The 288358-nt window shown below is 45.5% G+C and overlaps 6 protein-coding genes and 6 long non-coding RNA genes across 45 annotated transcripts in view; 8 read left to right on the top strand and 4 right to left on the bottom strand.

The window, feature by feature from the left end:
• The window catches only part of LOC125709182 (retinal rod rhodopsin-sensitive cGMP 3',5'-cyclic phosphodiesterase subunit delta), a 9239-nt gene extending 8525 nt beyond the window's left edge, over positions 1 to 714 (top strand). The window contains exon 5 of the mRNA XM_048977366.1: positions 191 to 714. Within this exon, the coding sequence (XP_048833323.1) occupies positions 191 to 272 (82 nt within the window). The 3' untranslated portion in view covers positions 273 to 714. The remainder of the gene's footprint in view (positions 1 to 190) is intronic.
• Positions 715 to 3662: 2948 nt separating this feature from the next.
• On the top strand, positions 3663 to 13114 carry LOC125709180 (uncharacterized). Of its 2 annotated transcripts, XR_007382643.1 has the most exons (6): positions 3663 to 4146; positions 4340 to 4437; positions 4949 to 5154; positions 5292 to 5384; positions 7807 to 7882; positions 12893 to 13114. It is a non-coding gene; the product is annotated as an uncharacterized LOC125709180 (long non-coding RNA). The 2 variants fall into 2 exon arrangements; XR_007382642.1 differs by having other exon boundaries at positions 3664 to 4437.
• A 20337-nt stretch (positions 13115 to 33451) lies between these two features.
• On the top strand, positions 33452 to 34388 carry LOC125709181 (uncharacterized). Its single transcript, XR_007382644.1, has 3 exons — positions 33452 to 33581; positions 33703 to 33757; positions 34370 to 34388. It is a non-coding gene; the product is annotated as an uncharacterized LOC125709181 (long non-coding RNA).
• A 26904-nt stretch (positions 34389 to 61292) lies between these two features.
• ptmaa (prothymosin alpha a) lies at positions 61293 to 64784 on the top strand. 2 transcript variants are annotated; one of them, XM_048976841.1, is made up of 5 exons: positions 61296 to 61463; positions 63675 to 63743; positions 63841 to 63931; positions 64041 to 64117; positions 64206 to 64784. In XM_048976841.1, exons 1-5 carry the CDS (start codon positions 61419 to 61421, stop codon positions 64245 to 64247), a joined length of 324 nt encoding a protein of 107 aa, XP_048832798.1. In that variant the 5' UTR covers positions 61296 to 61418; the 3' UTR covers positions 64248 to 64784. The 2 variants fall into 2 exon arrangements, with proteins under 2 accessions (XP_048832799.1, XP_048832798.1); XM_048976842.1 differs by lacking the exon at positions 63675 to 63743 and having other exon boundaries at positions 61293 to 61463.
• A 511-nt stretch (positions 64785 to 65295) lies between these two features.
• LOC125708918 (uncharacterized) lies at positions 65296 to 68621 on the bottom strand. 2 transcript variants are annotated; one of them, XR_007382559.1, is made up of 3 exons: positions 67865 to 68621; positions 66272 to 66921; positions 65296 to 65673 (listed from the first exon to the last, which is right to left on the bottom strand). It is a non-coding gene; the product is annotated as an uncharacterized LOC125708918 (long non-coding RNA). The 2 variants fall into 2 exon arrangements; XR_007382558.1 differs by having other exon boundaries at positions 65296 to 66921.
• An 829-nt stretch (positions 68622 to 69450) lies between these two features.
• LOC125709085 (uncharacterized) lies at positions 69451 to 71547 on the top strand. The gene is made up of 3 exons (XR_007382606.1): positions 69451 to 69757; positions 69989 to 70049; positions 70646 to 71547. It is a non-coding gene; the product is annotated as an uncharacterized LOC125709085 (long non-coding RNA).
• Positions 71548 to 74683: 3136 nt separating this feature from the next.
• Positions 74684 to 78667, top strand: LOC125709033 (uncharacterized). Its single transcript, XR_007382583.1, has 3 exons — positions 74684 to 74914; positions 75105 to 75269; positions 77769 to 78667. It is a non-coding gene; the product is annotated as an uncharacterized LOC125709033 (long non-coding RNA).
• A 10651-nt stretch (positions 78668 to 89318) lies between these two features.
• Positions 89319 to 213539, top strand: LOC125708367 (discs large homolog 1-like protein). 21 transcript variants are annotated; one of them, XM_048975822.1, is made up of 26 exons: positions 89319 to 90422; positions 90853 to 90984; positions 103504 to 103670; positions 144665 to 144832; positions 151105 to 151212; positions 171470 to 171568; positions 172232 to 172285; positions 180471 to 180521; positions 182826 to 182950; positions 183528 to 183697; positions 184984 to 185120; positions 186181 to 186325; positions 188859 to 188985; positions 191496 to 191652; positions 192245 to 192347; positions 199423 to 199537; positions 203084 to 203260; positions 203877 to 203943; positions 206308 to 206404; positions 207897 to 207938; positions 208449 to 208499; positions 208677 to 208778; positions 209371 to 209543; positions 210560 to 210669; positions 211006 to 211097; positions 211770 to 213539. In XM_048975822.1, the coding sequence occupies exons 1-26, from the start codon at positions 90404 to 90406 to the stop codon at positions 211874 to 211876; spliced, it is 2895 nt and encodes a 964-aa protein (XP_048831779.1). In that variant the 5' UTR covers positions 89319 to 90403; the 3' UTR covers positions 211877 to 213539. The 21 variants fall into 21 exon arrangements, with proteins under 21 accessions (XP_048831779.1, XP_048831778.1, XP_048831781.1 ...); XM_048975821.1 differs by having other exon boundaries at positions 206305 to 206404; XM_048975823.1 differs by lacking the exon at positions 206308 to 206404 and adding an exon at positions 206659 to 206692 and having other exon boundaries at positions 89320 to 90422.
• Positions 103677 to 106074, bottom strand: LOC125708372 (uncharacterized). 10 transcript variants are annotated; one of them, XR_007382461.1, is made up of 4 exons: positions 105095 to 106074; positions 104727 to 105002; positions 103991 to 104266; positions 103677 to 103806 (listed from the first exon to the last, which is right to left on the bottom strand). It is a non-coding gene; the product is annotated as an uncharacterized LOC125708372 (long non-coding RNA). The 10 variants fall into 10 exon arrangements; XR_007382465.1 differs by having other exon boundaries at positions 104221 to 104266; XR_007382463.1 differs by lacking the exon at positions 103677 to 103806 and adding an exon at positions 103832 to 103852.
• Positions 213540 to 221639: 8100 nt separating the features above from the next.
• meltf (melanotransferrin) lies at positions 221640 to 232546 on the top strand. Its single transcript, XM_048977554.1, has 16 exons — positions 221640 to 221900; positions 222164 to 222318; positions 223549 to 223648; positions 224362 to 224547; positions 224915 to 225071; positions 225622 to 225689; positions 225780 to 225967; positions 226799 to 226958; positions 227594 to 227745; positions 228463 to 228559; positions 229169 to 229363; positions 229485 to 229638; positions 229778 to 229845; positions 230230 to 230417; positions 230818 to 231010; positions 231451 to 232546. Exons 1-16 carry the CDS (start codon positions 221810 to 221812, stop codon positions 231513 to 231515), a joined length of 2217 nt encoding a protein of 738 aa, XP_048833511.1. The 5' UTR covers positions 221640 to 221809; the 3' UTR covers positions 231516 to 232546.
• Positions 232547 to 233576: 1030 nt separating this feature from the next.
• Positions 233577 to 242721, bottom strand: LOC125709046 (sentrin-specific protease 3-like). The gene is made up of 10 exons (XM_048977074.1): positions 242596 to 242721; positions 240714 to 242043; positions 239870 to 239975; positions 239076 to 239223; positions 238324 to 238371; positions 237886 to 237963; positions 235683 to 235820; positions 235498 to 235581; positions 235057 to 235107; positions 233577 to 234955 (listed from the first exon to the last, which is right to left on the bottom strand). The coding sequence occupies exons 2-10, from the start codon at positions 242026 to 242028 to the stop codon at positions 234824 to 234826; spliced, it is 2100 nt and encodes a 699-aa protein (XP_048833031.1). The 5' UTR covers positions 242029 to 242043; positions 242596 to 242721; the 3' UTR covers positions 233577 to 234823.
• A 947-nt stretch (positions 242722 to 243668) lies between these two features.
• LOC125709219 (anosmin-1-like) lies at positions 243669 to 288058 on the bottom strand. Of its 2 annotated transcripts, none has more exons than XM_048977465.1 (14): positions 287725 to 288058; positions 280517 to 280564; positions 265221 to 265283; positions 264215 to 264422; positions 262651 to 262835; positions 261417 to 261546; positions 256085 to 256275; positions 253944 to 254079; positions 251791 to 251958; positions 250762 to 250856; positions 249726 to 249894; positions 249229 to 249458; positions 248369 to 248510; positions 243669 to 244261 (listed from the first exon to the last, which is right to left on the bottom strand). In XM_048977465.1, exons 1-13 carry the CDS (start codon positions 287899 to 287901, stop codon positions 248370 to 248372), a joined length of 1941 nt encoding a protein of 646 aa, XP_048833422.1. In that variant the 5' UTR covers positions 287902 to 288058; the 3' UTR covers positions 243669 to 244261; position 248369. The 2 variants fall into 2 exon arrangements, with proteins under 2 accessions (XP_048833422.1, XP_048833421.1); XM_048977464.1 differs by having other exon boundaries at positions 256073 to 256275; positions 287725 to 288057.
• Between the last annotated feature and the right edge of the window lie 300 nt (positions 288059 to 288358).

The raw sequence follows: 288358 nt of genomic DNA, 5'->3' as shown, positions 1-288358 counted from the left end.
TTTAACTTTATTTCCAATTTCCGGAAACCAGTTGGAAGTTGAAAACTTAATTGCTTAGAAGAAGTATTTCGAGAGGAAGACTCGGTATTATGATGTGTTATAATAATGTAGCAGTAATCTGATACCAAAGCCTACGCACTGCTTGCTAAGAGGTTAGTAATTGTGCCATCGTTTTTCCACTCCCCCTCAGTGGTAACGTTGTGATAGAAACAAAGTTCTACGACGACGAGCTCCTTGTAAGCACTTCCAGGGTACGACTTTTCTACGTCTAAAGCCAGACACCTTCAATTTTATTTATTTTTAATGTTCTTTTTTTGCTAAGTGAAAAAGGAACAAGTCTTAAAAAGCTAAGACTTTCTAATGGTCAGAAAGGGCCATGAGGGACATCTGTCCAATGCTGTGATCCAGTCTCCTTGATGGGAACATCGCAAGAATCCAAAATACAAGCCAGTTAAGACCATTCCAGCTTTCTGCAGATTTTTGTATATATGAGCGACGATGCTCATTGTTATGAATCTTGTAAATTTTATTTGTACATTTTCCCCCCTTTTGTTTCTGAATTTTATTTGCGATGTACACTGCTGCTTTAGCTTTTTTTTTTTTTTAAAGCTTCCAGTTGTAGTTGATGTTCTCAAATTTTCCCAAGCTGCACTACCTGTAAAATAGTTTGTGTTATATACTAAAGGTAATTATGGATTAAAAGGTACAACACTACAGTGAATCTGTCTTTCTGTGAGGTGTGTATGTGCAGGTCTCCCATTGTGGCACTAACCACTCACTTTTGTCCATACAGTAACCGTCGCTTGTATCTTTGTAGCATTCAGGTATTGAAATACCACGAATGCAAGAGATGGTATCGTCACAAAGTGCTTAACCTTTTGATCCACGTGTCAGTCTGTTGGTAGACTCACTTATACAGCAGCAGACAAAGCTTCTATCGATATTAAGCACCTTCTAATGCCTTAAGATTCAGATTCTATCCTTGGAATGCTGCCATCCAAACAGAATGTAGTGAGATGTCGGACCATCCTTTGAAAAGATGCCTCCAGTTATTTTTGGAATGAAGGACGTAGGAATCCTTCACACCGCATTTCATAGTATGTACTGTATGAGGGCATATTATCGTATGAGAATATCCTGAGGAAATGGCAGCAGATCCATAGGCTGCGCATAGTTCTGTAAAGTGGCTGGTAGACGGCCGTGCCGAGCTGATGCTGGACCTAATGACTCCCTGCTTGTTCATATCAGCAGACATTGTTCATTGAAGCTGTCCTTGGGCTTGTGTTTGGAGGAAGACAGTCTGGTTTTACGAAAATGAAACACGACTCATCAGACCGTATTTTCTGCTACTCAGCAGTCCAGCTTTTGTTCTCCTTGCACAAGGTTATACCTTGCTGTGCACTGCCCTTGAATACAAGCAGTCCCCGAATGACAGCCCAGCTGCAAATTCCAGCTTTGTGATGCTCATAATATATATTTTGACTTAACAAAGGGTGACTGAGATGATGATGCAGTTCTCTACTAATATTTGAGGTCGTGATTTATAGTCCTCAGTGACAATTCAGTGTCCACCTATTCCTGTCAGTGAGATTTGGAATCATTGCCCCAATTTTCCAGTGTGTTTTGTCTCTGCCATATGCCGTGATCATTTATGAGTTTCTGCCTTTGCATATTAAATTGTTTTGGTGATGGGTGCACTGTAATTTGAGCACCAGCTCTTTGTCTTCTGTTAGTTGCTTCATGTTTATTCTGAAATGTCACAAATTTGTCCAATAACTGTACATTGTTTGAAGTCATTGTAATGTTCTGGAAATTATGCTTATTAATGCTGCTGCACGATAATAATGGAAAAAGACCCGTGATTTTATCGAACAGGGGACTGGTATATATAACTGAACATCCATCCGTTTTCCAAACCGCTTATCCTATTGGGTCGCGGGGGGTCCGGAGCCTATCCCAGAAGCAATGGGCACGAGGCAGGGAACAACCCAGGATGGGGGGCCAGCCCATCGCAGGGCACACTCACACACCATTCACTCACACACCATGCACACCTACGGGCAATTTAGCAAGTCCAATTAGCCTCAGCATGTCTTTGGACTGTGGGGGGAAACTGGAGTACCCGGAGGAAACCCCACGACGACATGGGGAGAACATGCAAACTCCACACACATGTGACCCAGGCGGAGACTCAAACCCGGGTCTCAGAGTTATTTCCCTTGTGAAGAAGCAGCAGTGATGTCTTGGTTTTGTCATTCCTGCTCACCATTTTGTTAAACCTGCATCCAAAGTCCTTAACCCGTCTTCCCGTCCCTGTGCTGGCGATCCCTTCCTCTGCTCACCTTAATATTGGTTTATATGAATATGGCTTTTTCCTTGGTTCACTGGGCCCTGTTTTGGTCAGACGACCTTAGATGTCCTTGCTGGTTCAGCGTGAGCTGTTTGAGAGATCTGAGGACTTCCTCATCATTCTCGGCCGGGGGCACACATCTGCTGTGGAAGCCAAGCAAGTTGGTGGGTCCCTGTCCCCCTGAGCCAACACTCACACGGGCTTCCAGGAAAAGCCTCCTTTTTACTCGCTGTTCCCAACTGCATCCCCCGTACGGGACAGCCTCACTGTTACTCTTGGCCTCCCTGTGCCTTTGATGGACTTTTTAGTCACGTTTTTTTCCAGAAGTGTCTCTGCAGTGTTTTTTCCGCTGGTGTTCCTGTGTCTGCGTGGGTGGCGTTTGCGGCGCGTAAATTGATCTCGCCGGCTTCACAGCTCAGCAGGAGACTCGGTGCGCACAGTTCCGTGTGGAGAGGACCAAACAGGAGCAGAAACAGAAGATCATTCAGGCCAGGGGAGAAGCACAGCCCGCCAAAATGCTAAAGGCGCTCCCAGCACAGAGATCCGGGAAGGAGCCCACAGTCATTGCAGCTTGGCGTAAACCATGACTTTGACAGTGTGGTGTTATTTTAGGGAATGTGACTTCAGAATGAGAAATTCCATAATCAGGTTACAAACACAAAATGTTCTCCTTATATGTGCTGGAAGGGACCAGGGCAGCCTTTACAGTTTCAATCAAAAGAAACTCGAAGCACATGTGTCTTCCCCGGCTAATTTCACTTTGTCTCGGGGTGGATGGAAGTTTATCGGAGTCGGTGGCCAGATTTCCTAAGATGGAGCCCTAGTCGAAACACTCATGTCGCCTAATGGGTTGACTGGAAGTTTCGTCAGTTTTTGATTAAAAGAAAAAAAGCCTCATTGCAATTTTAGCATGGATACATTGCATACAAATTAGCTGACAGACATTCTTTGGTTGGTGCTGTGTGACAGTAAATGACCTTTTCATTGCAAGTTGGGAGAGGCGGTGACAAAGAATCCAGGATACTTGAAACTAAGATGCATGAGAGCAGCCCAGAACATAGCAAAGACGGGATGCTTAGCATCTGTGGATCGGGACCGTTCATGTGGTCGTGTTACATTAGAAGACAATCATGGATGAAGATGACAGGTGTAATGTTTGGAAAAATATAAATAGATCAGGTTAGTTTCAGTCTCCACAAGACACCATGTAGATAGTGTTTTAATATTTTTTCCTAAACATTTAAAAAGCTACTCATTTTGTTATGAATTTCAAATTTGTTTGATGGAACTTTAAACACAATTTACTGATATAATGCTTACAAATGTGCTACTTGTAAGAACTCTGAACCCTGTGTTAGATCTGTGTAATGTGCCATGTGTACTGGACTTAATGTCTCCAGCTCGTATTTTTCAGGGACTGTGTAGATTCACATTTAATTAAACTGATGCTGGTTGATTGCTCTGCCCTCCATCTGCCACCCTGCCACAGGTTCTGGATGCCATTATTCATGCCTGGTGTCCTTTTTCTGAAATGCACAGATCCTGAGAGATAAACAGCTCTGCCATCCGGCTTACACAGATTTGTTGGAGTAGGAAGTTTGTACCTTCTTTGATCTTCTGAATGGCACCAGTTCTGTGTTCATGCTGATTTATTAGTTTTGAAGTAATCTAGTAGTGTTATATATCAGTGTAGAGCTCTGACTAAAGGCTGTGACACATTCAGAAAAGACAGGATAGAAATACTCATCAGACTAGCCTTGCAACTTCCTGTTCCCACACTCAAAAAAATGAATCAGGTAGGTTGTGCACTGTATATTAATTTTATGTTTTCAGTTTAATTAAAATACATGCCTTTGTTAAATTAAAATATTTTTTCTAATAAAGTCTATGTAATTGTGTCTTTCGTTGTGTGTACAAAATAATCATGCATTGGTTAATCACAAATCATTTTTTTAAGTGAATTATGATTGAAATACTTCTTACATCCAGAAGGTGGCAGTAAGAAGATTAAAATGATTCAGACTGCACATGCGCAAACTCACTTTTTTCATCTTTTTGGCGGTTAACTTGTCGACGGTTTGAGAGAGGTAGGTTGACATTTTTCAGTTGTAGTGTTATTGAGCATGATTTAATTGTGTGTTTGTGATACAATACTTGTTCTATATTTCTGAGGTTCTTGTTTTTTAGAGAGCGATGAGTCTGGCTCGTTTGCTATCTTATAGTCGCACGATAACGCTTTAAACTTTATTTTACTAATGGCATCCCATGTAACGTCACTGCTTCATATTAAGTTTTCCATCGGCAAACTAGTGGGGCGTTTTTACTGTGAAAAAAGTACAGGAAATGGTACGCGTTTTAAACAGCAAATTACGTTGGGCTACCCGATTACTAAAGGACCTAGAGTAGCACGTACGGTAAGTTAGCTACTGAAATAAAGCTCCGATAGCTTTTGTCAAGCGCTGTACCTGGCGTCACCAACAAGGGGATCCTGCAGTGTTATGTTTTAACTAGACTGCATTTAGGCAGAGAAAATGCAAATTGTGCTTGGTCAAGTGCAGCAGTCGTCTGACCCTTCTTGTCCCCCTTCTTCTTGATGAGGCCTTAGGTTGACTACTGAGTCTCGTAGCTGTCGCCTGAAGAAATTTTTCAAACGTGCCTGCCGCCAAGAGACACTACTGTCCCCTTGTCTCCATGTTCCATGCACAGCTTTTGACCAACACACTAACCAAGTCATCAAAGTGTTGAAGAAGAAAGGAAGTTCTGCAGGGAATAAAATCAGCCGGATTTTGGTCCCAATCACACAGGTATGTTTTGCTATCGGTAGAGAACGTTATTTTAATTATTATAAGTTGATGCTGACTAGTCAGTTGTGACAGGTATGGTGAAAAGTTAACAGTCAGAAACCCTAACTCTAATATTTCTGTCTTTTTTCTCTCTTTAGAATGAAACCATTGAAAAGAGGAGGGAGTGCATCTTCAGGGCACTTTGTATCTATCTGAAGGAAGACCTGAACATCCTCTTCAAAGAATACCTGGTTGGTAATTTTAATAGTTTAGTTTCTACCTGTAATATTTCAAATCTTGAATAACTAATCTTGTTACTTTGTTAAAATTTGCATGGAATGAGTTTCTTTAAATACTCCAGTTTTACCCCCACAGTCCAAAAACATGCTGAGGCTAATTGGAGTTACTAAATTGTCTATAGGAGTGCATGTGTGAGTGACTGGTGTGTGAGTGTGCACTGCGATGGGCTGGCCCCCCATCCTGGGTTGTTCCCTGCCTCGTGTCCATTGCTTCCGGGATAGGCTCCGGACCCCCCGTGACCCAGTAGGATAAGCGGTTTGGAAAATGGATTTTCTTTAAACTTTTTTGGAAATCTAAATACACTCACTGAGTATTTTATTTGGCACCCCTGTGCAATCCAATACAGCAGCTCTACCATACATTCTGCTTTTACTAAGCTTATACATGTTAATTCTTTGCCAAGAGTTGAATCCGTTCAACTGCACTTGGTTATATGTCTTGAAGACATTTCGCCTCTTTTCCATGGGGGCTTCATCAGTTCATGCTCTTCTGACTAGATTAAGCTAGTCTGACTACCTGGTGGGGAACCCTGTTTTTACGCTCTGTGGGGGTGTTCCCAAGGCCACTCACGTTGATGGCTCATTGGTGCCCTGGGTGGGGCTTCCTTAGTGCTCCATTCTGTCGTAATGACAGTCAACTCCAAGAGACATGCTAGATAAAATATCTCTGAAGTTTGATGGAATCACTCGGCACTGCCTTATCTTATTTTTACACAAATAGCACTTTTTGAAGTATCATGTATGAAGGTATTATTGGTGAAAAAGGTTTGAGTGCATGTAACAGTAGAATTTGTAGTCGTGTACAGTGACTTGTATCTGTAAGTATGAGTTGTGAACTTGTACAGTGATTTGTATGTGTGTCAGTATGAGTTGTGTACTTGTACAGTGATTTGTATGTGATTTGTAGCAGACTCTCAACCAAGGTACAGATGCTCAAAAACAAACTGTATGAATGAATGAACCAAACAGAATGCTGCGACACGAACTGACTTGTTTGTAAAAATGTTAATTTCTAAGGTTTTTTTTCCTTCCATAGTACTAAATTAAAAGCTGACAGCAGCACGTGTATTGTTATCGTTTGACTATTGCAAAAAAATTGAGAACTAAAAGCTTGTTGTATTGTTACAATAACATTGACGAATCAAAGTTGTTTATGCTGCATCTGTCAGGCTTCGCTGGTTAACGGGTAAGCGCACGGGCTGACAAGCGGGCAGGAAGCAGGCAAGGAGGCAAAAGTCGGGGAAAACGGGGATTTAATCGGGAAACCAGGGTAACGGAGACCAGGAAACATCAGACATTGACTAACATCAATGACGGACAAGAAACCAGGGCAAGACACGGACTGAAATAGACAAGACTGGGCAAAAATAATCAGACACAACTGGGCAAGATCGGGGAAGCACACATGGATAATCAGGGGGCGTGGCACACACGAGGATCGTACGAGCCGGGCATGACAGCATCAAGGTGGTTTATTATTGTTAATATTGGGTAGCAGTGCAACACAAGTTGCCGTTTGTTAATATAATTACATTTCAAGGTATTCCCTCTACAATATTAGAATAAGTTACAGCAGCACGTGTATTGTGTGTAAAAAAATAAATAAATAAATAAATAAAATAAAAAAATTGAGAACTGCAAGTCTGTTGTATTATTGGGCTGCATAAAGGCAGTTTACAACTATTAGTGCTGAACCATGCTGCACCATAATGTCTATAAGGGTTAGTTATGGGGTTTTATTTTGGACCCAGTGACACCAAGATGTTAAATGAATATTGGTGAATAAAGGAAATAAAAATATGTCTGGTGTACCAAATTCATTTGTGTGGAACCTGTTGACAAACTATAATTAGGTCACACCAATTACTATAAAATAAATTGGATGAAAACGTATTTTAATAAATTGAACTTAAATTTTTTATTTTACTTCTAAGATATATGTTTACAAAAGGACAAATGTAAAGTATGTAGCCTGTAATTATATTATTTATGTCCATATAACTGAATTAGATTGGGTAAGCTTTATCTCTTGTTGATCAGAAGTTATTTTATCTAGTTGCGTCAATTCACAATATGTTCATAATATGTTCATACAAATTCATAAAGTTAGATGAACTTAACATTTTTGCTTTTAAGTAACATAGTTAGTCAAAGTTTTATTTTTTGAGTGCATTCAGTCATTGTCCCCTATCACTCCCATCTTGAGAGTGCAGTCTTCTCATGAACCCCAAGATGTGTTTCATCCATAATGAAACAAAGAGTAGCAAAGCCCTGCTTGGTGTTCCTGTGCTTATGTAGCACATTCCCCAGAGCACCTGGAGATGCAGCTTCCACCCACATCCTTCGCATGATAAAATGAGCTTCTGCTTTGCAGGTGGCTGCATCCCAGGTCAAGGAGAACCTGAGGGTCAGAGCTTGTGGCTGAACCTCCAAGATGACCCTTCCAACAAGTAGGTCCTGCTTGTGTCTCTTTCTTTTTAGCCTCACCTCTTTCACACATAGGACCAGAGGTGTGCACTGCAATCCGCAGATAGTGTAAGTAGCTGTCGATTGAATGTCTGAATTGAATAACTGGGATCTTGACAGCAGTGAAAAAAGTGGGCGTGAGTAATTTGGCACAAAAAGAGCTATCTATATATATATAACGCATACAGCAGATTCTCTGTACCTTTCGGCCATACTTCACAGCTAAAGTGAAGTTAAGCATAGATCTTACCTCTCCTTGTAGAATTAATTGAATTAAATGGAATTAATTCCCCTACGCAAATGGCTATTAGTACACTCCCCTCTTTTTTGATAAAAAAAGGCAAGGGATGAAATTTTTCATTAGATAGATCAGAGAGACCTACAGTAGCTGAAATAAAAAACAGAGGCTCCGCGATCAGACTCTATCTGATTACATTTGAAAAACTGGTCTATGCTGCGAATCTCACTTGAGGTTGGCCTGTTCAGCCACAGTATATGGGAGTCCCACATATCTGGGTGACTTTGGGATTAAACGTTCCATATGGCAGGCATGGTGTGGCCCCGGAACGACTGGGAGGTACCTGACCAGTCTGCCAGCTCCTATTGCCAATAATCCCATTATGGTGTGGATTTACAGCGGGATTGGTAAAGCGCAGTTCCTGGTGGCCTTTTCCAAAGCCCTGACCCAGCTTGGCGTTCCAAGGGGTCGGCTTTAGGAAATGATCAGAGGCCAGTAAATCAACATGGTCCCTAAATCCAGGCATCCTCTGAACGGTGCCATTGACAGTATCTTTCGACTGTCTTATTAATCTGCAGGCTTGTAGGTATTTAATTACCTATGCGTTGTTCACTTATATTTTCTTATTAATTAACGGTTTTGCTAACTGAATGGACAAACAAATATAGTAATTCTGTGACTGTACTTCCAGCCTTCCCATACGGTGCTTGGTGGACAGAGCAGAGTGAGAACCTGTTGGTAGTTTCACTTCTTTGCCACTTGGTGTCGCCAGCTGACAGATTCAGTATAAGTTTTTTTTTTTCCATTTCCAGTTTATCACTGGGGGCAGTAAGCGGTAAAGGGAGCGCATTCCTGGCATCAGAGGTGAACAGCTGCTTGGCGGCATTTACCTGTGTCACACTGCCAAGTCTTGGTTTGGGAGCCGAGGTGAATCACAAACTCAGTAAAGTACCAGATGACTTTGCAGGAATGTGGTTTTCTGAGCATTTTTTCCTTGGAAAACTAGTCAAGACCATTATTTTAATTTGTTATTACTGGCATATTATTGTAGATTTACCAGACATAAGTTCTAGCAATCCTGTGTTTGCTTATGCTTTGGTTCAGGCCGGGATGTTGAAGGCTCATTTGTCTTTGCTCTGTATGCAAGTTTCAGATTTGTTTAAATCTGGTTTTGTGGTTTTATCTCTTCTTATCTATTCTGACACATTTCAAGGAGCTGGAATTGAACCTTTGATTAAGTTGCAAACATTTCAGTACTCTGCTGGGAGGCATGACGTCCTTTTACTTGCTATGAAGTCAAAAAATGAAGTATTTACTGTACAGTAACAGGTCATGATTAAACTGAAATGTCTTTAAGGCATTTTTTAACGGTTGGGAACCACAATGTTGAGTAGCAAGGCTTGTGTGTTTCTGAAGAAGGTTGGATAGCTAAGAGAGACTTACTCTGGAGCAGGAATCAGTTGAAAGAATCTGGAGCCCTTTGCTTGTTCAGGGGCCCTTTGCTTGTTCAGAGACCCCTGCTTGTCTGTCCCAGTACTGTGCAGTGTCCCCTGCTTGTCTGTCCCAGTGCTATGTAGTGTCCCCTGTTTGTCTGTCCCAGTGCTATGTAGTGTCCCCTGTTTGTCTGTCCCAATGCTTTGCAGTGCTCCCTGCTTGTCTGTCCCAGTGCTATGTAGTGTCCCCTGTTTGTCTGTCCCAGTGCTATGTAGTGTCCCCTGCTTGTCTGTCCCAGTGCTATGTAGTGTCCCCTGTTTGTCTGTCCCAATGCTTTGCAGTGCTCCCTGCTTGTCTGTCCCAGTGCTATGTAGTGTCCCCTGTTTGTCTGTCCCAGTGCTATGTAGTGTCCCCTGTTTGTCTGTCCCAGTGCTATGTAGTGTCCCCTGTTTGTCTGTCCCAGTGCTATGTAGTGTCCCCTGTTTGTCTGTCCCAGTGCTATGTAGTGTCCCCTGTTTGTCTGTCCCAATGCTTTGCAGTGTCACCTGCTTGTCTGTCCCAGTGCCATGCAGTGTCCCCTGCTTGTCTGTCCCAGTGCCATGCAGTGTCCTCTCCCATCAGTCTCTCCCACAGTTCAGTGTGCAGAGTCTCCTCATCTGTTATTGTTCTTGGATTATTCCTCATAGCAAGGTCCCACTATGTCGTCCCTCTCGCAAAGGCATTCATTTCTTTTTAGAGTTAATGAGTGTAGATTCTAAGTGTTACTGTCAGTTGCTGTGCTTTATTGTTTACGACAATAGCTCAGTTATTAGCTCGTATCGTATAGTCAAGTACAGTCTGTCAGGTTTAGTCTGTACTGTCCATATTATGGTCTGCTTCTTCTCAGTCAAGCCTTAATATTATTTTTTGCCTTATTTCAGTACCTCCCCACCATGTTTACATCATAGCTTATTTATCTGCTGATAGTCTGGCACATATATGGGCAACACTATCTTTGAATATATTCCATTATGAAGTCTTTGAATCCTGCCAGGGTTACACAGGTGTTAGCATAAGGTACTAGGACTAAATGATTAAGGCTCTTTTATTGATTGCTGTCTCTAACTGGGGAGGTGTGCAGCACAGCAGGTTGTGGATTTGCGTTCTTGTCCAGAAGGTTCAGGTTTTGAATTTGGTTGTGGCTGGCAGTGTAACTCTATCATCATTCGGACCTTAATCCTAACATGGGTGCTGGATGCAGACTGACTAAAAAATTGCTTGCACCTGTATGTTCATCTGCCTACATGCCTTGGGCAATTCTTGAGTTAAATAATCAGCATGGGACAGCATCCCTTACTGAAAGAAATATTTTACTGGGAAATTTATGTATTATGTTCTGTTCTTTCCAGATATGTGCTTTAGCATAAGTAGTACATTAGTCAGACTGTCCACGCATGAATGACCATGCATGTGAAAGTCATGAGGGAACATACCCCCCTTGCGCGTGCGCGCACACACACACACACACACACACATATCAGGGCAGCTGGCTGGAACACACTGCTCGACGTCTGCCACCAACAGATGCCAATGTGTACCTGTTTAATGAAATTCCCCAAGCACATTAAGATGTTAATGTATGTAGGCTGCACTCAATGAGATTCTGGATTTAGGCGACAGTACATATCATTTGGGGGTAGCTGAAGAAATGCATATTAGTTTTATGTGCATAAAAGGATATTTTGGTTATCAAAACAAAGGACAAAGATAAATGGATTATGTGATGCAAAAATGTGTCATCACAAACGTTTGTAACTTATGGAGCCCATAAAGGAGTAGGGTTGGGTTTTTAAAGACTTTGTGGCCCCTTGTAGTTGTTTTGTGTTCGCTCACAATCCTGCCTATATATGCACTCACTCGCTGCTCTGCGAAACATTCCGACAGATACAAAGATAATGCATCTCCTTATTGATTTTTAATTTGAACTTGGTCTAGAATACACATAATGCTTAATTTTGTCTCCTTAGGGGCGCCATAGTAACTCATCTGGGGCTAAATGAAGTGCTTTAAATAAACCGTTTGAAATACAAGTGCTCATGGAGCATAATCCAGGCAGTGCACTTTTTGCTGTTCTTAACGTGACAACGTTTAATATAATTATGGTAAATGTCACAAGATTCTTGAAGTATAAAAACATTCTTCTGCATATTTACCATGCTTTTCTATTTAATGGCCATTGCCACACCAAGACAAATATTTACAGGTGGTGCAGATCTTACTGATAGCTGTAAGTAGTAGATAATAGTTACATATCGTTGTCGTATGTTAATAGTTAACTTATGTTAGGAATTGCACATAGTTCATTCATTAATACGGTCTTAGTGAACTTCAAAGCACTCGACCAAAAGTGTTACCTTGAAATCTTCCTTTTGTGTGTCTGCCGTTTGCCTCTTGTCAAAGTCCTTTTCCAGTGTGATTTGATTCCAGAAAGATCCTGCTTTTCGCTTGCAAGGCCCGGGTGTCATGTGCCTGTCAGCTGTTCATTAACTTAATGAGCAGGTTACAGGTAGCACAATGTGACCAGAAGTTCCAAGCAAGACTATCCTGCTAACCTGTTACTATTAGTTAACCTGATTTGACCAAGTACAATGCCCCCCTGTACAAGTGCATAATACATTTCACAATTTCATTTTACAAAGGAGTCTTAAAGGAAGCTTTATACTAAACTATGGTGTTTTGGCTTCTTGGAATGAACTGACTGATGCTGTTTCCAGAAGTTTGATTATTATGGTGTGCTAATGACACCATTATAATGTCCTAACAGCATGGAATAAAACGAGGTGGGTGTGACAAGGAACCGAGCTGCTACTCTGCATGTTTGAAAAAAAATCTAAAAGCAAAATTCCCGGAATATTACCACATTCAAATTCAGCAGTATTGAAAATGTAACCTCAACTTGCGCATGTAGTAAAATACCCTATAGGATGTCTTTGTTGTAAATTTAATTTTGTGTTTTGTAATATCTAATTCTTTTGATATTGAGATGTTCATAATATAAACAAAAATGTTAAAATATTTAGATGTTACATTTTTGCTGTTTATTTTTTATATATAAATTATGTAAAATGCAAAGATTATAGTTAGAATTAATGTTTTGTTTTTTTTACAAGGCCCGGTCCGAATGTTATGCATTCGCACATTGTCATCACTAGATGGAGCCAAAGGCCGAGCTATTAATTGCACATTTACGCTCGGCATTTCTGTGTCTGAAAATCTCAGCCCCTGCCACAAAGCTGGGTGCTGACAAGGTCTTTGTCGTTGAGTGATTGTTTTTTAAACGCAGGCTTTCAGGGAGCACAGCAGATCACAGACCGCCTTCAAAGCCACGCTGAGGGCTGGCTGAAGGCTTCATGGATATTCATGAAGCGCGGGAGCAGGCCTGCTATCTATGTGCACTTTGGGTAAACAGACACTCACAATGCCCACTTACCCCCTGCCCTGAATGCCAACTTGCGGCTGAATAGGGCACGTTTTGGCCTTTCTGTAACAGACTTTAAATGGCAATGTTAATACTCTTCTCCTGGAGTCAGTGTCAGATCTCCGTGGAAGGCTGCACTTTATTGTGTCTGAACTGACATGTACATATTTTGAAGGCAAAAACCTGGAACAGTTTAACATATGATCAATGTAAAGAAATGAAGCTTAAAAATTAAACTTGCGGAACGTGTCATTTTGAAGATCCTGTCTCTGGTTAGGGAGGGAGTTTCTGAGCCAGTACTGAAAATAAAACTATTTAAAAAAAGATGACACAAACTAACTGAATTATTCATGTTTTTCACACTCTGCTTTCATTCTTGCAATGCACTGGTAGCAGCCCAGCAGATTAGTATGCTCTGAATGTAAGCTTAGTTTAAGGACAAACCCTGGACACTGGATTGCATTTCTAAATATGTAGTCCTGGATCATTTGTTTCTCTTTCCTTTTATACACGCATGCAAAACAAGTGTAGCTTATTGCTCAGCTGGGTTGTCTCCATAGAAACACTGACCTCATGCTGTGACAGGCAACCTGAGCCAGTTGCCATAGTGATCAGCTGTGACATCAGTCCTGAGCTCCAGTTGCCATGGCACCACACCCACTGGCTCAGCAGCTATTTTTGTTCACTGCTTTGAGCCCAGCAGAGAGAAGAAGCGGTCACATACGTTTCTTTCTTACCAGGACATTCTGTTTTCTGCGCTGCTTTGCTTCTTTCACTGCCCGCCTTCATCTACACTCTTCCCATGTCCAAATCCCTTAAGCTTATCTTATCTCATGTTCAGACTCCTTGCTGCCCTGTTACAGACGCAGTGAGAAATGGTGAGTTTCACAGCCATATGGTGAGGTCATAAGGTTGTATCTGCTAATTATTAGGATAAAGGTCCCAGGGGGTGGGCAGGGGGAGGGGGGAGGAGGCAGATGTATGCATGTCCAGCAGTGAGCAAATGCCTAAAATGCTCCCTCACTATCAGCATGTGCTTAATCCTTTTACAGCTCCCTCTTCTAAAAAACGAATTTATTTCATCCCATTCTCGTTCGTTTTATCGTCGCGACAAACATTCCTTGGGGTCCTTTGTGTACTGCATTCATGTGCAGTGCCACAGCGGAGGTGTCCAGACAGCGTTCAAGGACAATTGAAGGATGAGGCTCCGTGCCTGAATGTAGCACAGTGTGGCTGTTCATTCAGCAGATGGCGCTGTTTTGACGGACATGCATCTGTGTCATTCATTGCGGGGGGGGAGGAGGAGGAGGGTAAAACTGCTCTCCATATTGTGCTGCTTTACGATCTGTTCGGTCTCTGCAGATGAGCTGTGCAGTTCTGATTTGAAGTCACAGCTGAGTGGTTTAATAAAGACTGAATTATCTGGCCTTGCAGTCAGTCCTTAACGAACCTTGCCGTGCCTCAACCCCCTCAGTTTGGCGTCACACAGGTGAGCATTGCTACTCATCTGCTGTGTGTTGGGGGGGGGGCTGTGCAGGCTGGGCCAATGTGGCAACTCTACTGGGAGGGGCCAAAGGAGGGCTGTTCTTTTCCTACCGCCCTGCTCCCATTGGCTGCTGTGGAAAGCACCTCCTCCTTCCTTCAGACCCTGATAACAGCAGTTAAATATGTGCAGGGCTGATACTTACAAAGGGGATCTCCCCTGTGCATCTCTGCCATCCATAGGGTGCTTCCCCTGCCCACAAAGAAGATTCACAGCCGTCAGTTTTTCAGCACTGGTCTTACATATCAGCGGTAAAGTGAGGAGCTGACACATTAAATGAGTATCCTGCTGTTTATAAAAATACAGTTTTTTTATCCTTAATACCATCTGTCCCGTGTATTTCAGTAACACTACGGTGATCCCATTGGTTTATTTATTACACTGGAGAGAGCAGAAGTCAGGAAAAGCCCTGCTACTCAACAGACAGTTTGGCTGGGTGCATCCAGGCAGGCATGGCGCAGGAAACTGCTGCAGGAACCACAAGGAATCTCTCCATGTCATGGCTGGTGTGCTGGTTATCAATGTGTCACTGCACACAGGTTGGCCGCCTGGGGTGGCCACTCAGGTAACCCTTTCCCCCTAAAACTCCCACTGGGGACACTCTTCCTGTCAATTAAGGCATTGTCATGCTGGGTGACAGCAGTGCCAGTAGGAAAGTGGTGCATGATGGGAAGTAGGTAATTGCTCAGATCAGTATCATATCATGCTGCATTAATCTTTTGCTCTAATGGAATAAGGGAAACCAGATGACAGCAGGAAATGGTAGCATGTGCTGTGGGACTAAAAGGGCAAAATAATGTGTGTGGGGGGGGGGGAGTGAAGAGGTCCTGGGGAGTGTGAAATCAGATAATAAGCCGACATGTTCACTACACCTACCTGCTTTTCCTATTTACTGTGTACAATTAGTTTTTATTTTCTGATACTGCAGTAAACTCTACACTTGTCCAACCACCCCCCCACCAGTTGCCTTTGTTTGCATTTCCCCATGATAGTCCCAGAACCACCATCTTTTATTTCATTCTGTTTTCATCCTGTCTCCTCTCATGTCCCTAAATAAAGTCCCCTCTTCCTTCTTCCCATCCCCATCTCACATGGTCCTGTTCACCACCCCACTTACGGCGTGACTTAATGTCATGCGGAAGCATCCCAGTACGGCACACATGTAGAAGGACAGTGTGGACCTCAGGTGCATCCCCAGGCCGCCTCCCTCATCCCCTGCCCAGACACCCTCCACAAGCTTCATTGCACCCTCATCAAAGTCTGTAAGAATCCACCTTCCCTAATGATACTGTAACAAACACATAACATCTCACATGCACACAGCTTTGAGGCAGGGACCATACAGCGAGAAATCTGCATGCCTCCCTATCTAGATAGCTATGGGAGGAGCTCGCATCACATACTGCAGCTGTGTTTGGTGCCTTCTGGATCTATATCTGTATATCTATCTCTCGCCTTCATGTATTTCTCACCCATCAGTGTTAGAAAATATAGCAATTTGCATCTGATGGAATAATACTAAAACTATTATTATTATTATTATTTAGTTCTTTTCTTACATTCTCTCTACTCAGCACAGTTATTTAGTATTTATAAAGACTGAATATTGACACACTGGTGCACGTCTATTTTAAAAATGGCATGTTTACATCAGTAAATGTGAATCGAGTGAGTAGCCATTTTTGGACATGCTTATAATAACCACGGTAAACCAAGGCCGTAAAAATGTACAAGGCTGTTTGAGTTAAAAACCACTGAGCTGTAAGCTTCCTTTTGTCTCTGAGTGTGTGTGGATGACATTCACATTATTGTATGTATTTAGTGGATTTCGTGATCCGGACAGTTACAGGGCCCTGGTGACCCCATGTGTGAGTTAGAGTAAGTGATTTTATCCCCCCCCCCCCCCCCCCCCCCCAAGGGACGAGTGAGACCGTGTCACCATCACGGTGACCAGTAACGTCATCACATGTGCAGCACAGACCCTCTTGCAGCTCTTTCCCGGACACATTGACACTGATGCGAAATCGCTCTACGGTCATTTGTCACCAAGACACTGTGCCTTATTGTCCCCCCCCCCCCCCCCCCATAGGACACAGTAAGGCATGCACAGCAGTTTTATGCACCCCCTCACAATAGAGGTCCTGTTTGGACTTAGAGGGAGGGGGGTGCTATGAATCTGCGATAAACCGTCTCTGTGATTTGGACAAACTATTCTCATCAGAAAATGTCACATCTTTTCCCCCATTTTCTGTCTGCCTTTCTTTTTGAGAACCTGCTCAAAATGGAGGCAATAACTCGAGGACATTAGACGTCTACCAGATAATCCATTGAGAGGGCTGCCTTGAAAAAAGTGATCCGTATCTGTTCATTACATTTTATTCACTTATCTGCTAATTCAATATGTCAGAGAGCCGAAGCAACGAGCACATAATCATGTCCTGGCTAGTTAGGCGAGTCTGTAGCATCTCTGCTCCTGAGTAACTGGAGTCTTTCGAATCAAATGGGAATCAGGCAGGGCTTGAGGCTTGTACACCTCTCTCAGACTTGAGGTAGAGCTTCACATCAGCCTTCCAGGAGCCAGAAGATCCAAGGTTTTTACTTCATTTTCTGAATATTCAGATTCATGACTCTTGTAAGTGCTGACATCATCATGTTCAGTGTTTAATGCGCAGTGGGCAGCACCCCTAAAAGCCTCTTCTCCGCCATTTTTGTTTCTGTTTCTGACCTGAGTCCATGTTCACTGTATCTGAGGGCTGCATCCAGGGTGCATCAAGCTTATTTGCAGTGTTAATTTTCTGCTTTCATCTTCAGTAAGTTGATTGAGTGCTTAGACTGCAGATGCTGAACTAACAGTAAACAGGATTGACTTGTATTTTTGCATCGATTTTATGAAATGTAATAAGAGGAATTATTTGGTAACTGCCTCACACCTCCAGGATTAAATACTGCCCCCACTGTGTGTGTGTGGGACTTGTTTGTCCTTCTGCGGTGGTTTTCCCCTCTGGTTTCCTTCCGAAGATTAAAGACATGCATTCAGGATAATTACCATCTGTAAATGGCCCTTAGTGTGTGATTGTCTGAGAGAGGGTGTGTCTGCACTGAGATGGCTGGCTTCCTGTCTGGGGTGTTCTCCTGCCTGGTGCCCTGTGCTGCCTGGAACAGGCTGCAGGCCCCTGCTGTACTGGAGAAGCTGAATAGATTGAATTATTTCATACTGAAAAAGCTGTGCTGAAAAAGAGTGGCACGGTGGCCTGCTGGGTAGCAGTATTGGCTCCCTCCCCTAGGGTTGGGAGTTCAGATGTCTGGGGGGGCACTGTTTTCTCTCAAAGACCCTGTCTTTCTTCCCCAGCTTGGTGCCTTATGTTCCCTACCATTGGCTCTACTGTGACCCTACAGTGGAAACCGCTTATAGTGATCACAGTTATAGTGATTAGCCACTTATATGGATCAAAAATCTGGGGACAGAATCATTCCTGTACAAATACTGTTTAAATAATTTGCTTATAGTAATCAAGTAGTTTGCATACAGTGTTCGTTTTGGGTCTTTTTAAACATGACAGCATACCGAAAAATTTAAACTGCGTAAATTTTTTAAAAATTATTTATTTACTTTGAAAGCCCTACTTTGTCTTGCAGTAACCCGTTTGTTTCTGGCTAGCTACCTGAGGCTAGTGTTGTGTGCACAGAAAACATGATAGGAAAATGAAAGTCATTTACTCTCAATGACAAATATAGACTCATCAAAGGTTATGATAAACCACCAAAAAAGAGCTACCTAGGTGCAGCAGTAAAACTACAATAATTGAGACAATGTAACTTGAAAATGTGCTGTATAAATAAAATTAATTTATATTATATTTATAATTAATATTTATGTACTGTACTGTATTATAGCATATTTGAATTAGACAGTTCAGTAATTTATATAAATGTCAGATGGTAATCTGCCTGAGACATGAAGAAAAAAACAATTGTAAAGATGATTTGCTTATAGTGATCAATTTCACACAGCCATACGTGATCAGCACAAGCGGTTTCCACTGTATTATGATTGCATAAACATAGTTCAAGAGTTAGAGTATTTCCTTTTCTTCCACTGGTGAAAACATCAAAGACAATTGGTTTTGAGATTAATGGCTACAATTCATTGCATGTTTGAGTGAATCCTTGAGCTTGTGAATAAGTGTGTCCGATCTGCTAATATTCTTATAGTAATGTAAGAGCATACATGCCTTGTTAATACTTCGTAAATACGTCAATGTGCATTGCATTGTATTGCACCAGACAATGTTTCCTTTTCAATGAACCAGTCTTGTTCATGTCAGCTTGTATACACAGTATAAATATTATAATTTCTTTGTAGATTTATTTTCCAGAAGCTCTAAGCAAGAGCACATCTCTGTACCTTAGGAGAGCCTATTCTCCTTCCCGCAAGCACCGGGCAGGTGACCAGCTACTGTCTGAAGGACCATATCTGAGAAATTCTGTTGTTGTAATATTTTGTAATACATTTCCAGAATGGCTTTGATAAAAATATAACTGCATTAATGTATTCAAGTATAAAACTAAATAAAGTGATACTCACTGTGGATGTTTGGCCTAAATAATTAGCTTACTCATTACCCTCAGCAGTAAATCTGTGACCCACGACATTCATTTTTTAAGCTGTGCGGCTTTAAGCAGATTTAGTGACTATTGAGAAAATTCCCAGTGCTGCTGACAGCAGGACAGATGTAAGGGAAGACTTGAAACCTCCCCAGTTTCGGTTTCTCTGCAATGCGTGTCCTGTGTCAAGCACAGGAGCAACACGCTGGAATTGGCGAACAGCAGGACAGCACCGTAAGCGGGAGAATGACAAACAGCCCACGTATTTCTGTTTCAAAATGACACAATGCAGCAAAACGGTTTCAGGGAGCCTGTCCTGTGTGTTACTATTCAGGGTCAGAAGCACATCAGTGCTGATTTTTGACATCTTTGTGACCCCTGAGCGCTCAGCCTAGTAGGTTCCATTAGTTATATTGCTGTTCTGAGTTGTGGTGCCGCACTATGAGACACAGTCAAATTTATCACGAAAAAGCAGTCATTCGTATTCATCTCTGTGCCGCAGCGTGATCCCTGCCGCATGGCCTCAGCATCTGTCGCATGTCTTACTAGTGTTGCAAAACATTTGGATTGGTGTCGGAGTACAGAAGCAGCTCTGTGAACAGACATGAATATTTATGGTTTGGGCACCCATCCCCCTCAGCCCCTCCTCCCACGCCTCACTCCATTCTCTGCGTTCTTTCCCTGCATTCACCTCTGACCTCTGTGTCTCCGGCAGGCTCCACCCTCCTCCCTGTTGCCGGGCTACTTCCTCGTTGTTCATCTTCTCTCCGTGCCGCTTCTCACAAGAGCCCCCATATGCAGCTTAGTGAGACACGGCTGTCGGCTGTTAACATGACTGACTGTCATTTGCAGTAATTTTACTACTTTACATGCAGTACTAGTCAAAAGTTTGGCAACGTCAAGCTGCCTACGAAGGAAAGTGATCATTTCACATCACATGACCTGGCCACCTGACCCAAACAAAGCAGAAATAGTTTTGGAGGAGTTTGACCACAGAGTGAAGTGCTCAGCACATGTGGGACCTCCTTGAGGACAGCTGGGAAAGCATCCCAGGAGGCCACTTCATGGAACTGGCGTAGAGGAGACAGTAGGGCCAGCCAGTTTCTGGAGCAATTGGGGTTAAGGGCCTTGCTTAAGGGCCTAATGGTGGGGTCACTGCCAACCATGGGATTCGAACTAGCAACCTTCTGAGTCCCAAAAACAGCTGCTCCACCCCAACAAATTAATTTTTAATATTTTTTTGGTCAGTGCATACATTTACATTGACACCATTTATAAGACTCCCTTAGCCAGAGTGACTTACATAAGTGCTTAGAGATCTCAGTGAATGCATTCTGATACTGGTTCAGCAGAACCCGGCTTAAAACACTATCACTCTAAAAGTAATACAGTTTTATATAGTTCCATATATGTTATTTTATAGTTTTAATTTCTTTATAATTGTTCTAAAATATAGAGAATGATAGAAAAAATCTTTCTATGGTTATATGTGTCCATACTTTTAACTAGTAGTGTATATGTTCTGTAACATACAACATACAGAGCTAATGGCATCCATATAACACCAGGGGTGTCAGACGGGCAGGGACATCCAGATAGATTCAGGGGGCCCAGCACTTGACAAGGGCCCTTGAAAAGGGGCCCCATGAAGGCACATCAAAAGCCCCCCAGTCCAGACCAATCCAGTTATTTTCCTAATTTTCTAGGCCCCCTGTCACTCAGGGGCCCTTGGAATCATCCTGACATTCCCCTGCTTTACGGTGCCCCTGCCCTCGGGCAGCAGTATTGGTCCCAGCTGGCGAGACACCCTCAATACCAACGCCCCCCGCGCAAAGCAAAATAAAATTGACTGGCAAATTGCCCCCCCCCCCCCCCCCAAATCTACCCCAGGCGGCTTCCTGTATCGCCTACAGGATTGTCCGTCCCTTTTGGGCAGAGACTCCTGCGTTTATAGCCGTTCAGAATGTGAATACATCCATGGTCAGTCTTGTATGTTAGCATTTTATTCTTAAGTACTCAAATATACAACATCAGGGTGAAGAAAACCGCGTGAAAAATGACTCCTGTTTCTGAGTAACCAAATCACTCAGCTTCATAGCGCAGTCAGTTTTAGGCTGAATGGCCACTAGCAGAATGTATCAACTATAAAAGAGTGCTGAGATCAGCAGTTGGGTTTGTGAGCTTGTGAACAAAACGTGGGATCAAGCAGAGCTCCACAGAGGGCAAATGGCCAGCGCATCACTCACAAGAACTGTATACTTTACACAGGAAATGTATTCTTTATGGATATGCTTTTTTGTGACAGTTTATGAAAAGAACTAAAAACTTCCAGACTTAATGACGATCTATTAGTTTTAAACGCGTTTTACAACATAAGAAATTAACAAACGAGAGGAGGCCATTCAGCCCATCAAGCTCGTTTAGGGAGAACTTAACTAATAGCTCAACATTGTTAAAATCTTATATAGCTCTGATTTAAAGCTCTGATAACTGGGCAAACTTGCGCTTACCACTGTGGGTTAGGGTTAGGCAGTGTCCCCATGACGTCAATATACAGAGCAATTAAAGCGTGACAATAAAACTTTATTTTTCTAGCAATCATTGTTACATAATCATCCTCATGGCAATTATGCTTTGATTGTAAAGGAGCAGACAGGAATTAAACTGCATATAATACACGTATTCACTTCCAAAGTTTAGTATATAGTCAAAACATGCCTTTGAAGTGTTAAATTAACATGAGTTAGTGGCTTTATAAGTTGGGCAGGTGTGTTACCTTAACTTGGCCAGCGTTAGTTTACTGCCTTGCATTTTAAAAGTCAGTTTCAAGAAATAAATGGGAGACATAATGAGCACTAACTCTTAATCCTAATTCTTGTCCAAAGAAGCACATTCCTACCGTACTCCAAATTAAGAGCGTACTGTGATGTTACAGTGGCTTGCAAAAGTATTCGGCCCCCTTGAACTTTTCCACATTTTGTCACATTACAGCCACAAACATGAATCATTTTATTGGAATTCCGCGTGAAAAACCAATACAAAGTGGTGTACACGTGAGAAGTGGAACGAAAATCATACATGATTCCAAACATTTTTTACAAATAAATAACTGAAAAGTGGGGTGTGCGTAATTATTCAGCCCCCTGAGTCAATACTTTGTAGAACCACCTTTTGCTGCAATTACAGCTGCCAGTCTTTTAGGGTATGTCTCTACCAGCTTTGCACATCTAGAGACTGAAATCCTTGCCCATTCTTCTTTGCAAAACAGCTCCAGCTCAGTCAGATTAAATGGACAGCGTTTGTGAACAGCAGTTTTCAGATCTTGCCACAGATTCTCGATTGGATTTAGATCTGGACTTTGACTGGGCCATTCTAACACATGGATATGTTTTGTTTTAAACCATTCCATTGTTGCCCTGGCTTTATGTTTAGGGTCATTGTCCTGCTGGAAGGTGAACCTCCGCCCCAGTCTCAAGTCTTTTGCAGACTCCAAGAGGTTTTCTTCCAAGATTGCCCTGTATTTGGCTCCATCCATCTTCCCATAAACTCTGACCAGCTTCCCTGTCCCTGCTGAAGAGAAGCACCCCCAGAGCAAGATGCTGCCACCACCATATTTGACAGTGGGGATGGTGTTTTCAGAGTGATGTGCAGTGTTAGTTTTCCACCACACATAGCGTTTTGCATTTTGGCCAAAAATTTCCATTTTGGTCTCATCTGACCAGAGCACCTTCTTCCACATGTTTGCTGTGTCCCCCACATGGCTTGTGGCAAACTGCAAACGGGACTTCTTATGGTTTTCTGTTAACAATGGCTTTCTTCTTGCCACTCTTCCATAAAGGCCAACTTTGTGCAGTGCACGACTAATAGTTGTCTTATGGACAGATTCCCCCACCTGAGCTGTAGATCTCTGCAGCTCGTCCAGAGTCACCATAGGCCTCTTGGCTGCATTTCTGATCAGCGCTCTCCTTGTTCGGCTTGTGAGTTTAGGTGGACGGCCTTGTCTTGGTAGGTTTACAGTTGTGCCATACTCCTTCCATTTCTGAATGATTGCTTGAACAGTGCTCCATGGGATGTTCAAGGCTTTGGAAATCTTTTTGTAGCCTAAGCCTGCTTTAAATTTCTCAATAACTTTACCCCTGACCTGTCTGGTGTGTTCTTTGGACTTCATTGTGTTTTTGCTCCCAATATTCTCTTAGACAACCTCTGAGGCCGTCACAGAGCAGCTGTATTTGTACTGACATTAGATTACACACAGTTGCACTCTATTTAGTCATTAGCACTCATCAGGCAATGTCTATGGGCAACTGACTGCACTCAGACCAAAGGGGGCTGAATAATTACACACACCCCACTTTGCAGTTATTTATTTGTAAAAAATGTTTGGAATCATGTATGATTTTAGTTCCACTTCTCACATGTACACCACTTTGTAGTGGTCTTTCACGTGGAATTCCAATGAAATTAATTCATGTTTGTGGCTGTAATGTGACAAAATGTGGAAAAGTTCAGGGGGGCCGAATACTTTTGCAAGCCACTGTAGTTTCTAGCTGTTCTGGAAGTTAGCAGACCTAATTCTGTATTGCATATGTAAGCTGTGCTCTTGCTGCTTTCGTTGAAAGTTTTTGCATCTCCTGAGGTACCCCTGATGAAAATTATCAGCACAAAAAAAATTCCAGGAATGGATGCTAAATTAAAAGCTGTCGAATGCCAACAGAGGAAATAAAGTGACCCAGTCAAGGTTCTAGTCACAGTGTGAGAGAGGAACCTACAGTTTGGGGAGGATCCTTTCCCTGCAGCAGCAGTAAGCTACTAATTATTAACGATAAAATGCATTTTTTTCTCTAGGTTACGTTCCATCCCTTACGTTGCCAAAGCAGTGGCCTACCAGATACACGCCAGATCTGAGTCTGAGCTCCAAGGGCATTGCTGTAATAAATGAGAGTGAAGACTGATGTTCTACACTTAACGAATCACACTATCAAGGGGAAGTAAAAAGCACAGCTTAGATAAAAGTCTGCTGATCACCTCCTGCGTGAAATATTTCATGTTTCTCATGCAGCTGCGTTAACCTTTTCAAAGGAGTACAAATGACACTTACACTGCCCTCCTTTAAGACGTAGCTTTGTTCCCATATAGCAGATATGTCAATATGCAAATATTAGCAATAAGTTTCTCTGTCCTTTGTAGTGTTGTTTAAATGAGAATATGATGGATAAACCATGAGTGACTGGAAATTCATCAGTTTCATAATTATTAGTCTGTGGCTGATTGAGGAATGGCTGTCATGTCATTTAATGTGATTGGGAGGCTGGTTATGTTCTTTGCCTTAAAAAACATTCACAATATGGGATTCCTCTACTTGAGGTACAGTGAGCATACTTTTGTTGACGTACTGCGTGTTCAGAGATAAGTAATGTGTATCCATATCCAGTGAACAGGGTGCGTTGTTGGGATTTTCTTGATGTTGACGTAAAATACAGTACATCCCCAACAAACCTCATGGGTCCTTGTTTAAGTAACGAAACTACTGTTTTGATGCAATCGTTTTGGAGGAACTGGTCCAATGAATCACAGACCATTACTTGAATACATGCCAAATAAGCAGATCGTATCTCGGGTTCTCTGCCTTCCTGGGAATGGAAACTCTTTTTCTTGAAGAAGCAGCGCAGATCTGCTGAGGTCTTAGCATGCAGCAGCCTGTCGACTTGTCTCGAGGCGAACCTGTCAGTCCATCCTTTGTCAGCCGATTTATTACAGCCACCTGTGTCAATCAGCTATTTGCTGAAGGTAATTGACCTTTTTCAGACATCTTAATTTACAGGAGTTTCACTGTTTTTCTTTGTCTGATATTCAGTAGAGTCAGCACAGAGATGAGGAAGCCAAAGGCGCCAGCTGAGAATGTATGTAGATGCTTGTTTATGGATAGATTAGGAGGCCTGAAGACCATTTGCTGGAGGAGACGGGTTAGACGTGTCTCTCTGGGCCTTGGTGGCATGCAGGGTGAAGCATTCCTGAGAGGAGCAGAGCAGAGTCATGATAACAGATGCTGCACATACTGTATGGATGATGGAAGCTGTAGTTTTTGAGAAACAAAAGCAGAAATTGAGTTTTCCCTAATTGCAGCTGTTCCAGCTAACACTATGCCTCACCGAGTAGCGGTGTTACCTCATACCTCCTGGACTGGAGATTCGAATTCTGAAGAGTGTCAGGCCTTGTGGGGGGCCAATTCTCCCAACAATGTTATAACCCAGTTTTATAAAAAGTGTTTTGTTTGGTTACCTATGGTTAAGGTTAGGGTTGGGTAGGGGTTAAGGTTGTCATGTTGAGATTATGGTTAAACCCATGCTGACCCTACGTTCTCAGTTAAACGTTCATCTGCGAAATAAATACTGTAATGTGTGTATGCCCTGTGATTGACCGGCATCCCATCCAGGGTGAACAGCCTGGGGTACCCCCCCCCCCCCACCTTAAAAGGGATGCAAGAAAAAATTGCTAAAAAGTTCATGTTAATGGCCATGGTAGATGACTGACCTGGCTACTGTACTCACCTGCACCCTAACGAAAGTTGTTTAAACTTCGGGAATTGTCTTTAGTTAATACTCTGGAAAAAAGCTGGAGAAATTCATCATGTAAAGGAAACGATTCAGTACTGGTCGGCAGATATGCTGAATACAATCCAGAGCAAAACAAAACAATGAGAAGTCAGTTTCTGACTGAACTGCCTGATTTCTGTAGATATATAAGAATCAGAACCGGAATTCGCTTTATTGGCCAGGCACAAGTGCATGTACTAGGAATTTGTTCTGGCAGTTCTGGTCACATTCACAGATAACATAGAAGAGCAAAGAACATAAATTGAGAAAAATAGATAAGTATAAATGAAATAATAAAAGAATAAAATAGTGCAGAGCAGGGCAAGCTGCGCGATATAATAACAATAATTATAAGGACATTAAAGGGAACAGAGGTATATTCAATACTTAAATATAAAACTATAAAAAATATATGATGTCCAGTAGATGACAAAGATGTGGAATGATGCGTGTGGAGTGGGGGGGGGGGGGGTGACAGAGGCAGGGGCGACATCGGAGGTGGTCGGGGGATGAGTTCATGTCTCTGTGTGAAAATACTGAGTAATGGCGAATCCCTGGGATTCTGCAAACCGCACAGTCACACTACAGACTCCATTTGATATTAATATTATTATATATAGTGAGTAAACATGGGTGGTGCTCTGTAACAATGCGTGAGTGATAAATTCCACTTGAATTGCATTGTTGACTGTGCCTCAGAACCTGCTGTACTGGAAATCGCACTGCGCCTATACCAGATGTAAGAGCCTGGACATTAAACTCGCTCAGGTCCAGAAAGGACAAGTTCGTGTGAAGAATATTTCATTGTGCCTAAAGAAAGATGGAGAGATGATCCGTCCATAAGATATCTAGTCAAACTCATCCCATTCGAGTACCGTGCCAGCAGCTCACACACAGATTATGGGTGAAGGAGACTCTTCCATCCACATCTGACTCATGTGCTCCTGCATCTCGCAGGAGGTGACAGAATCCAAATGGACTGTTACTTTGCCGCCAGAAACAGGCTGCTGAAGAAAAAAAGTGATGCAGCCTTTTACCTTTGGTGGGGCGTCAGATTGAAAGTCCCTGTTTTCCTTTTCACTGAAAACGTGAATGTGAAGCTTTCACACAATATGTTTTTATATCTATATAGATGAACAGCAGGATGATTCATTGAGGCTCTATTGAAGTGGCAGTTTGTTACTGTGTAAAACTCGAGTCAACAGCCTGAGTAACATGACCATGCTACTGCTGACTATGAGATTTCATTCATTTCAGCCATATTAATCCGGTTCCTTGCCTCGATATGCCAGGGTATATTGGTGGTAGTCGGCTTGCCCACAAAACGAGCCCTGCTTTTCACACAGGCAAAGCTTTGCATGTTCCCCAAATTCATGGCACTGTGAACAGCTTTGTAGTTTGACATGAAAGACTTTAAGAATGCTGGGAACGACTTGAGAGCATCTCACAAATTTGACATGTTAGTGGCCCACGGAGTCTCACAGCAGGGTTACTGAGCCTGCAAACACGTTTGTTATCTTTAGCATAGCAATGCGCCGGCGAGAGAGCTCATGGATCACCACTCAGCTTTGTATCTCTGCATCGTGTCTGAACCACCTGCCCAAACGGCATCAAATGGTGTTTTAACTGTATCTGACATAAAAGTAAAGACTTCATTTCTTTGCATGGCAGTCCTCACATTTCACATGGGTTCTTCTAAAATTCACAAATCAGTTAAGTACCTTTTTCAAGGGCCGAACCGCAAAATGCTAAATCTGAACAAGCAAACTTCACTTTACTGTTCTGTGTCCGTAAACCATTATCTAGTCTCCTGCTTGGGATGTGGTGGCTGTAACACCCAAGCTGGGAATAAAAATGATTGATTGTTAGTGTTGTTCAACAAATTCCCAACCACAGTATACAGCACGAATCAGAGCGCTGGATGCGATGACACTGGATCAGGACTCCATAAATCACAGGGTTATAAATGAAGCCGGCTACCATCCCTGAGCTGTATCACATGACAGTGACCACTCCTTGTTTGTTTTCCATCATTCTGCTGTGCCATACTAATGAAACTGAAATCAATGTGTTTCCTTTCTATTGTAATTATACCGACACACACACACAAACCAAGGGGGCTGTTTTTTTCTGTCAGGTCACACAAGAAGTCTGGGCCACACCATAATTAAGTAATATTTTAAGCATGACTAATAAAGCTTCAGTAGGATAAGGATAATATCACACTGATGTGTTACAAAATATCTAATTAAAAACATTTTGCCTGCTTCTTCTATCACAAACCTCATCACAAAATTATATTAACATGAATTTTAGTTTTTAAACTGATTTCCTGGGAGGGTATGGTTATTACTCTACAGAAGAAGTAACCGCTGGGATTTTTCTGTCAAAAAACATTTGCACCAACAGACTTACTCACTCAGAAACCCCTCCAGCTAGAACAACTAGGATTAACTAACATGGCTTGTTACTCTACCACAGAACAACACTTCTCTCTTATGAAATGCTCACAGCAGTGTAAAAGATATCTGATAATGATCACCTGTAATTTAGTTATCTCAGTTTAATTATAGGTGGTTCCTCTCTGGTTGTATTTGCAACTGAAATGAGAATCATCTCTGTAAATGGAAATGATGGATGACAATGACATTTATGCCCAAAGCATTGTCCTACTCTACGAGAAAGGTACATGACAAGGTATAATGCAAAGATATGTGCACTGCAGCAAAGAATTACATACTCTCCACATTCATGAATTTATTTTGTTAAAGAATATATATATATATTTATTAAGATTGGTGTCTTGGTTTTTAGACCGATGTCTTGTTCTTTAATGCAATCATGATTGCAATAATTGAAACGTTTACTAATATTATATATCAAACAGTCCTGTGTGAATCATTAATAAAGGGATCATTAATTGTTAATGTTTGACAACATTAATTGTTGTCAAACTTCCTTTATTTTTCTAGCCAGTGGTACAGTGATCAGAATCCCAGTGAGCTGTATAGCCCACAATAACAGTGAACTGGTCAATTAACCAAACTGAAAGCTCTGATGGCACCATACACTTTTCTCCAAATAAGCACATTTAGATTTATTTTACAGCATCCATGTTTAGTACACAGAAATTTGGAAAAGGCAGCTTCATGTCTAAGGGCAATCTTGGGCATCCCCAGGGAGAGGTCAGCAGTACAGAAGCCCTTTCCTGTTGTAATCAGGACTGTGGCCTGCTCCTCCATTCGCTCTCAATCGCACTTATTGTCTTAGTCACTTCAATGCACACATTCATGGCTCGCTGTCACCCTCGGTCTGCTTTCATGACAGCTGGTGGTGAACCCGGCCATCTTTGCAGTTTAGAAGCAGCTCAACAAAAGATTCCATTTGTGGTCAAAAAATTTAAACTGACATCTCCTTTATTAATGATCCCAGTGATGTTATGGACTTTTTATATTTTTACATCAAACAAAGGACTCTTTCTTAAGCTTTAATAATATTTGTAATCATATTTATAACCTTTCAATGGCAGACAAACTGCTGGGCAAACTATAGATTTACATTTTCACACCTCAGTCGGTGACATGTCCTCTGATTATCCAGGGCTCCAGGTAGCTAATTAATATGAACTCAGTGAGTTCTTATACCTTTAGTGCTGTTAAAAATAACAGAAATTGTTATACCTTTGCATGTTTAATTTGTCAGTTACGTTCTGTAAGGAAAATTAAATGCATTTAATAATGCGTCTTCTCCTACAATAGCTAGTTAGACATTTTTAGAAGTTTAAATCCAGCTCCTTTGAGGCAAGCTTTAAGGAAACAACGCAACTTCATCTAAAAAAAAAAAAAGTATTAACGCCTATTCTGTCACCAAGCTCTGGGCTCTCAGGAGAATACAGTTTCAATGCTCAGTTATATTATCATGATGGACTTGTTCTCCCATGTAAAATAGAAGCCAGCGCTTAAAATAACATTAGCTGCTTGTATGTCACATCGTGGTCCCGGGGTGAGGTGTTATTTCTGGCCACTGTTAACCTGTACATGAATGGTATGACAATAGAGGCCACTCCGCTCCATCTGACTCGACTTGAACATCAATCAAAGCAACACAACATCTAGCTTGACTACATTTGGAAACAGTCACCAGTGAGGTTTGATGAAACGACCCGCTGAGGCTTCGCCGTGGTCTTCCAGATCTGATTTATGCTGATACTCCGGTGTACTCGTCCATCGTCGTGTGGCTCGCACTCCCAGGCTGGCGGTGTGGAGCCGCCCTCACCGCCAAACCTTTGAAGGATGGCAAAGGGACGAGCCTCCCCTTGCGGAGATGCCTTCCCCTTCACATTGTGCTCTGCGCCTCCCTCCCCCTCGCTGCCTTAACGGCAGGCTCCCGCCTCCCTCTCTGTCCTCGATCAGGCCCATGTATGGCGCTGCTGGTTATGATCTAAAAGGGAGGTAGCATTGCTAGGAATGTGCAACGCCCCACTGGAGAAATTATCTCAAGAGCTGTTTACTCTCAGGAAAAGACGAATGAGTCTGAAAAGAGATTTTTTTCAAATCTGTCTGCCCCTCCCTCCTATCTCGCATGTTGTCAGTAGGTCTGTGAGCTGCCCCAGTTTTATTATTTTTAGAAGCTGGGTGTCGTGTGAAGAAACAGCTGATATTAGGAGGCTATCAGCTTCCTTAAGATTTCACTTGTCTTTGGCTTCTAACATGTCCTAAGGAACCTTGAAGCTGCTGTATTTATCGAATGGCACTGCGATGATGAAGCATTGAATACCTTTCTCAATAACACAGAAACAGCATTCATGCATTCGCCCTTCATTGATGCTGCAGACACTCATTATTTTGAAGTAAGGCCCCTGAGGTAGCACACCATTTAAAACAGCTGGACGTGTGTTTTGCTGCATTTAAGTAGGCCCGGAATAGAAAATTACATTAACATGCTCAGTTTGAGACAACTACTAGGTGTGAAATATAAAACTGGCGTGAGAGACGACTCGTGAAATTCGTAGTTAGTATGATTTCAGTTTTAAAGTGTAATTTAGCACTGAAATATTTAAAATGGCTTTCTATAGTAATACAGACTTTTGCCAAGTTCTGCAAAGTGTTTATCGTTTGGAACTTGATAGGTTGTTCGGTACTGAAGAAATATCTCCAGTATTAGAAACACTTAAAAGGTACTGTTACAGCCGTGTTTAATATATTTAACTTGTGAACTGTATGTTGAATCATATTGTGTAGGTCAAGCTATATTTAGTACATTACCTTGCTAACTGCAGTATTGTTCATATTTGACCTATATGCACTGTACAGCTGAGTGAAAGGAGAGCATTTTCCTCCAGTCAGAGAGGGCTCACTTTCTTGCTGGTAAGAGATTCTATAGTCCTTTTCTGACCAGAGAACAGGACTTGTATGGACATGTGTGAGATGAGCGCTCAAATTCCTCTTCCTCCCACCCCTGCATCTGCCCGCCCGAAGGCAGGGCTCAGCTTATGCTTGGACGCTTTCAGCTGCTGCTCCTTCCTTGCTGTCGCCCTCCACTGGAATCAGAGAAATATTGTTTCTCTCTTAAATATTGTTTAACCTAGTGACAAAAATCCAGGAAAAAGCATGTCACTCTTGGCCTAAATATCAATCTAAATCGCTTTAGATCGGACACCTTTTTCAGTACTTACAGTGAATTTAGCATATGGACATCTTTGTATTTTTTGATTATGGTGTTCTGAAATATTTTTTATGTGTAAAACGTTTTTGCCATTTTTGGTTATACTAAATTCGTATATGTATATTTCTGATTTTTCAGTTTATTTCCAATGTAATTCTTCGTCTTGCTTTTCTGATCATTGTTTTTCTTGTCTTATTGTTTTACAGAGAATCTTAATATTGTTGGATGAGGCATACATATCCGTGTCTACATGCTGTGCTTCCTTGTAACAATTTTAATTATGTGACTGCTTTGTTACAGTTTTTCGTTTGGGGTTTTAAACATTGCATTACCTAAGGAAAAAATGGACTACCGAGAAAACTATACGGGAACTGCATTACAGACAGTTTAAGACCCAGTGCAAAGGCGAGCGGCGATCCAGATTCGGCTTGTGGATCCAGTCCTGCTTTTACATTTGGCCCAGCGGCAGCCGCAGTGCGCTTGCTCGGCGCTCGCCGTCCTCGTCCCCTCCTCGCTCCGCCATTTCGCGGGGCGCGCACGTCGCGTCTCCCTGCCCTTCATGGAGGAGTGGCGGCCTGTCTGTCTGTCTGTCTGTCTGACTGACTGACTGCCTGTCTGTCTGTCTGCCTGCCTGCGCTACCGTGCGTGGCTATATGGTGGTGAACGACGCCACCGCTTGCTGATGAAATGGCTGCAACTCCATTTTGTTTCGCCGGATGTCTTTTTAAGCTGCAGAACAGAAGCTTACATATTATCGTTCTGGTTTTATGCTTTCTTTCCCCCCGTGTTAGTATTCTTGAAACTAGTTTGTACAATAAGGAAATATTGTGCAGAAATTATAAGTAGGAAAGGGTTGAAGTACTAAAAACTGGTCTATACGGCGCTAAAGACTTTATTTGCGTAAGGAATGGGTGAGGAATTTGAAAGCACACTATATTTTCCACAAAATGCCCATCGTTTCATCGCCTTTTCTCCGCTGCGCTGGTTATTAAACAGTTAATAAATCGGTTTATAGCTAATTCGTTTTTAACATGTAGTTGGTTTAAAGTAAGTAATTAGCTTTCAGATTAAGGATGACAGTCGCCATCTGGATATGATGAGCCACAAAAGCGCCCTGATTTAATGAACATTGCATCGATGAATGATGTTCTTACGCAAACAGAAGTATTTCGGTCACCCTTCGGCGACCCGTGTGTCCTTGGATCTTGCAGAAAGAAAACTGTTTTGACAGGAGCTATAAGACCCTTAATATATAACAAATATATACCAATGTCGATCGACATATTCTGGATTAATAAGAATGTCATCTTGATAAATAATTTTACAATTAAAAAATGCCAAGCTGTATAATAATAGATACAGTGGGTGACAAATTAATAGTCGCACATCGGAGTTTATTGTGTTTATTTAACATTTTGTTGCAGTACAAATAAAAATGCGCTGAATACTAGTTTATAAATGAGTTAACATGCAGCCTGGATGGTGCACATTTGCACTGGGACCCTGTCGCCTTCTTGCGGCGTTTTGTTCCCCCAGGAAGTTGCCCCCAACGGGTGTGACGCCTACCGCCAGTCCTGAGCTCCGCATTTACGGCAGCAGGTAGATCTGCTCCAGTCTGCGGCAGTTAGCAGGAACATCGCGTTACAACAGCAGCTTATTGGGAAATCGGCGACCTTTGGAATCGATGAGTGTTTCGGTTAATATATTAGCTGTTAAGGTCGGTGTGCAGGAAAACGGTGGAAAATTACCCAGTGTAGAAAACCGAGTAGACTGTCTGTGTTTTAATGCGTGCAGATTTTTAATTGTTATGTTAATTCATTAAGAAAGTCAAGTTAAATGCGATTACAAAACCGAGTGGTATTGTCCTCAGCGCTAACAGGAAAAAGGGCGAAATTTACAGCATACCACACATGGGCCTAATCGAGGACATTTAAAGCATTCGGCTTCATAAAAGCGCAGTGAAGTTGTAGGCGCCCTAGGTTAAAGACTAAAAATCAAACAGTACCGCGCTGCCGGCTTTCGCTGCAATAAACGGGACTCGTTAATGCCGCCAGTTGCCGTCATGCCGGGAAACGGCGCCACTGCGGTACCTGGTGTCTGTAATTCCTTTATTTGGACACTAGAGGGTTTTCCCAGTGGAGACACGCATGTAAGTCAATACAAACAGCTTTGGGTGCCGTAGCCTTTAAATGCGCACCTTGTAGTGTTTATTCTCAAACGCCAGATGGCAGCAAGTAACTGTCATAAATGGCTATTCATTTTTTTTACAGGACAATATCCCCATCTTTACCCTAATACAATGTCCTTCAGCATTACACCGGCTAAGTATGCAGAAAATGTCCGTTTTTCTGTCTAGTGTTGCTGTTTAGAGAATGTTATTGGTTATGCATGAAAAAGCTACACACATAACTTTTGAATATAGGCAAAAAAAATGTGAAGAGATCCATCATGTATACCCTCATTTTCCTGGCACAGCTCAGGTGCCACTTGCATAATCCTCTTTATGAGCACCAATAACTCTTTTTGGCCACACACATATATTTCCATAAAGAAATAAACAAATCCTCACAAAAGAACAGGCCAATATTTTTCGGGTTACACTGGCTATTACCTCTTTGTATTACCTTAAACATGGTGACATCCTAAAGCTTGCAATTACACACACAGTCAACAGTAGCCCTCTAGGGAGGGAATTGTCTGGGTGATGGACAATGGTGGTGCAGTGGGGGGTGGGGGGTTAGTAAGCTACCTAAAACCACCAGTCTGGCCCCAGCTAATGTCCTGCAGGCAAGTACGACACCAACACAATAAATGTGATGCTGCCATTTTCTGAAGAACGATGTTGGTTACTAAGCTATTTCTCAGTATGGCATTACATGAAAGACATTTTTGCTAGTGGTGACTATAATGTGCACCTTGTTTTCCCTTATGGGAGAGAGAGCAGACAGGTTGACGGAGTGCTTTGCAGCATCTCGATGACAACCGGCTCTGCCAGGGGACTTCAGCCTCCCATTAGCCGCCAGTGACAGACCCCTGTGAGTAATCTGATCATTACATCAGACTGACTAACTGAGAACCATGGCAGCCTCCTTGTCATCTGCGTTTGCTCCTCTGAATATCATGAGGCTTGGTCATTTTCACTACATCCGTACACTTTACACCCTTCGAATGAAAGCAGTTGGACATTTATCGTACGCGCGTAAAAGTCGAGAAAAATTACCCTTAAGTAGAGAACATGCACAAGCTTGCAAATATTCCAGATAGTCATTTTTTCGCGTTATGAATAGTCATACTACTGGAAGGTACAATTATAATTTATGTATGTCTATTGAAGGCACCAGTGTAAACACTTGTAAGCACTTAAGGAAAATGTAAAATTAAATACAAAACCAAGTCTTTCATCAGATAAAAGTGTTCACACAATCAGCAGTCAGAAAGTCACTGCGTGGTAATAAATATCAGTCTATGTTTAGTTGTTGTTAATACTTTTACAGTTAATAGTGGGGAGAGTAACATGCTAGTCAGAATTAAATGACTATATAACTCACAGTTGTATTTGGCTAATAGACACAGTCAAAGACATGCAAAGCTGTACTAACATTGTAATGATATATGCTGAAATAGGTTAAATATCTAATTTGCAGAAACGTTGCCATGGTATCAGTCTATGTCTGAAGGAAACACATGGTCAGAAGAGGAGGTGTTAAATTTTATGCTTGTCAGAATGTTCTACTTCTAATGTCTTTTCAAACTGTTGATTCTCTCTTGAATCCTCATCTATGTCAGTTGCAGACGTGTACCCATGGAGTGTCAGTCTGGACCAGCACCTGCACACATGTGTAGGCCTGCACACCCCGAAGGGACATTTCTGCGTAAAATGGCAGCGGCTCTTTCTTTGCACTGACTAGTTCTTGAATTGCTTGTGGTTTCATGCATGAAGATCACACACCTTGGTGGTGGTTCAAAACATCCACCAAAGCTTGCGTGTGATGCGGAGAGCTTCAGGTCAGCGGCTATGATTGTGCTCGCTAGAGCCATTGACACCAACGAACATGACTAAGATTTCATTTAACGTGTCGACTTCGCAAACAACGTTAATCAACACCAGTGCTGTAGACATTCTTAGCGTTGTGTCACAATGGTCAAAGGGCAGCAATGTATGCTGGCAATTCACAGGTTATGCTAATGCAAACTCCACTGCCGTAATGTTGAATAGGCTCTATGCATTAGTGATGATACAGTAACAGCACACCACAGATGGATTTCAGTACAGACGCTTCTCTACTTACAAACGAGATACATTCCGAACGGCCATTCGTGACGTGAAATGTTCGTAAATCGTAATTCAACATTATTTAAGGGTGTACGCAAGTATTAAGAACTAGGATGCTACGCTGCTGTGCGGCGGGAGTAGCGGCCAGAAGTCGTACTAGGCGGAATTGGCACACAGAAAAATAAATTGATGTTACAGACAGGAAACGGGAGCCCAAGGAACACAATTTGGACTTACAGTCCTCTTCGTTCGTATGTCTGAAAGTTCGTAAGTTGAAAGTTCATAAGTAAATGAGCGTCTGTATACACACAATGTAAAAATGTATATAAATGTCTCTGTACCGTACATACTGTACTGTGCCCAAGTAACTTCATGATGTCCCGTATCTGTGTGTAAATGTCTACATGTTGTACCATAACCATATCTTCCATATGTAAGCTTCTCAATCTTTTGATATTTCAGAGTTAATGTAATAATGCTCTGGGTTCTTTGTTTTCCTTCTGCACTCCAGAATTGGGTACTTAGTTGAACTGGTGACTGTAAGTTGCCGTAGTGTATGAGTGTATGTGAGTGTGTGTTCTGTGATGGGCTGGGTCCCGCTCAGAATGACCCTGCCTAGCATGTGAGTGTATGTGAGTGTGTGTCCTGTGATGGGCTGGGTCCCGCTCAGAGTGACCCTGCCTAGCGTGTGAGTGTATGTGAGTGTGTGTCCTGTGATGGGCTGGGTCCCGCTCAGAGTGACCCTGCCTAGCGTGTGAGTGTATGTGAGTGTGTGTCCTGTGAGGGGCTGGGTCCCGCTCAGAGTGACCCTGCCTAGCGTGTGAGTGTATGTGAGTGTGTGTCCTGTGATGGACTGGGTCCCGCTCAGAGTGACCCTGCCTAGCGTGTGAATGTATGTGAGTGTGTGTCCTGTGATGGACTGGGTCCCGCTCAGAGTGACCCTGCCTAGCATGTGAGTGTATGTGAGTGTGTGTCCTGTGATGGACTGGGTCCCGCTCAGAGTGACCCTGCCTAGCGTGTGAATGTATGTGGGTGTGTGTTCTGTGATGGACTGGGTCCCGCTCAGAGTGACCCTGCCTAGCGTGTGAATGTATGTGGGTGTGTGTTCTGTGATGGGCTGGGTCCCGCTCAGAGTGACCCTGCCTAGCCTGTGAGTGTGTGTGGGTGTGTGTTCTGTGATGGACTGGGTCCCGCTCAGAGTGACCCTGCCTAGCGTGTGAGTGTATGTGAGTGTGTGTTCTGTAATGGGCTGGGTCCCGCTCAGAATGACCCTGCCTAGCATGTGAGTGTATGTGAGTGTGTGTCCTGTGATGGGCTGGGTCCCGCTCAGAGTGACCCTGCCTAGCATGTGAGTGTATGTGAGTGTGTGTCCTGTGATGGACTGGGTCCCGCTCAGAGTGACCCTGCCTAGCCTGTGAGTGTGTGTGGGTGTGTGTTCTGTGATGGACTGGGTCCCGCTCAGAGTGACCCTGCCTAGCGTGTGAGTGTATGTGAGTGTGTGTCCTGTGATGGACTGGGTCCCGCTCAGAGTGACCCTGCCTAGCCTGTGAGTGTGTGTGGGTGTGTGTTCTGTGATGGACTGGGTCCCGCTCAGAGTGACCCTGCCTAGCGTGTGAGTGTATGTGAGTGTGTGTTCTGTGATGGGCTCGGTCCCGCTCAGAATGACCCTGCCTAGCATGTGAGTGTATGTGAGTGTGTGTCCTGTGATGGGCTGGGTCCCGCTCAGAGTGACCCTGCCTAGCGTGTGAGTGTATGTGAGTGTGTGTCCTGTGATGGGCTGGGTCCCGCTCAGAGTGACCCTGCCTAGCGTGTGAGTGTATGTGAGTGTGTGTTCTGTGATGGACTGGGTCCCGCTCAGAGTGACCCTGCCTAGCGTGTGAGTGTATGTGAGTGTGTGTCCTGTGATGGGCTGCGTCCCGCTCAGAGTGACCCTGCCTAGCGTGTGAGTGTATGTGAGTGTGTGTCCTGTGATGGACTGGGTCCCGCTCAGAGTGACCCTGCCTAGCATGTGAGTGTATGTGAGTGTGTGTCCTGTGATGGACTGGGTCCCGCTCAGAGTGACCCTGCCTAGCGCGTGAATGTATGTGGGTGTGTGTCCTGTGATGGGCTGGGTCCCGCTCAGAGTGACCCTGCCTAGCGTGTGAGTGTATGTGAGTGTGTGTTCTGTGATGGGCTGGGTCCCGCTCAGAGTGACCCTGCCTAGCGTGTGAGTATGTGAGTGTGTGTCCTGTGATGGGCTGGGTCCCGCTCAGAGTGACCCTGCCTAGCGTGTGAGTGTATGTGAGTGTGTGTTCTGTGATGGGCTGGGTCCCACTCAGAGTCACCCTGCCTAGCGTGTGAGTGTATGTGAGTGTGTGTTCTGTGATGGACTGGGTCCCGCTCAGAGTGACCCTGCCTAGCGTGTGAGTGTATGTGAGTGTGTTCTGTGATGGGCTGGGTCCCGCTCAGAGTGACCCTGCCTAGCGTGTGAGTATGTGAGTGTGTGTCCTGTGATGGGCTGGGTCCCGCTCAGAGTGACCCTGCCTAGCGTGTGAGTGTATGTGAGTGTGTGTCCTGTGATGGGCTGGGTCCCGCTCAGAGTGACCCTGCCTAGCGTGTGAGTATGTGAGTGTGTGTTCTGTGATGGACTGGGTCCCGCTCAGAGTGACCCTGCCTAGCGTGTGAGTGTATGTGAGTGTGTGTTCTGTGATGGGCTGGGTCCCACTCAGAGTGACCCTGCCTAGCGTGTGAGTGCATGTGAGTGTGTGTTCTGTGATGGACTGGGTCCCGCTCAGAGTGACCCTGCCTAGCGTGTGAGTGTATGTGAGTGTGTGTTCTGTGATGGGCTGGATCCCGCTCAGAGTGACCCTGCCTAGCGTGTGAGTATGTGAGTGTGTGTTCTGTGATGGACTGGGTCCCGCTCAGAGTGACCCTGCCTAGCGTGTGAGTGTATGTGAGTGTGTGTTCTGTGATGGGCTGGGTCCCACTCAGAGTGACCCTGCCTAGCGTGTGAGTGCATGTGAGTGTGTGTTCTGTGATGGACTGGGTCCCGCTCAGAGTGACCCTGCCTAGCGTGTGAGTGTATGTGAGTGTGTGTTCTGTGATGGGCTGGATCCCGCTCAGAGTGACCCTGCCTAGCGTGTGAGTGTATGTGAGTGTGTGTACTGTGATGGACTGGGTCCCGCTCAGAGTGACCCTGCCTAGCGTGTGAGTGTATGTGAGTGTGTGTCCTGTGATGGACTGGGTCCCGCTCAGAGTGACCCTGCCTAGCGTGTGAGTGTATGTGAGTGTGTGTCCTGTGATGGGCTGGGTCCCGCTCAGAGTGACCCTGCCTAGCGTGTGAGTATGTGAGTGTGTGTCCTGTGATGGGCTGGGTCCCGCTCAGAGTGACCCTGCCTAGCGTGTGAGTGTATGTGAGTGTGTGTTCTGTGATGGACTGGATCCCGCTCAGAGTGACCCTGCCTCCTGCCTAGCGCTTACAGCTATGTCCTATAATAGTGAGTGCACCACACCAAACTTACAGCCAGCATGGGGATTTTTTAAATCCCTGTGTTGTTGATACCTTAATAGCCATACAAAAATCCTTCTTTAACAGACTGCAAACCCTTACTCTGACAATATTTGCTGACAGACTAAATGGCTATCCTCTTATCCAAACGGAAGGGCTCCCTCAGTTACAGTCCCGACTAAATGGCTAACAGTTTGCTACACCCTGCATGTTTTCTTTGATGGCCATTTTGTGAAATGATTAAGACTTTTGGTACGGAAAATGTTTTACTGTATGGCCTAAAGTTGCCTGTTTTCACTAATGCTAAATATATATTTCAGGTCATTATTCATGGTCATTGACTTCGACGTTGTACTCGTCTCCCAAAACTGGTGTTACTGTACCTCTCAGTTTACACACTTTACCACAGAAATGCCGCAATTAAAACTCAGCACATCTTTCATAGTTTCTGTCTTAAAGAATCCCTCATTGTTTTTATTCGGGCTTGTATAAAACGGCCTTTGTATAAAACAATTTTACCAGGCAATATCTGAGTCCTCTGAGCATTGCTCTTCTATCAAATCACTTCAGCTATACTTGCTTAAGGCCTCGATTAAGCATTTTGGAGCAACACAGCCTTGCACTTCATCTTAGGAAGGGAGTTATTTGGAAATGTAATCAATGGAACAGAAAATGAAAACCCCACAGCTTCTCCGCCTACGCTGTACCACACCGTCACTCACACGTCGTCTGTCCTTCCATCCTGCTGCTTTGAAGGCTGCTGGCTGTAATCAGCCATGTCAGCTTGCTGGGATACCGTTACTGATCCTGCCACTAGAGGATGTGAGAGGTCCAGGAATGCACAGGCACTATTCTCTATAACACAACCCTGTAGGATCTCAGCCTCTGTCAGTAAACTCCCTTTGTCTGTTTGGCCAAAAAGTCTTACTGACAGCATGGACCAGAGAATTTGCAGCTTACTGTACTGCTGGCCAATAACTATGCAGCTTACTGTACCACTGGCCAATGAATATTCTGTCTGCTGTTCTAATGGCCAATGAACAGTGCTGTTTACTGAATGGAGCCTGCATGACCATCCGTGTGTGATATATATGTAATAAGATTGTTGTCTTGATTTTTTTTTCCTCATTCATATTTTGCAGGGATTCGTTTTTGAAAGCTATAACAGTATTCAGGCTTAGAATGGCTTGATGTTGCTATCCTTTTGTTTGGAAATATGCCGGTACTAAGCTTTCCATATGCCGGCGCTGTAATCACAGAGGATCGCTGTGAGGTCACACGCCAAGGTGATCCTGCGGGATCCAGCTGGGCTTACACTGTCATCGAACCCATGTCCGGTGGCCTTCTGATCAGTGCCCCCTGCTGACATACCCACCCCCGTTCCCTCGGCCTTTGCTCGCCCCCATCTCTGTTCTTCCTCTGTTCTCTGCCTCAGCATGGAATCTCACTCAAAGCTCTGTGAAGTCATGAGCAAGGCAGGGAACTATCCATGATGAGGTGCCAACCCATCACAGGGCGCACTCACACACCATTCACTCACACACCATTCACTCACGCACCATTCACTCACACGCCGTTCACTCACATGCCGTTCACTCACACGCCATTCACTCACACAACATTCACTCACACACCGTTCACTCACACACCATTCACTCACACAACATTCACTCACACACCATTCACTCACACAACATTCACTCACACACCATTCACTCACACGCCGTTCACTTACCTACCATTCACTCACAAGCCATTCACTCACACACCATTCACTCACAAGCCATTCACTCACACACCGTTCACTCACACACCATTCACTCATACACCGTTCACTCACACACCATTCACTCACATATGCACACCTAAGGGCAATTTGGTAAATCCAATTAACCTCAGCAAAGTACCTGGAGGAAACCCCACAACAACATGAGAGAACATGCAAACTCCACACACACGGAAGCAGGGCAGAGACTCTCACTCTGGTCCCAGAGGTGTGAGGCCACAGTGCTAAGCAGTGCATCACCGTGCCAGATGCTGCAGTTCCCGTCCCTCAAATACTTCGTCCACTCCAGCAGATTTAGCCAGATGACACACATCCACAGCAGGGATCGTCATGCTCCAGCACATCGGCTTGCAATCACACTGTTTATACTTTGTAATTCTTGCATTTACAACTAGTTTAAGCTTGAATTCAAAGAAGGGCTCAGTTTTGTTTTCACTAGGAGGTACTTGAAGTACTTCAGCACACATCCAACTGTATAAATGTTTAAAGTGTAAAACCACGTAATGTCATTGTGACTGTAATTCGCGATTTCCATACGAGACGGAAACACAGCATATGCTGCGGCTGGCAGGCAGTAGAAGGGTCGCATTCAATTGTCTCGTCCAAAAAAAAAACCAAGTTCATTAAAGGCCAAATGCATTTTTGCAATATAACATATTTCATAATGTTACAAAATGAGATTTTTGTCTGGGTTTACATACATTTTTGGTTTTAATTGCTCTTCTGTGGCTGGCTCATTGTACAAATGTATTCATTCACAGCACCAAGTACAGTACTTTGCCATTTTATTTTCTATATGGGGATGGTGGAGTCATTATTACAAATGCAGAGATTCTGTAATATGAAATGACAGGACCTGCCCTCAGCTACAGCTGGTGCATCCTGACTGGCAGTTTTTTTCCAGTTGATGTATACCTGCGATCGGGAAGGAGCCGAATAATTAATTTAACATGCATCACTACTGGCGCAGCATTGTCACAGTGCGAATTTGTGTGGGCTCGCAAATGTAATTGCACGTGATTGAAAGCCGGGGCGAACCCAGAAGGGATTGCGAGCAGAACTGCCGCCATGTGGGTGTGACACGTCAGAGAACCTAAGAAGCTTTATCAGTACAAAGTGCACATGGCTGAACATTCACAAACGTCTGAAATACCGCCTGAAGAATCTGCCGCCATGTCAGCACTTAAACCATTATATTACGCAGCAAGATCGGATCATTAAACCGTTTTCTCGCCAGTGCAATATACTTTGGCAAAAGAAAATATTGCTGTAAATATTTTTATTACTCTCGCAGGGAGGATGATCTTTTCGACATTTTAATGTAAGTTTAAATGGAAGGATGGCATCGTGAGTGCAGCGCTCTTCTATTATGTGAAGGCATTACTGTCTAAATGAGCCTGACGGTCCATTATGCCTGTATGTGAAATCTGCAGTCCGGTAGGATTAATACTGAAAAGCCACGTTGTGTGTGTGTCTGTCTATATACTTACATGTATGTTTGCTCCATGTCTCCCCATGTTTCCCCATGTCTCTCTGTGTCTCTCTATGTCTCCCCACATCTCTCCACATCTCTGTCTCCCCATGTCTCTCCACATCTCTCTGTGTCTCTCTATGTCTCCCCACGTCTCTCTGTGTCTCTGTCTCCACACGTTTCTCCACATCTCTCTGTCTCTCTATGTCTCCCCATGTCTCTCTGTGTCTCCCCACGTCTCTCTATGTCTCCCCACGTCTGTCTGTGTCTCCCCACGTCTCTCTGTGTCTCCCCACGTCTCTCTGTGTCTCCCCACATCTCTCTATGTCTCTCTATGTCTCCCCACGTCTCTCTGTGTCTCCCCACGTCTCTCTGTGTCTCCCCACGTCTCTCTGTGTCTCCCCACATCTCTCTATGTCTCTCTATGTCTCCCCACGTCTCTCTGTGTCTCCCCATGTCTCTCTGTGTCTCCCCACGTCTCTCTATGTCTCCCCACGTCTGTCTATGTCTCCCCATGTCTCTCTGTGTCTCCCCACGTCTCTCTATGTCTCCCCACGTCTGTCTGTGTCTCCCCACATCTCTCTATGTCTCCCCACGTCTCTCTGTGTCTCTCTATGTCTCCCCACGTCTCTCTGTGTCTCCCCACGTCTCTCTGTGTCTCCCCACGTCTCTCTATGTCTCCCCACGTCTCTCTATGTCTCTCCACGTCTTTCTGTGTCTCCCTGTATCTCCCTGTGTCTCCCTGTGTCTCCTCAGGTCTCCCAGTGTCTCCTCCTGTATCCTTTGTGTCTCTCCATGTCCGGCTTGCCCATGTAACCAAGCACTTCTGGAAATCGGCTGCATCATGGAAGATTGAGATCCAGTGCAGGCTCACTGCCTACCTGCCCCATCCGTACTCCTGCAGGACAACCACACTCCTCCTGACAATATCGACTGCCCGCTAATGGGCCGCCCTGCAGCCTGGAGAGTATATATCAGGTTCTGACACAGCAAACACTACGAGGTGCTTCATTAAAGTGAAAGCACTGATCCTCAGATCTGCTGCTGGCAGAGATTACAGATATAGTGCATATGGATTATTCGCTGACTTCCATCAAGCTTTTACTGGCAATAAATAAGTTGTTAATCCGGTTACACTCCTTGGAATCCTCGGTGATGGGGCGTTACACCAAGGCCGTAAGACAGAGTCTGTATGAATGTAAATAATTCATTATCGTTATGAAGTCGCGTGCTAATTATTGTGGCTCCCACCCTCGAATGATCTTTGAAGGCATTAAGCTAATGTTGCAGAACTGAGACACATGAGGTATTGATCTGTGAGGTATTATTGTAGCTGCCAAGCACATCTGCACATTTGTGTGGTGAATAAGACTAAACCGCATGAGCTTGTGCATCTTTAATGGCCGGGTCTGCTCCTCCCTGAAGCACTGGCCACCATGAGGCCTCCTGTCCATGTGTCAGGGTGAATGTCAGCCCTCTCAGTTTGGCCTGGGCTTGATCTAACTGCAGGAACGCTGAAGTTTTGTTTTGAACAGATTGTAATTTATTTCAGTTTCACATTCATAGCATGTATGTCTGCGGTAACACACAAAAGTACCCAGCCTTTTCTAATGTGTGTTTCAGAAGTAAATGGGTCAGATTTTCTTGCAGGTGGTAATAGCATGAAGGGATTTGAGAGAGAAAAAATGTACACATACACTAAAATTTGATGCTTCTTCGAATGTAATTCCTTAAGCTTGTTGCGCAAAATGATCAGATGTGAAAGTCATTTTCTGCAAAGTTAACTTAAATATCCTTAAATAATTGGATAATCACAGTCAGCTATAAGGATGTTATGATAATTATCTGCTAATCTGGGGCAAATACACCAAAGCAAATTGTACATGCAATTGATATAGAGTCAGTTTTTTAATTTATGTTTGATTTATGTTCCTTTGCTGCAGTATGCAACCAGACTTACCCCTGGGATCAATAAGCATGTCCGTCTGATCTATCTACCTGTCTGCCTACATGCACTGGGTCAAAATCCACCTGATTCAGCAACATATAGAAGGCCACAGATGTGCAGTTTATGTTTGTAAATCGAAAGATTTCAATGTGCTGAAGTAGTTCTGCTCACAGGTCCTGTATGGCCCTCATCCCTAACTAGGGTGTGTTGGCTGTGGTCATGGCTGAGAAAACATGGACGATAAGTTATTGAGTGCTGGGGGAGCGACACTTTGCAACATGGAAAATACTCCGATTGTGAAGTGTTCCTGCTAGGGTGGTACTGAGTCATTGTTCTGTTTGTAATGGCATGTTCCCCATGCTTAATAGATATATATATAAAGTACTGTCCAATCCCAAACAAGCAGAGCAATGTTGAATAGCATCCCTTTCATTGTCGTACAGTAATGAGGAACTCGTTAATTTAGATTCCACGTGAGATTGAAAAGCCCCAGAGTGCCTTTTTAGAGCCCCAGTGTGACAGACACACAAGGGGAGGTTTGTGCACCAGACTGCAAGTCTAGAAACCAATTTCTGTACCGAAATTAAGACCACGCTTCATGAAAACTTCACATCTAACATTCATTGTACTTAAAATTATTTTATTTGAAATATTATGATGATAATTTTACCATCCGTAATTGTTCATTATTATCATTAATTCTTCCATCAATTTTCCGTAATTTCCAACCAATTAAGGCTGCAGTGATCAAAGTCTATTATGGCAAGCCTAGGATGTAAACGAAGTTACACCCTAAAGAGAAAATGACATTAGGTATACCCTTAAGAAAAAAAACATTATTGCTATATATTTCATATTACTTTATACATGTAATGCGATTAGCTGCCGATGTCTCAAGCAGCTGTTGCGATACTTACATCTCCCAGCTCTCTATCTGTTTTTCTTTTATAGTCTGTTTTCCTTTTATATGTCTTATTGTGTAGGCTGTCAAGTTCTCAGCACACTGCAGCAATGATACTTATAAAATGTGACTCAGTCCATTCTGTCTTCCTTTGTTTCAGCTAATGTTTTGCTTTTGTTGGCGCCAGGAGGTCAGCGGGTTATGATCGCCGCGCGTAGCGCTGTGAATCACACGTCCGTCAATGGCACCGGCCTGAGGACATTGCCTCTGTTTTGAAGGAAGTGTTGGCTTAATGTCATAGCAAGTCGATCAACCCCTACTTACAGCCAGTGATGGTGGAGAAGACTGACCCAGTGCTCTGAATGCAGCGCTCTGAATGCAATGCCTTTCTGTGCATTCTCATGGTTACAAAGGACAGATTCAAGAATGCTAGCAGTGTCATAACTGAGGCAGCCCCCAGGTCGACCTACCTAATCCAGCCAGACACTCATCGTCACGTCTGCTGAATTTGTTAACCTTTTATTCCATCAAAAAAAGACAGCAGTGCGAGGTTCTGTTTGTATTTTCTGTGTGGTACACAGAATGAGAAAGTCTTGGTGGAAAGTAGTGTGTTTGTTGGAAACAGCTTTATTCTAACTGTACCATCAATCCAACATAAGACATGATAGTTCCAGCGCAATTCTAAGACAGCTGGAATGTAATTCAATATATCCAATTTAACAAAAACAATGAAGAGAATTAATATTTAATACCAGTCAGCAGATTCCCCCTGATCATTTCTTATAGGCCAATTAACCCTAATGATTCAGTTCTGAAGGGCTGCATTAGCCTTCCAGGTCTCCAGCCTTTGAATACCTCACACCCACACTACTGAGAAAGAAGGCAAACTGTTCATTAGGGAAATTCATTCATTCCATTTTGTAATTGAGTACAACGAACACAAGGCTCCAAACCACAACTGGAAAGCTTTAGTCTATCCTAAAGAATGAGTATGTATCTTTCCATTTTTGAGTTATTATACCTGTTCATGATCTAATAGAATTTATCATTCTTTAATGCCATACATTATTGTATTAGATTGATTAAAACTAATGAGATTCGATGCATTTTATTGACCAGAGTGTTAAGCTCATTTCTGAACAGCAATTTGTAACTAGATTCTATTGTATTCCACTTTCTTGGCTTATTTTGTACATTTAGCAATTCATTTAAAAATGTAACTTTAAATGATCACCTCATTATTTCTTTTATTGCCATTAATACCAGTAATAAGGTTGCCATCAATCTGTTTTTATTAACTCTTTACATTGTCCTCCTAGCACTGTTACATTGTCCTCATAGCACTGTTACATTGTCCTCTTAGCACTGTTACATTGTCCTCTTAGCACTGTTACATTGTCCTCATAGCACTGTTACATTGTCCTCTTAGCACTGTTACATTGTCCTCTTAGCACTGTTACATTGTCCTCATAGTCCTGTTACATTGTCCTCATAGTACTGCTTCCATCTTCCATTAGATAAATTGTTTCTTCTGTACTCATTTATTGATCTGAATCCACTGTGTTTGATTGTGTCTGTTTGCGTGTGTTCGTGTTGCATTTACTATCAGTCCGTCATTGGTTTTGCCATCTGGTTTACCGTTATGGCTTTTGATTTACTCTGTAAACAACATTTCCGTGAAAAACAAGCAGACTCTTAGCAAGTGAAAATGAGTCAGGGTTAGGATTAGTGGCTGGTAACCAAGTAAACAAGCTGAGTAGAAGCCCAAAGTAGTAATGAGCGTAAAATCTTCAAGGATCGAATACAATCAATCTACCCAATCACTTAGCAGCGACAGCATCAGTCTTCTTGGAAGCCGTCCAATCACAGTGCTACGGCATTACCACAGTAGCGTAGGGGTTAATAAGCTAGGCTTGCTTTGAGTGTAAGAACAAAGTGCTGTAGGTTTCTGAGCCATCATGATATAAATGACAGCATCTCCTGCACAGCTCCGATCCAGGGGAGATGGCGACACTGACGTCCCTGGATCCTCCGCAGACTTGGGCAGAACATCCGCAGTCCATCCTCATTCTGTTCACAGCTCCGCCTCATTATGCACATGTCCATGTGCGTGTCCTGCCAAGGGCGGTGGGCTCTGCGGGGAATAGGCCAGGCCCAGGAAATCTCTCATCCCGCTCTCACTGTGTCTTTGCTCTCCGCGAGGCAGCACTCAGCCCCGGACCCAACTGAAGCGCCAGGTATTCAGTGGCTGATGTGTGGCCCCTCTGAAGGAAATCATCAGCAAACTCCCCTTTGTATGACATTTATCCAAAGGCTTTGGAGAGGAGCTGCAGCTACTAATGGGGATAAGTGTTAATCCTCCCTGAAATCCATAGCCCCCCTACAGGGTCAAGCCGAGCCCGCGGATTGGGGTTCCTGCAATGCGGGGAGTGCCCAGAGCCCCCCTCCTGCTTCCTCACTGTCAGGGACAGCCAATCAGATGCTCCCTTAGCTGACACATGCTGCCAAGTATGAGTATGCCAAGCATGTTTGCATGTATTTGTGGGCAGAGGATAAGAAGGTGGGGGGGGCGGGGCGGGGTTAAGGAATGAGCATCCAGAGAACATGGAAATTAAAATATGGAGGAGGAAGGTATATTAACACAGGGTGAAGATGCTGGCCAAAGCCTTGGAGGAAAGCTGTTGACAGGAGGTTCAGGAGCCCCACATCCCCTCCAGGGCTGCGAAACGGACTGGATAATGAAGCACCAAATACAGGCTTGGTCTGAACTGCAGTCCTTGGGTGTATGATACCCAGTGGGTATTATAAGTAGTGCATTTATCGTCAGTGGAAATAGTCAACATTAGTAGAAGAGCTGGAATGTCTTGTGGGCATTGCAGTGTTATAATTCGGATTGCTATAATGAATAAATCAGCCCTAAATTCAATGAAGGCACCGTGACTTTGACTTCCTGCTATTACCGTTTGTTTAGTCACAACGGTAGTTTGGAGGAGACAATGCAATGGTACGGTTGCAGCTTAAAACCAGCTCGCCATTGCCTGTCACCTGAGGTGATACCAGTAAGCTTGGCGAGTAGGAAATCCACCACCTTCCCATTAGTTGCCGTAACTTCCGTGAAGCAGAGGGGAGAGAGATGCATAGAAACTGCTCCAGCATCATGGCGTCTGCTTTGTGTCACTGATCACATGCTACTCTGTAGATGCGTCCCAGCCAGAGGCATTAACTTCTTAAAATGGGCCCCAGTGCAAGATTTTTTGGGAGCGCCCAAACGAAGCCTCTGAGCCTCAATGGTTCAATGTCACAGATTTACAGTGCAATGTCTTTGTGGAATATCCTGAAGGTATACAACAGAAACTTTTATGGCTTTGTCATGAAGAAAAAGCAAAAACCGGACACAAAGTAAGACAGATCTGTCAGGCCGGTAGAAAGGTATTTACAGTGCATGATTTATTTTCCGGCAGTTCATGATGCAGTGTTGCGTGCTTTGGTATTTTAAACTAATGTTTCCTCCTCGTGAAAATGCACATTGACCCTCCGTGAGCCCCAGTGTGGCTGCACTGCTTATAGATCCGCCAGTGATTCCAGCACGTACCCTAATACCGCTGCCTTACAGGATGACACTCTGGCAGTTATCCTGTTCTCACTGCACTCACCACCAGCTTAAGCTGGGGATCTATAACTCAGCCAGGCAGTGAACAAGCGCGCCGTCTAAGACGCTGCCTGTAACCTTGTGCCCCGACCTTGTCACCACGTGCTGCTCGCTCTCCTTCCAGCTGTGTCGCCAGATGCCACCTGGCGAGGCCCGAGCTTTCAAAGCAGAGCCCTGCATGGGTGGACCTCACCCCAGCCTGTAGTGCTAGTAAGGCGACCTACTTCTCATCCAAATAAGAACATTCCAGTACGGATTACAAGCGGAATCTTGTAATAGTCTATTTCAGCTAAGTCAGTTTGCTGCGAGGAGGATTTGTTTTAGGATTTAAATAAGAAAAACTTGACATCACGGGGTTATAGTATTTTTTTATTCTCTTGGTTTATGGTTCCACTTTGCCTCTTCATGTTCTCAGACCCTCCAACCCTTCTCATTTTATTCCTCCCCCACACAAACTGCATGTGAAGTAGCCCAGGTTTCAGCAGCCTGAAAGCCTCTAATGAGGTCAGCCGATAGCGACTTCCCTGCCCACTGAGCGCTAACCCAAATGACCGCTCTGCAGTGCAGGGGTTCAAGGTCCGCTGCTCCCAGAGCCCTCGTTTAACGAACGATCGTCTCTGGCTGAGCTGGTCCTGCCTCTTTATACATTCGCCTGAGCAGACTGCACAGAGCCGTGCTTTGCATGGCAGAATTGCTCTGTACACCATGCAGACTTGGCATGCCCTGAAGACTACGGCAGTGTTTCCCAACCCAGTTGCCAGGGAACCCCGGACAGTCCATGTTTTTGCTACCTCGCAGCTCCTAGCGCACCTGTACCAGGTATTCGGTGTTCCTGATTGGCTGAGAGGGAGCAAAAACGTGGACTGCCCGGGTTTCCCCGAGGACTGAGTAGGGAAACATTGCCTTAACTCTCCAAAGATTCATGCAAAATCATAACGAGCACCAAGAAATGGCTTTAAAACTCTCTGGCCGGTGGTGATCAGAGCATTTCTAAAATACCACATTACGGTCGAGCGTTAAAAGCAATGAGGTGCGGATTTTAGCTGGAGTGGCAATGATCATGCTGTAAATTATGCAGAGGCTAAAAGGGGCCGTTTCTGCTGTAAAAGACACACACTGTGGTGCTTTTATGAGAGGGAATGAAAATCTGCCTCCCCCCAGATGGTCACAAAGGGAAGGTTTGGGCCTGTGTGTTTGGGGGGGGGGGACACTCAATGGCCCCCATTCTCTCCTGTACAACAAAAGGCCTCTCGTTAAACAGAACCGACCTCTTCTGTGTTCTGTATCCAACATTCAACCATTCTGTCTTTCAGTACACTAACATTGTGTCGCAAACCACTTTTACAACTTCAACAGATTGACTATAATAAGACAAATGAAGAGTCATTGCAGAGGTAGGGTGGAAAATTATAGTAATTTATACTAGGTTAAAGGCCTAGTGTCCGTTCACTGCCGTCTGCTCATCTTCCCCGCTAAATCCTGTGGTTAAATTCTTTTCCCCCCCATCGCTGAAGAGTGAGGGGGGGTGTCTATCATTGGTTGATCAAGCATTCATATGGAGCTAGTATATCTAGAATAATATCCACAGATTAAAATTGACCTTTTAACCAATATCCATGATTTGTGTATTTCGTAACTTTTCAAGGGTATAATTTTGTTACTACTAACCCTAACCCTAACCCTACCCTAGCAGCACGACCCACATTGTCACGCCCGGCTCGTCCGCTCCTCCTGTGTGCCACGCCCCCTGCTTACCCACGTGTGTTTCCCGAATTGTACCCAGCTGTTTCCGTTTGCTGTCATTCAGTCTTGTGTATTTAAGTCCTGGTCTCCCCAGTTTGCTTTGTCTGTCATTGATGTTTCCTGATGTCTGATGTCCCTTGCCCGATTCCCACGAATAAACCCCCGTTTTCCCGTATCCCGCTTGCCTGCCTTCTCCTTACCCGCACGATCGCCCGTCAGCTACACCCCGGATCGTGACACACATGATCAAAAGCCATAAATTATTTTTAATCATTAGCAATTGTCCACTTAGTAACAATTATAGTTTAACTGTCCAAGTAAACACCACACAGAATATGACTACAAATACCTTAAAATTTGTCCAAAGGCTCTTCGGACATATTAATAACCATAGGTGTTATGCTCACTAAAGTGAACATTTCATTTCATGATGTCAAAACGAATATAATCACAACTTGAGATAAAAGATGCGTCACGATTCATTAATGATGAACAAATAGGTCAGTATTTCCCTTGTATTATTATCTTCAGTAGTTCCTTCTGTAGTTTACAAAGGTTTACAGAATTAACAGATATAGTAACAAAAATAGTAACTGCCTGAGATAAATGATTCTTTATGATTCATTAATGGACAAACATGAGATCAGTATTTCACTTGTGTTATTCACGACTTGTTCCTTCTGTAGTTCACAAAGGTTTACAGAATTAACAGATACAGTAACAAAAATAGTAACTGCTTGAAATAAATGATGCTTTATGATTCATTAATGAACAAACATGAGGTCAGTATTTCACTTGTGTTATTCACGACTTGTTCCTTCTGTAGTTCCTTCAGTAGCTCACAAAGGTTTACAGAATTAACAGATATAGTAACAAATATAGTAATTGTTTGAGATAAAAGATGCGTCACGATTCATTAATGATGAATGAATGTGAGATCAGTATGTACCTAGCACTTAGTTTGTGGTTAATTAATACTTGAGTAATAGCTTAATACTACATTATTTGTGTCCCCTCAAGTAGTGTTAACAACTAACAAGGTTTCCTTGATATAACAGATGACATCTCAACATTACCCAGGTTTATTGCCCAAAATGCTTGAGTCAGTAGTAGAGGCCAAGATCAGGGACTTAAGTTAAACCTGCTACCTGCTAACATCTTCCTGCTCACTTTACTGCCATGATTAATACGTCAGAGTTCCGATGTGTACTGTAGAGGGCGCTATGACTCTCTGTGCAGGCCTGCAACTCTTGCGGTATCAGTAATACAGCCGGTTTAATAGCCTTAAAGCGCTGAGTGAACCTTCACAGTCGGCTGGGCAGAAATGTGCGTGTGGGAAAAATTTACGGTGCGTTTCTGTCTGATGCCTTATGCCGACTGCAGGAAAGACATACTGCTGTCTGCAGGGTATCCTGGGCTTGGGTGGGTTGCAGTTTTTTTCTGAGGGAAGCGGTGGCCAGAAGCTGTATGTCTCCTTCCCAGAAGCGCTGCCTGCAGCAGCCGTCAGGGTTGGGGCACTGGCCTCGTTTCATCTGTTCGGCCAGATCCATTGTTATTTAACTATCGCATGCCGGGACATTGCTGGGGGTGCTTTGGAGATTGATGCTGATAGATTATATCGTAATTCTAGTCCAGATAACCTGCTATAGCTATTGATTTCGCTCATCCCCGTCCAGGGTGTCCCCTACCACATGTCCTCTGCTTCTCGGCACAGGCTCCAGGGTCGCCACAACCCTGAATTGGATAACCAGTTGTGGGAATGGATGGATGTGAGGGGAATGGATGGATGGATTTTATGTGCCTCCTCCTGTCAGGGAGCTCCTCTTTCCAGATGGCACGCCACACATAATTTTGTCTTCATCACCATAAAATGTTATTCAATTACAAAGGATTGGAAAATGGTTCAGGGATACAGAAATACATCTCAATTCGACAGATCAGAGACCATTATACTGAATGACTGTAATCTATTATACAGTAGCGCTCACAGAGCATAACGTTGTGTCCAACTGCAGTGTGCCCCTATTTCAGATTGTAATCTTCTCATTTTTGGTGGGTGTTACGAATTTCCAGCCTTTTCTATGAACTACGCTGAATCATCGCAACACTGGTTTACAGTGAATTCCAGTTAGCTACTTCTGTATATGTGTATTTGCTTATTTCTGCTTTTAAACTGTAGATGTGCTATAGGGTATTTCTTGTAGTGTCTTTAGAGACATGCCTTCAGCCCAGGCTGTGTCCGTCATGCCCCCCCCCCCCCCCATGCCGGTCAGCCCATCAGCCTCCCCAGCTGATCCTAAGTACAATTTGCAGATGTGCTTGCTTAAATAACCATGCAGACCTGTAGCCGCCCGCATCCCTCCTACACTCCGCTGTTTCTCAGACTGAGAGCCTGGCTGCAGGAGCCTGAGACACGAGTGACGGTGAGACCCACGGAAGCACACGGCCTCACGTAGCGGTTATCGTTAGGCTAACTGAGCTTGCCGCCTCTCTGCTTCTCGTTTGTTATTAATGAATGAATGTGATTATTGGGCTTATTGCTTTGTGCCAAAACAAAATGATGCAATTAGAATTCAAAAACACTACATGTGCTACTAAATTTAATTAAATGTGAATTACGAATTTGATTTTCTTTCAAAATTATATCTTTCAATTGTTAATATTGTGCAATATAATGTAATACCCAATTATTTAAACCTTAATAAAATATTACAATAGGGACACTTACAATATTTCCCTTGCCTTTTAAAAACAAAGTGATATTCATCTTATTTCATATTTATTTCATATTGATATTTTATGAATGAAACAAAGTAATAAAAAGTCAGAAATATATTCTTTAGAATGCATTATATCATATAAATGAATACATCTTATCCAGGCATTATTGCACCTTAACATTTTCCTATTCATTAATCCAGGTTGTTCACGTGCTAAATGTTATTTATTTAAATTTTAATTGTATATAGATGCAACATACAATTTTATGCAAAATCTGTGTAATGTTAGAGAGCAACAAGACTTAGCTACATTCCCAGCTTGTAACCAAACCTGATTGTAACCAAACCCTGGACTTACCTCAAGTGATAACAAAATGCAAATCATCCTGTTCTAAGATGGTCCATTTAGTCCAAAAATGTCCCTTCTTCTTTTGCACGAGGACTTGCTTACCTGTGCTGTAGGCTAAGTGATCCGCCGCTTTCACTCTGCAGCAATTTTATTCTTCATGTAGGCGCTGATCTCTCGGACTTTTTGAATATTACTGCCATCTAGGCTTTAAAGCGGGTAAAACACTGTCTCTGTTTCTGAGAACGCCGGCATTTTATGAGAAGCAACATATGTGACCCTGACTATATAAGAATAAAACAAACTTTATCAGAAAAAAACATGAATATTATACTAAAACTACTGTACATTCCATTAATCTCAATGCCAGTAGTACCAAATGCTGATGGTAATAGTAAAAAAAAAAATACGAAATGCTTATATGATAAACGTTGCAGTGCTTCTCCTCCGCTTAGCTCTTCAGAGTGACCGCCGTTCTTGCAGCCGTGTCTCCCATGAGCTGAAGCCCGTTTTCCTGCTAGCGGAGCACGTCAAGCCGCGGAGACAGGCCTGATCAGTCTGTGGACAGACGAGCCGTGCCGGCCGGGCTGCTCTGGATAAGTAAATGTCTGCAGAGCAACTCGCTGCAAACAGACATAAATATTTCAGTTTCTTCATCGAACACCGCACAGAATTAAATGTGTAAGGAATATTTACCAGAGCATTTCTAAGAGCCTCATCCACTGAGATAATGTTGTGAGACGCTTCCCAGCGGATGCTCTGGTGTAGCGCTGCTCTGAGCTCCAGCAGAGGTCAGACGGTGGCTGGTCTGCGTCCCCCGCTCACCAGCCCCATTGATTTCTCTCATCGATCTCCTCTCAAGCACAGCATGCCTTATTTATGACATAATGCAAGGGGGCAGCGGATAGAGGAGACGGAGAGGAGAATGTTGTTTCCCTTCAAGCAGATGCCGCTCTCAGCTCAACCCTCTGAGGTCACCTTCCTCAAGCACCGTCAGCCTTCGAGTAGCGGGTCCTTGGGGACTCAATCAAATATCTGCCATTGTGGGATCCTTGTGGCGATTTATGTGTATAACAGAACAGAGACGATCATCAAACCGTATCCCTCTTAATTAATTAAAATAAAGGGCATTCTGAAATATATGCCGAAGACGGACAGTACAGATTTAATTACAGAAAAAGTCTGGAAATACTGTGAAGTGAAGCAAATCTTTCCTCAGCATACTCCTTGGTGCCCGATGGAAAAATAACCAAACCTAGGACTGACTTTTTAAGCTCTGTCGATGCTGTGGGAAAAAATTCAATCAGTAGCTATGTGTGTATGTGTGTGTGTGTGTGGAGAGAGAGAGAGAGAGAGAGAGATGGTTATATTTAGATAAAAATGGGAAACAAGCAAGGGGGTGAGACAGTAGGGCTGGGACTTGGCAGCCACTGTTTTTTAAAGGAAGAAATAGACGAATACAAAAAATCCTGCTTGCAAACAATGATGAGAAAGTTATGCTTTGCTGCACACAAAATGCTGACCCAATGCTGCGCAGATTCATGACACTGGGCAGCAGAGAACAAAAACACCCAGCACAGTGTCTCACTGTCCGGCTCCCAGGCTGCCGCAGGACGCAAAAGGTCAGGGTCATGCTACTTCAAAATCTTTCATTTTAAGCTACACATAAAGGTTACATGATACATGACTTAAAACCACATTTATTTCAATCGTAAAACTTTCTCTTTTGCAATTGTGTAGAAGTAAAAATTCACATGAGGAAATAGTGCTGAATATTAGTCAGACGTTTCCCTTTTAAATGTCAGCGTCTCCGCAAATGTGCCCAGTCAACACCTCGTTCGCCCGCTTTCACTTTCACACTCTGCATCCGGAAATCTCTTAGCGCTGTGTTACTGAGCCCCGCAGGAGGTGGTATTCGCGGGCTTGTGGGAGCATGGAAGGGGCACAGAAAAGCAGCGCGCGAGTCAGGCCGAGCCTGGCCAGCGTCTAACCACGGGCAGCTAGCGTGCTCAGCGTTTCGCCGCAGACCCTGGGTCCGTGCGGCCAGACAAAGCAGGGCAGGGGTGGGGGAATTTCCAGCGCTTCCATTGCCGAGGTAGACAGGAAGAGGCCGGGCGGCAAAGCGATTTCAGAGCCATGTTAATTCCTTCCGCCTACAAGCCTACTCCCGTCTGTGGAGGGAGGGTCTTGTGTTTCAACGGCACAGAAATCGGCGATAGATCCCAGGCTCACTGCGTCACAACCCAGCCACATGTTTGCCTGCCATCGCTCTCAGGGGCACTTCGGCGACTATGCTGTCAGGTCGCTGAAGCAAGAAAAGCAAATTTATTTCAGAAGAAATGGTTTACTGTATGCAGAGGAGGTGCATAGTTTTACTGTCGCAGGCAAGTGCCTGGAGACACACCGTGAGTGATGCCCTTAGCTTCTAGCTTATGCATATATCTCTAGAAAATTCTATTAGGGTCTTTGTGTGTTAACCATTCTCTGAGCATGTGGGGAAAGTGGAAGCTCAGATCCGGCTGGGCCAGATCAGTTTCATGTCTGCTTTGTAGCACCTGCTGGATAAGTGCAGCGCACTCACCATCCGTCCATCCATCCGTCCATTTCCCGGTTATCTGAGAAACACCCAGACTCAGCTTGCTGCTCCCCTATACTAAATGTGACTGATGCCTCAGATGCCGCGAGTTCTATAGCACGCTACCTGCCAAGCTAATCATTCTCTGCAGGTGGTGCCCATCAAACAGTCCCCTGCAGGTGAGCCCACCAGGGGGGTGACACGGCCTGCAGTGACCTGCAGGAGGCCCTTAGCTGGCAGCCTGTCGAGGTGCCCTGACCTGCATAATATGGGCAACAGCCTGACTGGAAGGAACCGGATAAGTTAACAAACAATCATGAGAGCTACTCTGACAGGGCATGAGGATGGTGACACATGGCTCAGTGGGTTAAACCTATGTGCCTGTGATCAGTAGGTTGCTGGTTTGAGATCAGGCCTTGGCAGAAAAGTCACATCTCTGCTGGTCCATTGAGTAACACCCTTAACCCCGAGGAATTCCGTGTAAATGACCTGACTAGACTCAGACCCCAAACTTCACTTTCAAGCGTGTGTGTGTGTGTGTCTGTGCACACTTTAAAGGAGAGAAGGTAGGATATATGAAAAATAAGCATTCTGGCATTCTTGTGCAAAAGACAATTAAATAAGACTGAATGTGTTTCATCTCTGTCAGGACATTCAATTCCCACACAATCAAAAACTAAGAATTGGGATATTTTTGTATTACTTATAAAAGATCAGATTAATCTATAACCAGCCTCAACTGACTTACATCCTCACCAGCCATAAATGCTCTTAGGATACTGAATAGTCACAGATCATATGAATAAGATGATTTTTATGCACTATGAAATTGACATTTTAAAGTAGATGATATTTTTTCAAGAGAATATTCTCAGTCATCTCACACCATTATATCCAAATAGGCTACTCTTTGATTTTAATTTTTTTTATGGTATACAAACTTTTCACATCAAACGTAATGCTTTTAATGGTGCATTGTGATCAGGGATTTCGATCGTTGTTTTCAGTAATTTCTTCATATGATTATGACAATTACTTGAAAAACAGGTTGCCTCATCTTGAAATTGCATCAACAGTATTCAAACAAGGTGGAACCAGCAGCAGTCGCCGGCTACTGCCAAACGAACGCTATCTGCCAGCGCGTTCTCCGCAGTAAGCCTCGTGTGGCATGTGTCCTGCTTAGACATCATTAAACAGCTTGCATCTAAGAAGTCTGGCAACACTGTCTGGTGGAAACTCTTCTCACAAATTTAATTAATCTCTGGTGTAATTCTGTAGATGGAAGATGTGCAGGGCTGCGCGATGGCAGATAGCGGACTGAAGGTGGTGAGGAGAGCGAGCACGGGATGCTAGAATGTGATGTCTGCCTCCTCAAGACCATCGCATGTGTTCTTTGCAAAGGGCAACGAAGGAGATTTCACCTACACAGAGCAATACATAAACATGTACCCCAAACCATAATCACAGAAAAAAGGATTCCTTCCGTAAAGAGACGATAAGGAGAAATCTAAAGCAATCCTACACAAAATAAAGATGACTTGTTAACATAACAGCAATATTTAGATAGAAATATCGATTCATGTATGGTAACGTGGGGCAGCGGCTCAAACACCGATGTGCGGACGTGAGAAATGTGACGGATGTCCCGCGTTCGCAGGAACGGCGACAGGTTCCTGGTCTGTTAATATGGGCGAAGTGGTAAACATGACGGGGCTCGCAGTTTCATCACATAAAACAGGCAAATGCTCAAGATATTTTTCGTAATATACGTGCTTATAATATAATGCGGCTTTTATGTGTAAGTAGACGTTTTATTGAGAATACCTCCGTATTTAAACATACCTGTTGCAGTTTGACCGGAATCGCTGCTGTTTGCCATTGTAAACCCTTGTTTATTTCTTACCGACTTTTTAAAAGGTTTTTCAACTCCAACACTCAATCCAGGACTCGAACCTACAACCCAAGAGTTGTGACCCAGCCTTGCTGTGCTACTAAACTAATTCTTTACCTTCTTATATCTCCCAAGTAACCATTTAAACAACAGATTTAACGGTGTGTAAGAATGACAAAACGGATAAAACATTTATGTTCCATATTTATAAGCGTAGGCTACTTTTCAAGTTTTGTAGTTGAAGGTCTGACTATTAACACATGTGTCTTTTGCTTAAGTCGAACCAGTGTAGTGTCGCTAGAAGATATTTGATTTCTCTTGTGGTTTTGGTGGCCACTTTCAATATAAAAATTCGAATATACAGAAAGTCTTGTACATTCTAAATAAAAGTTACAGTACTTCGCGGTGGTTTATATGACCTTGTTTCTCGAATCCGATAAAAGTACTAAACAGAGTTCCTACTGGCCTGAATGTGCGCCATTATTATAAGCAGGGAGAATAAATACCACGGCTAAGATATATGCACCCATCTGATATATCGCCATGGTTCCACTAGATGGAGTACGACATTTTGCAAATGGAATTTTATTTTCACCGGTTTAGTCATTACGCGATGCTTTAACTCCCATGTTAATTATGAACCATCTAAATAATGTATCACATTTCATTAGGTCAATAGTTTATAAATAGACACATGATAGATAGATAGGTTGATTGATTGATTTATATTAAGGCAAAAAGAACAATATTTGAAATATATATATTAATAATTTGTTAGTTTTGTTCTATTACTCAGTTATACATTGCCAATTGACCCTTGGGCAAATAAATTATGCATTAGGAAGAATGACGCAAAGTCAAAAACATTATAAAGTTTGCCCAACCTCTTTAACAGGTTTGATGGTCAAAATACAGGAGACAGCAAGAAATGTACACGAGGGACATTTCGCACGTGTTATAGCACTGTAATATCCTAAAGACCGCAGGATGCTGCTGAAACTCTGCAAGAAACATTGCTGACGCCTTCCGTTTTACCAGCAGGTTACTAACGGGTTCCAACATGCACGGCCCTTCACTGCCTTTTTCAGAGACGATGTTTTAACTATGTCGACTGCCGATTCTGCCAAAGGTGTCTCCAGAGTGAAGATAAACTAAAGAATCTGGACAATTGGGGCAGTATACACACGTTATGGGATTTCTCAAAGAAAATAACGTCGAGGTTTTGAACGCGTTACAATTTGTTAAACAATGTCCCAATGTCAACTTTGGCGACAAAATACCAATATGACAAATGAATAGTGGCGGCATTGTAATTCCATTGTTTATCCTTCCAGTTCAGTTAATAATCTATGGAATATCCGTCTCCAAATTAATTTCATTGTTTACTAAAACTATAGATTAGATTACTTAAATTTGAAGGAGGTCAATCGTACACGTTTAGCGATTGGGACAGATGTACCGGTTTTTGAAAGTTACATGGAGGAACAAAGCGCGTGTATTAAGGGGCATATTACTGCATTAGTATAGTTATATACATTTGTATTACACAAATGCGCAAAAAAAAAAACTTATTGAAAAATTTCAAAACCAATAAAAATCCAAGTGTTTATTAATCGCTACAGTTTACTATTTACCAGGTGATATGACAGGTTCATAATAAATGCGTTAAATTTAAGCCGTCATGCACTAATTGGGGTAAACGTTATTTGCAAATAACCGACACATTTCGTAAATCCGAACACAGGACTTTTTTGCCAGATTTTCCATGAGACTGAAGGCAGTAAATTAGATTGATCGACTTTGAAATCAGCCAACCAGAGTCCGCAAAGCGTCAAGTCTGTGTTTGCTCCAGTTTCTGAGCCAATCATGAACGATCTGTTGAATATGCGTTCGCTGCCAAAAAGAGGTATGATTTTTACTGGCCGTGCTGGTCGGGTAACTAACTTCAACTAACCCCATCCCCCAGTCCATTAAAACGAACGTACGTCGTACTAAATAATATTGCGTTTGTAATCTCGCTCGTTTCCCTTTAAAATTACAATAGTGCATATTGTTTGATGTGAAGCACACGTGGTCTATACCAGATAACGAAAATAAGTTTCCAAGATTATACATCCAGAAAATACTATGATAAAATCGTGTTCACGTAATGAAATGAAACAAAATGAAAATGAGTGTTTCTGGTTAGGGGAGGACTGTCGTGTTCGCCGCTTTCTGTGGACGTTTCTTTTCACTTCTTTACTGAACATGTCTTGAAAAGCCGGTAGGCCTATAGCCACTTGTTTCGCAGCATGTCCACGGTTAAACATTGTACAGAATTTTTTTTGTCAGCCTGTGAGGCGAACAAGGGAGGGGCAATACCTTTTATATGACGCCCGGGAAGCGGAGGATGGTCCGCTGGATTCCGTGATGTTTCAATTGGCTAAATTTAGTTTCGGCCACTAAAAATGATTTCCCGTAAAACCCAATTAAGGAGATGCTTATTTGTAAACCGTCAATTGTCAGTTATTTGATCGCCTTCAGTATTTAAGAATCAATGTCTTTTCAAAGTTTATTTAAGTACGTTGCTTCTCTTCGGTAATCAGTATTAAACTAAGCTAAGACTAATCTTAACTACGGCAAGAAGTAAGATTAAGTTAGATACCGGCTAATGAAATGTACACAGACGGCGCGAGAAATTGTTTGGAATGAATAAAAGCACGAAACGTAAACCTGATGTCTTATGTACCCGTCGCACTTAAGTGTATCAAAATGTATTTAGTTTTGCGTGTTATTACGGCAGATTCTGGGAGTATGGGAATGTACTTCTTGAATTTGTCTCAAAACGCCGGTTTTTGCTTGGTTCTCGGCCATTTAATCTGTCAGTAGAGCTAAGAAGCCGAAAGCGGAGGCTACGGCGCGCAGCCACACGCGTCGGTGGTTGGTTCAAGAAAGGCGTGTCTGCTTGGTTCAGAAATCCTATCCATTGTTCCACACCGACGAATCAGAATCACGCATTCCTGTAATCGGCGGCCAATCGCACCATACTTACCGCCCCCTGACTCCGCCCAGAACTCTATATTAAAGACTCAACCGCGTGAGTTCACCACTGGTACTTAATAGTCTTTTTGTATTATTGTCTCTGCAAGTGGATTGATTTTTTTTTTTGTAATTTTTTTCTTGATTCCGCATTAGGTCTCCGACGTTAAGGCATAAAATGGCAGATACAAAAGTAGATACCAGTTCGGAGACCCCTACCAAGGTAAGAGGGATGGCTCTGTCCTAAACTGTATCATACCCGTGTCTTATATTTTATGGCTTTTCTCACATTTTGTTATTTACAGAAATGTGTTTCTGTGCCGTGAATTTTCAGAATGAATTGTTGGTTGCAAGTTGTCTTAACGTTAAGGACCGTTCTTTGAACCGTCCTCATCATACGGAAAATAGGCAAATGTTACCAGCGGACTCAAGTTGGGCTTTTAAAAGATGTATATTCGCAAGTATTGCGTTATTGTCCAGAATGTACGAATCTGCGCGGGTTCTTTGTTTATACAAGCGTGTCGGTTCCTTTTTGAAGACCATTATCATAAAATGGAGCTTACTACTTTAAATCCTCAGTCGCGGTAATATGGGTTGTATTTGGTTAATCTTTGTTTTTCTTTTTTGACTGCATTTTTAATGCATGAAGCGCAAAAAATGACCTGTTATGCCTGGCCAAGCAGTACTTTCATCTTGATACTTTATAACTGATTACTGTATAAAGACTGATTATTTGAAATTTTCTAATGTGACATACCGAATTTATTTTATCGCGTATTTAACTTTGGATAGTGTAAAATGTTGCCTACTTTTATCTTGAATGTGTTAATGCATTCACGCATGTTCTGAAAGTATATACGGGGTTTATTTATTAGGCTGCATTTGGACGTAAAAGTCGCGCAGACCGGAGTTCAGTCGGAGTGTTTATTTGGACGGAGATTTAAACTGCGGACTGGAGATTTCTACACAAGATGAATCACATTCACCGAAGTAGTGCTGCGAACGGGGATTGTGAGCATTCTGAGTGTAATATTCGACGGGGAGCATGTTTATAAAGCGCCACCGTCTGAATTACTGACGATGCGGGCGCAGTCCCGCGCCGCGGACTCCGCATGTTCCCCTCCAAACGCCGCTTTCCTTCATTGTCCAAATTCAAACCGTCCCGCACTGGGCAGCCAGCGCGTATGACTGACGGGGATCCGCCAGAACCGGATCGCGGGGCCCGCGCGGTGCCCGAACCCAACTGCAGGCTGCTCGCTCGCGACGCCGCAGCTGCTTCCCCCAACCTCCCCGTCTGCCGATACCCTTAGAAAGGCGGAACGAGTGCGGCTCCGAGCCGCCGAGTGGCTCCGAAGCGAAACGGAAGAAATGCGTAGTTCCCTGTATTCACGTGTAGAAGCATCACCGATTAAAGAACGGCGTAGTAAACGTCTCGATCGTTCCTGATTCGGAACCAGGTCATTAGTTACGGGTAGCCGGCACTTTAGGACTGAACTCTTTATTGATGTGTAACCTATATACATTATCGCGTAGCGCTTTATATAACGACCCCGGCTCATAGTGTAAGGAGGCGGTGCTGGAGTGATGCAGCCGGTAACCGGCTTAAGGGCTAAAGATTAAATAAACTACTTTATAAATGCGATTGCCCGCCCCAGGAGAATTTCCTGCGTAGCAGAATTTTGTAGAATACACTTTTACATTGGATAAATCTCAGATAAGAAAATGCAAAGGTTATCTTTTGGGGGGGGGTAGGCTGGATGTGGGGATATTTCGTTAATCTTGTATAAGTGCGCGGATTTCTGGTTCCTCGCACACTTAAAGGTTCGCACTGCTACACTCTCTCTCTCACTCTCTATATTAACCCCCCCCCTCTCTCTCTCGCTCGCTCACTCTCTCTATGATCCAGCCTCCTTCTGGCTGTCCGTGTCGTCCTTACGTGTCATTTGCTATGCTAAGGGATCAAAAAAGGATCACCCAGTGCATCCTGGGAGTTGAAGTTATCCTTGGCGTGTCTTATACCCGGGCAATGCGCGATATTTACGGAACTGCTGCATTTGCCGCCTCTCCGGCCATTATGTATCAGGTTACAGCATTTCAATCAGTCCTATCGCAGTAGGCGGGGAGCAGATACGTTCGACCAATAGGGTGTCGAGGACGAAAGTGTCGCATTTCAAACGCAGAGCCAGAATGTAGCTTTGCTAAATTTAAGATGAGGCTGGAAGACCGTTATTGCATAACATCAACTCATTCCATCCCACACAGGCGGCATTTCGTGTTAATGGCTCGTACTAGTTCCAGTACTTGATACATACGGGTCAAAAAGAAGTGTTCTTCCTCATATACTAATTAATGATTACAGGGGTATAACGGGACTACATTATTGTCTCTACGAGAAAAGTCTTCATTCTTTAATATTCCTAATATTTTCCCCCAGGATCTTAAAGAGAAGAAACTTGTGGATGAGACAGAAAATGGGAAAGATGTACCAGCCAATGGGAATGCTGTATGTCACGATCCCATTTTATTTTCCTGACAGCCATATGCAGAAAAAGCTCCTCTTAAGTTTAATACGTTTTTTATTATTATTATTATTTAATCAGGACAATGAGGAGAATGGGGAGCCAGAAAATGAAGTAGATGAAGATGATGATGATGTCGGAGAAGAGGATGATGAGGAAGATGATGGTGATGGTATGCATTTAAAGCTGGCTCATTTCCATTTGTACTGGAAGTATGAGGTTTACACTGTTACCAGCATAACAAGATCAACTGGTAAGCTCGTTTTGATCCTCTTATGTAGGTGAGGATGACGAGGAAGATGATGATGTTGATGGAGGCACAGGAAAACGAGCGGCTGAAGACGACGATGAAGATGAGGTATGTGCCAAACCATGGTTACCACCATTTTCTTAATGGAGCCTGAACAACCGGGTGACCTGATCTCCGTGTTTTGTGATTCTTTTAGGATGATGTTGGAACCAAGAAGCAAAAAACTGACGACGATTAGGTTTTTACTGCTGAATTCCCACAATCCTCCCCATCTCAGCTTTCCGCTGAGGAGCAGCCAACATGGTCATCAAAGTAGAGGTCAACATCTGTCTACATGCACCCAACTGCAAATTTTTTAGAACCAACTAAGACTTCGAGGCTCTGCCTTCTTAATGAAATTCTTTAAAAGGAGAATTTGTTTGTATTTTTATTTACATTTTATATTTTTGTACATATTGTTAGGAGGTCAGCCATTTTGACAGTAATCTCTGGTGACCAAATGGTGCTTTGAAGTCGATGCTTCTTTCCGAAATAGACTTTACTTGTGGTTTGACCATGTCATTATCTCAACAGCAAACTTGTAAAAAAGACAGTGATTAAATTCAGAGCATTCCAGTAACTTTGTGTATGTACTTTAGTTGTACCATAAGTAGTTGCTTTGTATGAGATGACAAGGCCAAAGAAAAGGATTCTTTGTCTATGAAATTGCTGTTTATGGCCTGTCTGTATGTGTGTTGTATGCCAATAAACCGGAATTTTATTTTGTGAGTTCTTACACTTGTTTCCCTTACCTTTTTGACATATTAAATTATAACGACACACAAAGTGAAGTTTCCAAAACCAATAGCAAAATTTTTCTGATACCTGCATGTTTGAAAGGTGCGTCATTTTAATATGATCTTGTGAATTGTTTCCTTCTAAAGGCACTTATTGCAGAAGCTTATCTTCCAGTGGTGACATTTTACATTTAAAAAGCATTGGTTTATTCAGTAAGTGCATGAAGTCCACCTTGTATAAATATACAGCACTGCAATAGTCTTAGGCATTCAAAGGAAATGTTGAGCCGGTTAAATTAAATTGTATGGAAACTAACAGGAATTTCTTCTGTTCTTTGAAAAGCCAGCAATACCTTGTTGGATGAGCACCACTTCCGTTTCCAAACCTCTCCTCAGGAGCACCTCAACCTTTCCATGCATTTGTTTCGCCATCAACTTAAATTACTTTAAAGAAGTTAGTAAAGGTTTTCAAATGGTTAGGCTGATACTTTGACACAAATAATGGTACAGTTTTAGACCAATATGAAAATTATTTAATCATTTTCTTTGCCCAAGACTTCTGTACATGTATGTCTTGTTTCTCCTAATCAAGGCAAGTTAAGTGTGATTAAGTACTTTGTATTCCGGCATAGAAGGTTTGCTCTACATATAGGCAGAATTGGCTACAAGTATGAGATGTTTGTAGGACACACACATACTGAATAAATAGTACTTCTCATTCGTGATGTCTACATTCCAACATGAAATCCATGGCTTTTAGTTGCCAGACATAAAGACCCAAAGGCTGAATTGTGTAGTAGCATTCTCCTTACATTGAGTTAAATTCAAACTTTCTGTAGCTTCTGTAGAACTCATGAGGACAAAGTTGCCCTCTGGCCATGCTGCATTCTGCAAAGCAAATGGAAACGAAAGGGTTAATGGGCAACACTGGTTTGGGTTTGTCAACAGCATTGCTTATGTACGCAAAACCTGCCTGATTTGTGTCCTCCGTCAGACAATAACGAGCAATACGGGGAATTCTGCTGGCAAGCTTCCCCAGTGAGATTTCGGTTCATCCATTTCCCATAATCACCTCTGCGGCTGAGGTCATAGTACCTCATCAGATCCGAATGGCTTATAAGGGACACTGTGCCGCACAAGCACTTGATAATCGGTGCTTGAAAATTTGCCCATTACACACGCGACATAGGGGCGTTAGAAACGACGTCCTTTACATCTGATGACCTTTATGCAATAATACAGATGATTTAGTCATTAGAAATGAGCAAATGAGAATATTTTGGTGGCTTTAAACTAACAATCAAGATACAGACAGCACTGATTCTAAGACTGAGAGCTACCCTTGAGAAATGTGACAGCTGATGTTTGTCAAAACTAGAGGACCTTTAAAAGAACCCCCATTTTAGGGACAGTAGGTATTTGGTGTTACGGATTAATTAGGCAAACTGATTCTTTCACATTAGGTTCTCTTCATTCATCCACTCACCATTGCTGCGGGAGTTTCCTTAACATGCGACAAAAGCTGCGGAATTATGCATAGATATGGACAGATTGAGAGCTGATTGGGGCTGCAGTGCTAATGGAAGTGAAGGCAGCAGCAACATGCTGCATCGGTAACGCACACGAGTTCAGGTCAGGCGCAGCAAAGGAAGCTCCAACAATGGATCACTGGGTGGCAGCCGCACCAGGCCTCCAGGAGTCTGCCGGTTCTGTGAGAGGATCCGCCTGCCAAAGGGTCTTCGTCATCCCCAGTGCCCAGATGGCGTGCTTCACTTGATTTTTCACTCCTACGCCACGGTGCAGATGCTGCTCTTCATCTCCCACTTTCCGCCTCGTGTTTTGTTCCTTTTCTGCAGTTGCCATTAGTCAGGGACCGTTTTTCATCCCCCAAAAAGGGGAAGCAGACTCACACATTCACCCTTCATTGCGGAGTTGATGTGCTGCATCCTTAGTTACACCTCAGCTTAATAGGGTTAGATTCGGACAAATGGGAAAGGAAAATTAGATTTTAATTATCAGGAAGGAGGTTTGAGGCTCGTTCATAATGAAGGATACCTGGGAAGCTGGAGAGGAGGCTCGGCCGCAGAGTTACAGTGAAAAGCAGATCTTACATCCTTACATTCAGACAGCCGAGTCCTGCAAGGAGACAGGGCAGATCAGCTGACCATAACCATTTACCTATAACTGGCTCAAAGAGTAGCACTTATCAAACCATCGAATGCTACCTGAGCACATGTATGTGTAACACAACAAAACTGGAGTGTAGACACATGACCCTAAAGTAACACTGAAATCACATGATGGCAACAAGACAAAGTAGGTTATCGAACCCTGCATAGCGACGGTTAAGATGGTGTATTTGAGTTGAGTATCAAATGAGACAACTTGCAAAGGTAAGACTGGTTCCATGAGCGTAGCTTGTGTTTTTGTTTTGTTGTTTTTAAGCAGAACGTTACAAATAATTTACATCGTTTTATATGGATCAGTCTAATTCTTTAGAAAAGCATGTCTTGTGTTGTATTTTCTCGAAACAAGTACCTGATTTTGCACTGCTGGATAGCGTGTTTATATCTTGACTGACGAAGAGCAGCGCGGCACTCAGTCTCTAATACGTCCTGCAACCTGTGTACCATCAGCCCGCTTCATACGGCTGGTGATCCTGTTACTTGGCTCTTAACGGCCAGAGATCCTTCCCCAACAAAATCGGGGCCATGACCTAAGATGCTACGCTTGTGTAAATCACCTTAGCTGGATTTCACGTTCAGAAAAGTGTGTCAAAGCCGCGTTCTTGAGAGGTCATGGATCACGTGAGCATTACCCCTCGTGTAACTCGTTTATATACGCTTACCTGTTTTGGAGGTGCTCTAGGACTTTAACTATAGTTAGGAACTGCACTAATGAGATTGAAACAGACTTACATAAATGCCACATGTCTCAAAAGACGTAAAATGCTCCCTTCCATATTGCCGACACAGATGATTCATATTTTTCACGTTGGATTTTTAATGCTGTTCATTTATAAGTTATGCGAAATACAATCTGATCTGACATGTACACATAGAGTCAGTAGGGCACTAACCTCGACTCATCATCGGCAGTCCTGAAGCTTGGTCCAGCCACCGTGAATATCAGGCTACTTGTCGATGGTGGGCTGTTCTCCTGCCGTCTTACACGCAAAGCGGACCGCGGCTGTAATGTACAATAAAACCGATCCATCCTCTGACTCCTTTTCGATCTCCTAGCTCAGATCGTGCAACCACGCCGAGTCTGTGCCACAGTCCCCAATTTTCATTCACGTCCTGCCAGTTCGATTAGCTGCCCAAAAGGGTCGCCAGTTTCCCGGAGCCGGACAAGTCCACCGTGTCAGGTGAGAAGGTTTCGGCCCCTTTAAAATCCTTTTGTTTCACAATATATCGGCAATTCATTTATTGCACACAGAGTCAACTTCTTGTCTTCCTGTGAAGCTATCCAGGCGTTTCCACAGAGTGTCCATATTTTAATTCTTTATCCAATAATCCAGATCTATGTCTGCATAGAACCATTACAGTTTCTCTCTCTTAGGTAACTGAATGGTGCCGCCATGACGCCCATTTATACAATAATGTTTAGTGACATTTGCTTCAGATTTAACTAACGCAAAGAAGCATTCAGAAAACTCCAGGCTACATTTTTGTATTTCCAAAAAACTCATTTAAATTGATTATTCTTCTTATATGTCTTTGTGGGTAATCCAGAAATGTCTTCACTGTTAAAGGGAGTTTTTTTCTTGCATTCTACTTGTGGGCTCATGTCGATGTGCAAATAGAGCGGTAGAATGTGAAACAGCTCAATCTGAAGCCAGGTTTTACTTTGCTGCCAGAGACAACAATCCTCCACAGAGATCAGGAGCATCTGGCCTCATTTTCTGGACTTCTTGTGCCACCTTGTGGCAGTACGCGATTCCTGTTCCCTATGCTTGCGGAAATCTCCACCATATTCGCTTTCACGCGAGTCTTCATGTTCCGTGAATCTGACTGAGGTGCCAAATAGCCGTTCGCTGCTAACAGTGTGTTATACCAGGGAGCCTAAACCCAATACAAGGGAACCTAAACCTTACATCAATTAGCCTAAACCCTATACCAGGGAGCTTAAACCCTATACCAGGCAGCCTAAACCTTATACCAAGGAGCCTAAACCCTATACCAAGGAGCATAGAGCACAGGGTAGGGATACTTCTGTCATTGTCTGCTGTTAGTAGTCATGAACAGAGCCCCCCCCGGAGTTTGGTGACTGCTGAAGGCAGACTGGCAGAGGGAGGCCACACTGCCTACGCACACGGCTGACCTGCAGTGCGGGCTGAGTGACAGGCACCACTCCATGGTTTAGCTGAGCCTCAGAGCTTAACCCTTAACCCTTAACCTTTAACCCGACCTCCACCTCAGAAGGAGACAGAACTGTGGCCACTGTGACTCTGACACCTGATCCAAAGGACTGAACCCACGAAGAAGGAAAAATTGTGGTTTAATTGGGCATTACAGTGCCACCAAGAGGACAGTTACGGTAACAGCATATGAAAAAGATTGAGCAGGTAAAAGAAAGTAAAATAATTGTTACAGTTATACTACAGAGTACTGTCAGATTTGCAGTAGTGCTGATGGGCCGTCTTGCTTAAGGAAGTAGATTTCCTTCATAATTTATTTTGATAAAATAGCACAGCCATCTTGACAATGGCAAACACGTTTCACTCCGACTGATGTTCTTTTGCTCTGTTTGTACCCCCTTCTCTTCCCTGTGCCACCTAACCTAAGATTCAGTACAGTTAGGAGGGCCACCCTGGACCACGCTGGGCTCCGAGTGTCTGGCATATCTAACGCTAACACAGTCCTGAGATACACTGGCTGACTGCGCCTCCCTGAACTGGCAGGTGGCAGGTGGCAGCTCTGAGCTGTGGAACTCAGCCAACTTTCATAGACCAGGCCCCTCACGCTTACAGGTTAATGTCTTATTGTTCATCTTATGTCATCCGTAGACAAACTCACTTTTAGATGCTGCTTGAAATCGCACATACTGTAATGTGCCATCGCATAAAAGCGATTGCATACTTTAACAGAATTTTTGGTCGCCGTTTGTCTTTTTGCTGTCAGCGCCTCCGTTCTGATCTTTTGTGCTGTGGAAAATATGTAGTTTTTGAAAGGCTCTGATATCTGATTTCTCCTCCCAAAAGACCAAAAATGACAGAGCAGGGAGTCTCCTGGCATCCTGGACCGAAATGAGAGCTAAGGAAGGTAAGCCGATCAGTCTGTTCGGCTGCTCTCGGGGTGTGACAAGTGTGAGGTGTAAAGAGCTTTGTTCATTCTGATAAGAGGAACGCCCTTGTTAAATTACTATTCAAATTTCAAAGCCATACTTGAAAAACGAAAACTTACTGCCAGATATAAACCTTGTCCGGTGCTTAAAGAAGCAATCATTGCTCTAGTAAAGGCTGGAGAATTTCACCTTGTTTGGTAAGTGGGAGGGAGACTGACCTCTGCCTGTAGTCTGCACTATGAGTGACAGTCCCGTAGCACATAATTAGAAGGTGTCATATAGATATTAACCAGTGGAAGGGAAGACACTGTGGGACGATACATTGGATGGTGCTTAGGATAGTTTGATATCAAGTTTTATGTACACAGTCCCTGGCCTGACTGCGGCCATTAAAATATTAATAAAAGTATTTTCCATCTCATAAAATCTGCTTCTCAGGGGAGAATATCTTCCTAAACATAATTGGTGGGAATTGTGAAAATATTCTTTGGCAAGTGTTGAAAAATGCAGAATAAGGTTAAACTCAAAGACATATTTCAGAAAAGAACATCATGGGGGTATGAATTTCTCCTAGGAAGCGTTGGGCTTGGGGCAGGAGACACGCTGGACGCGATCAGAGCATCACAGGAAGATGTTCTCAGACTTAAATACACACAATGGTGAGTTTAAAGACTCTAGTTCACCACCTGCGCGTTCGTTGACTATGGGAAGAAACCCACATGAACATACGAAGAACATGCAAATTCTATACATGCAGAGTCAAGGTGGGAATCAAACTCACAAGCTCTAGAGGTGTGAGGCTATCATGCCACCCACTGAGCCCCAAGTTAAACGATCGATTACGAATTACAGCTGGTTATAATGAACCACAAAGGGGTGTAATTCATCAGGGCACCAGTGGCATTGATAGTATTCAGATTAAATCTCAAGGAAAACCATGGAAGATCTTTGAATTGTCTGTCAAAAGTGCTATTTATATCTGCCTTTGCCAATGCTGAAGTGGAGATTGCTCAAAGAGGAGGGATGTTTCAATGCCACTCAGCACTCCAGAGAAGACAATGGCCACATTGTGTGGACACCTGCGTTTTGAAAACAGAGATATCATTATCTCAGTCAGCAGCTCAGTCAGCTTCACAGAGGGCCTTGCTCTCATCGGTAGCAACCCAACACGTAAATGACACTTCATGCAGCTGCGAAGCGAGAACACAGCTTCTGTTTCAGAGCCCTTGTGAGAATGAGAAAAATCAGTCATTGAAAATATAATTTGCAGAGTTGTCCAACACTTTCCAGTAACAAAGCATTAGTTGTCAACATATTTAAATGATGTAAATTGTACATTCAACTGTACTGAATGTGTTTAAGCATTTCTCATCCACTGCTACATAGTTGCATAAAAATATTTTCAAAGACCCAAGAGAATACGTCATTGTTTTGTTTGATGACTTACACCGCAGACGTACATGTTGACATTCTGCGTCACAGACACAGGTGTCGATCCTCGGCACCGCAGACGTACGTGTTGATATTCAGTGTCACAGACACGGGTGTCGATCCTCGGCACCGCAGACGTACGTGTTGGCATTCAGTGTCACAGACACGGGTGTCGATCCTCGGCACCGCAGACGTACGTGTTGGCATTCAGTGTCACAGACACGGGTGTCGATCCTCGGCACCGCAGACGTACGTGTTGGCATTCAGTGTCACAGACACGGGTGTCGATCCTCGGCACCGCAGACGAACGTGTTGCCATTCAGTGTCACAGACACGGGTGTCGATCCTCGGCACCGCAGACGTACGTGTTGCCATTCAGTGTCACAGACACGGGTGTCGATCCTCGGCACCGCAGACGTACGTGTTGGCATTCAGTGTCACAGACACGGGTGTCGATCCTCGGCACCGCAGACGTACGTGTTGGCATTCAGTGTCACAGACACGGGTGTCGATCCTCGGCACCGCAGACGTACGTGTTGCCATTCAGTGTCACAGACACGGGTGTCGATCCTCGGCACCGCAGACGTACGTGTTGGCATTCAGTGTCACAGACACGGGTGTCGATCCTCGGCACCGCAGACGTACGTGTTGGCATTCAGTGTCACAGACACGGGTGTCGATCCTCGGCACCGCAGACGTACGTGTTGGCATTCAGTGTCACAGACACGGGTGTCGATCCTCGGCACCGCAGACGTACGTGTTGGCATTCAGTGTCACAGACACGGGTGTCGATCCTCGGCACCGCAGACGTACGTGTTGATATTCAGTGTCACAGACACAGGTGTCGATCCTCAGCACCATGAATGTATATATTGTTTTTGTAGTTTATACTGTAGTCCAGGGCAGCTATTCTCAGTGCATAACATTTATATCACAGATGCTTTGGTTCAATGTGATACACAAGTGAGGAAATTTGGGGTCAGAAAGTGGGCAGCCAGCACCCCAATGATTTTCCGATGTAGCTCGAGGGTTTACTTTTCTGACCACAGGCTTTGATCCCATGATCTTCCACACATGGGCACCAATCCCTGACCTATTGCACCACACGCCCCACTTATAATGACAGCTACAGACACTATTCTTGTCCAGATTTCCAGACAGAGAAGGGCTGTGTACTGTTTTCAGTTATTTTCTAATGTTCATGAAGTGAATGAGCGAGTTGTAGACCAACAAGAAGAATGGACATGGTCACTTTAGGAAAACCTTTTAATTCCAGTGTTTTGGAAAAAAACTGTGAATGTTTCTTCTGGTCAAAATATTTTTACAGTCTTTCATCACCTCCCTTATTTATAGTTTACCATTGAAAAGAAAGTGCATGAGACAGTGTGTTAGCTGTGGAGACATCACTGCGCCGCTTAGGAAAGCATTTTAAGGATGGATGATGGATTTTTGTATTTGGTAAGTCCTATACAAAATAATGAACTCTGTGTTTGGTCTAATGGTCTGTTTGTGGTGCTGTTGTAGGAGTTCCACTATTTCTTAATTTCTTCCACCTCTCCCAAGTTTTCATCCAGTGCAGCGGCAACCCGAAGCTTGTCCCAAGGCACAAAGACTCACAGTCGCGAAGGGGCACTGATTCACCTGAACCACCGCACGTTGGTCTGCAGCAGCAACTCTCAGGATACGATGTCAGTTAACCAGAGCCACAAAAATATCACATAAACATAGATCTATATGTGAATAGACGGAGTGCCGTGATGGATGACCCGAGTTAAACCCTTACCCTGATCTAGGATCTGTTGAGAAGAGCTCACATGAGATGAGTAAGAGCAAGGCAGCCAGTTGTGCCCAGAAAGTCCAGCTGGAGAAGCATTCCAGGTGGCTACATCTGGGAACTGGTTGAAACAATACTAAGGGTTTGCAATGCTGTCATGGAAGCAAAAGGAGGCTGTTTTTAAAGAGGCTAAAATCTGAGAAAATTTTGAGATATTGAACATTGCTTTTGGTTGTTGAAATATTTGATATGTATTATTTCATTGTCTCAAGGCCTTTTACTCTACGGTGAATATCAGCTAAAATGGAGGCAAGTGTATTAAAAGCTGGTGTTTTCTGACTTTTGCCTGGGACTATATACACAGCACTCACATAAAGTCTTGGGACGATTGCATAGTTCTGGAAAAATTTAGCAAATTTATTGGTTTCATAACAGAAGTTCGTTCACAAGCAGTGTTTAACATATCTGCACACATCTTTCACACAAACATTTTCTTTTTATTAAGTGTCATATTTTTTTGACTGACTCATTCAGTGCTTTTCTTGCCAGTTTGCTTTTTGACTACAGTCGTAGTCACTGGCTCTCAAAGGGAAACTAAACACAGATGTTTAGTGTTTTATGTTACTGCAAAGGTGTTGCTAATTAAAAGGCACCCAATGATGCTTGGACTTTTTAACTCAGAACAGCTTTTATAGAATTATAATTTGGGTTTCAGTTTATTACTACTTGAGTTTCACTTAAAACTACTGGTTGTATATGTGATATATATTTTTTTGTAAACAAATGAATAAAGCAATGACTTTTGTAATAAAATCAATATATTTGCTATAATTTACAGAATTAATCAAGCATCCCAAAATATATGATTAATATATTATAACATTATATTTGTTATGAGTCATCTTCAGTTGCAGTATTTTATTTAAATCCATATTTCTTAGTTATATATTTTTAATATTGTTTTTGTATGTATTATATTCGCACCTGTCCCTGGTTCCTTTGGGATTAATGAAGTTTTCTGATCCTGGTTTAAATAGAGTATGTAAGTCTATTTCGTCGTAAATGTAGATTAGATGTCGTCACTGCCGAGGGAGCCATTCACTGCCTCAGGCACTGCATAACTTTAGTACAGTTTAATATGCTTCATCACTGGAAGGTGCCTTTCTGAGATCTACAGTCTTAAGATGAAAAAGAGTGTTACTACTGTAGAACACAGCACTTGTATTTGCAATTTATATTTGTGGCCACGTGAGTGCGCTGTTTCCAAGTGTTTTTTATGAACAAAAATGTTTTATGGAAACGGAGAACATGCTGCAAGGATGCAAAACAATTCTCTGTCTGATTCGTGAAACTGATTTTCCTATTCTGGGTTGCAGGGGGTCCAGAGCCTAGAGAAACAAGGCAGTGAACAACCCAGGATGGGGGGCCAGCCCATCACAGTACACACTCACACGCTAGTCACACCTACGGGCAATTCAGCAAGTCCAAATCACTTCAGTGTATTTTTGGATTGTACCCAGAGGAAACCCCATGAAGACACGGGGAGAACATGCAAACTCCACATACATGGAACCATGGCAGAGATTTGAACTTTGGTCCCAGAGGTACCACTACAGCAGCGCACCACCCCTATGCATGGTTATTATTATTTTCTTAATTAAAGTTACACCTTAAGTCCCTCCAGAAATATGTTGGGAATAAAATATATAAATAGCCTGTGGTTTAAGGTCTGTGGGTCTGTTTACATTCACAGCCTGCTGTCTGAAAGGTGTTTTGTTTTTGTGATTTAATGTGTTATATAAAGTGCATGGTTTGTTTTTATTGACAGTTCTTTGGTTTGCACTTCTCAAACCACCGCTGTTTGGAGATCCCTCCGCAACACAAGAAGTCTCTAGTCCCGCCTCCTCTGGTTGCTTGGACCCGCCTCCTCTACAATCTGATTGGTTATCTCTCTGAACCAATCAGTTTTCCTTCTGCCCTCAGAACATTTTTGGTAAGTAAAACTCCCACTTGTTCTTGCCTACACTTGTACCTGGACATTCACTAGAAGCCACGTATGTTTGTGCTATTTGTCTCAGTTTTATGTCGCTTTGCACAAAATCATCCGCTAAATGAAACTAAGATATGAAAGTGATGGTTTCGTGAATTCATCCTCAGAAATGTCTGACGCTTTTGCCGTGGCAGCTTCTCTTTAATGTGTGAGGAGTGTGACCTTGCACAACAGTAATACAATACGGCAATATTATCTTTCAGAGTGGGATTATGCAAAAATGTTTAGGAAAGTTGTCTACTTGGTTAAAAAACCTTAAACATTCATTCAGAGAAAGACCCGCCCTCAGTTCTGCTGAAGGATGCTGAGATGACTACAGGTTTCCAGTTAATTATCCTTTTAACTGGGTCTACAATTTAGGACAGTGTCCTTGCCAGCAGTAACCCCTGAAGGACGATGGTCTGGAAGGAAACGTCGGAACTGCTACCTCAAAGTGAAGTTATCTTCTAATTTTACAGAACAGTTAATGCAAATCTGCCGTTTTTCGTTCTAAATCTGCAACCTCTTGATTCAAAGACCCCTTATGATCAGTTTTTAATTAATTTGGCACCCAAAAACCAATTTTAACCCTTGTGGCCGTAAGTTAAATTCTGTTACTTTTTTTTTTTCATTAAACCCGTCGAGAGCCAAATGCATGTCCTCTATGAGCTGCCCAGGTGCCTTTAATTGGTTACAGCAGGAGAGATTTTTGAAGCAGTTAGAAGCTTGATTGTGCAGAATGATGTTTGTTTTTTTAGATTGCTTACTTTTCCAGACATCAGGATAAACTGTAAAGGATTTTAAAATTGCGGTGTGTTGAAACTGAGCACATTACAACACAGCCAAGGTTGTTCTTAAAGAGCCTTAGGTATTGTTAATGACCAGCAGAAGAAACATGTAAGATTTATGTGTGTTTGACATGGCAGAGGATTCATGTGATGACTGGAAGCCATCATTTTGAAAGAATTTAGGAGGCACATCACTGTGTCATGCTGAATTGCTGTATAGCGGCATTGCTAAAGCATTCATAGGTAATTAAATGGCATGCTGAATTTCTGTATAGTGGTATAGCAAAAAGCATTTGCAGGTAATTAAATGGCATGCTGAATTGCTGTATAGTAGTATTGCTAAAGCATTGGCAGGTAATTAAATGGCATGCTGAATTGCTGTATAGTAGTATTGCTAAAGCATTGGCAGGTAATTAAATGGCATGCTGAATTGCTGTATAGTAGTATTGCTAAAGCATTGGCAGGTAATTAAATGGCATGCTGAATTGCTGTATAGTGGTATTGCTAAAGCATTGGCAGGTAATTAAATGGCATGCTGAATTGCTGTATAGTGGTATAGCAAAAAGCATTTGCAGGTAATTAAATGGCATGCTGAATTGCTGTATAGTAGTATTGCTAAAGCATTGGCAGGTAATTAAATGGCATGCTGAATTGCTGTATAGTAGTATTGCTAAAGCATTGGCAGGTAATTAAATGGCATGCTGAATTGCTGTATAGTAGTATTGCTAAAGCATTGGCAGGTAATTAAATGGCATGCTGAATTGCTGTATAGTGGTATTGCTAAAGCATTGGCAGGTAATTAAATGGCATGCTGAATTGCTGTATAGTAGTATTGCTAAAGCATTGGCAGGTAATTAAATGGCATGCTGAATTGCTGTATAGCGGCATTGCTAAAGCATTCATAGGTAATTAAATGCCATGCCCAGAAGACGGTACATTTACTGATTTATCTTCATTAACGCATCAGATTCATGCTTAATTATTTGAATCAGGTGGTAGAAAATGTGGTGTCCCTTAAATCCCTGGTTGATTGATTTACTCATATCTCTAAATGTCATTTTATCTTTTCATACACTAGCAATTGCACCAAGAAAATCAGGTTAAAATTAATTATTTTGTGTTAATTGGTTGGCGTGATGTGCTTTTGATCACAAGCTCGGAAATGAAAGTCAAACCATTAGTAAACAGTTATTTTATGATAAGTACAGCTTGTCTCAGATGATATAGATTTGCGTCTCCCAAGATTATTTAGCATAAAGGTTTAGGTTCTGTTGTACGGTGTGAAAACGACACATGAATATAGCCAGAAGCTACAAAAGTCCCCGGTTGAGTTGGCACAGGAAGTTCTGCGTCTGTAGAGAAGAAAAATCCGGACAGTACATCCTGGGATATAGCGTATAGAGTGAAGCTCTCGTCCGAGGCACTCAGTGTTGTTCGAGTTGGCTTGTTGTCAGAAACTGAAGGAAAACGAGGATGACGACAAAGGAGGGTATGGTAACAGATTCATCATGGTCAGGGGCACTAGTGGGGAAAGACCCAATGGTCAGTAAATAATTAAGAAAACTGAAAAATAAGCTGATGGCCTCTTGACAGGAGATGGTCTGGAGTGAACGTTTGGAAAGGGCAGGCTGTTGGACAGTGTGACAAAAGAAATTTTAAAATGTCTGCGTCACAGGCATGAGGACTGAAGAATAGATGGCCATCATGACAACTGACTGCTGGTGGGAAGGGTCCGCTCTTTGACGTTTGGACTGACAGCATAACAGACCATATCAACACCTTTCAGCATCCTGCCAGCCACATGTCACCAGCAGAGGGAAACTCAATAAAGCCTTCAGAGACAAGTAAAGAATGTTCATTTCCTCATAAATACCAAAATGGTGCAAGTCTGAAAATGGTGAAAGCATTCAATCTAAGAATTTACTGTCGATTTTTGTTAGCGATATGTTTTGGCGAAGTAGGATGCAAGGATACAAAAGCAGGTGCAGTGGTTGGCATTGTTACCTCACATCTCACCAGGCACCAGGGTTCAAGTCTCCGCCCTGGGTGTGGAGTTTAGTCCCCCCCCCCTTTGCAGCTATAACAGCTGCCACTCTTCTGGGGAGCTTTTCCACAACATTTTGCAGTGTGTCTGCGGGAATTTTTGGAATTCATCAAGAAGAGCATTTTTGAGGTCAAGCACTGATGTCGATGTGAAGGCCTGGCTTGCGATCTCTGTTCTAGTTCATCTCAAAGGTGTTTGATGGGGTTGAGGTCAGGGCTCTGTGTGGACCAGTCAAGTTCTTCCACATCAAACTCACCGAACCATGTCTTTATGGACCTTGCTTCGTGCACTGAGGCACAGTCATGCTGGAACAAAAGAGGGCTTTCCTCAAAGTGTTCACACACAGCTGCAAGCAGAGAATTGTCCAAAATGTTTTTCCATGCTGAACCATTAAAGAACTAAGGGGCCCAACCCCTGAAAAACACCCCCATACCCTTATCCCTCTTCCACCAAATTTTACAGTTAGCACAATGCAGTCAGGCAGGTAATGTTCTCCTGACATCTGCCAAACCAAGACTTGTCCATCAGACTGTCAGACAGAGAAGTGTGATTCATCACTCCACAGAACACGTTTCCATATAGTGTGCATACAATTTCTCCATATAGTGTACATACAGTATACAATAACATGCAAGTAGGACATCAAGACACCGAGGTTTAAAATGGTTAAATAAACAAATGACACTGCAGGTTTATCAGTACATGTTCGGCGTTCGTATTGCGGGTTTATCAGTACATGTTCGGTGTTCGTATTGCGGGTTTGTCAGTACATGTTCGGCGTTCGTATTGCGGGTTTATCAGTATATGTTCGGTGTTCGTATTGCGGGTTTATCAGTATATGTTTGGTGTTCGTATTGCGGGTTTATCAGTACATGTTCGGTGTTCGTATTGCGGGTTTATCAGTACATGTTCGGTGTTCGTATTGCAGGTTTATCAGTATATGTTCGGTGTTCGTATTGCAGGTTTATCAGTACATGATCGGCGTTCTTAATGCTCTTGGGAAGATGCTGCTCCTGTCCCCTGAAGGACAGGTCCTGATTACCTGCGTCTTTTGGGAGTGCAGGAAAAAATGTGACCGCGCTCAGTAGCTAGGCTCTCTTTGTTTTTTTCTTTTCTTTTTAAATGGCTGACGTAGAACAATAATTATGAAAGAACAATGAGCTAGCATAACAGGTTCAGGCTGGCGCTCGAGTAACGAAACCCAATTGTTGTTCTTTGACATCTCTGGAGCTCCCTGGAGATCAGCTTCAGCAGTAAAGCTGCTGAAGTCGGAGCTCTTACGCACGTTATCCCAGAGTATTCACCATGCAGTTTAAAAGTCGACATATGCCATATTTAATATTCAGTTGAAGATATTCCAAATCGTGTCCATATCTGGGAACAATCCCAGCAAGCTTGTTCATCCTTTCAATGTTCACTGTGACTCTGGACATTCAGTGACCTATTAATCAGTTCAGAAGCTTCTGGAAGGTAAACCTCTCCTTCGCTCTTCCCAGAAGGCTTACTCCACAGGATGCACACATCTTAGCGCTGTGGGAGTATGTCTCATTCGTCCGCTCCATGGTCTATTTTAAGACTGGAATTAACTGCCCGATTGGAATTAACTGGACTGTATCCTTCAGCAATATTTTTTTCCTTCTGTTATATCAGATTTTAGTTCCTTGGTCATAGATATAGATGTATGTCAAACTGACATCTACATTCCACAGAAAAGGGATGAGACTCTCATAAAATAATACGATGTAAAACTGCAAAAGTGTACCAAATAAAAGCGCATTTGGTAAACACCGGCACTCATAGTAAGAGACAAAATGATTAATATTCCTTTAATTAGCTGGTTATGCTATCAAAGATTAAATCTAAAATCCACTTAACAACCAAAAATTACTATTATTTTTTAATTACATTCATCTCAGCTGGTGGTGTGGTGCCGAACATTTCTTACAATGGAGTCCCACTACATGGTGGCGCTTTCTTGCTGTGGGTGGACTTGCCATCCACAGAGGCAACAGGACTGAGACAGACAAGTGGCAGTACCGTGAGCACTCAACCTGCCCTTCCTAAAGAACGCAGTGGAGGAGATGGAGCTGGTATGACTCGACCAAAAGATGTGAAAGAAAGGAATGTTGCATAAATAGACTGCGCCACTAGGGGGCAGCAGAGCTAGGCCGGGATGATGCGATACAGACGGAAACGTGGAGATTCTCCTCATCCCTGCTCCCATTGAATCTCAGTGTGTGATTCCTCCGGCCAATTTCTTATACCGATTCAGGCATTTTTGACAGCGATTTGACCTGTTCATGAAAGGATAATAGCATAGATATAGTCTATTCCAGAGTTCCAGTTCCACTCAATACCAGTTTTCTACCAGTTTGGTAGAGATTGTTTTCTAAATTGTTTTCTAGTATTTTGTTAGTTAAAAAAGCCAATTAAATTTAAAGGTTCATCATTAAAATCTTACATATCTGATCTTTTTTCAGTCTAACTTTTGTTCCTTATTATGTTGTTACTGTTTATCTTGTAATAAAATTGATTTAAAGAACCTGTATTTTTTAACTGATTATAGCTGTTACATCTGTTATAGGAATTCCACAACAACCCACTCAAACTTCACTAATTAAAAATTAAAGGTGAACCATTACTTTTGAATCCTCTAGGGGGCATAGCAAACTTGGTAATATACACTGCAGCACTGCAGAATACTAGCTACGGACCAAGGATTTGGAATTACTACAGTAGAATACAAGCCACAGCTTCTAATCAGGAATCTGACCCCCAATGTCTGCGGGTGATACATTCCAAGACCTACACTATAAAAAGAAAATGTTTTTACAGTAAAAAAAACTGGCAGCTGTCTGTGCCAGACCTACACCGTAATAAATATAGTCGAATTTTTCCTATTATTACGATATACAGTAACAGATTGTGTAACATAATTACTTAGCAGGACTGAGAAAAGGCAAGAGCTCCTCTAGTGGATATAGGAGTGCATTTCCCTAAAGCGGATATAATGGGTGGAGGCCTCGTTTGTTTAGACCCCAATTTGGGACAGAAGAGCAAATCAAATCATTTTGTTCATTTAATATTCAAATTTATTAGGCTTCATTTTAAGAAATGGAGGCCTAATATTTAGAAACTCACCACGATTGAGGATGGTATGCCACAGGTCTGAGAGGGTGGCATTCCCCCACCTAGCGGATAGTCCTAGGCTATCTGCAATTCCTGTTGTTGATCTTTCCTGGTGAGCAGCTTACTTTTCGTCCCTTGAGAGGGAGTATTATTTTCTGGCTGTCTCTGTGATTCTCCCAGTTTGTTCTCTGAAAGATTGCTGTATTCTGATTCGCTGGCGCTTAGAGCAAAATGTGACACATCCGCTGATGGTGGTACCCAGTCCTTGGCTGCAGTAAAGCGGAGCTGTGATCTGGGAGTCAATGCTTCCAGAAAGGTTTGCTAATCCCTCATTTTAAAATAATGGAAAAGCAAAAGGTACAGAATTTTCTGTAAGGTAGCTCATAACCCTTTGTGACAGTTCTTAAAGGGAATCAATGTTGTAGTTTTTTACTTAGAAATGAAATTAGGGAGAAACAGAGGAAGAATCTACAGAACTAACACCATGTGGGAGACTAACACAGAACATGCACAAGCATGGGAAAATGGGATGGCCAGTGACATCTGCTGGCCGAATAGGGAAACAACATACAGACCAGGGCAAGGCAAGGACAGATCCTGACACGTGTTTGGATACCTAATCTAGAACCGTGTTTCAAGGAATATGATGAGGCATGTTTAATTAATTAAACCTTTACTGAGCATCAGATTTACAACAGATACACTGATTTGCACAACAATAGTTTTGCCTTAAATGCAGAGTCATTCCTACTGCAAAGACTTTCATTATGTCTCCCTTGCTCGGCCTGCATGTCTTAAGGGTTGTGTAAGCTAAAAAATAATGTCACTATGCGTGAAAATCACTAAGTGTTAATTATTCTATACTTGTCTAGAAGGAGATTATACTCCAGCCTCCACTGCTCGTTTCGGCAGCACACATCATCAAAATATTTCCCAGCATAGCGTCGTATTTGCTGTGCAGCGCTGAGCAGTTGGATGTCGCACTTCTGCTCCAGCTCCATCTCGTGGGAGGAGTGTTTCACTGGAACCACGCAGGTCATAGATATGACCCAAGGAGCACCTCCTGATGACAGGCGCAGTGGCTTAGCCGCCACCATTAATTTGGTTCTCTACTGAATGACACATTTAAACAGCAGACTGTTTACCTGGCATCATTGGTGAACCTGCCTAAGGTGGCACGTGCCCCTTTGACCAGCTCTACTCCAAGTATATTCATATTCAGGTGTCTTTCCAGTGATCCGTCCTGCTTATCTATCCTTTGAAGGCGGCTACGCAGCTCCGTTCCAAAAATCGACATGTCCTGAAAATAGCATAAGGCTGTTCATTGTTCCAGAAGACTCTCATTGACGGCCTCACAATAGTGGCCAGAATAATCTCAGGATGTAATGCCAACAATGGCCTCATTCAGGTACTGAGCTACATCAAAGGCTCCGATTATGATGACAGTGGGAAAAACAGGAACACGATATTTGAACATTTAATTAAAAAGCAGCATGCTCTGGTTCCACACGCTAATTGAGATGTACAATTACCCTAAGGGTGCCTGTCTTGGGTTGACAAAGGCCATTGTCCGTTAGCCTTATGCTTTTACCTCCCTGTCTTTGCTTGGTTAGCACTTTCCAGCGTTTCCAAAAATGTTAGTCTTGCTGATATTAGTTGGACAAATACTACACTTGCCTCACAATCAACAGAAGTACTACAGTACCAGTTAAATTACAAGATTGGAAAAATATTTATAGCTGTTATATACTTCTCAGTCAAAACATTAAAATTTAATTGCCTCTACTAAAATTTTTAAAAGCCTACTACTACAATTTGATAGGCTGAAATATTTTCCTATTTTTCTGTTAAAAACTATTTACATTAGCTATCTTTATCTCTGTTAGGCTTTGCAAATTTATATTGTGCGTAACCTAATAAGGGAGGTAGCATGTAATGAGCTTTGTTTTCTAATATACAAAATAACGCTCACTGCGATCTGAGTGCATAACTCTTATATACCTTAAGGTTATAGCAAGAGCTTTCCAGTGACTCTCCCAGTGTGATTGATGGGGGGGCCTTTCTCTTTGCTCTAATCCGGTCTCTCTTCAGCCTCGAATATACCGTCATCACTGTAAAATGCTCAGCTTTATTTAAGAGGCACTCAGCTACCATTGTGAAATGTTACTTGGCTTGAGTCGTGGCAGACTGTGAAGAGGTCAAAAGCAGACGTCTGAAGAGGAGAGCCAAGACAGATGCGGCCTGCCCCATGCTTGGGCAGTGAGGCCTGTCCGAAGGATACGAGCAATGCTCAGGACGAGAGCTTCCGCTAGCACTGTGAAACGTAACAGCGTGAAACGGAAATGCCCCGTAATGTGTGCACAGCTGTGCAGGCTTGATGGGGCCCAGGGAGAACCTGGGGCATGTAGCCAGTGCAAAGGTCAAGCGTGTGTGTACATGTATGCTTTGGAAAGGGACGAGATGAGCCCCCCCACTCAGGAGCCCCCCGATGAACCCGTCATTCACACCGAAGCTACCCTACACTTATACATTTATGTAGTTATGTGAGTCCTGCAAAACTTGATCAGGATATCCGGTTGGATGATGGGTGGATATTTACATAATTATCAATTCATCTACTGTGACTGCTTATCTAATACAGTGTGAGAACAGAACACAGGAAACACAAGGGCCAACACATGCATGAAAGAAGCTGAAATAGGGGGAGAAACAAGGACATTCTGCTGAGTTTGACCTGTCCCTGACCTGTCCTTTAACCAATCACAGTGTTCATTGTATGACATCACCACATTTGTCCATCTCTCTTTGCATAAACTTAATGTAATTCTCGGTAAAAGCCTTTGACACTTATAATTATGCTTCAGTATATCATAGAAACATCTGACAAAAAGATCTACAAACAATGAAGCAGAAAACCAATACTTGTTTCATTCTCAAAACTTTTGGCCACGACTATACAACAAAACAATAAATAACCATTTTCTCCCACAGTCCCGTTCATCAAGGCAGTGTTTCCCAATGCGGTTCTCGGGGATCCCCAGACAGTATCACTGCACGTCACACTGCAGGTGTTACATTCTGTGTCCCCTTTTAAAAATCAGTGTTCAGGTTCAGTGTTACGCTCGTCTTGTTTCCTAACCCTGTAACCAAGCCGGAGGGAGTGGCTGTGGCTTTGTGGCATTTCCCAAGCGCCGTGAGAGCAGCTTTCGCGGTTAACGGCCTCAGGCCCTGGCAGCAATGTGGAGGCGGTGCTAGAGCGGTTAGCACTCTGTGTTGAATCAGTTTGAATCAGGGTCAAAGCAGACACTTATTTTCATGACCATCCTACTGGGATCAATAAACTTTTTATATGATCATTCTGCCAGCCTCAGGATCAGAACCAGCAACCTTCTGGACACAGAGACTCCAAGCCCACAGATCCACACACCACTCCTAGAATTGTATCAAATGTCCTTTAAACACTAACATATTTTAATTTACCATCTTTCAGATATTTTTTCTTACCATAGATTAATGCAAGTGATGCATTTTAGTGAGTCACAACATGGCATACGGACAGACGTAAGGAGAATTGCTTTGTAAGTTAAATGAACACTTGAGACGATCCAATAGATCAGCAGATGTGTTTATCTAAGGCTCATTTTGGAAACGAGCAAGTCAATCAAAATGAAGTTATTGTTTCCTGTGAAGACCCTGCACTCTTTTCAGGATTTCCTGTAGCTTGTCAAAGTATGAGATAGCATTTCCTTTTCACGGCAGGGCACTGCAGTAAAAGTGTATGGGGTTCGATATGAAGGTAAGCGCTTCTCACAGAAGGACTGCGTTGGAGAGGGCGAGATCTGGCCAGGTGAAAGCACAAGACGAAGTCCTAATGCTGACCATGTGCTCTCAGCTTACAAGGGTGAGAAACGCCAATGGATGTTCCTGTAAGCACAAAAAACGGAGTCAAAAATACTGTAGTTGTTTGGTTTCGGCAAACCCCAAGCCAAGGCTTCCTTAGCTGAATATTAATAATAATAGCTCCAATATAAAATTACAATAGCTACATCACATATTTGAATTATGAATGGAAATTATAGATGTATATACTGATGTCCATCTATCCACTTTCTACATCTGCTTCTGTTTAGGTTTGTGTAGGACAGGTTCAGCCAATAAGTCATTAACGTCTTTTTTAAACAAGAGAAACATGTTGCTGTGGTGAAAAAAATGTGGGAAAAAGTCAATGAACAAATATACTTTTATTAAAACTTGTTGCAACGTGGTGCATGTGCTGTAACATTTAATTCTGATACTGAATCTGTGTAGATTTCCCTGTGAGTTTGTGCTGGTCCACCACACAGCGTGTCTGCTTTGCGATGCATCATCATCACGTAAAACCTCTGATGACCAGTTAGGTGGTACGATGGGTGAGCTGGAAATATTATCACGTCACACCTTTCAGTGCTGTAGACTTTAACCCTGCCCCAGCTACAGCCTTACAACAGACCGGCCTAATGTCAAAGACATTGGACCGTCTTCCTTATGGAGCCAAAATTTTAGCCAGTGAAAAATGCACAGTTTGCAGATGATGGCTCTGGATGAAGCTGAGTTGTATAGAGTCTTCACTTCTGACTGCGTTGATGGACCTACGTGCTCTTGATCTGTTAGGGATATTTTACATTCTACTGCGCCAGCTGACTGACGGCAGCAGATAGCAGAGACCCTGCAGATTCGTGTCTGAGGAGACAAAGTTTGCAGCTCATTTCTGGCCTTAGCATCAAGGACAATCTGAACCAGGACAGGGTTTGTAAATGACCATTTCAATTAAACAGAGCCTGATTGCACTTAAGCACCGAGTTCTTGCTGCGTGCTGATTGGTCAGTCTCCTATAATCATGCATGTGTCGCTAATGTTAATGTGAAACAGCTGGGTGAGTCTTTCAATCAAGGAAACTAGCCAATAAAAGCAGAAGAAGAACTATTTAGCCAAGCACAGGAACCTTTCAGTTGTGAAGTTTGTAAAACCTGGAGTAACTCAAAGTGTCCTGCCTGACATGGATTATCTGGTCACCCCAAGCTCACAGTCCCCGGAGCGCCGAATCCAGGCCTGGCTCTTATCCTGCACATCACATATCCATGCAGTGTGTTTACATGCAGTGTGGGGTGAGCTTTCAGGCAGTCCATCTACCCATCCATTTATCCTGGTTAGGGTCTTGGGAGCTGTGAACAATGTGCATTAGAATTTTCTTCTGAGAAACAAAACAGGAGCAGGATTTATAAATGTTTTTTTATAATTGTGCAGCAGTTTAAGTAATTGGACTTTGTCAAAAGAGTTGCATTATTACCAGAACAACTGTTACACTGTAACAATGAAATAATTCACCTAAAATGCTGAATTGAATGAATATACAGAGAGACAATGCTGTGTGGTTGCCTGTTTGTCAGTGGATAGTGATGGAGAACTCCGCAATGCCTCCATCTGACGTTTCCCACACTAGTATGTGTTCATTGGAAAATCCACATATTTATAGAACTTCACAAGCCTCTATTGCTCAAATATTGACATTTTGTTCATATTTGACACTGCGTTACTTTTTTAGGAGATGCCTATCAGATGTACAACTGCACGGTGGCAGTAAACAACTGGCCTCTCAGCTGGGCAGGAATTCACAGCCAGTTTGTGAAATAAAAGGCCTTTGTTAAAATTTCTGACATGCAGCATTTAAACTAAATGATCACGAGGGCTCCAAAGTGCATATGTAAACATCTTGTGTAAGCATTTTTTATCATCTTTATAAAAGTGATTCCAGTGTTAAACGACAGGCTCATGTTCACAAAGGCAGTTATGCGTCATATTTCACATGGCTTTTCTAAGGCGGTACCTCTCATTGCAGCTATTTCGGAATTCTTCTGGAACCACCTTTCTCATTTTTAACCACATTAAAATTTTACATGCCAAGGTGGTGCTGAAGTCAGCAAAACATTGAAGTTTTTTGTTTTAAAAAGGAAGCGGGATTAGAAACTAAAAGAGACCGTTTTCCTCAAAGACAATAACAATGAAATATAAGAATTAAGCTATATTGATTTGGGTGAAAATGTTCTTATGCAACTCTGACAAAGCTAGATATAAAATGTATGTAGTTTGGAACATTGAGCTTTCCGGTTACGACTGGTTTGACCGCCTCCTTCTGCAGCCACGGATGTCATGGGTGTGTGGGTGCCTGTGAGTTTCACTGGAAACCGAATCCTACACTGCCCTGAGCACTGCCGTGGCACAAGCGAAACCAAAGAGCGCACAGAAAGCGCCGGACAGGACCAGGCTTGCTGAAACCACGGGGCCGATTTTCAGAGGCTGTGGGAAAACGTTGTGAAACGTGCCTCGGAGCTGACTGGAGATTCTGGCGGTGAACTATCGTCTGGTACCATGATGGAAAGTAACGGCAACTCGCAGCAGGAGCGTCTGACTTCGTTCTGCAGGCCGATGACCACAGCCTGAAAATACATTAAACGATCGAAATCCCATTCACTTCCTGCTTGCCTGTCAATCAAGTGTTGCGTGAAAGGCAGCCCTGTGTTCTGTGCTAGGCACGGATTGCCACGCCCAGCATCCGGCCGCGCTTGACAGTCAGAACCAGTGACTGGTGTCCTTCCTCTCCCTGGATGCATTCCACAGACAAAGCTTCTTTCTCAGTCGAGAACAACCAGCGTCCAAGCAGACATCATGTGTGGTCAGCCCAGGCTTTTGCACTTTTGTTGTTGCAAGACACTGCTTTTCTGGTGCCTCATGAAGACGCACTGTGACGTTATGGTGGAAGTTCTTGGTCAAGGATAATTCATGTTCTATAAAGGCCCTTGTCTTGACAGATTAGTGCTGACAAATCCATTGTCAGTCTGCTTAGATTTAATTGCCATGATGGTAACGCCCAGCTTTACACGCCTCTTTGTCATACACTCACTGTTATAAACAGAGTTTGGATTTTTCTGTTTTTTACCAAGAGTATAAGCTGCCATCACCGAGTCCTCAATGGAGCCTCTATTTTGCTAGAGTTTAACAATTATCCTATTGTGATGGGCTTCTCAATTACTGAGTTAATTGTCACTAATTCTTAGTTAATCAGCGAGATGGGCCTGAAGATGTCTGTCTACGTACAGCAGGGACAATAAACCCGACTAACGTGGCCTTTAAACTAAGGATTTTTGTGCAAAAGTTTGCAGTGCAAACTTCGGAAAATGAAGGTCAGGTTTCCCATTAGGAGAAAGGAATGCATTGTTCACTAAATGGTTAAAATCATTTTGGATTATTTACATTTATAGATTATATATCTTGTTCTATCCTGCTTCCATTGTCTCAGAAAGGAGGAAGGAATACACATTCACACAAACAAGGAAGCTTAGGAGGAGGCAATAAACTGGTTTGGGGGGTGGGGGGTGGAATGGAGTGTCAGTGGGTAGCACTGTGGTCTCAGATCCAATGGGCTGTCCAGAGATAGCATGTTCTCCATGCATTTTGGGTATTGCTGAACCTGCCCACAGTAAAGACATTAGGTTTAGCCAAATTAGTGAGTTCTGCTAATTGTGTGAATGGATTTAATGCTGAGATTATTTAGGAATAATATATGCAGCCTGCATTTAACATGAAACCTGATACGATTAAGTTGTAAACAGAAAAACAATGACAGTCAAAAAAATATAATCCTAACAATAGACTGCAAAGGACCCTGTAAATAAGCAGGAGTCCGCTGCAAACACAAACAAATAACAGTCCTTCCATATAATACGAACATCGATAAAAGTTGTCCAAACACAGATTAGGCTTTGCAAAAATATTTATTTACTGCTACTTACACAGGAGAATAACATGGTTGAGCTGTGGCTGCCTGTAGGCTCGGTAAGTAACACACCCATCTCCAAGGTTTCGGGTCGGAACCACCCCCGAGCTCAGTGTGTGTGTGTGTGTGTGTGTGTGTGTGTGTGTGTGTGTGTGTGTGTGTGTGTGTGTGTGTGTGTGTGTGCGCAGTCTGTAGTGGACTGGTACCTCTGCCTCATGCACTGTGTTTCCTGCATCAGGCTTCAGACTCACTATAGCGCTCTAGTAATCGTTAGACGGATATCTGAAATAAAAGTCGCACCTTTCCCATAAGGACACGAAGACAATGCATTTGACAGAACAATATTTCAGAAGAACTGGATATATTAGTCTTAACAAAATCTGATTTGTCATAAAAAATACCTTAAAATAAGAATCGTACATCTGATGTCACGAGCGAGTTAAATTCTTCAAGTACCCCTAATTCGCGTTTTACGGATTTATGGTTTTATAAGAGATTTCCTAAATGAGCTGATTGGAATTGATCGGACGCTTTTTATTCACATTTTCGTACCACGCAGCTGTGCATCTGCAAAATGACAGCGTAAACCGAGCATACATTGCTGAAACACAGCGATCGCCTAACCTTACTCACTTCGCAAACTTTTAATATTGACTTATAGAGCCACCGGGCTCGATCACGCCGCAGTGTTTCCGGGTCTGAAGCGCCATTTTGCAGGAAAGTTGGGAATTTAAGCTGCATTAGTTAAAAAAGAGGCGGGGAAAGTGAGAGAAGTTTTCTCTTTCAAGGGAAAAAAATATTTAGCGCGGGCGAAAAGGAAAGGGGCTGGAAAATTCCCATGCAACACGTTTTGGAGGCACAGATTTAATATTGCATTTCCCAGGCAATGAGGAAATTGTTTGTATGCATGTTTTTTTCCTTCTTGAACTGAATTTGCGGTAATTGGGGTGGTTGCATAAATAAAGGCAAACTAGTAGGGTAGGCGTGTTTCGTTCCCAGGAAGTGCACGCAGGTAGATTAGCTGAGTTTGACAGCCAGTGTGTGTGTGTGACAGCGGGGATCTGATGCCAGCTTCACCCTCCTATCGGATACAAAGTCGGAGCCTCTCTGGCCGGATCTGAAGACGATCGAGACGCCAGTCTTGGGTCTGATCACCGCATCGGAGAGTCCCGGGGATCCTTTTCTCAGTAACGGTGTACTTACTGCAAAGAGAGGGAGAGATTTACGGGGTTAATGGTGGTCTAGAGCTCCTGCTGAAGGCTGTGACCTGAAACCTTGCTGAACTGAAGCGCTGCTTAATTTTTTTTTTGACATTTGGAACCCAAAGATGCCGGTGAGGAAGAAGGGTGAGTTTAACTTTTCTCTTGTTTAGTATGTAATATTTTTGTTTTGCCACGTCCACTGGAAATGCCACTTCGTGTAGCCTTAAAGTCACTAAGGAGCGAGGTACGCCTGACCACGAATGGGCATGACGTGAATGAACAAATGAATAACATTTATTTATTATAAAGTGCATGGATATCTTTGAAGTTTCAGTAAATTGCAGTTTGTCAGCGGATGACGTTGATACATGCAACTGTTGCACGAAATACCTGCACTTAAGAGTCTCTGTCAAAATGAAATTGGTTGTGAGTGACAGCATTTCGCCTTGACCTGTGCATAATAACATGATGTAGACTAACTTTTGGAGTGTGGGCAGGTCGCGTTGACCTGTGTATCATTAGGCTGTGCAAACTGTCTTCTGGAGAGTGGCCCGTTTGCTCTGCTCCCCTGCAGACGCCCAGCGCGCGCTGCTGCTCCTGGAGGAGTACCGGGCGAAGCTGAGCCGCACCACGGACCAGCAGCTCCGGCAGTCCATCGAGAGGGTCATCGCCGTCTTTCAGAGCAACCTCTTCCAGGCTCTCCTCGGTAAATTAATGCCAGTTTCCATTTCCTTACTTTTCCTTACTTTAGTTTAGTCTGTGCTTTTCTGATCACTTCTGTTTCAAAGTGGGTTAATTTTACGAAGTAGACTTTTGGATCTTCTTTAAAATTCTAATTTCGTGCAGTAACAACAGCTGCCTGGAAATGCTGAGCTTCTGATTCCTGAACTGCAGGAATCGGGGGGGGGGGGGGGGGGGGGGGGTGTCACATACGTATACGGACCGACTGGGGGTCCCTAATGACGGCTTTCAGAACCATTGAAGCTGGTAACTATTTTTTTTGTGTGTGTAGGAATTTACTGTACACTTTATAATATCAAATTCCTTTCTTATAAAGTTTCATGAGTCACATAAATACATGATCAATCTTTCTACCTTTTGGCTACTGGTAAACCACTTTTTATTTTTATTGTGTTCAGTTGATCCAACGCAGATTTCTTTGTGCGTTTAATTTTGGTTTGTCTAGGTGCTTAATTAGCTACAAAGTGAGTATTGCATGGAGATTTGGAGAAATAATTGGAAGTAATCATTTAATTAGCTTTTTCTATTTTGCCCAAGACAAGCTGGTTGTTGCTGGTGTGATGTCAGGGGATGTCCAGTAATGGGCATTGTATGCTTACAGGCTGCTTTGATATTTTAGTTGCACTTGTACAGTATCTGCAACTTTATAGCTCATAAATAATCAGGCATGAGCATAAGACACCTTTGCCTGTATATGACGCTCTCATTTCTGTTTTTCTTGGGTCCTTATTTTGGGGTCCATCCATTTTTAATGACTGCTTATAAATAAATGTGTTTGCTGTTGATATCACTTGGCTTGAATTGTAATATTTTTATATGAACGTAAAATCCAGTAAAACTTTTTCTTCATTTAGACTCTGCTCTTTTCACTGGCTGGTGATCGAAAGCTTTCTGCTACTTTTTATGGTAGCTTTTGTTATGTATTAGGAATATGTTCCTCTGCTCTGTACTATTGTAAACCAGTCACACTCCTTTATTAGACACAAATGATTCTCAAGTCAGTTCTATCACCTGAACACTCAGTCATGCTAGTCAGCTTAATATCAATCCCTTTAAAAAAAAGATAATGGTGAAGAATTGCAGTTCATAGTATGCTGTCATTTGGCTCGATCTTATTGCTCATCGATCACGTCTTTTCCACGTCTGTTCGGTGTTGATGTGAGCTGTGCCTCTTTATGAGCAAGGATGGCTAAAGCGACAGGGTTGTGCAGAAGTAATTAGAATTAGCTGCTAGCATAACTGGAAAATGAAATCCGTTTCTCAGTATTTAATTGTTCTCTCGGTGGAATGCTGGGAAATCCTCTTAGGAGGGGTGTGAATTAATGAGGTTCTAAAAGAAACTTCTAATTTTATGCGGTATGCAATTAATTTTATTATACTTCACTATACCCACCGCATCATTATGTAGATGAATAAGTGCGCAAGTACAACAAAAGTGCTAAAAATATTAATAAGGAGGATGAGAGCTAAACCAATACAAATATTTCAGACTATGTTAGACGTTTTTAATGGTAACAGATTTTACATGAGTGTTCTGTTGTATCCGGTCTATGCTTTTATTTTACTGTGCAGTATTAACTAAATTGTCTGAGTATGTTTGAAATGTAATGGATAGTCAATCACGCTAATTAGTTAACATTTAATTATGTTGTAATACTAAGACGGTGGCTTGCTGGCGTTGTGGGGAACCTCATACCTCTGGCACTGGGAGATTCAGTCCTGTACCTGCCCTGTATGGACTTTGCTTGTTCTTTCTGTGTGTATGGGCTTCCTCCAGGTCTGCTGATTCCTCAGCCAGTCCAGCGACGGGCTGTTAGGTGAAATGGTGTCCCTGAATTACCCATAGAGTATAATTGTGTTTGTGTGTGTGTCCTGTCTTATTTTGTCTTGGATTGGCTCCATCACCCCTCGTGACCCTGTACAGGATAACCAGTTAATGGATGATAATACTAGGGTGGTAAAGGGGTGGAAAGTTTCCGGAAACTTTCCATTCCATGGGAAGTTTAGCTGGGGAATTTTGGAAATATTCCAAGTTGGAAACTTTCTATGGCAATTAGTGGGAATATATGGGAATTAACTGGAAAATTCCCAAAATTTTGCAACCCTAGATAGTACCAGCAACTAAGACTTTTTTGGTCATCCATGCATTTCCCATATCTGCTTATCTAATGCAGGGTTGCAGTTATGCAGGTTAATTTTTGCGATACATGATCATTTTAATACTCAGTCTGCGTGCATGGCCAAGTTAGAAGAAGGAGAACCAGAATAAGCTGGAAGTCTTTTTCTCCCCAAGTACAGGCTGAGGACCCCACAGCACATTCTGTACTAAACGTGTGGTTCTTACATGCACAATAATGTAAGTTTTGGCAAAATGCTGCTTTTCACTTTTTATTACTCTGCTTCCAGTTCCAGCATCATTCTCTCAAGCTGCAAGAGTATCAGTGGAGTCTAATGAAATTATTCTAACCCAAATGTTAAGGAAGGTCCTGTATCTGCCTGGATGAGTGCGTTAACTTCCTACTTGTTTTGTGTGCTCTTTCATCCTGTAATCCATGTTGAGGAAGGAGGATTGGAACAGCGTTTTATTTTTAAGATATGCGTCCGAAAGATCATTAACTGGAGTTCCTTCTCCTGACATGAACCCTCTGTTGACTCGCATTGCCTTTTTAAGGAGAGTTTTTGAGTCTTCTTGGTCTTCTTGTTTTCCTTCAGCCAGCATGAGACGATTCTGGTGACGTGCACAGCGTATCTGTGCCCGCTGTTCACGGTCCCTGACTGCTGCTCGAGCATCGCAGTCCTTAGCGACGTTGTACTGTAGGAGCTTTGCTCTGGACGGTACTGAGCTCTGCATGCAAACCCAGGCAGAGATGTTCACACGGACCTCGGCTTGCGCGCAGCTCTTTGCATGCACCTGAAATCACTCACACGAGTTCATCAGGAGTTTTTATTTAATTGCAAGTTAGCAGATGTACTTAGAGGTGACCTGTGACTGCATTTGCACTCTAAGCCGTAGCGAAGAGGTAGACAAAGACGGATGTAGTCAAAGACGGATGTAGTCCTTCTCCTGTTTCACCTCTCTGGCTTTGAGTTTCCAGTGTTACCTGCTCATTTGTTATCCTGGAGTTTGCACATTCCCCCAGTGCTTTTACGGCTCAACACTGGCCATCCTGGTTCCCTCCTGCAAAAACACAGACCTCATATTGCTAGAGGGTAAAGAAATGGACGGTTTGACGCCAGAGTGGGTTTCCCATCCCTGAGTTTCCTGCCCGGGTGGGGTCTGCTAAAGTGGAGCTGAGGAGGCAGAGCAGGCAGCACAGGCTCCGGCCTTCCGACTCCACTTCCCCAGCCCAGGTTCCTCCGTTATTGCACTAAAGATAATGTTACGTTACGGTAATGATATCTGCGCACTTCGTCCTGTCGGGGAATGTGTCTCGGGGGGGATAGCTTTTCACGCGGAGATGGCTTATCTGTCCGCTTTGTTCTCTTCCAGCCTGGGCTCCCGTGTTGCTCATTCGATTATACCTCAGAAGGATCGAGGCTCGGCTCGACAGCTGAAGGTGTAATCGGATGAACCGCATATCGGATTAGAACGTGCCTGAGAAATGAGTTTAAATCTGAGGAGCTGTGGGCCTCACCCACTGTTTTGGGGGTGGAGGCGGGGCTGGGGGGGGGGGATTAACAGCCCCGTTCCATTTCCTTCTTCACTTAGCCTTAAGTGCTGGGAACTCTTCTCTGTATCCACTCTTCTAAATGAAATAGTCATTATTGAAATGACATTAGAATCATTTCTGCTATTTCTCGGACTCTGCTGCCAGTGATGTCACCTTTGCTGGCGATGGGGTCTGTGTTTTCCGTGAATGGGGGCTTAAGCACTTAGTCCTCTGGATTTACATGACTGTCCTTCGAATGGCTTATAATCATTCAAGTGCAATTCCGTCTCGTTCCTGCTTTAAAGTGCTTGTTTGTGTGTCTGCCTTGCACCTCTGCGTATAAATGAAGGTGCATTGTCAAGAATTACCTTTTGAGTTTATAGGTTGACATTGCCGCCGATTGTGTCTGTGTTGTATCTCAGAATGGTAAACCAGTGATTTAAAGCAACTGTAGGTGTAAAATTACAGTACAGCTGTAGTTTGTCAAAAAGGGCTCCCTTGATTAGTGAATTTACTTGTTTTGTTCGTGACGTGTCTACCGAAAACGCTTGCTTTGCATATTGCGCATTTTTCACCTTGAGGCCGTCTGTAACGCGTCTGCTGTCAGGCTGTGCTCACAGTGCGGTGTTTATATGAACCAGGGCTCTGTGGTTCTAAGTTTGGACTGGAAGAGGCTCTGGTGCTGGATCGGTCAATCACACAACCTCACCCACTGGTTGCCAGGTGATCAAAGTTAGTGTTAAGCAGTGACGTTCCAAGCCGATATCGAAGACCAGGACTGATCCAGGATTGCTTAACTGATCAGTATCGGATACCACAGCGAGATCCACAGCCCGATCTAATTAATTCCCACGTCTGCCTAATCAGCTGTGCAGATTTGTAAGGTTCCATCACACACTACAATAAGCCTGAGGAACAATAGCAGCCGTGTGGAAGTTCTTTAGACTGGAAACTCAAAGCAGCCCAACTGCTGCCTGCGATGTTTGCAATGCCGTCCTTTCGAGATGCGGCAGCAACAGAGCGTCATATGACGCAACGAATGCAATCAGGCACGTACAGAAACATCATAAGGAAGAATACTGCGAAATGACGAGGCATATCCAGACGGAGAATGCACCGATGCCCACTGTATGTGTATGTATATTTAAATATTTATTAAATATCAGATCGAAACTCAGAATCGGCGGATATGAATGCTGAATGGGTTGGAGCGCGGTAATTAGACTGGGACATCCCTCGTGCTAATTGTGTTGCCCCAGTTGCTCGTACAAACAAACATTTCCTCCGTTTTACGCTCTATCCTCCTCATTTCCATCTATCTTCGGACACCAGCTGGTCCCCGCTGCGCGGGCCAGCATTTCAGGGTCAGAGATCAGGCTGGTTTTCAGTCAGCTGAGCATTTAATTCCAACTGGCTGAGCTGCTGTCTGAATGGTCAGATTCAATTTGAATTAAAATAATTAAAACAAAAATGAATTGACAAATAAAGCTCTTTACAGCATATTTTCCTTAATAAAAACGTTTGGTTATTAAAAATAATGGTGAATTATCCCGTATTCCCCACTTAGAATGTTAGTTTGTTTACTGTTTACAATGTTTACTGAAGCCAACGAGTAGTATTTTCGTTTTCATGTTTACGTGTATTTCCCGGTTACCATAAACTGGCATGACGGGAAGCGAGAACAATATCAGGGCCACACCTTAGAAGTTTTGTGGGACGTAAATTGTGTTCATTTAGGCAGCCAACCACTAATGCAGACCTACGTCCCCCTGAACATGTGACCACATCCCTGACCCTTATTGGTCAGTATTAATAGTTTGTATGGGGAGGGCTAATATAGGAGACTCTTATTGGAGATATTGGAGGGGGGAGAATCCTCTGAGGCTTCAAAGTCACCTGGCTATGAAACGGTCCACCTTGGACAGACTGTGTGTTTCTATAACATGGTATGACTGTCCATGATCTGTGGTGTGCAGCCCGTACTCTGCTGACGTTCCCCCAGCCTTAGGGTTTGGAAAGCAAGATCCCGCGTGTCTGCAGTGCTACTGAGATTAGCCACAGTACGGTACACAGTCCAGCGTATACAGTAGCCCCATTTAGAGTATGCCAGGATGCCAGGCTAAATCAGGTAAGGCGGTACCGATAAAAAAATTAATCCCTGAGCTTGAGATGGCATGCCTTACATTCCCCTGCTCATTGACCCCTGAACTACAGGTCGCATGGCTGAGGGCTTTACTCACAATCGCTCTTTCGTTTGTTTACTTTTCTTCATTTTAGCGCTTGCAGAAAGGCCAGTTTCCAGTGACTCGTTGGCATGGTCCCGGTTGGAAACATGGTATGTGGGAAGGAGGATTTATAAGTTTGTGGAGGACTGGTGTAAACCGTCAGCCGTAAGATGCTTTTGGGCGCATTTACCTGATGTTTGTGAGGGGACAGTAAATTAGGAAGCTTGCCGTATGGATATGAAATGCTGAGGCATCAGCTTTCACACAGACTGTGTTCTGCAGTTACTGGAATTCGGGAACAGAGCTACAGTAAAAGGACCTTTTCTTTTGTACAGTGTCAGTACTGGCAGTCTGTGAATCTGGGCCTCATTTTAACAGAGAGCTGTTTGGAGGTAACTGGAGAATGTTGCCAACATAATAGAGCTTTTAACTTGTTGAAAACTATAAAGACGTCACCTGCTACAGTATGTGTTGTGTGTCTTTATATTTTAATTGGAGTGTTTGTTCTTTGAGATAATTGGGCTTTGTGTGTGTGCGTGTGCGTGTGCGTGGGTCCAATGAGGCTGACGCTTTATTGAGTGATGGAAATTTGTGGTTTCTGCTTGCCGATACTCATCCACTGTCTTGATAAGCTGCGATACGAGAATATCGAGGAGTCCTTCCTCTGTTTTGCTCTGTCGTTCCTAAACTGAAGTTGGATGCAAAGTTGAACTCGCTGACGTAAGAAGGATTTAGGGTTAAATGTGAATTCTCTGACAATATTAGCTGTTCAGTTTGCCATGAATTGTTTTCTAGGCAAATGTCAATTTTTGTATGAATTGGCAAACTTGCTGTATTTTATGCTTTAATTTTGGCTATTGTGTCTGCAAGAATGTTTTGACTTTTAGCTGGTGCTGGTGAATGTTTTGAGTACCTTCTGGTACCTTCTCTCTGCAGTTTAAGGCTGAGGTCTGCTTAGGGTGACGTTTGTTTTAGAGCAGTGTGTTTGACACTGTTTCATAACCATGGATACTGACTGTCTTTCTACTGCTGTGGAAAAAATGGCTGAAGAAGCAAAATCTGCTCTAGTTATGGTTGCACAGGAGCTGAATGGTAGCACAGTTGCCTCACACCTCCAATGGATGGTGGTTCGTCTCCTGTCCCTGTATCTGGGCGTGTGCATTCAGGGCTCCTCCCAGTTCTATGGTTTCCTCCTGCAGTTAGATACATGTCAGTAGGAGTGGTGATGCAGGTTTGGTGATGCAGGCCACACCTTGATGGTTGCAGAAAATGCAGATTGTCCAGCCCACCTGGTGGCATCACTGACAGCTTCATCCTTGACTTTCAGCATTTATTACTGTCAGTCCAGCTATTCCGTTTGAAACATACGCTCTGCCAGTTAACCAGCTTTCCGAAATGCCACAAGATGTGTCATGAGCTAAGCCATTAATATGAAATTATATATTTTTTGCTCGTTATTTATATGAAAATTAAATGTCTGAAAGATTTAGCACACATAGCAGAAAAGTGGGTTGCTTATGTTCAGTAACATGCCATGATACTGACATTATACAGCCTTGCTGTAAGTAAATTAGCAATTTGGGCTGAATACGTTTTTTGTCCCGAAGAAGCAAATCTGTGATTAGTAACTCTTTATATTTCTAAGTAGGCTTCTTTGTATTTAAATCCCAGTAAATCACATATACTGTATGCTACAGGTATGATCCCAAATGCACTAATGTGTGTGATGTGTCATTGTACTCATAGTCATGGACAAACCTGTGAAGCAGGGTGTGACATAGCAAGGTGTCACTCTTACAAGCATGGCTCTGGAATACGAGATACCAATGTTACCCCATGCTTACAGTGTACATTACGGTGTAGATTGCGGTGAAGTTATGGTGTAGATTATGGTGTAGTTATGGTGTAGATCATGGTGTAGTTGCGTATAGATTGCGGTGTAGTTACGGTGTAGATTACGGTATAGATTATGGTGTAGTTACGGTATAGATTGCGGTGTAGTTACGGTATAGATTATGGTGTAGTTACGGTATAGATTGCAGTGTAGTTACGGTGTAGATCACGGTATAGATTATGGTGTAGTTACGGTATAGATTGCGATGTAGTTACGCGTGTGGCAGTTAAGCAGTCTAGGCAGGTACCCAATGAATCAACAGTGGGTTTGCTTGTCAGAGATTATTAGCCAAGGAAACAATGGAAAAAATAACGAATCACAAACAAAATGACACCGGTAAACAAGTTGAGAGGATTTTTTTTGCTTGTTCATTGTAATTAGCCACTATTGCTTTATGTTTATTAGCAGCAGGGCTGAAGGAGCGAGATGTCTGAATGTGTAAGAGGGACATTTGACATTCCCCCCCCCCCCCCCCCACTGGACTTCTGGGCTGGTTAGTGCTGGTTCACAGGCTTGCTCATGGATTAACGCCTGTATATTTTTCATGAATATTTACTTTGTGCGGCACAGACGGATGTCCTCAGGAAGTACTTTATACTCATTAAATGCTTTTTGTAAATAGTGTTAAACACTATTGATGCATTCTGGGCAGGGGGGCTTGGTGCCACTGTGGCTCAGCAAACAGCAGCGTCGTCTCATGCCTCCTGGGCTGGGTTTGAATCCCACCTCCACTCAGTACATGTGCAGTTTGCATATCCTCTCTTTGTGCAGTTTATAAATTGCCTATGGGATGTGTATGTGTCACGGGCGGTGGGTACGCGGGTAATGCGCACGGACAGGCGAGCGAGCAGGAAGCAGGCAGGCAGGCAGAATAAGGGGTTTAATCGAAGGACTTCGGACGGAAAACATCAGACGCCAACTAACATCAATGACAGACGAAGGACTCAGGCAAGACATGGACTCAAATAGACATTATTGATCAAAACAACAAGACACAGCTGGGTACGATCGGGGAAGCACATGTGCATAATCAGGGGGGCGTGGCACACACGAGGAGCGGACGAGCCGCGCATGACAGTATGCATGCGTGTGTGCATGCACACGATGGATGGGCATCGTACCCCTACGTTATGCCCCCCTGTGGGATAAGTGGTTAAATTAGATGATGGGATATTGTGTAGCTGTGGGTAGGGACTCAGAAGGTTGCAGGTTCAAATCCCGTGTTTGGCCGAATGATGCCACTATTGGGGCCCTTAACCCCAATTCTTTCAGGGACTGACTGTCTCTGCTTTCTGAATTGTATCACTTTGGATTATTGTGGGTGCCAAAGAAATGAATTAAGATGGATGGAATGGAAGATGCATTCGTAGTGTGTGCGTTAAAAAACAGTAATTCATTATTACTTCATTAATTAATGTCAGTCCGCAGTCAGTTGCGGACTGTGATGCGGTTTTGTGAAACATGTACGGCGAAAAACATTTGAGAATTTCTGGCAACAGAAAGATAATTAACTGGCAAGAAAGGGATATAAGACAAAACCGAGAAAAGTTGAAGTGACTGCATGTGAAAGATACCGGGCAGCTGTATTACCATGTTCATCAGTGACGATGAATATCAAAGTGTCTCTTTGAAAAAGCGCACTGCCTGCGCGGTGGGGAGCGGAGAACGCAGTGCCACGGCTGCGGCGCCCCTGAAAAGGCGCGCGGCTCCTTTTAACCGTGCGTAAGAGGTGTGTCGGTGCCCACAGGAGGTCTTTCATCCTTCCTGGGCGGGGATACTTTTATCCCGAATGAAGCACCTGTGAGCTACATAGAGGGGCGAGAGAAGACGACGTCTGTCCGCTTGGAAGAGCGGTGGCCTCTGCTGCTGTTCAAAGGCTGGGGTTACGCAACAAGCAGGGCATCTTAGTGTGTCTGTATTGTAACCGGGACCACGGTCATTTCTGCTTGCATCTGTGCAGTTTTACTCTTTGTTTGAGGTTGTTTATGTTTTATCTCACACATCAGTGCCACGGCAAGCTCAGCCCTACCCTTGAATCCGGACCCTCTTCTACCTGCCTGTTCATGGACAAATATCCATCCGTACGCTTGTCCATTTTATTACAAAACTGGCAGCTGTGGGGCATTTTTTTTGTGTAACTATGGTTACAATTACAGGTTTGATTATGAACCTTTGGCTGCATTTTGAGATTGGAATCAACATTTTAATGTAATTGTTTATTTGCTGTTAAAGTAGTATGTTGAATAACTGTTGCATAATAACCTTGAAAAATTCTTAACTCTTAAATTCTTAGTTGCAACTTGTCTCTTTGTTGTAACATGGATGCCTTTGAAAGCTGAATCCTCTAGCACTAATGGCAGAACCTAAGAGTCTCAGTGGAAAAGATCATAACTGATTAAGGGTGTCGGAGGGCTTTAGATGGACACGACACTGATCAGCAGGACGCCAGGAAAACAGGGCTGGAATCCTGCAGGGGCTGGGTGAACCTGTGCAGGCACATATGATGATGCAGGAAGGTTTTCATTGGCTGGAAGAAGGTTATCAGAAATACACACAAGACACACGAACGGGAAGGTCTGAAGTTCTCTGATGCAGATAGCAGCAAGTACTTTAGATCATTTGCTGTCCTCTTATGATTCTGAGAATTTGCATCATTTTAACATCTTAACATTTCCCCTTTACCATGTTTCCCAAGCCTCACAGAATCAAAACACTAAAATTCCCTTTGCTGCCCAAGTGCTACAGTCTCTTTCTTTGTAACCGGGTCACATGACTAATCAGATCTAGCAGGTCAGGTGACATGGTCTGCGGACAGCTGCCTCGGCAGTGTTCTTGGTTGGCCTTTCGTCATTACTCTCTCTCTCCTTTAATGACAATTCATCAGCGGTCTTCCTTGCATATTTAGTCCTTGCAGTGCACTGAGTAATGCCATAATTAGCTCACTGTCTGATAATAGTAATCACTTCTGGAGTTAGTTGGTTATAATTAGCTGTTAAAATTGCATTAATACATGGTACACAAACTGGGTAACGTTATTTTACAATTTAATCTACATTTATCGGGAGAATTTCCTGATATATCTTGCCTTTCAAAGATGCTACTACTTTCAAGCTCGTTTCAAGCTCATTATTTCCACCTACTGGCGCGAGTGCACAGTGCAGCCTGTTTTCTAATTAAAGCCTGGTGCTTTGGTTTGATTGAAGACCTGATATCTTTATGTATACACATGTACATGTTTTGTGTGCTTATATAAAATGGGAAATAGCTTAAGGGGCCTCAAAGTTTCTTGTTTTTATTCCCTGGCCCAGTTCATCTTGCGTGTGCATCAGGTGGAGCTTCAGAGTGCTGCTGTACTTCATGGCAAATAGCTGATTATGCCGTCTGTGTTATACAGGTATTAGCCAGTGACATGCTAATGCTAATGAGGTTTCGTCACTGATGACTTTGAAGGAATCTGATTGCTTTTTGTTTCCGTGCATTGCTTTGACCTGAGGCGGGCCAAGCATAAATTAAACTTTTATTATCCACGCCAGCTGAGACTGCTGCTTTCAGCCAGCTTGCTCTCCAGCGGTCGCCACTGTGGGTATTTTAGTTGTCCCTATTTTTTGATCCGGCATCTTAATTAATAGGAAAATTGCCACGAATTTCTTGCTGAGCTAACCGTTCGCACTAAGTCTTCAATAGTTTGATCTGAATATTTGCAGGGTTTCCATTCCTGATTTTCTTTAACTTTGGGCAAATGAGGTCTTGGTTCCAGATGACGGAAACATGGTGATCTCAGTACTGGTCCATGAATAATTTAGTCTCACCCTTCTGTGGCTCAGTAGTGTCATTCTGGAGCAGCGTAGCCTGACGTCTGTGTGGATTTTGGGTTACACTGATTTGAACGTATCTCCAGTGTCTGTCTGGGGCCTTGATTTAATAGCTGCCGCAGTGTTTTATTTGTTCCGGTTTGCTCTTTGCAGTGATGTTGCTGGGCAGTAGGCTGTCTGCCCTCTGGGAATGTCCCTCAGCACCCAGCTGGGTGCACGCTGCCCATTCGCCGACAGCTCCTCGGCTTTTAGCCTTTCTGCTCCTAAACAGCCCTCTGCCGAGCTCCGCCTCCTTCAGGGATTTCGCCTTACATATTCCGGCCTTCCTCGAAAGCTTTCAGGTTGTGGCCCATTTCGGATGCCTTTTAAAATCTGGCCCAAATAAGGTCAGCGTGATGAATGAGCTGAGAGGGCCGGCCAAACTGAAACCGGACTGGTGTTTTCTCCGATTGGCTGCTTTGTCTTTCAAGCCCAACCCCCATCCGCTTTTTTTGCTTTAAGATGCACACAACCTCACCTCACCTCCGCTGTGTGCTCTGATTCGCTCCTGCTGTCAAAGGGTGCCTGAGGTGGACAAGCATCTCGTCCAAGGCATCCTGTGTTTCCTCACACGTCTCTGCATCAGTGGAGAAATTATACGTGAAAGTAGTTTAATATGCTCATCTTTAGTCACTAATAATATAAAACTAAATCCTCTGGCCAGCTGGTTTGAAAATGTTTGCGTATCTTTGCTTTTAATGAACATCTGCATGGAATTCAGACATCACCTTCCTGCTTTGCATGGAAATTGTATTTCTTCGTTGGTAATGACAATTGAAACAACTACAAATAGTCATTGTTTTTCAAGCAGATTATATCTCATTAATCTGACCGTTGAGCTTTTCCTTCCCTTTTGTGTTGCAGACATCCACGAATTCTACGAGGTGACATTACTGGACAACCAGAAGGTCGCAGGGTCCAGTAAAACCAGTGCCCTCTCAGCCCCTGGCAACCTATGGGACTTCTCCAGCCTTTCTAGCACCACTGGGACCTCGGAGACACTGCCCAGCAGTCTGAGCCCCAGCTTGGAGGTAGGTGATATTACAGGTCCGAGCTAGCTGGCTCTGTACTTGAGTGTGGCAGTTACGGGCCACCCTTTCATCGAGAGTGCTGTCTGCAGCCTAGCGGAGCACTTTCTGGGAATTACTTGCTAATTGGTTCTGGAGCCTAGTGGAACACTGTCCGGACGTGACTTGCTAATTGATTCTGGAGCCTAGTGGAACGCTTTCCAAAAGTGACTTGCTAATTGGTTCTGGAGCCTAGTGGAACGCTTTCCGGACGTGACTTGCTAATTGATTGTGTAACCTAGTGGAACGCTTTCCGGACGTGACTTGCTAATTGATTCTGTAACCTAGTGGAACGCTTTCCAAACGTGACTTGCTAATTGGTTCTGGAGCCTAGTGGAACGCTTTCCAAACGTGACTTGCTAATTGATTCTGGAGCCTAGTGGAATGCTTTCCGGACGTGACTTGCTAATTGATTCTGGAGCCTAGTGGAACGCTTTCCGGACGTGACTTGCTAATTGATTCTGTAACCTAGTGGAACGCTTTCCGGACGTGACTTGCTAATTGATTCTGTAACCTAGTGGAACGCTTTCCAAACGTGACTTGCTAATTGGTTCTGTAACCTAGTGGAACGCTTTCCGCACGTGACTTGCTAATTGGTTCTGTAACCTAGTGGAACGCTTTCCGCACGTGACTTGCTAATTGATTCTGTAACCTAGTGGAACGCTGTCCGGACGTGACTTGCTAATTGATTCTGGAGCCTAGTGGAACGCTTTCCAAACGTGACTTGCTAATTGATTCTGGAGCCTAATGGAACGCTTTCCAAACGTGACTTGCTAATTGGTTCTGGAGCCTAGTGGAACGCTTTCCAAACGTGACTTGCTAATTCATTCTGGAGCCTAGTGGAACACTGTCCGGACGTGACTTGCTAATTGATTCTGGAGCCTAGTGGAACGCTTTCCAAAAGTGACTTGCTAATTGGTTCTGGAGCCTAGTGGAACGCTTTCCGGACGTGACTTGCTAATTGATTGTGTAACCTAGTGGAACGCTTTCCGGACGTGACTTGCTAATTGATTCTGTAACCTAGTGGAACGCTTTCCAAACGTGACTTGCTAATTGGTTCTGTAACCTAGTGGAACGCTTTCCAAACGTGACTTGCTAATTGGTTCTGGAGCTTAGTGGAACGCTTTCCAAACGTGACTTGCTAATTGATTCTGGAGCCTAGTGGAACGCTTTCCAAACGTGACTTGCTAATTGGTTCTGGAGCCTAGTGGAACGCTTTCCAAACGTGACTTGCTAATTGGTTCTGGAGCCTAGTGGAACGCTTTCCAAACGTGACTTGCTAATTGGTTCTGGAGCCTAGTGGAACGCTTTCCAGACGCGACTTGCTAATTGATTCTGGAGCCTAGTGGAACACTTTCCAGACGCGACTTGCTAATTGATTCTGTAACCTAGTGGAACGCTTTCCGGACGTGACTTGCTAATTGATTCTGGAGCCTGGTAGAACACTTTCCAGACGCGATTTGCTAATTGTTCTGGAGCCTAGTGGAACGCTTTCCGGACGTGACTTGCTAATTGATTCTGGAGCCTAGTGGAACGTTTTCCGAACGTGACTTGCTAATTGATTCTGGAGCCTAGTGGAACGTTTTCCGAACGTGACTTGCTAATTGATTCTGGAGCCTAGTGGAACGTTTTCCGAACGTGACTTGCTAATTGATTCTGGAGCCTAGTGGAACGTTTTCCGGACGTGACTTGCTAATTGTTCTGGAGCCTAGTGGAACGTTTTCCGAACGTGACTTGCTAATTGATTCTGGAGCCTAGTGGAACGCTGTCCGGACGTGACTTGCTAATTGATTCTGGAGCCTAGTGGAACGCTTTCCGGACGTGACTTGCTAATTGATTCTGGAGCCTAGTGGAACGCTTTCCGGACGTGACTTGCTAATTGATTCTGGAGCCTAGTGGAACGCTTTCCGGACGTGACTTGCTAATTGATTCTGGAGCCTAGTAGAACGTTTTCTGGACGTGACTTGCTAATTGATAGTTCAATCCAAGTCGTGGCGCTCTTGCACCGCTAATGATTATGGCGCTGGTGCACCGCTCGCTGTGTGCGCTGGGTGCTCAGTACAGACAAACTGCCGTCCTCACTTTCCACTTTGTCTGGAAGATGCCGGTCTGCGGGTCGCAGCTGGACCGCTTCTCTCATCCTCTGCCGTTCAAGACTGAAAGAAATGATGCAGTGCTATAGGTGGCTGCTGCGTGAAACCCTTTGCTTTGGCAGATGGAGAAGCTGAGCTGTAGCTCATGCAGTGTAATGTTCAGCACGCGCCTGCCTTATTTAATCTGATCTAAGGTGTTTCATGGTGTTAATGGCAAATCCCTTGCTGACATTTCAGTAATCTGCTTCCTTGCGTCTTTCAGACTATTTGGCAACACGTACTGTGTGTTCAGTACATCAGTTTGTACTGAATCGAGATTTAAAAACAAGGAGTTTTTCATGGTTTTTCTCATGCCATCATAAATTTGTGAATGAAAATGAACAAAAAAACAACTCAAGGGGATCCCACCAGATGGAGTGGGGATAGAGGTCTTTGCTGGCCTGTGTGATGTTGCTTATTTTGTGCAGAGCCTTGATTTGAGTGATTGATTGAGCCCTGGAATGCTTTTAACCATTTGGACAGAGAAAGCCCCTGATGGGATGCACTTACATTATCACTTACTTACTCGTAGCAGATGCTTTTCTCCAAAGCGACATCTAAGTGAGCCATATAGTTCACTGCAACATCCATGCTGTCAAGGAAACAACTAGGTTGAGCTTCCAGTGAATGCTCAGGTAAAAGTGTGAGCAGTTTTGGAGCAGGAGCTACACAACAGCTACACAACTTCATCCATAACTCTTATCAAAGTAAGAACCTAATAAGACTAGTCAAGGCTCTGTAAGCATTCAAAGAACATTCTGGCCAGTAGAGGAATTTCTAGATCAGATGGGTCTTGAGCTGGAGAGGGAGTCTGATGGCCGGAAGTGATTTGCCAGCTCATTACACCCCAGGGGGAACCACACATGGGAACTGTCTGGAGTGACACTTGCCATATGGTGGAAGGATCTCCAAGTGCCTCTGGTTTGCTGACCGAAGGGCGGTAAGTTGGGACATAGGTCTTGAGGAGCATTTTGTTGGAGATGGGAGCCTGCAAGCCAACGCCTTGATCTTGATGTGAGCGCCAACAGACACACGTCTCATGCTGGCAGTACGCGCCACACACGGTTAAATCTACAAGATCAGGAGAGGCGCTGTCACGTGTTCAGTAATGGACAGTTGGTTACCCCTAGGTTCCTAGCAGAGCTTGATGGAGACAGTGTGAATGATCCAAGCTGAGCAGTGAACAAAGGCCTTACTGTAGAGGGAAGAGCTGTAATTTAAGGGTGCCCCCTGGGGTTTGCACCCTCAGCGTTGTGTTGTTAGTGCAATGCTCTGTAACTTTAATGTGAACCAGGAGAATCCGCCCTTCTTCACTGGATGTCTCATGTTGATGAAGCTTTGATGAATAGTGGCTCTGTTTTATCTGGGAGTATGAACCTCCCATGAACTTTGTTTTACCAGTACTTCATTTCATAAGAATAGAGTGTTTCTGATTACCTCTCTGTTATTACTTCAGGGTTATTCTGTTTTAATTGTAAAGCTTTTTCTTGCAAAACATCCTGAACAGAGATTAAATCTGTGCATGGCAAACCTCTGTGTCGTCGCCCAACTTATAAGATACCATAAATTATTTAATGTGGAAATTGCAGGTGTTTAAAATATGTCTTTATCCTTCACTAAGTATAACAATATGTACCTTTGCTTGTCACTGGGGTTTGTACCCTTGTAGTTGTACCTTTTAAGGTACAGAAATGGACTCTGGTGAACATCCCAAAGGTACAAACAGCATTAATGTAACTCAGGGTCCATTTCTGTAACTCAAAAGGTACAGTTACCTGCAGTTAAGGGTCTGATTGGCAGACACTTGAGGGTACAGCCCCAGTGACAAGGTATAAATTTTTACCCATTTTTCTGAGTGTTCATGGTTTAAGAGCACATGTTGAATTTGCTAATTACTGCGTTTTTAAGGTAGCGTTCTGGAAAGCAAGGAAAAATCATTTAAAAATGAGCTGTTGAAGGTTGCCATAGAGTTTGCACAATGAATGCTGTAGGTGAATAACAGGTTTGGCCAGAAAAGCCTGATACTCTGATACTCTGCGTCTTGCGCCAGTGTGATTGAAAGGCTTGGACTTGACTGAGTCACATGAAATCAGATCTCTGCCGCAGATTAGTGTGTAACATCATGTCCTCATTAGCTGCCGAAGAGCAGTAATTCTGCAGTCAGGCATTATAGAGACTAAATGGCTTAATGGTGTGCACTGGTATGACTGCTGCAATATATACAGCTCGAAATTCATGCACGCATTCCAAATGTTTACTGTTGGTATAATCATTCGGTGATGTTTCTCTTAGATTAATCACCATACATTAGAAGATTACAACTGCAGTATTTTGTCTGTTTTGAAAATTACGGTAATCTGTCATTTTATTCATGTCTGTGAATCATGCCTTTAAACTAATTCTTTCAATGTGTTTCAATTTGATGTCATTTTTTACCGTAACTATGAGTACTACTTTATGTGCTGGTGCAAATAGGTTTTTAATTTATTTGAACTGGTCACTGCATGAGTTTTAAAAGGTATGAGAAAATTAGTTTTTTTTAGCCTCACCATTCTGTATGCTTGGACCATGCCATTCACCTGCCATGTGTTCCTCTCTTCAGACTCATTCATTGGCTGAATCTTCAGCAGTATCTGATTACCGACATGGCAGACTGCTGCATATACCTGCTTCAAGCCATCATGCATTAGATATTATTCTCTTAATTTGCCTAATATTATTTAAGACCGAAGTCTCTTCCAAATGGGGGTAAATGGATAGATGTGGGCCCCGACTGACAGATTTTCGATGTCCGGTAGAGCTTCTCACACAGCTGCAGCTCTTCAGATTCAGATTGTTCCCCGGTGTGTGATTGTGTCATTTGTTGCATTATTCAAAGCGCCATCAGCGTTTGCGGACAGGAAAGCCAAAAGCCCCCTTTGTCAGTGACCACTTACATTCCTGGTAACCAGGTCCTCGAAAGCAAAGGGGCTACTCACCGCCTTCCAAACACAGCTATACGCCAAACAGCGCTCTTTAAGTAACCATCCTGTCCAGCATTGTCTTTTTTGAAGAGACATTCTCGGTTGGACTATTTTTATCATAATGTGCAGTGAACGGTTGTTCCATTGAAGAGTGGTCTTCACTATTGAACATTTCAAATGTGGAATCTTGATGTATAAAAGTAGCGGAAAAAATTTTTACATTTCCATGAACTTGTGATTTCATCATCAAGGCTCACAAATGAGCATTTTTTAATGCGATAAGTGGCAGGGCCCGATGCGCTGCGTCACGTCGCAATAAGCAGCAGGGCCCGATGCGCTGCCTCGCGATAAGCGGCAGGGCCCGATGCGCTGCCTCGCGATAAGCTGCAGGGCCCGTTGCGTCGCGTCGCGATAAGCTGCAGGGCCCGATGCGTCGCGTCGCGATAAGCTGCAGGGCCCGATGCGCTGCGTCGCGTCACGATAAGCGGCAGGGCCCGATGCGCTGCGTCGCGTCGCGATAAGCGGCAGGGCCCGATGCGCTGCGACGCGATAAGCGGCAGGGCCCGATGCGTCGCGACGCGATAAGCGGCAGGGCCCGATGCGTCGCGTCGCGATAAGCGGCAGGGCCCGATGCGTCGCGTCGCGATAAGCGGCAGGGCCCGATGCGCTGCGTCGCGACGCGATAAGCCGCAGGGCCCGATGCGCTGCGTCGCGATAAGCCGCAGGGCCCGATGCGCTGCGTCGTGACATAACTCCCATAGCCAGCATTACAATTATCTGTAACTTGTGCGTAGCCCTTCTTTTGGTTTATACCAGACAGGATATCATTCACCTCCTGCATCAGCGAGTCTCTGAGCATCTCACAAACCTTTTCTTCGTGGAGATGCTCTGACCCAGTTGTTTGGCCATAATAATCTTATCAAAGTCACTCAGATCTAGACCCCTGCCAATTTCTTTTGTATTCAATGCCAACTACAAATACTGACTGATGTCTTACCATCTCTCACAAACCTTGATGTAATTTAAATTTTTTTTTACAAGATTACAATGTTATTCACGTCACATGAACGTGCTCATAACGTTTTGGCTTTTCAGTGTATACGTATACCTGGGTGTGGGACTTTAAAATACAGGAACACGTTTCAAGTGCATAATCAGTGTTCCATGTGCTTCGTGACATGATGAGATGAGAAATATTTCATGGTTTGGATCTTCACTTAACATATGTTTTTGTGAATAAAAACTTTAAAGCATGTTTTCCGTGCCATATTTCTTTCCGCATATACTAGACTGCTTCAATAAGGTTTTCTACTGAACAACTCAAGAGATTATAATCCACCAATGTCAAACATCGCTTTAATATTTTTCCGAATATGACAGAAATTACAGATGCTGTGTAACTCCTGTTTGCCTTAAACTGCATAAAAGATGAAAAACTTCCGGATTTGTGTTGCGTCATGAAAAATACATGCAAAAATATATAAATTGCAAATGAATCTGTTTCATATTTTCCCTCTTCCCTTCATTCGGTTCCCTCTCCCGATACCACAGACCACTTCTACTGGGAATTTAAGCTGTACTTGATCTGTAACAGCATGTTCGTGTACCATTTATATACTGGTTGAATGAAGTCTGCAGAAGTGCCCCAGTTTGACTGCTGTTTCACATCTGATAGTACTGTGAGCTTGTTTAGGCTCCATGGTTCCTGTACGGAGTCTCCACATCTTACAGATGGAAAGCGTCTACAGTGTCTTTTTAATTTGAAAGGAGTTCGACGTTTAACATCTGAAGCCTCTTCAGCAAGCGGAAGCAGGCAGTGGTTTGCGTTTCTCTGCACATCACTTTCGCAGCAAATCAGCTAAATGCATGTATACTGTGGTCCTTTGACCAGACAGGGACATAGAGGGGAAAGACAAGGGGTTGGTTGAGAAGTTAGCTGGACCTAAATGAGTCAGAATGGAGATCTACTGCAAATTATAAACGCTGGTGTGCAATTTCTATTTCTGTGGTATTTCTGTGGTATTTCTGCAGTTGTAAGCATTTTATATTATGAAATTACAATAACGGTGTATTTCATTCATGAGCTAGTTGGCAAACCTCCGATTAGTTTATCTGATGGAGGTTTTTATTACAAATTCTCATCGCAAATGGACTTTTTGCTTAAATGCTGTGATGGTTTTATAAGTCCTGTGTAACTCGGACGTTCTGTCACAGAAGTCTGCAGTTTGCTTCTTTGTTGGAGTGAGCATCCTTGTGCGAAACGTAGAATCCACATAAAGTTTTAACACGTGGGTTTTGAACAAAGTCAGTAGTTCTGGAATCTTTTTAGCTGACTGATTAATGTGCAGTTTAAATTTTAATGATAAAATCTGGTTGAAGGTAGCATTGTTGCCTCAAACCTCCAGGTTAGGATACTGGAATTCTGTCTGCTCATTGTGTGTGGAATTTGCATGTTTCCCCATGTCATCATTGTCATGCCGGTCAGCCCAAACATATGCAATTAAGCTAAATTGCCTCTCTGAGTTGCCTGTTGAGTATGAGTTCGCTGGTTTGTAAAACCTTAATTTAACACTTGCTACTATTTTATGTCTCTTGTTGGTATGAGTGAAATTAGTGGAAAGATCTGAGTTGAATTCGAAACCTGCTATAATATGGACGCGAGGCGTCAGCGTAAGAATCTGTTTACAGCGGTAATGAATTAGACATTTGTAGTAATCGCGTGAGCACGTGACTTGTACAGATGTGAGTCATTGACTTTAGCAGCCGTGCAATTTCTGCAAATGAACCGTTTTTATGAGCTTTATTGTGTATGGCCAGAATGTTGCATCTGACGAAAGGTAATTAAACTACTGTACGTTCAAATGAAACTATTGACGAGACAGAAAATAAACACGTATTATATTTACCCCATCGAAATAGTGTGAAGTTGCGGGGCCACCTCTTCGTCTTCTTCGAGACCCCCAGCCGACGCGCCCACTTCTCCCCTCTGCCGAAGAATGGAATATTCCGCTTGTCAATAAAGTCAACGTGCTTATTTTTGTTGAAGGCAGACAGTGAGGGTTTCATTAGTAAGTTAGAAAGAAAAACCTCGTATGCCTTCATAAAAATTTAAGCAGCTATTTTTGGGACTAATTCATCCTGAAGCCCTCGACTTGGGTAACGGTACTTCAGAAGATGCGTCTGGTCGTTTCACACTGGTGCGCCGGCAAAGCGGTAACTACGGGGCGGGTGAAAGCGCTGGGTTTGAGCTGAGCATAGCGAGCCACACGTGTCTGAATTAAAGTGGAAATGGCCGGCGCATCACATTCATGCGTGACTTTGAACAGTGTCTGACTACTGGAGTTAGTTGATGAGAGGAGCGGTACCCACCTTTATGCACCGGACCACGGCATCCTTGACCAAAGGGTACCTGGCCGCTTGAGCTTCAGAGCACCAGCCTGACTGGATGCCTGTTGTTTGGATGTGAGATGAGCGTTTGCGGAGGAAAGCAGCGGAACCGGAGCGAAGGGATCGCAATGAAACCCTGAGAGGTATCGGGCTGCTGCAGCACTCGCAAGGATGGATTGTTTGTGTATTGTAACCACCAAGGTAAGACGGGGCATTTCCCCGAGCACCTATGCAGGGATTGTGCATCAACCTCTGGCAATTATTACTTTTCCTTTTACTGCTGCTTAGTGTCAATTACACAGACGGCAGTAACTTAATACGTCTATATAGATTGTTTTTCTGAAATTTTTCGAAACTGCCAAATACATATTAGTTTTATTAGTAAATGTTACTTATTGTTAGCGTCAATTTTTAAACGAGTCAGAAACCTCAATATCCACCCTTTGATGTCTTGAGTCGAGGTATACAAGAAGTAATTGTGTGTTGGAGAAAATTTAATAGTAAGGAATTTAAGCAACTCCTTAACCTTAAATTCAACACTACACCTCACCGAATGTCAAAAGAACCATGTAAAACCCCGGTTTTCCCTTCTTTCATTTTGATTAAAGAAATCTATTCTTGGGACTGCCAGTTGTGAATTGGTAGTTCTATCTAACAAAAAGAAAAGGGAAACAGTTTTCCACGAAACTTCATCTCTTTTTCTCTTGATTCTTTCCTTTCTGTGTGTGAGGCGTTTGATTTCGATATACTGTGCGGTCTTGCTGAGTGTTTCACGCGCAAGTGGGCGAAGTCCCCGCGACAGCCACGCAGAGACGTGGGAGCATGAATCAGAGTACGGAACTCCTGCTAATTAGTCGTGTTCACTATGTGGTCTTCCATTTAATTCAGCAGTATACCTGCGCAAGCCTCTTTTCTTTGCCCTGGCGCGAATTGCACATAGAGCGTATCGTGCAATAAAACCGATTATTACTTGCTGCGCTATTTCACCATGCACCGTGGAGGGTCTATCTTCCTGCATCCTCAGTGAACAACTGTTGATGGCAGGGCACTTAAGTCAAGCGTGTGCAGCAGAGGTGGGCGGTATGACTAAGATGGACATCGCGGCGTATGGGATACCGAGCACCGTGCGAAAATGACAATATTTTGCACTTTTAAAAAAGGGCGTAATAATCCAGTTAAATGCATTATATAACAGCGTAATCTTTCATTGTGCAAACGATGCTTCTAAAACAAGGGGAGACGTAGCTCTGACTGTTTTGTTAGATGCCTTCTTGGCTTGACATTTTGCACAGTTTTTTTCTCAGGTTAGTTATTCATTATTTCCCACATAAAGTAACATTTCTTTAGACAAATACGGAAAATTTTCCATTTCAGATTATTGAAGTTCTTGGACATTTAAATCAGGTATCACTTACTGAGACACTGACATTCTTTTGTATTGTTAGTTGCTGCCCTTGTTCTGCCATGCTGTCGGAGCTCCTCACTAGCTAAGGAAATAGCGTCACTTTGGACAGATCTGCAACTGTAATGCACATTCTGTTTCATTTATGAATCAATCTTATTGATATCTAATTGTTTCCCAGGAATTCTGTGACATGTTGTCTGTTTTCCCGTTTCTCCTGTTCTTGGTGGTACAACTCTGGTTTAATATTGAGTGTTTGAAAAGAGCACCCTGTTGTAGGTGCTACTTTTTAATTAATTTTCATTACTAATTTTTCTAAATGGATAATCTGGTACCTCTGCCTTGTGAGTTGCCAGTAAGTGAATGAATATCTTAAATTCTTTTGATGTGATACGGAGGGCCATCTCTGTCCTGCACGTGGCTGGAAGCAGGTTACCCATGCAGAGTTTAAAAGCACTGTGCACTGTGTTCAACTGCACTGCCCCCCCACCAAAGGCCACCAAGGCCTGTCATCTGGGCCAGAACCTCTGCAACTTGCTTGGGGGAATTTCAGGCTCCTGCAGCAAGACTTGAATAGTTCCTTAAATGCACATTGAGCTGTTGCTGGAAAGTTTTTGTGCCGTTGCCCCTGACTACCCGACAACGTGGAACTGAGGAATCAGTGGCTGTCAAGCAAGCAAGGAATGGATGCGGAAAGGTGAACAGTGCCTGGTCCCATGGATGTTAATTGATTTGCTGCTCCACATCTGGAGAGTAATTTAGGAGTGCTGGAATCATCTGTTAATGCTGTAGATTAGCTTACATTGACGTGTCTGGCGTTGATATGCCATTGACGCTCATTCAGATGTTAGCTGGGATATTAACATGTTGGCTTTATTTTACTGTTAGGATCAACACTTTTGTCGAAAATATGAGAAAGTACAATATGTTATTTAAAAATATTTTTTTTGATGAAATGCTTCCTGCCCTTTAACAGACGTTGTTCATTTGGCAAACGCTTGTGCGTTTGTGCTTGAATATATCCCTAAATTGTCCCCATTTTTGGAAATCTATTAAACTTGACTTAATAAATGATACACAGAGCGCCTGCTGTATTTCTTTCAGGTCTTTTCCCTCTGCCAACAATGAAATGAGTGACTTCTCTGCAGTTGGACCTTAGCGGTTGTTATGTAGATTTTGCTGCAAGCTGCAAATGGCGCCTTGTCATGAAACACGTGCCTGGGACATGGCATGGCATGAAACCCTATTCTGTAGTTCATTTTCTTTCGGCAGCACACCGAAGGGTTAAATGCAAATCGTTGCCTCCTACCCGTCTTATTATCTGAATGAAATTATGTCCTGCTCTCTCGGCATAGAAATGCTCCCATTACTGCAGTCCAGAGACTGTGCTGTGAATGAAGAAATTTTTTTTCTGACTGCATTGAAAAGCTGTTCTTCTTTTTTTTTTTTTTTTTTGAGTGTTGCGGCCATTAGGGTACCATGTGACCAGTGATGTGTTTCTGATTGGCTAGCATGTCACATGATGTCCTGTCTGACTTCGTAGCTGCAGCTGAAGCTCATGACTGCTTCAAAAGGGAACCCCAAGCAGGCATCAAAGGGGGTGTCTGTCTCTTCCTTGAAACGGTGACCATAAGCATCCTGGCCCCCGGTGTAGCTGTCTGGACCTCTTGGCTGTTTATTGACCTCTGCTTTGCATGTGGTGCTGTCCTTGTATTGCCTGTGTAGCCAGGTCACCTTGAAACTCCATAAGCATGAAGTGACCTGGTCTTCAGAGCAGTTAGGGGGTGGGGCCTAGGCACTCCCAACCTGCCAGGCAATTATCAGTCATGTAACAATTGCCCTTAATTATTTTTTTCGTGGCCTGATGAAATATCTATGGTGTCCCATCAGCCTCCGTCGACACTCTGAAGATGCTGGTGAGTGAACGGCACTCAGTACACTGCTTTACAGAGAGAATCCAGTTTGGGCCATCCAGCATGCAGTACGCCTGCAACAAGCCAGTATGGGCTCCCCAGCACGCAGTACGCCTGCAACAGGCCAGTGCGGACTGCCCAGCACACAGTACGCCTGCGACAAGCCAGTGTGGACTCCCCAGTGCGCAGTACGCTTGCAGCAGGCCAGTGCGGGTCCTTCATGGCACAATATGTGTACGACAGGCCAGTGTGGGTCCCCCCAGCACACAGTACGCCTGTGACAAGCCAGTGTGGACTCCCCAGTGCGCAGTACGCCTGCAACAGGTCAGTGCGGGCCCTTCACGGAACAGTATGCCTACGACAGGCCAGTGCAGGTCTGCCCAGCATGCAGTATGCCTGCAACAGGCCAGTGAGGACCCCTAACCGTGCAGTACGCCTGCAACAGGCCAGTGCGGGTCCACCCAGCACGCAGTACGCCTGCGACAGGCCAGTGAGGACCCCTAACCGTGCAGTACGCCTGCAACAGGCCAGTGCGGGTCCACCCAGCACGCAGTACGCCTGCGACAGGCCAGTGAGGACCCCTAACCGTGCAGTACGCCTGCAACAGGCCAGTGCGGGCCCTTCACGGCACAGTATGCCTACGCCAGGCCAGTGCGGGTCCCCCCAGCACGCAGTACGCCTGCGACAGGCCAGTGAGGACCGCCCAGCCTGCAGTACGCCTGCAACCGGCTGTGCTTGTGGTCTCTGACATTTAGAGCTTGATTTTTTTCCCCCAATCGTTTTATTTTATTTTATGCCTCAGGAGACACTATTGTTCCCTGCTTAAGAATACAGGCAGGTTCTCTCTGGGATATGAAAACACAATCTACTGGTTCCAAGTCAAATACTTGAACTTCTCTCTCCCCACCTCATGTCTTCAGTGTCGTATGTTGTATAGGGGTGATGTGTGGGTCTGCAGCTTACGACAGAGTGATGTCACCGTTGGGCCCTTGAGTGAGGCCCTTAACTCCACTTTCTCCAGGCACGTTGTCTTGTCCTGCTTTTTGATCCTCACTTGCATGTTGCTTCTGACAAAAGCATCTTCTAAATAAATGAATGTATCGCGGTGGTTTTTCATTGGCTGTGTGTCACGCCTGCAGAGAGGACTGACGCCACAGCAGCGAGACTCCGGCTGGCCTGTGTTGGCCTCGCTCTGGCAGTAAGGCGCTTTGCTATTTGGCCATGCCTCAAGTGAATAGTAGGTCAGCAGACTGGTTGTGATATCTGTACCCAGTAGTCGTTTGGAAAATGAACCGCAAATTGCAAGCAAAGTCAGTCCATAAAAACAGGACCGTTTGTCACAGAAACGCTGACGATAGTAACAATAATAATACTGATGGATAAAAACGCATTGTCTTTATGATCTATCCTTTGCATGCTGGCTTATTTCGGATGGTCTTTCCAACACCAGTGGAAAACATTCAAATTGCATGCATTTAAAAAATAAAACTAAACGTTATGGATATTCATAATTGCAGAGCGATGAGTTAATCATTAATTAGATTTGACATAGAAATTGTTTAACGGAATCCCTCTAGGAAGGCTGATTTATTAATTAGACTAAAAATGTTGATTATGGGAGGGAGCAGATTCTTCCCAGCAGCCTTAAGTAGGCCGCTCTGTCCATGACGTGACAGCCTGTGCTGACAGCCGGGGAAATACTGTCAGTGATGACAGCCATCGCACCGATATTCACTGCATATAAACCATTCCATCCTCACCGAGAAACACTGCGTATATATTCCTGTTCCAGATTCTGAGATTTTAATGATAAGTATGAATGGGAAATGTTTGCTGTGCAGCATTAATCATAATTTGTATCGCAGCCTCAAACGCCCACCTGATCGTAAAACGAGTAAACGGCAAACATCCTGAAGTGTTGTCTGTTCACGCTGTGAAGCGCTTTACCCTTTGAAGTTAAGTGTCTGGCTCTTTAGAATCTGTACAACTTGCCACTATCTGCTGATAGAATGTATGTAGTGGTTAAATCCTGTACGTCCACTCGGAAAGTTACTTCGTAGGATCTTGAGTGACGTTACCCTGGTACCTTAGTCATGTTAAACTTATAAAATACCCAGGGATTGAAATCGTGTTTGTTCAAGACCTTAAAAACAACTTAACGCAGGACCAGGAACCACACAAAACAGTACAACCATCCATCCATCCATTTTCCAAACTGCTTATCCTACTGGGTCGCGGGGGGTCCGGAGCCTATCCCGGAAGCAATGGGCACAAGGCAGGGAACAACCCAAGATGGGGGGCCAGCCCATCGCAGGGTACAGTACAACCACTCCTTGTTTAATAACAAAATCAGTGTAGCCTAGGCATGATTGTGGACTTTAGCCCACATACAGCTTATTATTAACAACATTTTATACATTCATCTTCAAAGATCTCTCTCACTCGAGCATGCGTTGTTGACAGGCTTAAGAAATTTGGTCATAAATATGTGCATTGCTCTGGAAATATACTTTAGTTTATCATTTTTTATTCTTTTTCATGTTCGTTTTGGAGACTTGGAATCTTGCCAGAAAAGAGGGATCATGGACTGTGATTGTGGGTTTGCAGATGCAGTGCTTATCAGAGATTTTGGATGGATCGATGGATGGATGGTAAAGAGTTCCCGAGGATGTTCTTAACCATCTTAATGGGTGTCTGCAGGGGAAGGCAGTGATCCAGCCAGTCAGGACAGTTTCCACTTTTCAGTCAACAGAGGAAGTGGAAGTGCTGTACTGCTTTGAGCCAGTGAGGTGGTGTTCAGGGTCCAGGTGAGGTCCTCCTCAATATGCTGTCCCAGGAATTTTTTATTGTATTCTGGATGGGGGATACATATGGCTGCCTCGTGCCCATTGCTTCCGGGATAGGCTCCGGACCCCCCGCGACCCAGTAGGATAAGTGGTTTGGAAAATAGATGGATGGATGGATACATATGGTCTTGGGACTGGTCTACCACCACAGACACTTATCTCATTAGCACGATAACTCAAAAAGTATTTGATGGATCTTTTTAAAACTTGGAAGGAACTTCGGATAAGAGAAGGTTTGGAACTGATATTATTTTGAGACATATCACACCGTAATTGAAGCAGCAGCACTTAGTAGCAATGGTGGCTGTGGTGGCTTAATGGTTAGGGAAGTGCGCTTGTAATCGAAAGATTGTAGATTCGAATCCCCGGCCTGAGCGAAGTACCACCTCTAAGCACTGCTCCCCGGGTGCTGAATTAGCTACCCCCTGGTATGTCATAATGTCACATTTGGGTTAAATGCAGAGAACACATTTCATTGTTGTGCACTGTGTGCTCTGTCGACAATTGATCTCTAAATTCTAATTCTAGCAGGGAAGGAAAGGAAAGGATGACTGCAGATGACACTTGACTTTTTGAACTCAAAAAGTATTTAATTGATCTTATTAACACTTCACAGAATCATTATATGGGTGGAGATCTTATTTTGAGACAAATTGTATGAAAATCAAAGCAGTGTCACTTACTGGTGGGACGTCCAAGGACAGTAACAGATGCTGGTCTGGTGAAGCTGTTTACAGCCATTCGTTTCTTTAATCTGGCATAATGTCCGAGGGTTGTGACTTGTCTCTGTATCTTTGTGTGAGGTGCTAGCTTGTTCACCCCATGTTCTTTTGGGTTTTCTCTGGGCAGTCCGGCTCGTTCCTACAGTCCAAAATGTGTTATTCAGTTGAATTGGTGTCTGTCGTACGTTTTTTTATGAATGTGATGAAGTTGTACGGAGTGTCCATATCAGTTCCTTACTAGTGGATCGCTGTCACTTGCTGTTACGCTTAAATATTTTCACCAGCATATGAGCCTCATTGCTTTTTGCCCGCTAAATCACCACTGTTTAACAGCACCAACTTTTTTATGTTCTTTGTCCACCCACTGGGTTGTTCCCTTGATAATCCCAGAGCATAGGCATGGTGTCTTTAAGGAGAGGGACATCCACAGGGATTTCAAATGCACTGCTGCCTTTGCCTTTTTACTTTAAGTAGCCGCAGAAGGACCAGTGGACACTCTGGGAAGTCTGCGCTTCGATAGTCCGCTTGCAGGTACCGGCATAAGCAGAGGCACCATAGCAGGATGCGGTACCCAGCTTCTGTTTGTCGAGTTTGCTCCTGGCGGAAAACCTGAAGCTCTAACTGTGTCACTGCTGCCGCGGCCGAGTGGGAACAGATGGTTAAGACAGAGCTGTGCTGTCCTCTGTTACACTAATGCTCCAGACAGGCAGCACATGCAGGATGACTCTGGACGGCGATACGCGCCGTGTCGAGATCCATGAGCAGAGAAGCTTGTAAATTAATCTCAAATAAACTGTGGAAAAACGTAATGCAGCTAATGTTTTTGGGTCATATCTCACACTGGTAAAGTGGGGGAACATTCGTATGAATTAATTCTTATTAAATGGTAAAATCAGTCATGAAAGAAAGCAGACATCAGCACTAGGCAATAATAATTAGCAATAACAGCAGGGTATTAATGCATTAATGTTCATGGAGACTGAGAGCAATATGTTTATGACTAATCATGTTTAATGTTCTTGTATAGCAGGTGATTATTATTTTCTATTTTGTTTCTCATCCTCTAGAACATACAATTGCATTTGAAGAGTTAATATAGTTATTGTTAAGACTCAGGTTGTATGAGAGTCTTCATAAGCGAAAGGCTCCAAAGTGACACTGTGCTCGGCCTTAGTTTGCACCCCTTTGCACAGCTGATCATTTCGGTGTAAGGGAGGAGCACTGCAGAGGGTTTAAGGTACTTTAAAAGTCTGTGCTTACCCATAGCAGCACAGGAACGTGAGTGAGTGCTGAATCTTACCACGTTTTTGGTTTGAAAATACGAGATGCTATGAGCGGTTGAGCGGTAAGTAGTTCTCAGTCTGCCTGGGTCTGTCTAGGTCTGCCTGGGTCTGCCTGGGTCTGTCTGGGTCTGTCTAGGTCTGCCTGGGTCTGTCTCGGTCTGTCTGGGTCTGTCTCGGTCTGTCTGGGTCGCACGGTGAGTGTAAAAGTGCCAGAGAGTGTAACTTGAAGCCTAATGGCTTGATGGCTGTAGGGAGAAGCTGTAGGACTGATGTTTGGTCCTGTAAAATGCAGCCTAATAGCACAGGCATGTAGCACGGGGGGCTGTGGGGTACATGCGGGGGCCTGATACCTACATTGAGTCAATGCCGCAGAATCAGTCTGTTTTTAATCTGTTTTAATTGTCGTTTGATTAAAGAACCGTTTTATTTCATCACAGTCACAGTTTGTCTTGATCATTTGACATTGATAGTTCCTGCTTCATTTGAGAAGTTTACCCATTTCAAGTATTGTCCCCTCGCTTAGTGGTTCTGGGAAAAACAACAGTGTGTTTAGTATTTGGCTCGAGAAGTAAATGAATGCTTTCTGGCAATGAAGAAGTTCAGACGACACATGGTAATAATGATTCATTAATTTATTATCTGAGTGACTCACTGCTCGCTGGAATTCAACATATCCACTTAGCAAATGATTCTGTCCAATGTGAATTGTTGACAAAAGTGTGAGTAGCACCCGTGACTGGTGTGCTGATTGTGCCGTAGCTCGTGAACGGCCTCTGCACGGCAACGCCGCGAGTGAAAGGCCGGCGTCAGTCTGCTCCAGATCTCTGCATTCCCAGCGTCATTCTGCTGAATGTAGGGCTGGTGGCAGATCTGCCTGCCTCTCCTGACACTCCAGAGCCCCCGTTCACTTTATCTTTGTTTAAACGGCAGTGAGCTGAAGGCTCTGAGTTTTTCAACTTCACTCATGGCCGTGGTCTGTATCTTCTGCCCCAGATTCTCAGGCTGGGCTAAAGCACAGTTGCCTGTTTTGTGACTGGGGCATTTAGAGAGTCCATCAGTCCCGACCCAGATGATTAGTGTTCATACATGTCTGGGTCTCTTTAAAACTGCCCCTAAGGTTGGGGTTGGAGGGTGGGGTCATCATTTTGTCTTGGTGTGGTTTGGCTGCATGATAACCCAAGATTTCCGTCATAGGCGGCATGGACTAAATAACTTGTCTGTTTTAACGTGTGAGTGTTCATCAGCCATTTTCAGGACAAAATGCCGTTGTGTTTTTTTGGGGAATGTGTTGGTGAGGTTACTCTTGTGTTAGCAGGCCGACGTATAGGAACCCCTCCCTCTTTTCTGTCCATTACTGAGCACAGTGGTGTTCAGTGCAGGGTGCCGAGGGCCGCCTCTGCTGCCGCCACGTGCAGTGTGAGCACAGGGCCTCCGGTGTTAGCAGGCCGACGTATAGGAACCCCTCCCTCTTTTCTGTCCATTACTGAGCACAGTGGTGTTCAGTATAGGGTGCCGAGGGCCGCCTCTGCTGCCGCCACGTGCAGTGTGAGCACAGGGCCTCCGGTGTTAGCAGGCCGACGTATAGGAACCCCTCCCTCTTTTCTGTCCATTACTGAGCACAGTGGTGTTCAGTGCAGGGTGCCGAGGGCCGCCTCTGCTGCCGCCACGTGCAGTGTGAGCACAGGGCCTCCGGTGTTAGCAGGCCGACGTATAGGAACCCCTCCCTCTTTTCTGTCCATTACTGAGCACAGTGGTGTTCAGTGCAGGGTGCCGAGGGCCGCCTCTGCTGCCGCCACGTGCAGTGTGAGCACAGGGCCTCACTCCATGCGGCTTGCGGCCCAGGGCAGGCGGGTGGGTGGCTGGTTGGCTGGGCGGCCTCCACGCCCCCCTGGCGCCGGTGAGTCATTCTGGCCTCCCACTCGTGTGCTGCTGCAGTGGCAGCTCCCCACCGCGTCCCTCGACCCCTGGCCCTCCTGCTGGCTTTACGCTCTGACGTGTCAGTGCGGTGTAGGTCACGTCTGCTTCCTGCTGAGCTTCTCCTGTGTGTGTGCAGTGTGATGAGCGGTGGTCCTCCCTTCGTATAAATCAGCCCTCAGGGACCCCGAGACAGTCCACACTTTTGCTCCTTCCCAGCTTCCATCACACCTGTACCAAGTTCTCTCTGTTTTTGATTGGCTGGGAGCTGGGAGGGAGCAAAAATGTGGACTGTCCGGGGGACCCATATAGGCACCTTATTTTGTCTTGTGCTGGTACTGAAAGGAGGAACATGCTTTTTTGACGCGTAAATAAAACCAAAAGTCGGGGGGGGGGACTCCATTTTGGTTAGAGGAAGGGTCAGGAAGGCGGACCTGTGGGGGTCATCCATGCAGCTGTCTTTCCTACACCAGAACGTCTGTGCCGTGATAAACCCTGCCGTGGGCTGTGCGCCCCCTGCTGACCCCCCTGTGAGTTACAGCGCAGGGTGTCTCCACAGCACTTTACTGTATCTCAGCGACAGCGAGTAAAACAAACTTATTAGCTGGGCCACGTTCTCTGGGGGGAATACAGGGCCTTGGATTGTTAAGAATGCATGCGTGTTGACCTGATAGCTATGAATTGCACAATAAAACTGTACTGTTTTCTCAGTGTCGACTCGGGGATACATGATTGTGGTCTGGATTTTCTGCTGTTTGACTGGAACGTGAATCCAAGATTTATCTTTCCCAGCCCCTTAGCACTGTCACTGATATGACAGACACCTCGCGCAGAGTTACATTTATTAATAATGATGCACCTTTGGCAGATTAAGCAGGTTTAGGCACAGAAACGCCAGTGAACTCCACCGCTCGGTTTAATCGGGGTTCCTAGTTTCAGCTGCCCTTGTTTCCTCCCTGCCGTCGCGGGGCTGTGTGCCGCCTGCTCGCGGCGACATAACTCGGCAGGGCAGATCACCCACTGCTGTCCACAGTGTTGTGGCAGCTTTGCCACGCATACTGGTGCGGCTGCATGTGGTCTGAGGGCATGTCCTGTGCGTGTTGGCTTCTTGGCGACGGAGGCCCCCACGGGCCGGATAAATGCTCCCTCCCCCAGCTGGACATGTACTTTTCCCCCTGGAAGCTCATAATGTGGGGGCCGCTGTGCTGTGCGGTATGTGTCTGCCGGATGATGCTGACTCCTCCCCCGCCTCCCTGGGTGCTTGTTTTGGTGACGTCAGAGCCACGCTGTCTTCCGAGGGGTCAGTCAGACTTCCCACTGCCCTAGCTCACTTACTGTACTTGGGGATCAGGGAGCCCTGTGCCAAGCCTGATGCCAGAGGGTCAGGTGACCTTGACTGTGACAGAAATCGGGCGGCTCTGTCTGTACCGCCCCGCAGTCGCTGTGACAGAAATAGGGCGGCTCTGTCTGTACCGCCCCGCAGTCGCTGTGACAGGAATCGGGCGGCTCTGTCTGTACCGCCTCGCAGTCGCTGTGACAGAAATCGGGCGGCTCTGTCTGTACCGCCCCGCAGTCGCTGTGACAGAAATCGGGCGGCTCTGTCTGTACCGCCCCGCAGTCGCTGTGACAGGAATCGGGCGGCTCTGTCTGTACCGCCCCGCAGTCGCTGTGACAGATATCGGGCGGCTCTGTCTGTACCGCCCCGCAGTCGCTGTGATAGAAATCGGGCGGCTCTGTCTGTACTGCCCCGCAGTCGCTGTGACAGATATCGGGCGGCTCTGTCTGTACCGCCCCGCAGTCGCTGTGACAGAAATGAGGCGGCTCTGTCTGTACCGCCCCGCAGTCGCTGTGACAGGAATCAGGCGGCTCTGTCTGTACCGCCCCGCAGTCGCTGTGACAGAAATGAGGCGGCTCTGTCTGTACCGCCCCGCAGTCGCTGTGACAGGAATCGGGCGGCTCTGTCTGTACCGCCCCGCAGTCGCTGTGACAGAAATCGGGCGGCTCTGTCTGTACCACCCCGCAGTCGCTGTGACAGAAATGAGGCGGCTCTGTCTGTACCGCCCCGCAGTCGCTGTGACAGAAATCGGGCGGCTCTGTCTGTACCACCCCGCAGTCGCTGTGACAGAAATGAGGCGGCTCTGTCTGTACCGCCCCGCAGTCGCTGTGACAGAAATGAGGCGGCTCTGTCTGTACCGCCCCGCAGTCGCTGTGACAGAAATCGGGCGGCTCTGTCTGTACCGCCCCGCAGTCGCTGTGACAGGAATCAGGCGGCTCTGTCTGTACCGCCCCGCAGTCGCTGTGACAGAAATCGGGCGGCTTTGTCTGTACCGCCCCGCAGTCGCTGTGACAGAAATCTGGCGGCTCTGTTTGTACCGCCCCGCAGTCGCTGTGACAGAAATCGGGCGGCTCTGTCTGTACCACCCCGCAGTCGCTGTGACAGAAATGAGGCGGCTCTGTCTGTACCGCCCCGCAGTCGCTGTGACAGATATCGGGCGGCTCTGTCTGTACCGCCCCGCAGTCGCTGTGACAGAAATCGGGCGGCTCTGTCTGTACCGCCCCGCAGTCGCTGTGACAGAAATCGGGCGGCTTTGTCTGTACCGCCCCGCAGTCGCTGTGACAGAAATCTGGCGGCTCTGTTTGTACCATCCCAGAGCTGCTGCTGAAGCTCCATTCCAAGTGCTCATTGCATAGCTGCTCTGTTTAAAAGACAATATCAGCATTTTATTGCTGTTGAAAATTTCAGCTGCATAATGTAATGGTTCTGCATTATGCATTCTGACACTGAAGCTATCTGCACTCTTGGCTCCTGTCAGTTAAAGCTGTGCTTCCGGGCGAGTCTGTCTTGTTTCGGCCCGCCTGCTTCGCTGAACCCCCGCTCTCGCTGCCCTGCACTGAGGTAACCGAGTATGATGTCCTTGGTGCAGATGGACGGTGCCCTGCCAATAAGCTACTCGCAGGGACAATGGCGAGGCCAAGCTGAGCCACGCATAATGGTGGCAATTACAATTATTGCAGTCTAAACATGGAGATATTTTCGGACTTCGCTGTTTCCTGTTTCACGTTCATTGGATTAGGAGGCAGTGATTATGTGGCCATTAGGTGACCGCACGCTGGCGGCATCCCCGCCTGGCTGCTCCAGACCGGTTTGATTTAAAAATAAACCATTTCCCCCGTTAGACTATGGGAGGTTTGGCTAGAAGGAGCAGGGAGGCTCTGTCTTTTTTAAACGTGAGCACTTTTCCATCACATCTTCATCGGCTTGGTCCCCCCAGGTTTCCTGGGACTGTGCTCCAGCATGGGCTCAGACGGGTGTCCCACGTTATCACGCCTCCCCCTGATTGTTTACAGAATTCTCCCTTGAGTAAGCGGTCTGGGAACGCAGGAATGCCCTTATCTTGTAGATGTGAGCATTTTGGGAAATCAGGGGAATTCCTGACTGCTGCTCGCTGCCAGGATCACTCTCTTTGGGTTTCAACCCCCCCCCTTCAACACCAGAAGCCCCGACCCCCCATGTGAGCGTTGGTGTGAGGGGAGGGGTGGTGTAGGCGATATCAGCTGTGAGTCAGTTGCTGAGTCGTGAGGCGTCTGTATGGAGCCATGACATGTCGCTGCCCTCACGCTGGCCCCGACCTGCAGAGGGCGCCGTCTCCTGCCCTGAGTCAGCTCACAGCTAAAGGATCCTGCTGTTTGCACGTATGCAAGCATGTTCTCCATGCTGGGAACTGAGGCCTCAGATGTTTAGTGAAGTCCCCTTTCCATTGTTAGGGCTGAACGTGATTTGCAGGTACTTTTCATCTTTTGGTTATTTATAGCTTGGGGCTCCTCGGCATGTGCACGCTGCCCCCTGCTGCACGCTGAAGGTCACGCCGTCGTGCGAGGTGACAAAGCCTCCGTGCGGGCTGTTTGCCGCCCCCGCACTCTGCCGCAGGGCTCTGTGATGTTTGCTTCTCCTTTCCCAGTCATGCAGGTGGGCAGTTACTGAGGTGATTCGGAAGGCCGTATGGCCCTGTGAAAGTGTGCTGATAATGTTCCTCATCTGATCTCTTCCCTGGCGCTTTACCATAAATGACACCGTGTTTGTGCTCGAGGCATCCTCAGTTATTTAGTCTGGCGTCTGTTTTGTGCTTAACAAAGACATTTACAAGGGTATGAAACAATTTACAAAAGTTTCTAGATTTCACAGCTGATTTAAATGTGCAACAGAACATAAAATGCTGATTTTTTTTTTTTTTTTCTGTGTCGATTATTTTCATATTTGTGATTTAGTGGCATATTTAATCTGAAGCAAACAGAATTTTCCCCGAGTCTGCCTTCAGTAATTGAACACTGCCCTCTGCTGTCCACAATGAGAATGAGAGGTTGTATTTTCCATCTCTGTCCAGAGGGGGGAGCATTTCCCTGCAATGTGCACAGGGGGGCCTCTCTCCCATCTGTACCGTGGTCATGCAGACGCACCCACTCTCCCCTAACCCACCCGTGACCTCCGGAAGTCGGCCCAGCAGGAGCATCTACGCCAGGGTGTCAGGCAGTACGCTCCGCCGTGGTCCCCGGTAGCCCTATGAGGTTTTGTTTTTTTTAAGTGTTAAACCAAATGTGTTAAACCTTTGCTCTGTACTAAATTTCATTTTTCTTCTTATTAATTTTCTTTAGCCAGCAAGTACGAATTAAGGATGTGCCTGGCTTTAAGTAGTTTCCCTATGTTTGTTGTACCGATTGAATTATTAAACTTGTGGTGAAACGTGAAATCAGGCCATGCCCCCCCCCCCCCCCCCCCCCCCGTGCAGCTCTGGGCCGGATGCAGACTCCGCCCACTGCCACGCGTCTTGCTGATAATCTCACTCTGCTCCCAGAGTGGGGCTCAGATCCAGCCTGCCCCCCTTCCTTTTACGGGTGGAGGTGTTCCCCACCGTAAGGAGAAGGACAGCGGCTGTCTGCCTATTCCCACCGGTGTGAGTCTGACACAGGACGAGCTCCCCCAGGGCCCATTTCGCTCCCCCCAGGGCTGCACGCTGCTTGGAAATGGGGGCAGCTCTCATCATGAAAATGTTCTGTACAATTAAAGCTTTCTGGGGGTGATGATACCGGAATTTCTGCACATGAGTGTCCTCAAAACGTGCAGCTCGCCCGTCCTGCTGGTGGCTGCATGTACGTATCTGGGCTACTGACAGCCGGAACAGCCCAGATTCTGGTCACTGATTTGAGGAACTCCCTGTGGAGATGATGCTCTTCATGAAGCTGGAAGTTCAGGGCTCGGCCTACAGAGGGCGCCGTACCAAGGCTTCCCCAGTGCTCTTATTGCGAAAGGGGCTCAGATTTTCTGTTATGTGCACTTACGGAGCTGCTAAAGGAGCTGTGTGACGTTTAAAGTGACATGTTTGCCAGCCCAGAACCTAGAAATGGATTCGCTAGATTCTAGAAGCTGCCGACATGCTGTCTCTGCTAATGAGGTTTCCGGGGCGAGGCCCCGCCGTTCCCCTGTTAGGTAACCCCGGGAACCGAAGCCAAGCCAGAGTCTGGGTAGCCGCTGCTCCAGTCTCCTGGCCGGTGGATGTGGTGGAAGGAGAATCAGCCATTTCCTTTCGGAAAGTCCAGGGAGTTGCCTTGTGGTTCCGGTCTGCAGCGTGACCAAGTAAATGCAGTAGCTTAGTGTGGTTACGGTCCAGGAGTCATGTGACTCTGCCCCCACGTATTCGCCTTCAATGCATTTATAGTTCAGATCTGCGTTTGTCGTCGGTGTTTTCGTGAAGCACATCGCTGTTGTGGGAGGCCTGATTGCTTCCATATGGCACACAAGCTGAAGCTCATCAGTTACTTCTTCCTGAGAGCAGGATAGTTTATCATCCAGGCGGGCTGGAGCCCCGGGGGGGGGTGGCTCTCCACTGAGGAGGCTCCCTTGCTGGACTCCCCACAAACGGGATGAGTCACCAGCCCCCCCTTCATTGCTCTAGCACCATGCCCCCCCCTGTCTCTTCAACCACCCGCTGGTATATGCCAACATGCAATTGAAGCATCTCCTTTAGTCATTAAGACTTTGTCTTCCTAGGCCCTTAGGTGTCCAATCCCGGTGCTTTTCTGTACACTATAATATACTCGAGTTGCCCTCGTACTGCAAAGGCGTTGGGGCCACACATGCTTTGAGCAAAGAAGCTTGTACGCCTCTATAGGGTGTAATTGACACTTGACTCATTTGTGTTGCATTCAGCAGGACAGGAGGTAATTATGACAGCTTAAGCGGGAAGTTGCAGTGTTCCGCACCCGCAGTTGGTGCCCTGGCCACGCTGGATCGCAGGCGGGTTCGTGTACCCATCACCTGGGGCTAGCAAAGTTGGGCAGCCCCAATTAATCGGAGCTGAAAGGACCGCAGAGAGGCCGCTGTTTCCCTTTGAAACAAGCCTTTGTGTGGGAATGCATGTCATCAATTCAGGGGGAGGGAAAACTAGCCTGAAATAACATAGCCGTCAGCCCTGAATGTGAACTGTCCTCCATTCGGGAGAATAACCTATGGGATGAATGAACTACTGATGATCCTGTACCACAAACCAGTGAATAATCCAGTGTCCAGGAAATGCTGAGAATTGGCACGTGTAGGAATTGACTCGCACTAGATGAATAGGTGGATAATGCTGTAATTAGAGGGATGAAGAGGGTAGAGGAGGTCCACCTTCTGAGCATCTGTGGACTCAGAGATCCATGGAATGGATCCATTCCTCTCCCATAGCTCCAGTCTGGGGGGAGGTCTTCCCAGTAACAGCTGGTTGGTACTTCTGTATGGAGTCCGCACCTCCTCAGAAATGAAACTACATGTCATGTCGACACAGACCCCATCAGCTGTGATTGGTCCACTCCGAAGCATCACACTACCTCTCACGCAAATGTTTTGCTGTTGTCTGTTTCCAGCTGGGGGTTGTGAGGACTCTCCTGCTGTTGCATCCATCCAGGTCAGGGCTGCCCAAGCAATAAAGGAGCTCAGAATACATACATTCCTCCCAAACCCCATCTATGAGAGATTTAACCAGCAAACATGAGAATGAGTATGATGGGCTAGGAGAGCGCATGCGCAGCTCATGCAAAACTGATTTTTAAATGTATACTAGATAATCTTGAAAAGGAACATTCATTAAAATAGTAAAGCTTCAGACGTTTCCCATGGCAGAATGTAAAATGTTTTAAAACTTAAAAAAAAAAAAAACAAATTCTAACACAGTCAGCCAGCTAGCGCTTTGGGGGACACAGACACACCCGTGGACAAGTATGCATCCATGCAGCAGTGTGGGTCACGGCATCGTGTCTGAGTATCACTACATGTACATGTAAGCTCTACGCTGACTTGATGCAGAATGATAAATCAGCCTTAAGTGTCAGCACCCTCTGTGCATGGTGCAGGCTGCTGTGGGATATGGCGGCTCTGTCTGTATGGAAGGTCACTCAGTCACATGATGGCTCCTAATGAGCATATCTGTCGTGGATGTTGCTTCTCCTCCTATAGGCTGCAGCCTCCAGCAGCATCAGCAAGGCTGATTGGTCAGCTTGTAATCATGTGACCAGAAGTTGTTTCCCTATAGACTCGGATGCTTCTAGACATTCTCCTGTTATTTGGGCACCTGTCTACCAGCGGGGCTTCAATACCAACGGGGAGCTGCCTTATCAGACAAGGATGGTAACAGGTTAGGGCGTTAAACTGAATTTTAATCAGTCCTGCCAGGAAAAGCCCCCCCAAGACACTAAGAACATGCAGGCCGGGGTCTGACTCAACTTAGTGAGATGTTGTCCTTTAACATTACATAACATATGCTAAAGATTCACTTTCTTATTTATTAAAATATAGTCCTGCGTCATCATTAGACCAAAAGTGTAGGGTGTGGGGACTGTAAAAGCCGGGGAAAAGTAGGCCAGCAGGAAGCGAGTGCATCCCTATACGTCCGCGTTACGGCGGGCTGGAGCGTACCGGCACCAGGGCTGCTCCGGAATTGGGGCACGCCGCTTAATTAACGGCTCAGCGCTACTCCGTACCGTGCGCGGGTGGCCATAAGTCAGCTTGCTAGATGATGTAGCTCCATGCTTGCGGACTGGCGCCCTCCCCAGCCAGGCTCGAGCTCAGGAGAGAGAATAACATCCTGTCCCTTTAAGGCTGAAGAGGCGCTTGCGATGTGGGTCTGAGGATTGTGGTACAGAATCACATGGAAAGTCGCAGCCTAGTTTCCTTGACTTGTTGAGCCCCGTGTCTCTGTCTACTGGAGGGATGCTTATCTATGGTGCTGCACTCACATACGGTGGCTTCTTAAGGAACCGTTTCACCCAAATTTGAGGAAATATCAGACCTTATTGCAGCATGATTTGGTGAAGTGTGATGTACCAATTAAACCAACATGGCATTTGCTTTTAACATGCAATGCAGTAAGAACTTTTCTGTGAAATAAGATAATAATTAGGCAGTAAGGACTGGACATGAGCCAACAAATAACCAATAATATAGTATAATACAATAATCTGGATGATGGGGCGAATGTTTGACTTCCTTAATGAGCTGTGTACTGTTTCCAGGGTCTCTGCTCTTTTCTCTGTGTTCTATATATCATGTCTGGCAGAAACATTAGTTATTTGGTTCCGTTCACGTACATTTCACAATGTGTGAATCCGGCCAAAACACCCGTCGCAGGCTCCTGTCGTGCCGGGCTGCTCTCTCGCCGCACTGTCACTTGCGGTCCGGCTCCTGTGCAGCGCTCTGTGTCCAAATTGCGTTTCAGGATTAATGCGGTGACCTCTGACCCCCATGCTTCAAGAACAGATAATAAGAGAGATTCCCAAAAACCAGTGGGTTATGTGCTGTGGTTTCAGGCCTCCTCCACCGGAGGTCGTTGTCCTCCGGAAATATGCGTGGATGATGGACGATGTGGGCTGCCTTTCCGCTGGAGAGCCTTCCCTCTCCCACGCGCCCATGGACCCCGCCTCCGTGGCCGCCTGCCTGCCGTTCTGTCTGCCTTCGCAGCACCTGCCTCTCCTGCTCCCATAAACGTGGTCTGGAAACCATGGAGCTCCATGAACATGTCCCCCATTCCCCCACTTGGTGCGTTATCTTAGCCTGAATTTAGCAGGGTAGCCAAGGCGTCATCTGACTCCTGGATCGAGGCCACAAACCCGTTTCCCTCTCATTTCCCCTTTTCTGGGCGCACAGGATGGCCGGTCCTTTTTTCCTCTGCCAATCTGTTCGGCGGACACTTTTATGACCCTTTCAGTTGCAAGTGAATAGGTTGCAATTACAATCTCTTTGGTTAAAACTAAGCTGTCTTTGATATTAGCTTTCAAGGAACAAAGAATTTTAGGATCTCATTTGAAGGGGCAAAGCAATTAGGAATTATACTCGAAGGCACAAAACACAGTAGGATTACATTTGAAGGCAGAAAGCATTGTGGGATTTAATTTGAAGGCACAAAGCATTGTGGGATTGACTTTTCTTAACTGGTGTGGCCATGAAAAGCGCAAGGTTGCTGAGTACTGTAACCTCAGACTGAAATGCTAGACGTGGCCATTTGGACTGGGCAGACATCACAAGGCAAGTCAGCATTTGTTTGGATTTAAGAGGATTTCTAACAGGATTTAAGCGGATCTATAACAGGAGCAGCTGTGCTCTTTCCCGCTTGTGGCTCCTAATCTCACCTTTGGTAGCAGGGCGTTCGCTCTCTTGCCCAGGGCTCTCGCTGCCTGGCTCCGGGACCGTCATCCCCCGTGGCCTGGCTGGCTTCTCTCTAACTTACCGGGCTGCTTATGAACTCGGAGGGTCTCATCGGACTCCTGTCCAGCTGCTTCTTTGTGTTCGCTGCCAAATGTCGTCCATTTGACCGTGAATGGAGATTTGGCAGGACGGCGGGAAGCGGCTTTAAAACCGCCTCCGTTTAAGACTCGCGCCATATGTGTGGCACGATTGTATGGGGATGCTTTCGCACACGAGTGTTTCAGTGACCGTTCTCTGAATAGAGTAGGGACTTGGACCCGAGTGAGACATCTGGATGCTCTGTCCCAGTGCCGGGGCTGGGGAAAGCAAATGGCAAAGTGGCGAGCAGAAGAGGCGGCTGTGCTGCTCGGTTCCTCTCCTCAACTCTCCTCTCCTCTTCTCGCGTGCCGGTAACCTGGAATGCACATGAGGGACGCTCCCTGTATTTTCCGGGCCCTGGAATATGATCGCAGGTGCCACTTTATTTAATCCTCCCATCCCCACAGCGGTGGTGAGATTGCTCTGCCTGTCCCTGGTGAGCTATGATATGGCCTGAGTTGTAGAGGCATATAACCTCTCCCACCCTGAGTACACACACATACACATACAGACAGACGTATACAGACGTATACAGACGTATACAGACGCAGACAGATGCAGACAGACGCATATGCATGTACACACATGCACACAGACGGACAAAACGACACACACAGACAGACATGCAGACAGAGACAAACACATACGCGGAATGACACACACACACACACACACACACACACACACACACACATGCACACAGACAGACAGACAGACAGACGCATGCCCATGCTTCCCTCCCCCCACCACCCTCGCCCGCATGCCCCCCACCCCTCTGCCCCGGCCGCTATGGCCGTAGCTTCGCTGCAGCAGGTGGGGAAGCGGCAGTAAGGGATCAGCCTGTCCGCGTGGCACAGAGTGGCCCGCTGCCGCCCCCACCTCCCCCCTCCCCCCCCCTGACGGGGGGAGACGCACTCTGCCCCCCCGGCTCTGGGGGGGTGGGGGCTGGGGGAAGGGGGGGGGGCTCTCCGCAGGGCACGCGCAATGGCTCCTCCGGGGCTCCCGCACAAACCGCTTTCCCGCGCGCCGCGTCGAGCCGTGGAGGACGCAGTCCGCACCGGAGAAGCGGACGAAGGGAGCTCTCCTCCCCCTGGGGCTGCGGGAGCCGCGGAATGAGGCTGGGCGCCTGGCGCGGGCAGCGCTCACAGACGCACCGCTCCGGGATCCGTGCCGCCGCGCCCGCCTGTCCATGGAGGTGCCCCGGCACTGAGGAAGATGTCTCCCAGCATCAAAAACTTGGATTGCTTTTCGCCAATGTTGTGCCACTGTAAAGTCGCATGCACCAGCAGCACAGTGTCGCTAATATTCGGATGCAAGGTGAGTGAAGCTCGCTCTCTTCCTCCTGCTCCTCCTCCCATCAGCTCCGGATGGGATGACGGGCTCAGCCGGAGCACGTGTGCGCGGTCCACGCTTGGCGAACAGCCGTGCATCCTGTCCTGGCCCTGCTCTGCTCCCCGTTCTCCGGGCCTGATTACCGTCTGGCCGGGCAGCAGTTCCTGACAAGCTGCGGCGAGAGTAATGCTGCGCTTTGGCGTGTCGTAACTTTGCAGGATGTGCAGTTGGCTTTTTGAGCACGTCTTTAAAAGTGGGCGCAGCGGAGTCCACTCTCCCCTCATCCCTGATTTATTTATGAAGTCGGCGTCTAATTGAATAAACAGTCCTTTATGCTTGCTCTTACTTTCTGCTCTGTTTGCCGCCCCAGTTCACTCTGTCTTCCTCGGTGTGCCGGCTCCAGACAGGCTCAGGGCAGTAGCTAAGTCGGTCCTCGTTACATAACCTCCTGCTCCCTTGCCTCGCCTCACCCTCAGCGCGTTTGGCTGGGAGCAGCGAAAGAGCTCAGCTAGTGTCACACTGTAAAATCCCCCGGGCATTCGCCATGGGCAGCCCTCTGAGCCCCAGTGAGACGTCCCGGCGCTCCTAATGAAGCCCTGAGGAAGTGGACCCTCAGAACAGAGTAATGGCACTAATCAGTGGGGTGGGGGGGGAGGGGGGGGTTCAGGGGTAATTTTAGCTCTGTGATGCTTTTTCGGTTTCCCCCCCCGTCTCTGCTGGCCGCGGTACACTCTGAGTGGACTGCAAGACACACTGTTCAGGATGTGTGTGCGCGTCTGAACGGCCAGGGTCCGCTAAGACCACGCGAGGTGCTTGAACCCTGTGTAATAAACTCCGCTTTTCAGGCTGGCCGGCTTACAGCACCTTCCCCTTCCCTCCTCCTCCCTGTCATATTAAATGTATCTAAAGTTAGATGTTTCGGGAATTTGGCAGCTTGATGCACAGGAGAAAGATCTGGTGTCACTCGATGTTCCTGGCATCTAGCAGGTTCAGTGTTTCTCCGAGTTGCTTGTAGACTCAGAGTATTGCAGTGGAACCACCAGAAACATCCTATCCTGTAACTCCCTCCTGTGCAGTGACACTGTAATAGCTTCTCACTGATACTGCCAGTTGTTTTTTTTTATAGACTAGCAAATAGCGGATGCGGTTATTTTTCTTGATGTCGAACCATGCTTTTTTTCACATCACTGTTCAGCGCATCACCCTAACTGTTGGTACCACGAGGAAATCCATGTTTTACTAACTCAGATAATGGGTGGATGATCAGAGATGGAGGGCATTTCAGAGCAGCAAGCCCCTTAGGTCCTGCTCCACTGTAAATGGCCCGTCACCGTTCCTGACAGAACTCCTGCAGAAACATCCACGCTCCCCCATGCTGCCGGGAGGCGCTCCTTAACTGGCTTCCCGGTCTAGAGCTGTGCGTGTCCTTACTCTGTCGTGGAGGTGGAAGAGCTGTACTGACCAGGGGGGGGGTGGATCCGATTCTGACCAATCCCGCCACTCATGAAAATTTTTGGAGGTCCTTGGTGTCAGCATGATGGTTGTAATCCAAGCATTTCTGCACCTTCTTCACCTTTGTGGTATATTTTCCCCTTGCAGTGTTCATCTGATAGTTTGTTTGGGTTTGCGGACATTGTCCTGCAGTTAATGGTTTGGCTGTGGAGTTTCTGTGATGTCACCATAACTTGCCCCTTCATATGACACGTGCTGTTGATGTCGACCTACTTGTTCATGTCATTTCAGATACTTACATAGCAGGTGGTTTTATTCAAAAGAGCCATGCTTTTCGTTTTACTGAGCATATTGGGTAAATACTACATTGCAGGGGGGCCTTGTGAGATTTGTACTAACACTGATATAACAAACCTGACTGAATTTATCTGTAAGCGACACATTTTTGTGGTTTTCATCCAGGGCAGTGCGCTTGCAGGGGACGTGACCTCAGCTGATTCTTCGCGCTGCGTTTGGATTGTGTGTTTCCGCTCTGTTCAGTCATGAATCGCCGTAAATGTTAAGTCTGTGACATCCAGGTGATGTGTGTGATTTGCAGTGACCCATGATCAGCAGTGTCGCTTTGTCGTTCGAAATGTCACCATGAACCGCGTGCCGGATATGCAGTGCGAGGTCCTTCTGCTGCTCTGGCTCCTCACACACGTACGGACGCCCACGTCCCCCCCCCCCCCCCCCCCCCCGGGCCGTACCGTCGCGTTTTGCTGATGTGTTATTCTCCGACGTGTGAGAGCCCATCCGCCTCTCTGTCGTCCTCATGGCTGTCTCCGGATGTCCTGAGGCCGGGCATTAGAGCAGAAGGGCTTTTAGGTCAGTGAATCAGTTTCGTCCGCATGTGTGAACCGGGAGACATGCAGCACCGTGCGGCTGTTCTGCTGGGTGCACAGTTCTCCGGGGAATTTGTATAAGACGAACAGGCCGGCTCTCCTGAGGTACCGCAATGGAGAGTGGCGCTTTGGGCCCGGAACGGCTGTAGGTAGCGTTTTCCGTGCTGTGATTTCACCCCTCCCCAGTTCCTGTTGCCTAATTCATCTGTAACTGATGGCTTTGTCGTATCAGGGTCTGTGCTCTTGAGCGCATAGCCTATATGTGAAGATATTTCCAGTGGCGTCGTCTTTAAACGTATAACTTAATGGGGGCATCCGGAGGCAAACCCTCTTCCCCGCAGTTGTCGGTATAGCGCTGCGGCGCTCAGAGCGAAGGCGGGGCTTGGCCAATCTCAGCATGATTGCGATATTTTAGTCCCTCATTCTGGCGCATGTTTCCTGCGCCGTGTATCAGTTGAAATAACTAAGCACCTCGGGTGTTTCCGTAAAAAGCGTGTAATTGCTCACGCACTAACAGTCGCTGTCATCTCCCTGGCAGCAGAGTGCCGTGTGTAACGCCACGCGTGTCCCGGAAGGTGGTCACGTGACCACAAGCGTCGGCGGCGCCTGAGGCCCACGGCGAGCCGCTGTCACGTCCTCGCTTCCCGGGCCGCAGGTGCGTCACGCCAGCCACCTGTCAGTCACGCTCCGCCGGGACGGCGACAAACGCAGCCTCGCCCGGCCAGTCGCGTGGCAGCGTGACTCGCGCAGACTCACCATCTGTGCCTCGCGTATCGCGGGGCCTCGCCGTGCCCATCGGTGCCACCGCCTTTCCTGGGCTTTTGCGAAAAGAGGCACATGCAGATATCTGCGTCTCCTGCAAAGCATCATGGGGTCTCCGTCTCAGGTGTGGCGGCTCCCCTGGGGGGGTCGTGACCACAGCGACCCCGTCAATAGGCCTCTCAGTGAGGCTTGTGGGATTGCGGCAGACGGGTCCTATTTAGGCATTGTCGTTTTTCCGAGTGTGAAGCTCTTTCTGACGCAGCTGCTTTTGTCTTCCCACTGAGTGACTTTTGGCTGGTTAGGATGGTGACCCAGTGATCAGAGCTGCTGTTGTTCTGTCTCAGCAGAGACTGAGATGGCGTGACGGGGGCCTAAAGAGGAGGGTCCGGTCATCAAGGAGAAGGGGCAGCGCTCCTGTCTTCTGTAACCTTGGTGACCCGGATGCATTCTGCCAGGGCTAGCATTTCAGCATCCTCCATGCCAGTGTTTATCAAATTAGTCTTCGGGGCACGCGGGAGAGATCCACATTTTTTGTTTTATCTGAGTTCCCAGAACACTTGTAAGTTATTTAGAGCTATTTTGTTTTTTGAGTACTGGGATACTCCAGTTTCCCCCCACAGTCCAAAAACATGCTGAGGCTAATTGGAGTTGCTAAATTGCCCATAGGTGTGCATGTGTGAGTGAATGATGTGTGAGTGTGCCCTGCGATGGGCTGGCCCCCCATCCTGGGTTGTTCCCTGCCTCGTGCCCATTGCTTCCGGGATATGCTCCGGACCCCCCGCGACCCAGTAGGACAAGCGGTTTGGACAATGGATGGATGGATGGATGGGTACTGGGATAAAACAAAAATATGGATCAGTCCAGTGTGCCCTGAGGACTGGTTTTGGAAACACTATGCTAACAGGAAATACTGGAAGTGGGTTGGGATTAAATCATCCTGAAGTAACCTGACTCTCGCTGATCTCCATTGGCACTTTCACACCGAAGTTCCGGAAACTGGTCCCGGTTAACACGTCCCAGGGACTTTTCTAGCTCCTGGCCACTTTCGAGTGTCACTTTTACACCACACAACGGGAACTGGGGCCGTTATGCTAAATAAGCACAGGAGACGCAGAAAGTTTGTAGCTTAAACTTCACAAATAATTTGATATGAAACCACACAATGAATGTTAGACAAAAGTATATTGGTTCGCGATCAAATTTTCCGATGCAGGAATACGGAGAAGCAAAAGTCCCAGGTTCCAGAAAACGTCTCAAGAACTACTGCCAAGGTTTTGGGTGGCAACTTCTTAACTGAAGCAGACCAAACCTTGAAAGGGAAAAGTCTTGTCTCTCTCTCTTCTGCAGGTCTGTCTCTGTGGGTATATCACAGGCTGTCCTGTCACACCTCTGGAATTAACTTATTTGTGTTTGCTGATTGGTTTGAATAAGATACAGTACAGGCACATCAATCATCCCCGTGGGCATATTGGGGAGTTGTCACATATTCCATCTTACTCTTTATGAGAGAGACTGGTACATACTGGTGAGAGTAAGTCTCATGGTCAGATAACAGGCAGCGGTTAACGGCCAGATATAGATACTCGACCGGTCACGAGATTTGAACCGATGATGGCATCTTTTGAGTGGAACATCAATATCATTTTACTTTTCTGTTGTCATGTCTTTGCAAATCACTCCATAGAATGAGTGAGACACTCACTAAATTAGGAGGAAGGTCATGGATGCAGATACAAATTCATACATTTACTCAAAGCCCCTTAGTGGGGTGATTAAGAGTCTGACCTGCTATGTTATGAATTAATAGCTGTTTATTAATTAATCTGAGCAGGCTACCGAGTCAGGGAATCAGTCACATGCTCGCACTGTCTGCAAGCACCAGGCACCGAGTGCATTTCTTTATAATGAAATGCCCAAACTCACTACAGTCCCACACAGTGCACAGCTTGCCAGTGAGTTACTGCAGATTCATGCAGAATTCGAGCAGGACGATGTTTAAATGTCTCATGCTGATGTCCTGATGTCTGAGTCTCTGTCTATCTGTGTGTCTGATTCGGTGCATTCAGTGTACAGATGCATCACACCCCAGCATTTCATCAGTCATCCTTTGTGGGGAGAGAGCATTCAAATAATAATATAATACAGTCTTTCCCCTACCATTATATTAGGGGGGGCGCCCCCGCCCACCCAGCGGCACCTCCTGCCCCCTCTTGAAGGTCAAGTTAATTTTATTTAATTTTATTTTCTATATAGCGCTAGATCACAACAGGAGTCATTTAAGGTTACCTTTCCTATAGAACAGGTCTATACATTGTCCTTTTATTAAACAAACTAAACAGCCTTATGTTATTTATTTTATTTACACAACAGCTTGTCATTTTTGTCTCTACACGGTCGCACGTTTACAGTTCTCCTCTGCTCTCTGTATCGCGCATGGCGGAGCTCCGCCCCCATGCATACGCACAGACACATGCGCACACACAGGTGAGCGCACTCCCCCCAGTGGACAGAGAGCGCGCGTCGGAAATTATGTCGCGTCAACCAAATGAAAAGCAGACAAATTTTAACAGGTTAATAAATACATTTCACAATGGGATTTTCTGCTTTAAACTGTCAGCTATCACTTTTAAAGCCTAACAGTTGATGTATTTGCAGGTCAAGACAAACATCCGCAATAGGCTGCAAGGAGACCATCTTGCAGCCTGCATGCGGATCTCAGTAAATGGGCCAGACGTTTCTGACGTTTCTGAGGCTCTCGAAACGTTCTTCCAGAAGCGCAGAAAGATACACTGCACACTTTGTGGATAATTGTCATAAAAACAAATGTTCTGATGTTTAGCTCAGTTGTTATATTGACTGCTGTCATTAAAAGAAACACATGAAGACCATGAATCCTGTGGGTGTCCGTCTGCTCCCCCCCCAAAGCTGTAAACTTAGGGGAAACACTGTAATGCAATAAGATGATTACTGTACATATTATATTAATAGTTTCACTTTCGCATTATTATTATTATATATCACCACCCTTATGCACTGAGAGAATACAGAGAATCCACAGAGAAGCTCTTTCTCATGATCCTATATGACGCCTGGCACGTTTACATGTCTCACCTTTGCGCAGAACCCGCTGCCCCTCGTGCGCCCTGCCGGGGTCTCCCTTTGTATAGAGCTGGCGCACATGCATGCCAGCGTGGGTCTGCGGTCTGTCAGGGCCCCGTGAATGGGGGTGTCATGTAGGACGCACCACGGGGAGAGGGGCAGTTTAGTCTGTGAGATGGGGGCTCACCTGTGTTGTTCATGGGAGGATCTGGCACTGCTGGGTCTAGCAAGGTGGAGAAGCAGCCACTTTGAAATTTCCCTGTTAATGTTCTTATTTTCCGCCAGACCGGAGGACTGAGCGCCCTTACAGGGTGTAAATGAATCCATCTGGTTTAAAGGTGGAGAGATGTCTGCTTCTTGCGGTTCCTCCTCAGCAGATGCTCCATGGTCTCTCTTCGCCCAAGCAGATGGTGGCAGAGCTTCGGAATGGTTGATACTCTCCAGCTTCCAGTGAGAAGACGAGGGGGCTGCTTACGCGGGATGTGTTGGTGTTTGTGTGAGCATTCAGTCTGGGCAGATTGACTGCGGGGGGGGGAGTTTCTCGCTGGTGAAGCTGCCCTTCGAGCGTAACGATGGAGCCGCTGGAGGTTTCAAGATGCAGACAGTAAGCTGGATATAAACCCTCACACTTGCACCTGTAGATCCCCATGTCCGCAAATGGCAACGCACCACCTTCTCCGCTTCTCCAATAATGAACAGTTTGGTTGTGGTTTAGCTGCCGCTCCTCGGCGTGTTTTTCCACCCCTTATCTCGCCCTCGTCGCTTTATCTGAAGAGAGTCTGCTGACTGGTGTGGTCAGTGTGACAGATCTCTCAGTGGGAGATGGAACACGTCTCCTCCTGGGCGCCGTGTCCTGCACGGAGCCGGAGAGCAGGGTGGCCGCGGAGCCTCTGAAGGTTAAACATTTATAGAGGCGGTCGGGGGAGCGGGCAGGAGCTAGGCGGAGGGGGGGCTGCGCTCCATCAAGCTGAGGACAGCGGCCGGGGCTCCCTAAGCCAGCAGGAGGCGTTGGACTGGCATCGTTTAATGTTTTTAAAAAATAACTTAATAATTAATATTTGAAAATGGACCAAGAGGAAAATCATGGTAAATTGCTTAAATTTGTAAACTGTCTTATGATGACCATGTCGTGCACTGACTGCCTAAGCCCAGAAAGAGATGCAGGTGTTTTTCACTTCTTACAAAACAGAAACGTTGGATTGTAGCGCTGACCACCCTGAGGTTTAAGGTTTGCAGGGCGATGCCGCGGCCCCTCCCTCCCGGCAGCTCTCGGGACCCGTCACTGTCGGCCTTCCTGCTTCTGCCTGTCTGCATGAGTCAGCTTCTCTCTGCCGGCTCCCTGTCCTGAGAGCAAGGCCTTCCTCGGGGGCCGGGGGAGTCGACCCTGAGCCAGTGTGCCACCTGCCTGCCCACCTCAGGCGAAGGCAGTCAGGGTCTCATCAGTCACCCGGTGTTTCTCAGCTCGGTCCTCGGGGATCCCCGGACAGCTCATGTTTTTGCTTCCTCCCAGCTCTTGGAGCAAAAATGTAGACTGTTTGGGGGCCCCCGGGGCTTCTGAGAAAGACTGGTCTAATCATCACCCTGTGTGATGTCCCAGCTGCCGCCGTGGGCAAAGGGCAGCCATCTTACTAAGAGCTGGCCCCTAGGGAGAAGAAGGACCTTTGTCAGACAAGCAGCTCTTAAAGGTTCCTCTTTATTCAGCCTGAGCTGTTTCACATAAAAGCAGAGATCATTATTTTATAATGGATAACAGCACCATAACACTGTACTTAAAGTATGTCACTCTGGACAAAAGCATCAACATGTAGTTTTGCATTATTATAAAGGAATATAATTCATTTTTTAAACTGAACTATCATTGTACATTTCTATGGTTTAGAGTGCAATCAGTGTAACTATTTAAAAAGTACTGATGCATTCTGGGATCTCACAATGTCAGGGTGTGTGTGTCAGTGTGTGGATACGTGTGTGGGTGTGTGTGAGTCAGTGTGTCTGAGATGTGTGTGTATTAGGGGTTACAGTCGGATAGTTGGTGTAACACTAGTAGCTGAAACTACACTGCCACCACAAAACAATGAAAGATTTGTTAATTAGTTGTTTATTGGGGGGATAGATTACGATGAAAATGGCCTTTTACTTGCAGTGCCCTCCATAATGTCTGGGACAAAGACACGTCTTTGATTTAACCTTCTGCCCCACAGTTTAAAATTTCGAATCCTAAAATAGAGGGACCATGTATAAAATGTGTTGTAATTTCTACTCGGTGAAACCGAAATGTATGCAGATACCTTTAGATAAAATCACCTTAATCATGTCTGAATTGTTATGGAGGGCACTGCATTTTATTTATGTTTATAATTCATTATCAAATCTGACCAGTAGAATGATCTTTCGAGTTCCACAGAATAGAAAATGATGTAACGTTTTTCCGCTAATAAGCGAGTTTCACCACCGGCACCGACGATATTCAGCAAAAATATATCGGTTATTGGTCTAATTTTGCGATGTAGAACTATGGAGTCGTAAGTACAAAGGTATTTGTTACTGCATTTAATGTAGTTGAAAAATAATTCCATCTCGATTTTTGCTCCACTACTTCTTTCTCTTTAACTCGTCTTGTCTGAGGCTTCCATGATGTTGTTGACTAATTGATGATCACATGATTATGCCACTATCAAGCTTTGAGCATCATCGAAGAGCAGTAAAGTCGACTTGTGTGACCTGTAGTGTGTGTGTGTGTTAGTGTGCGTGTGACTGTATGTCAATGTGTGTGTGTGTGTGTGTGTGTGTGTGAGTCAGTATGTGTATGTGTGTGGCTATGTCAGTGTGTGTGGGTGTATATGTTGTTTGTGCGTGTGTGTCTGTCAGTGTGTAGGTGTAGATGTCTGTCTGTTTGCATGTGTCTGTGAGTCAGTGGTGTATGTGTGTCACTGTATATCAGTATATGTGTGTGTGTGTGTGTGTGTATCATGGAGACCTTCTGTCGTTCTCCCAGCTGGAGGAATAGTAGAGTAAATGGGGCTCCTGTAATTACTCTCCCATTCCTTAATTATGGCATCCCCAGAGAGTAGTGCAGCTCAGGCGGCGTGGCAGGAGGTTGTTACTAAGACGACACCCAGCTCCTGGACTGGGTTGTCATTCGGGTTCTGACCCCCATGTGGCCCTCGTCACGTGGCCTCGTCATGCCCGTGTGCGACTGGTGAGCTGAAGCCCCCAGGCAGCCACGTTTCAGTCGGAGGCGCCCAGCATCCACTGTGAGGTGCAATACAACAGGGTCTCACACACTCCTGATGTCAGAACAGGTTTGTAACGGGAAAGGGGGCTTATCAGACAGTAGTGATTTGGTTTGAAGGTGCTTCCTACACATCATGCTGAGATGGCCGGATGTGTTAGAGGCTACGATTTCTTTTTCCTCTGACAGGCAGATAAATAAACACACAGATGAATGTAAACTGTACGTGAACAGTTTCCCGCTGTTTTGGTATCATGTCGGGGCGGCTGCTGTACACCTCTGTGTGACCAGATGGGCTGGGGGAAACGTGCAGGTGGCTGGCAAGTGCCCAGCAGCCTTCTGGGAGATGCTTTTAGTTAGCAGTCCTGAGCAGACGTGCCTCATGCGTACATGCTGACAGCCGCTGACAGCTGGCCTTTAATTAACATCGATCTGCAAATCTAAACCTTGTCCGTTCGCAGAGTCCTGGAGGAAGCCTGTCCTCTGTAGCCTATGCAAAGTCCGGTTTGCCTTTCAGGGTGGAACTACTGTTTACAGTCTGTTTATTTCTCGTGGTCCAATCCTAGTCTGTGTGGCGAAACAGAAAAGTTTTGTACGGTGACACAAGGTTGCGTTCCTGTGTTTGTCTAGTTGATGCTGACACCGAATAGCACCCGAGCTTGTTAATTACCTGCCTGTCCAGCTGCCTGTAGGGAAGACCTGTATGCTTTGGTCTTCCCTTGTCTGGTCTCTGTGTTTGACCCATCCTTCCAGCCAGATAATGCTCAGCAGTGTCGCAGTTGTCCAGATGCAGGGCGATGTGGCAGCTTAACACTCATTACTAACGTATCTTTACATTGCTGAGAGTGTAAATTAGAGCTTTATTCAGATTGCAGCCTTAATGATATTTACCTGCAGGATTTCCTCTGAAATCGCTAATAGGTAGCTGCAGTGTAAGACGGTGATGTGTAACAGGCGGGGGGGGGGGGGGGTCTTCTGAGGCCTGTTCTGGCTTAATCCTAGTTTATTTTGTTTTTATCCCATGCCTTGTGGCTGTGGTGCAAAAAAAGAGCATTTTGTTGTATTTTTGGCTATAACAGCCAAGCATAATGCAAGGTGTCGGCCCTCCCTGGCAGCAGCTTGGCTGACGGACCGTTAGGGGCCCCTTTAAAAGGAGTGTTCCATATGGGAGCGCGCGTCCCGGGGGGGGTGTGATAAACCAACAGAAGATGGAAGGGAGATGTGCGATGGTGGTGAGGTGCGGACCGGCGTCTCGATGGCTCCCTCCAGAGACCGTGCAGAGGTGTGACCAAGTGAAACGGCGACTGAGGAACTGTGACTCGCACGGGCCGGCGCCGAGAGCCGACTCATTAGTGGGCTTCACACCTGGCTTTTAGCAAGCAAGCCCACTCCTTCTTTCACATTAATGTTAGCATGCGGGGGGGGGGGGGGGGGTTGGGCAGCCAGCTGACCGCAGCGGTTTCTGTCGGGAGTTTTTATTTCCTCTGCCTTTGTTTTATCATTCGTTCTTTATTTGTCTTCCCTTTTTCCTCCGTATGAATGACTAAACAGGTACCAAACATGCTCATGTAAGGCGCCTTGGAGTGATTCTGTTGTAAAAGGCTCTATGTAAAAATGAATTGAATTGAAAGTAGGATACTTTTGTTGTTGTTGTTATAATGATATTGTTATAGTTGTTAGCACAGTGATTAAGATCAGCCGGTCCTGCCCTTTTCTCCTGAATGGTGTGGTCCTGAGGGCTTTGTCAGCCCTAAATCCTCGCCCCTACCCCCCCTCCCCCACCACCAGACGGCTGCAGGGCATCACCTCTCCCTGTCTCTCCCGCAGAAATACAGGTACCAAGATGAGGACACGACGGCCCCCCAGGACCACGGCTCACCGCGCCTCGCTGGCGACCTCCAGAGGCCGGAGCTGGCACAGGCGTCTGAGAAGACCCCCCAGCAAACAGAGGGCGCTCACATCTTCGTACCCCACTCTCACATCTCGCCCATGAAGGTAGAACAGGGGCCTGTCACCCGCTCTGCCACTCACTGCCTGTTACACATCCCCCTGCATGTCTCACTGGAACCCCCCCCTTTCCCCCGAAGGTGCAGGGAGACACACACACACACACACACACACACACACACACACACACACACACACAGTCACCCCAGGTGTGATTCAGCAGTATTTCAGTGGAAATCGACCACTCAACCATGAAGCCCATTAACCTATCATTACAGGTTTTTTTTTATTAGGAAATTTTAAAATGTGTTTTACGTCGCATGAGTTTTGATTCACGGAGTGCTTTACTTGGAGAAGCCGTTGGTGTTTAGTTTACAGAAGTGCCGCCTTTAGCAGTATGACAGCACCAGCCTGGTGTCTGTTCTACATGCTTCATGGAGATGAGTGCCAGTCTTTTTTTGGTTGGTGCGGATGGCCATCGTTTTTCCATCTGAAACTTCCCGTTAGGGAATCTGCTCAGGCTTACAGCGGGGGATCCTGGAATGTAGGCCAGGGCCCCATGCGTAAAGGCACTGGGATGTGACCGCAGCTTATCTAGTGCCGACTGGATGGACACATGCCCCTGCTCACTTCGTCTGACTGGCAGGCACCTGGGGGATCCTGGGCACTGGATGGGGGCGAGCAGCCGGTTTTGGCCTCTCTTATATTTTCGTTCCAATAACCAGGCAGAACATCTCAGTGGTTTCCATTTCGGCGGTTAAACAGAGTGACACGCTTAGCACTTCTACCGCTTTGCCTCAGTCTTTTAAATGACATTAATTAAATATCGTTGGTATTACAGAGGAATTCCTTGCTTATTTATCTGCACGGAACAGTTATCTACATTCTGTATGTTTGCTCAACTGAAAATCAGTACAGTGAGTTAGCAGGTGTCTTCAGATTAAAGGATGTTCAAGAAGAACATTTAGGAAAAAAAGATCATTTCAGGAATCATCTGTGAATGTATTAGACTTGAGCCTTGTCTTTTATGCATAAGTGGAGCAGCAGCCTGGTACTGGAGCAGTGCCCATACACTGGAGCAGTGCCCATACACTGGAGCAGTGCCCTTACATGGAGCAGTGCCCTGGCAATGGAGCAATACCCCATAACATTCCTATACCCTCAAGTGAGATAACTGAGTGCAACCCTCCAAGTAACCAGGGTTTCTCCATCGCATTTTATATCCACTTAAGTTCCTTGAAATGTGCCTTGGACTGTTACTGTTATTATTATTTCTCAGCATAAAAACAGGGCTTTATATAGCAAAAAGCATAGCTCTTTATAAGCATCGCCTTCTCAAATCATGTCTGGGTGAGTCCAAGTCCTGGAGCCCCGGAGGAGATCCGTTTAGTCAGTGACAGTTGCACACGGCACTGTGAGGGAACTGTGTGACCTTACGCACGAGTGCAGTGTGAAATGCTGGCCAGCAGGAAAGGTCATTGGGAATGGAGTGCTCACTGTACCATAGCCCACATGGTGCTTTACAGGGTGATACTGGGAATGCAGTGCTCCCTACACCAAAGCCTGCATCGGGGCTGTACCAGGTGATATTGGGAATGCAGTGCTCCCTACACCAAAGCCTGCATCGGGACTTTACCAGATGATACTGGGAATGCAGTGTTCCCTGAACCAAAGCCTGCACTGGGGCTTTACCAGGTGATATTGGGAATGCAGTACTCCCTACACCAAGGCCTGCATCAGGGATTTACCAGGTGATATTGGGAATGCAGTGCTTCCTATACCAAAGCCTGCATTGGGACTTTACCAGGTGATACTGGGAATGCAGTGATCCCTACACCAAAGCCTGCACTGGGGCTTTACCAGGTGATACTGGGAATGCAGTGTTCCCTACACCAAAGCCTGCACTGGGGCTTTACCAGGTGATACTGGGAATGCAGTGTTCCCTACACCAAAGCCTGCATCAGGGATTTACCAGGTGATATTGGGAATGCAGTGTTCCCTACACCAAAGCCTGCATCGGGGCTGTACCAGGTGATATTGGGAATGCAGTGTTCCCTACACCAAAGCCTGCATCAGGGCTTTACCAGGTGATACTGGGAATGCAGTGTTCCCTACACCAAAGCCTGCACTGGGGCTTTACCAGGTGATACTGGGAATGCAGTGTTCCCTACACCAAAGCCTGCATCAGGGATTTACCAGGTGATATTGGGAATGCAGTGTTCCCTACACCAAAGCCTGCATCGGGGCTGTACCAGGTGATATTGGGAATGCAGTGTTCCCTGAACCAAAGCCTGCACTGGGGCTTTACCAGGTGATACTGGGAATGCAGTACTCCCTACACCAAAGCCTGCATTGGGGCTGTACCAGGTGATATTGGGAATGCAGTACTCCCTACACCAAAGCCTGCATTGGGACTTTACCAGGTGATACTGGGAATGCAGTGATCCCTACACCAAAGCCTGCACTGGGGCTTTACCAGGTGATACTGGGAATGCAGTACTCCCTACACCAAAGCCTGCATCAGGGCTTTACCAGGTGATACTGGGAATGCAGTGTTCCCTACACCAAAGCCTGCACTGGGGCTTTACCAGGTGATACTGGGAATGCAGTACTCCCTACACCAAAGCCTGCATTGGGGCTGTACCAGGTGATATTGGGAATGCAGTACTCCCTACACCAAAGCCTGCATTGGGACTTTACCAGGTGATACTGGGAATGCAGTGATCCCTACACCAAAGCCTGCACTGGGGCTTTACCAGGTGATACTGGGAATGCAGTACTCCCTACACCAAAGCCTGCATCAGGGCTTTACCAGGTGATACTGGGAATGCAGTGTTCCCTACACCAAAGCCTGCACTGGGGCTTTACCAGGTGATACTGGGAATGCAGTACTCCCTACACCAAAGCCTGCATTGGGGCTGTACCAGGTGATATTGGGAATGCAGTGTTCCCTACACCAAAGCCTGCATCAGGGCTTTACCAGGTGATACTGGGAATGCAGTACTCCCTACACCAAGACCTGCATCAGGGATTTACCAGGTGATACAGGGAATGCAGTGTTCCCTACAGCAAAGCCTGTACCTAGGTTTTAAAGTATGTATTTGTATGTTGCTGGCTCTTGGCTACCGTCCCTCTTGGTCAAAATGGTACATTGTAGCTGATGTCCCTCAAAAGCACTTCAGAGAAATATGGGATTTCCCATATTAAATGCTTCTGCAAATATAATGGAGAGTGGATGTAACCATCTGCTTTAAGTTTCTTGCTGTAAGTTAACTATTATTATTGTGTGTTTATTTTCCTTAATTGTGCAGTGTCACGTGATGCCGGAGTGTGAACCTCGGGGCAGATTTATGTGCCGAAACGGTGGCTATCAGAACCATTACTGGCTTTCTAGTACCTGCATACCTGCACTGGGGCTACTGGCCGACCCCAGAATCGTGCCCTTCCACTCCGATAAGTGACTGCAGAGCCCGGGGTGGGATCGCGGCTGTCATGTTGTGGAACCGTCAACCGGAAGAGGTGGCGTGTGCTCTTTGCTTGGGGAGGGGATCCGCGGCCCCTTCGCCAGTGTCAGCCCACGCCACTCCGGCTTGGCCTCCCGACTCGCTTCCCGCGCTTCGAGGCTCACGTCTCACTCTGGCTCCCAGCCCGAGCGCTGATGGTCGGCTCGCTGCCTCGGCACTGACCTGTGGCTGAGCTACTGGTTTTCTCTTCCCAGAGCTCACGACTCCGAAGCTCATAAAGGCATGAATCCACGTCATAAATGCATATCCATACATACATATATACATAGATATATAGACACACATACACATACGTACATGGACATACATTTATACAGCGAGGCACAATGACCGAAATACATTTGCTGGGATTTACTGAGATCTGTGTCTCCCTTGCGCCATCTTGTGGTCAGTGTGACCCTTTCGTGTGTCTGCTTACACTGGCATTTCACTCTGTGCAGCCCTCAGTGGCTGATCAGCACACTCATCGCATTAATGTCTCCCTTGCACTCCGTTTCCCCTCACTTAAGATTGTTCTTGTGGTTCCCATCACAAAAAAAGAAAAAGAAAAAAATCACTTCTGCACACAGATGCACACTGCTGGTTGATACGCATTTAAAAATGCATCGGCCATCACTTGATTTATCTTGCATGGTGGTCAAAAACCTGGACATTTTCGGGTGTGGTGTGAGCAGAATAAGCTAGGCAGTTTCACCTGTAATATTGGTGACACAGTGATTCACTCTGTTGCCACACACGTCTGGGCCCAGGGTTCGAGTCTCCGCCCGTGTGAGTTTGCATGTTCCCCTCGTGTCATCGTGAGCTTTCCTCTGGGTACTCCGGTTTCCCCCTATAGTCCAAAAACATACTAAAGTGAATTGGAGTTACTAAATTGCCCATAGGTGTGTGAGTGTGCCCTGTGATGGGTTGACGCCCCGTCCTAGGTTGCCCCATCCCTTGCACCAGACCCTCTGAGACCTGGAATAGGATTAAACGGTTGCAGAAATTGGATGGAGAGATGGTGGTTACTGATATGACAAGCTGTGTGTACACAAACCCAACAGTACTGCAGCATGGATGAAATTCACAGCAGGCTGTGCTGATCGACGGGTCGCTGAAGAATGGCTCTGGGTGGAGGGTGTGAAGTGGCACGTGGGTCCCCCCTGTCCATGGTGTGTCAGGCTGGGTGTTGAGCTGCATTAGGGCAGCATCATAATGCCGTCCTGCTTCCACAAGGCTGTGTTCATCCTCCACACCCGTTCGTTCATCCATGCTCTCTCACGACGCGTAACGCTCTTACACAGCGCAGCAGAAATGCGATAGCGGGATTGTGGGAACGCGTCGTGTCGGCTCCCGTTTTGCGTGTGCGACTCACGAGGCGCAGTGTAATTTCGAGCCGCTCGTGTCCTCTCCACAGGCTCCCCGTCTCCTCCTCGGCACAGCTAGCCCCTGGCTCCGCTCCGGCTGCCAGATGGCACTGACATCTTGAAGCCCTCTATGCTCCCAAGTAGAGCTAGCCCACGACTGCACTGCACCTGTAACAGTCTGCAGATACAGCCATCAGCCACCCATTTTAGCAGCGCTGCAAAGCGCAGACTAAGAAAAATGAGTTTTAAAAAAGGAATTCTGAGGGAAGAATGGAGTTACCATGGGTACATTAAAAATGGGGCATCCGTTCTGGGTTTGCTTTGCCTTAGTGTGCATTATCATCAGATTAATCCTGGGAGTCACAGTGGAGTGTTATGCTGGTACAGCTCTAGCATGCAGTGAGCTTTTTGTGTTCTCAGAAGAGTCTCCAGGCACTCGTGCAAGCTGAGTCTCTCTGGACACTCATGCAAGCTGAGTCTCTCTGGACACTCGTGCAAGCTGAGTCTCTCTGGACACTCGTGCAAGCTGAGTCTCTCTGGACACTCGTGCAAGCTGAGTCTCTCTGGACACTCATGCAAGCTGAGTCTCTCTGGACACTCGTGCGGCCTGAGTCTCCCCTGACACTCGTGCGGCCTGAGTCTCCCCTGACACTCGTGTGGCCTGAGTCTCCCCTGACGCTCACGTGGCCCGAGTCTCCCCTGACGCTCGCGAGGCCCGAGTCTCCCCTGACGCTCGCGTGGCCCGAGTCTCCCCTGACACTCGTGTGGCCTGAGTCTCCCCTGACGCTCACGTGGCCCGAGTCTCCCCTGACGCTCGCGTGGCCCGAGTCTCCCCTGACGCTCGCGTGGCCCGAGTCTCCCCTGACGCTCGCGTGGCCCGAGTCTCCCCTGACGCTCGCGTGGCCCGAGTCTCCCCTGACGCTCGCGTGGCCCGAGTCTCCCCTGACGCTCGCGTGGCCCGAGTCTCCCCTGACGCTCGCGTGGCCCGAGTCTCCCCTGACACTCGCGTGGCCCTTGTGTGAGCTGAGTCGCTGGGTACCCTCTCTGCCCCTGAATTCCTGCCCTCCATCCACCTTACTCTGTGTCTTCAGGCATTCCTCTTGGTCAGATGTGTACGGCCTTGGCTCTGTTCTCAATGCGAGTTCATTCCATTCAGTGTGTCCTTCCTCAGCAGTCTTGCTACTGCACACCATCATCCTTCAGTTTAAGTGTTTGGCCTCAAGCTGTCACATGATCACCGGTCATTCCCCATAGCAGCAGTCTTCTTCATCAGCAGCCCAGCTTGCTGGTTTTGGGGTTTATTGATTTTATTCATATTTCGTTTTATTGCGGTGGATGCCCATTGTGAGTGTTTGCCCAGTGTTCTCCATGCTGCCTCTCACTTATCTTCAGTCCTGTATGGTATGTTTGCCCCTGTTGTGACTAGTTTAGTTCCATGCTCCCCTTGTAGGTTGAGTCCCTGGAATGTGTCTATGATGGGACGTCGGCTCTGAGAGCAGAGGAGATCTCCACCCCTACCTTTTCTGCCTTGTACCCTCAGAGTGACACTCTCCTACAGGTAACACCTTTAGTCATTTGGATGTATTGGTATCACTGTTTGTTGTGTGCTAGAGAGCCTGCCGTACGTCTATGAGGTGGTTCTCCTCCTTTACCCGGCCCTTTCCACCCTGCTCAGGTGACGCATTGTTCGTGTGGGAGTATTTGTGTTACTGTGAATCTCTTTTCTGTTGCTGTATGCTCTGTAGACACTAGGTGGCAGGGTTTCCAAGTGCATGAGCAAATCTAGTTCTGTAATGTTCTGTTACGCAGTGGTTCATGTTCATTTTGGTCCTACCAGTTACTGATGGTAGATTAAGTGGCTGTTTGAATGTTTATTCGTGTTGACGTGCTTCTGTGCATGTTTTCTGAGGTGTCTGTAATGTTTTACCATTTATTCTAGTTTTATATGGATTGAATTTTACCGCGTAGCTTTACGGCAGCAAGTCTGATGTTAGAGCCTTGCCTGTTCTCTGAAGAGCTGGACTTCTTGGTTTTAACCTAAAGAGAGTCTTGGTCCAAGTGTCTTGGTCCATGTGCTGCCATCATTCTTGAAAAAATACATCTAAACTGGCTCCATCAAATAAGCTGCACTTACCTGAAACCTTCATTTTGGCTTTGCGGATACATGCGTGAATGTTAAACATTTTTTGCAGGAAACCCTTTGGTATGGTCACACCACCTGGACCTTTAAACGGGCTATTGTGAATCTTATTACTGTTCTAAAGGGTTCCGTTGAATTTGTGATGTGATTCTCCGGAATTTGTAGGTATAAATATAGATGGATTCACTCACTTAAAAAATAAAATGCATTTACAAGGGCAGAACCACATTCCCTGCTTTTTGTCCTGTTGTCAAGGTAACTAGCGGTTGACTGTGCCTTGAGTGTCGTATGTCTGTTAATATAAATCAGATAATAGCCTGGATTTATCACTCCTGAATAGCTACGTTTTTTTCCGAGCTCAATTTGTGATTCATTCTTAGTTTTTTTAAACACCATATTTCGATTGTGAAAACACACCCTGTATCATTTCCCATACTTGCTAAGTACTGAGAAGGAGTGAAATTTGGTTGAAATGCATTTATCGGGACTCCTGGATTAATTTCATCTCTTGGTGGTGAGTTAAGGAGAATGGTGACTGTTAAATTGTTACACCGTGAAAATGGGGCATGTTAGCGGTGACGTTCCCTGTCCGAGCTTTATATCCTGTGTAAGTAGGATGGAATGCTCTTTATAGCCAGGAGTGCACACTCTGCATGCTGCTTAGCTCCCGGATCATCTGTGATTTTGGATTTTGAGGCCTTCAGTTTTGTGGTAATGGAAACCTAAATGTAATCATTTGCGCTGCAGGATTCTGACAGTCTGATACATTTGGTTGCAAAAGCTGCATGATGGTTTCTGTTTGAATTGGAGTAAGTCTGACGTTAACAGGACCCTGCCCCTCCCCAGAGACGATGACCTGGATGATGATAGATTAATCTGGCCAAGTAGAGCTCATTAGTTCCGAGAGGTGGGGACCTGAGGCTGTGGGTCATTGTGCCGATATGAGAGTCGCAGACCTTGCTGGGGTCCTTCATCTCATTTTTTAAATGCTGTCGATGACTATGAAATGTGTTCCCTCTAGTTTAGTGTTGTCACGCCCCCAAATATCATTAATTTAATACCACAGTATTTAGGCCAAGGACACTCTGGAGACCAGGGTGCAGGCCAGTGCCCCTTGAGGGGTGAGATTTATTAAGGGAACGAGGGAACACTACAGAAAGGAGGGTCACCTACGGTCCATTCAGGGCAGTCGTCCTCTGGTAGGAAGTGGCTGCTCCTTCAGGACGGTCATCCTCTGGTAGGAAGTGGCTGCTCCTTCAGGACGGTCGTCCTCTGGTAGGAAGTGGCTGCTCCTTCAGGACGGTCGTCCTCTGGTAGGAAGTGGCTGCTCCTTCAGGACGGTCGTCCTCTGGTAGGAAGTGGCTGTTCCTTCAAGAGGGTCATCCTCTTGTAGTCCTTCCTTTTTAGGTAGGAAGTAGCTGTTCCTTCAGGACGGTCAATCTCTGGTAGGAAGTGGCTGTTCCTTCAGGACGGTCAACCTCTGGTAGGAAGTGGCTGTTCCTTCAGAACGGTCATCCTCTTGTAGTCCTTCCTTTTTAGGTAGGAAGTAGCTGTTCCTTCAGGAGGGTCATCCTCTGGTAGGAAGTGGGTGTTCCTTCAGGGAGATTATTCTCCGATCCACCTGCAGGAAGCATGTGTGCATTTTCCTTTTCCTTCTTCTTGGCTTCTTTCCAGCATTGACGTCAAAGCCACCAAGGGAAGACTGTCCCACCCCCAGGTTGGGCCGCCCCTAGATTGCCAGCTATGTCCCATTTCCCGGTCACTGCTGGCTCGTGAGGTGCCCATCCGCCCGGGTGCTCATCGGCTTCCCAGCTATGACAAGGTGCCAAAAATGGGCAAGAATATGTGAATCAAGGGGACGGCGTCTTATTAGAACAGCGCCAAGTGCATTGTTAGCGGTTAATGTCAACTGCTGATTGTTGCATTGTGGGTATGCGCTGTAGTCGTGTCAGTGGTTTGCTGGGGACCTCCATGTCATGCTGCAGAGATTACCCTGAGAAGCCCAGCTGACACTCTGCTCCACAGCCTCTTTAAACATCCTTGTTAGTGAAATTAAACGATCCTCTGTCATTCTCTCTGATGTTAATCCTGCCTTCATATTTTGGCGTAACATGCAACCATATTTGCATCCTAAAATGATTCCAGTTATGCTGGTATATGTAAACTCAAGAGTTTTATTTCATTTATTGAGCAAAAAATTAAACAACAAAACTATCTGTTATAAACTACATACCTACGTAGGGTTGCTCATGGTTTTATATGGCACTTTTAGAGTTAAAAGATATTTTTGTATTTTTCCCCTAAGTCAGTGATGTGATTTTACCCACAGTGTGATCGCTGTACTACAAAGAGAATTCTTTAATTCGTTGCTTCGTTAATTATTTGAGTATCTTACACAGTTTTGCAGTTAACCTCCTCAGACACTGGATGATAACAGTGTGCTGTGGCTGTACGTATGGTAGCGGCTTGTCGGAGGTGGTCAGTGCCGGTGTTTGTGTGTCTGGAGGGAGCCGAGGCAGACGGGCGCCCTGTTCCCGCAGAGGACGCTAACTGGGTCGTGCGCAGGGCTCAGAGCTTCAGTGTGTCTGTATCTGCGAAGCAGTGCTAAACGCAGCAGTCATGCAGGTAAAAAGGACATGGATCAGTCAGATGGCCGAGCGAGGGGAGTATAGAGGAAGCGATGGTGGAGTGTAGCAGGCTCACCACGGGCTGCAGCGGAGGCTGCAGGAGTGAGCAGCCTCACCGCATCATCCTTAGTCAGCATTCAGGGAGCTTCCTCTGCTGACTCATTTAAGGGGGAGAGGGATGGGCGGGGGGGCTGAGCCTCGATGGCGCACCCCCCACCCCTCCACCCCACCTGTCTCTCTCGGCCCGGCCCGCTGGCCTCCTCTGGTGTGCCAGACCCTGCAGCTCGCCGCCAATCACGTCGGCCGCGGCTGCCGGCCGGTGAAGGGGAGCAGGAGGGGGCGGGGGGAGTCCCTCTCTCTCGCTCTCCCCCCCCCCTGTTTCTCGGAGGGAAGCAAGCAGATGGAAATCCAGAGCACTGCAAAGCTGCCTCCTCCCCGAGCACTGGCAGTTTCCGGGAATCCTGCAGCTGGAAGCTGACGGGGTGGGGGGTGGGGGGGGGGTCACCCTCGTCACAACCTGATCTAAGGTGCACCCCCGGCACCCTCTCCCAACCGGCCCCCCCAGGTGGACGACGCTCTCCTCCGGGGTACGCCTGTACCCACCGTCGCTTTTGTTTTCCACAGAAGCAGGGGAGAAAAAGTTTGGGACCATAGACCCCCCCCCCAGCCTCCCGTCCCATTTTCGGCCACGGGCCTCCTCGGCCCCTAGGGGAGGGGGGCCACCGTCCATCACACGCAATCCCAGCCCTGGGAGCCGTGCTGCGACATGCTAGCCTCCGTGTGGTACGCTAAGAGGATGGGCCGCCGTCTGATCCGGACCCTGCGCGGGACCAAGAGGCTGCACCTGTTGGTAGGTCTGTGGCGGCGCTGAGCGGGAGCCCGGCTCGCTGGGATGTGTGCCACGTCCCCCCCGGTGGGAGCCGTTCCGATCGGCGCGTGTGAATCATTTAAAAGGACAACTGAGAGGAGCCACCTCCACAGTGCGGCTGACGGTCACTGCCGTCCGGGATCGTCGTTCCTCCGTGCCGTGCCGAGATTATGAGTGCTAGGGCGCAGCCGAGCGGGGGCTTCTGCTTGTACATCTTGCTCCTTCGCGCATTCACTGTTTGCTTGCTTACTGACGCTAAGGCAGTAATCTGGCAATTTTCTTTAAGCGTTCGAGGAGAAGCGCCCAGCAGATGGAGGTGGGGGCTGGGGCAGAGAGAGATGTAGCGTGATATTTTCCAGGACTGAAATGATGTTTTATTTTTTTATTATTATTTTTTAAAAAAAGCCGGCGTAGAGCTGGACAGTGCACTGGACTGAGCCTTAACGAGAGTAGCAGACCGACAATGGACCGCTCATTAACTTGCGGTCCAGGTCGTTCCACGCGTGAAGGACAGACGGAGATCTGTTTATTCACGCCTGTAAAACCCACGCAGGTCACTGCTACTTCTTGAGCAGTGTTTCTTTGGCTGGGGGAACCACGAATATCCGGACGGTAGTTAAAATAACCCAGATCTTATTCCATTAACTGGCCCAGGCCACTGTTGTATTTGTTATTGTATTTGGCGTGATTCATGCCTCGTGGGTTTGGCCAGTTGTGATTGCATGCATACCGCATTAGACAGCTAATTTACTACGGATTTCTCTTTTCGTAACTGCTGTTACTGCTTCTTTGGTAAAGCTAAGCGTGTGCTTTTAAAGGACCTGTCACTCAATTTGCTGTTTTAAATTTCTATATTTCTTAATTCTTGGGTTTTATGCACTGTTTACACTAACTTTCAAAACAATGTGATATTGGTTTTGCGTCTGACATTGACGGAAAGCAAGGGCTCACGTGCCGTCTGCCTTTCTGCTCATTAGTTCAAGTTTGTAATGCAAACCACAGCACCTGACGTTAGGCTTCCCTCTGTCTGGTGGGATATTACTAGGCCTGAGGTTTCCCAGTGAAGATGACCATTAAGGTGATGGTCAGCACTTCAGCCCGTGTGATCCAAGCACACGGCACAGGAGATTACAAATTTCCTTTTTTTTCCCTTCAAACTCTGCAGAGCTCAGGATTACTAATAAACGTTTTTTGTTTGTCGCTGCGTTTTGTTTCAGAGAAGCTGGTGTGGTCCCATCAGGGTCCGGCTGGCACCACGAGACCTGAGAAGTGCGGTAATTTCTGGAAGTTTGCCACCAAACAAGGTTAAAACCTTCTCTGTGTCCCGTGATGCAGGTCTGGACTCGGATGCAGATCTCATCGCCCGTTGGTTGGTTATTGTAGAGAGAGGTGGAGGATGGGGCGGGATGTGGAAAGTGGTGGGGGTATGTGAGAGGTGGAGGATGGGGCGGGATGTGGAAAGTGGTGGGGGTATGTGAGAGGTGGAGGATGGGGCGGGATGTGGAAAGTGGTGGGGGTATGTGAGAGGTGGAGGATGGGGCGGGATGTGGAAAGTGGTGGGGGTATGTGAGAGGTGGAGGATGGGGCGGGATGTGGAAAGTGGTGGGGGTATGTGAGAGGTGGAGGATAGGGCGGGATGTGGAAAGTGGTGGGGGTATGTGAGAGGTGGAGGATAGGGCGGGATGTGGAAAGTGGTGGGGGTATGTGAGAGGTGGAGGATGGGGCGGGATGTGGAAAGTGGTGGGGGTATGTGAGAGGTGGAGGATGGGGCGGGATGTGGAAAGTGGTGGGGGTATGTGAGAGGTGGAGGATGGGGCGGGATGTGGAAAGTGGTGGGGGTATGTGAGAGGTGGAGGATGGGGCGGGATGTGGAAAGTGGTGGGGGTATGTGAGAGGTGGAGGATGGGGCGGGATGTGGAAAGTGGTGGGGGTATGTGAGAGGTGGAGGATGGGGCGGGATGTGGAAAGTGGTGGGGGTATGTGAGAGGTGGAGCCATTTTGGTAGAAGAGACCAGAGGATATGACCCCTTTATTGCCAGTGCTAACATCTGGTGACTAGATTCCCGTTTCAAGGCAAACCCACGTGAAGCTCAAACAAACCCTGCTGTTACTTCTCTAACCGCAAAGCGGGAAAGCTGTGCTTAGTTATGGGTGTAGTGACTGTTAAAAGCAAAAACTTGCACTGAAACGTACCGTAGTTATTCGTGGTTTCAGTTGTGCCAGACGTTGAGTTGCTCTACTTTTCTCCCCGGAACACTAAGACACACCGTGTGCCCGTCTAACAGTCTGCTGACTGGGTCTGCAGGCTGTGTTAATGAGAAATAAAATCCACGCTCACGGTAGCTTGTCATGGTCCAACTTGAACTTGACAGACTGACACGCTGATCATGTGACCCAGAATGTGCCTGGCCTGAGTTAGAGGCGATACCCGCCAGTGACTGAGCAGTTTCCGAGTTTGCCCTTGTATCATGGCATCTATTTAGTCCCTGTTGCTTTAGATAAGGGGGCCGGCTACGAGGACGGAGCCCAGGGGACTTAAAAGGGCCGAGTGGCTGCCTTTATTAATGTGGTCACCTTGCAATGAGAACGAGGCACATTCTCTCACCTTTATGATCGGTGATGGCCAGAGAACGTCTGCTGGATACCCATGGTTCTGAGAAGTCCATCAGGAAGCAGAAATGAGCCATAAAGTTTGTTTATAGAATCCATGTAGACCAGAAGGACGCTGTGTGAGGCATATTGGGGTCATAGGAGCAGGAAGTGGTATGAAGGCTTGGAGTGTTCTGCTCTTTGCCTGCTTGGGGGTAATATCAAAGTGGAGGAGGCTGGTAAGCCGAATGAGCTTTTGAGGGAAGTCATAGGACCTCGGAGTCTGGAAGCGGTGGTGGAGGGGGACAGTGGTGGTCAGACTCTACTATTCTGAATAATGAGAACCATCCTCTTGACAGAGGGCTGATACAGTTGGTGAGCATTTTTGGAGCCAGACATCTTGCCGGCTAAGCCCTTCAGATTCTCCTTCAGGTCAACTTGCATTCATCTTCTCTGTGCTTCTGGTCTACATGACCTTCAGCCCACCCATCCAAACTGCCTCTGACCCATCATTAGAATGTTACATCTGGCTGTTTATCTATTCTGATTGTTTGGTTGGCTGTTGGGGTGGGATGGGGGGGGTGGGAGTTTGCATGCTGGGAGCTATTTTTGTGACACTGCTAGACAAGAATAATATTCTCTGGGGGAGCAAATTGCTGCATCATCTCTTAGTTCCTTCATGTTTGTAGACTGATATCACATACATTTCAGAACGTCCTTGAAATATTTCAGTGAGTGTGGAAAGAGGAACATTTTGACATCATTAACTGTTCGTCTCCAGCAGGAAAGTTATATAGGCATATATAGTCATGTTTCGAGACTCTTTTTTGTCGTAGCCGAAATTTGAGGAACATTTTTGGTAATTTTCATGTGCAGCTTTTTTTGTGTTTTTTTCAAAGATCGTATGGGTTAGTGGAAAGAACTTCCTGATTGTGGGAAATAAGCAGGAGATCAAAGTTTACTGATTTATTGGGGTTTGGGATTTTCTCAACATTAAACCACATCCGAACATTTGTTAGGTGTAGTTTATGACATGACAGTAGCAAATGCAGCTTTTGGTTAGCTTCTAATTTTAACATTCATACTGTTGTATTTGAAGTTGTTTTGCATTGTTTAAATGCTGCCAATGGTTTTTCGGGGGGGGGGGGGGGGGGGGATTGTTATTTGGAGTTTGCTGCATGTACTCATGTGCAGTTTAACTGGGCAGCTGTTGAATAAAGCTTTAGTGGTATGACTCAACTTTTTTCATGGTTCAAGGTTTTAAAATTGCAAAAGAAATAATAGTATGGAATCAGGATATTTATAGAATTGCAGAACTTACAGAATCGCGATACTGTACTAAATTGGCACCTTGATTACCTTGAGTAAAATTGGCACCTTGATTACCGTGATAATATTCTCAGGAGGTCCCTCTGTTGCCGCCGCATCTTGAAAGGACGGCATTGCAGACATCGCAGGTAGCAGTTGGGCTGCTTTGAGTTTCCAATCAAAATAATTTCCATCCCGATAGTTTGTAGTTTTGCGGCATGTTCCTCAGGGTCACTGCAGCGTGTGATTTAACTTTATTATCTGTACACGTTGCCTGAATTAGGCAGATGCAGGAAATTAAATAGACTGTGCTTTGGACTGACCTGTGGTAACCAATACCGGTCGCTTCTGTACATCACTAATCCTAGCTGAGGTTTTGGTCACAGTAAAGCAAAGGGCTTGTGGGAATGAGTTTACAAGCTTGTGTCTGCCTCCTTACCAGGCAGTTCTTATTTATTTTGTGACAAAGCCAGCATGGGCCCATACATAACTGAATTTACATAACTGAATCTTGGTCCCCAATCTCCTGCTTTAATAGCTGAGCTTACACAGAGAATACTGCCGTCTGTCTCCAATGCGTGGCTTGTCATCGTTGCTCACCTTGGTTAAGTTTCCCATAGATCTAACACACTGGAGCAGGCATCGGCATCTGTGGTCTCCTGACGTTGCAGAGTTTGTAAAAAAAACTATGTCCACGTCATTCCCTGATTCGTTTCTGAACTGAAAGTCAGTCACATGGACCTAAGCTGTTGGGACAGCATGCCTTTCTGTGGGTATGTTCGCTCAAAGTCTTTGAATGGGCTTTGAATGGGCAGTAGACCTTCAGCGTGCTCCTCAGCGGTTCAGAACACGCGCCTATCCAATCAGAGCCATTTATCAGCTGGTCAAGATGCAGTCCTCTTTACCCTTTCTAGGAGAAGATGACTGACTGAAAAAGCCCTTTTGGGAGCTATTCCAAAACCCCCTCTTGGATTGGCTGCGTCACCGTGACCTCTTCAAGAGAGACACTGAGAGATGGAAGGCTTAATTGTCATGCCACTGGATGATGGCAACCGCGGCTCCCAGCTGGACCACTTTTAAATCTCTGGGCGTTGCAGTCAAGACCCCAGTGCCAGTCTCATCAAAAATAGATGCTGCGTGTTTGTGTTTAATTAGGAATGCATTATTGATTCACTGCGATATTTTTAAGGTCAGATCTGAGTATGCTGTCAAAGAGTAGCCGTTTTCCCCGCCATTCTCTGCGGCCATTTCTGCAGCCAGTAGAAGCTTCCAGATGCATCTGACTGTGTAGATCACTTCCTTCAGGTACCAGCCAAGTTTAAGGCCGTCGCACGTCAGCTCTTATAATGCAGTGATGGGCATTTCAAAGGATGTGGTCCTACCTACACTGTGTGCATTAGGGGTTCCACATGGCTGTCAGCGGAAGTGCTGCTTTTCGGACGCCTGCCCTGCATTTGTGCAACCGAGAGTAAAAGCGGAATACAGCCGCGCAGCTCAGGCGGCAGCTGCTCAAGCGCGAGTGAACGGAGCCTGCTGAGTAAATTTAGACTGCAGAGAGAGGCAGGGCGCTCGCGTGGCAGGGACTCTCACTCGCTTTATTTGATGTGAAACCAGTTGCCATGGATTTGCTCCTAGGGGAGCAGCACAGCGGCTTCCGGCGGCGCCGCTACCTTACGTGACACCTGTGGCACACCTTCAGGCAGCCTCGCCTCGGGAAGGGGGGGCTTCTTCAGCATATGTTTATTTTAGCGATGGCTGCCGAGGAAGCCAGAAGGTGAATTTGCCATTTACACAAGCGGGGAGTTGTTTTATTTTTTCTGTGTGTGTGTCTCGAATGGTACAGCCTGTTTTCCATTTGTGATGGGCTGTGTGTGGGAGATGGCAGAGCTGCCGTGTCTGGTGGAGAGCGAGCACCCAGGCCAGAGAGGAACGTCTTTTTACCTGGAGAAAATGTGATCTTCCTGCATCTTTCCCTCACGGGAATCTGACCGCCAGTTGTTTCCTCATTTTGGTGCTGCCGATTATTTTTTTTTTATTATTATTATTTTTATTTTTTATTTTCTTCTCTCTTGGCTTCCACAGACTTGCTTCTTAACCTGTTTACCAGGCTTGGGTCTCCGAGTTTGGGAATTGGAAGGCTCGCGATCTGTAATCGTTATTTATGATGAGGCTGAGCTGTCTTCCTGGCTGCCCATGTGGATGGAGGAGGACAAATCCGAAGCTTCGTGGAAGCCTTATGGTGGCCACTGTTGCCCAGATGACACACAGTAAAATGAAACGGTTCTTCAGGAATGCGAGGAGAAGAGCGCTGGTGTCGACCGAGAGCTTCGCCGTGTGATTTTAGCATTTGTACTTAATGCAGGCAGCAATATTCTGGCGCCTGTAAGAAGAGAAACTGGTCATCTGCGTGAGATGTCGCCGCGGAGATGTGACTGGTTGCATGTGCTGGGTGTCCGTTCTGATAATTGAATGTACTTCCTGCCTGTCTGTGTGCCTGGGCGTGTGTGTGGGGGCTTTCTTCCCCCCCCCTCCTCCTCTCTTCCCTCTTGAACAAAGAAAGCAGCTTAATCCCCAAGCGGGTCTTCTGTCACGGGAAGGAAATTGTTGCAAGTAACCAAGCAAGGATCTGTGTCTCTGTGCCTTCTAGTCCAGCCCTGAGCGGAGATGCTCAGGGTGGTTTCGCTGGATCAGCCTCCCATTGCTGAAGAGCAGATGACTGGCTGCTGATTTTTGCTGGATGGAGTTTTAGTCCTCAGGCTCTGGAATCTGTCAGAAATACGAGAGAATGCTTTAACTGTACCCCGGAGACCTCACCTCTCAGCCCCGCCCCTCACATCTCAGACGCCTCATAGCCACCGCCTTACGCTCCCAGGCCTAAAGGCAGCAGGGACGGTGCCCCCCCCCCCCCCTCTTCCCCGCCTCACTTCTCTGCTTGGAAATGAATTACATCTTCGGCAACAACACATTCTACCCCAGGGGCAGCCGCGGTCATTCTGCCCACAGCCATGGCGCGGCGGGGGTGCCCAGGCCTGGGCCCAGGCAGTGGACCAAACGTAGCTCCACCGAGGAGCCGCCCTCCTTCTGGCAGCAGCTCCTGTCTTTCTTCAGCCGCCGTGGCGCCTTCGCGGACTGCATCACAGCCGGGGCCAGCCAGGTAAAGCCTCCCTTGTGCAGGCTGGTGATGGGGCCGGCATGTATGTGTGTGAAACCTAGCAGGGGACTGTGTCCGAGAGCCCATTGCTCAGGGATTCGCGCACGTTCGAATCTGTGCTTTTCATCCAAGAAGTGGTTTTATGTTTTCAGGCTGCTTCACTTGGTCAAAACTTTTAATTTAGTCTGTCTTTGAAGAACTAATAACCTTTAAACCGTCTTACCTTTTTAAATCTATGTCCATCTTCTTAATTTTCCCTGTGCCTCAGTGTCCACTGGTTGTCAGTGAAATCTTTAAGTAGATGTTGAGAGGAATCTTAATGGAAAAGGGCTGATTTGTTTTTAATATGTAAAGCGGTTGTCTTCATGAGTGCTTTTTAAACCTGAGAGCTGCTGGTCCTATTACTGTTATGATTGTAAAATTCACTGCAGAGTGCGTCCGTTTCACGCCCTTCCTGGGTATGTGTCCTGAGCGGTCCGTCTGTGACACTCTGGCTGAAATATGAGCATGACGCACACAGCAGCCCGTGACCCTCGCCAGCTCCCCGCTCTTATTTAAGAGGGGGGACCAGCTGGCTCTATAAGGCCCAGGCCTCTGATATCACCGCCTGGCTGCAGTCATGTCCTCTAGCCCCTCGCCTTGAGCTCCCTCCCAGCAGATGTGCGGGGGATGTCGGCGCAGGACCTGCCGCTCTCACACAAACATGTGGTAACGACAGGGGAGATCTTTCCTTGGGCTGCGGGACACATCTATGGATGTCTTGGCTCTCTTCCTGCATGGTGCTCTGGTGCCTGTATGGAAAGTGTGTGTGTGTGTGTGTGTGTGTGTGTGTGTGTGTGTGAGAGAGAGAGAGAGAGAGAGAGAGAGAGAGAGAGAAATCATGGAAATCTTAAAAAATAAAAAAAAGTTGGGAAAAAGATGGATTTGAAGATTATATATCCTTCTATGCTGCATGAGACTGTGTGGTCAGACTGCTGCCTGGCTCACACAGACTGACAGACAGACAGACAGACAGACAGACAGACAGACAGACTGACTGACTGTGACTGACTGACTGACTGACTGACTGACTGACTGACTGACTGACTGACTGCTGATTGGGGTGAAACATCTTGTCTGAAAAAAACCTGTAGTTTTATGAGTATAACATCAGTTTATTCTTCTGTAATACTCCGTGTCTTGGGGTCCCTGACAGAGTAACCATACCTTTTACCCTGGTTGCACCACACATGGTATCTGACTCCGTTCTCTGATTCTTACTGGTACATCACTTTGGACAAAACTATCTGCTAAATAAACAGATGTATGTAAGTCTTACATGAAGGATTTCACAAGAAGACATTCTCTGTTCGATTATACAAAATGAACAAACCTTCCAGTTCTTTACGCCTTTTGTTTTATGTACTGTAAGCAAGTGACCTGTAAATAGCGAATGAACTCCGCTCATGCTAAGCTTCCCCTGAGCAAAGACAGCTGTCAATCAGCTTGAAACTATTGATTTTTTAGAAGGTCTTTAGCCAGATGTGCTGGCAGCAGGCCTGCCGTCGAATGGGGCATGGACTGCCCTGAGACCTACAGTTCATGTGTGGGTATGCCGCTCGGACCTGCCATCCCATTTGCCCATATCCACTGGATTTTTTGTTTCTTGGGGAGTGCTATGAGCGAGTACAAGGATCTTATGCCCAGATGTGTGCCGTGGCAAAGGCATTGATCTGCACCGTGGCAAAGGCATTGGTCTACGTGGAAAAGGCATTGGTCTGCACCGTGGGAAAGGCTTTGGTCTGCACCATCGGAAAGGCATTGGTCTGCACCGTGGAAAAGGCATTGGTCTGCACCGTGGAAAAGGCATTGGTCTGCACCGTGGAAAAGGCATTGGTCTGCACCGTGGAAAAGGCATTGGTCTACGTGGAAAAGGCATTGGTCTGCACCGTGGGAAAGGCATTGGTCTGCACCATCGGAAAGGCATTGGTCTGCACCGTGGCAAAGGCATTGGTCTGCACCGTGGGAAAGGCATTGGTCTGCACCATCGGAAAGGCATTGGTCTACACCGTGGGAAAGGCATTGGTCTGCACCATTGGAAAGGCATTGGTCTGCACCGTGGGAAAGGCATTGGTCTGCACCGTGGGAAAGGCATTGGTCTGCACCGTGGCAAAGGCATTGGTCTGCACTGTGGGAAAGGCATTGGTCTGCATTGTGGGAAAGGCATTGGTCTGCACCGTGGCAAAGGCATTGGTCTGCACCGTGGCAAAGGCATTGGTCTGCACCGTGACAAAGGCATTGGTCTGCACCGTGGCAAAGGCATTGGTCTACACCGTGGTCGCTATTACAATATGCATGTCCAGCACAATTCAGTTTCCCCAGGAATTCATACCTTTCTGAGCTTTTCATTGTGAAGAAGTTCAGGGAGTGAAAGCGATGAAGCCAAAACGGACGACTCTGCATCAACTGGGTCCATAATTTAAAACTTTATGATAATTAAAATGTTACAGAGAGACTGTTTTGTGGTGGACAGAAATTACCAGAATTAAATAAATCACCCATCAAACACCACCAGTTATCAGGGAGTTACCACGTTGGGGGACCCTTTAAACACATTAATCAACAATTCACATCTCTAATCATGAGTAATATGGTCAAATAAATATGCAGACTAGTACTGTGTCCAGATTAACATTATATGGATCATTTTTGTTTTGGTCAAGCAGTCAAAAGTTAACTTTTGAACCCAAATCTACTTAGAATGGTTGCTAATAAAAAAGGAAAAGTCTTATTGCCTAGAGCTATTTTTAACTGCTGTAGATGAATGTTTTGCGGCTCCTATTACGTTTTACCTTTTCGTGGCGCTTATTCCACCCATTAAACATCTTCTGATCATGGTTGATGGTTGTTTCTCTGCAGTCCCAAGAACAGATGAATTACCCCTCGCCTCCCCCTTGTGGTTGGCTTTGGTAACATCCCCCTCGTTGGTTAGCTGTGCTGCTAAGCCAAAGAGGTTTTGTTTTGTGCAGTTTATTGCGCTCTTGGGCCACCTCAAGGTCAGAACGGATTACAGTCTCTATTGGTGAAGGCTCTGTGGCATCACATCACATGCTCCCTGCTGGGGGGGGGGGGGAGGGGCAAAGGCAGCCATCAGCAATATGTAATGGGGTCCAGTCTACCACTTGATTTACTTCCAGGGAAATGTACTGTTCTTGCTTTTTCCCCGTTCCTACCATCCATCCATCCATCCATCCATACTGCGGCGGGTCATGGCCCAGCTTCCCACTGATGCGTGGGTCAGGAGCCGCAGGTCCCAAAGGTCCTCAGACACGTTTTACTAGATGCCTAATTAACAGAATAGCTGGCAAGGTCACTTAGAACCTTTTAATTACCTCAATAAAGCAACGGCCAGTGAAGCAGAGCAAATAGCGGACGGGTTACCAGACCTCAGAACTCAGGAGACCTGTCAAAACTAAACTTATTGAAAGTACTGTTATTAATTCAGTGTGGCCTGCTTGAGCTCTTTAAGAAAGAGGGAGAATATTTTGGCTTTTTTTTATGTAACTTGAAGCTGCAGTTTAGGTGCACGTCCTGCAGATGGCAGTAACAGCACAAACTACTACTTTGACCTCTATCTATGCAGATGGTCTTAGGTCTAGACTGCTGATTATATCAATTAACTTTTGATATAAACATAAAAAGTGCGTTACGATCAAACACCAAATAGCACAGTATTCTTTAACCACTGTGCATATCAGTGTCGTATCTGTGAATGGTGTTATAGAGACACAAAAATGGCTTAGACATTTGTAGTTGTCTGTAAATGTGTGTTTGAAATAGGGGACTTTTTAAATTCCGGTTGTGTTATGCCCTTTTTATACTGTATATGTCTGTCTTTAGAAATACTTTAGTAAGAAGTACTTTAGTAAAGGTGCGGCATGGTGGCGCAGTGGTTAGCACTGTTGCCTCGCACCTCTGGGACCCGGGTTCGAGACTCCGCCTGGGTCACATGTGTGTGGAGTTTGCATGTTCTCCCCATGTCGTCGTGGGGTTTCCTCCGGGTACTCCGGTTTCCCCCCACAGTCCAAAATTAGCTGAGGCTAATTGGAGTTGCTAAATTGCCCGTAGGTGTGCATGTGTGAGTGAATGGTGTATGAGTGTGCCCTGTGATGGGCTGGCCCCCCATCCTGGGTTATTCCCTGCCTCGTGCCCATTGCTTCCGGGATAGGCTCTGGACCCCCCGCAACCCAGTAGGATAAGCGGTTTGGAAAATGGATGGAGGGATAGAAGTCTTTAGTAAACATTGCTGTAATATCGCTCAGCATCCAGTGAGGCTGCTGTGAGCAGCAGTAGTGACACTGACCAGAAGCTGCTTTGCAACATGTCTGCTTAAATGTGCGTAATGCGTAATGTGTGTAGGATATATTGGCATGAAGCTTTCAGGACTGGTACCAGTGTTTATCACTGCACTCTTTCTTGCTGATAAAATGGATATTCAGAGTTTCGTCTCTGTGAAAACTGGGTCAGCAGTTTGCTTATAGTATGACTGTGCTTCCCGATCCAGCTGGTGATACGTGTGAAATCCTGGGATGAGTCGTACTTAGTATCTCATTCATCAGCGCTGAAGAGCAGAAATGGGGCTTTGTTCGCCAGCAAGAAACTCCGAAACACAGCTCAACAGAAACCGACTTCCATGCAATATTAATGCTGCTTCCATTAAATCATTAAGACCCCATCTGTCCTTAATTTAGCCTACTGTAATCGGCATCCTAAGACACGTTACATCAGAAGTTTTTTTTTCAGTTCATATGTTCTGATCAGGATAATTTGCAGGATGTACTTGTGATATTTGTTTACTCCGTTATCAGAGTGCAATTGGTTCAGAGAAACAAGCTGTTTTCGTTAATTCTTAAAATTCATTTCGATTCTATCCAAGAAACAACGACGAATCTCCTCAAAATATCCACAACTCTCAAAGAAACCTATTTCAGCATGATGAAGAGCATTTAAGATACCAGCTACCTGATTACCAAACGGTTAATGATGTAATAAATATGAATTTATGCGGTAACGTCTTCCAGCATCATGTATTAAATTCCATTGTACTGGAAATGAACATTTAATAGCCAGAATAAAATAATAAAATAGAATAAAATAAGGAAGAATGGCAATTTAATAATCTGGCTCCGCGTGGATGGTGCGCAATATACTGGGATTCCTTCATTTGCAAATTAGCTATGAATATATACAGCTCATTTAGGCGGGAATCCAAATACCGCGGGATTTTTTGTTTCTTTGCTAGTTATTTTGTATGTAATTATTCCAACTGCCTTAATTTATTACCTCTAATTACTTTGTTACCGTAACATTTTAAACTTGCTCGTGTAATTCTTCATCATACACCTATTTTAGCAAATTGAATTAAAGGTTCCTCTCTGTGTGGACCTTTATTGAGGGGAATGCACCAGTGACATTTCATCACTGCGAGGGGAATGCACCAGTGACATTTCATCACTGCGAGGGGAATGCACCAGTGACATTTCATCACTGCGAGGGGAATCCGCCAGTGACATTTCATCACTGCGAGGGGAATGCGCCAGTGACATTTCATCACTGCCACCTGCATCATAGGAAAACTGCAGCAGTATGCCCATCTCTAGTTTTCCTAAAGACTGTCTGATTTAAAACATTTAATGTCTTTTGTCTTTTTTTTTTCCTCAAACAAGAGTAGTTGGTGACTGAAAGAAAAATAAAATCCTGGTCATAAATTCCCATCCAATGCAAAAAAAAAATGTCCTCATATTATGATCACAGCGACCGATCGATTATTCATGCCTGGGAAATAAAAGACTGCTGTCATGTGCAGTGCCCATTGGAGCTTATTAATTGGCGAGAGAGTGAGGCGGGATGAGAGAGAGCGAGTTTGGAGAGCGAGTTAGAAGCCCGGCGAACAGGGTGAGCCGGAGGATGGGATTGAGTTGATACCCTCCGCGTTCCCCGCGCATATCTCCCTAGTACTCACTGGAGGACGACCAGGCACGGATTCAGCACGAAGACTGCTCCCTCCAGCACCGGTGAGCGATGACCGCACACTGCCGCAAACACGAATACTGCTGCCCCTCAGTGGAGGGGGGTGCCGGAGGCACGGGAGCCACGGATGGCCGTCGCGGCATGACCCAGAGGCTCCTGCATTCTCAGTCCCACAATGCTCTGCTTCAGAAGCAGCAGGTCCACCACCAGCACCAGGCCCGTCACCACTCTCGACACCGGAACCAGAACCAGAACTCGCACCAGAACCACGAGCAGAGTCCCGACCAGTTTCAACACCATCGTCACCAAGAGCAAGCAAGCCATCAGTCCCTGCAGAACTCGCACAGGCACTACAGTTCATGCACCTTGCCTGCCACAGCCAAAAGCAGAGGGAAGTTCACTAACCTCCGAGACAGTGTCAGAAAGAGCCCCACCAAAAGCACGACCAAGGTCCAAGCCTCTAGCATTGGGTGGTCCGACTGTTCGTGGGCCACTCTTTCTTTGGAAAAGGTATGTCTTGTGGCTGTGGAGCATGTTCAGTGCATCAGGTGGCTTAGAAAAAGAGGTGTGTGTTGTGAAATATTTCAGAGATGTGCAACAGTGGATTTATGGAGTTCGTGTCTGGTGTGTGTTCACTTCACAACACTAAGTGGTTGGCTTTACTGCGCATTCTCCATATTAATAATTTGTTTGCCTTTTGTCTGTGTGCTGTAAAGTATGAAAATTGGTCTTTTTTTTGTTAAAACCTTGTTTTTAGCCCATAGTTTGTTCGACGCCTTAATAAAATAAGCTGTCCTGCTGAGTTTTGTATTTATTCTTGACCAAACGGTGTTTTGCGGCTCCTTTGAAAGTGAAGCAGGCCTATAACCAGTACTATTGACTAATTTTATCTTATTTTATCTTCATGCCTCCCATGAAGTATCTGCCCTTTGAGAGGCAGTAGTTATGTCTGGGACGTGTTTATACAGCACTGGAGTCTGTGAATGCAGACCGCAGCCTTCAGAGTGAGCGTGCTGTGGTCTAGACCTCAAAGTAGAATTCTAATTAGATTAGTGACTGCTGGGGAGGTATGGTCTCCTGCAGTGGGGCTGGAGGGGGAGCTGTCAATAGAGGACAATGGTGCCGACCAGAAAGAAGTGCTTTTCCATTCCCCATTCTTTCAGAGCAGCAGCTGGAGCTAAGGGTTGTCATCCTCTGGGTCCCGCATTCTGCTGATCTTCGCCGGCTGCTCCGTCCCCTCAGTGGCTCAGTGCGCAGCCGGCTGCTCCGTCCCCTCAGTGGCTCAGTGCGCAGCCGGCTGCTCCGTCCCCTCAGTGGCTCAGTGCGCAGCCGGCTGCTCCGTCCCCTCAGTGGCTCAGTGCGCAGCCGGCTGCTCCGTCCCCTCAGTGGCTCAGTGCGCAGCCGGCTGCTCCGTCCCCTCCGTCCCTCAGTGCGCAGCCGGCTGCTCCGTCCCCTCCGTCCCTCAGTGTGCAGCCGGCTGCTCCATCCCCTCCGTCCCTCAGTGTGCAGCCGGCTGCTCCGTCCCCTCCGTCCCTCAGTGTGCAGCCGGCTGCTCCGTCCCCTCCGTGGCTCAGTGCGCAGCCGTTAGTGTCCTAGAAAACACTTCATCTAATGTTGTGGAGAGTGATGGAAAGGGACAAATTCATGTCCTGCATTTGCACATACTCCATATAGGTAATGTATTCATTTATACCTGTTTTCCTGTTATTATTTGGGTCCTCACATATTGCTGTGCCTCTTTCGATACTCCGTGCAGAGCTTGCTAGAGGAGCCTGTGTAAAGGCTGCAGAGCGTTCCATGCCACAAGCTGTGTGAGAGATCTGCTGCAGAAACTGGGGCTCTCATCAGATGGGCTGTGCTTTTAACTGACTCCAGGGGGAGACATTTGTGCAGCAGATGTATGCTGGGCAGCAGGGTCCTGATGATTAAGGGCATGGGTTTCGGAGAGGCGATGCTTTGGAACCCGTGTTGGGTGGAATGGTCACGCTTTGCAAGTCGCCGTCTGTTTAAACTCGTCGGCTACTTTGGGGCAAACACTGGCACTGCACGATCATGCCTACCAATCAAGGGTTTTAAAGCCACATTTCTCCTGTTTACTACTCATAACCTGAATGTTACTTCCAGCTCTTAAAGAATCTAACTATTGTGCATCACAGCAACATACTTTAACATTAAAAGTCGCTTTGGGAGAAGAAGTGGTAGCTAATCGATGGTAAATGTTCTGTGTTGTCTTGCCTTGAGCCCATTTGCTGTTGTCATAACCAGTCATGCTTCCAGTCAGAAGACCATATCAAACATGCTGTTCAACAGACCTTCAGTAATCAGCAGGACCCAGCCATATTCCGTATGTTCTGGTGGATCCAAAAGAAGGTTTAATACAGAATGTCACTGTTGCCTCCAATTTCTTACAGGCTACTCCTGAGATGTGAAGCCATATGCTTCACTGTCCATCTGTACCCTCAGTTTTTTTCTGCCACGCTTGGAGGGGACAGTAATCCTCTGAAGTCAAAATTAGCGTTTCAACCACAGTCTTTGTGAAGTATGACCTTTCGCTGCTCAGCTTGCTTGTGGGAGATGTTCCTCCCTGTTCATGCACTGGATGAGCGGAGGACTTGCATGGAAAAAATGCGGAATGAATTTAATAGGGCGGATTTGTTTCGGAAAAGCCTTGCATTTGGAAATGACTCCTGCTGTCTTTATGGAATGACAAGTAGATTTTTCTCTTCCCATCATAGCAAGGTTCTCGTTTGAGGAAGTTAAACCGGCATTTTGTATTGTTTGTGTTATGATGCTGAATATACAACAGTCATTGGAATGTAAAAGTTTTGAAAGTTTCGAATTTTGATTTGGTTATAAAAATAACAATATGAATCAGAAGCTTATTTGGTTTGTGCTATTAAATAGGGGTCTGTCTGTCTACCCAAACCACATGCTCCATCACGCACTGGTTCCTGTGCCCTACATCATTTTCAGACTGACCTCCTAATCGACACGCCAGTTACAGTATTGTGCTGTGTTAATCTGTCCATTATACACTGTGTTGTGACTGGTAACATTTCACGGATGTCAGCTCTGTATCTGTCCGTCATGACTTCCTGACCTTTGAACCCTGCCGTTGTTCAGCACACAGATGCTGTCCCACCCTCTGCTCCCATAATCCCCGTGATCCCCGTCTCTCCAGTCCTAGCTGAGACCACAGTCACCATCACGTCCGCTCCACAGGTTCATTTTTTTAATTTTTGATTTTATTATTCATTGAGTTCATTCACGTGGTTTTTTTTCTGTCATTCTTCCTCCCGTCTTCCGCCTCCATTGATGCTTTTGTGGGGTAACAGATTAGAGGAGCGGTAGCTCTTTGTGTTACTCATTGGAATGCATTAATGCAGTCATAATACACCACTGTTACAGTAATTTGGGTTTCTGTTGGGTGTCAGTGTTTCATGTGGAGCAGAAAGTTCCCTTGTGTCTGTCTATCTGTCTCTGCCTGCCTGCCTGCCTGTCTGTCTCTCCCTGCCTGCTTGCTTGCTAGCCTGTCTGTCTGTCTGTCTGTCTGTCTGTCTCTGCCTGTCTGCCTCTCTGTCTGCCTGCCTGTCTGTCTGTCTCTGTCTGTCTGTCTGCCTCTCTGTCTGCCTGCCTGTCTGTCTGTCTCTGTCTGTCTGTCTGTCTGTCCATGTTAGTCCCTTATGACTGCTCTCTGTATCGTTCTAGAACACAAATAGCAGACACATAGCTATTTTTCTTTATATTGAACTATTATGGTGTCCTGCAGTGAACAGCCTACTCAAGATTATCCATATACCGTTTCAATGCAGATGTTTTCTCTATTTCAGGTGTAGTTCACCTGTTTTTGTCCACATGTAACCTATGTTTTCCCCTCATTCCTAGGTTAATCCACCCCCCGTAGTGGTGAGCACAGACATTTTGGACACGCCACCATACGTAAGTTGATGAATTGTTCCTGCCGCATGCATTTCTATCCTGCAAAATAAGCTCGTCGCTTTCCAGTTTTGTTGCAGATATGTCAGAGAGGAACTGGGTTATCTTTATGCTGCAGCATTTTATAGTACCTAACAGATGTTAGATGAACTGTTACAGATGATACGGAAGTTACTTCAGAAATATACAGTATGACAGCAATTTTTATTTAAAAAATTCTGCTGAAGCCTTGTTGCACTATATAAATAAAAATATGTTGTAATATTAAAAAACGATTCAACCCTCTGTTTTACAATAAATTGGCGGGTTTCATTCTTTATTTTTTTAATAAGTCAAGCCGTAGTTTGTCTCCTTTTAATTTAATTTAAAAGGAAACTTGCTTCAGTTGTTTGTCTAGTTGTTATAGAATCCCTCTGTGTAGCTTCATTGTGCTGTCCACGTGCTCTCCGGGTGCTGTCCACGTGCTCTCCGGGTGCTGTCCACGTGCTCTCCGGGTGCTGTCCACGTGCTCTCCGTGTGCAGCTTGATAAACTGAGCAGTGCCACAGCCTGTGTGGCTTGGTGACAGTCGCCCATTAGCTGTCATTAGTGCATAGGCCTCTCTCTGCATTCCCCGAGTGTGAGGAAGCACAGCGGCTGGCCACTCTGGGATTATGGCTTTGGTGTGGTGATGGTGTGTGTGACAGTCAGAGCTGGCTGCCCAGACCACAGCAGTGTGGGTGAAACAAGCCGAGCACCAGCTGTAGTACATTTCTCAGTGGAAATAACTTTGCTCTATCCAAAGGCCTGGTGGAGTGTGAATCGGCTTCCGTTAGTGTTCCTACCAAAAGGACAGGTAGGGCTGGGCGATTCATTGAAAAGTATTCAAAACCGACATTTAGAACCTGTAATCGACGTAATCTTGCCCATGTCGGTTAATTCGTTTTTTTTTTTTAATTCTCTTAATAGTTTCCCCAGTGTGTGTTCATGTGCTGTCCCCTTAGAACAGGGGTCTCCAACTCCGGTCCTGGAGAGCTACCCTCCAGTAGGTTTTATATCATACCTGGCTTCTGATGAGCCTCACCTGCTCTCAGGTAAATTGTGCACTAGTAAAATTTAAAATACAGTTGAAGCTTATAGTGATCACAGTTAACAGTCAACCACTTATATGGATCACCAGGGGTGTCAGAAATATTTTGAATGTGGGGGGGGGGCACACTGGCATAAAACTCATATTTTATGTTAAATGTGGGGGGATCCAAGCGAATAGTTGTGAAATGTGAGGGGGACACGTCCCCCTCAGATTTAATGGCGGTGACACGCCCATGTGGAACAAAAGCTCAGGACAGAATCATTCCTGCACAAATACTGTTTGAATAATTCTCTTTGAGCATATTTACAGCACAAACCTTGTCAATGAAACATGAGAGCGAAAAAAAAACAAGCAAACAAAAACAAAAAGCAAATTATAATCGAGATAAAATGTTCAGTTAATTGTGATATTGATTTGAGGTCATATCGCTCAGCCCTAAGGGACAGGTGCTGTGTGTAAATTAGACCATAACTCAGGTTCCTGCTAATGAGCACATCTTGATGGTGGATTTGTCATTAAAGCGAAAGCTTAAAATGTCGCTGAATTTAATCCTGTATAAAGTGATGTTGATCCTGCCAACATTTGGACTCTGTGACATGTGGTATAACAGAAGCCTCACTTGCTGCTGCTGAAGTATCCTGTCTGGCTAACATGGAGGTCATGGACTAGAGCCTGTTCTTCATTGGGTGAAATGTTGAATGTGTGGATCCAGGCTTGTAGCTCTGGGTTGTGTCCCACGGAGCAGAATTTCTCGCTTAGCCGGATACCTTGTTGGATTTAAGGTAGCCTGGGCTAAATGGACTTTGTTCAATTACATTTAGCCCAGACTACCTTAAATCGGAAAAGTTATCAGGCTAAGCAAGAAACCCAGCTTTGTGGAACAGCCCCCAGATCATTAACCTTTATGCTGTCACTTCTTTAGCTGCCAGTCAGAGATGTGACTGGTTTTTGTCCCCAGTCACTGAAGACATTTGGAAAAAGACATGCTTGTTTGTATTGTACCAGGGACAGAGCACATGAAACTGGGTGTTTCCTACGCCTAATTAGGAAACGTAAATGGTCTCTAATCTGATCAACAAGTGACAGCTGGGGACCGCTTTGCTAAGGAAACTTCACATCTAGCATCACAGGTGCCATGGCAGCTTGTTGGTCAAATGCAAACTGCCGGTTCCAAGAGTCAAACATCAGCGTTCTGCTCCCACGATTATGGGTGCATTCATGCACCTGTACCAGACAGCCAGAGCTTATTTGTGTGTTTGGACTTGTGGCATTTTTGTCATTCTGTCTGTATACTTTTGCCTTGGAGAATAATTCATTTGTAGAATAGATTTGCATGTATGTCAGTGGTTACTGGTGAGAGCAGCAGGTCAGCAGGGCCACACTGATACTGCTGAGCGCAAGTAGAATGTGTCTTCTTGTCGCTCTTCAGATCATCCGTTTGCATCTAAAACAGCCTGTTACCTCTTTGAATGTCGTGCTACCTGGTCTGCTGCCTGTAACTAACCAAATTTTAGGTTTTGTTGTTGGAATCCTGAATACTGCTTTTTCTCTGCACAATCCCTGCAATCCACAATGTAAGCTTTACAAGATCAACAACAACAACAACAAATTTATTTTTATATAGCGCATTATCACAACATTACATTGTCTCAAAGCGCTTTACAGTATCCTCACCCAAAGCCCCCAGTGAGTAAGCCATAGGCGACAGTGGCAAGGAAAAACTCCCTAGAAGGAAGAAACCTTGAGAGGGACCAGAACCATCACTTTTTTTTCCCTAAATGATTCTTTGATTTGCAAGTGTTTTCAGGCCGAATTCATGAAGTCACGGGAGTCTTGAACTGCTCCGACCTGGGGTTTAGCGATCCCTTTTTGCATGCAGGTTACTACTCAGCTCCCTATTCTGTTGTTAGTGTTAGAAGGTGTCTTAATTGATTAAAGAAGGTCTGTTGTGTAGGTCGTGTCCATGCCTTAGTCTGTGGTTTTGAACAGCTGTCCAGTGTGGGTTTAAAGTATAACACAGAAACATTGCTGTCAGTATAAAGTGTATTTCTAGGGAGTTAATTCATTGTTACAGGATGACAGACAGACTACCCGTGATCTTGTACTGCATGTTTTTACTGTTTTTTAAATTGTTTAATTGTATTGACTTTTATGTTTAGTATTTCATATTCCTGTTTTTCACATTCCTGTACATGATAAAGTACATATTCATATTTTTACTTAAACTTATTTAATCTGGAAATCGACTATTAGTTTTAGTAGCTGGCAAGTACAAACCAAGAGTGAATTTAAGCCAGAAACCTTCTGTAAAATTTTTAAACTTAAGGAATATAATTTGGAGCGGGAGTCATTCTTGTTTTGCGGCTGTGTTTTCAAAATCAGTACTTCACACATTGTAAAGTTGCGTTGCATCTCAGATCATCTGAGTGGTAGCCAAGGTTAGGGGTGTGCGATCGGATGATGTTAGATCGTGAACGGTTGGAATATGTCCACAAACTGCCTTCACGGTGAGATCATTAGTATCATTCTGTCAGTTGCTGTTCTACGGCTCATGCACGTATCTAAAGTTGTTTTGTCAACGCTTCAGCACACCAATAAACCGGTGATAGCAAACCGTAGCTGGTGCTTTGGATTTCTTCCTCTCTTCCTTTCTCGCCCGCGTCCCAACATGCAGTGCGCAACATGCAGCATGGACGACATGGAGGAGTTGGTCCCTGAATGTGTTCCAATACATTTATCTTTTAGTTTTATTACCTTATAGGGCTATATTTTAAAAATAGGGGAGTTCGCTTGGTTATACTGTTAAATAAACTTGCAAAATAGTCTTAAAAAGATGGAAAAGAATTGTGATAAGACTGTGGATGCTGATCCTGTCAGAAAAACATCATGATATAATATTTTTGCCATATCGTACACCTGTGGGCAAAATCCTTTCACTCGACGCACGTAGCTGACCATTTAGTAGTAAGCAGCACACTGCAGGCCATCATCGTCTCCATGAACAGGGCACGCACACTGTGGCTTGCTGCCATCCCCACACGGGTGCGCCCAGCCTGAGGCACTACGGTAAGTCTGGCACCGTCTCTGCTGCCCGCGGGTGCAGTCCATTGACCCGTTAGAAACCGACATTCCAGGAGCTTTTCAGGTGAGACTTCAGAAAGTCTTCAGGAATTAGCCGCGCAGGGCGAGGCGGTGGCGTGAGGAGTTGGGCTTAGCGAGGGTGGCTACTTTGCGATTTCTCTTCTGTGCGGTATCCTTCTGGAGCCTCTCACCTCAGCCGTACAGCGGAGGCACGTTCCTTGTGTCCCTTCAGTTGTAGACAGGCTAATAATTCAGCACCGGTTTGCATGTGTAAATATTAATGATTTAAGCTGCAATTTACGGTTCTCTAATTTACCTGCCTTTGAATGGCGATGGTGGCTGTTAATCAAACACATGCGCTCATAAACACTGTGAAAATTGAAGGCTGTGGTGGATTTTCTCTGTTTTTTTTCTTTCCTCGACCTCAGGTCCATGGTATGGTGTAATTGTTGTGGGTTTGAAGTGCTCCTGGTGAGCCTGATGGTGCAGTGTTCCGGTCGACAGGGCCACGGAGCCCCCAGCACCACAGCTGAAATGTCTTTCTTCCTTGCCAGTGCCTGAAACCACCTCGTTCATTTCATTGACAGAAACCTAATAGGATTATGCTGAAAGGATTTTTTTTTTTTTAATTCAATTTAACCGGAAAGGTCTAAGCAATTAAATTCTGGGCAGCCAAATGAAAGAGAGAGTCTTTGATGTGGACTCAGGAAGCTCTCCAGATACGTTTTTGCGCTTCAAATGTAGCGTATATACATGTGAGTTGTCTTTGTGGGGGAGCCGTGTGCCATTTCAGCCGTGAATCAGCACTCATTTGCCTACGATTAAGTTGTTGTTATTGCAGTTAAGTGACACATATCGCTAAAAAGCTAAATGACCACCTGAAATCTCTCTTCACTACATGTGACGGCCGGTGATGCATGGAGAGGGAGAGAGACGCAGAGGGAGACGCCGGCGAGCCTGGCAGCAGTGACAGCCACCCGTAATCACTTCGGAGCATAGTGGCTAATTTGTGGTCATTGATGATACAGGAAATTCCAGTTAGGCCGCTGAACAGGCTTCCATTCCTACATGGAAGCGAAGGCATGTAAGGTGCACTTTTCCTGGAGTGCCTCCGTCGCCGCCCTGCTGGTCAGCCTTGTGTATGTTCCTGCTTCCCTGCCGTATGTCCCACACATTTCACGGCGGCCTTGCAGTGAGCCCTTTTCACCCGGCTCCTTCCGTTCTTTGGTTTTAGTCCCCTTTGCCTCATCAGTAAGTCATTGGGGCTGTTTTTTTATTTTTGGGAAAGAGGAGAAGGTATGACTTTGTGAATCGTATTTTCATATATTCATATGAAGAGATTTCCCATTTTTAATAAGAGGGCTGTAATTCTGAAATTCTGGTGGGACTGTGGTGTCATCTCCAGGGTCATGGTTGTGATTCCACCCCCTGGTTCTGTGTGCGGCGTCTGCATGTTCTCCTATGTTTACTTGGAAGTGCTGGTTTTCTACTGTACTGTCCAGGATAATTGGCATCTCTGTTGTGCTGTATGTGTGCGTCTGAATGTATCTCAGTTTGTCTGTGTGTGTGTGTGTGTGTTTGCGTGTGTGTGTGTATCTAAGTGTGTCTATCTGTGTGTGTGTCTGTGTGTGTTTGTGTCTGTGTGTGTACCAACAGTATGATAAATACCCGTATTTTTGACAGACACAGACAAGGGATAACTAGAAATTTTTTCTAGAAATCTATGACTACAATCAAAAAGATAAAAATAAAAAAACTCATACAGTGGTACCTTGGAACACAAACTTAATTCGTTCCAGAAGGCTGGTTGAGTTGCGATTTGGTTGAGGTTGAAGTCAAATTTCCCCTTAAGAAATAATGTAAATGAATTTAATCCATTCCAGACACCCACATGATTGTCTATTTAAACTTATCTACCTACCTAACTAATGAAGAAAACCATTAACTATTAATATAAAACTAATACTCACATGAAAAAGCACAAATACAAAAGCAGTAAACATGACATAAATGACAATCCCATACTCCGAAGCAAGAGCGGACACAGCAGTAACTTCCTTTTTAAGTTCTAGTTACTCTCACTACTTTCCTCTTTGGTTTGCTGCAGTCACTGCTAACTTTCTTAGAGGCCATGATTACTGTGTCACTAAATGTACTGTAGACGAAGCACAAAAAAATTCACACCGAACACAGGAACGCAGCTTTCTCACGTCGAACTCGGTCGAGAGGCACCGCGAGACTGATCAGCATCCCTGTAGGTCCGTCTGCCTTTGTTTCAGCCCATCAGAGACGTGTCTGGATCCGTACAAGTTTTAGCAGGTCTGTTCGGTTTTGTCGTGCTCTGAGTTTTCAGTCGAGTTTTATTTTTTTTTGTTTTGCAGTTTTGCGATTTTTCTCGACCAATCCATTCGAGGTCCAAATTGGTAGAGTTGAACGCGTCTCGACCCAATAAAAATTTTTTTTAGCCGGAACAGTCAAGTTCCAAGATTTCGGTCGAGGTACAAGTCGAGAAAAATTCAGCAGACCCATTCCATGTCCGAGTTCGTCAAGTTAAGAGGCGTTTGAGTTCCAAGGTTCTACTGTATTTTGCTTGGTTACTTATGGTTATGGTGAGGGCTGGGTGGGGGTTAAGGTTGTCATAGTCAGCATTAGCATTTTTCCCATAGAACTGAATGAGCGATCCCTACAAAGACATGGCTACAGGTCTGCGTGTGTGCGTGCTCCCCCTGCAGTGCACTGGCGTGCTTTCCAGGTGTCCCTTGCAGTGTGCCTCTGGGATGGGCTCCAGGCTCACCTGCCCTCCTGTCCTGGATAAGTGGTTAGAAGAAGGGGAGACAGATAAACAGCTATATAAATGCAATTATTTCTTGGGCGTTTAGAATAGCAGCAGGATCCAGCCGTGTGCTCAGGTTGAAATGCATAGCCTGGTCCTCTGCTGGCCGAGCCTCCTGATTGGCCACCCTTTGTTTGTTACTCCCTATGGGGAGCAAGAAGGAGCTCTGGGCTTTAAGTGCCACCGTGTCTAGCGCTGCCACCGCTGAAGGATGGTGGGGACAGGACCTGGGACTGGGGCAGGGACGGGGGATAGGGGGGGGGGCTCATGAAAACCAGGCCGCCGTAGCAGCTCTGTGGGCATGACTGGTAATGCAGCTGCTGGGCTGATTTCAAGCCATTATAGCACAGTGGCCTGAACAGCCAGGGACTTGACCCTGTTCTTGTCCTATTTGAAACCATTGAGGTTAATCCCTGCTGGCCCCGTTCCAGTCCAGGTCTGACAAGACCCACTTTCCTGCATCCCACACTCCGGTACTTAGTGTGAGCCTCTGGAGCGCGCCATCGCGCTAAAGCAGCACGCAGTCACATTCAGCCGCCTCAGTCCCCTCAATGGAGACGTTGCCGCCGCGCCTGATTGGATGCTTACAGCCTGTCCACCGTTCGCGCTGCATGAGCGTAACCAGGACGTGCAGATCTGGCCGACTCCTCGCAGTGTGCTGGGAAAGCGCCTTCCGTGGCCAACGCGATGGTTCAAGGGTGGACCGCAGGTCTGGCTCCCAGGCGGAGCTCATGATGTATACCCTTGAGCGAGGTACTTAACCTGAATTCCTTCTGTAAGGACATCCAGCTTTGTCATTGGGTGAAAACAAACAAATAAATGATAGATCTCTGGGTCTCTCCGGACAGCAGTGCCTGTTGTGCAGAAATAAAACAGTAATAGTCACCATGTCTCATTCAGCAGGTGCAAAGGCAGGGTGTAAGAGGCTCAGTGTGGTGTGTCGTCCGCGACGAGGGAGCAGGCTGAGTTACCCCTGCTTACCTCTGCGTCCTTCATCTTGTTTGTAGCTAAAGCTTGTTAATAATGATGGTGTCTCTGTAGCATCTTACCAAAGGAGGCTTGGAGGATCTGAATGGATGTCCGAGCCGCAGTGCAGTCGGCGTGTCCCGTTCTCCCGCAGCCATGCGTGAGGGCGTCGTCAGCGGCGTCCGGAGCCACATCGAGATGCATCTGTCGCTCATGCATCGTCTCTTGTTTTCCCAGGTTAACGGGACCGAAGCGGACTTTGAATATGAAGAGATCACGCTTGAGCGGGTAGGAGAACAGGTGCCGTAACTCTCTGGTGCATATTGAAAAAAACAAAGTCGATGGTGGTGAAGGAATTCAAATCCCAATGGATATTGAAGCAATAATCTCTGATTGTTTGAATGGATCTACAAATGTATCCTTTAGTTATTTTTGAAGCTGCAATGAAATTCACCATCTTTATTTGTTGATTTAGATGACTGTGAGTCAAAGGTGTACATTAGAGAATACGCTAACTGTAACATCTGTTGCCAACTGTTAAAAGCGTTATCGTCAGTTACACAATCTAGATTGCTGCCCTCTCAGTTAGTGCTTTTTGTTGTTAAACCACATTTCGAACTTTTTTGTGCATACTTTATAATTGCATGCTCACACATATTTTTATAGGACATAGACACATCAGTACAATCAAGTGCTCGCAGATTTGTTAGTTGCATTTTGTCTTAAACATGAAACACTTGTTTCTGATTGGTCCAGGTACCATGTAATGCAGTTTATGTCTGCATGTATAATATGTGTTCTCTTTGGCAGACAGTTTAATACATCAGAGGAAAGTTGCTTGTATTCAAAGGACAACTTGCAACATCCGCCAGTGTTAATGGGCTCAGCAATGGAATAAGTTAGGGGCGCGAGGAATGTAGTAAAAACAAATCGGTCCCAAGCATTAAACACACATTACCCTGAAGAAAGACAAAACCATTTACATCAAATGTGAGCCCCCCCTCAATTTCAGTCTTCAGCTAATGCAGCAACTCTGCAATGTGCCTAATTAAAAAATGAATTTTAAGGGGTGGCTTTAAAGCTGGCTTTATCCGCCAAATAAAACTGGAGGGGTTTAGTAAGCCTTTAGCAGCGAAGCTACCTTTTGATTTTGCTCCTGGGGTTTCACTTACACACAAATGTTCTGAGCGCAGAAAGAAAAATGATTGGTTCGGAGAGATCAGATTTCTGAGAGATCAGAACCAGTCAGATTTTAGAGGAGGTGGGTCCAAGAAATTAGAGGAGGCGGGACCTTTCAATCAGGTGTCTTGGTCCCACCTCCGCTAGTTGCTTGGATCCATCTCCTGAACAATCTGATTGGCTGTCTCTCTGAACCAATCATTTTCCTTTCTGCACTCAACATTTTCATGTGAGTGAAACTCCTGATTGATTTTACTGCACTGCCACGCCTTCCCATTCATTTTCCCACACTGGCTGAGGTTCTGTTGATAGCACCCGTATGCATGACGTTGCCCGCATCATCGCTGGTGAAATATGCAAACATAAGTGGATTTGGTTTGACTTGTGTGATACGCCGGTCTGAGACAGCGACGCCTGTCCACGGCATTCGTCCCCTTAAAACTTCACTAGGGCGTGAGCAGAGTGGACCAGCTGCCGGTGTAGTTCTGCCGGAGCTCGTCTGTGTGAAAGTGCCCGCAGGCCGCCTCGCTCTTCTGCTCTGACCTTATTCGGCCACGTGCTCTCTAGTGCACATTATTAATAGCGTCTTGTCGTCTTAATTCCCCCCAATTTGCTGGTGTACTTTGTTTTTTTGTTGCAGTGCAAAGCGCTGCCCTTCTGTGCTACATATTATCCCTAAAAGGATCTAGGCTGATATATCTGACATGGCTGGTATCTTTTCGCCTTATCTGGACATACTTATGTGTGTCAGCCTCAATGTACAGCTGGGTCCTGTGTAATGTTAATAGTTATACATGTCTCTAACTATACCTGGATACCTGATCTGGATCTCATGCACATTGTATTTACTGTGGTTTCAGACATTGTTTTTTTTATGATTTTTTAACATTTAGGTAAAGTTAGCGTACACTTTTGTCCAAATCGACGTGCGAGCATTACAAGCGTACGTGCTGTCAAGAAGTCGACTAGGCGTAAGTTTGGCAAGTCAATCAATGCGCAGTTACCAGTGTAAGCAGTACTGGAGGAGGTGGTGCACATCTTGCAACAAGAACCTAATAAGACTAATATTCAATGAAAATAAAGTGTAACATTAGGAACATTCAGGGAACATATAGAGGGGCATCAGGCTAGTAGAGGTATTTCTGGATCAGATGGGTCTTGAGGTGTTTCTTGAAGATGGAGAGGGAGTCTGATGGCTGGACGTGATTCGGCAGCTCGTTCCGTCACCGGGAAACCTCAGAACGGAATCTTCCCCCCTTTTCTAAAGGGGCTGAACAGATTTTAGTCCAGATCGGAGATGCATTGATCTTCCTGTACTTGCCTTTGTGTTACCTGCAGGAATTTTTGCATTTGCTACACATTTGTATTTATGCGGCAGTTTGCTGAACAGGTGTTTTCCTTCTTCGTTAACAGGGCAATTCAGGCCTGGGCTTCAGTATCGCGGGGGGCACGGATAACCCCCACATCGGCGATGATCCAAGCATCTTCATCACCAAGATCATCCCTGGCGGTGCAGCTGCTCAGGATGGCCGTCTCCGGTGAGCGTCTGCTTTGTGTGGGGCTCAGTCACTCCGTGTCGACTTTAGCTGAACCTGGGCATGAATCCAAAGCTGCTGTAATGCCGGCAGTGTGTGTGCAGTGAGATGAACGGTAACAGTGGTGCAGAGTCAGTTGCAGCTTTAAGAGAAGAGATTCCTAAGACCAACTGTAGTGGATGAAATGCTACAATTTCCCGACACATCCTTCTTGTGCAGGAGGCCGATATTCATCCTGGTCTCCCATCTATTTCCCATTTATAATCTTCGCTCTTGGTTCTTTGTTTCTTTCCTTCACCGGCTGCATTCTCACAAACTCTGCAACACTTAACGTAATGAATAAAGTCACTGACCTGCTGCTTTCTGACCCAAATTCCTCCAGCGTGCCTGCTGTGGTACCTTGGAGAAGGATTCTTAACCCTTAAGTGTAACTATTGTCCATTTGTCAGTTTGGATAAGACGTGTTGCCTCGTTTGCTCAGTGTGCTCATTGATGTTCAGTGTTGATGTTCAGTGTTGATGTTCAGTGTTGATGTTCAGTGTTGATTCATACGATGTTCATGCGTTTCATGCTGCTGCAGAGTGAACGACTGCATCCTGAGAGTGAATGATGCAGACGTGCGGGACGTCACTCACAGCAAAGCGGTGGAGGCCCTGAAGGAAGCCGGCTGCATCGTCAGGCTTTACATTCGCAGGAGGAAACCGGTCACCGAGAAAATAGTGGAGATAAAGCTGGTTAAAGGCCCTAAAGGTAGGACTTCCTGCCTTCACAGCCCGGAGAGGAGGCCCTGCCAATCACAGCGCGGCTGCTGCTGGTACTGTAGATGTACCGGGCCATCCTGCAGATCTTTCCGTTCAACACGGTTGTCATATACAGGACTATCTTGGCTTCAGCTAAAGCCAAACCGAGGCTGCCTTCGCGTTGTCTAACGGTCTCGTCTGCAGGGGTCAGCTGGCAGGGGCTCAGCCTATGGAAGCCACTGTGTCTATGTGATCTATGTTGCCTAATTATCATATTTACATGGATGCCAATTTCCGTTATAGCCAGATCACTGTCATTTTCTTTGTTGGTTTGAAAAATGAACAGTTAGATGATCCAATTTAAGCAATAATTAATAATTTGAATAACATTTTCCTATTTCTGAATAATTTAAAACTGCTTTAATTTTGCAGACCTTTCATGTGCAATCTGAGGATGAAAAAATTGGCAGTAGCAAACATGCTCTTATGTGAAGTTTATCTTGGGATTTGATTACAAAGCGACTTTTAAGGCTTTTGGGAAAATATAAAATGTACCACTAGACAATTTGTAACCAGTTGCATATATATAAAAAAAACAAATAAACAAACTTTTTAGAAGGTTTTTATGACGACCAGCTGGAAAGATGTGGAGTCCTGTACCTTTTGTTTCATGCATTTTAAATATATTCATTTTTCTTTATTAGTATTGCAAGTGTAATTTTTTTCTCATGCCTAGGAAAATGTAATCAATTCATGAAAACTCATTAAAAAATTATATGCATGAATTGTCTTACTATAAAAACAGAAATCAGTTATTAGGTCAGAGGACGTAAACACAGATGTTTTGTGTGTGTGTGTGTGTGTGTGTAATCTAGACATGGTTAAATTCTGTTGTTCTCCCAGTAATGTACTGCAGTTACATAGCTGTAAAGAGTGATGTGATCCTGCAGCGGTGGGGGGGGGGGGGCTTGGCGGATGGCCATAAAGCAGAGAAGTGACAGTCTTTTTCACCCCACCAGTGTCTCGAGGTCTGCGCAAAACAGCCTGTCTGTCGTGTTTGTTTCCCTTCCCAGCAGAAGGAAACGGTGATCTCATGTGTCCCAAGGCTTTCCAGCAAACCAGTGCCTTGGGGAGGGGGCTCACTTTTCCAGTCAGATTCATGCCTGTTCAATCTCTCCTGGGGAGGGAAGGTGTTCATGAGTTGGGCATCATACAAAAACATGGTTAACGCAGTTGGAGCACATCTGATGCCTGTGCTGCCCCCTCTCCCCCCCTCCGTCCTCTGTCCCCCCCCAGGCCTTGGATTCAGCATAGCGGGTGGTGTAGGGAATCAGCACATTCCTGGAGACAACAGCATCTATGTCACTAAAATCATCGAAGGCGGCGCCGCGCACAAGGACGGCAGGCTGCAGATAGGGGACAAGCTGCTGGCTGTGAGTAACACTTAGCCGTTAGTGTCCTCCTCACTGGCATCATGGCATCAGTGCACCCTGACTCCATACTGCCACCAGAGCCTCAGTGTTGCCCATCATGCAGTGAGCAGCTGCACGTTAAGATCTCGCAAGCAGGGGCATTATGAGGCTTATTTCCTTAAAAAGAATGAATTCTGCAAAAAGGCTTAGTGTTTTTTTTCCAGAATATTTCAGATCAATGATTGGAAGAATGGTGTTATGTGTGGAGCTAAACATCTGTACATTTGCAGTATACAATATTTTATTATATGAATTAAGGTGAACACCTCTTTGGGCTATGTGTATATTTCTCTGTATACCTGTCTGTGTAGGTGAACAGGTCTTTGGTTTATATGTCTTTCTGTGTATGGCTGTCTGTGTAGGTGAACAGGTCTTTAGTTTATATGTCTTTCTGTGTATGCCTGTCTGTGTAAGTGAACAGGTCTTTGGTTTATATGTCTTTCTGTGTATGGCTGTCTGTGTAGGTGAACAGGTCTTTGGTGTATATGTCTTTCTGTGTATGCCTGTCTGTGTAAGTGAACAGGTCTTTGGTTTATATGTCTTTCTGTGTATGCCTGTCTGTGTAAGTGAACAGGTCTTTGGTTTATATGTCTTTCTGTGTATGCCTGTCTGTGTAGGTGAACAGGTCTTTGGTTTATGTCTTTCTGTGTATGCCTGTCTGTGTAAGTGAACAGGTCTTTGGTGTATATGTCTTTCTGTGTATGCCTGTCTGTGTAAGTGAACAGGTCTTTGGTTTATATGTCTTTCTGTGTATGCCTGTCTGTGTAGGTGAACAGGTCTTTGGTTTATATGTCTTTCTGTGTATGCCTGTCTGTGTAGGTGAACAGGTCTTTGGTTTATGTCTTTCTGTGTATGCCTGTCTGTGTAAGTGAACAGGTCTTTGGTGTATATGTCTTTCTGTGTATGCCTGTCTGTGTAAGTGAACAGGTCTTTGGTTTATATGTCTTTCTGTGTATGCCTGTCTGTGTAGGTGAACAGGTCTTTGGTTTATATGTCTTTCTGTGTATGCCTGTCTCTGTAGGTAAACAGCTCCTGCCTTGAGGAGGTGAGCCACGAGGAAGCTGTGGCCGCCTTGAAGAACACCCCCGATGTTGTGTACCTGAAGGTGGCAAAGCCCACCAGTGTCTTCATGAGCGACAGCTTCATCCCGCCTGACGTCACCAACTGTGAGTGCCCGCTTCTCCCAGGCCACTGCCAGCGCTCTACCCTCCTGGCTGTAGACATCGCCATTTTGGCCATCTGTCGCCACAGCACCCAATGGAGCCTCCTTCATCATTGTTCGGTTTTAGTTACCGCAGTGACTGTTGCATTATTTACACAGCTGAGGGATTTTAACACCCGTTTCATGCCAGCGAATGCGTTTGGTGCGGGTAACAGCTGACGGCAGTCCAGAATCAAACAAAACATCAACAAGCAGTTTGGGTTTGGAGGGTTTCTGGAGTGTGAGAGTAGAGGAGTGTTAGTGGATTTCATTATCTCAGCAGCGATCGCTGACTATGGTCAGCCATGCCAGCCGACCATATGACTTTAAATCTCTGCTTTTATTCTCCTTTTAATGCATTTTGAGTGATGGTAGTATCTGTATACATTCTGTCAGACACTTTACTAGCTTTTTTATTCATCATTAATTCCAGGGTGTCCTCTGCCTCATGCCCTGTACTTCCTGGAAAGGTTTCAGGATCTACCAGATAAGGGATTGCGGACAATGGATGGGATGAATAGGAGTGTTTTAAATGTCCCTTTTTCATAAGCTTATTGCTTGAGTTACATTGTACAGAAGTGGTGTTATAGTGTCTAGAGAGTGAGAACCTTTTGTAAACCACGCAGATCTTTCACGCTGGTGGATTGTACTTAGAGTGAACCTAAACAGAGATGTGCTGAAATGGCTTTGTGGACCGGCTGTAGTTTACTGAGTCGCCAGCATGGAGTCCTAACAGCATGTAGATGGGCCGCCGTATCGATCTTGCAGCTGTGATAGAGCTCTGGGATGAAAGGTCAGCGCCGCCGCATGTGATCTGAGCCGCAACGCTGCACTCGTGTGTTACCCGCTTCACGCTTTCACCAAATAAAAGGCACCCTCCGTGGAGGAGGGGGGGCCATCGGTAACGAACCTGGACCAGCGTGTCATCTGTGTTACGTTGTAGTCCGTGTGAACTACGCCAACCCCTGCATCCTCCATGGTGATTAGCGGCAGAGGATGAACAATGGGCTTTTTTTAAAAAAACAATGTGACACACTATCCAACAGCAAGCCTCTTTCGCTTTCTTTGTCAATGACCAAATTACGAAGTGAAATTAATTTCCGATCGGTTCAGAGAAGTGATTTTGTGCTTAGGCTGCAGACGTACAACATCCATCAGTCAGGCCATGAATTGCTTACAGTGTAGCATGAATCACTCAGAGGTATGGACAACCCCCCTCCTGCCTCCCCCAGTGGGGACAGAGTAAAATGACGTGTTTATAGGGCGATGAGGAGTTTCTGCAGCTGAGCCCCCTTCCAGCCTCCACGGGAAACCTTTCTGTGTTAAACGAATAACATTGGCTGAGGCTGCGCACTTTGCGGTGCTGTGTGTGATTGAGGGCAGCGACCTAAGCGGCACTACATGCTCCTCAAGTACACTGTACGTCCAACAATCAGAAGAGCGCCCCCACCAGGCGATACAGGGTCACTGTGCTGGCTCAGTTAGCAATGTCAATATTTATCGGTTATTTAACTCTTCTGGCATTCTGGAAGCTGGCTAAATGCTGGGTGTTGTCATGGATCCAGTATGAGGATGCTGACATCTGGGTCTCAAGGACAGGAAAATTCAATCATGAATGGGGTCACGTAGTTACCCCCCCCCCCTTCCTCCACCCAACTAGCTTGTCCACGTAGCAATAAAGCCAAGTAGGAAGGAGGCAATATGTGTAATGATGGTTGCACAGCGACTTACCGCTCTGCGCATGCGGTGGGAAGGTATGAAAGTCATTCCATTAAGTGTTTGCAGAGACACTCCCTCCCAGATTAAGGCTCACAGAACCAATTACGCGGCTGATCCTCTTGCATCGCCTTGTCCCAGCTGGAATAGCTTTGGATATGATGAGCTTGCTGGTGCCATTTGGCAGAAATGAGCTGTTATTAATGTCAAATGAGGAGACCGTTTGTTCTGTGGATCGATTACGGGGGAGTCAGGTGGGGCTGAGATTGCAGACGGGCTGGACTGTGTGGCCCAGGCGAAAAGGGGAAAGGGGTTGTTAGATTTGATGATAATAATAATAATAAATTTATTTAAAAAAACAAGTACTTTACGTGACATAAAAAAGAAAACACAATAAAAATACAACATAAGAAGGCACCAGAAACACTAAAAACAAACAAATGAATTGAAATAATACGAAAAGGACAATAATAAATATAATGCTAAGAATAAGCAATATTTAAAAGGTAGATTTGTGTAAAGAAGAGATGCAAGCCCACAAAAAGCAGAGACTGTATGCAATGTGTGCTTGTGTTTCAGGGTCCCTTTCAAACACAAGGCTGGAAATTAAATTTCATTATATTTGTGCCGGTGTCTCCAGTAAGGACAATATGGTGCTGTAATGTTCCTGTGGTGGGCACCCTGCTGACTCTTGTACGGTTAGCCTAGTCCAGGACATGTTAGATGTCAGTGCCGTGTGCAACATTAGCGGGCTGGTAAATATCGATCTGATCTCGTTTCAGCCTATTCCCAACACCTGGAGAACCACACCACCTCTCCCAGCTACCTGAGCCAGCCGCTGGTCTCCAGCTCGTCTGGCCGCTACTCGCCCGTCCCGAAGAGTGCGCTGGCCGACGAGGAGATCACCAGGTGAGCTGCTCTCCTCTGTGTGAGAGCCACAAGGTGGCACGAAGAGCGAAGCATGTTCACAAAGCTTCTGTGATTGTACACATGCATCAGCTGCAGACTGTTCACCCTAAAACTACACTGCCCAGGTATGCTGTTCAGGCAAGGAGATAAATGATAAATGATCTGCCCTACTTACCACGTATGGCAATCTGATAGCTCTGACAAATAAAATATATTTCAATGTCAGTATTTTAAGCCTGAAGTATCTCGTTACAGCCTACTTATGTCTGCCTTTAAACTCAGCAATCAAATAAGATGTCACTTTATTGATAACCGCTTCCCCTGCCCAGATAATCATTTTTCTCAGATTTTTCCCCAAAGTGTAATTTAATGCACCAGTGAATGAATGAAATGTCCACATTTCTGTCGCACCCCAATCTATGCCGTGATTAATGCGTAGCCCCTGGCAACTGAGTCAAACTTCAGTCGTTTTACTTCTGTCACAAAAACAGACTTTCCTAGCCGATGGTCTGTTAGATAATCCTGCCCGGACCAGCAAAGTATGACGGAAATATGGGGAGAAATCACGAGACAAATGGGCTTCCGAGCATCTGATGAGGATTTCTGTGGGCGGGGGGTGGGCTGGGGGGCAGTGTGCTTAGCATGCAGTGCGGGGGCCTCTGCCAGTGCTCTGCCTAATGTGCTGAAATGGACCTCTCTGCCCCCCCATCCGTTTTAATTCAGCCATGACATGGGGCTGCCTCTCCTGGCGAATGGCAGCTGTCAGGCCCACAAAATGGGATGCAATTAAAAACCTTCTTCAGCTGAACCTGAGTGGCCACAAAGCCACTCTGTGGATGAGGGGGCCTGGCTGTGTAAGGTGTCCTTGGCGTGCCTGGTTTCCCTGCTAGCTGCTCCGGTAGCTGCCTCCTGGAAGCTGGCCCTTGCCTTTTAGGGCATATTTAGTGGATTTGCGTTTAATTTTTTTTTCCTTCATAAGGCTGGCCCGTGAAAGCCACTATGATCAGCCTGAGCGTAAGCAGGCTGGTAAGCAGAGGACAGATGGCGGCAGCCTAGATAAAACGCGCTTTTTGAGGGGGGGGTGGGGACTGTAACCAGGCCCCGGTGGACACACATCCGTGACGACTTTCTCAGTCACAGCCGCCTCTAATGGATGGATTTCATCAGGGGCCTGGACCGTGCTGTCCGGCTTAAGATCATCCGGGTCAGTGCTGGCTTCTGGGAAGCCAGAACTGCACGCCATTTATTTAGTACATAGAAGAATGTCCTTTTAAATTTGTCACTGTACTGGTCATTCCAGTGCTGCTAAGACACCAGTGACCACTAGACTGGTTCATAATGTGAAAAGAATAAAAAAAACACTATGTCTCTAAGTGTAGAGTAAGGATTATTATTTAAAAGTGAGAATAGGAGAGAATATGCTTAAAATAAGCATATAAATCTCTTCGACATGAAGACGTGGTCTTTCCTGTTCACCAACTGTCTTGTATTACCCTTGTGTGCTTAATCTGAATAGCTTCAGGTGTACACTGTCGGTGCATAGTTACAGAAATAGCGTACAGTGCATATCATGCCCTTTGCGGTCGAACAAAGCACGGTGCTGCCCTCTGGGGACCAATCTGTGAATTGCTGCCCTTCTTGTCTCCATTCATTCGCCCTTGTAGTTTATTACCATGTTATAAAAAAATCATCCCTGGGTTTCTCTGACTTATCTCTGTACACCCTTGTGGTCCCGCAGTCCAACGTGACTCCAGAGTTCTCCGCAATAAACGCAGATGCTGCACCGTGAACATAAATTCTTATCAGCGATGTAAATATTTTGAAATATTTAATGTTCAGTGCTGCACGATATCTATCAGCAGCTGATGAGGCTTCGGTTGTAAACGTGACTTCAGTGAATCTGGAGCGTGTAATTTGCCCCTAGCGACAGAACTGAAGTGGCTTATTTACAGTGGGCTGTAAGTTGTATGTGTTAGTGAGAAGTGTGTGTGCTGTGTGACACGACAGACGCGACAGACATGGTGTCAAAAGCATGTCGTGCGAGAATAGGCCAGGAGGATGCATGGCTTAAAATGAATGTGAATGTGATCGACCATCACCAGCATCATCAATGCTATATTATTATTATTATTATTTATTAAAAATTTTGATTCATGTTTATAGCTTAAATGTATAAAAACAGTGCACACAAAATTTATTGATCTAATGTACTGACCTTCAAGTGCTGCCCCAAATTGGAGCAGTGATTTTGACTGTATTCACCATAATATGAGGACATTATTGAGAATTAGCTGTGATTCCAAAAACGTCCACTTGAGGGAGTAAGGTGACAATACTATAGAAACAGAGCGTATGTAACCAGATGTTTCAGTGAGTTTCCTCGTAGTTGAAAACGGGGCAGATGGATGAACTGGACATCAGTCGTAGATTTACTGTCGTTTTATACATCAGGAATGAAAGCGTTCTGTAGTCGCAGATTCTGAAGTGAACGTGCTGCTTTGGGTCTGCAGGGAGCCTAGGAAGGTGGTGCTGCTGCGAGGCTCCACCGGGCTGGGATTCAACATCGTGGGGGGCGAGGATGGAGAGGGCATCTTCATCTCCTTTATCCTGGCTGGGGGTCCGGCGGACCTGAGCGGGGAGCTGAGGAAAGGGGATCGCATCGTCTCTGTAAGAATCACAGCCGCCCGCGCTGCCCATTCAGAATAAGGCTCGTGCACACAAGTGTGACCTTAAGGCTATTGTTGGCCAAAAGTGCATTTTAATGCTTATCTGCATGTTCTGGTAGGTGCCTTGGTTATACCTGGCTTCCTCTGTTCTCCAGATAATAATTAAATGGGGATGTACCTAGTTTGTCTACTTTACTGTTGGTTCCGAGTAATTCAGAGTATATATCATAGTACAGAGAATCAGACTTAAAACTCCGAATGTCCAGGGTTGCCGACTCTCACGCATCTGATATGACTCTCAGGCTTTTAGACTCTCATGCTCGCGCAAGAAATCTGTATTATTCCATTATAAGCCTAACATTAGCTACATCAAAAGCGCTGGGGTAGTTTGCAAACCCTACAGACTATTTACAAGGTAATAAACCTGTTACATACGTTACATGTAAACGCATGTACATGTGTGCAGACTGGTCTCGAGATGAAAATCTCACTCCGGCCAGCTGACCGAAGTTGGTGACTCTGGAAATCACACACAGGATTGCCAGGAGTGTCAGATGCAGTGAAACATTGTCCCTCTATTCCACAACATGCAGGTGAACGGGGTGGACCTGCGGGGGGCCACTCACGAGCAGGCAGCGGCAGCACTGAAGAATGCTGGGCAGACCGTCACCATCGTGACGCAGTACCGACCCGAGGGTGAGTGGCGGCCGCCCTGATGCTCGGTCAGGCGGTGACCCTTGTAGCACAGTACCGACCCGAGGGTGAGTGGCGGCCGCCCTGATGCTCGGTCAGGCGGTGACCCTTGTAGCACAGTACTGACCCGAGGGTGAGCAGCGGCTGTCCTGATGCTCGGTCAGGCGGTGACCCTTGTAGCACAGTACTGACCCGAGGGTGAGCAGCGGCTGTCCTGATGCTCGGTCAGGCGGTGACCCTTGTAGCACAGTACTGACCCGAGGGTGAGCAGCGGCTGTCCTGACAAACAAAACAAATCTGCCGCTTGTTTGGTGACAGACACTGGCGTAATATCTATGCATGGGGCAGTTTGACCTTCAAGCATAAGTGATGTAGGCAGTAACGAAATTTAACACATGGAGACACTGGTGTAAATGGTGATGTGTCTCGGCTATCTGCTTATCGGCTATCTGCTTATTGGCTATCTGCTTATCGACTGTCTGCTTATCGACTGTCTGCTTATCGGCTATCTGCTTATCGGCTATCTGCTTATCGGCTATCTGCTTATCGGCTATCTGCTTATTTGCTATCTGCTTATCGACTATCTGCTTATCGACTATCTGCTTATCGGCTGTCTGCTTTTCGGCTATCTGCTTATCGACTGTCTGCTTATCGACTGTCTGCTTATCGGCTATCTGCTTATCGACTGTCTGCTTATCGGCTATCTGCTTATCGGCTATCTGCTTATCGCTATCTGCTTACCGGCTATCTGCTCATCGGCTATCTGCTCATCGGCTATCTGCTTACTGGCTATCTGCTCATCGGCTATCTGCTCATCGGCTATCTGCTTATCGACTGTCTGCTTATTGGCTATCTGCTTATCGACTGTCTGCTTATCGGCTATCTGCTTATCGACTGTCTACTTATCGGCTATCTGCTTATCGGCTGTCTGCTTATCGCTGTCTGCTTATCGCTATCTGCTTACCGGCTATCTGCTCATCGGCTATCTGCTTACTGGCTATCTCCGATGATCTGATTGCCAAAAATGCATTGTAAACAGGGCCTTTGAAGTGTTAACAGGGTCTTAATTCAGACATTCAATTGCCTGATGAATTGCCTGTTGATTTAAGTTAAAAATAACTTTAAATGTCATCCTATAAATATTCACCTTACATAAATTTGGCTTGAAGAGAATTGCACAAGGACATTCAAATATAAGTTTGAAAACAATATTTTAATTCAGTTAAAAAGTATCCGCTGACTGAAATGCATTTTTACAACCATATGTTGCAGTGCTTGGAGTAGTAGCAGTTTTTGTGTTATATTTTATGTTATGTTAAGCAATTGCAGAGGCATCAGAAAGCAATAAGCCCACGGTCGCTAGGATAGCTGAATATGACAGCCGACAGCAGGGCCTCTCTGCTGCGAGGTTTGCCGGTGCTGGTTGCTGAGATGCGAATGATTGTTATCTCCAGGAGCCCCATTCGATCCTGCGCCACCCCCAGCAGCAACTGCAGTAGCATGTGGACTCAACTCTGTGCCGTTCGACTGCATGCTGAACTCGTGCTGCATGTGAGGTCTCAGGTTTCTGTTCACCTTCGTTCATTTTTAAATGATGCGTTACATTAGTCATTTGACGTGTTCCTGCGGCTCCTTTGTTCTCGGAGCGCCCTGGCCTGGCAGTCAGCGCTCTCGCTTTCTCTCGATGTCTTCAGTGTCACGGGCATGCGCTGTCCGCACACTTACGTAAACGCCATTTGGCCCGCGCAGCACTCAGCCGGGCCTGTCCCTGCACCCTGACTCCCACACGCTGGACGGAATCTGCTCAGCGGCATAGATCGCTGGTCCTTCTCTTGCCAGTACAGTACCCCTGCCCTCCCCTCTCAGTGTCAGTGGGCACAGCCACCTTGTTTATGAGTGAGAGGGACAGGCACAGCTCAGATGGCTCACAGACAATGTGACCCTCTAGCGAGGAGCCGCGGATGTGGCTGCAAATCTAATTAAACGCTCTGGAGCTTGGCCGGAGCTCCCCCCCCCCCACAACCACCACCACCCGCACTTCCTCTGCCCGGCCACGTGCCGCCTTCGCTCGGCCCCTTGGCGCTGGCACCCGTGCCTGGCACGCCGGCTGCGGCTCCATCACTGCGCACTTCCGGCCAGCGCAGCGGAGCCGGAGCCCCCAGCCGGGGCACAGATTACAGGAGCACATGGCCGGCCGGGCCCCCCGCGTGCGGGCCGGAGGTGGGGGCATCTGTGCTCTCTGGCCAGGCTTAAACAAGACGGAGCTGTCCTGAGGCGCCGGGTGCCACACCAGGGCTATTTTTATAGGCAATTATGCGGCAAACAACACAACGGTGAAGTTCCGCATTCCACAAATAGAGGAGTGAGCCTTATGTTGGTATTCGGGCAAAATTACCCGCAAAATGCAATGAGCTTTTGCTAAAATAAACTCTTCCTGTTTCTCTTGTGCTCCTCTTACATGTCCTTACCGACTGGTAAACAAAGCAGCATTTCTGTCTTAGCGCTCAGTTGCGTGTTCTTGTTCCTGTCACCCTTTCTGTCTTAGCGCTGAAGTGCTCAGTTGCGTGTTCCTGTTCCTGTCGCCCTTTCTGTCTTAGCGCTCAGTTGTGTGTTCCTGTTCCTGTCGCCCTTTCTATCTTAGCGCTGAAGTGCTCAGTTGCATGTTCCTGTTCCTGTTGCCCTTTCTATCTTAGCACTGAAGTGCTCAGTTGCGTGTTCCTGTTCCTGTCGCCCTTTCTATCTTAGTGCTGAAGTGCTCAGTTGCGTGTTCCTGTTCCTGTTGCCCTTTCTGTCTTAGCGCTCAGTTGTGTGTTCCTGTTCCTGTCGCCCTTTCTGTCTTAGCGCTGAAGTGCTCAGTTGCGTGTTCCTGTTTCTGTCGCCCTTTCTGTCTTAGCGCTCAGTTGTGTGTTCCTGTTCCTGTCGCCCTTTCTGTCTTAGCGCTCAGTTGTGTGTTCCTGTTCCTGTTGCTCTTTCTGTCTTAGCGCTACAGTGCTCAGCCATGTGTTCCTGTTCCTGTTGCCATTTTTGTTGCTTGTTTTCCTTTTTAGTTAGCATGTTCCTTTACCAGCAGATGCTTTTCATGTGAAATGCCTAACAGCCTGCAATGTTTCTTTTGGTGTAAACTTTACTGGAACAATTTTGTTACAACAGCAGAGCTTGTGCTGTTATTTAAGGTCACAGTGTTACATCCCAGAAGGTAGCTCTGCCCCTGTATACAAAACAGTGTACATCTCTGACTAAAGTAAGTAAAATATTTAAACATTCTCTGCATATCCTTTTGTCTACGGGTTGCTGTTTGGGCTTATCTGTTTGCAAACAGGTCAAAGTAAAACCAACACAAATTAGCTTTGCGGGAAAAGGCCTCCTGAAACTACAGGTACATGTACAACTGCAGAATAACAGAGAGCTGAGAGCATGGAAGTAGACTCTGTGGAACCTGGCCAAGCCGAAGGATGGTTATGCCGACGACATGTGGGTCGGTGTTCCTGCTACTGGAGGGTGCTGTGAGCTCTCAGCTGTGTCAGTGCCTGCTTCCTGCATTGACCTCACTTGTGTGAGGTTAACGGCTGAGCGTACAAGGGAGTCTCAGTGGCGGCTATCCTGCCGCCAGTGGTAATCGCTGGGCCCGTGCAGTCTGTGTCGGCGTGGAGATCGTAACGGATTTTACGCAGGGCTTGCAGATTTCAGGTCCGAAACTGACGTCTGCCACACTGTGCTGAATGGAATACGACCTCACACATCTCAATGTTCTCCCAGCGACCAATCGGCCTGCCCTGTCTGAGAGTGTGTGTGGTGCCCTTACAAATACTGTGCATGACTGAGTGGCATCAAGTGTTCATTTATTGAATCCTGTTCTTATGATAGATTGCCAAGTATGCAAATTAGCGTACATTATACATCGTGTAAATTCCTGCACATGCAGTATTTCCTTGCATCAGGAATCTGCCGGGAAACAGCCTTGGCATGAACATTGACGAATATGCTCATGATACCTTGTTTGATCGATGCAAATGGCCGTATGCACTTTTGTATTGATCTGATTTATAATCTGTGTGTGGCTGTAGAATGCCTTTAAAGGGTCACTCATTCTCTTTCCTCTGAGGAGACAGTGTAGCGTCTGCCTTCTTGCACTGCACTCATGCTCACTTCTCGGTTCCGCCACCGGTTGTCACTGTCCCGACCCTTTAGAAACTCTTTTGATTCTCCTTTTGAAGGAGCTAGCGCTGGTACCTCTCCCACCGTCTTTGGGGTTGGGGACGGGAGAGGGCCTGGGTGGGGGGACCCAGGGTAAAGTAATTTTGTCCCAGGCTCAGGATTTATGTATGCTGGACCTGCTGGTAGGCTCATTATCTCTCTTTAATTGAGAATGGTGCCATGTCACATAGTCATACTTCACTTTGATTATGATGTTCTGGGTAAATGTCAATTTTTATTACATTACATTTTTTTATATGATTTTTTAATCTACTCCTTTTAAACATGTTCATTTTGACCCTGATTTATTTTAGGTTTTATTTCATTTATTTGTTTGGGTAACTTGTGAAAATGTTAGTCTTCCTATCTTCTTGCTGGAAGGGCAGTAAGTGTGATGATTTTGTTTTTGCATTTACTGATCGTTCCTTAAAAACTGTTTTACTTTGAAGTTAATGGTTCGCGTATTTGGAAATATTAATAAGTTTGGAATTTCCTTGGCTTTGTTTCAGCTACACACAGAGTGCACACATCACCAATATTAAGGATAAAATTCCAGAGCTATTGCACCACACGCCTTTAGTCGTGGAACAACGCAAATGTTGCTGCAGGAAAGAGACTGTTCCCTGCAATGACATTAGGCACAAGGAGCGGTTTCTGAACATTCTGGGTGGTGTTGTGTTATGTATGGAATCTTCCTCTGGCTTTTAAATGTGACCAAGAGAAGACACGGCACTCTCTGATGACAGGGAGTCATACCTTTGGGCCTGTCGCAGAGGCTGCCTGGGTTGGACATGAGGTTTTTTGTGTTTAGTCTCTCCGCAAAGTAATATTATTCAAATGCAGAGTGCACAGTTCAGGCATGATGCTCCTTTTAGGCTGATAACTAATAACACACTAGGAGTCACATGCTGGGAGCCAGGCATGATGGACCTGTTATTTACACAGTGGGAGTGACACTCTGGAAGTGAGGCATGATGGACCTGTTATTTACACACCAGGAGTGAGGCATGATGGACCTGTTATTTACACACCAGGAGTGAGGCATGATGGACCTGTTATTTGCACAATAGGATTGACACACTGTGTGCCGAGCCTCTCTGGCGCCCCCTTTGGGCTGCCCTTCCTACTTTCCATGGCCATTGCTAGATGACAATGCTTCTAACTCTGTACGTTTCCTTTGTGATGACTGACAGCCTTGTGCTCTTAGAAATGCTGCAAGACACATATTGTGCAAGGGGCTCAGACTTTCTGGTGGAGTAATTTGATTATGGGATGTCATCCGTACTATACAGATATCCGAATGCCTAAATCTTGCCCCCGTAAGACAGCAGCTTTCGCCAGGACATGAAATAAAACCTTTTGCTGGGGCAGCATCCCAGACATTCACCGCAGATCTTATGGAAATGAAAGTTCCCAGCACCGCTAAGTGGACATGTGATATTTGCTCTGTCGGTGCGGTGTCTCCATCATTCGATTTCGGCTCCCTAAAACGCCGTGGATGGTTGATGAATTAGAAACGCTTTTAAAAGCCCAGCACTCCGGTGATGCTTTCGGGCAGTAACATGTTATGGGAGAACACGGCTCCCTGAAGTGCCGTCTTCAGTATCCAGGCTCTCTGCTTTCGCTCGATGCCGAGTCAGGCTGCATCACTGTGTCAGACCTAGAGCGGGGGTTGGGGGGGAGGGAGGGGAGGAGCGAAGAGGGGAGGGGAATGACCGGGGGGTGGGCATTGTGCGGCGGAGCCTCTTAGCGCCTCTTGCTGCCGGCCCAGCGGTGCGCGAGGCTTCGACGTGTCGTGTGCAGTCGCACGGAACAGCTGCCGAGCTGGACAGTGAGACTTGCCCGCTGACGGGTCAGGAAGGGGGACGGTGCAGCCGGAATCGCAGTCACCCTCCACCCTTAACGGAGGAGCGTGTGAGTTACACCGGCGGGGGGATGATGGTGGAAGCGGGTGGAGTTTGTCACGGGAGTCAGGGCATCGTTGTGAGTGCGCAGGACTTCGCGAGCTGCACCGTGACTCAGCCGCGGACCCGTGGGTCTTTAGTGAGCGACTCGGGCGTGGAGCTGCTCTTCGTCTGTCTGCACGGCACTGCACCCTGCTTACTTCTCTCAAAGTTACCCGAAGGCTGTGAAATGCTTAAAGAAAAGTTTGCTCCAGTACTTTTCCATTATGGTTTGAGTTAAAACCATACTTAAGGACTCGTACACAGTTTTATGCCATTAATAAATACTTCTCTGCGATGCACTTCAAGTCTTCAGTCTTTTACTGATTCGCTTGAGGGAATCGCTAAACTTCTGTGTTGTTTCCTGCTGATTTTGCTTGTTTATTCTCTTGCATGGATGCGCATGATTGTTCTGAAGTTCACCATTGATTTTTCTTTTAGACGTTGGTTTTCATTTCTTGAAATGCCTTGTGGATTCAAACTCATCTCCACCTTTGTTTAAAGCAAAGCATGACATGCATTCGGTGAAGAAAAAAAAATGCATGTTGTAAGCTTGCCGCATATATAGGCATAAATGGATCTTGGGGTTGAAGGGATAGCAGTACAGCATTGCTGATATGATGTTTTTTCCAGTTACTGACTCAGCTGGTATCGTAAGGTAATTCGCATGCCTCTGGTGGAGGTGAATTGGGTTAGTGCTGAGGAGGTAAGGAGTTTTCAGTAATGCAGTGTTTTTGCTGATCACCGTCTTCCTGCGCATGAGTTCTGATGGAGCGTGAGGTTGGCGGGTATCTGCCAGCTGAATCCTAATGCCATAAGTCTGCTGTCGTTTCCGTTCGGTGGCTGCTGTTGGCTTTGTGTGCGCGCGCTTGTCTGTGTGTGGAGCAGTGTGCCTTCCATACGTGTTCACACGCCGATGTTCTCCCGTGCGTTTCTTGCAGAGTACAGTCGATTTGAAGCGAAAATCCATGACTTGAGGGAACAGATGATGAACAGCAGCATCAGTTCAGGGTCCGGCTCGCTGCGGACAAGCCTGAAGAGGTCCGTCTACGTCAGGTAGGTCCCCCGCAGGGGGCTGTCTCTCTTTGCAGCATCATCTCTCTTATGCTGTATATTCTATGGTTTTAAGTTTTCTAGTCCGGTCCTCGCGGACCCACAGATGGTGCACCTTTCTGCTCCCTCCCACCTTCCTGCCAGACAGTCTACATTTGGCTCCCTGAGGACCAGACTGGGGAACACTGTTCTGTGGAGTGAGAGGGAACTATTATCAGGGATCCCCTCGCGGCTGTGAAATCAGAACACACACGCATATAATCCTGTGCCCATCTAGTCACTGTCCTTGTAATCATGGATTTTTCCCATATGGTAGCCATGGGTTAAGCCTCGTTTTGCCACTCACACCATTGTTGTGGATCGTCTGTAACCGACGGCAACGCCTTCGTCTCTTTCCCTTATACCATAATGCACAGCCAAGCCCGGGTTCCTGTAAAGAGACCTGCCCCACCCCCCCCTTCTTTGGGATTGATTCCCTAACTTCCATAACCCACTGCTGCAGTAAACTGACACCACGATTTGAGAATGACTGTCTGACCTGAGAACAGTCTAACGGTGGGAGGAGACGCCCGTACGGGCCTTTCGGACCGGGTCGCCGCGCGCCGCCTTTCGGGCCGGTCCTGGGGGGGACCCAAAAACCCCAAAAGGGAGGGGAGCACCTTCTGTGGGCAGTTGTTAACCCTAACCTGTGGCGGGCAAAGCCAAGCGGAACTTCCTGCTACTAAGGAGAAAAATTGATGTGCCCTTCTGGGGATTTGTCTTGTGTATGACTGCCTGAAGGGGGCGCCAGTTTAACCTCACAGCTTTCCAGGGTGCAAATAGCAAGGGCACAAGAGGTGTTTTTATGCAGCAGTTAGGAAATCTGCCCTGCAACAGATTCCAGCAAGTAGCCCACCAAGGAAGTGGCTATCGGTCACGTGACCTTTTTTGGCCAACTTCTGCTGTATCTTCCAAACGAATATAGATTATAATGCAGTCATTATAAGGGCAATTAGCTACGGGAAACAGTGCACTCTGTAATAGTGAAGGGTCTGTAATGGACAGACAGCTGCTGACATATTAGGGCTTCAGACACAGCATCTCTGCAGGGGAGGGAGCCACGTTAACCCCCCCCCCCCCCCAAGGGTGTGATCTTTCCGGCACATTCTTAGAGGAACCCAGGTGTTTCATTAAGGGCGACCGCTGAGTGCAGCCTGTCCTGCACCTCCAAATCGCGCCCCTGAGGTGTCGCGCTGTCAGCGCCCTCCATGCAGGTCTCATAGTGACCTTTATGCCAACTGGTGACATCAGTTGTACACCTGACGTGGCCCCTTAAAATTTATTGGGATGCTTTATGTTTGCGTCTTAATAATTGGAAGTTAACTCAGACGTGTGTTTAAAGAGATGTGTGGTCAAAGGGATGTGGGAGCGATGTGTAGTGAAAGGGATGTGGGAGCGATGGGTGGCTCAGTGGATTAGGGCATCGGTCGTGTGACCGCATGGTCGCATGTTCAAATCCCAGGATGAGAAGAGTGATGTCATTGTTGGGCCCTTGAGTAAGATTCTTAACCTCCAATTGCTGCAGGGACTATGTGACTCATTATGTGACTCACTATGTGACTCTACTTTCTCAACGATGTGCACTGCTTCGGGGGGGAAAAAACCGTAAAAAAACAATCAAAGTAGCCAGTTAAATTACGGGGTATTAACAATGGATTTTATAAGTTGCAAAACAATGTTGCATTTGCAACAGAAACTTCAGTTCTTGGTGTCAGAGACTGCTGTTGGTATTTAATGTCACTGGCTCATAATCACTGCAAAGCCTAGCGAAAATATATTTGTCCTTTGAAATGTACTTTTTTTGGTTCTGTTAATTTCACAGATTGTCGGATTGCCCGTTTTAATCCGGTTCAAACGTGCTCCAGAAATATCTGGCATATAAATCCTGATATAAAGGTACAGTGAGAAATCCCACAAAGTGTCGCCTGATGTGATTAGACCAAGAGCTGGTGGACTTTGAAGCGATTAAAGCTAAAGTGAGTCACTGAACTCTTCCAGGCTTTCTAGCGATGGATACTTAGGAAATCCTGATGTCATCAGTTAGGCTACTAATTCTCAGTCTCACAGGGGTGACACTGTCCCCAGAACACAGGCTTCGCTCTCACATCTGTATGTGTGTGTGTCTGAAGAAAAGAATGGGATGGGGGGGGGGACACATTACTATGTACCTGCTGTCGTACAAATAGGGAAAAAATTTCATTTTCATTTTAGATGCTGTCTTTCCATCTAGGTTGTTTTTTTTGGAAGTTACCTAGTTTTGGAGATATCATTCCTAGAAATGTCGGTCTTCTCTCGAGTATATTGGGACTGAATGGCATTATAAATTAATATTTCTGTGGTGCACAGTACAAAGCTCCAAGACGTACATTTGAAATCGTGACCCGGTTACTCACGGTTTGACACAGCAGGTGGTGATTGTAGTAATTCTACTTCGGAAAGCCCAGCGACGTATCAGTGTCGTGTACTGTGAAATGTTTTCAGAGTATATTCCCATTCATTCAGTGCAGACGACAAGAAGACAAGAGGAACTCGTATAATGTCACCTGTCATGTCTCCTTCGAACCACCGTTGAGATCTTGAGACCTTACTAACCCTTGTTGAAAATGTATGTTTCACAGCAGCATTTCAAAAATTATCTCTATGCTGTATGAAAAACAGCACAGTTCTGGTTAAAAGTAAGAGCTGTGATCCTGTGATTGAAAGCCTGTTTTTAACTTCTGGAAGTCACTAGAGATATGTAATTGCTCGGGAATGGAGCTGAAGGTAGACTCTTAAGAGGTGGCAGGAAGATCTGTATGACTAAAAAAAAAAAAAGAAGAAAATCTCCGTGATTAACAGAGCGCTGAAGAGCCTGAGGTCGGTAAACACTGGGGAGGAATTTCTCCAACCGGTGATTGCTGTGAGATGGGGTTACATCCTCTAGGGGGCGTTATCTAGTCAATGCACAGTAAATTATGTGGGCTTAAGTACTCATCTAATGATTCTGGGGTGGCGTCGTTTTTAACCCATTTGATGAAGAAAGCAGCATTTTTATGACCCCAGCGATCGTAATCTCCCCGTGGTTTACTGCACCCCAACAAGCTTTTTTCCTTTCTATTCTTTAGCAGTTGACTTTTTAAACTTTTTTGGAAATCTCCAGACTTCTGTTGCCATCTTCCACTCCTCCAGCGACCCTGAGCTTAGTTTTTGTAGCTTTACTCCTTCTGTGTTATTTTATGTTAGTTTTTATAATTGCGATGTAGGAATCTTGCACATGACGGCCGTTTTCGTTCCAGGTTTTCCCTGAAATGCAGACACAAACGTCAGCATCCTTCTTTGGGTTTGGGGATTTATTTCCGCGACATCATAAAGCGGGTGGAGTTGGGGCACACAGTGTGTCATAGCTTCACCGAAGTCTGTGTCTTTCAGTCTGGGTCTGCTCATGTGACCTGAGTGCATCCTTGCCTTTTAACCCTGCTCCGGTACTGACAGCATCGCCTCTGTGTGTCTCTCTGGGCTTCCTCCTTCCAGAGCCTTGTTTGACTACGACAGGACGAAAGACTCCGGTCTTCCAAGTCAGGGCCTCAACTTCAGATTCGGGGACATCCTCCACGTGGTGAACGCCTCCGATGACGAGTGGTGGCAGGCACGACAGGTGACCGCCGAAGGGGAGGTGGAGGAGGTCGGCGTCATTCCCAGCAAGCGGAGGTTGGTATCCAGGACCTACACTTCGTTGAGTCTGTATTGCGGAAAGCAAAACCGCAGACAGTGAGCACAAGTAGCTACCCTACTGGAAAGGGGTTTGTTTTTAAACCCGTCTGTGTCACTGTCTTGTTCTGATAAACAATAAACCAAAACGATTAACCAACTCACTAGCCAGCCTCGTTAAAGCTAACAGGGAGGCCCACGTGCAAAAGTAACAATGGCATGAAAAGGGTTTCTCTGAATTCACAGCTCATCTACCCTGTCAGTGGTTTTGGAGAGAAAAGTAGGTTCTACCTGGTACTAAGTGTACCTAATAAGGTGACAACTGAGCATAATGTAATGTAGTGTACAATGTAACAATGTAATATTATACATATAGAATTCAATTGAAATTCTTTATAAAATTACAAGACTGTAAACCAAAACTAAAATCTACCAAGAAAACACCAAAAGTTATTAGAAGGTTAAATCATACACTTATTCCCCGTAATTCCCTGCATCTCAGCACAGGGCACCTCACACATCCCTGATATCGACCTTCATAATTGCAATAAACGTTTAATTGTGGACCAGCCCTCTTCAGCAGATTCCATTGACGGCCTCATCTTTCCCCCTGCAGAATGGAGAAGAAGGAGAGGGCCAGGTTAAAGACGGTGAAGTTCAACTCCAAGTCTCGGGACAAATGGGTAAGCGTGCCAGTCAGCCCTTTTCCCAGCTTCGCGCTCGGCGTCCGCGAGATAGATGGTCAGATAGATGGTCAGATAGATGGTCAGATAGATGGCATTCGTCAGGGCGCTCCAAAGACTGCTCAAGAATCAAGGTGTAGGGAACCTCCCTGCTTTGGAGAAGCTCCAGCACATACTTAGCTTAATGGTTTGGGCGATATAGTGGGGTGCTGTACGATAAATTCGAAATATGGTTCAATGTCAGACTCTCATACTTTGTGATACAGATGGTCTGTGGCGTACAGTATGAGGCTTTACGGTGGGAAAATGTTTTTCACTTTCAGTACATTATTCAATAAATTACATGAGATACTCAACAATTTATCATAAAATGGTGTGAATGATTTTGCCCAACTGTAGGCTAATGTAAGTGTTCTGAGCATGTTTAAGGTGGGCTAGGCAAGGCTATGATGTTTGTTAGGGTTAGGTGAACTGTATTAAAATGTATTTTGGCCTTATGATATTTTCGACTTACGATTGGTTTGTTGGAACTTAACCCCGCTGTAAGAGGCTGTATATTCAACGAAACCTCTTTTAAATTCAAGTTTCATATTATATTGTTTCTTGTTCTGAAGAACAAAGTGAAATTCTTCTGCTCCGGTTGCAGGGTGAGGTATCAGAGAATAGCACAAACTCTCAAGTTTGACCAGTCCAATGTGTCTAGATAGAATCTTGTTTTGTACTAACTTACTTAATACAGTAACAGATACAGGTTCCTAATACTGACATTTGCGGTACTTAAGACGTAAGAAGTGTATAGGGACGTTTTTGGTTTAAATAAAAAATGCTGCATGTTCTTCTCCAGATGTTATACCTAAGGATGCCACTGTTCATTGTAGTTAATCTACGCCTCCTCTTTCAGCCATGTGACAGCACTGAAGGTGCTAATCTGTAACGCTAATTGCAGCTTGTCAGTGAGCAGTCAGGCCCTCAGATTCTCGTCATGGCTGTCCCGCACGTCAAAGGGCGGCCGTGCTTGCCATTGATCTCGGACTGCTGTTTATCCGAACTCCTCCATCTCCTCTCCGCTTTCTCCCGCTCCTCCTTTCTGACCCCGTCATGTGAGCATGTTCCTGGCATCCAGCCGCCTGACAGATGTTTCAGCGTCTGCGCAGACTCTGCAGTGTGACAGCCGCTGACGTTAATCCGGGCTGATGGCTGCGCAGGGTCCCTTTTATACCAGCTCTGCTTAAAAGCTACTCCAGGCAGCAGCACTTCAGGGCATTTTCAAGGTGCTTTTAAAGTATTCGTATAAGCTGCTAATAGAAGCAGGGCCTAAGCCCATTAAGCCCCCGGGCGGAGGTGCAGTCTTGCTGCTTGTTCTGAATCTTAGTCATGTTTTTTCCTCACTCTGTCAGGCGAGGATGTCAGTTCCCATGTTTCATGAACCTTTCAGAGCTGGGGTGTGCAGGAGACTGGCGCCCCACGCAGCTACACGTCTGCCTCTCCGAGTCACGTCTGTCCGCTCTGGAACGATTCTCAAACGCTTGCAGACGCTTTCGAGTGGAGGGTTAATCAAATTTGGATAGTTGTTTTGATGTCCTCCATTCAGAAAACTTGTATAAATTTTTTTTTATTGGACACAAAATCCAGCCCCATTCAGCTCTGCATCCGAATTAAATAACTCCTTAAAAGCTGTGCATGAATGATGTAGGTATCCCATAATGCTCTGTACCTGGAGACAGCCTCCTGACTGACCCCCATCCCCCCCTGCCCCCCCTGCTCGCCCCACCTCTCCTTGATGTTTTTTTTCTTTCATTTTTCCTGCTCATTCTAAAGCTTTGATTTTCGGTTGTCAAGGTTTATTCTATACATCACTGACATTTTGAGCATTTTTGACCGAAACATTTTAAAAGACTCCAGTGTCCGCGTTAGTACTGTATGCGCTCACAGAAGTTTTACTTGTTCTGAGGGCAGAACAAAACAATGATTGGTTCAGAGAGATAACCAATCAGTCTTTAGAGGAGGTGGGTCCAGGAAACGAGAGGAGGTGGGACCAAGACATCTGATTGGTTAGTCCCACCTCCACTAGTTGTTTGGACCCACCATCATTTTTCGTTCTGCCCTCAGAACATCAATGTGTCAGTAAAACTCCCATGAGTGTTAAAATACAATAAACATTTTTTCTTTTTACCTAAGTACTGGCAGCAGTACCAACGCCATGTTCCTCATGCAGCCAGTCTATTGGCGGCCTAGTCACACCTGTGCATTTCTGGTGCTCACACTGTCAGTGAGGGGGTCTCTGGGCCTCTGCGTTTTCATTCACGTCGTTTTAGATCCCCTCCCCCCTTTGTGTTTCGCCCCCCCCCTTCTCTTCCTCAGCAGTCAATCAATGACAAGTGTAAAAAGAACCTCTTTTACCGAAAGTTTCCTTTCTACAAGAACATGGACCCGAGCGAGCAGGAAACCAGTGACCTTGACCGTAAGTAGCCTGGTCAGACTGGGTGTGGTCGGCCCCCGCTCCGTGGGACGGCCCCCAAGGTGTTCAGGCCTGTCCGCGTTGCCCTGTCAGGGCCTGGGCTCCCCATGTTGGGGGGGCTGGGTGGGGGTGCCCGGCCCGGCCCCTCAGCCTCTCGCTCCGCTCCAGCAGTACAGTCTCCTGGTATTTCCCTGTAACGATTATTCTTCTGTGGTTGTTTCTCCTGCTCGCTTGCTCATGGCGACCCTCCCTCACAGGAGATCCCAGACGACATGGGATCGAAAGGCCTGAGTAAGTCACCCTGCCCTCCGCAGCGCCGCTTCAGCCCTGGTCCGCCCCGTTCCTACCCTCGTCATCATCTTTGTTTTTTGTTTTTTAATTCCTCTTCGTTGAAGGGGCTTTAACCCCCCATCCATTTGGTGCGCCTCCATCTGTAGAACATCAAGTCACCATATCCCTGCGGTGTCCTTCTTAACACACGGCAGCTCACTCTTGGGGTTCCTGGTACTCAAGCTTCTCCCCCCTCCTCCTCCTTGTCCGGTGGTTAAGGTCTCCTGATTGCTGCTGCTGCTGCGTCGTTGGTCTGGTGTTGGGGGGATACGGGGGTCCGTTTTTACAGCATCTGGGATGCGACTGAAGACACTGGCGACACGCAGCTTAATCTGTTGTTCAGCTTCATTTTCTGGTGACGCTGCAGTGCGATGCTACACAAAGCACACTCAGTCACTGCATTATAATGCAATACAGTGTGTGGCATCTATACCCTGGGGCTCAATCGGGGAATTAAAGTTCATCATGTAAACAGCGACACGCATGCCACGCAGGTTCTGCCCCACCTGGCCATTTTTAAATGACTAAACTGTACAGCTTATCAGGAAATGCAGTCTGAGAGTAAATATGCTGTTTCTCGAATGCCGTCTTATGCCGCTGTCTGGCTTGAGTCCCTGTTAACGTGCAGGTTAATGTTGCTTAGGTGTTAACACTTATAAGGGTTCTGTGGTTACTGAGTAACTGAGGGGCAGCTGCGTGACCAATCCCCTTTTTAAATCAGAATAAGGTCACTTTTTAGTCTTTTTAATTTAGAGCAATTCCCGTGAACTATAACTGAAACGATCCCATATTCACCCTAATACAGTCTTGATTCAAAGACAGTAATATCTGCGTGTTATTTTTAATGCATTCGATGCACTTCCTTTTCCAAAATGTATTCAGCTGAATTCATATTTGTAAGCAGCACCGGGTGAACGTCAGAATTCATGAAGCTACAGCTTCATCGTATTTCATTCAAGGACCGATCTAAATTTAATCTGGTGTTCAGCGGGTTTAGAATGGCTGACGCTTGCGCTTTATTCACCAGCGACGGTGAGTAAAGCACAAGGGTTTCACACGCGCTCACTGGCAACCCCTGCTGGTGTCTTTTATTTTACATGCCTTGGCTGTGACCTGCCAACTGCTTTCTGTACCTGTGCTCATGCTGTTCTTGTTATCATTTCAGAGCATGTAACCTCTAATGCCAGTGATAGTGAAAGTAGTCACCGTAAGTGTGTGCGCCATTTCACTGCCGCCCTCCTTCCTTCCCATGAATCCTGTCCCTTTTACCTCGTTGTCAGTCCTTTGTTACTGTGCTTTACCTAATGCACACAGGCAGGAGCCCTATCTAAAGCTCAAATGTGGGTCCAGTCACTTAATTTGTATGCATTTTCTGTGATGTCTTAAGGGAGCAAAATACATAGACTGTGTGTATTCTTTGATATAAGAGCATGCACTGATTTAATAAAAGGCTTGGAAGAGATGCATGACACACCCCAGTACATTTCCAAGGTCAGGCTGTTGACGGCACTGTTTACGGACATGCAGCTTTTAATTAGGCTGTTTGCTCAGATTTACTTCACCTTCCTGGTGGGAAACCTGTAAATAACGTATCGATGTTTGTGAGACGCACGTAATAGTGACACAATTCTCACTAGTGAACATCGCACTGGCCCACTCCAAAATGAGACACACTTCTCACTTTTGTGACGAATTCCTGTGCTCACTCGTCTGCCAGGTGGAGTGGAAGAGTACGTCCTGACGTATGAGCCGGTCTGTCAGCGAGAAGGTGAGATCAGGGCTCAGCTAACAGCTCGGTCTCTGGCCGGTTATACTCAACTCATGTCGGCATGCGGATGTGGCTTAAATTGAGCTGCAAACTGCTGCGGCATTTGGTTTAAAAGCTTAAATGGTTTAAGACTGTTTTAACCGTTACATGACCTTCAACGTTTTCGTTGTCTTCCAGTGAACTACACTCGTCCAGTGATAGTCCTGGGACCTATGAAAGACAGAATCAACGACGACCTGATCTCTGAGTTTCCTGACAAATTCGGGTCCTGCGTGCCTCGTGAGTATGACCTCACACGTGCATTTATCTGACGCTCTTATCCAAGGGACTTATAGTAGAAGGAAGGGTTGTAATTTATGTGTGTTCGCTGGAATTCAAACCCATAACTATTGTGTTGGAAGTGCAGTGCTCTACTTATTCAGCTACAGGAGCTGACATGTGTGCAGTATCCGTGACAGTCAGACCATGGAAAGGGACACGCGTGGTATAGTGCTGTCTGTCCCAGCATCAAGCATGTGTAGGTACCTCTCCTGGGATGACAGTGCACTTTCCTGTGAGGGCTAGAGTCTGTGCTTCTGATAGGAGTCTAAGTAGCAAGGGGACTCGTTCATGAGTCACAATAAGAAGGATGGTAAGATCGACAGGTGCAGCAGTTCATTGGTTGCAGCTTTATGAGCACTGGGCAGGTCTGTGGTGGTGAAGGATGAGCTGCGCTGTTGGGTGAGGCTTGTGGTTTAGACAGACAGACAGGCAGATAGACAGACACACAGAAACAGACAGACAGGTTTTGAGAAAATGCAGCTTTTCTTTGTTAGCATATTTAGTTCGGTACTTGTGCATGAATGAATCCTACCAACCCTGCCCATTCCAGACACCACCAGGCCGAAGCGTGACTATGAGGTGGACGGCAGGGACTACCATTTCGTCACCTCGCGAGAGCAGATGGAGAAGGACATTCAGGACCACAAGTTTATCGAGGCTGGCCAGTACAACAACCACCTGTACGGCACCAGCATTCAGTCGGTGAGGGAGGTGGCAGTAAAGGTGAGTCGCCCCCTGCCCACCATGGAAGCACCATCCCGTTTGCTGGTCCTGACCTGACCCGGCCCTTTCTTACACCAGGGTATGATGCAGAGAGCACAGAAAATGGATCATTACCTTCTTAGTACAGTGCTGAATGTAAACACAGAGTATAGCCAGTGGTGGAAAGTAACAAAGTACAATTACTTTGTTATTGTACTTAAGTACATTTTTCACATATCTGTACTTTACTTAAGTAGACTTAGCTGTGAACAGTTTTGACTTTTACTTTATACATCTTACAGCAAATATTTATACTTTCTACTCTACTACATTTCCCCTTAGCATTGTGTTGCATTTTGCAGTGACATTGCGGTTTTTTTAAAAACGGTAATACCGAGATTTCACAGCTTTTCTTGTCAAACTAAAGCCAGTGACTTGAAGCAGGGAGTCGGCGTCTGAGGCTTAGAATCCTGTCGGTTCTTAGAAACTATTTCTTTGATAAGAGCGAGGTGAGATCCTTGGGCGTGATGTTTTATTCCGGTCGCAGAGGTCGCTATATAGTTTGTACTACATGCAACACTTTTTTCATTCATTTTATTCGTTACGGAAGGTGGCTGTGGAAATGACAGGTGGGGGTCCTCAGATGGTCCTGCTCAGGCTAACTTATCTGTGAATCGCAAATAGTATGTCGATTAAGTCATGGCAGGAGTGTTAATGGCATGTTATCCAGATGCATCAAGGACTACAAGTTCAAGTACTTTTACTTTAATACTTTAAGTATATTTACAAGCAAGTACTCACTTTTGATTAAGTACAAAGGCTGATGGGGTACTCCAGCTTTTACTAGAGTACATTTTTACCTGTATATTTCTACTTTTACTTAAGTGTATTGCTTGAGTATTTCCTCCACCACTGAGTACGCCTACATACTGACGCCTGATAAAACCTCATTTGTAAAGGTTATGATGGATGGCATGCATGTATACTTGGTTGTACCCATTATGGAAATGTTTTGTCATTGTGCTTTTGTTCCTCAGGGGAAACACTGCATTCTGGATGTTTCCGGCAATGCCATCAAGCGGCTCCAGACCGCCCAGCTGTACCCCATCGCCATTTTCATCAAACCTCAATCTGTGGAGAATATTCTGTGAGTCAGACTCTTCTCTGGGTTGATCACTCCCACTATGCCAGATGTACCTACCCCAGGTATCAAACAATTTTTGAGATTAAACTTCAAAACGGGTAACTTTGAGATAACTTATTAGTATCATTTTATGGTAATTTAAAAACACATTTTCCCTCTTTGCAAAAACATCACTTATAATATTGTCGAATATATAATCTTCTTTCCTGATTTTTTTTTTGGGCACAAGCCGCTGCTGATAGGTGCTGATAATGTCACCATTCATGTGTGTGAATGGAGAGCAGCATGAACAGAATGTCAGATACACAGCGAATGTTTCCCTGCTCTCTCTCCATCCAGGGAGATGAACAAGCGGATGATGGAGGATCAGGGCAGGAAGACCTTCGAACGGGCCGTCAAACTGGAGCAGGAGTTCACGGAGCATTTCACAGGTGAGTGGGAAGCCATTTTCCAGCACAGACCTGCCCCCCCCCCTGCAAGTAAGGGGAAAATCTAAGGGATGGCCATGGCCTCCCCAGTAAGTATGTGGCGATCCCAGTTGCCACCCCATCCAAAAAATGAAAATGAAATCTGGCAAATGTAATTCTGTAAACCAGAGCTGCCCATTCCAGACACCACCAAGTAAAATGTGCCAAGGACCCCCTCCCCAGCCCGGGGTTGGCACAATATTACCCAGTCGCTACCCCAGTATAATCATTAGGTCTTGTGTAACCCCCCCTCCTGCATAGTTTAAGGTTAGGCTCCGCCTCTGCTACAAGTCCCCCTTTGCATTCTGCTTTCCAGAATGTCTGCCGGGTCGTCGTAGTCAGTGTGCTGAGTGCTGATATAACACACCATCCCCACACACAAGTCATTAAAAAAACATTCAGTTCCCCGCCACCTTGCAGATATTGCACATCTAGGTGTGATCATTGGTTTAATCGTCCAGCTATTTGATTGCTCCAGCAGACAGTAACCTCAGAGTACGAGTGTTACAGAGATTCCGGGCCAGCACCATTAAATTTACCCTGTCAGTGAGTCTACCAGCAGTCCTCAGTGTGTGATTAAAGGGAGTTTTCTGCCATCCGGCGCACTTGGTCAGCACTGCTCGGTGTCTGTTTCAGCCATCATCCAAGGGATCACCCTGGAGGAGATTTACACCCAGGTCAAGCAGATCATCGAGGAGCAGTCTGGCCCCTACATATGGGTTCCAGCCAAGGAGAAGCTGTGAACGAGCTCACACATTAACTGGTTTTTATTTGTTTTGTTTTTTTTTTTTGTTTGTTTTACTTTTTACATTTCTAATGATTTTAATTTATTTTTTTAGCCGACCTGTGCTGGTCTGTTCTGTTAGATGGTACGCTAACCCGAGCTTCAGAATCAGCCTGTTTCACATGCCCGCGTCAAAGGCGTTGTGAAATTTCGTCATGGCCCGATTTCCTGACCTGCCTGCTAAATATCTCTTGAAGACTGGCGTTCGAAGCTCCGGTTTGGACCATCCCTGTTTCTTGCTAAGGTGCCAAGGGAGTTTCCTGACTGGCATCTGAAAAGGGGGAGGGGCTTATGGAACACTTCCTTAATGTTTAAGGGTGGTGACTTTCTGCAAAAAACAAAAAACGAGACATTGTATGTTTTTTTTTAAGCTTTGTTTTCGTAATAATATAGAATAAAATACATAACGCAAGACTTTGCACATTATAGCTTTAACACTTCTGAACAGTCCTGTTTTCTTGTAATTTTATTCTTCTGTTGCTGTTCCTTTTTCAAAGCTTTGTCTGAATTGCTTTAATGTGTAGCTTTTTTTTTAAAAAAAAAATTCTTCTTCCTGGTCTTGATCTGTATGCATTTGCTTGTCAACAGAGATCTGGCAGCTGTTCGGTTCTCATTTTTAATTTTGGTTGTTAATTGGCATGAAGTCGGTAAAATGCAGGCAAGACATCGGTGTCAGACTGTTACTCGGCGGGTCCTGGCGGGAAACGGTATCTTATTACCCGCTAACGTCACGAGTCGAAGTCGGCGGTTTCCATCATGTTTAGGTGCTCTTAAGGGTTCCTTTGATATAGTCACACAGAAACGTAATGGTTGTTTTAAAAGCTGATATATAGAATAATAAATTAGGATGCAAAACAGCAATGCAAAAACCATGAGAATTTATTGTACACTGAGATTTTAACATATATTTAACCCTCAGTAAACTGCCTATTTTGTTATAATAAAGGTCTATATTGAACTTTAAATGCAACAGTTATGGGAATTATTTTCTTTACATTGTCAGACATATATGAATATATATGTGTAAATATATATTATGAAATAAATATGAATATATTTTCCTTTACTTTTACCACTACCACCTTTGTTGCTTATTTTCCATGCATAAAGTTGAAATAAGGAAAAGTTCAGGCCCAATGGAGCCCAAGTGGTAAAAGTAAAACAGTATTTGGTATAAATCAGCTGGCAAATAAAGTAACTATTACAGCAGGTTCTCCTCTTTTTTCCTGACCGTGTGAATTCAGTTTTTTTATGTGATGTGCATGATTTTAATGCAATAGGCTGTTGTACAAAACAAACAAAAAAGTTGTGCGTTTTCACCTGGGACTGTAATCGTCGTACCTTAAAGCATAGTTCCTCATGGATCCCTTCCCTGTGGGTCTGACATTTGGTCTCGGAGCAGGAAGTCTGAAGATGCGCACTCTAACGCAAGCCTTCAGGCCTCCACCAGGGGGAGCTCTTTCGCGCTCACCGGCCATGGAGAGGATTGTCCCATGACTGCTTCTTTACCACCTCATCACGACTGTAACTTAATTTACAGCTGGACGGTATAAGCAACTTACCAACGGATTCATTCCATTTGTCAAAAGGGGAGAACAGTTAATAAAAACTTTCTCATACTATGCAGTATGGTCTGCATCTTTCTTTTGGCTGCAGTCTTGGGGGGGAGGGGGTTTCTGCATGTCTAAATGCATGTGCAGTAATGACCTTTAATTTGTCTCAATTCTTATTTGAATCTGCCCAAAACCAACCATTTTAATATAATGGATTGTGATATTATGCATTTTGTTGTCAAGTGAAATTTATTACAACGCACAGATTTGAATGAACCAGGTGTAGGCAGCCCTGATCCAGGAGTGCTGGGATCCAGCAGGTTTTCCATCCAACCTGATAAGTTACTATCTGCCTGAGATCAGCTGTGGATCATCAGAGAGCAGGTAGGATGGAAAACCTGCTGGATCCCGGCACTCCAGGTTCAGGGCTGCCTTCGTCTAGTACAATCAAATGCTGTAACAGCATGCCCTACATCCTACATACTGTAATTCCGAGATAGCCGTTTAGGGTCAAGGTTCTCAAGGTTACCTGCTCATATCGATAACTCTTTCCTGTGGTAAAATTTGACCTCTGAATCTTGTTATACAAAGGGCATGAGAGATGTTACCTGGTACCTAGGGCAACTTGGCTAATTAACTTGGCTCATAAGGGGGCGTATCCCTTATTCTGATTGGTCGAGGGGTTATGTCCATATATGGTATACATGCTTATGCCATGTTGCCAATAGGGGGCCATATGGCTTGGGAGATAAAGGTTGTTTTAAAGAACAACTTTAGCGTTATTTTTTTTTAAAAAAAAGAAAAGCAGTCGGAATTTCAACAAGTACAAACATGCCTGAACGAAACGCAGTCAGAAGAGCAAATGCTGAGTTTAATCAAGCACAAGCGACACCAATTAACATACAGCATGTCGTTTTAAAAGAAAGCACTTATACTCATTGCATTTAACCAACATGTTAAAAGAAGAAAACCTTCAGCGGTATTTACCAGTGTTTTATTTCGTTGTTAGGCTGAAGAAAGCATTTAACCAGAAAGCTTTTAGGAGGGATAACCTATAAGTCCGACGGTAGTCCCGCAGCTCTGGTACGTGTCACCGACCTGTTCGCACAACGCGGCTGAAATGATTGTCCGAGACTGCCCCCATCTTGCACACGCGCACTCACGCAGACATCCCATTTGAAAATGGCGGCACAAACGGGGACACATGTTACCCTTTTATATCAAATAAGACCCTTTAACCATGACGTTTTCTAAGTGATGAAACTCTTTTTCGGCCAATGTGTTATTTAAAATAAAACATCCTAAGCATTTCTACAATAAGAATCAAGAAATAACGCGGGCAGTTTTTGTTAAAATGCTCTCTCTCCATGTCGCGCCTGTGTGTAGAGCCACGATCCCCACACACCACTGTCTTTTACTGAAAACAGCTGAGGCAAGTAGCTTCATGAATTTTTAAGTGTGTATAAAATAAGTAAACGTGTGTAAAATAAGTATAAAATGTGTTATAAAGCACATAGCCAACGATAATTAATGAAGAATTTAAGCATAAAATCCCACACGCACCCCAGCCTATAGCTGGTAGAAATGGTGCTATCCTACCCACAGAGCGTCCGTTCCTGGCATCATTCTTGCGATCGGCAGATCGCAGCTTTGAACCTCACTGGGTGCAGTTTCTTTCTTTGCTGTCGCGACTCCCGCCAGGGTTTTATAATGAGGTCTTACGGGACGGTGGGTCGGGGATGGATGGGTGGCACTACCCGCAGAGCGTCCGTTCCTGGTATCATTCTTGCGATCGGCAGATCGCAGCTTCGAACCTCACTGGGTGCAGTTTCTCTCTTTGCTGTCGCGACGCCCGCCAGGGCTTTATAAAACAAGGTCTATAAGGGTCGGGGATGGATGGGTGGCACTACCCGCAGAGCGTCCGTCCCGTCATCATTCTTGCGATCGGCAGATCGCAGCTTCGAACCTCACTGGGTGCAGTTTCTCTCTTTGCTGTCGCGACGCCCGCCAGGGTTTTATAAAACAAGGTCTATAAGGGTCGGGGATGGATGGGTGGCACTACCCGCAGAGCGTCCGTTCCTGGTATCATTCTTGCGATCGGCAGATCGCAGCTTCGAACCTCACTGGGTGCAGTTTCTCTCTTTGCTGTCGCGACGCCCGCCAGGGTTTTATAAAACAAGGTCTATAAGGGACGGTGGGTCGGGGATGGATGGGTGGCACTACCCGCAGGGCGTCCGTCCGGTCAACATTCTTGCGATCGGCAGATCGCAGCTTCGAACCTCACTGGGTGCAGTTTCCGTCTTTGCTGTCGCGACGCCCGCCAGGGCTTTATAAAACAAGGTCTATAAGGGACGGTGGGTCGGGGATGGATGGGTGGCACTACCCGCAGAGCGTCCGTTCCTGGTATCATTCTTGCGATCGGCAGATCGCAGCTTCGAACCTCACTGGGTGCAGTTTCTGTCTTTTTTGAACCACCTTTCCGATCAAAAGCACAGCGACTTATCACACCGAGCCACTTACCACTCCCATTCAGCCCTGATCTGAATTTAACTTTTGACTCTCAAACACGTACGGGTCACAGCAGATCCGGTTTACGGATCTGTGGCGATTTCTGAACAACTTTTCACCTGGATTCGGTTGACTCAACTTGCTATGTGGCCCCTCAGAATTGGGACACCTGCCTTTACACACACATGAGCTTTAATAACATCCCATTCTTAATATATAGGCTTTAATATGGAGTTGGCCTACCCTTTGCAGATATAACAGCTTCAACTCTTCTGGGAAGGCCATTGTGTAACTATGCTACTGTGTGTGACCTCCCCCCATTTGCCTGCTGCGTGTGTCGCTGTGCTGTTCCTTAAGTACGATCCTTAAGGACGACATTAAAGGAGCAACTTTGTGTCAGTTCGCGCCTCCTTACTATGCCTGTCTGCCTGGCACCACAATACAAATAAAACAGACGGCAGCTCTGAAAAGTTATCTACTACAGGCATGCGAATATTAATTTAATAGATCAAAAGAGCAGACGTAAACAGACGACACGTCTCTAAATTGTATTAAAAAAAAAAACACACTTGATGCTGCGTTCAGTGCAAATGTAAGGGCACCTGTGGGTAACTAATGGTAAGGAAAGAACATCCAGATTATCATTCCAAAGTGAAATATGGGGGGGGGGGCACCTATGCTGGGCTGGTCTCCCGTCCTGAGTTGGTCCCTGCCTCGTGCCCGTAGCTTCCGGGATAGGCTCCGGCCCCCCGCAACCCGGACTGTCCTACTTGAATGTTATTGGCACCCAGATTTAAGAGTTGCAGGTGGATCTGGTCCAGGATCAGTTGCTATTTGGGGACCCTGAGGAACATCCCAAAGGTATAAACGGCATTAATGTACCATCCATGGTAAAGAAATGTTCCTCCAAGTCCTTTTCTGTACCCTAAAAGGTACACTTACCAACAAGTGAGGGTACAATTGGTAGATCCTTGAGGGTACACTAAGGTATTTGGCCTACCTGAAATTACATTGGGCGCCACCTTTACAAAACTCAATTGTGATTGGATAAATGTTGGTTGGGTTTGTAAGGAGGGAGAGACTAAAGTCTTTTGCTATAAAAAATTTTTATTTAACAGCTATGTACAACAAAAAATAGAACTCAGAATGGTGTTTAATCAGACTAAAAGACTTTATTTAAAATACAGACCCAAGTACAGCTGGGTGGACAAGATTTCTCTTTGATACAAACACCTCAAAAACCACGTGATTAACAGCGACGGTGTTGCACCTCGCAGCACAGGGGACCTACACCGATGACAGGCACCACGCCTGAACCGAAGCTACGCTACATTCATGAAAAATAAGAGAAAATGACCTACTGGCAATTAAATGCAATTTGCACTCCATATCAGAATAAAAAAAAACTGAAAACAAAAAACAGGCTGAGGCCCCACTGTAGCATCACAAAATCAGAGGGTCTCTGATGCCAAGCTCTTCCGTGCAGAGGATCATTAACACACAAACACACTCCTGCATACTAACACAAATGCAGACACCCACTTGCCAATCCACTCTCCTTTGCACACCTGTGCACACACAGCCACATGTGCATTCACAAAACATGTGCATGCGTGCACACACAGGCCGGCACACTTGTAGAAACACATGAACCCATGTTACGAAGAGGGGACCGGATTACAGGGGTCACCCTGCACAGTCACATAGAGAGAAATAAACCCAGCGAAGAGAAACACACACACTCTGTGGTGTGAGGGGACAGGGGCACAGGAAAAGCACCAGTAAGAGAGACCAGATACTGGCAGCCTTACCAGTGCCTTTCCTGTGACATACCCGAGAGCCCGGTGGCACCTACTGTAACCCAGGAAGGGGAGAGGCACTACAGTCTCCACTCACTGGAGATCCGCTTGTCAGGGCCGTCCTCGTCCCCGCTGTCCTCCTGCACGGCGTCCTCTGGGATGGCCTGAGTCTACACGGCATGAGGCAGCATGCGGAGGTTCTCAGACGCTGCCTGCAGGGGGTGCAACAGAGACCAGAGGTCGTTCTTGGATTAGGCTGCCTCATATGCCTAATTGAGCATCTCTTTAGGGAAAGACGAGTCCGACCTTTGACCCTTGGCTGACAATTTCCCATGAATATAAACCACATCTGACCACAAAGCAGGGCAAAAGCACAGGGAGGCTCTGCTCACTTGATCTTCTCCAGGTAGTCGTTGGTGTTCTGGTTGGTCATGTTGGAGGGAGTGATGTGTAGCTTAAAGTCAGGTCCAAAGTACTTGAAGTAGTCATTATAGGGAAGCTCTGTAGGGGGCGACATGGAGCAGAGAGAGGCAGGGTAGGCGGGGGCCAGTACCGTTGGGGATGGCAGTGTCCAGGGACACAGCGGTCTCGTAGACGGGGCATGGGGGGGGGGGGGGACTCACCTTTGATTGTGAGGTTGAAGCAGCCCAGTCCGGCCCTGACAGGGAATCTGCCCCACACTGTAGCACCACTGCGCTCGGCTGGTAGGTCTCCATCACCTTGGCTATGATCTGGAGAAGAAGCAGGTCAGGGACTGAGTCAAATTGGACTGCACAGTAAACCGGTACCCAAAGAAAAGCAATACGGGGGGGCTCATGCCTGTCCACAGCAATAATATACATACATAAATCTACAGCCGTGGTCACCAACTGGCAAACGCCGGCCCACATCCAGGACAAAGCAAAATACTTCTGAGAGAACACTTTAAAAACATGTTAAAATCTGTTAATTTTGTTCCCTGACTGACCAAAAACATTTCAGCACAACATATTGGACTGAACCCAGCATACTATTCCCCCATCCCACCCTTCCATGGCTTGTGAGATAAGAAAAGTAGACTTCGGTCTGCCTGGTCGATCATTTCTAGCTGCTATTCTAGCTGATCACTTCTAACTGCTATTTCTACAACCGCTGGCAAAAAGTATGGAATCACCCCTCTCATTAGATGTTCATTCAAATGTTTAATTGTGTAGAAAAAAAAACAAGCGCATACATGCCACAAAACTATTTTCACTCAACAATCCAAACTTCTGGCTGTATAAAACACTTAAAAAAAACAAAGAAAGATAACTTTAGTCAATGACAACTGTTTTAAAGATCAAAAAGAGGGAGAAAATATGGAATCACACAAATCTGAGAAAAATTATATGGAATCACCAAATAAAAACACTTCTAGTACTTTGTTGCACCACCTCTGGCTTTTATAACAGCTTGAATTCTCTGAGGCATGGCTTTAACTAATGACAAACAGTATACTTCATCAATCTGCCTCCAGCTTTGTCTTATTGCAGTTGCCAGGTCAGCTTTGCAGGTTGGAGCCTTGTCGTGGACCATTTTCTTTAATTTCCACCACAGATTTTCAATTGGATTAAGGTCCGGACTATTTGCAGGCCATGCCATTGACATTATATGTCTTTCCTGTAGGAATGTTTTCACAGATTTTGCCCTATGGCACGATGCATTATCATCCTGAAAAATTATGCAACCATCACCAAACATTCTTTCAATTGATGGAATAAGAAAAGTGTCCAAAATCTCAACATAATCTTGTGCATTTATAGAAGATGTAATGACTGTCACGTCTCCCATACCTTTATCTGACATACAACCCTGTTTTCTGTATGTAAATCCCATTTCTTTTAGGCGATTTCTTACTGTCCGGTCGCAGACATGGACTCCACTTTCTGTCCAAATGTTCTTCGTTTGTTTTGTTGTGCATTTTCTATTTTCAAGGTATATTGCTTTAAGTTCTCTGTCTTGGCGCTTTGATGTCTTTCTTGCTCTACCAGTACGCTTCCCTTTCACAACCTTTCCATTTGATTTGTACTTGGTCCAGATTTTAGACACAGCTGACTGGGAACAACCAACATCTTTTGCAACATTCCGTGAAGATTTACCTTCTTCAAGAAGTTTGATAATCCTCTCCTTTGTTTCAACTGACATCTCTCCAGTTGGAGCCATGAGTTATGTCAATTATCTTGGTTGACACATCACTAATGTGTGCAAGCACTCTTTTTAACTGCAGACTAATTAGCAGTTACAGGTGTTCAGATACATCAGATACAGGTGTTTGTTTTAGAAATGCAAAGTGCATAGTGATTCCATATAATTTTCCTCAGATTTGTGTGATTCCATATTTTTTTCCTCTGTTTCATCTTTAAAACAGTTGTCATTGACTATAGTTATCTTTCATGGTTTTTAAAAAAAAAGTGTTTTATACAGCCAGAAGTTTGGATTGTTGAGTGAAAATAGTTTTGTGGCATGTATGCTCTTGTTTTTTTTCCTACACAATTAAACATTTGAATGAACATCTAATGAGAGGGGTGATTCCATACTTTTTGCCAGGGGTTGTATATCAAGCTCCTCAATTCTTATTGCGTAAATGATTTATATCACACTCATACTAATTTAAAATTTCGCTATAACAAAACAATCCTTATACATTTTAATAATAAACTATACTGTACATGTCTGCTGTTATTTTGACTGAGTTTGATTATAAAACTCTAAAGGCCAACCCTTGGTTGTGCGCATGTCCGATACATCTAACATTTGTATACCTTTAAACGTTACCAAAAGTCGTTAATGTCTTTTCTTTAGAATTTACAAGTCTATTTCTGTCTGTATTTTCGCGATAAGTTAGTGAATGACTAAGTTAGGGTGCTTTGGGGTTTGGTCACACATCGCGATCACCAACCTAAAGTTAAACTCTAAAGCCCCCCGACCTCCGAGGTGTGTGTGTTTGTGCGCATGAGCGTGAATAAACATTTACCGAAAAAACTTATTAAAATAACTAAGGCTTTATTCTGTCAACGTTTTTAAAATGTGGTTTTGATGCTTGTCACTAAATGCTGCTTAATAGTTCCTATCCGGGGCTGCTCCCCCAGAGACAGTTGCTAGTCCATATAATGCTAGACCATATAATTTCGCACCTAAAACAGGGCTTTTGCCGTTAGAAAATAATGCATTTACTTAAAATCGAACAACATTCAGAAACACGACACATGTTTTTTTTATCCCTTAAGTTATTAAAATAACTAAGGTATTAGTCTAACAAAGTTTTTAAAATGTTTTTGATGTACGTAACGAAATACCGCTCTTACCATATGCCCCCTGCCATCGGCAACACGTGGCATAAGCATATATGTTATATGGAGAAACACCCGACCAATCAGAATAAGGGATACGCCCCTCCCGCTCACGACGTCAGAAGTTTAAGCTCCGCCTATTGTACCAGGTAACATCTCTCTGGCATGTGGAAGTAATTTAAATATGCAATTCTTTATTGTTCGCATAAAGTCTGATTTACTGAGGTGAATCATCCCGAATGAAGCACTGCCTACTGTCTAGTGTTGTTATAGAATTAGTTATAAACTGAACAAACATCAACATCCTACGTATCACTAAATAAGACTAAGGAAACCATCCTATATTGTTGAATAAATGACCCCCTTTATAGATCAGTAATTCCAGCAAATGAGGAGTCCGTAGGAGACTTAAACGGCTTCCTTTCCCATTTTCGGGTGGTTGCGTAGTAGGACAGAAATGGAAAAGTCCCGCTCTGAGTATTTAGTAAGGTGGGGTCTGTTCAATAGGCATGAAAGACCTCTGTGTAAAGGCTCTGGATGAGGGCCAGGGCTGAGTCTCATAGTCAGGTGAGGGGACAGAGTTGCAGTAAACTTCTTCAGAGGGCGACAAGAAACACAGTTGCGCCGTAAAACTAATATCCGCGATGTTTGTTGCGCCACTATGCTGAAATTGCGCCTTGTGCTTGAACTTGACTTTACAGCTGACGGTGTCGCGTTTGTATAAATGGAAAGGTGGCAGGGTGGCGCGCGCCTTTGCCCCGCTGTAAGCATGGACGCGTGGATTCTGCTCAGTGGGGCTCTGATCCTACAAAGCGGTGAGTTCATCCACATAAGCGTTTATTTTAAAGCATGTCTCATTTTGCACAAACTTGTGATATGTGATCATGTCTTTCAAAATAAAATATTTGAATATAATTTTATATATTTAATGTATTACATCAGAACTTATTTAGACCTACTACAACAAAGAAAACTGAAATGTTGACAAAGGGTATTGTGTACTGTTAGGTTTTCTTAATCATCACTTTATTGGGTGTGCGGTGGGATTTGATACATTTGCAAATGCTTCTGTAATTAGTTTGCGGCCAGAGCAGTGTGAGATGGTGCACAGTTTCCCCACAAGAAATGAATAAGTGTGAGGATATGGCGAATGCCTTCCGCGGCGCGTCCATCAGTCCGTCGCTGCGGTGCGTCCTCGGCAGTTCAGCGGAGGAATGTGCGCGCAAACTCACGGTAACTTTCCACCGCCGAGGGGGCGGCCGCCTTCATCATACTCCAGTCCACCATAATGAGCAGGAATAATTCCAGTGGAGCGACACTTCGGACAACGGCGTTTTTGTCTAAATCACCATATATTTACCTAAATACATATATAGCCTAGATGCTGTGGTTGAGTTGGAAAACATGCGTTATGTTAAAAAAATTGATGTTAATATTATTTTGGTTTAATTGAACATTTTTCCTCCATTTTTCACATCTTTAAAATCCTTATGATTTATTTTTCAGTCATAACAATAAACAATTTTTTTGTAAACATAACGTCCCTTACAAGATACTACTACAGTATTACCATAAAAACATAAGAAATTTACAAACGGAGGAGGCCATTCGGCCCTTAATCAAAGTACCAGCGCAGTATAGTTCCACAACCGCTGTCATTTGGCCGCCTATATACCACGGCATTCTACAAAGTATTACAATGCATCTGATTTAAAATGCAGTGATAATCCGTTAAACTTTTTGCGTTGTACCCCAGTAATAACACGATTTTAAATATACTGTACTATGGTATTATAGGCTTACTTTTAGTAATATTTTACGTAATGTTTACCATAGTATCGTAATGACACATTTCAATTAGACATCGTAATTACATTTAATGTACCATGAATGAAATGCATCTGCTTTGGTTTAGTGAAGAAAACGCTGTAACTGTTTAATAGCCGCATGCGCGAAACCAATTAACCACTTAGCAAAATAAGTGTTTCAATGGCAACAATCGAAGGAAACATTTTTATCAAAACACATGTTCAAAAATCCCGCAATAAAACTCTTCACGTTAAATTGTCTTAATTTGAAATGACGAAAACACCAGAACAAAGTACCATAGTATAAAATAATATACTGTTCAAAACTAAGAGCATATACCAAATGTGGGCTTATTTGATCATACCGTAAATGTGTCATGCACAAAATATAAAAACACTGAAAGTACAATCCAGTGCAATATGATAACATTGGTTGTTGATTATAATACCCTGACAACTTTTTGGTAGGGTTGGAGGTTATTTTAAGGATCGAGTTTGTTAATAAGCATTTGTTTAAGCTATATTTTTTGCAATCATTCATTTCTACATCGTAATATCGTCAGCGTCCTTTGTGTTAAAAAGTGGATCGTTTGTTCTTAACATTCAGCATAAAACTCTGTTTTTGTCCCAAAACGCACTTATACTTTCAATATAGAAAAACGAAGCTGATGCCTTTTCCTTAAAAGCGAAAGAAATTTATTCCATTGGGAAGCAGTCGGCCTTCAAAATTGCTGCCGGAGAGTCGCAAAGAGATGGTAATGATTCATGTTTTTATCGTAAAATTGTTCCTGCATTAAATTGCTCTTCCATCAGTGAACCCATTTCGTAATATTTGTTTTATATTCTATATGTTTTACAAACTCAGTGCATTAGCAAAACAATTAACCACATTGTCAATTTATAGCATCTGCTTATTAAGATTAAACTTCTCCCAGTTTGTTTCACAGTGTTGAAATTAAGCAAATATCGTGCATAGTTTTGAACCTGAGCACACAGCTACAGTATCCGTTGCTGGCCAGGTTTGGATGTCCATACATTTCTCTGATCCACACTGTGGATTTTCACATATGGATTTTATGACACATTTGACATATGACACATTTTACAGTGTCGTGCGAATGTCGCAAGGGGAATATAAAAACCCCGTGTTATAATCACTGGACGTCACTGCATAGTTATATACTATACTTTTCTTCCTTTCTTACAAGTTGAAATGTTTCATATCTTGGAAAATATCTTCATTATATTTCACATATGTGAATAATTCCGAAGCTCCAGAAATGTACTGAATAGCATGCAATGACAACGCGAGATAAACGTCTCCAAAACCTTGCAAATTTTACATCCCTAGTGAAGGTGTTATGCGGTCAGGTTGTGGTGTTATTTACGGAGCTGAGCAGTAGTGCAGGTGAGCTTCTTAGCTACCTCAGGAGCAGCCATCTATGTCATGCCTCCGGTCCCCTTGCAGGGGAGGGAACAACCTACTATGCAGTGGCAGTCGTGAAAAAAAGCAACAAAGCAATCAGCATGAATAGCCTCAAGGGCAGGAGATCCTGTCACACAGGGAAGCGGCGCACCACCGGCTGGGACATGGCCCTCGGCTCCCTCATCGACAGCGGCAGAATGTCTGTCATGGGCTGTAACATCTCACAAGGTGCCGTCTGTTACCCTGGCAACCAGTCACATGAGACCAGGCTTCTCGTTTGCACGCGTATATTTAATGCGTACATTAACAGAAGCTTCTGCACTCAAATCAAAGTTGTGCATTTGTGTAAAATATTACTTATGTAAATAAAGGCTTTAAAAATATTCACAATGTAAATTGGCATCCTTAAAAGCTTTTGTGATAAGCTCAAAATAGTGTCTCGTGAAAATATGTGAGGAATGTAATTTGGATTGGAAATTGTGAGGCAATGACGATGTTTATACATACTGTGAATACTTAACATCTGCGGTTAGTCCGACGGGCAGATGAATGCTTGTGAGTAATGAGCAGCCCTGTTAATTTCCATCTCCTGAAGGTGTGGCAGATTTTTTCTCGGCCAGCTGTATTCCAGGCGCTAACGAGGCTGGGGACCCACCTGCCCTGTGTGAGCTGTGTATCGGTGATGAGGCAGGACAGGGCAAGTGCGCAAACAGCAGCCAGGAGAGATACTTCTCATACGAAGGTGCTTTCAGGTAATCCTCCAACTTTTCGCGGTCATCACTGAAATGGAGAGCATCGCTTTCGTTTATGAAGAAGCCCCTTCCATCGCTCTTCTTCATCAACATCAACTTTTCTAACAGATTTCGAATTTTACCATATTTAAATGCAAACCAAAGCCAGAAATGAAGACACTTTTTATGACTATCCATTTCGTGGTCATTAGTAACATGTAAAGTTCAAGGTGCTTTTCCGAAGGATCCTGTCAGTATCTGATTGCAGAGTGGAACATTTCTGGGTTCAACATCTCTGAAGCTTAATTTCGAGTCTGATCTGTCTGGTCAACAAAATTGGGAAAATCGGGATGTCGTGCATCGAGCGGCTTCTAGCTCAGGTTTTTCCTCATTCTCTTACGTTTTATTTCCTTACCAAATATTATTCTGCATAATCTCCATATTGCGTTTGTGCAAAATTCTTTCAAGACGGCACTGAGTTTGTCCAATGGAAGGTGCGTGTCCAGCATAACGTACAAACCTACTTGGCCAATATAGCGCTTCTTCTTTTATGGGATTGTACCTTCCATAGGTGTCTGGCCGAAGACGCCGGTGATGTCGCCTTTGTCAAACACACCACGGTCATGGACAACACTGATGGTGAGCCTGTCCCCTCTACACAGATCTGCCTTCGCCCTCCTCTTCCGTAGCGACCGTGTGTAACCAGTGGCTTTACTGGCTTTGCTTTAGGGAAGAATCCCAACCCGTGGGCCCAGAATCTGACGTCGGAGGACTTTGAACTGCTGTGTCCAGATGGGAGGCGGGCCGGGGTGAAGGAATTCAGGAGGTGCAACCTCGTGCGGGTGCCGTGGCGTGGCGTCCTGGTCCGCCCTGAAATTCCCAGCGCGCTGCTTTTCGACATGCTCCGACAAGGAACAGTGAGTCCGCAAGCTGGCTGCACGAGAGCATGGCCGGCCAAAGTGGTTTTTCTGCTCGGTGACAGTCACCGTCCAAGGGTCCCCTTCAGCAAGGGACGGGTGAAATGCTTAGCAAGAAAATTAAAATGACTTTTTACAAGCAGAATTCAAGTAAGGATTCCCACATGGACGTGCTGTGTGGGATTGTGAGATGATTTGCCATGTGTTCATATATGCTCTCCCATCACATGTGCCTTGATAACTTTGTGCCACAAAGTACCCCATGATACTGTCATGCAAAAGACTCTGTCCACAAATACAAATACAATATATTACAGAGATCTGTGGCAGGTTCCGTCTTGCGGGTAGAATACAAATTACTCAAAATAAGGGTTTCAAAGCAGAAAGGCTTAATTCATAAAAACAAATCTTCACTATTTTCCCCTAGAAGACTGGAAATTACCACAATTATACACCTACAACACAAGAATAAAATAAATCCAATTAGAGCGACCAAACATCACAGCTCCCCCTCATTTTCCAGCATGTTTCTCAATCCGCCCTTAAGCTGCTCTTCTGCCTTCTTCCATTTCATTTCCAAGCTGAAGCCCTGACTTCCTGGGCCCAGCCGGCCCCATTTATCTCTCATATCCTCATTAATCTTATCAGGACCAGCTGCGCTTCATCAACTGAGGAAACTGGCAGACTGTGGCCTGGAAACAATTGCCATAGTTACCCTATCCAACTTTCTTTTCTTTTGCATGGGAAAACTGAATTACACAAAATAAACGCTTGTTAGCATTAGCCACAAAAGCTCACGTGATTATTCCCTGCCTTGGTTGTTTCCTGCAGAAACACTTCAACATGTTTTCATCTCAGTCCTACGGAGGCACAGACCTGATGTTCAGTGACAATTCAACAAACTTTATCACAGCTGAAAACGAAGACTATAGGTCCTGGATGGGACTGCGCTACTACAACGCTCTTAAAGCAATGGACTGCAAAGCCTCAGGTACCTGCATCTCCTCTAACTCCCCTCTCAGGAGTCCTGGACTGAAGAGGGCAGTTTGTTCCAGCCACAAAAAGATTGGGCAGAAGCTGGTGCAGTATATCTGGACGTCTGCTTCTCGCCAAAGCCTGTGGCTGGTATTTGTCCTGTAAACGGGATTGGGAATTTTACTTACACAAAAATGTTCTTAGGGCAGAATGAAAATTGATTGGTTCAGAGAGATAACCAATCAGATTGTAGAGGAGGAGGGACCAACCAATGAAATGTCTTGGTTTCATCTCCTCTAGTTGCTTCGATCCAACTGGCCCAAAATCATGTTTCTCATAGCCATTTCTGTTCTTGCCTTTAATCAGCAAAGCAAGTTTATTCTGACGCATGGCGATTCAAAGTCCTTTACAAAGGTCCAAAGTTACATTAAAATAAAAGACAAAAAAACAAAAGAAGCCAGAACAAACAAACAAATTGTTAACTAAAAATAAGTTACATCTGATTTTGTCGAAAAGCTGCAGCAATCAGCATTCTCTGCATGCCTCAGGTAAAATCTTTTTGCCTGCAAAAATCTATGGTCTGGTGCTGAATGGAGCACATTTGTTATTCCGCTGAACTTAATTGCACCATTGCTGCACCTGCGTGTACAGACCTGCCGCAATTCCTGCGCTGGTGTGTGGTATCCGATGGTGAGCTGCAGAAATGCGTGGACATGGCCACCGCATTCAACATGAAGTCACTGACCCCGTTGATCCAGTGCATTTCGGGGAGGTCTCGGGAAGACTGCATGCAGAAGATACAGGTAGAGCCTCACCACCTTCCCCACTCAAAGTGCTAATATTTTAGTTTCGGTCAGTAAAAAAGTACCAAATAGTACCTGTGCCTGTGATCAGAAGGTTGCTGGTTCGAGACCCGGCCTCGGTAAAACAGCCAAATGAGCTACAAACTGAATGACCCTGCGCTGTGATCCCCCCCGTGAGCTATGGAGAGTAAGAGGTGGACTGACAAAGAGACGAATCCCACATTGGGAAAATGAGGAGCTTGTCATACCTTTAAAGGTTGCAGTTACTTGTGATTGGGGCTGTATCATAAAGGTACATCCCCAGTTTTACTCTTTAGCAGTAAATAAATTTACTTTCTAAGGCACAGAAACACGTTGAGATGCATTTTTGTACATCTGAGGGTATTACTACTGTTTGTACCTTGGGGTACCTTTGTACCTTTTCTTCCCATGAGATGATGGCATTCAGATGGCTGCCCTAGTTTCTACCAATAGAACCACAGGATAGTTGCCCATTCATCCATCCATCACCACTTAGGTTATTCAGGATCATAGGGGATCCAGAGCCTATGGGAACAAGGCAGGGAGCAATTCAGTATAGGACACCATCTCTCTCACCTCAGAATACCCAGTGGAAACACAAGATCACACAAGCACCCGTGGCAGGGACTCGAACTGCTGTATGATGCCTTGCTGGCTTTTCCTCTTCGTCTGACAGCCTCCTTCTCTGTGGCACAGAATAAGGAGGCTGACATCATTACGCTGGATGGTGGCTTCGTCTACACGGCAGGGAAGACTTACGGGTTGGTTCCTGCAGCTGGCGAGAGCTACACAGGTACAGTTTCGGCCAATCAGGATCCCTCTCTTCCTCATGTGGTGTTTCTCTACTTTTGTCATAATTCTTCAGTGAAAAAAAGGGCAGCGTATAACTCAGCAGGCTAATCCTCTGGGCTAACAATCCGAAGATTGCTGGTTCAAATCTCACTTGTGCCCGGTTGGTTATCTCTGCGGGCCCTTGAGCGAGGTCCTTAACCACCCCCCAGCTCCATGGGTGCCACTGTGGGTAGCCATCCTTCACTATTACTTGTGTGTATCATGGACTAGGTAAGAAATCCCCCTGGGGATTAAAAAAGCATCATTATTATTGAATATTCAGATTGTCGGGACAAATTTTGGCCTATTTCACTGTGTTCTGTGGAGACTAAAGACTGCTGGGTGATGATGCTGACTGGTCCCACAACTATCATCATTAGATTAAAATTATATAATTACAAAATTAGTCACCAGCTTGAGTTCACAGCAATACCTGTCCTGATAACATACCAACTTTTTAAGGCACCCATTATTATTATCAAAACATAACCGGTCATCTCAGCTGAAATGTCAGTGGCACAGTGCTAAAATCAGGGACAGTCTAACGGCTGCTTGGCCTGGATGTTTCCAGGTGGCGACGATGGCAGCATTTACTACGCTGTAGCAGTCATCAAGAAATCCAACAGGAATATTTACAGCCTTGGTGACTTACGGGGCAGGACGTCGTGCCACACGGGCTACGGGAGGACCGCGGGCTGGAACGTTCCCATGGGAATCCTGATTGATCAAGGTTTCATAAGGCCTCAGACATGCCAGGAGGCACAAGGTAGCGGCCTGTCATCAGCTCACTCACCCTCGCTGCCCGGGACCAATCAGAGAGGCGGGCTCTGGGAGCGGGCTGGTCTCTCCTGCTAACAGATGGAGGTGGGTGCCCCTGTTTTCTACAGCTGCTGGGGGATTCTTCAAGGCCAGCTGTGTCCCGGGAGCAGATCGGGATGGCTTTCCCAGTAACCTCTGCTCACAGTGCATTGGGGACTCCAATGGGCAGAACAAATGTGTACAAGACAAGGACCAGTACGACGGGTATAATGGTGCCTTCAGGTGAGGCCGTGTGTCAGATAGCCCTGCCAAGCAAAACACACACACTGGCTGATCATTAAAACACTGAAAACGGCTCATTTATTTCACACCCTTACGATATCACTGCATTAGTTCCTTGATGACCCATCTTGCCTTGCAGGTGCCTTGTGGCAGACGATGGAGAAGTCGCCTTTGTGAAGCACTCCACTGTTTTCCAGAACACAGATGGTAGGTGTATCTGCCGGCAATAGATTCATTTTGCCTTTTAATATTATTTTTTGTGTCACTTTAAAATAAAATATTAACTAGACAAAGAGGCATCAGTAAGATTGCTAAACCAGCAAAGAGGTCGCAGAGCGTGGATATTATATCTGTATCACGGTTTGAGACACACCATTTCATCTCTAGTATGTCTGTCTGTAGCGAACTTCTGCAAGAAAAGGGGCCCTCAGACCATGGTAACATGCCTCTGGTCACCAGTTTTTCATTTGTTCATTCTTTTATCGTGAACATCTTGTATGGTTCACTGTGGCACAGAATGGGTTCATTGTTCATTACACCCTCTGCATTTGCTATAATGTCCCATTTCCTCCCATTTCTGTCTTCTTTCAGGAAGCTCCACAGAACCTTGGGCCATAGATTTGCAGTCAAGAAGCTTTCAGTTACTTTGTCCCCATGGGGCAAGGGCAGAAGTTGCCAGCTATGCCGACTGCAACCTGGCACGGGTTCCCTCCCATGCCCTGATGGTTCGGCCTGACACAAACGTCCATGCCATCTTTGGCCTCCTTGATAAAGCCCAAGTGAGACAACGCTGGCCAGAATGGAGAATGAACTTCTTGCATGCCACCTGTTCACGCTGCTATCTAATCTAGTGATCACCAAATGAAGGTCCATGAACCATTGTCTGTATTTTTTAAGCCCACAAGATGGCGCTCTTGGTTTGCACTGGGGCAGGCATTGAGCCCTTTTTGAATAAAGATCACCATCTAGTGGTGTCAGAAAATACAGCAATACGCTTCATTTGGTCATCACTACATTAAACTATAACAATAATTAATTTCATGAAACTTTATATCACAAAGATCATGCCAAGTACAGTACAATCTTCATAACTGAACTCCGAACAGTTCCGACATTTATTATTGATTCTTATGAAAGCTTTAAACCCTAATTACTTTAATCCCGCTATTCCTTTAATAGGGATTCTACGGTGACGACACAGGCACTGGCTTCAAAATGTTTGACTCTTCCAACTACCCGGGCAGTGACCTCATCTTCAAGGACTCCACGGTGAGAATAATTGGAGTGGGGGAGAGGAAGACCCACGAGGAGTGGCTGGGACAGGCCTACTTGGACTCCCTACGAGCTTTGGAGTGCCCTTCCGCTGCCACAGGTTTGAGCGCGCCAGCAGCCCTCACTGTCATCTTCACTATGCCATGGACCCATGTTTAGGAGTCTCTAACTAGTGATGGCCAAATGAAGCTTCATGAACCACATGCTGTATTTTCTGCCCCCACTAGATGGTGCTCTCTGTTCAAAAACAGGACTCAAAGCATGGCCCAAAGCAAACCAAGAGCACCATCTAGTAGTCAAAAAATACAGCAAATGGTTCACGAAGCTTCATTTAGCCATCGCTACCTTAAATCTCTGATTGAATAATCTCCTTATAAAAGAAATTAATTTAGCTGTCATACGGCAAGAGCCTAAGTAGCTTATACCAAGCCTCCACAGATGGCCAGGAATGACATCCTCCGTTTGTATCATGCTCCATGATCATCATCATAGGAGCTTTTGAGATGAAGGCGCTCATGACTGTGTTTGTCTTCCCTGCAGCACTGTCGGTCTCCTCTCTGGTGCCAGCGGCTCTCCTATCGGTCTTCATCTTCTTTGGTCTGTAAGATGCAGCCTCTCACTCACAGCCACAAAATTTTCTGGAAGCCCTATCGTGCATAGATTTTTGCAGTCTTGTTGTAATGCTACAAATGCTTTGAATTTGGTGTCACTGCTTGATACGTTAACATGAAATACTGATTTCGCTTTCTCAAGTCATAATGTTATAACTCCCACAACAGATGTATATGCCAGGGCAAATATGTATGTTTTGTATATTCGGATTTTCAATAGCCAAAGGCAACTGTCATAGCAGTGAGAATGCTTTGTTTTGTACAGCATTTCCTGTGTAGTATTTCTTTAGTCATATATGCTATGCCTGAACTCCTTGTAAACTACTTGAAGGCACTTTCCATATCAGGGTATATGCAGTGGCCTGCACATGCTCCCTCGAACAGAAAAGCTAGTGCACCCTCAGTGATTATGCACTATTTTTGCACTGCATGGTTTCTCTCACCTCTGCACAAACATGGTCGGATTTCCAGCTAACATTTCCTGCAAATGACTGTCTAATTTCCAAAGGTAATGCCAATGTCAATGATGATGCAATGAATGTATACAATACTGAGGCATCAGCAGTCACACAGACATCAGGTATCTGGAGAGAAGCTGAAAGCCCTTTTTAGCCTTGGATTGAAGCTGGTGAATTATGCCTTATCGATCGCACTCGACTGGAGTCTGATTGTGATGGTGGGTTATTTTAACTTTGTACTAGCAATTATATGAAGTTTTCTGACACGCGAGAGCGACTGCAATGTGTGACAGTCGTTAAATTGCTGCCCCCGTACTGCAGCAAGGTAATGGGGCTCACGGTAATTTTATTGCATCTCTTCTCTGTTAATTGGTTTCTGTTTGATAAATCTATTACTCTTGATATTTTAGACGACGAATACGTTACTATTTTCAATGCCTCAACACTCATCGTCATTCAACAACTGAAATATGTGGAAATATCCCATTAGCAGATTACTGTACCTGCTGAACTACTAATTCATACTCTAATAAAAAAAAAACATTAAAGCTGCATTTTTGATTGAAAGTGTCCGTTTTTGTGCAATGCATGAAATTTCAGGCCTAACTAGGTACATACAAGCAGATTCTTTTATTTTAAAGAAACAAACAAAGGAGTTTTGAAAGATCTGCGTTACGCAGGCAGAATCTGTAGTGATTTAAAAACTCAAGAAATCAGATCACCTTCAAAACGATCCTTATGTTTGTATGCACCTAGCAATATAATGTAATCATTTGTAATCCTGCAGTATGCAGAAACAGGCACTCGCTTTGGAAATAAGACTTTCAGTATCACAATAAGAAGCCTAATTAAATGTCTTAGTACTGAACTCTCCTTGTTACTCCCTTTGCCTTCTCACCCAAAGACAATGTGTGTTTCCTGACTTATCATACTGTGATGGACTCTGAACACGCTGTCAGCTTCTAAAAGGACAGAAACAGACACTGCATCACGCAGGCTGTCATGTACTCCATCCACGACATGCACCTCTGATCTAATCTCAAAGCTTTTATTCCACTCAAGTGCTCAGAAATGCCACCAGTTACACAATTCTGTGAGTTATCAGTGGACGTTGATGCAGTACATCATAAAGGAGGGTGAAAGTCTGCTGCTTTGCCCCGTATCTCATGGACAAAGTTGAGAAATGCAGCTTTCTACTCATTCCACTCACGCCATTTACCCTGCTGATCTCCTCCATTCTGAAAGCTGCTTCAGTGCTGTTTACCGCATTCATACCGTAACGTTCTAAGCTGAAAAACAGTAATTATAACACCTCGTACACGTCCTTAATGTTTGAGATGTATATGGTCATGGACAGTTATGTTTACGCTATAGAATTCACAATGATACAATGGTGCTTAAAGCATGTTTTTTGACATCATTTTACTGGGCGTTAATAGAGCACCCTCTTCTGGTTAACTGGTGAATAACGCAGGACAAATGACAAAGAGAATGACGTATACAATTCATTTTTGTAACCATCAGATATTTGTTGAACAGATGTAATTTATGCCCATTGAATTGGTGGGCAATGGAGGTAATAGGCAGAGACGTCTCATAAGAGACAAGTTTATGCTTTAATGTCATTCATTCAGCTTCCCTCAAACAAGCAGGTTAAAACTCAGTCGCTACACATTTGCTGGAAGCTAATGCTATTAGCAAACAATTACAGGTTAAAACCTGAGCAAATGAAACATGTATTTGCAAATCATGGATTTTCATAAAAAAGGACGTAAGGCCACAATGTTACCAGCGGAAAAGTCTGAGTGGAAACTGGTTATTTACAATAATATTTGACTTGACTTCCAGGCAATGCCAACATCTCCCTCCCACCCCCCTCACCACTGCGGTCCTGATTAAAACCTTGACATTTTCCCCAAAGATGGTGAATCACAATAAAACTCCTTGCATGCTTGCTCTTGTGCGATGGTAACCTCTCAGCATAAACTAAGACTAGCAAGTAAAACTCAGTAAACTCGTGAGAACCAAAACAACAAAATTTAACAGTGTCAGCTGATAAGCAAGATTTATGCCGTTAATACAAAATGATCAGTCAACTTCTACTTGGGGAAGCTAATCTCATGCACTAAGCTAAATGAAGCTAAAGGTGGGAATGCAGACATTTCGGAGCATCACACGTTTACATAAAGCTTTTCTAAAGAAGTTCCACTGGCGTCAAGTTCAAACGAGACGCTATTTAAGGGCACTGCCTCTAAGAACAAGTCGTGGTCCATGTTTGGGCAGTTTGGCCCAGTTCAGCTGCGCTGCTACAATTTCAGAGGTAACGTCTGAAACTGCTGCATGACAAAATAAACGGCTTGCCAGCACATTCAGTCATACACTGTTATCCCTTCATTTTCAACTGCAACTATATTATGTATCTCTGAAATATAAAAAGTTTCAAGTTTTCTTTTTACGGACTTGACAGGTGAGCTATAAAAGCAGTAAAAGCTCAACTATCCCATTTGCCTGTAGCGTTTTGACAGCGGATGAAGTCCCCTTGGGATACGCGCGACGCCGAGGACTCGCGGGCAGCGTGAGGAGACCCCACTGCTGCAGGTGTCGCTTGCTGTGTGGTGGCGTGCAGCCAAAGTGTCTATAGCCAGCCCAGTCACTGGACGGGAAGAGAGCGAGGCGGTCGCCCCACAGCGCCACCTGCAGAGCGGGAGGAAGGGCCTGTGCAGGATTGGCACGGCACGCCTCAGAATGCTCTAGGAAAAACGACGGATTGTCTCTCTTCCCACCAGCCACCCCTTCACCACCACACAATGGCGTCCGGCTGGGACGCGCTGCCGCCCGGTGACCTCAGTTGGCACCGTGTGGATTTCGCTCTTTGAGCTTGCACTCACAGAGCTCCTTGTAGATCCTCTTTCGCACCTTGGGCATGTCCTCCTGAGTGAACTGCAGTGACTCCTTCATGGCCAGGCACTTACAGTACTGGGGGGGGGCAGACAGTGAGAGCAGGACCACAGTTACTCTAAAGAGACCGGCAGCTTCTGAATGCACATCACAGTAAGATATGATCAGAATCGTTTTACCTCTAAAACAAAAACTCCACAATCGCTGTCATTCTTCTGCTGTGGGATACTCTGGCGGGACAAAAAAACAGGGGGACCCCAAGAGCTTGGTTAAGCCGCAAACCGGAAACCGCGAAACCTCAAACCTGCGCTGGAATTCCCTCATCTGTCCAGACGGCAAGAAGCGGAGCTTAGAGCCTGCTTCAAAAGCCACGACGTTCATTCCAATGTAACCCTGAGGAGCTAAAATTCTTGATCTAAAGTCTAAAAGTCTTTAGTAAAATACCCATTCAGCTAAAATACATAACAGTGAAGACTGTTGGCGCTAGACGAATAATGTCAGAGTATATTATCAGCTCAGAAGAGCCATTCTTACCCTGGCTTTAGGTGACCAGCTCAGGTTCATAGGAGTTTTAACACCTACACAGTTTACGCCATCATTCTTTTACCTTAATAACCTACCTTATTTATAATCATTTTCCAGCCTTTTTGATACACTGCACATTTCTTCTCTTTTGCTTCAGCCAAAATGTATCTCAAGATGTTCTGTGGGAAGACCAGAATGATGAGTGGTAAAGGAGGACAAGGCGGGAGCTCTGGCCAGTCGCTGGCGGTCACCTGACCACGGGGAAAATGCTCAGGCTTACGTCGACGGCATGTTTGAACGTGATGCCTTGGGAATCGTAGAAGTTGATCTGCTGGTTGCAGATGTCCACGGTGATCAATGACCAATGGATCTCCAAGTGGATGGGGATCAGCAGCAGGCTTTTGCTAAAGAGATCAACCTGTGGACAAAGGACTAGCTTCAAGACACACGCATTCATATGATGAGTGCCAATCAGCCGCATGAGACGGCTATCAAACAGGTCGGATAAACAGCAAGTGTTCCATGGAAGGTGAAGAGTCGCCTCCCAAGTTCCTGGTATATCAGTCACAAAAACCACAAGGGGAACAGACTCAAAACAACAAAACAGCATTAAAAATCATGACTGAACCACTTCGGCATCCCTGTGATCCAATGTCAGCTGTATGCGGAGAGCAACACAAAATGGGAATTCAGGGCTGGGCTGTCATTCAGAAACTGCTTCAAAGGCCTCAAGCATAGAACCTGGTGCAAGACGTACAACAATTGGAAACCCATGAGCTGGGAAGAGTACAGACATTCCTTGGCTTACGTGCACTAATGTAGAGAAGCACCGACTGCAATTTTCTTGGCCGATTCCAATTATTTTGCAAGTGTGACCTACCAATACCGATTTTTGCCAATTCGGATTTTCATTGGCTGCATATACAAACAGGAATAAACCTTTCTTCAATGCAAAATTTTATTTTCATAATAAAAGAAATTGAAAAACTTTACAATTTCCCTCAAACTGCAGGGAAAATGACGGAATCCTCTCTTCACTTAAGCAGGTATCTTTGGCTCTGTGACCGGAAATGAGCTGCTGTACACCCGACTCTTTGACATATTTTACTTTGTCAAACAAGAGCAGGTGCAATCGATTAATAAAACATGCCAGTTACTTCCATCATTTTCCAGTATGATTAAATTCACTAGATAACACCACACTAACCTCCAAATACCTCCAAATAAAACTGAGGTGTACTATACTATTCCAAGTAATAATAATAGGTGCTGGGTAATATTATTAATATCAATATCATACAATAACATACAATTCTTACATCGTTAGAAGGCTGGATTAAGATCAGCCTTTTCCTTACCTTCATAGTGAACGGACATCATAACGCAGGGGGTTAAAGTTTCACAAAACCATTTTTACTCTGTCATAGGAAAAAACCTAGCTAGCTTTGCAATTTTAATGATTATTCATTTTCAAGATTATCCAATACATTTCGAAAAATCAGCTTAAAGTTTACCTCTGATGTTTTACCATGTTTTCGTGGTTCCCCCGTGGTTTACTTTGTCTTTACATGCATTATAAATTGCGGTTTTTGTGTCGTCTTCACTCACAGCGAATAACTTCCATGCTAACGACGTTAGCATGTGGCTGAGAGTGTACACGTGGATGTGAGGCTATTGTCTGCACCACTGTGCATATGACATGTGGCGCATGCATAAAACGAACGGGTACATGAAAATGACCAGCCAGTCTCCGGTCTGGACACGCAGAAAATCGGCCAATTCTGGTCCCTGGCTGGTTAATCGGTGCATCTCAACACTAATGTGTTACATAAGCGTTATCCATAAATGCATATGATGTGGATCAGACCAGATTTATGTAAATCCAAGTTATGTAAGTAGAGGTAGTATTTATCAGCCTATAGTCTGATGAATCATCTTTCACCCTTTTCCTGCATCCAGGCAGGTTTGCATTTTCAGAAAGCTGAAGGATGCCTTCAAACCACCGCGTCTGCTGGCATGGGCAGTAATATCGTGTCGGCCATTAAGTGGGACGATCGCTCTGCATGGCTAAGGATCGATGCCATTTTCCAGGATCGGGGGGGTGGGGACACTACGATGCAAGATTCCCTCATGATGTTCCCAAATTCCAAGATAACAATGCCCCTACACACCACTGATAAAAAACTGAAAGAAGGATTGCAGCATCAGGATGAAAGCGAATACCATCCATTCCCTTTGGAGGTCTTCCTTGCTGAAGATCAGCCCAGAAGGTAACCCTACTCCATACAAGGTCCTTGATATGAATACATAAGGTGATATATATACTGTCAACACCCTGCACACACATTAACACATATACCCACATACACCGACCGTCAAGTCTAAAACGGTGTTCTTGGTCATCATTATAACTAATTTCAGAAGCATGCTTTCCTCATTGAAGAGCAAGAAGTGGTACGAAAAATGACCCACCATAAACTTACCTTTTTGGTCCACCTCTTCACGCCTTCATAGCCTTTGGCCACAAGCTGCCTGTGGAAGAAGCTGTTGAAGAAATGGACCTGGGCACACAGAACAGAATATTGCATGAGTCCTTCATGACGGCATAAGCAGGAGAGAGCTAACAAAGGCAGGAAAAGTGAGGATATCTATTAAAAACAACATATTTCTGTTGGGAAACCTACAAGGAAGTGTGTCATGGATCCTGCCAGAGTATTATCCTGAGCTTCTCCCTTGAAGGACGATCCGCGGCGACAAGGATACACACAGCGAACAACAAGCAAATCATATCTAAATGACTGGCATCTGGCATTCGGCCTCTGGGGCAGCACAGAGTGTTTCTCACTCAGCAGAGTGACAAGACGACAATGTCTCAGGAAGGAGAGATACTTTAGCTTGGTATAAAATTCTACTTATCTTACCTTCTGGTTTACAGCATCCATAATTAATTCTCCGTACATATTAATGACCTACGGAAAAAAAGAAATGTCATTACCTTTGCCCAACAGGCTAATTGGTGAAACAGAAACATAGTTGGCAAGCACAGATTTTTAAAATCCTTTTTAAAACTGTAATTAAAAAGAACAATGCAGAATCGAAAAAATATGGCTGGCAGCAAAACATGCACGCATGCACACGCGCATGCACACGCGCAATGTCCGAGAGTCATTTTGATAGCAGGGCTCTCAAGTCTCACGCACTGGCATTTCAGCCAGTTCGCATGCCACACCTTGCGTTTCTCGCGCTGAGAAGTATCAAGGCCAAATGCCCACCAAGGTGTCCCGTTATATACAATTAATGGGCGAGGTGCAGGCATACAGAGTTCCGTTTTCTGCCGAGTTCATTGCTGTCCCGAATTATAGAGTTAACAGCCACTTACCAGCCAATCAGAAAATCACATTTGTTGTTTCTGAGTAAATTCCAAAATAAGTTTCATGCAATCCGCTGCCAGCACGTTATTACACGGATGCACACGCATACGGAGTACAGACAAGGCGGAAGTGGCAGCGCAAGATCTGACGAATGTGGCAAGCGGGACCCTCAAGTCTCACGCACTGAGCGTGAGATACACACACTCCGCCCCAAACAGCTGTTAACTTCGCTCCAAAGTTTTGGTGGAGCTTGAGAGCCCTGTAACAGTGGAGTGGTCAGGGTAAGTCGGGAGTAGACCCACCTGGTCATTGACCCAGTTTTGGTCATCCAGTGTGGACAGGTCCTCCAGAGTCAGAGTGTGTTTGTTGTAGGTCACTTTGAAATAGTGCATGGGAGCTGACGCTAAGCCTGCTTTGTACTTCGTTACCTCCGTGCGGACGAAAGATTTTCTAACAGCAGGGTGAGAGGATGTCCGTCAAAACAAAAGACAGGGACGTCCAAACCAATCAGACGCAGCCGGAATACAGGGTGTCAGGTTTCACCTGCTTGCAATCTCTCTGCACGCTCTACCCAGACTCTGTAGTGGTGCAGTGCAAGCTCACAAGACACCTTCAAAAGGAACTTACACTGCTCACCACTTTACACAGCTATAAACATGCGCAAATACAAGAGCACGACTGGCGATGTAACATAGTGCTCTTTCACGCCAGTTCATGGCAGGTTGTTCTGGGACACTGACCCATAAAACCGCCACATTATTTAATTACAAAACAAATCTTAACCGATTGTGTGGAATACTTCAGAGGTTAAATATAGCCAACGGGGTTTTTAAATATTTTATGACAATATCCTGATATTGAATGAAATTTCTGAAATGTGATGATTATATAGCCATAACAATAAAAATCAGATTTTTGTAAAGCCTTTCTTTAAAATTAACCGCAAAGCAATGAATTGTGGGTGGTGAGCAACTACACGTTTTCCAGAACAACAATTCAGCCACAGCATCAGGTTACAATGAGGTTCGGTACATGCAGACCAGAAAGGTAGCAGTCTGAAGGCAAGAGCAGGACAGAGGAGGTGACGGCCACTTGCCTGTGCGTAAGATCAGTGCCCAACTTCTGGCTCAAGTGCTCTAGCACGTCACTCTCACACAGCGGGATAAAACTCCCATACTTTTCATAAAAATGTTCTAGGAAATCTGTGCAAAGAACAAACATCAGGGTTAGCGGTTCATTCAGGGGAAGAACGATCACATCGAATGAACTTCTGCAACTCAAAGGAAACTTCTAATGAAAGCCACAACATCCGGGCTTAATAATCATAACAGCACAGAAAAAGTCACAGTCACAGAAGAACATTCATAACTGCATATTGTTCTCTTTCTAAAACATTAGCCAGCAATATCTAAGATATCTGTAAGGCCCTAAATGCAGGTTTCCAAATCAGCAACTAAGCCTGTTATTTTACCCCTGATGTTGGTCCAGTAAAAAGGGAGGACAAGCAGCAGATTTTATATACACACTCTAAACGGCGACTCTGTGTCAAAGAATAACAAGAACAAAAAAAGTTCAGGTCTTTTTCTTTTTGTTTATTTTCAGCTTGTTTTTTTTTTTTACTTTTGACTAATGCCCATTGCCATGGCTATGAAATGAACTGTATGTTACAGTAAACAATATATAAACACACAGATTGAGTGTTATGCATGTTTTGCGGAGTCCGGAAAGAACAGTAATTTCTGGGATCAATCACAGTCAGATAATGGGGTACAGGTGTATATTAAGTGTGCATGCAGTTCACCTGTCTCACATTCACCGACATTCTCTGCGAACAAGCAGGCCTCTGATTGGTTGTCAACAGCTTACATCACAGCCACAAGAATTCTCTGGTTCTATGACCCAGGCCTTAATGAGAACTGAAGAAGTAATGAAAATAATACCATGAATATGCTCTGTAATTTCCTCACTGCTGATGTCCGTGCTCTGCTGCGCTCTGGGCAGGCTGTCCATCTCCGACTCGGTGTTCCCGGCCTCCGTCTTACAGTAGTGGTGATCCCAAAGCGGATTTGCACAGGTATCCGGGCTTGACGTGGGCGGTTCCACCTCCATGTCGCCGCTGGGTTCACTCTCCGAGCCCGTGACGCCATTGAGCTCTGCCGCCTCCCCGCCTGTCTCACCATCAGCAGATGGTACTTCCTGCTCCCCCCCCTTCTTCTTACGGCCTCTTCTGGAGGCCCCCTGGCTGCGCTGTCCAGCCTTTTCGGCTCGGTGGGCTTTGGCCCCCAGGGGCTTGCAGCTAGCCCCGCAGCAGTCACAGGACTTGGGCGTACGCTTTCTGGCGGAGCTGCGCCCGTTCCCGGCAGCCGGCAGCCCCTCGCTCGCAGAGCCGTCCTGCACCATCGCGCCCCAAGTCAGCTCTACCCCATCCTCCGCCGACGAAGTCGTGGTTTTGCTCTTCAGCTTCAGCAGGTCGTCACCATTGACCTCCTTCGTCAGGCTTTTGGATTCGGTGCTCAGGCTCGACAGGTAGTTCAGCACCTCTGCCTTTAGCTTCTTGCCTCTGAGGGTGGAGATCCTGTACAGATGCTTGGCTTTCCTCTGACTCCCTAAGCGAGGCTTCCTGACTCTGCACTGGCTCTGAACATTAAACGAGAAACGCATTAACGGGAATGCAGTGCTCGCTTCGTTGTAAGTGGAAAACGTCGGCCTCTTCTTCCAGGGAGGATGCTTTTCTGAACTCTTTCTCCGTGACAGTCTCTCAGTTTTGTTCTCTAAGGCTGACAGCTCACTGATGCAAGAATTGTGGGTCACCACCCCATTAAGGTAATCCGCATTGTGTTGACACCCCTCAGGACAGGCAGCTGTAAATGGAGAGGGCACCACAGACGTATCAGCTAAAATTCTCCCCTTTAGACTGAGCGTTTCTACTGCTGACTGAAACGCATGGCTCCCTGCTTTGGTGCAGGGCTTGGAATCAGCGCACCGAGCAGATCTCCAATGTTGCCGTCTAGCTCTTGGTCTCTTTTTCAGCATGTATATTCCCGCTGGGGAGTCCACGGGCTGCCTGGGCCATTGGCTCCTCGCAGACGTCCAGATCCGTCTGCTCTTCCTGCTGTAGACGGACCTGCTCTGACAGGGCACGATGCGTTTACGCGGCCGCCGCCGAATACTCCCCCTCAGCCGGGCGCAGCAAAAACTCGCGGTCGTAACGCTCACTGCTCCATGTGGCCTCCTGGCATGTCCATGCCACATCATGACCCAGGAAGAGAGCTGCTCACAAAGGAACAGAGAAGCCAAACCAAGAGCATCCTTAAGGCAGCTGTCAAACGTCATTGCAAACATATCTCTAAAATGTCGTTACAGCATTACTAGTTCAGAAACGGCAACTTCGAGATATAATATTCTAGATCTCAAAAAGATTAACTCATCACGCAAAATTACAATGCAACCTCCTGTAGTTAGCTGCTTTTCTCCATTTACTGTAAAACGATGCGTGCTACGCACAGACCTTAGCCAGTTAGCTTGAGCCTGCAACCTGCAGATTTTAAAGAAAAACTGCAGCCCACCTGGCCAAGCGTGATTACTCTCTAATGAAAAAAATACTTTTAGCAAACAACAAATACAACAAATAACTACAGGCAACATAAATATAAACCCGGCTGAAGAGGAACTTTAAAGAATTTGCAGCTTCAGGTAACCTGGTCATTAGCAAGATTGGTCCCAGGGTATTTATTTGGCTAACTGCCCCAGGCAGCTAAAGGTACTTTACACTTCAATAAATATATATTTTACTATCTGAAAGAAGATAAATAAGTACTTTACCAAAAGCCTGCCATCACTGGGAATTGCAGTGCTGCTCTAATATCCAGGCGTTGATCCCAAACAAACCCACCGATGAGAACTACGTCGTTCTCCACTGTGATACGCCAGTCGCCGAAATAGTACGACATAGGCCGAGCGCGACGCACTTCTAACTTCGTAGTAAAGCGCTTTCCGCCCCCTAGTGGTCGGATGTCCACATTTCTCTAATATTACTGTCTGGACACGAAGGACCTAACAAAGAATGAAGTTGATTAACCCGCCGTGTATAGCTGTGTGACCCCCCCCCCACATACCCATATTAAGCGCAAATGGACACTGCACCTTGTGTTTCCATTTAACGTTTGAATGTAATCATCTGCTTATCTTTAATCTTTTCAACCTCAGGTTTTATTTTGTATGTTTTCCCATGTAAAAATATCGTCTGTTACCAATATACCATTAGATATTTAATTAAAAAAATAAGTCGAGAGTTAGGTGGTTCTTTAAACAGCATGTACACATTATGCTGCTTAATCAAATGATTTTCATGTAAATAATTGGATTAAGCTCTAAAAGGCAGTGCCTAAATCTACAGAATTGCATCCAGGGCGTGTATGAACTGTACTTCCTAAGACTCACTACAACCCCAGCAGATAAGTAAATATAGATGGATGGATGGATGGATGGATGGAATATTCACACAAACCACATCCATTCTTCCTCTTTTAACATTATTTATGATGCAATGTTAAACACTTACACAGCAAGATAATTATTTACAAAGGTAATATATATAACACAGGAAAACATACTTCAGGTGATATGAATTTGCCTCAGTATGAATAGCTATCAGTGGTGGAAATGCTGCTGAAAAATATGCTTTGTGTTTTACAGTGAAATTTTCATTGCATTGGAATGATGGATCGTTTAAGGTGAAATGGCAGCACCTTCGCAGCAGCTAGGTGGTGACTCACGCTGTTTCATGGTGAACCAGAGTAAGTACCACATGTCAAAGCTGACGCACACCCAGAGCAATAGCTTCTGCTTATATTCTAGCTAAAATATTCCAAATGATGTTGCTCCTGTACACTGAACCATGACAACACCACATTATTTAATGACAAAAAAAAATAAATAAGAGATTCTGTGGGATACTTCAGAGGTTAAATAAAGCCCACAACTTTCTGTATTAAAGGGTAACAGGGTTTTTCAATAATTTATGACAATATCCTAGTAATTTCTGAACTGTAACGCTTATCATATAACCATAACAATGAAAACAGTTGTGTATACAAGCCTTTCTTTAAAATAAAAAAAGAAAATGACAGGAACATTCAAAGAAACATCGTTCAAGTACAAGAAATTACTGCCAAAGGCAAATTACACTGGACCTCCTACACTCGTACAAACATCAGTGCTCATTTTTTCTTTCACACATTTAAAACGATTAACTTGGATAATTAAAAACAAACCTTTCTAAAAATGTTACATACATGTAATTAATGATGTATACCACATATATAAACACATAATTTCAGATTTCTCATTTATATCATGCAAGTCTGAGATGACACGCTGGTGGACTGCTGCTTGGTCTCGACAGTGTCGCGGCTGCTTGGTTTCTTATCTACTGCAGTTGGAGGGCAAACGTGAGGAACCACCGAGGAGGAAACACAAGAGGGAAGGTCTGGGGAAGGAGAAGAAAGCAGAGTGAGATAAAAAGGTAACATTCTCATGTTCGTGTTAGCATTGCATTAGGAATGCGAGACTGACAGTGTTGGACAGCTGGAGAGAGAGCATGGAGACACGAAGGCCAGCTTTTTCAACTCCTCAGGCTGGGCGAGACTCACTACTCCTCAGGCTGGGCGAGACTCACTACTCCTCAGGCTGGGCGATACTCACTACTCCTCAGACTGGGCGAGACTCACTACTCCTCAGACTGGGCGATACTTATTACTCCTCAGGCTGGGCGAGACACATTACTCCTCAGGCTGGGCGATACTCATTACTCCTCAGGCTGGGCGAGACACATTACTCCTCAGGCTGGGCGATACTCACTACTCCTCAGACTGGGCGAGACTCACTACTCCTCAGACTGGGAGATACTTATTACTCCTCTATTCTATTAGTTCGGGTGTTGATTTGCATAATTCACAAAACAGTAGCGTATAAATGTAAAAGAGCATTAACTACAGCCTTAAAGGGGCTGAGGACATTCCACCATTAGAGGGCATGAGGGGAAAATTAACTGCCTTTAAAAAGAATAAACAAGAGAGCAGGATCAGCTATAAATATATTTGCTGAACTGAGGAGGTCTGCTGTTGGAAATGGAGGTTAGGGTTAGGTTTAGGGTTAGCGATACATCAACTTGGATTACGAGCAAAGCCTGATTTGACTTATTTTTCAATTTAAAACAGGATGCAATTATGGAAAAACAGCCTACAATACACTGCATTTTAATTTTACATGCAAAACTTAAATATGAAAGATCTTGAGGAGCAACCATAACAATCCTTGGTGAAATTACCAAGACGAAGAATTTTTACACTGATCCACTGATTATGTGACAGGATCCGGCATAAAGTGCCAAGGATTCCTCAGAAAAATGAAAATCTGAGATGAGAAATGTTCTGGAGCAATAAATGAAGGAGGCTGACTTACAGAGAATACATGTACTGTGTACTGAAATTTTCTGAATATATGTGTAGAGAAATACAGATGATTTACACACAAGCATATAAATTCTACACATACTCTTCTTATTACAATAATATCGGTGGGTATAAAGAGAACCATTTGTATGCAGCTCACATTCTGTGTGTCTGGTATAAATGCATTATTTTCCTTAAGACAGTCAGAACCATCATTCATTTGCTGGTATTTTGTGCAATATATCTTAGTATTTCCATTCTTGCATGTCCTATGCAGGGTTACAGGCGCCTGGAGCCCATCCAGGAAGCCTCAGGCGTAAGGCAGGGAATAACGAGGCGCGAACCCATTGCAGGGAACACACATGAGACGCAAACCCACTGCAGGGAACACACATGAGGCGCGAACCCACACACATCATTCACACCTACGGACAGTCTGCCAACCATAATTCAACTTAGTGTGGTTTTCAATAGTGAGGGGAGTGAACATGCAAACTCTACCTGAACCCTGATCCCTAGAGGCATGAGGCAACAGTGCCAACTACTGTGCCACCGTCCCACAGTCTTATTTAACGGTGCTATTTATGTAATCTAGTTGCTCCAACAACAATCTAATAGCAAATTTGTATCCATCTAGACGACACTATCGATCACTTTAAAGGCATTTTTTTCCAAAATGGAAAATGAAAGGCATGACAAAATGCAGAACGCAGCATGGTCACGGTCACACTCGTCCTTACGTAACTAAGGAAACAGATTTAAAAGGAAGAACTTATGGAAAATAATGCACAGAGCCACACAAGTGCTGTGATTGAAAGTAATTTAAAGAAAATAGAAAGATATATACATTTATATATTTTATACAAAAGTTATATATTTATATATATATATATCATGTTTCTATATAATATGTAATATTTCGCTTGTGTTTGCAGTGATTCTCCCCCAGCCCATGCCACATCAAAGGCAGAAATGAGATTCCTGATAAGCACAGTCCTCCAGAGGCTCTCAGTCACACAGCTGGGAAAATGCAAAAAAAAATTACATTTAAACCCCTATTTAACCTTCTTTTTAGACATTACCATCATCTACTCTGCTCTTGAGTGTGCTGTACCGCTGTAACGACATAGAGAGTGCCACACCGCTGTAACGCCAACGCGTGCTGTACCGCTGTAACGACATAGAGAGTGCCACACCGCTGTAACGCCAACGCGTGCCGTACCGCTGTAACGACATAGAGAGTGCCACACCGCTGTAACGCCAACGCGTGCTGTACCGCTGTAACGACATAGAGAGTGCCGCACCGCTGTAACGCCGACGCGCGCCGTACCGCTGTAACGACATAGAGAGTGGCACACCGCTGTAACGCCAACGCGTGCCGTACCGCTGTAACGACATAGAGAGTGCCACACCGCTGTAACGCCAACGCGTGCTGTACCGCTGTAACGACATAGAGAGTGCCACACCGCTGTAACGCAGACGCGTGCCGTACCGCTGTAACGACATAGAGAGTGCCGCACCGCTGTAACGCCGACGCGTGCCGTACCGCTGTAACGACATAGAGAGTGGCACACCGCTGTAACGCCAACGCGTGCTGTACCGCTGTAACGACATAGAGAGTGCCACACCGCTGTAACGCCAACGCGTGCCGTACCGCTGTAACGACATAGAGAGTGCCACACCGCTGTAACGCCAACGCGTGCTGTACCGCTGTAACGACATAGAGAGTGGCACACCACTGTAACGCAGACGCGTGCCGTACCGCTGTAACGACATAGAGAGTGCCGCACCGCTGTAACGCAGACGCGTGCCGTACCGCTGTAACGACATAGAGAGTGCCGCACCGCTGTAATGCCAACGCGTGCCGTACCGCTGTAACGACATAGCACGTGCCGTACCACTGTAACGGTATAGCGCATGCTATACCACTGTAACAGTATAGCGTGTGCTATACCACTGTAACAACATAGCACGTGCCGTACCACTGTAACGGTATAGCGCATGCTATACCACTGTAACAGTATAGCGTGTGCTATACCACTGTAACAACATAGCACGTGCCATACCACTGTAACGGTATAGCGCGTGCTATACCGCTGTAACGACATAGCACGTGCCGTACCACTGTAACGGTATAGCGCATGCTATACCACTGTAACAGTATAGCGTGTGCTATACCACTGTAACAACATAGCACGTGCCATACCACTGTAACGGTATAGCGCGTGCTATACCGCTGTAACGACATAGAGAGTGCCACACCGCTGTAACGCAGACGCGTGCCGTACCGCTGTAACGACATAGAGAGTGCCGCACCGCTGTAACGCCGACGCGTGCCGTACCGCTGTAACGACATAGAGAGTGGCACACCGCTGTAACGCCAACGCGTGCTGTACCGCTGTAACGACATAGAGTGCCACACCGCTGTAACGCCAACGCGTGCCGTACCGCTGTAACGACATAGAGAGTGCCACACCGCTGTAACGCCAACGCGTGCTGTACCGCTGTAACGACATAGAGAGTGGCACACCGCTGTAACGCAGACGCGTGCCGTACCGCTGTAACGACATAGAGAGTGCCGCACCGCTGTAACGCAGACGCGTGCCGTACCGCTGTAACGACATAGAGAGTGCCGCACCGCTGTAACGCAGACGCGTGCCGTACCGCTGTAACGACATAGAGAGTGCCGCACCGCTGTAATGCCAACGCGTGCCGTACCGCTGTAACGACATAGCACGTGCCGTACCACTGTAACGGTATAGCGCATGCTATACCACTGTAACAGTATAGCGTGTGCTATACCACTGTAACAACATAGCACGTGCCGTACCACTGTAACGGTATAGCGCATGCTATACCACTGTAACAGTATAGCGTGTGCTATACCACTGTAACAACATAGCACGTGCCATACCACTGTAACGGTATAGCGCGTGCTATACCACTGTAACGACATAGCACGTGCCATACCACTGTAACAGTATAGCGCGTGCTATACCACTGTAACAGTATAGCGCGTGCTACACCACTGTAACAACATAGCACGTGCTATATCACTGTAATGACATAGCACGTGCCGCACCACTGTAATGTCATAGTGTGTGCCGTACTGCTGTAAGGACAAATCCTGTGCCTTGCAGTACCTCAGAGCAGCGTGCTGTTGAGCCGAGGTGTATGCAGGGTCTTCACGATTGAGGGTCCGTTGCCCCCTGCTGACAGCACCTGCACCCGCACTTTGTACGCGCTCTCTGGTTGCAGGTGCCCTACAGTCAAGGAGTGCTGACCCTGGGGGAGAGAAACACAGAGCACATGCTGAAAGGCTGCAAACATGCCACCCTGCTGCCGGTTCTCACAACAGCTGGATGTGTCTGTACATTCAGAATGGGACACGACGCAGCAAATATCTTCAAGGACTGAAGAACTGAAGGATTTTTATTTTTCACATGCAAGGTAAATGGTCAGACTATAACCTGAAATGAAAGGTGATCAACTGCCATAATAAAACAATTTTAACATCAGTAAATAAATAAATAAATAATAGCAATGTAATAAATCCATCTACCCATCCATCCATTTTCTGAACCCGCTTGTCCTATGCAGAGTCACGGGGGGACCAGAGCCAATCACAGAAGCCACAGGTACAAATAAGGGACAACCCGGGATGGGGTGCCAACCATTGCAGGTCACACACACACCATTCACACTCAAAAATACGTAATAAATAAGAAACAGAAAGTGTTACTGAAAAAAGGAAAAGAAAAAACAGAGATGTGTAACATGGCTCACATAACAAACTGGATACCATTACCTCACATGTAATGTGAAACCCAGTGACACATACTATTAAAATAGCAGTTTGGTCTGGCAGATGACAGTTTAAAAACCTGATGCACTACAGTGGCTTAGCGACGGCGCACCAAAAATGTGCAAAAACGTGCATGACTTGTGACATCCAGACTTGGCAAATCGTCTCAGATAAGTTTTCCTTGACAGTAAGACTCACCGGGTGCACAAACTGAGTCTGGGCGACGGGAGTGTTGAGGGTTGCACTGGTGCCACCAGTGCTGGACACCGGGACCCAGGAGAACTGGAAGCCGGTGACTGGGTTCTGCCCGGCAACAGCCTGTGAGAGCTGCCAGCTGAACACTCCTTGCAGGGAACTGTTCTGCATCTGGAAAGTAACTGTCAGCTTCTCTGGACGTTGCAGGGCTTTCTTAGCCAGCGAGGGGCGCTCTAAGGCAGGGGAGATAATGGCGATTATGTGTGAGAGTCAGCAGCATCAAATCACACTCACAGTCCACGAAAATATCATTAATAATATTAATCAATACAAAATAATTTGAAGTCACCAACAACAGCTACTTAAAAGCAAAATCTTCCAGACTAATGAGAAATATTTAATTTCTACATTTCTCAAGTAAAGGTAGGTTGGCGAACTTGATGAACTTGCATGCGAGGAGATGTTTTGTAACATTTCTGTGTTGTTTGCGTGGACCTTACCCCCTCTGGTACAGAACAGAGACTTCACTCCCCTGTCTCTCAGTGCAGCGCAGGATGGCGTTGTCACGGAGGTCACGGCCTCTGACCTTTGACCTTGGCCAGATACTGGCATAACTGACACCCTGTACTTACAGGCAAACATCAGGCCAGTGATGACAAAGTGAGTTCCCTGGGAAAAGGAGTGAACTGGGAGTCAGGCGTAATAAGAGTACTGTCAGAGAGATTAAAAATGAAAACGAAGAAGGGTGATTAAGTAATTCCTGAACAATGGAGGGGAAAGGAGTTTATCTGAAAGACCTTCAGCACTGGGAAATGAGGCATCGAAGACAACTACTTCATATTTATGTTGCCAAACAGACAACAGAAAGCAGGTCATGGGTGGAAAATTTTATTCTTTCAATTGAAGCAGGTGTTTAAGATGTCTTGTAGACACCTGCATGGCCACCGAAGGCTGTGAGCTGGTAGTATATGCCAGAAGGAATATAAAAAAAAAACGTGGTAGCAGGATCCGATCTGTCTCACAAGGCCCAGATAGTAGCAAAAAAAAAAATCACACTTGTTCGCTCTTCCTGGCAGCCTGTCAGGTAGCAGTCCTTGAACCTGAATTCATCTTGTGGTGAAAACTATTCCTCTGCTTGTGTTGCACATCAATGTCTTAATAAAAAGTGCTGAATGCTGGATGAGAGTATCGCTTTCCGAAGTGCTTTGCAGCAAATGCATTCAATAAGCCACATTCCTAAGTTTATTACACAATATAGAGTTTCTGCTTACCAATGGCGTCCAAAACAAAAGTAGCATGTCAGACTAGGAGGTCTCATATTTGCTGAATTACCGAGGGATCAAACCTCGTTAGATGGCTGATATTTACAGTAACAATGCAGAAACACACAGCCAGAGAGATCTCTGTTCATTTCCACAGTTCGGAATGTACTTTCATCTCTCAAATTAAATATCATAAAAATAGGATGATCGCGAGACCAAGAATGAACTCAAACATTCGGATTACGGAGGAATCGCTCGAAGCAGCCGGACATACCTGAACGGTGGCGTTCCGCTCTGCCTTCGTGATGTTGTGAGCACAGGTTTCAGGGGACCATCTCAGACGGAAGGTGAGGGGATCTTTCAGGGACCCTTTCAGACAAACAGAAAGTGTTAAATTCATTAGGCAGTGTGATAATAACTAGCCAGGACCTGGAGGGGGCCGACAACAAAGTTTATGATTTCGGCATCTTCCTGAATCACTCCATTTCACGTGAACTGGTCTTTTCTTCTTTTTTTCCAAGCAAGTCCTCCCTTTCTCCCCGTATCCAAGCAACATCACATCTTTCACCAAATATATCTCACACTGTGCTCAGGTTGTCTACAGATCCTCCTCCAACACATATGCTTTCAATTTATAAACCATACTGATATTATTAAAAGTCTTCTCTAGTTCTTTTTTTTCACAATTTCTCCGAGAGATAACAGTAAATCAGTGATTATTATTTATGGTGTTCTGTGACTTAAACAGAATGCGTTCCCTAAACGGCACAATATTGCCAAGAACAGTATTTTTGGGAAACTGCTAATCCAGCAAATACTTTTTATAGATACATTAAAAGCATTTGAATGCTTTAAGGGTGCTTGGCGTGGGTCTCGCCTCGGTGCTTTGGAGTGCTTTGCAGTCTTTAGACTTTTCACCCAGAATACATGCAGGGTGACAACAAGAGAGGTCACATCTCAGCTGGATTCATCGTCCAGCCAGGAGCCGACGTCTTCATTCCTGACCCTGGGGGACCACCACAAGGTGCCAATTTTCATTCTGTCTGAGCGCTCTGACGCATATCTAAGCTCCTATTTCCTTTCCTACGCTAATTTTACCAGCTGCCTCAGAGCTTTAGGTCATTATTGTTATTGTTAACAGAGTGCTGGAAAACCTGCGTACGCCGCAGACGGAGGGCGAGCAGACACCCCCATGGGGCCCCACCCTCGCTGCTGCTCAGACGCTGAAGCTGAACACAGGAGCACAAACACCACGCACTTCTCCGGTCCTGCCCGACCCACTGGGGGTACTAGGCCACCTCACCTGGCGAGCGTTCCTTCCAGAAGACTTTGACCTGGAGCTGGCTGTTGTGGTAGTGCGGGGCAGCCGCCTCCAGGCGGAGAGCAGCGGGCGAGGAGAGCGAGGAGGGCAGCTCATTGGACACCTCCCCAGTGGCCTGACCCAGGTCCAGTCCGTCTGGAAGACCTGCCACTGGAAACGACAGCATGTCGGAAAGCGAAATGGCCCCGGGGAGCCAGTGCTGTCCCGGGGCAGCAGAACACTGTCGACCTGTATGAATCTCAGCCGATGCTGTTTCTTGGCGTGACAAAGAAGAACCATGCGGGATTTATGCTGAACAATCAAATAAAGACCATCGTCACAGTATCGCTACTTGATGCTCTAACTGCTCTGTCAGAGTTCAGGTCTCAACTTGGGGTTTTGGCTTCTCAGACCAGCAGAAAGCATCATGGTCCAAAATCCAGTGACACCACTAAACAATACAGGGTACATGCACTTTATCTTAAGTGACACTTAACCTGAACCACATAGTCCAGGCGATGGAAAGGCTTTACAGAATTTGTGGGAATTATGTGGGCTGAAAGTACAATTAAGAAGGCCTGTTCTGCATCAAATACTGTGCAGGAAACTCTTCTGCAGACTTTCATTTACTTGATATTAAATACTGTATTGGGAGGGAGACATTGGAAGTTATTTGTAAATCTGCTATACTCCTGAATCATATAAGACACTCTCACCAACACAGACATGTTTTTCCACACATTGATGGTCGGACAATGTCAATCATGAAACTGGCTGTCCATGACAAATGGGTCAAATGATTAATCACCAGTTTCATGCAAACAGAAAACCAGTGGCACCATATGAACCTCATGCTAGCTCAGAAGGCTCCAGCAGGGCAGATGCTAATGCTCTACTGCCTCCGATATTCTTGACACTAGGAAATCTGTGAGTCGGCACCTTGAACTACAGTTCATTTTAAGATACGCATCTTCACTGGATAAGCTGACGGTCTCTGTGGTAATTCGGCAGTATCAGCTTTTTTTGCCCACCTTTAATCTTTGAAATGAAAGTATATCAATGGGATGAGGTTTTCCAATCAAGGCTGTGTTGCAGGGTTACTATATGTTGATAAAAATAGTACAACTGAACTTAGATACGAAAAAACACGATAACTTCCACAAGAGAGGCCCGGCCTAGGGCGAAGGAAAATCACGTGCAAGGGAGTCTGTTATGAAAGAGAATTAGTTTCTTTATTATTTGGTTTACAATGAACAATCTCCATCCAAGCGAGACGAGTTGAGGCCAAAAACAAGCTGGAATATTTTACTGCTGTTCCCGGCCTGTAAGGCGGGAATTTTTTTTGGCAGAATTACATGAGGATTTATGCAGCTTAATTAGAAGCAGAAACAAGGACAGAAACACTCTTCAAATGATGCATGCCTGACCTAGGGTGAGCTACAAACGAAAGCTTCGTGCTACTCTTTTGGGGTGTCATAAGCAAAGGCCACCAATAATATCCAGCCTCTGGAGACCCAGGACCCAATCAGAGCTAGATAAGCATTGATCGAGCTGTTCTGATACGGTACAGGTACTCTTCAAGCTCTTCAAAGGCCTGAATGGGATTGGACTTTCAATCGAATCTCACTGTCCAGTTTAGAGTTCTTACGCAAAACATCACCTTGATTTATCAGAAAAGCATTTATGTCCCCAAAGAGAAATGGCACACAGTTTTATAACAGCTGTCTTTGTTACTGTTAATGTGTTTTCTTTTCATTACAATATGAAAATCAGTCTTTCTGTTTCTGCCTCTTTCAGCTGGTTTTTGTATGACCATCACCGAACACGATCAAATGAAAATGTCACTTGCAATCTTTCACACAAAATATATGTGAACAGACTTTTGACTGTAGCGGGAATAGAAACGCCTCTCTGTTGGGGATCGTGCCATAGTTCCTTGGCATCGAGAGGCTGATTTCTGCTCACGCCCGTCTCTGATTCTACTAGCGTTGTAAAAGTGGAGAGAAAAAGCCACCAGCTTCCCCTGGATTCCAGCCCGAGACACTCCAAGACACTCGGAGACGCTCGTCCCTGTGTTTGCCCTGGTGCTTTGCTACTCCACGCTGGTGGTCACTGGCGAAGCTGCCTCCCAAAGCGGCAGGAGAAGCAGTGCTTACCTGCAAGTGCTGTGGTGAAGCTCAGCTGCGCTTTGCTGCTCTTCAGTCGCTTCTGGCCCCATTGAGCAATGGCCTGGACCTGGACCACATACGTAGTGTCAGGACGGAGGCCCCTGATCTCTGTCTCCCTGGAGGCCTGCAGGACACCGACACAGCTGTTACCTTCAGAAGCAGGACGAAGCTGGAGAAGAGGACATAACGAGAGCCGGTCGTTCACGCTGCTGCTGCCTCCGGGCCAGATGTGAGAAGGGAAGTGTCATGTTCTCCATGAAAGCAACATAGCCACAAATCGAAAGGCCTCACAGTCCAGTCTGCGCGTTCGGCCCATTAAACATGTCAGACACGTTGCTAGAAGCTGCTCGCCATAATCATATTCCATACGCTAACGGTAATTATGATTAAATTCTGAGCACTTTGCTTCATTAACTTTATGGCTGGAATTTCAGGTTGCTAAGGCAATGAGGCAGGCTGTCGTTTTGTATAGACAAGTGTAGCCTTATTCACGTAGCAGGTAAACAGGGCTGTTCTCCTCAAAGTGACAAATCAGGCTGCAAACAACAAATCAAAGAGCAAATTTCCAAAACTCACAGTCCATTTTCTGCTGTTTCTGAGATGAGACCGCCAATGATCTAAAGCCATATGTCACCCGTCATGAAATCCAAGGCAGAACTTTCTTTACATATCCAACGCTCCACAAAAGTCCACAAGAATTTTCTCAAAAACATATCCAATGGGCGGAGTGCATTTATTCTGGAAATTTGCTCTTCAGTTGTCTCTCTCTGCAAAACAAGGCAAATTCAGACAATGCGAGCATCCCTGCCCCCCCCCGCCCGGAGCGACCCAGCACGCCACACCCCGCTCTCCTCGGAAGCCTCGCCGCAGCTGCCGGCCGGCTCAGCGGGGCAGCGGTGGGAACGCTAGTAAAAATTCTTGACGATCTCATGGCATAGGACCTGCCTGCCATCTCCATCACAGAGATAGAAAAAAAGGGACCATTATGAGATTTTAACTGGATACAGCCACCGCCAGCCCTTTTGTTCTCCATTAGCTGCGGCGGCGCGCACAGCCCGGCCGGGTCCAAGGCCGTCCTGCACGTCCATCAACCCACAACTGGCCTCCATTACCCACATCCACTGCTTCCAATTTAGATGCATCAGAAGAGCCAGAGGACACAAGACTTACTTTAATTCAAATTTAAATACGCATTCATACGTACGGGAAATTATAAACCTGTTCTATTCATCGAATTAGCTCTGGCAATGAGAAGCAGTTTTGCCTTCTCATCAGAGTGCTGCTAACGTATGCTGGGAATACAGCTTAGACCAAAATTGTCTCTGAACTGCGCTGTGACTTCCCTCGCGATGTGCAGGCTGCAGGACGAACGGCTTTAACAAGCCGGTAGCTGGGAGAGAATGAGCCGTGTGTCCGTTTAGTCAAATGGATTGCCTCAGCCAATGAGCACATATATATATAATCAAAACAAATTACCTAATTTCAAATAAAGCCTGTGGCTCTTGAAGTCTGAGGAATGGTTATGTTACAATAAAACATAATTATCTCAGGAATACCTGCCACGCGTTTCTTACAGGATAATAAACATAATGGATTCCAGTTTTCTGTGATACAGGTGCTGCACAGGAAGTACCGCCCCCCCGTGACCATTGTAGAGAACAACAGGAAGTAAATATGCTAGTGGAGAGGATGTGGCCATGTACTACGAGTGCTTTGACAACGGAAGGCTGAGCAGGCAAATAAGTCGAGAAACGTAGCGTCAACCTTCATGCAGGTCGCATTTCTGAACTCCAACCCAATTCCATAGATACGTCTGCAAGCTTCTAATGAACCAGCTGCAGTGTAGAGCAATAAACTTTGTGACCATCCATCTCCAAGACAGTCACAGTTACAGTCTCCTGAATACTGTCCACTGCCTTTTGCTCATTACATCTTATTAAAAGCCATTTGGAAAACCTTGACATTGTTCTAGTGGCACATCATTTGAAACACAGAGAACTTCAAAACAGAGAAAATACTTGCTTTGAGTGTGTGAAACCTTGTGTTTCAAATTTGCAAATAATGAATGTATCAGCTAGTGGGGACCTGTGTTCTCGTTGGTGTACGGAAGCTGTTACCCCTCTGGAGACCTTGGAGGTTTCCTTCCTGTCCTGGCCTTTCTTGTGGGTGGACTGGGCTCCCCAGGTCACTTTGTAGTGGTGGATGGCCAGGTCCTCCTCCCTTGGCGGGTCCCACAGCAGAAGAGTACTGATGGTGCCGTCTGCCTGCACGGAGAAGTTCCCCACACGTAGATGCCGAGGTCTTTCTGGTGGGAATGGGTCTGAGGAGGCCGTGGAGGGGGTTACAGTCAGGCCTGCCATCTATTTATATACAGTGCTGTGCAAAAGTCTGTTTAAATGATCTTCATGTTGGTTGTAAAACTGATATTATGCTTGAGAAAGTGTGTCAGCTCAGCTATTTCAAAATCTCACCCAGTATTTGCAGCAACCTTACAAATACACCCACGTACCTTTTGACTGGACCACACGTTTGGCTAATCAATACCTCATCAAGTTACTTAACCAGTTAAGTTAACTAATTAATTGAGCTGCTGGAGAAATTTTACAAACAGGAGACGTTGGGGAACCATCTAGCTGTCCAACAAGATATCAGTGACGTGTAACGCGTTTGTTACTGTCAGTTTGCAAATGTTCTGTTGTTAAATTTTGCATTTACTACCCTGGTAAACAACCATAAACATTTCCTTCGACTGTCTATGACTCCTGCACAGTAGTGCGTACATTTGTTTGTACCTAGCAACCTGCGGTGACCTACTGCAGTTCACCAATGGTGCAATAATGCATGCAAGTAAGGGAAAAAAACTGGGTTACTGAGGAAACACAACAGGAGAGGATATATCATTAACCCATAATAAGATAGGAGCAGATACGGGTGGCATGTGTTGAGCTTATAAGAAAAAGCTTGACCTTGCATATTACTGGAACGGCACTCCTGCAGCGATCTTTAAGCTGGGTACTTAACTGCAAGTAGGAACCACGCAGCTATGCGAATACGTGCTGTTTGGAAAGTCACTTTGAATTAAATGTGCACTAAGAAACTTGAAGAAAAATAACTAATAAGAAAAACGTGCAAAAGAAAATGTATTTGAAGTTCTGCGATTCATCGTCTGAAGATGAAAAGAGCACGAGGCGACTTCGAGTCATGGGGCAGGAGCTGATGGAGCCACACGCTCATTACCAACATGGGACGGGCGGCAGCTGGATTCCGGGTTACCCCCGTTTCCTACATCCTCGCCTCATCTCTTTAATCCCGTTCCCCAAGTGCTCAGCCGCACAGGGTCTGATTCCCCCGGCGTGCTCAGTGGACCTGCAGCCGGGCCTGGCAGTGATAAAACTCGGCTTGGGAATGGCCTGGAGACCAGGGACTGGGGACGAGATGAATGACAGTTTCGTCCAGGGAGGGTGTCCCAATACCCTAGCATGGCGGCCATAGTCCCTGAAGCAACTGATGGTTTTATTTTAGGTTTTTAGCTATTGTACATATTAATGTATATATGCTCCATCAAGGCTGTTTAGTACGTAATATTTTGCAGATGGTTGCTTATGTTAATAGCTTGTAATATCAAACAGCTATGGAGGTTCGTTAGAGCAAATCAATTTCTACATTTTAACGCGGCCCATTGAGGTGGTGAACCACAGAGACCTCTTTGCCTCGGGCTAAAGATAAAATACTCCGAGGATTAAAAACCTGAGCCACAGACCCCTGAGCCGCAAAACCCCTCCTCCTGGGCTTGGTTGAGGTCTGCCATTGCGAAGACTGCCGGTTCAAGCAAAGCGATTCCTTTTTAAAGGCTGGATATTGCATTTGGGGTGTAAAAAACTATATAAACTGACAGCTGGAATTGCTGCCTGTTAGCACTGCAGCCCGTTAGCGCACTGTGGCTGCCTAGCAGCAAAGCGTGCTATCAAAAGTAATTCTCTTCCGGGTTGACATGAAACACTGCGTCGATGCGGTCTCTGTCAGATTAAGCGTCTAAAGAAAACGAAAATTTCAGAACCCGAGGCAGCACAATGATATAAATCACGCTGCCCGGGAAAAAACGGAGCCGCTTTGATATCGAATAGCGACTACTGTAGGCGAAGCCGATAAAGAGTGCAGATGGCAATAACAGTTTGCCCTCTGGGCAACAGCTCCTGCGAGCCCTGGATTTGGCCCCATGGCCTCATGGGATTTGCCCCGCTCTGCTGGCACCGTGGCCTGATCCAAAACAAAGGTTCCATTTCACGTGGAGAGATGACTCGGACATAACAAAGCCCGGGCATCCGAGCAGCCTCCAGGTCACCAGTGAGAAACTGTCATGTAGATTTTTCCCTCACAGGGTTATCAAGCTCCGCAATACCTTTCATCTGCAGGCTGCCCTGAGCGACGGCAGCCGTACCCCTCACCCCTGACCCTAGCAGCCTTCATCCCCTCTCTCAAATACTCACCATTTGATAAATACATCTAATTACTAGAAGATGTTTTGGCGAAGTACAAAACACATGGGATTATTTTTTCCATACTGAAATGATCCCCTTAAAAACAAGACTGTTTCTGTTTATCTTTCATTAAGTCCTCCTGTTAAGAACATAAATGAATTCGATGTACATGAGCAGTGCCCTCTGACAGTCACAGTTGCCACTCCTGCTCCGAACCATAATGAGCACAGAGAAGCAGGCAAATGCATCAGCAGGCCAAGCATCCATCAGATGGACACTCTCACTCTCACTCTCGCTCTCACTCGCTCCTTCCGCTGAAGAACACTGTCGCGTTCTACTTATTGAAACTTGCTGACAAGTTAATCTATAACTGCGAAGGGGATCATTTCTTTAGTGCAGGAGTTCAGCTGAAAACTCTGTTTGCAAGGGATTACATTGCAGCTGTATATATATATTTTTTTATTTGAAAGAATCGATATAAATATACCAGGTGAGTGTAGATGGTTAGCACTGTAATGAAGATTAAGTCTTTATCTACATTCTGAAGAAGCCTTTGAATGTGTGAATTTTTAGAATATTCTCCTCTGCACCTAAATGAAGTTAAATATATCTATTTTTAAATAATAAACTGGGTGCCATGGTAGCTGAGTGGATGGTGCTGTTGCCTTCCCCACTGTGGATGGGAAAATAAGCCTTGCCCTGCTTTGTAAGTGTGTGCACGCAGCTTTATGCCCCTGTTATGGCCTGCTATCCCACTCATGGTGTCCCTTATCTTATGTCCCATAATGCCTGGGACAGGCTCCAGGCTCCACAGCCCTGTACTAGAGGCCGTTCGGTCGATGGAGGCTTAAATCTTATTATATCTAAAATATTTCCTCTTTGCTACAGTATTTAAAGTATTAAAATATTTCCTCTGTTAAACTTTTCCGCTATTATTTGGAATTTAAATAGACTCCTTACAGTCACTCACTTCAAAAAAGCCAGAACAAAGTTAATATTTTTTGCGGCATGTCCGTAAAATTCTTCAAACAGTTTGAGATTAGTAAGTCATGCTGACTGACATGCTCTAAGTACTGTCTGCTGCATCGTATGAACTGGAATGGAGAATCTGAAAGAGGTGCAATGACAGATGAAAGACAGTCCTATTCCAATACTCCCATAATCCTCAAGTCATATGTAATTTTAGTCAACTAAACAAAATGAAACATCAAACAACTTGTGAAAACAACTGTGCAGCTTGAATTGATTGAATAGATTGCTTACAATGAAACCATTAGTCATAGATTTCATACTTTTCCTTTAAAAAGAATCACATTTGTTACTGAACAGTTCCTGTATATTAGGGAGAGTAAGGAAACATGTTCCTCACAGCTACTTCTGGCTGTGATCATTTTAAAATGATAAAAACTGGTATCCGAATAATTGTGTTTTGTTTCTTTTTGTATAATTACTTTCTGAGGCTGACCTTGGATTTTATGTTGACCACTTGTATAATAACAAAACTAAAACGAGACCAAGATGAAATGTAGACCTGAAAAAAAAAAAAATAAATCAAGGTAGCAAGAAAGGCCTGATATTTGCTGGGATTCCAGACCGAAACAGCATGTCTTACATAAATTACTCTGGTATGAAAACAAGCCGGATTCGGCAGAGCTGCTCCCTTTTTGTTGGCGCTGCAGGACCTGTCTGAGGTGGGCAGCGGCACCGGCTGTATGTTTGTCAGCTTGGGGCCCAGATCGGGCCTCTGGGGGCTCGTGTGGTGCATCCCTGCCATTCCTGGGGTTTCGTAAAAGGGCCTTTTTACAGAGACGGCCGGCAGGGGCAGAGCCACGGTGATGCGGTCGCAGCGTCTCTCAGGAAGGATTAGCCGCCCACGCCGCGCCTCTTCCCGTAAAATAACTCGGCGGTCTGGGGCCTTTTTATGGACCATGGAAATAACATGACGACTGAGCAACAGAACGTCACTGACAAAAGGAAGATAACTAAGCCAGACTACAGAGAGGCTACGGAGTCAGGGCACACATGTCCGCTAGAATTGTGCTATTCTGTCAATATGCGAACAAATGTGAATAAATGCAAACAAATGTGAACAAATGCGAACAAATGTGAACAAATGTGAACAAATGCGAACAAATGTGAACAAATGTGAACAAATGCAAACAAATGTGAACAAATGTGAACAAATGCGAACAAATGTGAACAAATGCACCTGGTTTGGTAACACTTTACAGCAGGGTTCCCCAATTCCGGCCCTGAAGAGCCAGAATCCAGCATACTTTGCAGATTTCCCTGCTCAAACAGATCTACTAAACCTGCTTATTAGCTGATTAAGGTGTTTGAGCAGGATTCTCCAATTGGGGAACCCTGCTTTACAATAACTTGACCTCCATAGTGCCTTTATAATGCATTCATAGAACATTCACTGCACCTTCATAATACATTCATTACGCTTTCATGTATTAACACTGTTAAGGTATGTTAGGATGTTAGGGTATACTTTCATGCTGCTTATGAACATTCTATGAATGCATTATCATGGTGCAGTAACTGTAAAGCACTAACCCTAATTTAATGTAGCAGAAACTGACTATCCCTGAGTTATGACTGGGTTACGTTTCGACAGAAGCGTTGCGTGTTGAAATGGATGTACAATGAAACAGGACGATTGCACGACTGTTAGGTGTGAGAATGAGACTGGGAGATGCGTGTGACACTGGCGTCCTGTTGTACAACGCAGTACATTCTCATGGCAACTATCGTACGGCCCGCAGTGTGCACTAGGCAGCGAAGGACTGCAGTGCACACGACGCCCAAAATTTATTTTTACAAAAGTCATTGTAAGGTGCATGGGTTGTAAGAGGAGGACAGTCTGTATAGTAATGCATATATTTGTAATGTTTATAAGGTCAGAGCCTGGTCACACGAAAGTTTAAAAATAAAGGCGGGAAGTGCCCAGTCAGACCCCCTCATTGTCACCACTTACCCCGCGAGGAGAAGAAGTGCTTGCTGGGGGTGGTGAACCCGCGGCTGCCCTGGCTGTTGATAGCGCTCACCCTGAACTGATACCAGCGGTGTGGTCGCACGTCCTTCAGCACGGCGCGGTCCTCCATCGTCTGCGGGGTCAGGGGCGGAGAGACCATACAGGCAGATTAACCCTCTATCCGTCCGCAATCATCGCCCGTCGCAGGGTGATAACAGAGTCCACAGGGAGACGTTAGACTGCGAGGAGATATCTCCTCTGGATGCTGAAAGGTGCCCTGGGAATTATCCATGAGTCTGGAATGTTCCTCTGTCAAGGCGGAGTGCTTCCAGTGCACGAGGGCAGTCCAGTAGGTTTCAAAGACGACCGTCAGTCACTGACTACCACCCACAATGCAAAGCATTAACTGCAATGCAAAGTGGGATATCCTGAACTCTCCAATTTAAATCGAGAATGATCTAAAACCCGCACACCTCCCAGGCAGGCCGTTAAGGCCTGTCTTCAAGGCCTGTCTTCTCCCGTAACACATTATGAAGGCCCAGACCCACAAAAATGTGTTATATTTCCCAAATGAGTGCTAATGGCCCTTTATACTGCAGTTACATTTTAGATAACATACACAGAACGGCCACATATGAAGCAAAGAGGCAGCATGAATGTGACTGGAGGGCGACAGGCAGCTCAGCCTGCTTGCCATTTCAGACTCATCCGCCATCGGCACTGGATTTGCCGTCGAGCCCCTGCTGATGTAATTGGTGCTGATGCCTCAAACTGCTATAATTACACAGTTGTGTGGGTGATCGCTTCCAGAGGCCAGCCGGCGAGGACGGTGCTGGCCGTGAGCCGAGAGTCTGATGGGGGGGGTGGTGGTGTCATAATCAATATAGCGGCCAGCGATATGATACCATCCCTTTAAAATATGAGGCAATTAATACTTTCCATTTTATTATCACTAAGTGATAGAGGCCACACTTACACTGTTGAGTTCCTAAACATTTTACAGGCATGAACATGCACCCTTCTGCTGAATGCTCTTCGTTCACAGCATTAGCTAAAGCAAAGCCCAAAATAAACTACGCAATAAACGATATTTTCAGGTAAAGTTCAATTTTCTGCGTGCGTACGTATTCCTCAAGCACACTTTATGTATGTCGTTCTGTTTTACACCTCCCGTATGGTCCCCCTCCAATTTGATGCTACATTTCTTTGACATATTTATTTTTATTTTCCTTATTACCATAGTAACGGTCTGCCATGGGGTAGCCTCGTCCTCACTGGGGTGGATGCCATAGTTCCATCTCTTCTGCAGGATGTACAGCACAGGCTCAATGGAGACATTGAACCTGGACATCCAGGTCACCAGGAGCTGCCCCTGCTGGTCCTCTAGGAAGGACATGTCTTTGCGGGGCCTCAGGGGGACACCTGGCAGGGGGAGGGAGAGTAAAACCATGAAGGTGGATCAGAAACATGAGCTGCTGTCGGGGAGATTTTGGACCCCAGGAAAGCATGAACATCATATTAGGCCCCCAATCCAGACCAATACAATTATGTCCCATATTTCTTGGAGAGGGTCCCTGGGAATCGTCCTCACTCTCCCCCCGTTTACGGCATCCTGCCATCTCAACGAACAAAAAAACACTACTTACTCCGCATATCTCTCCACAGTCATATTATTAAAGATGTTAATGTTAGATGTATCCTACAAGTGAACGTGTTAAGAGATCTAAAGACTCCTCTGAGAGACAAAGCAATCAGTTAGACACAAATATGATTCACGTGTGTGTGTGTGTGTGTGTCTGCGTGTGTGTGCGTGTGTCTGCTTTGTCTTGGAGAAACTTTGCTTTGTATCTCCTCCAGGTACAATTGTTCCTATTTTTCTTGGGACTCCGGTTAATCATAATTCAGTCGAAAAATTTGATTATTTCTGTGATTCACCAGAATAATTTTTGCTTTCTTATTTCCAAAGTAGAGTTCTTTTTCAGAGAAATAAAGCCAAAAACAGTTTACCAATTTAAAATTAGCATTTCTTTTGGGAAATTCTTATGGGTGTGCTTTAAATGAGCTTGTGGGTTTTCTGAGTATTCAGAATCTTACGCACGCTGTCTCCTTCTAGGACCAATGCCACCAAAAGGCTTTCAGCACTGCCAGACTCATAACAATATCATGGTATATTTTTCATCTAGCCTGAAGATTCAACCCAAGTATCTTGATTTAAATAAACTGATAAAAATATAGTTCATTAAGAAAATTTATTAGATTCCTATTAATTTATTTAGATCAGGAGTGTCAAACTCCAGTCCTGGGGGGGTTGGAGCCCCTTAGTTCTTTCTCTGTTCCACCACATAAGACTCAGTTCAAGAACTGTGTGGTGTTTAGCACAAGGAGGGGCAATAAGGTGTGTTTAATGGGGGGAAGCCCAAAAATGTGTAGGGCTCCGGCCCCCCAGGACTGGAGTTTGACACCCCTGAGATATATGATGCTTTTAACTTAAATGATGTACAACTAGGAAAGCCGTTTCTAGCAGCAAATGAGATCAAGGGCTTAGTGGTGACATCACTCTGCCGACAGTGGGATGTGAACCAACAACCTTCCAGTCACAGACAGAGACCCCCAACCCCTCCCACAGACCTACAGCATTAACTTACCATGAGATTATTTTCCTGCATTTAAATGCCAAAACCTTCAATGTAACTTTGTAATATTTGGTAATAATAGTAAAATAAACAGTTACTAATCATTTGATAACATTAGTAAGTACAGTTCAGAGCGGCTGAAAGCACACAGCACTGTAGGAGGCGCACCCTTGTAGAGGTTGGCGGGCGCCTGGCATGTTTGCCCGCAGCCGTTGGGGCAGCATTTCCGTGGGCCAGAGCACTCGCGGTCCAGGCTGCAGCTCTCCACGCAGGCGGCGGCGAACCCTGAGGCCTTCTGTGGCGGCGGACAGTCGCCCTGCTTCTGGGCCCGCACGGACCCCAGGAACTCCGCGCTGGCCGTACACTCGTGGTGCTTCTGCCGGGAGGCAAGAGAGACCGTGGGGCTGGGCAGTGGTGGGCGGAGCCTCGCTTGAGCTGGAAAGGAGAGGGCCTCTCCTGTTTCATGTTAGTCAGACGGCCCTGTAACATCTGACAGACCGAGGCTGGTGCCACGCCAGCACTCGCCCGAGGTTAAAACCTCACGGATCCTTGTTTACACATGATTCCTGGAAACATCCAGATTGCTGAGAGACTGAAGCTGGCAGCGGCTAACTGGCCGCTAATTCAAATATCCTGCCAGTTTACTTCTCATTCAAAAAAAAATCACAAAAGACTAACCAGCACAATACTGCCTTTTCTTGTTTCTAACAGTAAATCCCTGTTATTGAGCTACAATACAATTTAGCAGCATAACGCACCTTTTGTCAAACAAAAAGAGACACCCTGAATGTTCTGGTAATCACAGGTAAGACACTGAAGTTCATGTTCTCAAAAAAATCTTGCCGTGATCAAATAGCTGCTTTAATAGGCCGCATTTAACCACTGGGCAGATATAATACAGTGATTATCTCAAACTCCAAAACAGGGCACATTTAGGCTCCGCGCAGTACCTTCTATAACATCTCCAAACACCTAAAACCTCCCCCATCTTTCATGGAAGGGAAACAACGTCGGATCAGAGCTTTTCTTTCAGTGACACAGAAATAACTGAGGCTTCCTATTTTCCCCTGGAAATTACAATTAGCCAGAGTCACAGGTCACAGCAAATCCTCAGCAGAAAGGGTCCGGTTTCACCAGCAGGATACCTTTAACGATCCTTCACCAGGGAACTCACCTCGCAGCTTTTCTGGTTCATCCCGCGCCTCTTTTCCCACAATTCCTTGCATGGTTGTAAGCACTGAAAGAAAAACACAATTTAAATGAGAAGATGGTGGCCAAAGTCTTATGAAGTTCACATGCATCCATCCCTCCTGCAGCTACAAATGCAGTACAGGGGGCCTTTGACAGGCCGCACAGGGCACAGGTCCATAACCCTGACCCCCCCCACCCCCCCACTCCTACCCAGCCCTAACCTTAACCATAAGGGCCAAACTAAGTTCAAGACTTCTGGCATTTTTGACTGCACTCAGGGGCGGCAGGGTGGCACAGTGGTTAGTGTTGTCGTCCCACACCTCGAGGATGGGGGTTTGCGTCTCTGCCAGGGCTCCATGCGTGTGGAGTTTGCATGTTCCCCCCGTGTTGTCATGGGGTTTCCTCCAGCTACTCCCCCAACAACACGCTGAGGCTAACTGGAGTTGCCAAATTGTGTCTGTGAACACGAGCACGATTCCTTTGGGAAAAACTCTAATCCCAACAACCTTAACCAAAATATGCAACAAAATATGTAACAAAATATGAGACTTTTATCTATTTTAGTTTTTTGATTGTAGTCACAGATTTTTTGTAACTTTTTGTTTCCCCATGTGTGGACCAAAAGAATGGTCCCCACAATGTCAAAACGACAGGATAATTTTTTTTGTACATATATATCACCACACACACACACAATGGGTGACATAAAGTAACTTACAACACTTAAAGTACTTTTTTTCTAGTACTTTATCCAAAAATCCTGTCTAAATTATGACGATGACGCACACACTTCTGTTCTGCAGGTCCGCTTATCTCAGCTCACCACTCTGACAATAACATAAAACACATGCGGTCGTTTCTCACCAGACTATAATACGGTAAAAGCTCTTAGGTGAAGCATACTGCTCTCCCATACTATCCAAACAGTATGTGTGCTTTGACAAAATCTATTCAAGACTAGTTACCAAGAATAATAACAAGAATTACTTCGCAATTGATTTATTAGTGATTCGAAACTGGTCAGTATGTTGTTCTCCAAAAAATAAAAAATAGCTGTGATTACACTGACTTGTGTAACACAGACTCTTCACTGCACTGCTAACAAGCGTCATACTCAATCCCGGACAAAATATGCCAACGCTGGCCAGCCGGGTGAGGCTGACGAGTCACCAGCTCCATTTTCCACCTGCAAATACTTTCTCTCTTGCCTGGAACATTAAAGCCAAACATTCCAAGAGAAGCTTCTACGCGTCTGAAATAACTACGGTTCATAAATTAATGGGACCTCCTTGGCCGAAGTACCATTTTTTTTTTCCTGTTGCAGTTTCATCTCAAGTTTCATACGTATAAAAAAGTGAGTGAAAGATTGTCCATGGAGGGAAGGCCACGCATCATGGTTTGATTTCGCCTTGTGAAATCTCTGGGCGCCAAGGATGGTCTTTTAACACCCCTGCTCCTGGGTACTGTATCTAGTTGAAGTTCTCCCCGTCCTGCCCTCTTTGTGGCACCACCTTCGCCTCACTTGACTCCAGGCTAATTTATCAAACGTGTCTTCTCACAGCAGGACCCGGTACCCCTGTCGGTGGACCCGGAGTGAGACTTTTCCTTTAAATGAGAGGGAGAATATTAAGACATCTGTTGCATATTATCAGAAGGATCATTCTGACATCTGCCAGCTTCCATTCCCCTCTTCGCACAGACAGCCTTCTCTCGGTTCTTTGCACTGCTCGATCTGCATGACTAAGCTGAGTCCATAAATCTGCAGCTTTATACCTAATTTACTGTTCATTTGCTCTTACATGCACGCTTAAGAATATAATAAAATTCAGTTGTAGTAGGACCAGTTTATAGAAAAAAATTATTACATTCCACTGGATGCATTCATTTCAATGCAAAAAAGTTCACACATCTGCCCCTTTTATCTCCAATATGTATAGTCATAATACAGTCATTTTTATTAATGCGATGGTCAGTAATATTTCCTGATATTTCTCCCAATCACTGGAAGAGCCCTAGTTAAAATCATAATTACTGTGGAAATCATAAGTTGTCGTTATAGGTCCGTTATGTCGTTATGGGTGATGACAGAAGCACACATTCATCTGTGATTGCACACGAGCCGCCCGCCAGCTCATTAGTTAACCCTCTAGTGGCCCGCAGGCAGGATATATGCCGCTAAATCAGCCCGCTGAAAGGTCAAAGGTCAGGGTGCTCACAGAGAGTGTGTATTTGATCACACCAGGGCCAGGTGGGTGCTGTGTGCTTGGGGTTCCTCCTAATCGCCGATGACAGGCCATTTCGGTCACCTCCATGTCCCACAGGTCCGAGTAATGCAGAAGGGGTTCTGCGCGTCTGGGGCTTATAAAAGCGACGACTCCTCACTGGGCTAAGACTGCTGACAGGTCCACCTTATTTCTACCGTTGTGCGAGACTGAGAACATGCTCCCCCTCTGGCTTGCTGCAGCTTACAAAGACCAAATTAGATGGTAAGAATATATCTATAATTATCCGTGGCTAGTGGGTGAACAGGGCAGTGTTTGTGAGAGTGGCATGTGATACGTGATAAGAAGATGCAATTATTTAGAAAAAAACCTGTATGTCAACTTCTGATGTCACAGGAACCTTGAAAGGGGCTTCTTAAGAAGAAACAGTATTAGCTAAATACATAAAGAAAGTCAGACCCCAATGTGTTCGATTTCACTGTCTGTGTAACCATCTATAGGAAGGTAATAGCATGCCGCCAATCGGCGTTCGGGAAAACAATGGAGCTCATAGTCTGGATTCTAAGCCTGTGCAGGATTTTCGCAGAACACCATGTATATTTTGTATAAACACAGTTGCATATACACTATAAGGAAAAATGTATTGTGACACCGGGCCATTACATCCACAGGAACTTTGATAAGAACATAAGAACATAAGAACTATACAAACGAGAGGAGGCCATTCGGCCCATCAAGCTCGCTTGGGGAGAACTAAACTAATAGCTCAGAGTCGTTAAAATCTTATCTAGCTCTGATTTAAAGGAACCCAAGGATTCAGCTTGCACTACATTATCAGGAAGGCTATTCCATACTCTGACTACACGCTGCGTAAAGAAGTGCTTCCTTAAATCCAGCTTGAAATGTTCTCCCGCTAATTTCCACCTATGGCCACGAGTTCGTGTATTTAAACTAATGCTGAAGTAACTATTTGGTTGAACAGCATCCAAACCTGTTAGAATCTTATATACCTGGATCATGTCCCCCCTCAATCTCCTTTGCTTGAGACTGAACAGATTTAGCTCAAGTAACCGTTCCTCGTATGACATTCCTCTAAGACCAGGAATCATTTTTGTGGCCCTACGCTGCACCTTTTCTAAGGCCACAATGTCCTTTTTAAGATATGGTGACCAAACCTGCACACAATATTCTAGGTGAGGTCTCACCAAGGAATTGTATAATCTTAGCATTACCTCCCTTGACTTAAACTCCACACACCTGGAGATATACCCCAACATCCTATTGGCCTTTTTTATTGCTTCCCCACACTGGCGAGAATGGGACATGGAAGCATCAACATACACACCAAGGTCTTTCTCATGATCAGCTACCTTTATTTCAGTGACACCCATGAAATACCTGTACTTTATATTTCTGCTCCCTAGATGGAGTACCTTACATTTATCGACGTTAAATTTCATCTGCCAGGTATCGGCCCAGTCACTAATTAAATCAAGATCCCGCTGTAGCTGCTGAGCCACTAATTCAGTATCTGCTACACCACCCACCTTGGTGTCATCTGCAAATTTCACCAGTTTACTGTATATATTGGTATCCATATCATTTATGTAAATTAGGAACAATAGTGGTCCTAAAATCGAACCCTGCGGTACCCCACTATGAACGCAAGCCCACTGTGACATTGTGCCTCTTATAACTACTCGCTGTTTCCTATCTGTTAACCAGTTATCAATCCAGGTCGCTACGGTACCTAAAATACCAGTCGCTTTGAGTTTAAGTAGGAGCCTCTTGTGGGGGACAACATCAAAAGCCTTTTGGAAATCTAAGTAGATGACATCATAGGCCTTCTTATCATCAACTTCCTGAGTAGCTTCCTCAAAAAACTCCAACAGATTTGTTAAACAGGATCTACCTCTTCTAAATCCATGCTGGCTATCCCGCAAAATGCTATAATATCACATTCTATCACAATAATATCACATTCTAAATCCATAGGCATCGATATGGAGCTGATCCAGACATTTGGGACAATTCTATGCTTCCAACTTTGTGGGAGCAGTTTGGGGAAGAGCCTTTTCTGTTCCTGCATAAGTATGTCCCAGTGCACAAAGCAAGGTCATGACCTCAAACCACATCAGACACCTTTGAGAAGAACTAGAATGGAGATCGCAAGCCAGGCCTTCACATCAACATCAGTGCCTGACCTCACAAATGCCCTTCTGGATGAATGGGCAGACATTCCCACAGACGCACTCCAGAATGTTGTGGAGGGCCTTCCCAGAAGAGCGGCAGCTGTTTTATGGGCAAAGAGGGGGTCAACTCCATATTAATGCCTATGGATTTATAATCAGATGTTATCAAAGTTCCTGTAGGTGTAAGGGGCAGGTGTCCCGATACTTTTGTCCATATGATGTAGTATGATGTACTACTTACATGTATATATCTTATTTTTAATCTTTATTAGGCACTCATTATTAATGTACAACTTGGTTATTGATTTATAACAGGAAATACGTCACTAAAGTCATTCATATTAAGATTCATTCTGAAGAATTTAACAGGACAGCATCTCCAGAGACTGATCTTTCAAAAAGTTTTCTTGAAAAAATCGGTTAGTCATAGCAACATGACCTGAGCTATTAAATTCCATCAAGAAGCTGTGGAACATACAACCCTAACGATTAGGCAACTAAAATTAAGGGAAGAACAAGAGGTAAAAAACTATTGCTGCCTGTACTGTGAATGAGTGCTGTGTGTTGAACTGTTGTGCATTTGATAAGCTTTGATTTGATTTGTAGGAATACAGTACAGTACAGGGAGCACAGTTACCGTTTGCCGGTTAGCATTTAACGGTCATCTGATATTCTTAATCCTCAACTTGTAACACAATATTTTGATGCTGCTTCGTCGCAGAATACATACACACTGATAGTCACACAATACAGGCAATTCAGAGATGCTACTTTGTCTAGCAGCATGTTTTTGGACTGCTGGAGGAAACCCAAGAACTTGGATTAAAAGGCACACACACACACACAAGCAGACACACACACACACACACACACACAAGCAGACACACACACACACACAAGCAAGCAGACACACAGACACACACACGCAAGCAGACACACACACACGCAAGGAGACACACACACGCAAGCAGACACACAAGCACACACATGCAAGCAGACACACACGCACACACACACAAGCAGACACACACACGCAAGCAGACACACACGCACACACACGCAAGCAGACACACACACGCAAGCAGACACACACGCACACACACGCAAGCAGACACACACGCACACACACGCAAGCAGACACACAGACACACACACTCAAGCAGACACACACGCACACACACGCAAGCAGACACACACACGCAAGCAGCCACACACGCACACACACGCAAGCAGACACACAGACACACACACGCAAGCAGACACACAGACACACACACGCAAGCAGACACACACACACGCAAGGAGACACACACACGCAAGCAGACACACAAGCACACACATGCAAGCAGACACACACGCACACACACACAAGCAGACACACACACGCAAGCAGACACACACGCACACACACGCAAGCAGACACACACACGCAAGCAGACACACACGCACACACACGCAAGCAGACACACAGACACACACACGCAAGCAGACACACACGCACACACACGCAAGCAGACACACAGACACACACACTCAAGCAGACACACACGCACACACACGCAAGCAGACACACACACGCAAGCAGCCACACACGCACACACACGCAAGCAGACACACAGACACACACACGCAAGCATACACACACGCACACACACGCAAGCAGACACACAGACACACACACGCAAGCAGACACACACGCACACACACGCAAGCATACACACACGCACACACACACAAGCAGACACACACACGCAAGCATACACACACGCACAAGCAGACACACACACGCAAGCAGACACACACGCACACACACGCAAGCAGACACACACACGCAAGCATACACACACGCAAGCAGACACACACACACAAGCATACACACACGCACACACACACAAGCAGACACACAGACACACACACGCAAGCAGACACACACGCACACACACGCAAGCAGACACACACACGCAAGCAGACACACACACGCACACACACGCAAGCAGACACACAGACACACACACGCAAGCAGACACACAGACACACACACGCAAGCAGACACACACCCATGCATACATATGCACGCAGACATACAGACACACACGCATACACATGCAAGCAGACACGCACACACACACGCATACACATGCAAGCAGACACGCACATACACACACATGCGTGGCACACAGATGCATGCGTACACACAGATATGCAACACACACATATGTGCATACACACACACACACACACAGCGTGGGCGTTACTGAAACCCAGGAAGTTGCCAAATCGCTCATGGACATTGCTATCGTACTCGAAATGCACATATTTTGCAATAATTAACTTGACCCACAGATGTTTTTTTTTTAATTCACTCATATTATTGCAGAACTTCTTGCAGAAAACCTTTGAGGAAATATATTAATAATATTTGAGGGGAATCATGTTCATATATCAGAGTGGAACTCTTGTTTTTTAAGCATGACTATTCTAGCAATTACATGCAAATTGACTCATTCCATGATAATTAACACATACATAATTAGACAGGGGTCCTCTCTGAAGTCGAAGGCCAGACCCAAGCTGAAGACATGCTATTAAAGTCCCTTTAAATGAAAGGTTGTAAATATGACTCGTAGATCTTGTATGAGTGGTTTTAACCAACAGGACTTTGTTGGACTTTCTGTGGTACTGAAATGGAAACTACACATTCGGAGAGGGACAGAACCAGCCGGCCATTTAGCACATTTCACTTCTCTATAAATGGTCCACAAATGGTCAGTCTATTGTTTGTCATTTTTTTCTTATGGTTTTACAAGTCTAGACATTTTATACGGCCGTCAGCAAATGAGACCTTCGAAATGTCACGGCGATACCTTTCCATTACCAGTGACGGGACCATGCAGCCGGCCCAAAGTTCACAATGCGGGTCTTCATGTAAAGGTCATCCAGCTGTTAAATATCATGATTCAATATGGGACGGTCCGTGGAATGACGCGCCCCTTCCTGTTTTTCCCCGTCTCGCGGTGCCTCGTGCCCCTGTCTGGCCCACAGTGGGAGGGTGAACCCTCTTGACAGTGATGTCAGTTTGGGCATAGCTGTGCTAGGAAGCCTCTCATCCATTACCAAAGCAGGTCTCCTCCCGGGAGTGACTGGAGGACTCCATTGTGACTGATGCTGGGAAATGTGGGAGGTGGTGCTGGAAAACTCCCGCTGGCCATCAGCTTGGGCCAGAAGCGGAGAAAAAGCCCCAGAGGAGGAACCTAAGTCGCCTTTAACCCACGCTGGCCGCCACCCGCCGCCATTCAGGATGCTGGCAAGAAGCACTGGCATTTCGAAAGTGCGCTTGTAAATGGCAGTGAGGTTAGGTGTGCTCGTAAATGAGAGTAAGGTAAGGCACCCAGTATCATGCTACCCCGCTTCTGCTTTTCAGAATGAGTAATTACTAAGTAAATGCACAAGGAATGTCTTAGAGAAGCTCCAGGTACATTTCGGGTCTTTTGGGAAAGGGTCTATATAAGACAGAAGCCAGAACATCCATCACAAGTGGCTGTCATTATGAGCCAATGCCATGGGCAACCTGTCCAATAAGGATGACCGAAGCCAAACTGTAATGCATTTCCTATGATGGTTGGTGCACCAGTGGGGCACAGACTGGGGAGGGACTTACAGTAAGATATTAATCGCGGCGTGGCTACTGCAAAGCTGCTACGTGCTACTGCTTAACAGACTATAGGGCCGGCCCGAGATTAACGATGGGCTTAAAAGACCTCAGTCCCGGATTTAGACGTCTGTCAGCTGCCAAGCATTAAAGCGTCTGTTTTCGCCACTCCTGCCGTTTTACAGGTTGTCCCAGCACAATGGGGGATGACAATCTGGCTGATTGTAAGAAAAGGGTGGTGGAGGTGGTGGTAGGCCATCGACGGCAATATGGAAAACATTTCGGAAAGATTAAAGCTTAAGCCTTGGCAGCATAAAGGCAATCTCAGCCGGAGCCCAATCACAGGGACCAATCACAGGCGGATTGGGCAGACCCGAGTCCAATCGCAGGCAGATTGGGCAGACCCGAGTCCAATTGCAGGCGGAGTGAGGGATCCGGGCCCAATCGCAGGCGGAGTGAGGGACCCAAGCCCAATCGCAGGCGGAGTGAGGGACCCGGGCCCAATCGCAGGCGGAGTGAGGGACCCAAGCCCAATCGCAGGCGGAGTGAGGGACCCGGGCCCAATCGCAGGCGGAGTGAGGGACCCAAGCCCAATCGCAGGCGGAGTGAGGGACCCGGGCCCAATCGCAGGCGGAGTGAGGGACCCGGGCCCAATCGCAGGCGGAGTGAGGGACCCGGGCCCAATCGCAGGCGGAGTGAGGGACCCGGGCCCAACCGCAGGCGGAGTGAGGGACCCGGGCCCAACCGCAGGCGGAGTGAGGGACCCAAGCCCAACCGCAGGCGGAGTGAGGGACCCAAGCCCAACCGCAGGCGGAGTGAGGGACCCAAGCCCAATCGCAGGCGGAGTGAGGGACCCGGGCCCAATCGAAGGCGGATTGGGAGACCCAGGACCAATCAAACTGTACTGCACATCTGTCTGGCTGTGCCCCTGCAGGTGCTGGCCCGTGTACGGCCTGGACATCAAGGTGATGGGGTTGGGGGAGACTGCAGGGCTTACTTTGTGGGGGGGGGGGGGGCGGGGGGAAGGGGCAGACAGCAAGACACATAAATCAAGTTCCGCCCACATGGACGTCCCCCCCAGGTGCTAATTTCCCTCAGATGCGGCAGCGAGGCAGGCGTGCTCAGAAGCCGAAACGCAATACGACGCGGCCGGCAGGGCAGTAAATCACGCCTCGGTTACAGCGTCAGACACCCCTCAGTAGGGGGAGTGCTATCACACTGGGAGACTCATCCATTCCCCCTAATTTGTAGGGTGTCGATGACACCAGGACCAGTATTTAATCAGATTGAATGACGCCAATGAAATGTTCTCTAAAAAATGAAGTTGTCTTTGTACTGAATGTACTTTATGATTTAGGTCAGTTAGCTTAGTCCGTTTCCCCTATACATGCACGCAGTTTAATCCATTTTTGTTAATTTTTCAGTCACCCTGCTGAACCAGATGTATAACTTCAGTAAAATTATTCTCAAACAAAAATAAGTAGATTAATTTAAAAAACTGAGATTTCTGGTACTTGGGCCTGACAGTTGAAGATGCTCATCATAAGAATAAAGACCAAAAAATTCATTAATTCTAGGAATGTGTATTTCTAAATATTTTATATTTTGCTCACTGCCCACAGATGAGATCTGGCTTAAGTCTGATTCACTTGGCCTTCCCCAAAGAATCTCTGACAGGAGTTTCTCTGGCTCCAGACACCCTTGTTAGCCTGATACTTTGTTGGCTGAAGTGAGAATGTACATCTACAGACCGGGTAAGCAGGACTGCCCACACAGGTTAATGAATGAGCTCTTTGGAAGCATGTGGCAGTAAAGAAAACACCTATCTCTCTGTGAAAAAACACAGACTTCTTGTCCAAGTCTGCGGGCTTCGGTTTCAGCTGTCAAGCAGTTAAAATTGATCTGTTTCGGTAGCCACATTCCTTTCGGATTATCTGCTGGTACCTGCAGATGAGCAAATTCCTGGGTCGGGATCACTCTGCAGGCCACTCGTCAGCAGTCTGGGATTGGTCACAAAGGATATCCACTCGCAGAGAGAGAAGGTCACGCGCACTTAGGGGCAAATCCGAAATGTGCACCATTTGCACCCTGTGCTGCTTTGTCGCTGCAGCCAATATCTGCGTTTGAATAAAGCATTGGGAAAACGTGGGAAAACGTGTTACTGTGCAATGAGGAAGACGTGCAGCACCGGCTGCTGGACTGCGCTCTCCCCGCTGGCGTCTAGCGCCGTTTAAAGCGTGAGCCAACTCTGGCCCACGTCGGTGTCTAAGCGAAAAAGAGAAGGTGAGGATCCACAGACTCGCTGAACTAAACTTGAACCCGCCTGACACTGACACTCTCCTTTGTTTTTCTGCCGTGCAGCTTGTTAATTTAGGGGAGTCCGTTGTTTGTTTAGGCAGGTCGCTGCTCTCGGCCATTTAAACCCCCCTTCCTCTTCAATGCGCTTTCTTCTCACACCACATGTCGCCCCAGTGACGGAGCCGTGAATCGGCAGGGCCCGTCACGCCCCCCCCCTGCTCGCGAGGGGTTCTAGCTGCACTCTCCCCGTCAGCTGTCACCATGTGTCACTCCGTCCCAGCAATGGGGGTTGGGGGGGGGGGGGGTGCTTAAGGAGGAATGAGGCAAAAAAACATTCATTTGCAGTTAGAAAGGCTGCTGAAATCAGCTGCTACATCACTTAGACAAAGTGGAAGGAGCTGTGTGTCATGTGTTATGTTGGTATTGTGTATAGGCCAGTGTTTCCCAATACTGTACTCATGGACCTGCAGACAGTCTACGTTTTTGCTCCATTAGCTGGGAGGGAGCAAAAATGTGGACTGCTGGCAGGGAGATGAGAGGAAGCAAAAACGCGGACCATCTGAGGGTCCGTGAGGTTCGGCTTGGGAAACACTGATGTAGGCATTGTGTGTTATGTAGAAATATGAAACTCTAACAGACATACACCTGAAATGTGATGCTTTACTGCGGAGCCGCAGAATGGCTGCCTTTTCGCAAAATTCCCACACCACCACCTGAGAGATTTTTTTGTTTGTTTTTTTTTTAGAATTGAGGTTGATTTCATCTGGAAAATGGCCATTAATAGCCTGCTATTAATGTACAGAAGTGCGCAGTATTAAATGTGACAGGAACATATGGTAAAGATATGGGAGCCTTTCAAGTTACTGTAGAAGGCCATAATCAAACGGTTTTCTTTTTGAGGGTAATTTGCCAACCGAGTATGTTAACAAATCCCCCCTCCACACACACACAAACTATATGGTGAACTGAGGTTTAACCTTAAATACTTGCAATACATCCAAACCACTACATTACCCACCCTGAGACAGGACAATGCAAGTCATTAATTTTTATTTGTATACATATTAAGTAAACTTTTAGCAGCAGTGACCTTGCACCTGGAATAAAGCCCAATACCTGAAATAGCGGGCACATTAAGTGCAAACATTTTAGGAAACGGCGTTGAACTTGCAGCTGAGCCCTTTAACCGGGCGCTGTGAAAATCGCGAAAAAAAGAGGCTAATGTTCATATATCTCACAGCCAAAAACTCTCCTGACACCGGGGCAGAAAATTTTCCGGTCATCTGAGAGCCGTGCCGAACAAGCTGTTAACAAAAGGAAGGGGAAAAAAGCCAGGCACGGGTGCCGGGGAATGCTGCGCGGCGCCCCGGTTTGCTTGCATCTGCAGCCTGATGAATGCTGCCTATATGTCAGCCGCTAACACCTGGAAATCATTATCGCTACAGAAGGAAAGCTGTTTCTGCCCGGGTAGTGTAAAGACGTATATTCCCCTCTATAATCAGTAACACGCTTGCCGCATTTTTCAATACGGCGGGCATCGACGTACGTCTATAAAATTGTTTTCACAACATCGTTTATTCAGAGGCTTAGATTAAAGCGGAAAGCCGAGCCACGGAGCCACGTCCAGGAGGGGGTCTCTTTCTAAACGCTCGGCTTCTCTCCTAGCGCACGAATCAAAGCGAAGGGCTCCAGGTTGTGATTTACTGTACTGTCATGCAGATTTTCACGGACGCGCACCGCGCTGAGAGCGAAACCACATGCGGGGTGCTACCTTCCGCCCAGGAACCGCGACGTCGGATTCCGCGCGTATCTAGTGGAGCCGCGCTCTCTGAGCACACTGCATGCGGCCGCACGAAGCCGCAGACGTGCCGCCGAAACGCGCGGTGATGGGGGACCGATCAGCATAATGCGCCTTAAAATTTGCCAGGCACGGCGCTGTCGAAAAAATCCATCCATCCGTGGTTCATACGCACGAGTTACAGTTTTATCGTACGCTGGAAACAGAGTGAGAAAACACCGTAGAGCTTTCGGAAATCCTTCCAAGTATGTTCTTCAAACCGATTATTCACGGAACCTGCATATTTTTCATAACTTTAACTAAACGCACGGTCTTTTCAAACCGGGCTGCGATTTTCTTTTACCGGTGAAACTGCAGAAATAAGAGTTCAGCTTTATGGCTGATAACTCGATAGCTTGCGGTTCTCCGAAGGATCCATTTAAAACAACAAGGCAGAGTGACTGTGTTCGCACCGTGCGGGCGGGCTCTGCTCCATCACACTTTTACAGCCCTCAGTAAAGAGTAAATTACGGGCACAGTCCCAGGTCAGGACGCGAAAGTTAATTCTGATATGGAAAAATAAAAGCGCCCGGTAAAACCTGACCCAGATTTGCAGAACAATAAAAATTAAAGATATTTTCAACATTGTTCTACTGCAATTATAAAAGGGGCCTTTCTATATTATTTCTCCTTCATATGGTTTGAATGAGTACATCGTCATAAACAATTTTATAAGCAGTTAAAGGTAACAGGCCATACTCAAAATATGTACAAGGCAAGTATGCGTGATTTATTTCAATAAACTACAGTGAACTTAAAACACCACATGTGAACTGTTTAATACCAAGGCACCATGAAAGATTTATGTGCATATATATATTTACTCCAGTCTGCATTTATTTACATGCAAGTCTCACATTAAAACACGCAATGCTAATTTAAAATTAATAAAATTCATACTGGAAAAAAGATGTTTTTGCTGTTACAGCAATAAGAGAAGAAATATTTAAATGGAACAGTGATGATAAATAAATGAGGCGTTTTTTTTCTATATAATTCCCCAGAATTGTATGGTATTTTCAGGCAGCCCTACAGTAATTAAGCCTAAACGCGAAGGTTGTGACAAAGCTGCTCATAAAAACAGGAGGAATTTTCCAGGCTTTCTGTTTCAGCTCAGACATCCAAAAGACGCTTGTTCGTTTCACTGGCAAGGCTTCCTGGCACACAATCTCAGGTAAGAAATATTTTCTTATAAAATATTTAAACATTCGTAGGCTTGTTTGCGTTCTAAAACATTTAAATCTCTTTACAAGTTTATTGGATCCAATTAGTCGAGAGACTTTAAACGTCATTTCTGCAGATTCAGACCCTGACCCCAGCAGTGCTCTCTGTTCTGTTCTAGAAACAACAGGTTTCCAGTTTTGAATAGAACTCATTAGGGAAAAAAGTGCCAGGACTTGAATCGAAGTATTTCAAACGATCGAGAATGAGAGAAACAAGGCAGCTGTTTGGTCAGCAAGGAAAAGCTAAAAAAAACTAAATGAAGAGGCCTGTTGCTGGGTGTATAAAGGCCTCAGATCTTTCCCAGCTGCAACTGGAGCTTAGAAAGATGACCACACAGGCAGTGACCCTTCATTACTGCCCTCGGCTCTTCAGCTGAATGGCCAAGCCAGAGGTCACCCCAAGGGCCCACACCTCACCTGCTGGGGGAGAGGTGAGGGTGGGGGGTGTCGTGAGAGTTCGGCCCCGGTCATGAGGGGTGGGGGTTACGGCCGCCGGCGAACAAAGCCCCCAGCTGCCCTCATGCTCTCCCAAAAAAATAGCAGCTCTTGGGGAAAAGGTCCACGAGAGGTTAATCTGGGGCCGGGCAGCGGCACACGGCTGGCACAGTCAGCACCGCAGGTAGTGCTGCTCGGAAAAGGGACATCGGACGTCGGCTTTCAGCTCGGCGCCTGCCTCGGGTCATTCTGCTGACAGATACGAGCCGGGAATCTCAAAGAGGAGCCTTTGACACAAGACGAGGCCCTGTTACCGCCCCCTGGTTACTAGTCCAGAGAGCCCATTTTTACCTGGGAACGTAGTAGCTATTCTAACCAGAGGCGAGAATCGAACAGCCACAGAATTCCCTGAGAACGATCAATGGAAAGAAAAAAAATCGAGGAGGGGATTAAATAAATCTTCCTATCGTGTTTAATTAAATAAACAGAATCCTCTCCTTTTTCCCTTCTCCTAAAGTAGTTTGGTCCAGGAGGACATAAAATAGCTGTCATTATTTTTACAAGAAGCACAACATTTACCTTACCTATTATTAGAGGCAGTGTGGGAGGATACCCTCCATCTGAAAGCAATTAGAGCAGCCCAAGAGCGCAGTGTGAGAAACGCAGACTTCACAGAGGGACGCATGCCTCTACCTTTCTGGGACACTTAACGTCGATCTCTGAAGGCTGGAGGTGGAGAAGCGTCCAGCCATGGAAATTATCGTTAACAAGCTCGCCGTGTTCACCAGCTTATTAGAGAGCAATTAGCATCAGACACCACTTCATTCCGATAATTCTGTCCTGGGAAAACGCTGCCGTGGTTATAGCCTCTCTCTGTCTGAGACCTGTGTGGCACAAATTGCCCGACGGATATTAAGCTGCACTGGAGGTAGAATAACTGGGTGAAGAATGAGCCCTTTCCCCCTTCACACAGGCTGTTTGATTTATTTCACTAACAATTACCTGCATCATTTTTTACAAAACTGTTTGTAGTGCTAATAGCCAGTGGCTGTAGAGGCTGGTACTTTTTAACATTTCTCACTCTGCTCTTTTATCCAATTTCTTATTTTATTAGTCTCTACAGAATCCAATTACAAAACCCAAACCTGCTTGTTTTCACATGCCACATAAAAGCCTTGTTAGGTAAGATATATAGAAACTAACGGCCGCCACCAAAGCGGGCTTTAGCAATAAGGAATTTCATCCAAGCTAGAATGTTACTGACAAATCAATACAAAAATAGAATAGTAAGGATAAAGTAAAAAAATATGTATCAGAACGTGTGTAATCTGGGAACTGAGAAAGAGTGAAGTCACCTGCAATGTGCAATCATGCATCACGTTTTCTCTGCCGCAGCCAAGGGAACAGAGCCCCGCCAACTCACCTGAGAACATCGCCTGTGGTCCTCGCACCACTGCAGGACGTCGTCACTCTGAAAGAAAGTGGAGCACTCAATAAGACCTTCAGGAAAAAAAGACTCGATATATGGCCAGATTATGTACTATAAACATATATAGTTACGCACACTCCACACGTTAACAGCTTCACACTTTCCTCACAACCCGGATTACGCCGTAAATGCCGGTGCATTTGCGTAGGATCCTGGAAATCTTCCAAACCTCGGATACCATAGTAACTCAGGCCACCAATCCTGACCGGATGTGTCTAACAAGAACACCGATTAATGTGGTTTTGCGGCTATACTTTATATATATTATTTGGGTTATATATTATATACAAGGCTTCCGAATGAAACCACCCTTTTGTTGAATGTAAGGGCCTGACACTTGATTATACTGCTATATAGAAGGAATAAACGCTGAAAGAGAGACAGACTGGTTATAGATAATGAAGCTGCATTATTAATTTTTATTAATGTATTAATGTTTAGTTCACCCATTATTCAGCTACGTAATTTGTTCCTCGACATCCCTGGTACTCGCACTTGCACACACATACCTTTAAGAAAGCCAATATGCGGCTAAAGTGGCCTAACAACAGAAAAAACACGTTACACCAGCATTCCTCATTCATTTCTCCAAGGCCTTAATTCTCACAAAGTGGTCTGAAGAGAAGAACAGCCATTATGCTTGACAGGTCAGGGTGTCGGGGCTGCAATAACTGAGCTCTTAAGGAATGTTAAAGGGTAGCACCATCCCTAAAGATCACATCAGCTCTGACACCTCTCCGAGTCTCTCTGATAATGTCACGGTGATCGACCAATAGACGCTTAAGAAGAAAAGATCACGGTATGGAACACTGCAGCACTTCACGATTGAATATTATTTTTAGAGATGAAATGACACAATATAATTACATCAACAATTACATATACATAAATGTAATTATAAACGGAAAAACACAAAGCCAGAGTAATAGACTCACTCTCAGTGTCTCTCTCTGGGCTATGGACAGGGCTGGAAATCAGGACGGGGTGTTCTCTAAAGCAAGATTTCTTGCTTAGCCAGAAATCTTGTTGGATTTAAGGTAGCCTGGGCTAAATGTAAGTGAACGAAGATTAAATCCATTTAGCTTGGACTACCTTAAATCCAACAAGATATCCGGCTAAGCAAGAAATCTTGCTTCATGGAACATCATCCAGTCGTGATGAATACTGATGAAATGATGCACCACAGTGAGCGTGTAGCTTTAATGCTGTTTTCTAATGGGCAAGTAGCTAAGGAGCTCCAAGTACACCTTCTGGGTCTGAAGTAATCAGTAAAACCCCTCTCATGAAGCCAGATTTCCTGCTTAGGTTTTTTATGGATTTTAGGTACCCCAGTTTAAATGGACTTTATCTTAGTTCACTTACATTAAGCCCAGACTGCCTTAAATCCGACAAGTTATCTGACTAAGCAAGAAATCCTGCTTTGTGAAGCAGGCCCTTGGTTGAGTTGGTGCAACCATAACACAGCGGATAACAAAAATAACACACCTTTCATGTGTTTGCACTGTTTTTATTTGCTCCACGGGTGTATTTTGTTCCTCCCAGTGAGCACGCAACCTCCGAATATCATTCATGGGAACTTCTCCCAAGCTATTCTGTCTGTATATACAGGACTTCCTGTAACTGGCCATCAAAGAGATACCATCAGAGAGAACAGCCCAGCCGCTGACAGACCAGAGTGCCGTGGTGGGATATGGGGGTCGGGGTCCTCGATGGGAATGGCAGGAGAATCCATCAGCTGGTGTTTGCACCCCGCACCCCCCCCCCCTTCAGAACTGTCAGATTGATCCCGTCAGTCTGGCCTTTTTCGTCTTCCTTCATGGAACATCTGCTGGCCATACAAAGGAACACGGATCTCCTTGAGATGCACGGCTCGGCTCATCCGCTCTAGCTCCATGGCATCTGACGGCAAAATGCTGCGTATAATTGTTGGGTTTGCCCCCATGCAGACATCAGCGTGGCCCCCACACTGCACAAAGGCCCCGTTCCTGGGGGAGTCTGCTTAGCCGTATTTATTTTTTCTAATTCCAGCATTATCTCCAACCGTAAATGGCGTGAGCTGATTCTAATGGCTTTCGCCTGGCTTTTTCCCAACCTGGCCGTGTTCCCACACCCTCCCAAAGCTCAAGATTTGCCTTCCCCTTAAAAATCTGCACCATCACATTCGATGCTCTGAATGTACCTGGTGCTGTGATTTCTGTCAGTCTTTAGTGCGGAATTGTCTGCGTGTGTGAACGCTTATACTAACTTAAAATGAGGATAACACATGTCTCAGGAGGGGGGGGGGCGGTACTGAGGCAATAGTGTGTGGTACATGTGTGCAGTACTGGAAGCCATTTTTAATTGCCCAATTACATGTCAACTGCAAAGGCATGCGATTCAGGAGCGCAGGGTTACTGCATCCTTGGATTACGACTAAAGAATCTGCAGACAAAGACAGGACAAGTTAATCAATTATAATCGGCATAATGTCAGAGATCAACAGACCTTGCCCGAGGTCTCTCGGTTTTTATCCTCCGATACGTCTCAGAATGACAATGACCACAATACATTCTCACTACTGAACCACCCAGCTGCAGGAGAAATGAAAGGAGCAGGATTAAATCATGTTAGCACATGAAAAGCAAAAGAGGATAACATCAGCAGTGAGGCGAGGACTTCCTTCGCTGAGTTAGTAAACACTGTACAGCTATGCTTCCTCGTGCATGCCGCATGATGTCCTTCGATCTAAAATGAATGCAGCACATGCTGTTTGAGTACAGTAACCAGACAGTAAGTGCTTGTTGTGTACATACAGGGAAAGCATGGCTATCAGACAGTAGCAGAGATAGGCAGGCATAACTCATAACTTGTAGTCTAGGTATATGGTCCAATAACATCTGAAATTTATTTTTCAATCACCTGGGAGGCTCTTTTCCTATAGACAACTGGCTCAGACAAAGACTAAAGGGCATTTATGGTATTAGAAAAAGAAAAAACTAGAGACTGATTGATTTAAACTTTGCCTTCTAACCTGCCTCGTCTATAACTGTGCTCTGTTATATGTCTGCTACATAGCAAGGGTGAATAGTATTTTTTTTAGCTTCCCATACCAATATTTACATACCAATGTTTACCAATGTGATGTGATTGTTAAAAACCAATCACATCAATAAAAGTATGACTCCACATTGCCCGATGAGAGGGTTAACAACCAGCTCGTACCTAATGCAAGCCGTGGTGGACTTCGTGGGGACCTGCAGAGTAAGCTTTGTTTTCATCACCCAGCCAAACACGGAGGGCTGAATACACAGGTGCGTAGATTACCAGAGTGTCACAGCACCTCTCTGCCGAAGGGGCAGGAGAGGATTTGGCATTGGGGGACACAACTTAATAATTTAAATGCAAAAGTCTATTTATTGGGGGGGGGGGGGGGGGGAATGAAGCCAACGCTCCTACGCCCCTGCTTTCAACTTTACCTAATGTAAACATTATAGAGTCACAGGAGTGCAGGGTCGTAACTTTGTAAACAGAAAGGCGAGCGTACGAGCTGTTTCCACCACTGTCTGCAGCTATCCTCAGCTGTCTGCACAGAATGACACAAATGATGTATAGGAGGTTAAAAAGGAGAAGGGGCTTTTTCACCCGGGAAGTTAATTTCATGTACACAGTGCACAATGGCGAGTAACGAGCACCATAAGTGAAATACAGTCCTGCACCTTAACTGGGAAGAAGCCTCCATAACAAAGGAGAAGGAAAAAGATTTATAGCTAGAATTTTGGGGAAAAGGCAGAGCATGAGATAATTAATTTGCGTGCATACCCAGTAAATCCCAGTAAGTTGGATTTGTACTCAAAGACAGGGCTTTCAGTTATCCTGACTTTGTTAATGACTATTCCACTTGCTGGAGTAATCGGATTCCCGGAGTATGGAGCATCATTAACGGCTATTAATCTTTTTCAAGGCTACTTGTCTGAAGCACCTTTGAAAAGGGCATTTTAGTCTGAAATGCAAACCACGCATCCTGTTAAGCTCAGCTTGATTCTCCAGGTATTAAACAATAAATGGGTAAACACAACCTTAAAATACAGCACAATTGACGCACGTGTGTTTTTTTTTTGTTTGTTTGTATCTAACATTATCAAGTAAAAATGATCAATTACCCTGTGATATGTGACATTTTACTATTACTGGAACTATTCTAATGGGGGGGGGCTTTTGTCATGTCAGCATTAGTGCAGATTCACACTGGAGGCAGCAACTCAGGCAGCAGCTCGGACAGCAAATAATGCAGCAACTCGGGCAACAGCTTGGACAGCAAATAAGGCAGCAACTCAGGCAGCGGCTCGGACAGCAAATAAGGCAGCAGCTCAGGCAGCAAATAAGGCAGCAGCTCAGGCAGCGGCTCGGACAGCAAATAAGGCAGCAGCTCAGACAGCAAATAAGGCAGCAACTCAGGCAGTGGCTCGGACAGCAAATAAGGCAGCAACTCAGGCAGCAGCTCGGACAGCAAATAAGGCAGCAGCTCAGACAGCAAATAAGGCAGCAACTCAGGCAGCAGCTTGGACAGCAAATAAGGCAGCAACTCAGGCAGCGGCTCGGACAGCAAATAAGGCAGCGGCTCGGACAGCAAATAAGGAAGCAACTCAGGCAGCGGCTCAGACAGCAAATAAGGCAGCAACTCAGGCAACGGCTTGGACAGCAAATAAGGCAGCAACTCAGGCAGCGGCTCGGACAGCAAATAAGGCAACAATTCAAGCAGTTGCTCAGGCATCCTGTATGAAACTGGGTCCTATCAAGCTTCTGACCAGGAGTTTAACAGCGAACCACCATCTGCCCACAAGGAGCTAAAACCCTTTTTAATGCATGAAAGGGAAACTGGCTGAGTAGCTCCCCCCTGCTCTGGGAAATGTCCTGTCGCTTCACAGGTGTGGGGGTGCTGTGGCCCACTGGTCTTTAATGGCCCTTTTGTTGGAAATCGGAGGTCAGAAGAAGCCAGTTGTCTGACGGAAGCAGCGCACTTTCCCACTCTTTCATGTTATCGAGACAGGCTGATTCCCTGTTCGGGGAGTCTGTCTCTTCTCAGCAAGAAGAATAAAAGGCTTGATGGAGCCAGAAGTGAATAAGGCGTCCGGGCCCCACAGAGGACGACTGCCCGGTTGCATGGAGAGCCGTCATTGAGCAATGCCGAGAAAAACTCAATTCACTGAACCAGAATGCGGATTTTTCACACGTTTAACTCGCCGTTTCTGGCTGTTAAGGCAACGGTGCTGGAGGAGCCACTTCAGGGTGTCCTCTGGTACCCGCTCTGTGCCTGCATCCCCACCGTCCGCCTAGGATGGTTTTTTCCCCTCTCTCCCTCTCTGCATGCACCCCCCAACCTTCCAGCTGCTTCAAAGAAAGAGTGGCCTGTGACCGCACTTTACGCAAAGGGCTGCCTCAGAACAAAAGGTCCATTTTCCTTAATGCTGCCTTCGCACGCTGGCTCTGAGTGGGCCAGTCCCCGCTTTCGATCAGGCGTGGGCACGCGTGTGGGATCTAGACAGGTGGCTGCTTTTAATTCTGCCAGATCTGAGGGACAGGACCTGTTTGTACGACTGGCAGCAGCATGGGCCTCATGTCTGAGTGCCCTCGCACAATTTCCTCTACCCTCAGGTGCTAGTAAATAACAAACAACACGGGATCAGTCGCTGAAAATAAATGCAGAACATCTGACGTTGCAATTCGCTGGCAGGGCATCGCCCGGCCTTTGTGCAAATCAGTGACAAATGCAGCCCCCACAGATTTAACTTATCCCCCAGAGACCATGCAACAAATCTGTAAGGGTGATTTAAAAAGAAAAAAAAACCTTGCTTGCAAGACTAAGAATAACATTTGCTCATCTGATACACTGGGGATTTATTTTTGCCTTCCAATAACAAAGTTAACTGAGGAAATTTTTTTAAAAAGAGGAAAGATGTAACCTCAGCTTCTTGTAATAGCAAGCAACCCAAAACATACAAAAAAAGGCCATGGGCTTATATAAAATACCTTAACAATTATTCAGCCTGGCCTGTGATTCTGAAGGTAATTGCGTATTGATTATCACAGATGACTCACAAACAAAAATCACTGGAAACATGTAAACATCAGGAAAAAAAATAGATCAAGGAGGTATTTAGTGCTTTGGCTCTTGGCGCAAATTACTTGTCCTCGGAACCGAGTCACGACACAAACCCGCCGAATGTGACACATGGCGCTCAGACCGGCTGCGTAACTACACGGGAAACGCTCAGCAAACAAGAGAACAATAACGCACTTTATAACAATGGGTCCTTCTATCGCGTATAATTTTCATCATTTTTTAAAAAGTTAGGCCTAATTGTTCTTGCATCTGTAGTGAGTTTAACATTCCGTTTCGTAAGAAACCAAAGATAAACAATAATTAATTAAAGATGAACAAAATATCCAACATCAAATCATGCAGATGATTAATGATGAGCTGGAGCCCTGGGCTGTTCGCTCTGATGAATTTGCACTGACACATTATTCCGCTTTAAATGCCCTTAAAGATGGTCCGACCTTGGCTCCTTCTCCGATCAGTTCATGCGACAGGAACCAAATCTGTTCACACTCACTCTCTTATTCGGACTCCCACACTTTCCTTTTAATTTTCACACTCTTATTTCTGCACAAGCTGAGCCACTTGCCAGGTACTTTGACGCCTTTTGCGCAAATACATCTGTGCTGTTTGAAGGCATCTACGGGCGCCCTCATCACCGTGCAGCCAGGTGGACAAGTTCAGAGAGACTTAAAACGGAGCTTCGAGAACAGCCTGCTTAAATGGGGCGACTGGCTTAATCGTTTTCCCACCCAGAGTACTGAAAGCACATGTTGAAGCGGTTAAAATAACAAATGACTTTCAAAGCCGCCAGCAAACTGACGCGTAATGCTCGTGCTAAGGTATAATTTACCTTTGACAAACAATATAGCACGACAATTATAAGATGTAGTTGTCATATAGAAAGTGCTCGTCGTTTCAACAAGTTAATTAAGATAATAAAGTCAGCACTTCAAAAGCTTACGCTCGCTTTCGCGAGGGACATTTTGGGTAAAATTACACATTGAAAATGCCCGTCGTTACACACGATAAGCGCGTGGTAGATGTGGCCGCGTGTCCCGCTTACCTGCACATTCCTGAGGGAGGCGGCGATCTGCGTGATGTGCAGCGTCAGGCAGCGCGAGGTGCATCTCGCGCTGTTAATTTTATCCAAAATTTCCCCGCTTTCAGCACCAGCTTTCCGTGCGACAGCGGAACCAATCGCGCACCACATGCAAACCAGCATCACATGGAAGCCAAACATTGTTCTACGAAGAAAGTGAAATCAGTATGTATGTATTTCTCGTTGGGTCCGTTTCCCCCGCTGATAAATCGTCTTTGACTTTACTTCAGCGCTCCGGTCTGCGCGCGGCGGGGTTATTGCTATCCACACAAACGCAGCCGAGACACTCCCCTAAAGCGTGCACGTGTGGCATTTCATCACTTGCCAAAAGGGAAGAATCCGTATTGTAGGCCATCTATTTTTAAATAACGATAGTGGAAAATGTGTTTTCCTCTCCAGTAAAAATATGTTTTTAAATTACTTTAAACCAATAACTGTCAAATACTTATTTCTTTCTGATTCCTTCTAACAGAGTTCATGTGGGTATTAAGAATGTGTACAGTTTATAAAATATGTAGATGTTCTAATGGAAAAATCACCATTCATACGCAAATGCCATATCCTTTATACATACCAAAAAAAAGTGTTGTGAGAGTTA

This window comes from Brienomyrus brachyistius, chromosome 15 (genome assembly GCF_023856365.1).
Source record: "Brienomyrus brachyistius isolate T26 chromosome 15, BBRACH_0.4, whole genome shotgun sequence".
NCBI classification, from domain to species: Eukaryota; Metazoa; Chordata; class Actinopteri; order Osteoglossiformes; family Mormyridae; genus Brienomyrus; species Brienomyrus brachyistius.
Note: the sequence above shows the minus strand (reverse complement) of the source record. Positions and strands in the feature narration are given on the sequence as shown.

What these genes read in the sequence shown, in the direction of transcription:
- ptmaa (XM_048976841.1), top strand. Translation starts at nt 61,419, where the DNA reads ATGGCAGATACAAAAGTAGATACCAGTTCGGAGACCCCTACCAAG. An exon ending in GTTCGGAGACCCCTACCAAG is followed by an intron (nt 61,464 to 63,674) that starts GTAAGAGGGATG and finishes ATTTTCCCCCAG; the next exon opens with GATCTTAAAGAGAAGAAACT. An exon ending in TACCAGCCAATGGGAATGCT is followed by an intron (nt 63,744 to 63,840) that starts GTATGTCACGAT and finishes TTATTTAATCAG; the next exon opens with GACAATGAGGAGAATGGGGA.
- LOC125708367 (XM_048975821.1), top strand. An exon ending in AAGAGATCACGCTTGAGCGG is followed by an intron (nt 180,522 to 182,825) that starts GTAGGAGAACAG and finishes CTTCGTTAACAG; the next exon opens with GGCAATTCAGGCCTGGGCTT. An exon ending in GTCATTCCCAGCAAGCGGAG is followed by an intron (nt 203,261 to 203,876) that starts GTTGGTATCCAG and finishes TTCCCCCTGCAG; the next exon opens with AATGGAGAAGAAGGAGAGGG.
- meltf (XM_048977554.1), top strand. Translation starts at nt 221,810, where the DNA reads ATGGAAAGGTGGCAGGGTGGCGCGCGCCTTTGCCCCGCTGTAAGCATG. An exon ending in GGGCTGTAACATCTCACAAG is followed by an intron (nt 224,548 to 224,914) that starts GTGCCGTCTGTT and finishes CATCTCCTGAAG; the next exon opens with GTGTGGCAGATTTTTTCTCG. An exon ending in ACTGCATGCAGAAGATACAG is followed by an intron (nt 227,746 to 228,462) that starts GTAGAGCCTCAC and finishes TCTGTGGCACAG; the next exon opens with AATAAGGAGGCTGACATCAT.
- LOC125709046 (XM_048977074.1), bottom strand. Translation starts at nt 242,028, where the DNA reads ATGATGTGGCATGGACATGCCAGGAGGCCACATGGAGCAGTGAGCGTT. An exon ending in AAAACTGGGTCAATGACCAG is followed by an intron (nt 238,372 to 239,075) that starts GTGGGTCTACTC and finishes TTTTTTCCGTAG; the next exon opens with GTCATTAATATGTACGGAGA. An exon ending in GGAAAATGATTATAAATAAG is followed by an intron (nt 235,108 to 235,497) that starts GTAGGTTATTAA and finishes TTGTCCCGCCAG; the next exon opens with AGTATCCCACAGCAGAAGAA.
- LOC125709219 (XM_048977464.1), bottom strand. Translation starts at nt 287,901, where the DNA reads ATGTTTGGCTTCCATGTGATGCTGGTTTGCATGTGGTGCGCGATTGGT. An exon ending in CCTCCAAGGTCTCCAGAGGG is followed by an intron (nt 254,080 to 256,072) that starts GTAACAGCTTCC and finishes GGTGTCCTGCAG; the next exon opens with GCCTCCAGGGAGACAGAGAT. An exon ending in AGACTCAGTTTGTGCACCCG is followed by an intron (nt 248,511 to 249,228) that starts GTGAGTCTTACT and finishes TCTCTCCCCCAG; the next exon opens with GGTCAGCACTCCTTGACTGT.